Genomic DNA, 288,358 nt, shown 5'->3' on the forward strand with positions numbered 1-288,358 from the left:
AGAATATAATTATGAAATTACTCGTAGTTACAATTTAAATTAATTGTGTGTGTTTATTTTGAATATAAACTCTCTTAATGTCAGCACTAATGTTATGTTAAAGTCAGTCACAATTTGAATTCTGAATTTCCGTACAAAGTGGTCACAATAAATCTAATATATTTATGTAATTATTTCTAATTTTGTTTGTATATTATTCAAATGTTTTGCAAACTTTATTATGCTTTAGTTAACATAAAATGATGACTCGAACTGTGAAATCGCTACGTTTGTTTGTAATTTATATAAATTTGAAATAATAATTTGTAGTTGTTTTTTATCCAAATCTCTCCGGAAGTATAATAACTATAATTTCAATACACTTAAGCAATTTTTGTTGTTGTTTTCTAAATTTAAAAATAAGAGACTAATAATGAGGTCACAGAAATATATTTCAAAATAGTAATTACTTGTAATTTGTATGTATTCAATTGTATTTATAATATTTTTAATTATATTTTTGAATGTACATAAACTGCTCTCTGAACCAAAAATCAAATTATTAAGTCACTAAAATATAATTAAAAATAATTCTTTGTGATTATGTTTAGTAATTTTTTAATATATTTAAAAACAATTTATTCGTAATCCTTTTTGCTTTTTTCATCTTTCTCTTATCAATTGAAAACCTAATTTCCATGCTTATAAATAAAGTTATTGGAAACTATTTACAAAGAGTTGACAGCTTTGCATATGAGTGAAAATAATGTTTGCCTAAGCAAAATCTACCTTCGACGAACGAAATTCTGCTGCTTCCTTTTACGAGTATGCTGCCGTTGCCGCTGGTGAAGTGTCATTTTTAATCGCCATAAATCCATGTGACATCCATTGTAGGACAGCCACAACAACTTCAAAGTCGTTCGTTCCATTCACAAAGATAAAAGCATGCCCTTCCCTCTCTCCCTCCTCCTCCACCGTCCATTCTTCTCTCCTCTTCCCTCGGGGTAGGCAGAAGAAGACGCGAAGCCGACAGAAGCATTGAGGGCAGCGATAAGACGATAGGCGACACCAACAGCGGCAGCAACGCCTACGATGGGGCAACGAGGAGGCGCAACAAACTGTGGCAGTGGCAACATGCAAATGAATACCAACTCGAATGCGGCTTTAAGCGGCGCGGTTCGATGGGCAGCCGCCCCTCTCCCCCTTTGCCTATTTGCCGTCGCCACCCTTTGCCAGCCTGCTGTGCTTGTCTCTTGTCCCAGAAAAAAGTGCGCGCGAGTTTTAAATTTATGCAACAGGCTTTTGGCCCATTTGTAAATTATGCGCTGTCATAAAGCAGCCCCGTTGCGTTGCGTTTTCTACCAACTGCCGGCTGCCGGCAACCAGTCAGATCCAGCAGCAACAGCAGCAACAACAACAACAACCACAACGACAATGTCCAACCGGTTCGATAGCGAGGCTACGCGACGAAAAATTATCGAGCCTGACTGCGCGCCCGAGAGGCGTTCAACACAGAATACAAAAAAAAAAAACAAGTAAGAAAGCTACAGCCGAGTGTGCTCGACTGTGAGATACTCCCACATGTTCTCAATATAAACAAAAGAGCGCGGTATTAGCGTTTAAATACACCAAAATAAATATACCAAAAATACTGAAATATACCGAAATGTATATTTGGTATATTAATAAAAGATATGCTGCCAAATTATAGCCCCTTGTCTTCAATTTCTGAGGTAACCTTATTCGTTTTCAATATAAGTAAAAGAGTGCGATATTATAGTTGAAGAATACTGAACGAATATACCGAAAAAATACTGAGATATACCGAAATCCTGTGAGATACAAAGAGAGCGTTATTATCATTCAAATATACCACAATAATAATAAAATATACTTAAATGTATATTCGGTATGGTGTGCTGTGAAATTATTGGCCAATTTCTGAGATTTCTGTGATACGCCTACATGTTCTCAATATAAACAAAAATGTTGCGATATTGTAATATACGAAATAAATATAAAAATATACTGAAATATACTGAAATGCTGTGATATACTCCAACACGTACTCAAAATAAGCAAAAGAGTACGGGTTTATCATAGATATATGTATATTAAATAAATATACTGAGTAAAATACTAAAATATACCGAAATATATATTTGGTATATTGCTATATGGAAATATTTCTTATAATCTCTGATGCCTCCTTTTGCCTGTTACACACATTTCCTGCCTCCAAAAAGTTAGAATACCCTTCTACCCCATAAGTTGCGGGTATAAACACCAAATACGGTGGGGGGCAGGGAAGTGGGGAGCAGGGCTGCAGCACGTACGGGCATATAATTTTTGCCAAATCAGAATATTTATGCGTCTAGCCGCACCAGTCGAGACCGAAAGATGGGGCGAGGAAATGAGGGAAGAAGGAGGCGAGAATCAGCGCATAAAAAAATTACAGCACGCTTGAAAAAACGCGACAAAAACACGCAATGGATATGACTTTTATACAAAGACCAGGCCGAGGACATACAGGACACAGGACACAGGACACAGGACACGATACACACAGGATGCACGACGAGGCGAGGACAGGACGGAACGGGACACGAAGAGGACTGCACAGGACATACTACTGTATAGAGAGGACTCGTGGTCGATGTGCGACGGCTGTTGCTGCTCATTGAAACGAATTTGCACTTCAACCAGCAACGTGCAACACATTTCGAGCATTCCCAGAAATTATTTCACAATCACTAATCAATGGGCTGAACAAAAATAAATGGAGGAATTATTATTGTCTTAACAATAAGTTAATTCTTATTATTTATTCTTATAATTAATTAAACATTTTATTATGATTTACTGAACTCAATATAATATTAATAACTATAAGAGATATATTAAAATGCCTATTATCTAATTTTAAATCAACAAAAGCAATCTTTTCTTTTTATCAACAGCTTACAGTCAACTTTGAATTTTATAATAACAAATTAATATTTCAAAAGAAAACCTGTCTTCATATTACAAAATAAGAATTTTGGTAAATTAAATCTTTACTACTTAAACAGAAATTGAAGAAAAACAATCTATGAAGAAACATAGTATAAGAAAAGTAAAGTTTTGTTTTAACTAATCAAAATAAAATCAATTAAATAAATTCCTTTATAATGGAAAATAAAATATACATAATTAAAACACAATCTAGGAAGAAACAGAGTATAAGAAAAGTTGAGTTTAGTTTTAAATGTAAATAAATAAATTTGTATTTAAAAAAATAAAAGTTATTGATAAGCAAAAACACCAAAATTATTCAATTACTTACTTATTTATTTAAATTTAAAATTTGAAATAGCTTGCGCTTAAAATTGAAATTGAATACTACAATAAACGCAACTTGAAGACAAAATTTAGTTATAACAGCTTAATGATTTTGAACTGAAGTCATTGTAGACTATCATCAAAGCGTTAAATATAAAAGTGCCATAAAAATGTAAAATATTGAGATAAATAGAAATAGAAACAGAAACAACAAACTTTGAATTTGCGAATTTATAGCGAAATGGTTCAATGGAAGTTGTCAGTTAACTCGTTTAAAAAGCAAATGCAGAAAAAGCGGAGGAATCGTCACCGTTTTTTGTCACCCCGCCGCTGCGTTGCGAGTTCAATAAAAAGACAACTTCGCCTCGCTTCGCTTCGCTGCGGCGGTTGGAGCAGGCGTTCGAATGGTGTCGAGTGGTTTGTGCCACCGATGGGCACAAGTCGGAGGCGTGGAGTGTCGCTTGTTCAACGAGTGGCAACAATTTACTACAAAAAAAAAAAAAAACACAAAAAAAAAATACAATCGTTGTTGTTGTCGCAGTTGTTATTATTGTTATTGTTATTGTTGTTGTTGTTGTTGTTGTTTGCTGTGCTGTGCTGTTCCGAGCTGCAAGCGTTTTTGGCACTTTTGGTTTGTGGCCAATTTTGAGCATCGCAGCATGCGAGAATCGGGGGCGTGGTCAAGGGTCTCTGGCAACTGGGCGCCGTGCAAACATGTGGCAATTTTTGCGGTTGCAAAAGTTAAAAACTTTGAACACGCCGCGCACCGTTAAAGGCAGCCGCCCATGCAAGTATTTAGTATATCCTTCTTTTTCCCCCCTCTATCACTCTCTCTCTCTTCCCATGTTGTTGTTGCTGTTGTTGTTATTTATTTTGCATTTCTTTTGTTTGTGCTCGCGTGCGCGCACTTTGATTTATATTTAATTCAATTTTTATTGTGCTTAAAAAAATTGATAAATTATTGCATAACAAACGGCGATGGCGGGTTAAGAGTCGCTTTCATAAATTGGCAGACGCCTCGCTGCGTCTGACAGCCGATGCCAATGCAAATTGTGGTTATGGGACAGCAGCAGCAACAGCAACAGCAGCAAGAGCAGCATCGCGACTAGAGCCACTCACTCTCTCTCTCTTTCTTTCCAACAGTCTGGGCCACAGATCCCTGCCTACGTGTCCCTGATGGCCACAAGATGTTGACAATGACACTGAACGTGGCACGAAGCTTCGAAGCATCGCTGCTGATAGCCAAACAGTCAGACAGACAGACAGACACGCAGACAGACAGACATATGGTCAAGCCAAAGCAAAGACGTGAGATATATACGCAATATATACATATGTATGTATGTATGTATGTATATAACCATGTGCGTCTGTGCGTGTGGGTCAAATGACGCGCGCGTGATATGACAACATCCGATAAATAGGATTAGTTACAGTCCAGAGTCCGAATGCTTCAGCGACAACTTTTCCCACAGCAGCAGCAACAGCTGCGTGCGCCCAGCTGAAAAGTATGCAATGAAAAGTGTGAAACTTGTAGTCAAAGTGCACCGAAGTGCAAAACCAGAGATGAGCACGTGAACGTGAGCGTTAAGTGGTGAAATGAAGAAAATATTTTCAATATATATTGATATACAATATGTACATATATATATATTTGGTCAAATTGACTAGCTTTGCTATTAACTATATCAAATGGTAAGACCTAGGAGGCTGTCATTTATACACAGCACAGCTGACATAATTTCATCTTGCAAAAAGGCTGGGTTTTTAAATTCTCAAGAGGAGTGAAAAAAAATACACACAATATACACATGTAAATATTTGATTAAGCTTATTTCATAACTGAACTCAGGTATGTGTTAAGGTTATAGAGCAATAAGGCTGGGGCTTTAATTAAGTAAGTATGAAAATTGTTTGCTTTCTCATCGCCAATAAATTTTGCTTTTGAAATGAAATCTATAATCCCTTATTCAGATTATATGACCATCTAAACTATCAGTTCTCAGCCCAAATGGGAATAATTTATACAAAGAACAGTTGAATCGTTAACTTTCCCACAAAATAAAACCTCGAAAAAGTATATATATAAAAGTATATATAAGAAAAAAATTAAAAATAGTTAAAAAAAAACAGACTTTATAAAATATTTCTATCGACATGCTAAGAAAGCAAAGTTAACATTTAAATCATTTTGTGATTTACAAATTTTCACACCAATCTGAATCATCGTAATTGAAAATCTAGTGCTTTATCATTTACAATGTTTGTATTTTTACAATTTATATACATACATATGTCACTTGCTTCACGCGCCCAACACTATTGTTTTTTTGGAGAATGTGTTGTAAATGAATGATTATAATTAGATTATTATTGCAATGCTTGCTGTTTCAATATGATGTCTGTGCGTCCAACTTTTTCCACATTTGTATTTATTTTGTTTCCATTCCATTTCCTTTTAGTATTTAAATACATATTTCATTTTCTATTTTTTGGTGTGTGTGTGTGTATGTGTGTGTATTTTTTCATCACGTAGCCATCTCGAAGGAGCCCCCACAATGAGTATTTATACCCGTTACCCATTGATAGGGTAGAAGGGTATTATAACTTTGTGACGTAGAAATTGTATGTAACAGGCAAACGAAAGCATCTCCGACCGCATAAAGTATATATATTCTTGATCAGCTTCAACCGCCGAGACGATATAGTCATGTCCGTCTGTCTGTATGTCTGTATAATATATTTATTTCGACAGTATTTCTTAGCAGATTAAGTTTGTTTCAAATTTTTGGAACGCCCTCTTCCGCCCCACAACAAGCTAAATTTTAAAGCTATAGAATTGTATTTAAGATTCTTGATTCAGATCGGATAAAAATTTTTTGAAGTTATTTAAGAAACATTTTTGTATTACAAAAAACACCTAAATTAATTGGGTTTTAGTTGCTTTAGTTGACAATCTAGTATAATTTTAAAGTAGTACAATATTGATATACCCAATATAGACTTTGGTATATTTTCGTATTTTTTGCGGTATTTTTTAGTTTATTTTTTGTAGATTGTGAATTTTTCTACGGAATTTAAGATTTCTGAAAATTTTGTTGCGATCAAAACAAAATTACAGTTGATATTTAGTTGCAATGGCTGACAATCTGGTATATTGTGTACTCTGTGGTATATTTTGAATGCCATACTATATAATTATACCAAATATAGCATTTGGTATATTCCAGTAATTTGCTGTATATCTTTGGTATATATGTAGAATGTGCAGCAAGTATCTAACAGTCGAGCACACTCGACTGTGGATTTCTTTCTTGTTTTGTCTTGCTGTTTGCATAACGAAGTTGAGCTGCTTGAGAACGCCAAGTGTTGGACTTTTCCATTCATTACGTAATGTAGCGCAGGTTTTATGTCTTGGGCAGCAGACTGACGACTGAAGGCAGAGCTGAGACCACAAAATGGCATAACGTTTACTGTTGTCGGTGGTGATGCTGATGGTGATGCTGCCGCCATAGCATTTAAGTCACGTAGCCATGTTGAGTAATGCGACACGTTGCCATTGATGGCCCGTTGACGATGAAGTGCAAGTTGGAAATAGAAATAGAAATAGAAATGAAAACGCGTCATAGTCTGTTGCCTTTTGTCTGTGTGTGTGCTGCTGCGTGTGCCCTTTCAACCCTCACTCCCCTTCACACTGCGACTGGCTGCTGCCACAGGCTGTTGCCATTGTGACAAGTGCGCTAAAGTCAAGTGGCAGCCACGTGGTTGCCAGCGCACTTGCAACATTTACTGCCTTTCACACACTCTCTGTCTCTCTCTCTCTCTTTCTCTGTCTGTCTTTCACCTATGTACATTTATTTACTTTTGATTTTGCGCATTGATTAGCGCCGCCAGCTGCTGGCAGCATCAGCATCAGCAGCAGCCACAAAGTTAGCATATTTATTATGCACTCAAAGCTCAAACATTGCGGCCGCTGCGGTCTCTCATTACCAACTAAAAACTTGGCTAAAAGCTGGCGAAAAACAACTCTATCGATGGCGTCAGGTGTCGATGTCACAGCCGTTGATCGTTGTTGTTGTGGCTGCTGCTGTTGCTGGTGTCGATTGTGTTGCTGCTGTTGCTGTTGCTCGTATCGGCAACACACGGCTGCCAGCTGCCGTTGCAAGCAAGTTTTGCATCAATAACTTGGCATTTTTATTGCACCACCCACAGCCCAACAAAGGGTGGCATGCAGCATGCGGCATGGGGCATGCGGCGTGTGGCAGCAGCAGCAGGCGATGCGACACGAGTGCATGGGCGCATTCAAGTGCTGCGCTCTAATCAACAGGCTTGCAGGCGTTTACTTGCAATACACACTCTTCTCAATTGATCTCCTTTTCATGCAGCTTCTCCTCTCTCCCTCCCTCTCTCTCTCTCCTCATGCTGCTGTAACTTTGCGAGTTGCAAGCTCTCCTTGCAAGCCAAAGTCAGCTATTTTAGCTACCAACTGCTCTTTGACAACGTTCAACGTTTTTCCTTTCACACTCACAATGAATGCTCATTAGATCTTCGCTCTTAATATGCAAGTGTACAAAAAATTCAAAACAGAAGAAGCGCTCATGCAGCATTCATGATAATCATAACATAGTTTTACGAATACTGCAACCTTAAGTACCTTAACTTTTTCAAAGCTTTATGATGTAGTCACTTTTGCTTTAATGCATTAATTACTTGAAGTTAAAATTACTTCAATAAATAAATACATGTCATGTGTTCCTTCTATTCTAACACGCTTTATTTAACATACTTAACGACAAATTACCGCAAAAACTGTTTTATTTAAGTTTATATTATTATTTATTAAATGTTTAAATGTTTTAATTTCAAAATTAAAATTTGTTTGATATATGGTATATATGTATATAATATAATGTAGATATCTTCAGATTGGTAATTAAAATTCAAGAGTTGCGATTCTTACAGTTGAGAAATTCAAAATGGCACCAATTTTTATTTTCTTTTCTTGTGTTCTAATATTCAACGAATGAATCAAAAGTCAAATTGGGAAGTTATATAAAAATTATTATGGGAAAAAAAATTTTTAAGGTGCGTTGTTATAGAAAGATCACTTCAGAAGAAAAGACGACAAAATAAAACAAAATTTTGGAAGGTCTATTTTAAATAAAAACAACTAATTATATTACTATTCAAATATAAGAGTAGTTTGTGGTTTAGTGCTCTAAACAGTCGTATAGTAACTTAATGTTATTTTATTTTCAGCTGTTTATTTCGTAATTGGATTTGTGTTTAATTTTTCTTTTGAAATACATCTCTGTTATACCTATGTATATGATACTTTTCAAAAGTTTTATCAGTTATCCTGTCTCTAGCAAAAGTTCTAGTTGAGTACGAGAATAATCCGCCATTATATGAGCATATTTTCATAAAGAATTAGTTTTGTAAATAAATAAATAAAATTTAAAGATGTCGTGTTTTTTTATTTTCTCCGCCTTTAAACTATTTTTCAAGTTTTGTCCACTGTATCATGTTCCTGCATATGCTTTAATAATGATTTCGCAGGCTTCGTTCAATCCGCATTGAAGCTAAGCACGGTTAAGGGTATTTGGAAAGTCATCTGCAGGGCAACGTTGCAGAGCTGAAAGTGTTTGAAACTGTTGGCATCGACCCATGCAGTCGCTTGTTTTGGGCTTATCAGTCGCCTAGCAGCCTTGCCTGCCAGCTGAGATTTGAGTTTGGGCTCAAGATGCTGCTTCTGCCTTCTGTCTGTGTCTGACTGGCAAAGTCAATGCAAGCAAATAGAGATCATTGGTGTGCTTTGGCTTTGGCTTGCTCTTGCTCTTGCTCTCCTGGCGACAGCCGTGTCGAGGCAGTCGTGTGTGCCTTTAAATGGCTAAGTGGCTAAATGGCTGCCCAAGAACAATGCAAAGAGAACGCTCAGAGCTCTCGGCACTTGGAACTCCGAACTCGATGGGGCTGGCTAATGTGTTTAATTAAATTGTTCTGACACTTATGGCTGGAAGGCATTGCTTCTGCCACTAGCTGATGCCCATACAAATTGGTCGCATTACGCAGCTGCAGTTTGGGAATAGAGGCAAAGAAAAAAAGAAGAAGCGGAGCAGCGTTCAATTTGTAGACACGTAAAAATCTTATCATAAACAAAGCTATAGCTAAAGCGACAGCAGATAGTGTGTATGTGTGTGTTTGTGGGTGTGTGTGTGTGTGCCACGCCTAGCGATAAGCCCTGCACGTCGTCGACATTCTCGCATTTGTCGTCATCAGCTTTCTAGCTTCAGTTTCAGTTTCTGTTTCAGCTTCAGCTTCCAGCTTCGAGCTTCTTCAGCTGGCACTTCGTCTTCCGCACACGTACGGCATATAAATAACATTTCGATTTGCCGTATGACAAACCGAGCCAAATGCCACAAATTATGCAAGCGAGGCTAAACCAACCCCTCCCCCTGCCCACTCCGCCTTCTTCCACTCGCCTGTCAAACATAAAAGGAATGTAAATCGAGGCACTTGGCATTGCGCATACGACGCGTGCGCCTTAAAGCCGCCGCCGCCGCATAGTTTTAAATGCCGCCGATGCCGCTGCTTTCGCTTTGTGGTTCGTTTTCTCGAGCGCCTTTTGAATTCAACTTGAAGTGGCCCATTAGCATTACAATTTCCACTGCCATTGCCAGGCCAAAAGCTAATAACAGTTACCCTAAGTAGCAGCTACTAACTCTACATCTACTCAAAGTTCTTGCTTTGCTTTCCAATTGTACTAAGAATTATGCTCAACTCAATGCTACGCAACTCAACTCATCTCAGCTTTAACATCAGTCGCGTGTCTTGGCCACAAAAGCACTTCAGCTCCAGCCACAAGGCGAGTGACAGCAGCATCTGCAAAGTATGAATATGAATATATATGTACATATATTAGCCTTATTATTTGAAATAAGCAGCTGCTAATGGAAGCTAAAACTACGCGTGATAAGCACAGTATTTCTAGTTGTGATGCCAGTAATTTATTTAATGCTAAATTATCACAAATGTAAATTGTTTTATTTAAGCTACTTTTTATACCCGCTGCCCATGGAGTAAAAAAGTCTACTTACTGGAAGTCTTAGTTGCTTAGGCTGGCAATCTGGTATATTTGCCACTCTATGGTATATTTCGAATATAACACTATATTAATATGCCAAATATCAGTATTTTTTTAGTAATTTTGTGGTATACTAGTTTGGCATATTTTAAGAATAATATTGCACCGACAATCTGGTATATATAGTACTGAATGGTATATTTTACTACACTACTTCAATATACTAAATATAGTCTTCGGTATATTTAAGTATTTGTTATATTTATATTATACGGTATATAAATTTGTCGCAGTCAAAAATAGTCGACTAAAGCTTCCTTACTTATTATAAACTATGAAAAACACCATATGTAATATTATGTTATATACATATATTTTATGTCTTACGCTAACTTAGTAATTGTAACATCTTCATGTTCATGCTTGAACACTTATTATTCGTTGGTTATTTGTTAATCATTTCAAATTTAAAGCTATTTCAATTAAAAATCTAAAATCTACAACAGCTATGTACATAAATCCATCTTTAAGAAATTATAAATAATGTAAAAAAAAATATGAAATTTGTATAAAAAAAAAAGATGCCGACAAATCTAACATTATTTTTCCAATTCTATTAAGTCAAAATATCTAGAACAAAATAGTTATTTTTTCTATTGATAAAAACATGTGCCAAGTGAGTTCCATCTGATGATTGCTGCACTAACTGCAGCAACTTAAAACTTGCAGCAGTTGATTAAAAGCATACACAAACACACACACATGGAGACTTAGCAAGCTACGAAATAGTTGACAAAACTAGATTCTCCACTGAAAAATCTTGATCTACACAGACATATTTTTTGACAGACACTTGTGTACAGAATAATTACCAGCAACTTACTCTTTCAAATAAGTTTTCTAAATTAAAAATGCATTGGTTCACAAAGTGAACTACAATTTTTAAACACCTTTCGATCAAAATATTGTCAAGCTACTATATCATGCTGTGAATTCCCAAATTGCATTTACAATTAGATAATTTGAGCAGGAAGTACGCATAAAACAGCTTGCGAATTTACAATTAAACAAACACTAAATTCATTTGAATACCATAATTAAAATTTTTGTTTTCAAAAAGATGAATATTAAAGTAATATTTTTACAATTTTTGCAAGAATATGGTTTTATGGAAAATCGCAGAACCAACATATCCTTTAGTATATTTTCGGTATCATGTTGGTATATTAGTAGAATATGGTTATATGGAAAATGTTTAATTTTCTTACTTGTTTTAAATGCAATTAATAATTTCTCTACAAATTTTCGATTTTATTGTAATTGAAAATAAACTTTCAGATGATGGATTAAATAAAGTGTACTTAAACCATGAGCAAATAAGTGTAATTCAGATGCTCATTAAAATACAAGTAATTACAAAGTAAACAGTCACCAAATGCAGCTAATAAATGTATGCTGAGAAATGTAACAACGAGTATGCTGATGAGAATGCATGCATGAGGATAATAGAAACGTTGCTATAACAATGCTTAATGAAGCTTGATGAGCATAATGCCACAAAGTGCACAATACTTGACTCTATGCTGCTGCCGCTGCTGCTACTTGCAACTTTTTGAGTGAGTCAAAACAGAAATGGGACAGGGACTGAGTATGGGAATGGGAATGGGAATGGAACCTTATGGCATTCCATTACCTTGACGCAACTGGGACAAGCTCGTAAGCTACTTGCAAAAATGTGTTGCATAGTTTAAGACTGCATTGGGCGAGAGGTGGAGAGTGGGAAGAGTGAGAGCGCGTCGCAAAAGGATGTCGAGTGACGTGCAGTCTCAGGGCCAAGACCAGGACCAAGACCAAAGCCAGGGCCAGGGCCAGAAGCAGTGCTCTTGCAGTGGAGCGGTGGCTATCAACTATAGTCGAGGAAATTACTTTTAACATTTCGAATGCTGCCTGCCAGAATGTGAAGGGGGCAACTCGGAGACAGCCGGCTCAAAGTATATATTTATATATTAAAAAAAAAGAAAAGAAAAACGAAACGAAACGAAACGGAACGGAGTGGAGCGGAGAAAGGAGAAAGGAGCAGCCAGCAAAGTGAGGCAAATGAAAAACAGGAAAATTATTTGATTTTTATGCATTTCACTTAAGTAACTGCAAAAAAAAGGGCACACGAGAAAAGTTGAGTTGAGTCGAGTTGAGTCGCAACTGGCGGAGTCTGGATAAATTGTGGAGCCTGGGCGACGGGTTGTCTGGCAGCGAAGGCAAAAAAAAAGTTGCTTGCATTATAGATGAAGTTCCGAGTGTTCCGTGCGAGAAATAAACCAAATAAATGCAATCACGAATAATAATTCGAGCAGCAGTCAAATAACTTGATTTCTCGCCGTTCGAGTTCCCCGTTCCCCGTTATCCTTTCCCATTCCCTTTCCCTTTTTCATTTCCCCATTTGCCCATTTTGCCAACGCGACATCGCGATGCATAAACAACATTTAGTGAATTAAACCAATACTTGTCAAGGCAGCGACTCCACTGAGGAGAGGATTAAGGGACAACGACAGCGACAGCGATGCCATCGATGGCGCCGCCTGGCTCGTAAATAAAGCCAAAGCCTATCTTTTAACGCCTCCGGAATAAAACACAACACGGCGACTTAACACGCAAAACAGCTCGAACCTCAAGTAAATATACCCTGCTTACAGTCCGAGCAAGGTATTCACTTTCCACTGACCTTGATTGATCCCCACTCAGATTTAACAAACAAGTGAGATAGCTACAGTCGAGTCTGTTCCACTGTGAGATACCCGTTACTCTTTTACGAATATGAGCAAAACAGCGTGGTATTATTCTCAAAATATACCATAAATACTAAAATATACCAAAGCTTCTTATTTTTCCTAAAATATTTTGAATTAGTATACCAAAAATATTAAAATATACAAACGATTATTTTTGGTATATCTTTATATATAATTTAATTATTTCAAACTGATATAAATGTGAAAATGGAATGTTATGTTGATAGTCTTTTTTAGCAAAACTTTTTAAGCGGAGGAATATTTGAAAATAGTTTAATAAGTAGTAAAATTATAATAAATTATTTTTTTCCAAGAAACTTATTCAAAATTATAGCCAACAAATTTTCTCAGCTCTTAACTAACAAGACAACTTAAATATTTTATAAACACATTTGATTTAATTTTTATTAGTGCTGTTTAAAAGCTAAGAATCTTTACATAATAATTTCTAATAGACAACTAACTAATTAACTTTTAGCCAAGCTCTTAGCTTGCAAATGCTTTAAGAGTGATTTAACTAAGAAATAATATTTCATTATCTACAATAATTTTTGAAATACATAAATTTAATATTTTTTAAACTATTGATATAAATTATTATTTCAAGCCGAATTCTTATTAAAATTTCTCAATTTATTGATAACCAAAACTATTTCAATATATTTCTAAATATTATTAAATTATTTTCCATGATTTAAAATATATTTTTTAAATATTTTCTTTATCTCAAAACTTTGATAAGCAATTATAATTGATTTATTGACTAATAAATTAAATATTAATTGAACTAAATTTTATTTAACTTATTTACATAATATCTTTATGCATTGACTATCCAGTAATATTTTATTAAAATTATTTCCTAGTTGAGTTTTGGTACTTAGTAAAAATTAATTTGATTATTATTATTTTAAATAATTTAAAATGTGTTAATTGTCAACATTTGTCTTTATTGTTAAATAGCATAATTTGGGTTTAACTTAAGTCAAACTTCATTTCATAGCTTAATGATCTTTTAATCCCAATTACCATTCATAATAAAAGGCTCTAACATATCTCTTGTGGATTTAAGCATAAGTAAAATGCATTCAAATAGTATCTACACTTCATGTTTTATGTATTTAAATGAATTTCATAAGTAAACAGCCAAAGTAATGAATTGCCCATTCATTGCAAAACATTTCGATGGATGGCAAGAGAGAAAAGAAAGACAATTTCCTAATCGATTTGCGCTGTCAGTTTCAGCTGATGTCATTATTTGCATAAAACAAACAAAACATAATTAAACGATAATTCAGCAATTGCTTAACTGTGGCATTTACAAATACTACAGAAGAGAGCAGATCTGTAACATCGTAGCCATTGGGGGCTTAGGGTATTTAAATGCAAAAACTTTTTGGCTTATGCCGCAGGCCAATAGATTCCCCAGTCCAACTCTGGCATTTCCTCAAACTCCTGCTCCTTGGTGTCCTTCTTTTGGCTACCAGTCCAAGCACTCGACTCTGGGCTGGCAAAACTTAATTATGCATGGTTAACACGAAAACTCAATAAATTTTCAAATAAATTCACAAGAAAACGTCCACGTGAGTGTTCAAGTATGTGTGTGTGTGTGTGTGTGTCTGCGTGTACGAGTGTGTGTGTGGTCTATGTAAATTTTATTTGCTAAAGGATTTTTCATGAAGTTTCCTGGCGCTGCCTCAGTCGCTGTCGCTGCCGCCGCTGCTGGCACTGCTGTTGCATTTAGATTTATTTGCGACGTGTGTGTTATGTAAAACCTATTAGGGCGCCACCCAGATCCAGACTCTCCTCTCCCCTCTCCGAGCAGTCTCCTCTATGCACAGGGCAACAGGCTCGAGTTTCGACTCTAATTCCAACTCTGACTGTGACTTTGCTTCTGCCTCTGGTCCTTGGCCTGGGCTCGAATTCACGTGTGCCACAGCCGGCCATTCAATTTGCCCCCGGCGCTCAACTGTTGCACAAGCCTTGCCAACGCCACCGCAGGCAAAGCCCGGGGCAGAGTGTAGCAAAGAGCTAAAGGGGAGGAGCTCAGAGAGGACGTTGCAAAAGTCGTTGGCAATGTGGAAAGCCTGGCCAGGAGCTAGCTGCAGACCGGGGCACCTGGCAACTAATCGCCTGTTGAAATGGCTCGCACAGCCGCCAAAGTAAGGCAAATTTATTGAGTTCTCATATTGAGCAATGTTATAAAAATAATGCAGCAAACAAAGCCCAATCCTCTGCGCCTTCCCCCTCCTCTAGAGTAGAAGTCGAGTTGTTGTAGTCATTGTGTTGCTCAATCTTTTGTACCCTACACTAGAAACGATTTCAACTTAGAGGGCAGCAACAAATAAATGTAATTTAGTATATTGTATATACTAAATAATATTTGTATTTTATTTCAATATATAGACAATATTATAATATACTAAATAATATTTATATTTTATTCTAATTATAGCGTAAAGTTAGTATTATAACAATATTTATATTTAATTACACTTAATAATAAAATACTAGATTTCTATAATATACTAAATTGTATTTATACGTAATTCAAATTATAGCGTATAGTTAATATTATAATATACTATTTTTTATATTTGTATTTTATTGTATTTACAGCACATAGTCAGTATTATAATATACTAAATAATATTTATATTTTATTGTAATTATAGAGTAAAGTTAGTATTATAACAATATTTATATTTAATTACACTTACAGTGTGTAATCAGTATAATAAAATACTAGATTTCTATAATATACTAAATTGTATTTATATTTAATTCAAATTATAGCGTATAGTTAATATTATAATATACTATTTTTTATATTTGTATTTTATTCTCTTTACAGCATATAGTCAATATTATAACATAAATATATAATATTATTATAATATATAAATAATAATATTTTTATTTTATTAAACTTACAGAGTAGAGGCAGTATTATAATATACTAACTTGTATTTGTATTTAATTCAAATTATAGCGTATAGTTAATATTATAATATACTATTTTTTATATTTGTATTTTTTTCTCTTTAAAGCATATAGTCAGTATTATAATACACTAAATAATATTTGTATTTTATGCTAATTATTACGTAAAGTTGGTATTTTGACAATATTTTTATTTTAAGTCATTTACAGCCTATATTCAGTATAATAAAATACTAAATTTCGTTTGTATTTTATTTTACTTACAGAGTAGAGACAGTATTATAATATACTAAATTGTATTTGTATTTAATTCAAATTATATCGTAAAATTAGTATTATAACAATATTTGTATTTTAATTCATTTACAGTGTATAGGCAGTATAATAATATACTACATTTTGTATGTCTATTATTATATATCATACTATTATTATAATATATAAATAATAATATTTTTATTATATTATAATAATATATATTTACACCATATAGTCAGTATTATAATATGATAAATAAAATAAAAGAAGTCAATATTAAAATATACTTAATTATTGTTGTATTTTATTTTAATTAGAGAGCATCGTCAGTATTATAATATACAACATTATTTTTGTATTTCATTTAATTTAACCTAGAATTTAAAACGTGTATCCTAAATGTTTTTTCTATCTAGCAAATAATTATTACCAAATACATAAATTAAATCTCTGACTAAGAGAAAACACAAATATTCAACTGAAATTTTATTCATGAAATAGACACACAAGAGTCGAATTTCGGCGGCCGTATTAAATATATATTTTTTTGCTAATATTTTTCTTTTTATTTATTGTGAAATTATTAGAAAACAAAAGCTGAAGGATTAGGGAAGGAATTTGTGAGTTTAATAAAAGTATTTTATCGATTCAAAATCTGACATGAAAATAATTATTTTTTGTGAAGCTTTAAAGAAATGCGAACCACATATAGTAAGACTTTAAATTTGTATAGTTGGTTGTTGTATGCAGGTGATATGAAAGTCGTTATTGTCGTCGATGCTTCAGCGGCTTAGCGTTCTGAAAGCGAGGTGCAATGCAAATGTACTGAATAAGTTCATGTACAGCAGAGAGTGTGGGTGGAGGAGTGAAAGGGAGGGTGGAGACACACCCTAGTGGGTTGGTAGGGGACTTAAAATACTTTGCAAAAAGTGGCAGTAGCAAAAAGTGAAATGAAGCCGAAAGGCAAATAGAGCATAAATTACGCAAATCCAACACGACAACTTCGCTGTCGCTGTCGCAGTCGACGTCAGCAGAGGCAGCAACAGTAGCGTCGCGACGATGCCGGACACCTCAAGCGAGTATGTGTGTGGGCTTAACACACACACTCGCACACACACACTCGCACATTTACGTGCAACGCAGAGTCACAGAGACAACAAATAAGTTAAGTCAAAGTCAAAAAGCAGACAAACATTGCAGGCGAGAATGAGATGAATGAATGAATCTATCTACGTGTGTTTGCTGTTGTTGTTGTTGTTGTTGTTGCTATTGCTGTCTTTGTTGCACGTTGCGTTGCCCGGCTGTGCAGCAAAAGTGTAGCATGCAATCAGGCGCCAAATGCTCAAGTGTCTCATTGTCAGCATGTTGCATGCAACACAGACTGCGAAGCTTGGACGCTGTGCCGGCGCCATCGGGGCAATCGACGAAAATAACGTAAAGCAAAATGAACAGCAGCAACAAAAATTGTTAAAGCAAGTAAATAAACATTGTGTGCCATTATCAGGCACAGCCAGCAACAACTTCAGCTGCAACTGCAACTGCAACAACGCCAACGCCAACGACAACGACAACAGTCCGCACACCAGGCAACATAATTTGCAGTTGCAACTGAGAACTTTTCAATGGCTTGAAGCTGCAAAAGCTGGCAATCTAGAGTGTACAATAACAATGCGGCACAGTGTACTAAGATTGAGTAAAAAAGTTCAAGTTCAATTTAAGTTGGCTTTAATCTTAAATTCAAAACTACGAGATAGGGTCCACAACATTGCTAACAAATATATTTCAATTGGGAAACTATTAATAAAAAATAATTACATATTACAAAATAAAAATGAGTGAGTAAATAAATAGAAATCAAATAATATAATAAAGTAAAAATCCTTATAGTTAAAAACTAAAACACAATTAGAATACACAAATTACTATATACTATATATCTCAAACGAATATAACGACTCTTATTTCCGAAATAAACGTCAGCTTCATTAAGCAAATGTTATACGCCAAATTTAAAAAAAAAAAAATTGACAGCAATTGCTTCTATTCAGTTCAGTTCAGTTGTACTGATTTAGGAATTATCAAAAATAAAATTCGACAAAATGAAACTTACATTATGTTTGTAAATGAGCATCGATAAGAGTTCACTCTACACTCAAGGCACCAAGTGAATTTTTGTTATATGCATTAAACTATCGTTATATTAAAATTTAAAATAAATGATAAACAAAAAAGAATTCCACTGATAAAAACACTTGTTTTTTATTGAGTCTTATGCATTATTGTATTGCCTTCATTATTCAATTTCAGCTCCAAAGTATTTAATATGAATTTTATGAAACATTATGAAACATGCAAGATTTATACACTCAAAACGTTTTTTTTTTTAGTACCAGTCAAAATGACAGGTGTTGGTATAGAGAGGTGTAGAAATTTCATGATAAATCTAGTATTAATACCGAATACTGTAATAAAATATGTATATTACAAAACAAAGTTGTAATTTATGTTAAGTGTATGTTAAGAAATGATGTCTAGTTTTTGTGTTTAAAGAATTTTAGACAGTTAAGCGCAGTTAAAATGAATATATGATATTTAATATCAAAATACAATTTAACTAGAATTATACATGTAAAATATATATTGTTTTTATGTAATAAACTCAAGCTTGCACAATACTCTATTTTTATAAATATCCTTCAACAATTTATTAATAATAAAATAAATCACTTCTTTAATTTAATTAAACTGTACCACTGTGCAGCGCTGGTTGATGCCAGTTGCATCGTTGTTGTACGGATATGGCGACGAACCTGATACCGTGTGTGTGTTTTTGTGTGTAGGTGTCTACTTGCATGTATATGTGGGTGTGGGTGTCCATGTGTGTGTGTGTGAGTCCTGTGTTGCATGGTGGAACAGTCAATGGTGGTGCAGCCGAAAGGCCGGAAGTGCAGCCGAGCAACAGCATTGCAAGTGTGCCATGTGTGTTCGTGTTTGTATTTCTATTTGTGTTTGTTTGTGTCTGTATCAACGACTGAGTGTGTGTGTGCGCGTGTGTGTTTGTGTGGGTGTGTGTGAGGCGGCTAAACAAAAGTGGCACAGCAAGCACGAAGAAGAAGAAGGCACAAGAAACACAAGTTGACATAAAAATTGTACAAACTGAAAATGATTTGTGTGGCCCACACACACACACACACACACACACATACCCTTGCCAACAACAGCTAGGCAATTGAACTCTTTCTCTCTTGTTCTCCTTTTTCCTCATTCCTTTTCTCTCGAGCCAAATCAAATAAATCGCCTGCATTGAGGCTTGAACGATTAGGAGACGAAATGACAGAACCAACAGCCATTCTCATTTATGTCTCGCACTCTTTCTCTCTCTCTCTCTTCTCTCTCTATCTCACTCTTTCTCTTTATTACTTTTCGACACAGTTTTCAGTTCAATGACCTCAATGCTTCAGCTGCAATTCACGACATTTTGTTGAAATAATTTTTATGTTTTTCTTTCACATCTTGCGAAAACAATGAACTAATTGAAATCAATGCAAGGTGATGAACAAAAATCCAACATTTTTCCAATTTTCTATATTGAATAAAGATGTGATTCAGATCAAGCACAAATGCCTGCAGGTCTTATAAAAATGTGAAGATTGTCAGTTAAATCTACTCAAAAAGCAAAGCACATTTTAAAAACAAATTCAAGTTTAAATTGACAATTATAGTATGAACTGTAGAATTTTTCATGGATTCTTTAATGTTGCATACTCTTACTTAAAATTATTAATTTATTTCTATGGCACATTTTATACTTCTCAAATTCACTATTTAAAATATCCAGTAAAAGGGCGAAAGTTGAGTGAGCTCGACTGTGAAACCCTCTGTCCATTTTTAATAGAAGCCAAAGAGCGTCAAATTATTATACCAAAAAATACTAAAATATGCAGATGGCTATATTTATACCCGCTACCCATAGGGTAGAAGGGTATTATAACTTTGTGCCGACAGGAAATGTATGCAACAGGTAGAAGGAGGCATCTCCGACCCTATAAAGTAGATATATTCTTGATCAGCGTCAACAGCTGTGTGTGTCTGTGTGTCTGTCCGTCTGTCCGTATAAACACCTAGATCTCAGAGACTATAAGAGATAGAGCTATAATTTTTTTCGACAGCATTTGTTATGTTTGCACGCAGATCAAGTTTGTTTCAAATTTTTGCCACGCCCACTTCAGCCCCCCCAAATCAAAAAAATTGAATAACAAGCGTAATTTAAAAAAAAAAATTTTGGTATGTACAACAATAACTGTAGTAGTTATGATTCCTGAGAATTTGGTTGCGATCAGATAAAAATTTTGGAAGTTATTAAAGAAATACTTTTCTATGGGCAAAAACGCCTACTTACTAGGGGTCTTAGTTATTTTGTCTGACAATCTGGTATATTGCGCCGTCTATGGTATATTTTGAATGCGGTACTACACCGATATACCACATATACCAGTTGGTATATTTTTAGTATTTTTGCAGTATATTTGGTATATTTTGAGAATAATACCGCAAAATATATTGCTTTTATTTAAAATGAGTAGCGGGTATCTCACAGTCGAGTACACTCGACTGTAGCTTTCTTACTTGTTTTTATATGGATATACTATTACATCCACAATATCCACAATCCATATAGGACAAAACATACCAGGTTATGAACCAAATTATTTGTTAAATATATTTAAAAATGTTTCTCTAATGACAACCAAATTTTTACTTATAATGTTATAATACCATTCTACCCTAGTGGGTAAAAATACGTATTAAATATTAACTCCCACGATTGAATAATGCATTTCATTGGCTATTTAAAATATCCAAATTAAAAGGAAGTAAGAGATCTTCAATTGAGTGAGATCGCTACTCATTTTTTACAGAAAAAAAACAGAAATACCATAAAATAAATATACTGATATTTTGATTTGGTATATATTGTATTCCATTCATAATAAACCATAGAGTAAAAAAAACACCAATTAAAATTATTTGTTAAACAACTTTTACACATACAATTTTTTTCAAATTTTGTATTTTTATTAATATCTACAACAATAAAGTTATATTAATATTTTTATTATTATATTTAATTAAAGCTCTTAAAATTATGTTTGTTTATTATTGTTGTATACTTGAAAACTTTTACCATCAGCTATCAGACAATTTCATGGTTGGATTGCTTTAAGCGCAGCTTTAGTTTAACCACTTTATTGATCTGCAACAGAAACTTGTTCGATTTATGATGCCAATATTATGCTGGCAAAAGCATCAAAAGCAGATAATATTAAGCGTTAAGCGTTAAGCATTAAGTGCTTAAGTAGTACTTGCTCTGAGCTGACTGAGAGAAACTCATACATGCATTTCCACTGAATGTGTAGTTTAGCTTAATCGGTGAAAGTTTCGTTTCATGGCTAATAAATTTCAACACGGCAGCATTAAGGTTAATAGGACAACAGAAGTTGACCCAATAACTGAAGGTGTTTCGCTCGTTCTTTTTTCTTTGGCTTCAATGTGGGTTTGTCGTGAACTGAAACTTGCAAAACGGAGATGGAGATGGAGATGGAGATGGAGCTAGAGTTGATGTTGCGACTGGCCAATTAGAGCCAAGTCAAAGTCACGTGAAATGTTGGCATTGATTATGATGAGCCCGCGCACTGTTGGCGTTCTAATGCCACACACTTTGGGCCTAATGCTTCGGCTAGTTGCTTCAAACTCAGCTGGGGATATTGCCCAGTCGCTGTTGACGCTGTTGTTGTGCACATTGTTGTTGGCATTAGTGCCAGGCTCGAGCTCGGGCTCGGGCTCGAATGCGAGTCCACTCTCGCAATAGACAATTTCCGGTGCACAAATTGCCAACTGACTGACGGCGAGGAAATGATAGAGAGAGAGAGAGAAAGAGAGTGGGAGAGAAACAATGTTTTGGGCCTACAGTGTTGAGTGTGCCGTCCACCGGTTTGACCAATGTAATTAATACCAACATAATTATATTTGGATAACACAAACGTAATCAAGATTAATTGAGTAACAGCAGGTAGTTTGCATAATTAGAGCTCGCCTGCCAGCGCAGACAGTTGACAGTCGACTGCCAACAGCCAACAGCCTCTCTCTCTATCTCTCTCACTGTCTCACTTGCTCTTGATTTCAGTCAGCTGCCATCAGGCATCAACCATCAACCGTCAGCCAACAACCAGCAGCACCCAGAGAGACAGCGTCGACTATTTTAGCCATGGCCAAAAACATAATTTGCAATTTCAAATGTCCACCTTCTCCTCCTCGTTCTCCTCCTCTTCCTCTATTTCGGTCTTCTGTCTCTCTGCGGCCTTCAGGGCATGTCGCCATCATCATGATCATTATGACGACGAGGAGGCAGCTTCAACTTCATCATCCGCATAGCTAGAGTTCACCTTGTTTCACCTCATTTGATTACAAGAGTGTGCACAGCATTTGCCCATAGCGTGGCTCATTGTTCCTTCTGCTATTCCTGTTGCTTTTGCTGTTGCTGTTGCTGTTGATTGCTTGGCTCACGTTGACTGTTGCCTGTTGCCTGGACACCAATTAGAAGCCACCTGCACAAGCTAAGTGAGACTCTGACCACAGAAACTTTATCTATTTGTTGTTTAAGCGCCCATTTTTTAAGATTTGTTATTTTAGACACACAATTACATCATTTATTCATTCATATGCTTCTTTTATATATTTTCATCGCGTATTAAATATATTCTAGACTTATTCAATAAAATGGCAACCAATTCATTTTATTTAATACTTTGATACTTTTATAGAAATCTTTGAGTATATGCTTCTTTGTGTTCACTCACTCATTAATTGATTGACTAAAATATCAATCCAACGCTAAAATTGTAAAAGCTAGGAGGCTGAACTTTGTATACAAGATCGTTTCAAAGACCTCCAAACTTTATTTGTGTATCTAATAACATCATTTAAAAGAATTACGTTATTACTTAATTTATTAAATTGCCAGACTATTAACGCGAAGTCTAATCGGAGGCTTAAATTTGTATTTAAGATAATAAAAACATATATTAAACTTTATTTGAATTCTTTTTTCAGATACAAAGCTTTTTGTATTTCCCTACTCATTCACTGACAAACTAAACTATCAATGCACACATAAAACTGGGAGGCTAAAGTATTAGTAAAAGATATATTCAATATTGCCTTAAATTTATTTGTATTTTTTTTTTACTTAATAGATTTAAAGTTCCTTGATTTCATTTACTATACTTTATTCACTAAACTAATCTTAACTAATCAGTTAGATCTATAAGACTGATATTTATATAAAGTAATATTTAAACAACTACTAAACTTTTTTTTGTGTTGCTTTTTTATTTAATAGACTTGAAGTTTTTATCTTCTCTCTCTCAATCACTGACGAACCAAATATAAAATATTTCATTACTTCATCAATTTTATTTGAGTTTTTTTTATATATAAATAAAATACGTTTTTTGTCTTTAATTGCTCAATCTTTGACTAAAATAATAACGCACAGCCTATTCGGTAAGAGCTTGGAGGCTGGAATTCATAAGCAAAATAATTTTAATATCTCCTAAACTTTTTTCATACCTATTTAATAGTTAATAGTCTTTGTAGTAGTTTCTTTGTATTTACTGACTTATTTACTGACTGACTAATTCATTAAAGCAATGTCCAATCGATAAGAGCTTGGAGGCTGACCTTTTTGTACAAGATAGTTTCAATTGCTATAAAAACTTTATTTGTGTTTTTTTTTCTTTTATAGACTTAAGGCCCTTTGGTTCACTCACTTATTGTTGACAGACTAATCTATCATTGCAAAATCTAATAGGAAAGAGCAAGGAAGCTGAAATCTGCATTTTCAATAACTCCTAAACTCCTATAGTAAAAAGTTTTATATTAATTTAATTAGTTTTGTAATAAATAGATTAAAAAATTAAAGAAAGAAAAAAAAAACATAAAGATTTGTACAATGTTATCTATTGTCCGAGGGAGGAATGATGACTTGACCGAGTGGAATCCTCGCTGGAAGATGCTCAACAGTGGGCTGTCGCCCAAATAAATCAAACATATAGCTGAGATAATTGAAGGAATAAAGCTCCCGAGGCTCAACGTAATGAAAGGCCACCGGATAATCGGAGAGACAGTCCATACACTGTGTAGAGGGAATAAAACATATAAGTAGACTAAAATGAGAGAAAGAAGATAAAATTTGGACTCACTGCACGTGGATTGTAGTAGGCATATTTAAAAAACCAGAAATCCATTCCATTGTACTTTGACATTAAGCTTGAATATGGCATCATGGGATAGAATCGATTACGCAATTTGTCGTCGCGTGAATCGCCGGCGGTCACATTCGTTTTAAAGAGACAAGCTCCGGCCTCCACATCCTCGGCAGAATCATCCTCTGGCCGGCACTTGCTGCTGTCATTCAATCCATGCACAAACAAACGCAACGCCTCTCGACTGAGCACATAACCGCTGCCACCTGACATGTAGCTCTGAGAGAGAAACATTCACCAATGCAAAGAGATAGAGAGAGAGAGAGAGAGGGAGAAAGTGGTTGTTGTTGATCGCAATACGAGAAGAGCTCGCAATGGTTTTAAATTGTCAACTTACCGCATTCTTCGCTTCTACATTGAAAAGCTTGTAGTTGAAGCCAAAATAAATGGGCTCATCAGGCGAATAAGGATAAAGCATATGGCGCAAGTTCTCTACAAAAACATATCTGAAATCGTAAATATGAATAATAATAATAATAAAAAAATTTCTAAAAATTTGTCAGAGACCCCAAAAAATTGTATTTTGTTAATTCTGTTTCTGTACCATTTAATTGTTCTACTTTTACCCTTAAAGCGATCAGCAATAAAAAAATAATCTTAATTTTTCGTAAGAAAAGATGATATATTTCAAAAAGAGATAAATTATTTAAATTTATCTACTCTGGAAAAAAAGAGTTCTAAAATCAAGAATTTCATCTTAGTACTAAGAATTTTGGTCTAAAAATCTCAATGTTAAAAAACACATCTTTATTTGAAGCACAGTTGATAAAGAGGAAAAAATCGTATAGTTTTAAACGCAAAAATCGTATTATAATGAAATAAAAAAAGTATTGCATTACATTTTTTTTTTATTTGTTTTTACTAGTTATTTATTTTATCATTTTAATATTTTATTAGCGCTCAGTTGAATGTTTTTAATTCCTATGAAATACTTATCAGCACCAGGACTTTCCTCTTAAAAGACTGCAATGAATAATGATTCGCAACATCTCGACTAACTGAGCTACGAGTATAAAAGAAATTACTCAAAGCTAGATAAAAACATTAGCGGAATGAATTCCACAATTTTGAAACCAAAATCTAGTACTTGTGGACTTATTTTGAGTATTTGGCATTTTTCACTAATGTTCTTTGATTTAAGAATTTGTTCTTTTTCTTCTGTATAAACTATTCACTTATAGTCGATACTAATACAAAAGATATTATGGATGGCAATAAGTTTATCAGCTCTACTTGTAAACTAGTCTTAAACCAATCAATAAGTTCACTTTGACCTGAAATATATTTTTTGTTTCTCAGCAAAGGAATCCTTTTGCTATAATTATCGTTCTATAGTCGAATAGTATAGTTTATGTATAGTTCTAAGTTAACTACCACATTAATGAACAAATAAATGAATAAATAAAAAGTAAGTTAATAAATAAATTACAATTTAAATACATAAACATAAACCATAAGAGAATAAACAAATTAAAATAAATAAATATATTATAAAGTAAAACGTAAATGAGAAGGTAATTAAATCAACAATTACCACTAAAAGACTAAGTGAAAATGTAATTAAATAAACAATTACTAAAAAAAAAATTCAATAAAAAAGAAATGTTGATCGAATTTTTCACTTTTTCCACAAACAAAAATAAAAGGGAAATTAACTTACGTATCGTCGTCGGCCTTCATGAACCAATCGAACTCGTGGCGTTTGTGCTCATAGAGGTAGGTGAAGGACTCCTTCGTTTTGCCCCACAGCACCTCGTACTGGTCGGGCTTGGTGAGAATGATGGTCTCGAGCTCGTCATCTGGTTGCGAGGTCATAAAGTAGATCTTGTTGCAACGTTTGCCCCACGTGCGCTGTATGTGCACCGCCCGAGACTTGTGATACTTGGGCGTAGTCAGGACAAAGCAGGCGACACGCACTTCACGCTCCAGTTGCGTGGCAAGCGGTTCGTTAGTCACCTGATTGTCCTGTCCACCATTCTCCCGCATCCTCAATGCGGTCAGCATCACTACATCGCCGTAGGCATAGAGCAGAATCAACGCTGTGCCACAAAGCAACGCCGTCAGCAGCAAGTGGCGCCTCGACAGCCGATACACACTCGGTCTCGAGCCGAGGAGAAACAGCTGCAGATCATCGCGTTTCTTGGCCAAATGACCCAGCTGCTGCTGCTGCTGTTGCTGCTGCTCTTGAGGTTCCACCTCGAATGTGATGTGGTGCGCGGACATTGCGAAACTACGGAAGCTAGGGCACAGTTTATGAATTTATGCTGTCACCACATCTTTTTCCTAATTTCTAAGTATTCAACCTGTTCGGAATCGCAACAGGAACCAAGATAAAAAAAACATTCTTCGGCCAGGCAGAATACTTAAATTTTCCTTATCAATGAAAGCAATTCACTTTCAACTGCTGATAAATGTGTAAAGTGTTCGACCAAACACATTTTTAGTTACCATACACAATAAAGTTGGGAACAATCACATCTACACAAGTGAGAACAAAATCTAGATTAAAAGGTAGACTCAACATTTTTTCAATTTTAATAAAAAACAAGGGAGAAAGCTTCAGTTGCGTTTACTCGACTGTGAGATACCCGCTACCCATTTTTGAATAAATACAAAATAACTTAAAATACACCAAAATTAATATAACGTAAAAATACTAACAATATACCATAGAAGTACTACATTAAAACAAGCTATAAAGCTACAGTCGTGTGTGATCGACTGTGAGATACTCGCAACATGTTGAGTAAGAGCAACGCAGTGCAAAAATATCCCAAAGGCTAAATTTGGTATACTAATATATATAATACTACATTGAAAATATACTATGGAGCACAAAATATACTAGATTGTCAACCAAAGCAACTAAGACCCGTAGACAGTTAGCGTTTTTTCCATACTAAAGAATTTCATAAATAACTTCTACTTTTTCTATCCGATCGCAATCATAAATACAGTAGTTATTATTGTGTGTGTCGAAATTCGAGACATTAGTTTTAAATTACGCTAGTTTTTTGATTGTTGTCGATTTGCGGGGGCAAAAGTAGACAGTAGAAAAATAAATCTCTTTTAGCTCTTAGATCTAGATCTAGATCTAGATCTAGATACGGACGAACGGACAGACGGATAGACAGATGGCTGTATCATTTCGACTGTTGACGCTGATCAAGAATATATATATTTTATGAGATCGGAGATGACTCTTTATGCCATTTCCTGCCGGCACCAATTATAATACCCTTCTACTCTATGAGTATCGGGTATAAAAATAAAATTTTAAGCATTCTTAAAGTGTTTTTTTTCCAAATAGTTAAAATTAAGTTGTTCGAAGCACACATAACTAAATCAACTAGACTAAAAATGAAAACTATTTCGATTGCTCACAAATTTAAACTGCTCCATAATTCATTAGTGTAAAAAATATATTTTAATTTTGTATCTTATTAAAATAGGTAAATGAAAGCAAAAATGATTTTTTAAAATACTCTTCAAAAATCAAAAAATATAATTGTAATTTCTAAATGTTTTGAATTTAAGAGAATTGAAATTTTGTAAGCTTCCACAGAATAGTAAAAAAAAAATATAAAGCTTATCTTTGCGAAATTAATTTGCTGCAATCATTTATAGCTAGTTACAACGAGAGCAATTAATTTAAATAATACGCAAATATTTTACTGCCCAAGGAAACTTTGAATGCGACTAGTTTGTGACTGATTGATATTGTCAGAGGGCGTGAAAAGTTCATTGGCCCGCGCTTTCCATATGCTAATCCTGTCCAGCAGTTGTCGCTGTCCCTGTCGCTGTTGCTGTCACAGTGTGCCATAGTTGTGGCTGACGGTCCTTGATGTTGACATTCGCCATGCAAACCGCTCGACAATCGTAGAAATTTGTTGAAATTTGAAGGCTGTTTCAATTTATCAAAACGCCACACGAACTCCAGCAACACATACAAAACAAAAGGAAAAAAAAGAAAACACAAATGATATAGAGAGGGAGAAGAAAAAAAATGAAAGGACAAACAAAACCGAAACAGTTGAGAGAATCTTTCAATTAATCATGAGCGACATGTGGTCGTCGTCTCTGGGCGGACCGCCGAGCGCGAGAATAATTATACGAGCATATAGCGCATACGCCCCGTTATCCAACCTCTAGAGGCCCCTTTTGGTCCCCCCACACACACACACACACTGGGACGCCTGTCGCTCGGGCAACTCGTGTGCTAACAAATAGCTGCAATAATAGCGTCCTGGGCACATCCTCAGCTCGACTTCGCTTCCCTCTCTCTCTCCCCTCAATCTCGCAAACAAATTCGCATTAATAAAATAAAATGTGCTAGGCGAAAAATGGAAAGAAAAAAATGTGTCTGTGTGTATATACATTTATGCATAGGCAAATAGAGCGCTTAGTTGAGGCATTTAAAACTATTTGGCAAAGTGGGCGTGGTCAATGCAATTTGCATATATGCAAAATCAACTCATTGTTTGCACCTTTTTTTTTCTCGTATTTTGTAGATTAACTTTGCAATGCAATGCAAATATATGAACAGACACTAATTACACTGATGGCATGATAAATTTAACACTTTGAACTGGTGACTGATAAAAATATTGTTTCCGATAAATGTTTTGTTATCTCTTTCCTCTCAATTTTATCTTGCTGCAACTTCCACCAAGTTATCAGCAAGTTCTCAAAGTCTGTCTTCCGCTTAGCTTCTTATCTTTAACTTCATTTAGCGTATTGATAATTCTTTCAACAATTTCTCCGTGAGGCATTTCAAACAGGTCATAAAGTATTCCATTCGAACGCTGCGGCGTTCGCCATTCAACAATCAACTAAAAAATACACTCAGTCCAGTTGAATATCCTCTCTGCGTTCAATTCTCAATCCTTTGTTGTTATTCCAACCACCTGCCCTACAGTTAAATCCCCTCCACACAAAAAAAAAAAACAGAAACGAAATATGTGGACAAAAAGAAGGAAACCATTTTGGGTTACCTCTCGATTGAGGGAGAGAGCGAGAGAGAAAGAGATTGGGGAGCTTGTCTGTCGTCGTGTCTGGCGACTGCACAGAAAATTCATAAAAATAAACCAAAGTCAAATGTATAACAGCAGATTTTTTGCAATAATGTTAGCTTTCAGATTTTACAAGCGCGCAGCATCAAACGGCATTTGTCTTTCCCTTCACTCTTCCCCCCACTTCCTCTATGGTCCATCCTCTTTGCACTCCTCTTCATCACTGTCCCTTTGCCATTTCTTTTGCACTGTGTTTGAGTGGCGTTGGCACTGCAGTTAGTCCACTAGAGTTGGCATCGTGATTAGGCATTATCAGATTTATAGCAAGCGATTGGTTCTACAAGATTTGTAACTATTGTGGCATACTTAAAAGCTCTATTTAAATAGTGATACAAAAAGTATTATCCTAACCACGATATGAAATAGTCACTGTTCATTTACATTTTTAAGAAGTCTTTTTTCCACTTATTTGCAGCTCTAAAAATTCAATTACCATTATTAATTAATATTTGTAACTTAGAATTACATATGTTCTATATAGTTTCAGAACAGCATCGAAATATATGTATTAATGCGAAAAATAATCAAAAATTTAACATCTCTTTATAAGTGGTATCTTATTTAGCAGTCTCTTTCCAATATATGTATCTATTTTACAGTTTAAAGAATATAAAATGAATTATTAATACTTGAAGCTTCGGATTAAAAAAGAGAAGCTTCTAAATATATTTATTAATGCGAAATCTAATAAAAAATGTAAGTTAAATTTAATTGAATTTTTACATTTGACAGTTTGAAAAAGAAAACAAGAAAAATTTATTTTAATTTATATTTAAATATTGTGTAACAGCATTACATATATTTTGTGAGCTTTAAATTAAAAGCAATTTAGTAAAGTTAAAGCCACAATTTATTTTTATATTTGCATATAATTTATGTCAAATAATTTATTGTTCGTAATTCACCATTTTATGGCATTTCCTAAGAAATAAATTGAATGTTCGTATCTTATATTAATTTTAATCAAATAAATTTTAAATATTTTAAATGGACTATTATTGATAACGTAAAAAAGGAAAACATTGACATTTAGATGATATTCGTAAGCGATGCTTTTGCCGACAGTTTCAGCAATTATGTCACGTTGTTTGTCCATCTCTAGCTGGCAGAAAGTCAGACAAACACACTGACACAAACAAACACACACACACACATATGCAGTGAGACATCAAACGTGCAAACATTTGCCATATTTTTGTAATCAAAGTAAACAATCCATTTAACCAAACACAGACACAGGACATGCAACGGACACACACACATACATTCGCTCTCTCTCTCACTCTCTTTCCTTCTCTTTCTACCTCTTTCTCTCTCGTCGATGACAGCTGTTGTGTTACCCCCCAAAATCGCATCTTTGGCAATTCCAGCTTCATTTTCGATTTTGACTCGCGACCATGCAGCGCCCTCTGGCGGCCAACGACTTAGCAAACAATAGTGCAATGCCAAAGGCCGAAGACCGTTGCTTTCCGTTATCCCCCTCTTCCTTGCCTTCCCCTCTTCATCGCTTGTCCACTGCATTGTCATTGCTACTCCAGCGCTTTGTTGTTATTGTCACTTGACATGTTTTAGAAAGAGTATTTGTCCGTTTCTCTCTCTCTCTCTCTCTCTCGCTCTCTTTTTGTCTCTGTCTGTCTGTCTGTCCGTCTGTTCGGGCACCTCAGTCACTCATAATAATTTTTTGGACCACCGCACAGTGGTACAGCAGTTAGCAGTGTCTGCTGTCTGGCGTGTGGCGTGTGGCATGTGGCAAGTGGCAGTATGGGACATAGGAAGCAGGCAGCAGAACGTGACGTCTTTGCCTCGTTTTTTATGCAAACAGCATTTGAATTTGAAATGAAAACGCTAACGGGCAATGCGCCTTTGCTGCAGCCACAGTGCCAACTACAGTCGAGACTGTCGACTGCCACAGCACAGTTGCTGCCCCTGCCCCTGCCCCTGCCACAACTGCCTGTGTCGACGTTGCATACTTTTCAGCGCCATGCGGTAACTTTAGCAGTGATATGACAACACTCCATGGCATCTGTGTCCATTGGCATTTTGTTTGTAAACATTATGCTCTTGGTGTCTCTCTTCTGCTGCACTACCAATGTGTGTGTGTGTGTGTGTCTCTAGGTGTGTGTGCTTGTAGGTGTGCTGGATGTGTGTAAATAGTTTTTACTGCCACAAACCCAAACGCAACCAAGAGGCAATAAAAGCAACGCGCCAACTTTGTTATTATGTTTTTATACCGCCAAACACAGAAAACGAGAGAGAACGGATAGAGAAAGGCAGAAAGAGAGAGGGGGAAGCTGTTCTTTGCATAGTTTTTATGTGTGTGGCAAACAGCAACTGGCACACCTGTTCAGTCAGATACGTCTAAAATGTGTCCAATGCCTCCTTCATCTCGTCCTTCTCTTACTTCATTCATTTGCATTTGCATTTTTAGCTCTGTTTGTCCTTGTCCCTCATCCCTTCAATCACCACTCGACCATTTTATACTGACCGCCAGCTGGCTTTTATTATTTTTGGTTAGTTTGCTGCATTACAAAATGTGAATGTGTTGACATGTTATGATTTCGATTTTAATTCAACAGACCAAAGAATGAAAGCCACTTTTTTATGGTTGAAAAGAAATTGGCATTTGAGCCAAGAAGGCAAAAACGTCAGCCAACTTACCTAGCTGGCCATGTGTTCAGGTGAAGCGCACAGATTTCATTGTCCAAAGGCGACCACACGGACGACAATGAATGCAATTCAATTTCGCATTAAAAGCCACCCAACAATAAATTCAGCTATCAATCAAACACAGCTAAACAAATATTTTCAGCTAGCATAGAATTGGTGATAGTTTTTTTTTATTGAGCTTAAAATATTGCCACGAATTTTTTTAGAACGCAAATTGTATATTTAATTGTAATATTTCTAACCAACCACAAAATAACAACAGTGAAATTGTAAGTCTAGAAAATAAATCTTTAAAAGCAAAATTTATTATAGAACAGTTTAAGTAATTAACTAAAAAATACGAAAAATATACTAAATATATACTAAAATGCTTAAATATTTTTGATTATATAGTATAAAATGTACAAAAATGTACTATACGCTATACTACAAACTTTTGTTCATTTCTTATATTTGTTTATTTTCTATACCTAAATTTTGCAAAATATACTCTAAATATATACTGAAAAAATACTAAAACATTTTGCTTATATCTATGAAGATACAATTCATAATAAGAAAATATTAAACTTAAAAAAAAACTATTACAAAATATTTTAAAATAAATACAAATACTTTTTATTTCTTTACTGTATCAGAAAATGTCACTTTTAAAAAAGATTTTTTATTTAGAAAAAATACTGACCATCAATCTTGTGAAATTTATTTTATTTTTAATTTTTATATTTGTTTTGCAAATTATTTACTTTAGTTTGGAAATATGTTTTACAAACTAGTTAAAGTAAATAAAAAATAAACATCGAACAATTTTTTTAAATATGCATTTATTTTATTTACTGTATCTGAAATGATCACTTATGATAATACAATTTTAAGTTGAAAAATATCGATTACGAAATTGTTTCAATAAAAATGTAGTCTGAAAAAATAAATTAAAAATTCTAAATCTCATTTATTGCTTTTCTGCACGGCTTTTTCACAATAGTACAATTGAATGCAGCATTTAACATAAAAGGAAAAAGCTCGACACATCTTTAGGTTAAGTTCAAGTTATCATTCGATCTGTAAAGATGCAATTCATAATTAGACAAATCAAATGCCAAAATTAAAAAAAAATGAATGCCAACTTTATGTGAATGCTGAGCATTCAAAGAATTTTGCATTAATTGCAGCCACTTGAAGGCCAATCAATTAGGACTATTATCAAAGTTAGGCAATAAATTCTTCACATTTGCGGCTGTTCATTTAAAGCCTCTGTCAACAATTGAAAAGTTGATGCGGCAATAAGCTCAAGTCTTTAATTAAAAGACAATTAAGAGCTAAATAATTTACTACCGCATTTTGCTGAAGCAAGTTTCACAAATTGTTGCAGATTTATTTTGTTAGTTGCTGCAAGCGTAAATGAGAAACTATGTGAAACGTTTAATTATGTAATATATTTAATACACGCAGAACAAATTTCTTAAGTCAATCCCATTTAGAATATTTCTAGAAGAATTAATTTTTACATTTTCTTACTTTTAGGACGAAATGTTCTTCAAAGTATCAACGACATTTAAAAGTTTAAAAATGAGAGGCAAATTCTTAATTGATGAATTTGAGAACTTTTTTATGTTATAGAAGAGTATTATAACTTTGTCCTTTATATATGAAACGGACAAGGAGGCATATCCGACCCCAAAAAGAATATCTATTCTTAATCAGCCGAGACGATTTAGCCATGTCCGTCCGGCTGTCTGTCCGTCCGTCTCTTAAAATAATTAACATTAAAAATAAATTGGTTCTCCTTTTAACAGCTTTAACTTGACCACTGTAACTAGAAAATAGTTTTTGTCTAGGGACCTTTGTTGATGTTGAATCCAAGAAATGTACACTTTAAAAATGTAATCATAATATATTTGTTGCACCTCAAGATTGAAGTTCTTTAAGATTATTGGCAACATTTGTAAAATTAACATTACCATTAAAAATAAAAGCAGAAAATGTTCTAAGAGTTCATTCAATGAGAAAGTTAATAAATTCCCTCATTTAAGTTTACCATTTTATCAGCTTTAACTTGACCACTTTAACTAGAGAATTTTCGTAAATAAATCAATAGTATTGGATTTTGTTGACACAGGAAATGTATATTGTATAAATATGGAATCATGTGATGTGTCTGGGATGTGATGATGATGATCTGATGATGCGATGATGCGACGTTGTCCTGTTGCACAACAATTCGTGTTCATATCTCTCAGAGCGTCAAACGCAATGTGTCACTTAGGTGTCAAATGGCAAAATAAATAAATAAGCTGCGAGTCGGGTGTTAAGCAACCTCAACACGTATTTACAGTTATTGTTGTTGTCCTTGTCCCGCTGATATTATTATCTGTGTTGTTGTTGCTGTTATTATTATTATTATTATTCTATATAAATAATATGTCGTTGGCGTTGGCGTTGGCGCGATTTCAATAATAATCTCTTGTCTTGGGCATAAATGTCGCATTAAATTGTCACGCACTTGTGGCTTAATCACGCCAAAAGGATAACACGCAGGCCCACAACATGACTGGGCCAGCAGCGAGCAGAAGACCAGAGAACGAGAACAAGGACAAAAGCATAAGCGACAGCCAAGAGAACACTTCATAGTCATGGTCGTTCTCCTCCTCGTGGTTATCCGCTGCTGACTTGGACTCCACTTGGACGCTGATGCGGAGCTCTTCCGTATGATCCACTTGAATGGCTGCATTGCCAAGCGTGGGAAGGGAAGAGATGGGAAGGGGGCGGGGGGTTTGGGATGGCATTACTTGTTTGCGGTTTTTATTATATTATGCTTGTGTCAAATGGGCTCAGCGCTGTCACATTCTTGACTGCTGCTAGCTCAGCGTCCTGTCAGAGCGCACTCTCAGCTTGAGAGACGCAGTCTCTGCTCTCTTTCCCCACCCCCTCTAGGCTTCAGTTATTATTACACATTGCCAGCATCTTAATGTCGAGTGCTTCCCCCTCCCCGCTAGACAACAGGTGGCGCCCCTTTGGCCTGTGAACCGCACAAAATCCAAGAGCCCCCAAAATCGCAACCACTTGGGAGAGCCAACGACAAGTGGCACTGTGTGGCCTCTTAAGCACTCACTTCCAGCAGAAAGTTCTCATTACTCTGTCATTTGGATTGTAACGCAGCTTACAAAAGATGAACTTGTCTCTCTCTCACTCTCTTTCTTTCTCTCTCTCTCTCTTGCAGATATTATTACTAATTACTATTCGCAATCTAATTAAATGCTACTCTGATCAAATTGCATACATCAAAAGCTATTTAGCTCTGACTCCACCTCGACTTTAGTTCATTTTGCAGGCAATTTATCTCACACAATAAAATACAAAAATGGTGGATGAAAAGATTATTATTCCAATTAAATGTTTATTGCTTATAAAATTATCAACAATTATTGATGAACACTTAAGTTGAAATCTCACATATCAAAGTATGTTTTTAGTGATACAAATTTCGCTGCTAAAAAACATAACAATACACTTTATTTAGTAAAAACTAAAAATAAATTCAAAATTTATACCGTGAAATAAAAAATAAAATTGAAATTAAATACGGAGCCTAAAAGAATGCTTTGATAAAATACCAAGTCTACCTAACTAAGAACTTGCAGTTTGCAATAGCTACATTAAAATACAAATATCTTATCCATAAAATGTCATTTATACAATATACAAAATATTATTTTATGTAATAATAAAATTACATTTGCAGTTCTAGCTGGATATTAATTCAAAATATAACGCATTTTAATAACATAATTGCTTTAGATGTTTTTGATTTATATTTATAAGTTCTTTACTTAAACAACAATCATTTACATTACAAATGCATTGAAATGGAATCTGAATCAATTCAAATTTAACGAGATTTGAAATATCACTTAATTAATTAGATAAAACAAATATATTTTTAAACAAGTAAGAAAGCTAACATACAGTCGAGTGTCCTCGACTGTGACATAACATTTTAAATAAAAGCCAAACAATGGGGTGGGGTATTAAATTTTAAGTATACCAAATTAATATACCACAAAAATACTAAAAAAAAATATATACCTAGCCATTGGTTAGGTATATTGATATAGAACTACACATAAAATTTACCAGATTGCAAGCCAAAGCAACTAAAGCCCCTATTAAGAAGACGTTTTATACAAAAGTATTTTTTGAATACTTCTGCAATTTGTATCTGATCGCAACCAAATGCAACCAACCAACCAGGAATCATAAGGACTATAGTTATTATTGTATGCTCCAAACATCTCTAGCTATACAATTTTACTTGATATTCGATATTTTTCGATTTGCAGTGCGATTTGTGGGCGTGGTCAAACTTCAAAACAGAAAGCATAAAAAATGATGTTGAAAAAAATTATATCTCTCTCTGAGATCTAGGTGTTTATACGGACAGACAGACAGACAGACGGACGGACATGGCTATATCGTCTCTGCAGTTGACGCTCATCAAGTTTCATTTAGATTTTTGCCACACCGACTTTTACGCACAAAAATTGAGAACAAAATCGAATAGCAAGCGTAATTAACCATAAAAACCACAATATATGTACATCTATTATTCCTGAACATTTGCTTGGTATACCAAATATAGCCTTCGGTATACTTTGGTCTTTTTATACCCGCTACCCATAGGGTAAAAGGGTATTATAACTTTGTGCCGACAGGAAATGTATGTAACAGGTAGAAGGAGGCATCTCCGACCCTATAAAGTATATATATTCTTGTTCAGCGTTAACAGCCGAGACGATATAGCCATGTCCGTCTGTCCGTCTGTGTGTCTGTCCGTCTGTCCGTATGAACACCTAGATCTCAGAGACTATAAGATATAGAGCTATAATTTTTTTTCGACAGCATTTGTTATGTTTGCACGCAGATCAGACCGCAAATCAAAAAAATCGAATAACAAGCCCAAAAGTTAGAGTTGCGAATTTTAAAATATACAATAAATACTGTAGTAGTTATGATTCCTGAAAATTTGGTTACGATCAGATAAAAATTGTGGAAGTTATTAAAGAAATACTTTTGTATGGGCAAATACACCTACTTACTAGGGGTCTGAGTTGCTTTGGCCGACAATCTGTCTATGGTATATTTTGAATGGTGTACTATATCGATATACCAAATATACCATTTGGTATATTTTTAGTATTTTGCAGTATATTCGGTATATTTTGAAAATGATACCGCAATATTTTGTTTTATTAAAAATGGGTAGCGGGTATCTCACAGTCGAGCACACTCGACTGTAGCTTTCTTACTTGTTGGTATATGAAATTAGTATATTTTTAAAATAATACCGTTTTCTTTTTAGTGAAAATGGGGTTGCGGGTATCTTACAGTCGAGCACACTCACCTTCTCAATTGTTCTTACAGACGAAGAGAGAGCAAAGATTACGTGTGACCATACAACAAAGAAAGGGATATTCAAAACTAAATATGGTCTCTTTTTTTATGCTTATAATGATATATATAATATGGCCACATTTACAACATAAAACATATTAAAATATGCATTAATTGATCATCTCAAATGCTTCCACAGTCTTAAGAAAAAAGGGTATTCGAGAAGCATCTCGACGCTCGATGGTTAATCTTTCGGCGCCGTGCAATTGGCAACTGCACTTGCAATATTTTATAAGTTAAGGCACGTCTCAGTGGTTAGGTCGTTCCACCCAGTGCGTTGTTGTTGATGTTGCTGTTGGTGTTTCTATTCCAGAATTGCAATGGTTAAAAACGGTCTGGAGTCAACTGTTTTGCTTGACCGCAATGAAGTCGCAAAGTTTATATGCGATGTGCGATGGGCGAAAGGGACACGAAGACGGGATTACGGGATGGACGCCCTCTCTACGATACGTTACGATAGTATGTAATTTGTACCCTGAAACCGAGCACAATTCTCACTCAGAAGCCAGCCACAAACTCGAGACCGAAACATAAGCTCGAGTCCAAGTTGAAAGTCGAAAGGCAAAGGCAACAGCAAAGGGAAGGGAAAGCCAAACCGAATCCTTAGCTGGTGCATAAGTGCTGAAACTGTTTTGTGGTTTGTTGGCAGTAGCTAAAATTGAATTATAAGCCAAATGCCAGGACGAAGGCAGCAACAACAATAACAACAACAACAACAACAGCAACGACGCCCTATTCGATGTATACGGAGCGTATACTTATTATGAGCATTTTTCGTTTTTCGGGGCTAATTCGATTACAAGTTTTGCAAATGTTTATTAAATTTGCATTGTCAATTATGTGCATTGTGGGTTGTTTACTGGACTGTGTGTGTGTGTGTGGAAGGACTGTTTTGTGGGTCTCATAATTGCATTAGGGACACGATTACCCGCTGCACTTTGTCCGGTTGATGTTTTTACCCCCCCGCCGCATTCTCGTTAGCGTCCGTCCCAACAACTATTTGCCGCATTTCACAGCCAAAGGATCAATTTGCTGACCCTTCAATTTGCCAAGCAATTTTCGCAACGCCCACTTTTCTGCATTTTCCTGACTGTCTGTCTGTCTGGCGCTCGGTCTGTGTGGATATTTCGTTGAGCTCGGTTGCAGCGCCAGCTTCTCTGCATAATTTGTAATTTTGCTTAGATTTACTTAAAACTTGTCGAGCTGTCTTTCCATTTGCTTTGGCTTTGGCCGGCTTTGGCTCTGCTTGATTGGCCAACAAAACTTTTGTCGCCAAGGAGTCGACCAAGTCCTGCCACACACATACACACACATGTGTGTATATAGTATGTGTATGAGTATTTGTGTGCTGATGAAAGGCCAAGTCAACTGCTCGGCTGATTACATTGCCTCGCTCGCAGTCGAAAAGTTTACGTATGATTTGCTTGGAAAATTGAAATTTGCGGTTTTTTGCCATTGCCATTGCCAATGCCCATATCCCGTTGTCGTTGCTGTTGTCGCTCGCCCGTTCACCCCTGCCTTAGAAAAATCCTTCCATTTCTTCTATTTGTCCACCGTCAGGCATTGCCACACCTCTAATGCAATGAAGGAAATGAAGCATGGAAGTGCAACTTCAACTCCAACTTCAACTTCAACTCCAAGTCCTATGTATGCCATCTGTCTGCCACTTTATTTGCTCTGCGCAATGGGCTTTATTAGTTCAACATTCCACATCCGACATGTACTATCCACCCCCTTCCCCTGTCCCTGCCCCTTCGCTTCGTTTGCTATTTGTTTAGCAATTTTGCAATTTGCCAGTTGCTTTTTAATGGCATCAAAATTGACCGCAAATTTCAATTCTGGCTAGCGCAAGCTTTGCTTTCTTTTCAAACAAATCTCTGTGTATATTAAGCGTTATACAATTGCGCCTCTAACTATATTTAATCACTAATTGAAATTTGTATAGAAACTTAAAGTTACAAAGCGGAAAAGAAGTTTTGACGCAATAGATCGCTGTTAAGATTATAATATGCACCTTGATCTATCGATGCTACGACAAAATAAATTAGATTTACAAGCATATTGTTCTATTTTGCCACTGATAGACTTTCATATTCATTTAATTGTACTCATTTATTTTATTTATAATAATCTCATCTCATTAGTTGACATCACATATTTTCATTGCCTTCCCAAGAGTCAAAAGCTGTCGAAATTTGAAAATTTGAATCATTTTATGAATTTCAATATATATTTATTTATTTATCGTGACTCTAAATTCTCACCCATTCATTGACTGTCTAAAGAATAAAACTATAAGACAGCAGAGAGTGAAACTTCAGAACAAAGTTTGCAACACTCGATTACAAAAAAATAATATATTTTTTAACTAACAAAATTTAGATTGAGAGCTTATTTTTGATCTGGAAAGCCTTACACATATTCCATATAAGAAACGGTATGCAGGAACAGCTTATCGACGATAAACTTTGTTCAACATAATAAAAGGTCAAATTACAAATTTAATTGTGAAATAATTATATGTACATTAATTTCTATTCTATTCTATTTCTTTGATTATTACAGGCTCTGCTTTATGGAAATGTATTGAATACACACCTCAAAAAAATCCAAACCAGACTTTAAAATTCAATAAGATTTTGGTGCCTTGCGCTTCAATTTCTTGATTCAATCCAAGTAAAATAAAATAATGGATAAAAAACTAAAAACAAAATATAACAAACAATTGAATAAAACAAAACTTCTCGAAGAGAAACAACAAACTTTCAATTTTTATTATATTTTTAATTTATTAAAATCTAAGAAGTTTTCAGTATTTTACGCTGATTATAAAAAAAACTTCATCTAAATAAAAATATACTTATATAAATTTAACGCAGCAATGCTCCCGGTTAAGCTGAGCTGAGTAGTTAATTGCTCATAATTTTAACAATTGGTTAGCTGAAATACTCGTAATCACAATGTCTGACTCACAACGCGCTCAGTTGACCGCATATATTTGCTTAAGCCTTGTGATTGGGCTGGCTGTTCAAAATTGTCATACATCTCAGCTTGTTTCAATATATACTAGGAATACTCCCAAAACTTTCCTATTTGCCAATTCTACCTCATAGGGTAGAAAGGTATTATAACTTTGTGCATGCAGGAAATGTATGCAATAGGGAGAAGGACCCGATAAAATATATATCATTTTGATCAGCGTTAACAGCCAAGATGATATTACCTTGTCTACATTCGTAGATCTATGAGATTCTAAGAGATAGAGAAATAATTTTCTATAGCACTAGCTATGTTTGCGCGTAGATCACGTTTAATTCATATCTTTTTAATGCCGTCTTCCGCTCCCGCAAATTGAAGAAAGTCAAATAACAAGTGTAATTTTGAAGCTACACTTTTTAATAATAACTAAAATAAAAATTGTAAAAGTTATTTAAGAAATACTTTTGTGCGACAAAAAACTCCTACTGCAATCGGTTGTCAGTTGCTTTGGCTGACAATCTGGTATAAAATAATCTATGGTATATTTTGAATGAAGTATTATAGCCCTTGATAAATTTTTATTTTTTTTTTTGTACAGAAAATAATAACAATAATATTTTGATCGATCGGTTGAAAATTGTAAAGCTATTATTATTTAGGGAATAGTTTTGTAAGCAAATAACGGCTACTGCAATCGGTAATTGCATTAATGGTCAGTCTGGTATATTTTTAGATATATGGTATATTTCGAAGGTAGTATACCAAATATAGTCGTTGGTATATTTTAATATTTTTGCGGTATTAATTTAGTATACTTTTGCTTCTATTCAAAATGGGTAGCGGGTATCTAGCAGTCGAGCACACTGCATAGCAGCTTTTTTACTTGTTTTTTTTTTTTCTTTACCTTTTAGTAGAAATTTCATGCAACATTTTACAAGGAACTTGAACTTTTAAATATGACTATTTATACAAATTTGAGGCTAGCCTTGAGTTGTATTCATCTCAAAATTCATAAACTGAAATATTGTACTTATATACATAAAAATAAAAAATATGAATATACTTTGTATGTGCTTAGAGATTTTAATGCACGATTTGGGCAAATGTAACTACAACAACAATAGTGCCATAAAAAATGAATAAAATAATAGCAGCAATCAAATAAAAATATCACGCAAGCAAGATTAAAACGTTTTAAATTATCTCGATTATCAGATACCCTACAGCTTCATAATAAATCAAGTAAATTACTATTATAATAAATATCAATTTATCATACGCGTTAAAGCAATATGATAAATAAATAAGATGCTTAATTTTAATTATAAGGAAATGAATATGAATGAATGAAGAATGAATATAAGTAATAAAAAACATTAGTATGTATTTAAGTTCATTATAGTGTTATGTTTTCAAATTTAAATATTAAATATTGTTCACAAATTTATATGAAAATCATTCTTAGTAAATGTGTAAGTTTGTGTTTTCTATTAAATTAATGTTAAATTGTACAAAATTATTTTAAGTTTAAATATGTTTTATATCTAATATCATTAACTGAAATCATAATTAGTACATTTTGTAAATTAATTCAGATTTCATATTAAATACATATTTAACACAGTGCAATATTATTTCAATTTTAAATATGTTGTGTATCTAATAAAATATTGTTATTAGAAAAGAAATTATAAATTACAAATTTGTATGTAAATTTATTATTGTGTATTAATTTAATTTATATTAAACATATGTTAAATTTTGGAATATTATTTCAAATAAATTGTGAATCTAAAAAATATTGTAATTAGTAAATTTGTGTGTAATTTTATATTCATTTCATATTAGATATATGTATATAAATTTGATTTTTATAATACATTGTTAAATTATTTTTATATATTAAAATAGTGTTACAAAGTCACTGAAAAGTTGTGCATGCTTTAATCAGAGTGATGAAATAATTAAACACACTCGCTCGCATTTTGGTTTAGCCGCTTAATGAGCACAGAGCAAGAGAGAATCAAGTATAAACATCAGATAGTTCAGCGAATGATTTCATAATCAGTAGTTCATCCGTCGACTGCTCACGTGATCACTCCAAATACCAAAGCTACCTAAATAATCCAAAATGCAACTGCAACTGTTGATATTCTTAGCGGTAAGTCAACAGGATTTCATTCATCGCCTGCTCAATTCAATTGTGTTAATATATTCGCAGCTAGTTTCCGTTGCTGTCAGTCAGCCACCAGGCGACATGTGCCTCAAGGACAACAATGTGACGCATGCCGAATTGGAGGCACTGTCCCCCAATACGCCCGTCGAGAACGTCGCTCCCAATATCAAGTGCTATGCCAAGTGTCTGCTGAGGGATTACATTGGCGACGATAACAAGCTGAGCCTGGAGCGCGTTGGCGACAACGCCAATGCCCAGGAGAAGGTCGTCCTTCAGCAGTGCATGTCGCAATACGATGGCGTTAGCTCCACGGCTCCCTGCGACTATGGATACCTCCTTTTACAGTGCCTGACTCTGCGCACGGAGCCCAAGCGCAGCGTGGAGATTGGATACGTGTACAATAAATCTTAGCTAGTATCAGATGCAGATCAAGCTCAATAAATTAACAAAGAATATCGCATTTATTATGCTCAAAACTCGTCTACAAATTGTGCAATAACTTGTTTATTTTTTTTTCACTGACTGAAGCGCACAATTCGTGGGCTCTAACTTGTTATTACGTGTCACGTTATTAACTTCTGTTAACAATTGTGTTTTTATTTTCGAGTACACCGTGAACTTCTATTGTTCTTTTTATTAGCTAAGTTGTCATACTATTTTTAATGTTTGTGCTAACAGAAAAGAACCAGAAGAAAGTATCGCCGACTTCATTAACTGTACTATATATATTCTAGAATTTTGCTAACTTTTATTTAAAATTTTATTGGTATACAAAATATAACTTTTGGTATATTTTGGTATTTTACATTTTCGGTATATGAATATTGACTATTTTAAATAAAATACCGCTTAATAAACTTCAAACTATACTGTTATACGAAATAGAGCTTTTAGCAAGTTTTAGTATTTATTCGGTATATTAATCTTGCATATTTTTTTAATAAAATACCCTAAATATAAAAATACATATATTGCTATACCACATATGGTTTTTGGCATATTTTTTTTTGTATTTTTTGTATATTTTAACTAAAATGCTTCAATGTTGTATTATACCGTTACATCAAATATACAAAATCATCTTTTAGTATTTTTTGTTATAATAATTTGTAAGATCTTATCTACTAGATAATATCTACCCGCTATAACTTGCTTTAATGTGTGTGTGTGTGTGTGTGTGTGTTTTTAATGTTTCTATTTATTTAATTTTGAAATTAGTCATACTCATATTTAAGAAAATCTAATTATTACAGACACGAAGAATTATATTGTAAAAGAAAACAATAATTGACATATTTATTTAGCTGATATTTATTAATGCTTTTTAATGGCACACTTAAAAAAAAGTGTACAACATTTCTACAAAACAAGAAAGAAAAAGAAAACACATGAGTTGTTGATAGTTAATATATTATATTTTCAAATTAATTTTAATATTTCCATGATATAGATTATGATTGGAATAAAAATGTTTTTTCGTCTGTAGTCAGCTGAAAGAAAATACAACGTTTTTGTAAATTAAAGAATTGTCTTTGGAAAATACTTGAAAGATTTATTGAGATAGCAAACATATTAATCATTTTGCTCAGGTTGCTGTTGCTTTTGTTATTCTTTAGGTTATTTTGGCTTTTGCTGTTCTCAAAACTTTCCACAATGTTCAACAATCTGAACTGCAGTTGTTTATGATATAAAGTATAAGATATATATTTACATATCTAATTATGGTTACGTAAAAAAAATACAAAAAAAAAAAAAAAAAAAAAAAAACACTACGTCGGCAAAATCTTATCACATGACAGTTATGATATACATTTCGATATATAGCATTTGAACATTATAACATGGATAATGCCTAGAGTATGGGTATGATATTTGGTCAGATTGTTTAACCAACACAAAAAAAAAACATATACATATATGTGTATAGAACTATATATCTAATAAATATATCTAACAGATACATATATAGTATAGTAGAGTATAGTATATATATTATTGGGATGCGATGTCGACGACAAGGCGCGCTTTTTATTACATTAACTTGGTCTACTGTCTTTTTGGTAATCAGTTTTTTGCTTTGTTGCTCAATTCGACTACAATAAACATGGTTGAACAATAAATAAAACATTAAGCTTAGCACATACACAAAAGAGACGAACGAAAATTAAAGAGATGTTCGAAAATGTGAAATGGAAATTGTTAAATACAAAAAAATTATTAATAAATAGCCGCACTCTAAAGTGCGAAGCTCTTTCTCTTCTCTGCTCCTTTTTATCTCTTTCAGTTCATGACATAGTATTTGTGTGATGTTTTCGATTGGAATAATTAATTAATGTTTGTTGTTAATATTGTTGTTGTTGCTTAGCACACGAGACGTTCGTTGTCGGGTCGAAAGATGCGTTCATAGTTCTCAATAAGCATCTTGGCCAACATATTCATGCGGCCAATATCAAAATTGATAACATTCGCGGCCAACAGACATGGACCCCAGACAATGGCCAGATTTGAGGCAGGCATCCGATTCGAGCCACTAGCCGCTGCAACGCTGTCAAAAAAAAGGCAATATTAATAATGTTTCCAGAAATTTAACATTTATGGAATATTCGAAAAGCAATTTCCTCTGAACAATTTCTAGTTGCTCTATAAAATGGAATGTTCAATACAGTTCAAATATAGTTTTCGAGTTATGTCTTTAAAATCATTCCAATGATTTTGTATTAAGTCACAGTTCTAATTCTAATTTAGCAACTAAAATTTATTCTATTATGATTACATGAAATATATATTCGCAATAATGAAAAGTATCTATTATGAGTATATATTTCATGTACTTCTAATCGTCATAGTTCAAGTTTCATGACACAGATCAATTTATGATTCGATGTATTATAAAGAATTGCTGTCATGGAAAATGTATTAATCACTGTCAATAATTATTACAAAATACGTTTTATTTTCAAAGCTCCTATTTCGTTTAAAGATAGAAACATTGTGCATTTCATATTAGCAATACAAATGAGTCTGACGTCAACATGGATTAGCTAATAAAGCTGATTAAAATTTTTACACTAAGAAAAATATATTTAAGTTTCATTTTTTCGATTATAGAAACTAACAGGAAATGCTTTGATGGTTTTAACTACTTTTCAAGGCTGTTCAATTAAAATTACTCCTTTCATAATATCATTTACGAAAATAATATTTATATTTGTATCCTATTTGCAAATAAACTTATATATTTCTGTTACAAAATCGTTCTAATAACTGAACTTTGCGATGCTAAAGCCACTTTGGAATATTTCTGTATTATAAATATTTAATATAATAATTAAAATTATACACTTTCAATATTATTTTCAATTTATTGCAATTTGCTACTCTCCGCTACTTTTCATTATACTCTCCGCTATTCCTCACTTTACTCTCCACTACTCTCGATTTCACTTTTTGCTTCTATTCGCTATACTCTATGCTACTCTCCACTTTGCTCTCCGCTACTCTTCGCTTTACTCTCCACTACAACCCATTTTACTCTCCACATTACTATCCATTTTACTCTCCACTTTACTATCCACTTTACTCTCCACTTTACTATCCACTTTACTCTCCACTACTCTCCACTTTACTTTCCACTACTCTTCGCTTTAGTATCCGCTACCTTTTGCTTTAGTCTCCACTATTCTTAACCTTGTTCTCCACTACTGTCCACATTACCCTTCGCTTTAGTTTCCACTGCTCTCCGCTTTACCCTCCACATTACTATCCACTTTAATCTCCACTTTACTATCCACTTTACTCTTCACTACCCTCCACTTTATTTTCCACTACTCTTTGCTTTAGTCTCCGCTACCTTTCGCTTTAGTCTCCACTATTCTTAACCTTGTTCTCCACTACTGTCCACATTACCCTTCGCTTTAGTTTCCACTGCTCTCCATTTTACTCTCCACTTTACTATCCACTTTACTCTCCACTTTACTATCTCCTTTACTCTCCACTACTCTCCACTTTACTTTCCACTACTCTTCGCTTTAGTCTCCGCTACCCTTTGCTTTAGTCTCCACTACTCTTAAGCTTGTTCTCCTCTACTGTCCACTTTACTCTTCGCTACTCATCACTTTACTCTTCACTTTACTCTCCACTTTACTCTTCAGTTTACTCTCCACTTTACTCTTCACTTTACACTCCACTTTACTATTCGCTTTACTCTCCACTTTACTCTCCACTTTACTCTCCACTTTACTCTCCACTTTACTCTTTAGTTTACTCTCCACTTTACTCTTCAGTTTACTCTCCACTTTACTCTCCACTTTACTCTTCAGTTTACTCTCCACTTTACTCTTCACTTTACACTTCACTTTACTCTTCGCTTTACTCTCCACTTTACTCTCCACTTTACTCTCTAATATACTCTCCGTTACTCTTCGCTTTACTCTCCACTAATCTTCACTTTACTCTCCACTAATCTTCGCCTTAGTCTACTCACTTGGTCAAATGCTTGATGAGGAAGCGCAGCGTGGAACGATTCGGCTCGGGCATCTCATCGAAGGCGAGACGCATGCGTTCGATGGCGGCTTCGTCGGTGAGGCGGCCAAGACGCTCGTAGGCCTCCTGTGTGATCAGGGGGGCGGGTAGCTCGCGAAAGAACTGCTTGTGGAGGCTGGTTAGCGTATGAATGTCGTCGGTCTGGAGCCAGCGCGGATCATAGAGATGCGTTAGCTTGAGCTTCAGTTCATCGACCAGCAGCTTATTGCCTGAGGCACGATAGAGGCCATCCTGTTCGATGGCATCGGGACGCTCGATGTGGGCGCAGACATCGACAACGAAACGTGGCACATACGGATGATCGGACATATTCAGCTCGAGGGCATTGAGACGTGCCCCAAATAGCGGATACTTTGACTGCTCATCTAGACAGAGGCTGTTCACCTGGCTGCGGCGTGAGCGCGATTTCTTATCGCCCCTGCTGCAAAATGCAATCGATTAGTCAGCTACACAGTGGATGGGGGGGGAAGAGGAGGGGAGATGTTTACTCACATACGAAACACATTGCTGGGTGCAACTGCAACGTGCAACAAACGTCAGCGTCAGCATGCGTCAATGGGACATCAGTCATCATTAAGAGTTGGCGGCACATGAAAAAGCAAAACAATGTCAACTGATTAGCACAAGTCAAATACAATATACACATAAGGTGGAGGAGGGAGTGGAGGGGGGAGAGGAGGTAACCTACACTCTGACAATCTTCTGTCCATGTTGTTGTTTCGCCTCCCACAACTCGGCTGTCAGCAACCTGAACCTAAACTGTTTTCTTGCCCAACGCTCTAGGCAAAACTTAAATGCAGCAGCGACGGCGACGTCGACGTCGACAGCGACTGCGACTGCGACGTCGATTGCAGTTGGTAGTTGTTGTAGAAATATTTATCGTTTTTATATTCTATGCATTCAATATGGTCATGGGGACTTTTTGCATACGAATTTTGATCACAACTCTGACTCGCTTGCATTGCCAACAAACAAAACCACAGCAGCAACAGCAACCACAACAGCAACCACAGCAGCAGCAACCGCAGCAGCGACAGCGACAGCTACAACAATAGCGTGGGCCTTATAATCAAACAGCTAGTAAGATTCCCCACAACGTGAATCATTTGCCACACTCGACGACAAAATTCCGACTACCAAAAACAAATACAAAAAAATAAAAATGAAGTGAGCTTAAAAAACAATAAAAAAAAACCCCCCACTAAAAGTGAAACCCGCAAGACTTTCATTAACTAAAAACAGGCGCAGGCAAGTTGAAAGAGACGACAATAGGCCTGTTCTTCCCTCTCTGTCGCTCAGCTTTCTAAGCCTTCTTCTACAACCATTCCACAAATCCCAATCGAAATCGCATTCATATTCACAGTCGCATTCGCATTCGCTTTCGGCTACAAATTCAAATTCAGATTCGCATTCGCAATTCACATTTGCAAATTCCAATTCCATTCATAGCTGTCTCTAAGTATGCCTCCTTAACTATCTGTATGTGTGTCTCTGTGTGTGTGTGTGTGTGTGTGTGTGCGTAGGTGTGTGTGCAGCCTTTTAAGGTCACCCAGCATTGAGTAGCTGGCAAACAGGTCTCTCCCTCTATCTCTGTCCCTCTCTTCTTCTCGCTCTTAATCTCTTTCTGTCTCTGTCTCTATATTCCCATCAGTCGGATCTCCAGACATCGGGGCGCCCCTACTTTATGTGGTCAGAGCATGTGGGTTTCGCTCTATTATCTCAACCACTTTTCAACCGATATTTGCAATCGTTTCTTTAGAAAAATCACTCTCAATTCGCTTCACGAGCCAAAATTAATAGCCAAGTCAACCAACTTAGACAACTAATCAATATGCTTCATACATGCTTAAAAACTATATTTCAAGATGCGAGCATATCAATCAAAGCTCTATAGATTGTCATCTTCAATGATAAATTATATAAACAAATTAATCGTTAAGAACTCTTTTTTTAAGTTTAATCAACTCCGCATTAAATTTGCAAATTTTAGCAATGTGTTAACAATGACAAATTCATTTGTTTGCATTTAACACAAATGTGTTAAATAAACAGGCTACAAAAAGGAAGTGCACGCTTAATAAATGCTAAAAACACGAAAGCATCCTGATTAACTGGTCCCAAGATTTGATTAATTTCCAAATACCGTTCAATAAAAAATACTTTAACAATCTGCCTTGAGAAATTATTGTATTTTATTAATTAAAAAGGAACTTCCAAGCTTTTGAAAAGCATTTAAATTTATAGTCATTGAAAAACTTAACAACTTTAACAATATAGAATGCTAAAACCAAGGTATGACTCTAAAAATATATTGAATAAATATACCAATAAATACTAAAATATACCGAAGGTTATATTTGGTATATCTATATACCACAGAATCTAAAACAATATGCTAATACTCTAAAAATATACTAAATTAATATATCAACATATATTTAAATATACCAAAGGCTATATTTGGTATATCGATACATTTAAAATATACCATAGACTGCAACAGTTTTTTTAATATAAAGATTGAATTGGAAAATGGATAAAAGTTCGGATCAACTTGAAGTACTTAATTGAAATAATAGCTAACTACTTAAAATAAAATTGTTGTTTTAAATTTGTGATGCGAAGCATTTTTAAAAGTTGCATTTGAACCAATTGTAAATTGCAGGTGGCAAAGCAATAATTCATTTCAATGGAGGCGAGAGGTTTCACATTGATTGCCATTGGGGGAAAATCGACAACAAGAATAGCAACAAATACGAGACTAGACAGAGCAGAGAGTAAAGCACACCTGGCCAGATAGTTGCAATTAATTGTGTGTAAATTGTACTCACATTTCATGCGCATGCGATTCTTAATCGACTTCTTGTCATCCTCGCCGGGCAAATCGACAAGATTGCCGATGGAGGCGCTCTTGAAGCGTTGCGATTTCGATATCTGTTGCGTTTGCTGCACCTCGTTGTCTTCCTCGATTTGCTGGGCACGCCGAATATCACTCACTGGCACAATCTGCAAAAGCAAAAGCAAAAGCACAAAAGTACGACACGCAATGAGTAAAAGTTGAAAATAAATTCACCAACACAGATATGAATATGTTTTATGTTATATGTATTCGATTGAGATACAATTTGAGCAAAGACTCCAAATTAATTGCAGATTTTCGTGCAGTAGAAGTTCACAAGTTTTTCCTAGATATTTCGATTTTCGTTGCATTATTTTTTTGTGTCTTACCGTTGTTATTCTACGTTTCGATTTGCCTTTACCCGTCATTTGTTATCTCTTTTGCAGTTGCCCCGGAAAACGAAAAAGAAACACAAACACCAACACCAACACACACAATATAAAACAAAAGAAACGAAACGAAACGAAAAATTGATAAGAAATTGAATTGGATTTTTGTAGGAAAAGCAAAAGCGAAGCGTGCAATGCCAAACGCAAACGGTTAATGTGCCCAAGATAACGAAATGTTGAAAAGTGTTCGAGCATTGCACGAATTTGTTTCTATTTATTATCGTTCTATCGCCAGGCAGAACTAAGCTCTCTGTCATGCCACCCACCGACCAACCAAAACCCTGCAACTTCCCCTCCTTCTCCCTTGTGTCTCATGTATGTAACTACTATTAATTGTATACACACATATGAACATATGTATCTGATAGTTCGATTTCTTCAGTCGCAGCATAAACAATGCGGACACAATGCTGGTCAGCTGTCTAGAGTATAAAGTATATAAGTAGCCGGCAAATCAGCTGTAAATACGACTGCCGACTTGAGTTACTTGGCCATAAACAAGCTTCCCCCGTCTCCAAGCCATTTACAAATAGTAGAAACATATACTATAAATACCATACAGTACTCTATATATACCCCCTTGTATATAGCTTGCAACGCATCGCATCAAATCGCATCGCATCTATCGTGTTTATCGTGTAGCTTTCGCATTCCTGGAATTAATCCAAGCAGCTGCCTTTCATGTGCACTCGATGTTTGTTTGTATCTATATCTACAGCACTCTTGATTCGGCTGCAACTGTCACGAAACAGTTCGAAAAAGAAAAAAAAGAAAACAAAAAGTAAATAAACGATAACTGCGATTGCGTAATCGCCACAAATCCCTCAGCCATCGATACAATTTCAACAAGTATGTTCCACAAATGATGCCATCTACGTTGTGCTCAATTTGTTCAAGCCAAAGAAGATGTTGGCAGATCGAACAACATTCCAAATACAGCGCAACATTTCCACTGTTTAATAAAATATATTCTGCTTGCTTCAACAATTGCTCACAATTTGAAATATAAGGAAGTATGAGATTTTTTATTTTAATATTTTTGTATTTAATATTTCACTTTATAAGAAAACCACAAGAAAGCTGCAGTTAAGTTTGCTTGAATCTGAACAATGCGGTATTGTTCCTAAAATATACCAAATTAATATACCATAAATATACAGAAATATACCAATACAAATATACCAAAGAAACTAAGCATCCTAGTAAGTAGGCGTTTTCGCCCATACAAAAGTATTTCTTAAATAACTTCCACAACTTTTGCCTAATCCCAACCAAACTTTCAGGAATCATAAAAATTGTAGTTATAATTATCTATACCCAAAATCGGGTAACAAAAATTTGACTGCTATATCATTTCGACTACTAACGCTGATAAAGAATATATAGTACAAAATTTATAGATGTGTGTATAGAATTTCCCTATTATATACATCTTCTGAAGGCACAAACTTATAATCTACTACTCTACTCTACCCTAACCTACCCAACCATTTCCTGCAAACAATTCTTTGTCTATGAAGTCTGTCAAAATCGAAATGTGCGTAATTTGTAGAAGGAAACTTCTCATACATATACATATAATCTGTATAAGCATCAATTGCCCAGTGAACTCAGCTGAGTATCTAGAGTAATACTATCTTAGTAATTTATTTTATAACACCTTCAAATTTCAAAATAAACAAAAATTTAAAATGGAACAAAGTACTATACATATAATATGTGAGTTGAAAAAGAAAATTCTATATTGATTCGCCAAACCTTAAAGTAAGCACTTTTTTAAGTCATTACAATAAATAATATTTCAGTCATATTAAATTCCACAGATTGTTGTAAAATTAAATTTTCTATTTTTGTAATAAAGTGTTCATCAAAAAAACTGTACTCTTCATATTAAGCTTGAGAGTAAATACAATATTTTTAATTGATTTGCTTTACAGTACATGTAAAGAGAAGATGAAAAAGAGCACAGGCCAATTTGACTTTTGTAAAACTGTGTAATACAATATTTTGTTAAGATTAATTCACTATAATTTACATATTAGCTACCAACATATGTAGTACAAGGTTATTAGTATTAGTATAAGCCGACAATGTGGTATATTTTGTATTCTATGGTATATTTTAAATGCACTCTATATAGCCTTCGATATATTTAAGTACTCTTTCGGTATAATAATTTGGTATATTTTAAGAATATTACCGCACTTTTATTATGAATGGGGCGAACACACTCGACTGTCGCTTCTTTAATTCTTTTGCGATAATTGAACGTTTGGATGCTAACAATATTTCCTTTTTTTTATTTGTGTAATATTTTAATATTTATTGAAATAAAAATCTATGTTTTTGACATTCCGAATGAGGATTGCATATTACTATTTCAACTCAATTGTTGATCTAATTTGCTACCTCTGCAAATCGCTAGCAAAGCTAGTTCAATTCTCTCTCATTTTGTACTCTATGGTATATCTGGAATGTATATATGTACATATAGTATAGTATAGTATATATAGATAATATCGATATACCCTCGGTATATTTAAATACATATGAGGTTATATTTATGTGACCTGCGCTGTTTTATCAGTGCAAAATTGAAACTAAAATACGCGAGATTATAATCAATTTTGTTTTGCCTAATCTTTGTTGTTGGTTGGCATAGTGCTATTAATGTTTTCTTTTGTTTGCTTTTTAGTGTGTGCATAAACAAAAACGCGAATAATGCGTTGTGATTGCTGTCTTTGTTGTTGTCGAAGTTGTTTTCGTTGTTGTTTTTGCAATTGCGCGCTTTTTGGCCATGTTTTAGAATATGCGCAACGATAGTTGTGCTGCCAACAGATTAGCATACTTGTAGCATTGTATCTGTATCTGTATCTGTATCTGAATCTGACTCTGACTCTGAATCTGTTTCTGTATCTGAATGTGGAACTGCGTTGGCTGCTAGCAACAAAATTGAAATTTATATGCGTTGCACGAATTGTTGTCGTTGTTCATTTTTTTCTCTCTCTTTTTTTGTATTATTAAATAATGTATACACTGTAATAGAAGAGTGATGTATGTACACTTTGTGATTCACTTTATGATGTGAAAATAAAGTCACAAATAATTGTAATAGTAAACAATTGCAAAGCAATAAAATAAAATAGTAAAACAAGTTAATTCACCTACAGGGTATACGCTAGTCGAGCATTGACCATGCACAGCATTCTAACTTGATTTGTTTTTTATATGTATTTGATTTTATTTTTGAAATTTTAATTGATACGGCCCCGAAGCCGCAGCCACAAACACGAACGTATACATGTATCTGAATCTATGTATCTTTGTATCTATGTGCTGTGCTTGCTTGTAGTTTTGTAGTTGTAGTTGTAGTTGTTGTTGTAGTTGGCATAAGGCCGCTGTCGCTTAGCACACGCTCGCTCGCAATTCGCCCATATGATTCACCAAAACAATGTCGGCATTTGTAACCTGTTGGTCTTTTGTTTTGTTTTGATTGTGATTTGCGAGTATCTCACCGAAAAGAGCAAAAAAAAAAAAAAAAAAAGTATCTCAAAGTGCTTTTTGTTTGCACATTGAGTAATTCAGCGCTTCTTAAACTGGCCCCGCATCATTCATGGACACAATGTCAATGCAGGCAACCAGTCAAGAGATTGTCTTAGCCAAATACATTGTTGCCAAGCATCGAGCGTTGAACGTCGACCGTCGACCGTCGAGTGTGTACTATATAGTTTGAGTTTGCTATTGACTTGCCATTGCGTAGGCAAAGTTATTTAAACATCCGCTGCTCAATTGGGTTTTTTTTTTTTCTTTACGTTTCGTGTGGCACTTGCAACCTCGACTAACGCCACGATATGTAAAGTATCTTAAATTTTATTTTTATTTTGTTAAGCTCTAAGCTCGCATTATACATTCAAATACGCTCTCGAGCACACTCGACTGTGATTTAAATTATTTATTTATTATAAATACATTTTCACGCTCATCGCAGCGATAACAGCGATGTATATGAATACATAATTCATATAGCATTCATAATTTATACTTATTAGATTAATTTAAGGTATTACTAAACTATTTCCTTGAAAATTCATTGTCATCAGATTTTTATTCTGAATAATTCCAGCTTATGCTCCGCAACTCAGCTAAAAACAATTCTCAAAGCTGTGGTTTTATCCGATATAAATAAAATTCTGAACTCATTAAGCAATCTTTGAGTTGTTGAAATACTGATTTATAATACCATATAAGGAAATAGAACCCCAAACTATTTCCATGTCATCAACTCTTTATTCTGAATAATTTCAGCTTTGCCCCGCAACTCATCAGAAAAACATTTCTATTTCATTTAAATACAGTTTCAAGCAGAAAACATTTCAATTTAATTTAAATACAATTTTATCACAATATAAAATCACTTCGACAAATTCTTACTTAAAATTCTGAACAAAAATTTAATAATAATTTTTAACCACAAACTATTTTCATGAAAATTCATGTTCATCGTCTTTTTATTTTGTATAATTTCATCTTTTTACATAATTCAGTAGAAAACAAGTAAAAAAGCTACAGTCAAGTGTACTCGACTATAAGATATCCGCCGTCCAAAAACTTAGCAAATTCCCAAATTTATAATATAGAAAAGGTATAAAAACTATTTCTCTAAAATTGAATAAATTCATCCGAATTCAACGAAAATCATTTCATTTTAATTTGAATACAATCTGAGAAAATAAAAGTTCCATTTATTGGCTTTTTATCATTTTGAACTTCAATAAAAATGACTAATTTAATAAGCAATCTTAAACTCTCAAATTGCTTAAAATATAAAAAATGTATATAATACGAAACTCGTGGTTAAAAAATTACCATTTTTACAAATTTAAAGTTGCACTTGTTTCAACGATTTATATACACTTAATTTCTTACTAAGTAATCTATAAATTCGATAAGTAGAAACAACAGTTATATATTGAGTTCTGTGAAATGATTCTAATTTAGGTTATGCAAGTAATCGTCATCACTCTAGACAAGAAAAGATTTCCGACCACAGAGCAAAAAAAAAAAAAAAAAAACGTAAAAAACGAAATAATAATAACGACTTGACTTGCGATAAGTTTTGAGGCAATTTTGAAGCGCTGCTCGTAATATCCGGCCCTTTTATTTATACATACATTTGTGTATACATACAACATGTTCGTATGTCGAAGAGCCCAAGCCCCGATTTTACGATTTTATTTTTACGAATTTCTGTTGAACTGAACTGGAATGAACTGAACTGATAATTTGTTGTTTACGTTGTTGTTGTTGTTGTTGTTGTTGCTGGAAATGAAGAAAATACGCGGCCCAGCAATAATTATGTATGTAAAAAGTGTCTGCAGAACCTAAAATCAACAGACGATTTTACAAAAATATTTGACTAATGATTAACCAATTAAATGCTGATAAATGCGCTCTCAAGCCGCAAGAGGGAAACCGATAGAGGGGAACTATACTATTAACGACAGCATGAAAATAAAAATGAAAATAAAAAACCGGTTATCCAAAAAAGAAAAAAAAAAAGCTGATGGCAACAGCCCAACAACAAACAGTCAATTCCAAATCCAACGCCAAAGCCAAAGAACTTGGAACTTGGATATGTTATACGAGTCGATGTCGATGTCGACGTCGTGTATGCAAAAATAATTGTCGCTGTGCCCCCAACGCGAAATGTGAAATGTGAATCACAATTTTGGGGTCCGAGAGACGCAGCTCAAAATGAAATTCCATAGAATTTCTCATGCAGGCGGCAGAATGCACTAAATGCAAAGGGAAATCACAACAACAACAACACCAACAACAGCAACAGCAAGAGCCACAGCAAAAGCAAAAATAAAATTAAGCAACTGAGAAAAAAACAACGGGAGAGAAAAACGTGAGAGGCAAATAAATAAAAATACAGCAAGCGCAAAGAAAAAAAAGAGTAATAACATATGATATAAACAAAGCGCAATAAAATAACGACTATACGAAAATTCACAATACAAGCGCACACCGCCCTTTGAAATACTCTACACAACAAAAGTACTGCAAAAAAACAAACAAAGAACGTGATGAAAATTGTAGTTCAATAGTTTCGCAAAGTTTTAAATACATAAATATCGCAATCAATAAATATTTATTGCATTTGAAATCTATTTTATGTACGCTTATTCTTTAAATATACCGAGGGTATATTTGGTATATTGCTGATAAAGTACAAAATAGATAAATGAGCTGAATTAGTAATGACCAAGAAATAGAGTATTAAGAGTTTAATTGAACACCAAAATAATTTACGAAAAAAATACTAAAATATACCGAGTGCTATATTTGATAGATCGGTATACTGTTGCATTCAAAATATACTAAAAAGTTTATTTTCGAAATTAAATAAATACCAAGATAATTTACCACAGCACACTAAAATACACTCAAGACTATACTTGGTATATCGATTTACGATTACACTCAAAATATACCATAGTGTACAAGTTATATTAATAAGCTGAGAATAATGACCAAGAAATTGAGTCTATTTTGAAATTAAATAACTACCAAATCAACCCTCAAAAAAATGCTAAGATATACCGAAGGCTATATTTGGTATATCGATATAATATTAGATGTCAAAAGATGCCAAAGAACAAAATACAAAAAAAAAAATACTGAGAACAAGGCTTGGACTATATAGAAAAGAAATTTCTTTATTCTTTATTGCTGACAACAATTAGTCAATAATTCAAGCTCATTTAATATAAATGAAATCATTTAACAAGCTGCAAATCTATATATTAAAATGCTTAACTTTCTGTAAGAAACATGAAAAGACTTGCAGTTAGTCTGATTTTTTTTTTCTTGTAATTTCTAGCACAAAAATAATTGTTACTTATAAATTACAAAAAGTTGTGAGCAGCTGTCGCTCAGAGGCTCAATTTGGCATAAATAGTGCAGTTTAAATAATTTATTTGCATTTTCAGTTCTTGGAAATAAACAACTGCCCCTCCCCCCTCCAGCTCACCCTCTCGGCAATTGTGTGATGTGTGTAAAATTTTATGACAACGCCTAAACTGTATTGCAAAGTACCAGCCCAGAAGGGGAGCCCAAGTATTTCGCATCAGCGTCGAGCGTTGAGGCTAAAGCAAAGGCAACGCCAAAGCAAACAAAACAAACAAACAACCAAACAAAACAAGCGATCGAATCAACCGTTACACTCGCACACTCGAACACTCGAACACTCACTTATGCACTCGAAACACTCACATAGAGAGCAAGAGACAATTGCAATTTGCAGCGTTTAATTGATGGGGTCACACAGCAAAAAACAATGCAATTGCAGTTCCCATTGTAATGAGCTAGCGAGAAAGCAATGCTCGCCACCAAGGCACAACGAACTTTGAATACTCTTAACTTAGGCAAATTACTCTTTTCTATGACAAATTTTGACATCAAACTGGTCGTGTTTGAATATCGACTAAAACACGACTTTCCAGCAATTGTAGCTATAGCAATTAATGTTCTGATTTGACCAATATTCATGAATATATCTTGTATATCTATAACTACTTCAACAAACATTTTTCTAATGACCGCTTAAAGCCATTCGATTAGTTTAATTACTTGATGTTGTTCACCTTAAAAAAGTGATTTGACACCGCTGCTGATTTTCCAATATTAGTATATATTGTATTCAAAAAGCCTCCTCTTGATCTAAAATTGTTGACAGTAACAATTTAACTTGCCACCGATTGTTGCTATGACAAAGACAGTTAATATTGAACTGATTTATCCAATATTGAAATTTATAGTAGTTATATTACATAGCAACAGCTGTAGTCAGTTTCATGTGGATAACTTAAAAACTGCGCGAGCAACGTGCCTTTAAACTCGCAGACGGACAGACTGCCGAACGGATAGACAACTCTATCGCACAATGCACCTTAAAAACGCGATTTGACACTGTTGTTATAGTAAACATTCAACAGACTGGTCAAATATTAATATATATAATAAATTCAAAGTAATCCAACTTGCTATGACAAATACAGTTAATATTGTTAAGATTTGACTAATATTGAAATATATAGTAGTTATATTACATAGCAACAGCTGTAGTCAGTTTCATGTGGATAACTTAAAAACCGCGTGAGCAACGTGCCTTTAAACTCACGGACAGACAGACAGCCGGATGGATAGACAACTCTATCGCACAATGCACCTTAAAAACGCGATTTGACACTGTTGTTATAGTAAACATTCAACAGACTTGTCAAATATTAATATACATATATATATATCTATAAAACGAACTTATTCAAAGTAATTCCTGTAAGTATGTACATATATCTAAAGTTGTTCACAGTAAAAACGCAACTTGCCACCGATTGTTGCTATGTCAAAGACAGTTAATATTGAACTGATTTGACTAATATTGAAATATATAGTAGTTATATTACATAGCAACAGCTGTAGTCAGTTTCAAGCGGATAACTTGAAAACTGCGCGAAAATCGGGTCTTTAAACTCGCGGACAGACAGACAGCCGGATGGATAGACAACTCTATCTGCCAGCCCGGTGGGAATCGTGCTTGGGAAAAGTGCGCGCCACTTACCATGTCCTCCTCATCCTCACAGCAGTTGACATCCTGCAGCTGCTCGCGCCACGCCAGCACCGAGGTGGGTATCAGCAAGCGGCCGCTGGAGCGGACTCGAAGCTTGCGGCCGGCGCGTGGCGCGACGCCGCGTTTGCTACTCGCCGAGGCGGCGAGAACTGCCAGCGCCCAATCCTCCTTGAGGGGGCGTGGTATCGTTTCGGGCAGATCATCGGTATCGGCTTCGCAGCTGCAGCCGCTGTCATCATTGCTGGGCGGGATTCCAATTGTTGTTGTTGACTTGGACGTCGATGTTGGCAGCGGCGGCGCTGGACGTCGAATGCGCGTCATGAAACGCTGATGAATCTGCGAGCGTTGATACTCATAGAAGATGGCGCTATATTTCTGCGGCTCCGTCAGACTGTAAAAAATGCAAATGTTGCGCAGCATCGGATGCGTCAGCAGCGTGGCATTTGTGGCATTTTCGCTCTGCTCTCTGCTGCCGCTGCTGTTGCTGCTATCAATGCTGCTGCCGCCGGCGCTGCTTATCGAGCCAAGCGTCGCTGTACTGTTGGTCACCGTGCTGCCCACACTCAGCGTCTCGTCTCCCGCTTGTCCCGTCGCTGCTGTTGCCTCTTCACTTTGCTGCTGCTGCTGCTGCTGCTGCTGACGCTCGCTCGCCTTCTCGAACATGAATTCATCATCCGTCTCCCAGGCGCCGTGATCCATTGACGCCGTCGGTGACGGCAGCGGCGACGTTGCTGGCGACGCCGACGCCGTCGTTGTTGTCGCCATCGTTGTCGTTGTCGTTGTCGTTGTCGCCTGCTTAGTCAGCTTGTGACGTGCCCCGGCTGCAAATGCTGCTGCCGCCTGCAAAGCCAACGTCTCTGCCTCCGCCTCTGCCTCTGCGTCTGCCTCATCTCGATCTCCATCGACATCTGCGTCATCATCGCTGACCGTTTCGGTGGCTGTGATGATCTCAAAGTCTTCATCATCATCATCATCATCATCAACTGTGCTGTTATTGCCTGGCTCCAAGGTTTTATACTGCCAGATGGTCTGATAAATCGATTCCTCATCCTCTTCCTCTTGTTCCACCTTCGCCTTCGCCTCCATCTCTGCCTTCACTTTCTCCTCCACCTTCTTCTCCATAATTGTCTCGTTGTTATTGTTATTCTCAGTTCGTGGTTTGCTGAGCGCCGTGCTGGGATTACGTTGCGGCACCTGAGGCGCCGGTCGACGAACTTTAATCACTGCACATTTCTATAAGAACCCAACAAATAAATGAACTTTGATGCATTCGCCCGACAAGAAACACACTCAACTCCTTTTGGACGCACTGCAAATGTTACATTCGAATCAAAGCAAATTTCTTTATTTTCTTATTGAGCTGCAACGATTTCTCTAGATTTAATGAGCGAGTTAATTGCGCTTAAGCGAGTGCAAAATCACTTTAAATCGCCTGATAGCGAAATCGCAAAAAAATACTATTAACTATAATATAAAACTGTTTATGCATTCAATTTGCATTTTATCGAATTGTTTAAGAAGTTGTTATTAGTTTTTATTCGAAATACTTTTAAAGGGAAATCGTTCAAGATTCGTAAACATTTCATTACGCTTGATAACGACTCGTTACTCAGCAATTACTGAATCATTCAATTAAAATTGTTCTGCATTTCACATTTTCTTTTTTATTTCGATCACGTGCTAATACTTATCAAAAGAAAAGGATAGATTAAGAATTGTAACTTTCTGAAGCTTCGTAAGAATTTTAGAATGCTTAATATCAACTCGTTACTCAGCATATTACAGATTATTCATATTTTTCTTTTTAGATTAAATCGTTTAAGTGAAATTATTTACTTTTTTTAGAGATCTCGTTACTCATTTTAATGATTTAAAAATTACTATTTTTTTTTCAAACACTTTTAAAGTTAACACTTTGCAAAATCGTAGTTTGAATTTATATTTAAATATGTAATTGCGCTTTCATATTGACTCGTTACTCAATTCGTTGCTCGTCGAAAGAAGGGCGATATCAAGAATTCTAAACACTCAGACGTTACACAACGATTTGTTCATTGTTCATTAGCATGGATAAACAATTTATAAGCGTATACGTAATATGTCGTTACGTATGAGTATTACGTATACCAGAATGGATTGTAAATAGATCTAATCGTTATGTGCATGTCTGAGCACGTTCACTCGTCGCAAAGCGTTTTCACACAATTTGCAGTCAAATCTCACTGTTCACTTTTTGTAAGTCGAAGTATTCTTTTTATTTGACTCTTTGCTCTTTATTGTTTATCACTTTGCTTTTGCACTCACTGCACAAAAAAAAAAAACAATAACGAAACATTTTGTTTTGGCAAATTGGTTCAGTTTCGGTTTCGTTTCGCTTCGCTTTGTAACTAGCGCTCTTTCTCTTTCTATCTCGCTCTCACTCTTGCACTTAATGAACTCTCGTTGCTGTATTTTGTTTGTTGATTTGCAGTGCGTCCAAATTGTTGTTGATAATTAATTTGTTTTTCAATTATTGAAAATCTATTTGCTTCGCAATGGATATTGACCTGTGTCTGTTGTTGTAGTTGTTGTTGCTGCTGCTCAATATTGATGTTGTTGTTGCTGCTGCTGCTGTTGGCATTGTTATTGTTATTTTCACTGTCATCGCAGCTGGCGCGTCGCTCAGCGTCGCCGCTTTGTTTGGGCGCCGCCATCAAAGCGCTGTCGACTTCGACGCTGTCTCTGTCGCTGCTGCTGCTACCGCACTTTGATCGCGCCTTTGTCTCGCTCTCTCTTACGCTCTCGTTCACGTTTACGTTCTCGCTCTCGCTTTGCTCGTTATCGCTATCGACACGCGATGCGAGCGCAACGTCGTCACTCGCTGGCGTCGCTGGCACAACTGCTGCCGGCTCCATTGACGACGGCCCCAATAGACGTCTCTGTCGCTGTCGCTGTCGCTGTCTTCGTCGCTGCGCCGTCGCTGACTCACGCTCAGACTGTTCACTGCTGCTTCTGTTGTTGTTGTTATTGTTGTTTCTCCCATGTGCGATCGTGGTCGTGTTCGTGTCTGTGCTCGTGGTCGTGCTCGTGCTCTCGTTGAGCTGCCGATAGCAATGACGCAGCCAGCGCTCAATGTTGAACTGCTCGCTACTGCGCAGTCGCAGCCGCTGTCGACGCTGACGGCCATGCAAAAAGGCCGCCAAGCATTTGTCATAGCCAAAGAAGCAAATGACGCTGCGATTGAGGCTGGCAGCGAGTGCAGCGCTCAGCCACAGCTGCTCAAGCGAAACATGACAGGCGAGCAACAGCGTCGTTGACAGCGGCGTCGTTGAATGCGGCGACTGCGCAGCTGTCACTTTTAATTCCAATGACGTTGACTGCGCTGCCGTGTCCGCTGCGAGTCCGCTGAGAAATTCAGTAACAAAGGCCGCATCGTGTCGCTCATTGATGCCACAGCGACGTCGCGCATCCCATTGTGGCAAGTCTAATTGGATTTCCAATTGCTGCTGCTGTTGCTGTTCGCGCTTTGCCAGCAGCTTGCGCTTGAAATCGTTCACCAAACGCAACTGCGTCGACTGCGCTGTTGTTGTTGTTGTTGCTGCTGCCTGCTCGCTGCGTCGCAGTGTCACCAGCTCCGGTTCCAATTCTCTATCCCTCTCTCTGTCCCGCTCTCGCTCGTAGGCAGGCGGTACGCTCTTTGGCTGTTGACAGCCAACGCCTCCCAACACATCCTCATAGCAGTGCAGCTCGCGTCGCAGCGACTGCATCCACTGGCAAACGCTGTCATTCAAATAGAGTGCGGGCGGCGCAGTCGCTGCTGCAGTCGGCGACGCAGTTGGCTGCAGCAATCGCAGTGCCGAAATGCGCGGCTTCTTATGCGCCTTTTTCGTCTCCGTCTCCGTCTCCTTCGCTGGTTCCAACTCCGGCTCGAGTTCGTTTTGGGATTCTGGTTCCAGTTCCGTTTGCAGTTCTTTTCGCAGTTCCGTTTTGAGTTCCTTCTGCAGTTCTAGTTCCAGCTCCTTTTGCAGTTCCTTTTGCTGTTCCGGTTCACGCTCTGCTCGCAGTCTGCCGTAAATGTGCTGCTCGCTGCGACTGCGACTGCACTGTAGCTGCTGCTGCTGCTGCTTCAGCTCACAAATACGCTGCATATCGAACGTCTCCTGCGTGCGAAACACTTCATCCACATTGTGTATGATCTCCAACGAACCACCGCCACCCCCCGCAGCACCGCCTCCCTTTGTGTTGGTGCCGTTGGAGCCCTTCTGCTGGAAGAGACGTCGCTGCAGCGAACTGGAGCGATTCAGCTGCTTCAGCGAGCCAAAGAGACGCGTCAGAGTCGCTGCGCTTGACTTTGAGTAGCCGAGCAGCGTGCGTGATTTGCCCGTCTTGGCAGCAGGTGTCGCAGTCGCAGTCGCAGTTGGCGTCGCTGTCGCCGTCTCTTGCAATTGGGGCGTATCATTTAAGGTGGGCGTGGCAGTTGTTGTCGCTTTGCAATCGCATTGCTCGTTATCGCTGTAAATGCCGCGGCACAGCTCGCAAATGTTTTCATAAATGTTGAATTCACCATCACCGCTGTTGTTGCTGTTGCTGCTCTGCTGCAGCGCTGCCACAACGCTGCCGCTAACAATGCACTGGCAGAAATGACAATAGCGACCTTGGGCGGCAAAGACACCGTAGCCGCAGCCGCGACACACATTCTCATAGATCGCCTCGCGGCGAAAGTATTTGCGCAGCTGCTGCGACGTCGTCGACACTGGCAGATTCTCATAAATGTGTTGTTGTTGTTGCTGCTGCTGGCGACTGCGCTTGTGTCGCTGCTGCTGTTGTTGTTGTTGTTGCTGCTGGTGCTGCGTCGCCTCATTCTGATTGGAAATGTGCTGTTTGTTGTTGTTGTCGCTGATTTGGCTGCTTCTCATTTCCACTTGCTGCGGCATTTCTTTGCCTGTTTTCACTTATTTATTTTCAATTCACTTCTTTCTCTCTCTGTCTCTCTTTCTGTTTGCCTATCACACGCGTTTATCGCACTGTTTGTTATTATTATGTTGCTGCGTCATCATTTATTATACCATTTTCAACAGAATCAAAGACACACGAGAACAACAACAACAAGAAGAAGACTGTGCTTCTGCTACTGCTTCTTCTTCTTCTTCTTATTTTCGTTATCTATTATGCGCTTTTAATTGATGCGAGTCAACTGTCAAATGTTCGCCCTGCTCTCTCCCACTCTCACTCTCAGCCGCTCTTACTCTCGCGCTCACCCTTGCACACATGCGCGCACGCGCTCATTATCTGTTCTCTCTCACACACACACACACAAACGCACGCACACTGCTGCACTCTGCACTTGGCTGCGCTCTGACTCTTTTTCTGCCTTTTGCTCTCCACGCTTAACCCTTGTGTTGTCGCCTGCTCACAATTTTCGTTATCAATTGCTCAATTGTTTACATGCATTTTACAATAAAGATAATGCCGACGGCATAGAACAAAAACAAAAACATTATACGTCTATTGACAAACTATCAAAATAATCTAGTGAAATCGAATAGCAAAAAGCAATAACTGATAAACAGTTGCTTGGGTGAATTTACAGTTTTCAATGTGGTTGCATTTGACCCCTTGCAAGTGAGTAAAGGTTAATGCCAACTGTTGCCTTTGACGCTTCTGGAGACTTTTCAAGTTTGCTTTACTAAATACATTACATGCATTGTGTTTGTTTTATTGTTTTTGCTTTGAAGGCAAAGCCGATGAGTCAGAATAGCGACCAAGCTGCGGCCAGCGGCCAACAAAGCATGTCGAGATGATGACCCTGCCCTCGCACTCGCCCCCTCTCCACTCCACTCCACAAAATACCCCTTCAGCAACTTAGGTCGCTTAGTCCCGGCCAGGGGCGTGCCCGAGCGTCACTCAAATTAAATGCTCCGACATTGCGCAACGGTGCGGAGACCCTTGAGACAACAACAACTGAGTGCGATAAACAGAGAATGAGAGAGAGAGAGAGAGAGAGAGAGAGAGACAGAGAGCGAGAAACTGGTTAACACAGTTGCTGGAATTACTGCTTGATTCTCACTCTCACCTACGCAGCACATAGCACAGGTGTCTGGTCGCTAGTATACACAGAGAGAAAACAATCGTTTGTTTTCTAATAATCCAATTCAAATAATAACTATGATTGATTCTAGAGTATTTATTATAAATGAAAAACTAATGCAGAAGGTTTGTATTTTGATAGAACTAAACTCATTTTGATTATTTAATTTATTATTATTTATTCATTTCTAATTATTTACAAGAGAAAATTTAGTATTTAAAATTAATTTTAAATTTGAAGTCAACTTTTCACATAAAGTAAAATTAGTATTTATAATTCAATTCAAATTCAATCCGAAATCTCAAAAGTTCTCTGTTGATAGAACTTGAAATCAAAATATTCTGACAATTAAAAATTGATTTAATTTTCATAAGTTGAAGATCATACTATGGAATTATTTATATGAAACAATATGAGAAATAAGTTATCAATCCCAATTAAAACCAAAATCTCATAAACCATTTGTTTTATGCTTAGTAATTTTTTGTCCAGTGTATACTATGGAATGCAAAGTAGAACGTTGATCCTATCCTTCTACAAGGTGCAAAAGCAATTAACAAGAATTACAATTGATTTCACTTGTTACACAAAACAATTTGTTATATTTATGCAGTCTATCAATGAATTATAAATTATAGTGTATTCATTTTAAACAGAGTCGATCGTCATAAATAAATCAGTGGAAAGTCTTTGTAGAGTCCAGTTAGTTGCAAGATAAGACGCTTATGCACATTGCAAATGTGGAGACTGAGTACAGTTGATTGCAAAATTAAGAGCGAGACATGAAAAGAGAGCAGACGCAGAAAGTTCACGATCTCCAATTAACCCTTATGCTATGCAGTGGTATTTAGCTAACATCCAAACGGAGTCAAAAAGGTTTTCAATTTTTGTTTTACATTTTTATGTTCATTTAGTGAAATTTATATTACTCAAAATTTCTTGAATTAATTTATATTTTTAGTTTGTATTGAACAACAAAAATAACAAATAACTACGATTGTTCAAATGATAAAACTTGTAATCAAAAATAATTGCATACTTTTAGGCAGCGACAAAGCGACCTAACATTGAGTCTAGTCGTTACTCTGTTTTAAATGGAATCTATATGCGATCTGCTTATCGAATGGAGACAAAACCTCCTAACAAAAAACTAACGCTTGCTTATCTCGTTCCAATTGACCTCGTTCTGGGATCAGTGTTTGGGGAGAGTGACTTATGGGAATTGAAACAATTGAATTGCCTATGGAAGTGAATCATCGAATTCAAATGAATACGCGTTTCAATGCTCAACTATTCACATGTAAAAACGGGGCTTGGCTATCATCTATACATATATGTACGTACATATGTCATGGATGGAACTATGTACTATGCATGATTCGCTTGATTTCCACATTGTGCTCTGATCAACGAGTATTATGACATTAGAGAGCGAGACAGGGCGACAGCAACAGCAACTGCTTCTCTACACAATATCATTAAATTAATAATAATAAAATAAATGCTCGCAGGTTTATCATTGAAATATATATTCTATATGTACGTGAAATATTGCCAGATATATACTTTTGAAAAAGAAACGCGCGCGTTTTCTTCACATATTTTTACTGCACACAACAAAATATTTTAAGCAAATATGCACACAAACACAAACACAACAATTGGAACAATAAAAAAAAATGTATTGTTTTTGTTTCGGCGTTTTTAACTGATAAGTGCTGTTGAGTTCACGAGGCACTCGAAAACAATTGTCGTACAGGAATCTGGAACCTGGAATCCGGAATATGGAATCTGTAAATTGGAATTTTGAATTCCATGCGATAGTCCAAAGAGTTCCGATCGATCCCGTTATCCGGTCTAGAAGTCAGGCTGCGAGCGCGACGCGTTCGCGAATTTAACAGAATATCAACTGAAATTGAACTCAAGATGCCTCAGCGCATTTTCTTGGGTGGCGGTCGCAGTTGCTGTTGCTGTCTCTGTCGCTGCTCGCTGCTCGCTTCGCAGTTGCGCTGTCGACGTCGACGTCAGCGTCAACGGCAGACGCCGACCCGGTCACCCAGCGGTCGCATATGCGGACGCTGCAACACCGTCCAACAAAACAAAGCCAACCCCATAGAATTTATTCAGATTAAACTTGTTGATGGCAGAAATGTAAATAAGAACAAATCAAGTTCACATGTGGAGATCGTAAATTAATAAAAACGAATTTATTATTATTTGTTGCTCAGAATTAAAATGTGGAGCACAAAGTGCAGCGAAAGAAACTGTAGAAAATAATACTTGTTATACAATTCTATTACACTTTAAATATTTCAGTTTGATGATCGTATTGATAAGCTTTTAATAGATGACAAACAATTCTTTATAGCTAGTATCATATAACAATAATAATGATTGTTATAACACAATTTACTGTTTGTCATTTAATAAAGAAATAAAATAATCTTTAATGGTTTTCATTGATTTTTGCGATAAGAAGTGGCGAGTTTATTAAATTTGCACTCATATTATAATCAAGCTCTGTCACTTGATGTCATGATTATGATTTTTAAATAGCTCAGAGCTAAAAGAATTTTGTAATAATCTTTAAAATTGTACAATTAATTAGTTAGAAATACAATCAACAAAAAGTTGTTCCTTATTCATAAAAAAAAGTATGTATTCCAAAAATTTAAAATTTTTCAGAAATTGTAAACGTTTTGAACAACAAATTATTTTAATTTGTGAGCTTTTAAAATTATTTGTTTTTTAGAAAATATAAATTTGATATTTATGCATTTTTAAATTAAAATCTGATTCTATAGAAATGCTAATTTTTAAAAAATTATGAAATGAATAAAGCAAAATTACTTAATATTTAAAATATGTTTATTGCTGTACTTAATTTTGTTTGACAAAAATTAGTAACGCATATAGTTTGTGCATTTTAACTATGTTCAACAAAATATAAGTTTTAAGTCCCAAACAACAAAACTTTAGTTGTAGTTTCTGACTGATCTGAATTTAAGAGAAATCAACTTCTGCTGTGCTAATAGTAGAAACATGAGAACGAAATTAAACTAAAGATCACAACATTTTGAGAAATTAAAATAATCAGAATTGTATAGTCAGAGAATCCATAAACTTTTTCATTTAAGTTGTTAGCAATTCAATAAATAGTTTTTTTCTTATTTCACTTCAAAGTAAAGTATTCAAAAATTGTAAAATTTTTGAGAAATTGCATTGCTTGTCGAACAATTCGTGTGTTGGGCAGTGTTAGCAACAGATCCACATGGCGACGCAAAACTGAAAACCAAATGTGTGTAATGAACATGGACAACATGTGTCTGCCACAGAGCGAGTGTGCGAGTGTGTGTGATTGAGTTGGGGGTGGGGCGTGGCAGCGACAAAGACGCTTTTTATGCTCAACGCCCGTTGCCTAATTAAGCATATCGCAACTGCGGGTATTCGCTATAGAATTGGAATTGGAATCGGGGATTGGCAACATAAATGGGCAAGTCGAGAGAGCGCAACACTAGTGGCTGGTGAGTGCGAAGGGTGGAGAGGGGGAGAGAGAAGGGGGAACACACATCATCACCTGCTGCAAAGCGTTATCAAAATGTTTGTTGTGCAAAAAGGCAATGAGGAAATGTGACGGCAATTGAAAGTGAAACAAAAAGTGAAATCAAATTCCAGCATAACTGTCAATGAATGCAGCGCAGCAAGGTGAGGGGAGGGAGAGGGAGAGGTAGAGGGAAAGGCTTACAATGTGTGGCTGGGCGGCAACATATGGTTTGGGACATAAAAAGAAGTTTATAACTAGAACGCCTTGCCTGGCAGCTACACAAATAAACAACAGAACCTGCACATTAAATGCAGCTGCATGACGACAACAACAACAACAACTGCGAGAGCAACGTGCAACAACAACGTGCCACAGCAAGACGCTGCAACAGGCATCGATATTTGGAGGCAGGCAGCAAAATGAGGGAAGAATCGCGACGGCATCGCGGTCGCTTGATCTTTGAACTAAATTAATTAAGCACAATGAACGCAATTGTTGTTGTTCTTCTTGTTGCTGTTCTTCTTCTTCTTCTTCTTCTGCGTCTTCTTTCAATTCTTCATGTTCTTGCTGTTGTTGGCAGCAGCCTCCTTCTCCTACGTGCAACACCAACCCCCCAAATGCAAGCATCTATATAGTATGCTATATGCAGCCAACAAATACACAAGTTGCAGCCAACTCATGTTGTATACCCTGGCCACAGCTTGCCAAAGGGGTATACACTTGTTAAGGCAGCCATCTTTAATATTTAGTATAGATTGTATACCACAATGCAACAGAATAAGCAAATAAGTATAACAGGTAAGAAGGCTACAGTCGAGTGTGTTCGATTGTAAGATACTCAGTTACCATTCTAAAAATATACCACAAAAATACTAAAATATGCAGAAGGCTACATTTGGTATGTCGAAATTGTATTACATTCAAATATTCAATAGGAATAAAGGTACATTGTTAACGCTAACCCAGAATATATGTACATATATCTTCTTTATGGGGCCTGCGTGCTAAATACATTTCCTGCAGGTACAAAGTTTTAATACCTTTCTACCCTATTGGATTTAAGAATATATGTATCTACACATATACTATACCCTGCAATAACATTTGTATTGAATATACAGTTAATATTTCTGTAATATAAACTTTATGATACTGTATGTAATAAATACACAAGCTCTACTTTAAATCTGGAAATGAAGATGCATTCAAAATATACCCTAGATATGTCATGGAGTACAGTATACTCAACTTAATTAAGAATGTCAATGTCAATTTAAATAAATATTATTATATTTTAAATTATTATTAATTTTATAGAAACCATACTGTATTCTGTTTGACTCGCAAAGCTTAGGTCGATTATGTTGCAAGCTTTCAGAAGCTTTAAGCTGTTGCTAAACTGTTCTATAGATCGTAAAATTACTTATATAATTGCGATACGAGTAGACCAAAATATTTTCTATCATTTAATAAAACATTTTTTTTTATGATAGTTGACAAAGTTGCAGAATAATCCATTTATAACTTTTCAAATCACATTGATTTATGTGAAACTACTTTGCGTTAGCTTGAAACATTAAGAAACAATAGTTCTCAAGTAAATCTGTATTATATATCCATTAAAATATTTATTATATTTCACTTATATGCGTTTTATAGATACTTTATGAAAATTAAATTGAACTACAGAAAACTCTCAAAATAGAATTTGGCAATGTTAGTTTTGATAAACAGATTTTCATGTAGGTAATGTATATTATTTTATTATAGAGCTATAAATATGTTATAAATAACATGTCCAAAGCATAATGTTCCTTGCCAAATAAGTAGAAAGACGTGAGTTAAAGTCAACTTTGGTTTATAATCTATCTGTTCTGTTTTAATCCATTCTCTACTCTCTCTACACATTTGGAAATTGAATTGAATTGAAAATTTGAATTGAAAACTAAAGATTTCGCGATTTGTCTTGTGCTCTTTGAAGATGTTTTGAATATATTTACTTCTTCTGGAGTTTTCTTGCCTACACAAATTATATCGCTGATACGCCTAGCTTTATGTACCATATTTATAAAGACAATTCTTTCTTGTTGTTCGTCCGATTCTTATGTTTTCGAGTATCAAAACACACAGTTTCGCAGCTTCAGGTCTTCAATCCATTCAATTATCGAATTACGATAAATGGCATAAAGTATGGAACTCTTCTTAAGTGTTGATTTCGTGTTGTGTATTCATTTTTTTATACCCGCTACCCATAGGGTAGAAGGGTATTATAACTTTGTGCCGGCAGGAAATGTATGTAACAGGTAGAAGGAGGCATCTCCGACCCTATAAAGTATATATATTCTTGATCAGCGTCAACAGCCGAGACGATCTAGCCATGTCCGTCTGTCCGTCTGTGTGTCTGTCCGTCTGTCCGTCTGTCCGTCCGTCCGTATGAACACCTAGATCTCAGAGACTATAAGAGATAGAGCTATAATTTTTTTTCGACAGCATTTGTTATGTTTGCACGCAGATCAAGTTTGTTTCAAATTTTTGCCACGCCCACTACCGCCCCCGTAAATCAAATAAATCGAATAACAAGCGTAATTGTAAAGCTAGAATTGCGAATTTTGGTATATACAATAACAACTATAGTATTTATGATTTCTGAATAATTTGGTTGCGATCAGATAAAAATTGTCGAAGTTATTAAAGAAATACTTTTGTATGGCAAAAACGCCTACTTACTAGGGGTCTTAGTTGCTTTGGCTGACAATCTGGTATATTATGCCGTCTATGGTATATTTTGAATGCGGTACTATATCAATATACCAAATATACCATTTGGTATATTCTTAGTATTTTTTAGTATATTTGTAGTATATTCGGTATATTTTGAGAATAATACCGCAAAATATATTGCTTTTAATCAAATTGGGTAGCGGGTATCTCACAGTCGAGTACACTCGACTGTAACTTTCTTACTTGTTTTATAGTATTTTTTTGTTCTTGTCATTATTCAGTTGCTGTGATATATTTCTTGTACAGCTGCGATTGATTTCATTTCACTTATATGTATTATTTAAAAAGTCAAGACAAAGAGAAGCGAATTATTTTTGCTTGTAATTACTGCAGTCATAATAATGTTATGCTCTACATCTAACAATCAATTATTTAAATGTTTTAAATAAAAAAACTTGAACTGCGTTGCAATTTAATGATCATATCATGATTTCTTATATCAGTGAAATTTGAAGAAAATAAGCATATTTAAATTGCAAAAAAATGTATAAGATTATTAATTGAATTTAGAATTTAAAACAAATTATGAGCAATCCTGAATTTTGCTGATTATCCCTAATAATTGTGTCTTTATCATTATTAAATAATTCGAATATTTAACTAAATAACTGTAGAAAATTCTAAAATAATATGAATGTAATGTAACTAATTAATGTGAATCATAAAGAAACAAAATATGTTACATGCCTATTTCAAAATGAATTCAGCAAAGCATATATTAAAAAATGTTTCTCAATAATTTGAAATTGATTTTGGTAATAATGAGTTTTTTAAATAATTGCATTAGAATATAAAGAAAAATAAATTAAAATATTTAACTCGATAATGTTTGCAATTATTTAATAAATGAAATATGGAGTCAAAGGGCTTTAAAATGTCATTTGATTTTAATTTTTAAATGCAGTAACGTAAATAATTACAAGAGAATAACTTAAGTATTTGCTTAAACCCTGCTGTTGATAAGGTGTTAAATCTTTGTCAATGAGGTAATTGATAATATTTTCATTAATATTTCGGCTGGCAGCATTCCTCTAAATTGGGTTGCAACTTGCAACCATAGTTGTTGTTGTTGGTGTTAACTGCATCGCATCCTCAGGCAACGAGATGTTGGCCGTTGAAAGTGATTCCCATGCCAAACATTCATCGACACTCTGAAGTCCTGAAATCGCACGCTGGATGGATAAATGTTGCCACTGCTTATTGCAGTTGTTGTGGCATAGTCCGCAGCCTGTTGAATGTTTGCCACAGCACCTCGTTGTGGCAAGAAAAATGCGTTCATTGACACCCTCGAAATGTTGCAGCTACTTTTTAATGGCATACGCAATGTTCAGCCATCGATTGTAGGCGTGGCGCCTCCTCCTCCATCATAAAGGTGGCAGCTAATTTTGAAGCTACGCACAATGCCTCAAGCGGCAAAGGCAAACATTAAATCACACTCGCTGATGTCAGGACGAATACCGCCTACAAAAATGCGATTGTGTATTATTGCCTCATAGATGGATCTTGTGACTGGGCATCCATTATGACACCTGATTCGGATGCAGATACGAATATAGCCACAGCTATATCGACTGCTTTGGCAGAAGTTTGTGCAACAATATCTGCTCGATCTTGGATTACAATCGATGTCATCACAGATAGCAAGAGAGAGAGAGAGAGAGACAGAGAGAAAGAACGTGTAAAGAGAACAAGAGAGAAAAATAGCAAAATCTCTTTAAAAGAAACTATTTTTGCTAATATGATCTCATTGATGTTGCAATTTATAGGAAGACAGAAGGAGTCATCTCCAACTCCATAAAGTACATACATACATACATACATACATATATTCTATCTCAGCGTCAACAGCCGAAATGATATACATATCCTTGTCCATCTGTCCGTATGAAACACTCGATCTCAGAGACTATAAGAGATATAGCTTGCATTCTTTTTCGACAACACCTTTTATGTTTTCACGCACTTAAAGTTGTTTCAAATAATTTTGTATCGTTATAGAATATAGTTTTATTTAAGATGTGTAGCGGGTATCTTACAGTCGAGCACACTCCACTGTAACTGTCTTACTTGTTTTGTACATTTCTGTTAAATTCTCTTAATCTTAATCTTAAGTCAATGACTCGTGTTGGGGCTAAGATAAACAAGTTTATATAGACGGACAGACAGAACGCAGGGCAAAAATAAATATAGTCATGTCTATCCAATACAACTATTGTATTTTTAGGGCATCAAAGATTTTAATGAGATATTATTGATTAAATATAATAATATTTCACTTGTCAAATATGAAGAATCTTTTTCTTTATTTTAGTCCCTGGGATTGTCTCGATTATACGAACGGATAGAAGGAATGCATGGCAATATTATTAGTCACTTGAGAAATAAATTAAATGTGCTAAATGTAAATTTGAGAGACAGTAAACTGAAATAAAACTATTCTCTCCTGTAAATATATACATATCAAATTTAAAAATCTCTCGATCCTTAACGGACAGACAGAACGCAGGACAACATTTATGGATAAGTGCTTTACAGGGTATCTCGTTAGTCGATATTCTTGAGCATTACAATTATCGTCATTATTTTCGCTTTCAATTTCCGTTTTTTCTGCGGGTCGCCAAAAGGTCGCCACAAGTTGCAGCCAACTCATGTTGTATACCCTGGCCACAGCTTGCCAAAGGGGTATACACTTGTTAAGGCAGCCATCTTTAATATTTAGTATAGATTGTATACCACAATGCAACAGAATAAGCAAATAAGTATAACAGGTAAGAAGGCTACAGTCGAGTGTGTTCGATTGTAAGATACTCAGTTACCATTCTAAAAATATACCACAAAAATACTAAAATATGCAGAAGGCTACATTTGGTATGTCGAAATTGTATTACATTCAAAATATTCAATAGGAATAAAGGTACATTGTTAACGCTAACCCAGAATATATGTACATATATCTTCTTTATGGGGCCTGCGTGCTAAATACATTTCCTGCAGGTACAAAGTTTTAATACCTTTCTACCCTATTGGATTTAAGAATATATGTATCTACACATATACTATACCCTGCAATAACATTTGTATTGAATATACAGTTAATATTTCTGTAATATAAACTTTATGATACTGTATGTAATAAATACACAAGCTCTACTTTAAATCTGGAAATGAAGATGCATTCAAAATATACCCTAGATATGTCATGGAGTACAGTATACTCAACTTAATTAAGAATGTCAATGTCAATTTAAATAAATATTATTATATTTTAAATTATTATTAATTTTATAGAAACCATACTGTATTCTGTTTGACTCGCAAAGCTTAGGTCGATTATGTTGCAAGCTTTCAGAAGCTTTAAGCTGTTGCTAAACTGTTCTATAGATCGTAAAATTACTTATATAATTGCGATACGAGTAGACCAAAATATTTTCTATCATTTAATAAAACATTTTTTTTTTATGATAGTTGACAAAGTTGCAGAATAATCCATTTATAACTTTTCAAATCACATTGATTTATGTGAAACTACTTTGCGTTAGCTTGAAACATTAAGAAACAATAGTTCTCAAGTAAATCTGTATTATATATCCATTAAAATATTTATTATATTTCACTTATATGCGTTTTATAGATACTTTATGAAAATTAAATTGAACTACAGAAAACCCTCAAAATAGAATTTGGCAATGTTAGTTTTGATAAACAGATTTTCATGTAGGTAATGTATATTATTTTATTATAGAGCTATAAATATGTTATAAATAACATGTCCAAAAGCATAATGTTCCTTGCCAAATAAGTAGAAAGACGTGAGTTAAAGTCAACTTTGGTTTATAATCTATCTGTTCTGTTTTAATCCATTCTCTACTCTCTCTACACATTTGGAAATTGAATTGAATTGAAAATTTGAATTGAAAACTAAAGATTTCGCGATTTGTCTTGTGCTCTTTTGAAGATGTTTTGAATATATTTACTTCTTCTGGAGTTTTCTTGCCTACACAAATTATATCGCTGATACGCCTAGCTTTATGTACCATATTTATAAAGACAATTCTTTCTTGTTGTTCGTCCGATTCTTATGTTTTCGAGTATCAAAACACACAGTTTCGCAGCTTCAGGTCTTCAATCCATTCAATTATCGAATTACGATAAATGGCATAAAGTATGGAACTCTTCTTAAGTGTTGATTTCGTGTTGTGTATTCATTTTTTTATACCCGCTACCCATAGGGTAGAAGGGTATTATAACTTTGTGCCGGCAGGAAATGTATGTAACAGGTAGAAGGAGGCATCTCCGACCCTATAAAGTATATATATTCTTGATCAGCGTCAACAGCCGAGACGATCTAGCCATGTCCGTCTGTCCGTCTGTGTGTCTGTCCGTCTGTCCGTCTGTCCGTCCGTCCGTATGAACACCTAGATCTCAGAGACTATAAGAGATAGAGCTATAATTTTTTTTTCGACAGCATTTGTTATGTTTGCACGCAGATCAAGTTTGTTTCAAATTTTTGCCACGCCCACTACCGCCCCGTAAATCAAATAAATCGAATAACAAGCGTAATTGTAAAGCTAGAATTGCGAATTTTGGTATATATACAATAACAACTATAGTATTTATGATTTCTGAATAATTTGGTTGCGATCAGATAAAATTGTCGAAGTTATTAAAGAAATACTTTTGTATGGCAAAAACGCCTACTTACTAGGGGTCTTAGTTGCTTTGGCTGACAATCTGGTATATTATGCCGTCTATGGTATATTTTGAATGCGGTACTATATCAATATACCAAATATACCATTTGGTATAAAGGGGTGTCCGCGGGGTCTCGCAGCAATGTTTCTCCGCTTTGCTGTAATAGCTTGGCAGCGCAGTCGCAGTCGCAGCCGCTGTCGCCGCCGCAGTCGCTGTCGCCGCAGTCGCCGTCGCAGTCGCGAGAAGACTCCAATAAGAACATCGCCTGGCATTATGATTATTATTGTTGTGCCTCGCGTTTTTTTAATGAATTTTATTGAGCGCGACAGCAGCATCAGCGGCAGACGTCTAAAGAGATCCATTGCCAGTTAAGCCCCGAGGGTCTTTTGAAGGGTTGAGGGGCAAGGGAGGAGGGAGGAGGGAGGAGGTAGAAAGGGAGTAAAGCAACAGCCAAATTAAACACAAATTTAATTTAATTCCTTCTTGCTGTTCGCTGTGTTATGTTTTATTGTGTGATGAGTCACGTACTTCTCGCTCTTAAATATGTCCATATACATGTATGGTGGCATTTTATGAGTTTATAATGAGACTACTTGGGCCACAAACTATTGGCCCACTTAATGGCACCAGCAGAGTAGTATGAGTAATTGGCATTAAAGACAAGTGTAAGCTATCGATTTCAATACTTTCGCTTTATCAGCTTTAATACTTAAGATCTAAGACATTGTATTAGTTTGCAAATTGAGCCAGATAAGATATAATTCTTATTATTATTCCTTGAGTCTAGGAATCACCCATGAGTAATCAAAACAATAACAAACTTATGGATGTAAAAAGCTTTTCTGTAATCTATAGATTACGATACGTATCTCAGCAAAGAAATGAGAGTATCTGCCTTCACTTTCGTATAATATTCAAAGACATTACGCAGATCAGATTATACGGTGTGTATATGATTAAGAGTAGTAATAAAAAGTAATAAGAGAATAAAGTGATAAGATTCTGTTTGATATTCACATACATATACATTTTTAATATATACTATCTCAGTATAATACTCTAAGTATCAAACACTAAATAAACTTGGTATTTATATTAAAGATCGAGAGCACTATAAAGACTATAAAGAGTCTTCTAAGTTGTAACGCCTTAAGTTTATCAATTGTGGAATATTCACCAAATAAGTAAATGGCTTTAAGATGCCGAAAGCTATATTTGGTATATCGATTTACGTCTATGTTCAAAATATACCAAAGAGTACAAAATATACCAGACTCTTAGTAAGATATGACACAAATGTATTTTGATATAATTTACCGATTACTTTACATTAAATTTGAGTTAAATAGTTCACTTTAATAAGCAGAAAAGTGATGAGAAAGATTAAAATAAATAATCGAAATGTCAAATGCCAAATTGCAATCCCAAATTTTTAATAATTCACTATAATTCACAAAAATATCAATGTAGAAGGCCTAAAAATAGCAAAACAGTAAAAATTTCTATTGCAACTTTTATAAATTCGTGATTAAACAGTTTACCACAATAAAAATAAAGGAGAAAGAATGCCATAAATGGCATTTCAAATGCACATTTCTATTTCTAGCTTGCATTAATGTATACTATGATATACCATAATATACTGTAATATAATATACCAGACTAAATCAAATATAAAACGAGTGAAAACTTCTATTATATAGAACTTTATTATTCAGCAGCTGCTAGCAAAAGATGATGTGATTATGTGTCACAATTCATAATTACATTCGCTGATATCGTATTTGAATCATTTGTGTGAAAAAGGAAGAAAACAATTTCTTTATTTGCGACTGGCCGCAAAAGTTCTTAAACTTCAGAAGCTTATTAATAGACCGAAAGTATATGAGTGTGTGTGTTTGAGTGTGTGTGTGTGTTTGAGTGTGTGTGTGTGTTTGAGTGTGTGTAATGGCAACTCAAGTGTCAATCAAGCAGCTACTTGTGTTGCATTAACAAAGACAATAAAAGAATACAAAATACAAAAAGGAAATGGGGAAAGAGAAAGAGAAATTTGTGACGAGACGAAACGAGGCGAGATGAGAAGTGTCATCCAAATCAGAGCGAAGCAAATGAGCTGCATAAATAAAGTCAAATGGAAATGCTTATAAAGTGCAAGTGTGCGTGTGTGTGTGTGTGTGTGTGTGAATGTATTCATGTGAATGCTATCGCTATGCAAACTAATGACAAAATTGTTTTACGCTCACGACTTTTTCAAATTGCATTTACTTGCGACTGCAACTGCAACCGCGCTGATAAAAGCAGCAACATGATTCGCAATGCAAGTGTGTGTGTGTGTGTGCCTGTGTGTGTGTGCTATCTGCATGCCTCAAAGTGGCACATACAGCGAGCACAGCGACAAGCGACACTTGCTGCCTTTTGAGGGCGACAAAAAACGCGCGCGAAACGCGTGCGCACAGCACGTCGCGACTTTTGACGCGATTAGTCAGCAGCAGACGAAAGCGAAGCAGCAAAGCAAAGTAAAACACGCAATGCAAAAACATGCGCAATGCATTTTCATATGTTGCATCAGTGCCAGCAGCGAAGAGGGTGCGAGAGGGAGAGAGGGTTAACAAACAAACACACACACACACATACAATGGCAGCCACTGTGCGGTTGGGCGCCTCTTTGCAATGCGATTTTTGTTTTGTGCTTTTATTTATTATTCTTGCACATTTCCGAAAATGCTGTTGTTGATTTATTTGTGCTTTAATTGCACGCCTCTCGACGAGTGTTTTGCAACACTCAGTGGGCAGGCAGCCAGTGTTGACAAGCTTGCTCAACCGCCCCCCGTTTATTGTGCTAATTATTTCATAATTACATATTTATTATACCCGCTACCCATAGGGTAGAAGGGTATTATAACTTTGTGCCGGCAGGAAATGTATGTATGTAACAGGTAGAAGGAGGCATCTCCGACCCTATAAAGTATATATATTCTTGATCAGCGTCAACAGCCGAGACGATCTAGCCATGTCCGTCTGTCCGTCTGTGTGTCTGTGTGTCTGTCCGTCTGTCCGTATGAACACCTAGATCTCAGAGACTATAAGAGATAGAGCTATAATTTTTTTTCAACAGCATTTGTTATGTTTGCACGCAGATCAAGTTTGTTTCAAATTTTTGCCACGCCCCCTTCCGCCCCCGCAAATCAAAAAATCGAATAACAAGCGTAATTTTAAAGCTAGAGTTACGAATTTTGGTATATACAATAACAACTATAGTAGTTATGATTCCCAAAAATTTGGTTGCGATCAGATAAAAATTGTTATTAAAGAAATACTTTTGTATGGGCAAAAACGCCTACTTACTAGGGCTCTTTTTAGTATTTTTTTGTATTTTCGGTATATTTTGAAAATGATACCGCAATATTTTGCCTTTATTCAAAATGGGTAGCGGGTATCTCACAGTCGAGTACACTCGACTGTAGCTTTCTTACTTGTTTTTTTCTTTTATTCGTTGCGTTTACAATCATTTGTAACGTTATCACTTAAATGATTTTGGTTTTGCTTTGCTTGTTCTTTTTCTGCATTTCTTTTTATCATTTTTGTTTCGCAACTCTTTTCATCTACATTATGCAATCATGTTTGTAGAGATTCCAGTATTTAGAAACAGCTTCCATTATTTGCTTTTCTATATTTGTCTAGATTTAAAAAAAAATCAATCAATGTTAAATCATTACAATTAAATTTCTTATTATTACTTTGATATATTATGTAGTTAATTTTTCTGTTTATAATTCTTTTTCAAAATTGATTTAAACTTTGGAAGATTAAGATTTGTTTATATAAAATTCTAAGTCCATAAAAAGAACTGCGGTCAAAAACATCTGCTTGCATGTTCTTTTCGCACAAAACTTTTCTGTTTATAATATAATTATATGCTTTATTACAAAATTATTTCAAATTTCTCCAACAGCAAAAAAAAAAGCTTTCAAAATTGTGAAAATCGATTAAAAATTCAAGTGACATATATAGAAATTCCATCCATAGTTTGTTGATCGTAACTCAAAAAAAAGAAGAGAAATACATTTTTTTCAAGTTCTTCGCGACGAAAACGAAATGAAAACAGCTAAGAAAATGTGATGACCTTTGAACCGATGTACTAAACGCATTGATATCATTTGGAAAATACATTTTTGGGTTTTCGGAACAATGCGTCGGCTTCAAAACGGAAACGTGTTTTTGTTTTTGTTTCTGTTTCTGTTTTTTTTTTTTTTTTTTTTTTTTGGTTTCACTTTCTCTTTGCGGCAAATGCAAATTTGTCGAACACAACAGCAACAAAAACAAAAGACTTAATAAAGAGCAAACGTTCAGACAATAAAAAAAAAAAACAAAAAAAAAAAGAAGACTGGAAAGGCATGTAGTGAAATTTTCAAAAGGCCAGGCAACAACATCAAATGATCAACAATCTGACCCAAACTCTACAAGTATCAGACTTTTCATTTGCCAAGCATTAAAAGAATACTCGAATTCTTCTTCTTCGCAGTTCATTTCAATGTGAATTTTGTGAGCGAATTTACGCAAATTTCTTGCTACACACTATGACACTACAAAATACCCTGATATTGAATCTTTTTTGGTTCTATATAGTAATAGAAAAAAATTTGTTCCTTTCATATTTATTACTCATTTGCTTCAGGAACATTTGATTGCTTTGGCAAATAAACATGTTGCGATTTTTATAGAACAAGAAAAAACCGCAAGATTTGCCGACCAGGTGGCCACAACTTATATGAATAAGCTTTACTCATGCTGTATAATAATTACCCATACTTTAGACATATGAATATAAAAGTATAGTAATAGTTCAAGCTCTTGTTATAATGAAATTTAATCATTTCATTGCCCAAGATAAGCAGACTATGAAAGTCGATATTAATGGGTGACTTAAAAATACTTAAAAAGTCATTGAGTCGTTAAACTGTGACTCGTTTATATCGATTACATTAATCAAGTGCAATTTACAAATCATTTTTAATATATCGCATTGTTACTCATATTGCTATTAATTTGATATTCCCCTGACTTCCTTTTATGGACAATTTTTAAAAATTTCTTATCAAGTTATTAAAAATTCAACTCTTTCTTGGCTCCATATTTATCCATCACATTTCAACAATTGCAATTTTATTTGCATTTCATAATTTATTTAGATATGTATTTAGATTCTTTGCTAACTTATTCTAACGATATTCACAAATTGTGTCCGCCTAGCAAACAGATTTTAATAGATCACTTTGATAGCATGTGATCGATAACGATAGTTGCAGCAAATATGCTTATAGATTATTAGGATATTTTAAAAATATGCACGAATTATTCCACTCAACGACAAAGATATTTGTCGATCGATTATCGATAAGGATAAAAAAAGGTATTTACGGATTTATTTCAAAGAGTTCTATACGATTATACAGAGTCCACTTGTCTGGTTTCTTTATCACTATAGCAGCATCTGATCGCTAACGATAGCAATAAAAATTGACAACGACAAAAATATTTGTCGATCGATTATCGATAAAGATAAAACAAAGGTATTTACGGATTTATTTCAAAGAGTTCTATATGATTATACAGAGTCCACTTGTCGGGTTTCTTTATCACTATAGCAGCATCTGATCGCTAACGATAGCAATAAAAATTGACAACGACAAAGATATTTGTCGATCGATTATCGATAAAGATAAAAAAAGGTATTTACGGATTTATTTCAAAGAGTTCTATATGATTATACAGAGTCCACTTGTCGGGTTTCTTTATCACTATAGCAGCATCTGATCGCTAACGATAGCAATAAAAATTGATCGATTTATACAAAGCTCATTTAAATATCCAATTTCTATAAAAGACATATCTTCTGGCACACTTGGTTGACATATTTTCAAATAATTTCAATATATATTTCTCGATCGCTTCCTCAGCATTCGATCGATAACAATAGCAATAAATATAAGAAGGAAAAAGAAGCTGCACTCACCGTCTGTCGCCTCAATCGCTTGTCGACAGCGAAGACAGCATTTAATTCCTGCACAACGTCCGCATGATTGCTCTTCATATCCTGCCCTTTGCCGTGCTCCCCGCACTCACTGCAATCCTCTATTTTCCTGCGAAATTTCACATTTTGTATTGGAGATCCCTCCCTGTTATCGGTGTTGTTTTCATTGTTGTTGTTGTTTTCGTTGTTGCTATTATTATCATTGTTGTTGTTGTTGTTGTTGTTGAGCTGGCTGACATAACTGTTGTGGCTCTGCGTATCGCTGTGACTGCGACTGTGGGTGCGACTTTGATAGGGTAAGGACTCGGGTTTGGGATGCTGATTCTGATGATTGCTGCCTGAGCTGAAGACGTGTGAAATGCTGCGAAAGAGTCGCCGATATCCCCGCTTCGGCTCCACTAAGCCAGTTGGTTTGTCTTTTTCTCTCTCTCCAATCGTCTCTTGCTGATAAATGTTCACTGCCATCTTTGTTACGTTTACGTTTTTTGCACGTTTCTTTCTGTTTTCGTTTTCGTTTTTGTTTTTTCTTAATTCATAACACTTTTCTCACCGCCAGACGTAAAATTGTTAATGCGATTGTTATTGTTAATGTTCTCGTTAGCTAATGCTACAGTTGTTTGCACTGCTTGTTGTTGGTTTGCTTATTATTATTACGTATACGTAGCGTGCACACACACTCTCAGAAAGAGATATAGACAACGCGTCGTGGCGTCGTGCTTTTCTTGCTGCTCAGTTGCTCATGAGCAGCAGCTGCCAACTGAATATCTTGGCCTTTGTTTTCGGCTGTCAACTAGCAGCGAACACCAACACTAACACGAACACGAACACCAAACACCAGCAGCAACGGCAGCATCAACACCAACACTAGCTATCATCAGCAGCAACAATAATGCGAGCAACACCTTCAAGATATTGACGACGTCGACTGCGACTGCGACTGCGATGATGTTGCTAATGATGATGGCAACTGCGAGAGCGTCTTATCGTCTCACACACACACACACACGAACACTTGTGCTGATAAGCTGCAGTTTTAACGGTTCTTCAGTATTTTTTTGTTGGTCTCGACTCTCTGCAGCAAAATCAATAGAAATAGGCGCCGTCACGGAATTCACTTCAATGCAGTGCACAGAACAAAACAAAACCTGAACGTGTAGACGACTCGACAAAAGTGCACGGACTGCTCCGCTCGGACTTTGCTGACTCGGACTGCTCGGAGTTCTCGGACTTCTCTTCACTCGTTCACCGTGTTCACCGTGTTCACCGTGTTCCAGGCAAGCGACGCAACTAAAGTGCAGAGAGCAGCAACGCAACTAAATCGCCAGAGGCGCCAGTCGCTGTTTCAGAGGCAGAAACCTCAGACCCCAGACCCCAATTCCTCACTCCCTCGCTCGCCCCTCCTCCGCTCCACAACCACCTCCCTCCTTTACCAAATTCCCTACTGACTGCTGCGGTCAACGTTTGCGTCGACTTTGACGGTAGCGTCACCGTTGCTGTAATCGGTTTTTTATTTATTTTCGTAGTTTATTTTATTTTTCTTTTCTGTGCACGTTTTTTTTTCTCTTTTTTCTGTGTTTCAACTTTTATTTTGGTATTTATTTTGTGCTGAGTTCTTGTTTTGGTTTTTGTGCGCCAAAGTGCTTCTAGGTGCACAGTGGGACAAGTGCCATTAAAGTCTCTGCAAACAATTCGATTAGATTAGCTAGGTGCGTCAGAATTGCTTTAAACTGCACTTTGAACGCAATCTAAACAAAATTGCCTCAACATTTTTTAATCTATCAAATCATTTAGATGACTAAAGGAAATCACCAAATTTTAACTTTTGATTCCACGAGTTGCTTTCTTATTGTCATACTCCAAAAAAATAATTATTGATTTTCATACTTATATTATCACACAAAATGTATATGTGTAAGTTCGTTAATTCAGTTTCACCTTTTTGAAATATTTATTTCTTTTATCAATACAAAAATATTGATACATAGTTTTGTTTTTAAATTTTCATAAATAAACAAACTATTCGAATGGTATGTTTTTTGTTTCGGCTTCCAAAAAATTATAATTGAATTGTTACAAAAAAACGTATGCATAAATTTATTATCATTTGATTCACAGTTCACGATATATGGAAATAATTTCCATACACACACACACACACACACACACAAGGTGATTTAGGCCCACTGCCCCGCAGTTGGAAGCATATAATAAATTGTCTGTTTTTATAAACAAACGTGAATTTTAGCAAAACGAAACAACAAAACGTACACGATATGTATTTTTTTAAATACTAAACGCAACCATAAATTTCAGCTGCGGGCTCGCATTCCACCTCTGTCAATTTGTTGTTATTGTTGTTATGCTAAATACTTTACAGACAATACCATTGATAATTGAATGAAATAATAAACGAAAAACAAAAAAAAAAAAAACAAAACAACACTTTCGCCGTAATATGTGACAGCTTTAAGCTTAACGGATTGAACACTTGACAGTTGCTTTCACCACCACCACAAAAAAAAAAAAACAAAAAAAACAAAATATATAACAAAATTCTACAAAGAATTGATGGGTTGTGCACCACTGTGCCGCTAATGTTTTACACTTTGCGGGTGTTTATCAATGCCTACGGTTATTGCCGCCTATCGCAATGTACACCTTACGTCATGTGTGTGTGTGTGTGTGTGTGTAGGTGAGTGTGCGTGTGTGTGTGTGTGGGTTTGAATGGATGTTGGCCACTTGATTTGTTTTTGTTTGCAGTCGAGTAAAGGCTTTTGTGCTAACTGCAACTGAATTTTCAATTGCAACTGCACCGTTCACAAAATATCGCCATTTGCAAATTTGCAATTTGCTTTTGTCGAGCACGTCACGTACGCGTTTTAATTAAATCGGAAACGAAATCAAAAGCAGCGGCAGCGGCAACAACAGCAACAGCAACAAGAAGCGACGACAACGACAAACAACCAAACAACACTTGACAACAAACTGACAACGAAGAACAACGACAACGAACAACGACAACGACAACGATGGGCCACTTGGCGGCTTCCCGGTTGACACACGACTAACCGTCTAAAACTAGCGCAGCAGCGACAGCAGAAATACGAAATCAAAATAAAATAAAATACGAAAAGCCAAAGCTAAAACCAAAACCAAAAACCAAAACCGAAAACCAAAACACACTCACATAGCACAAAACAACAATACACAAAATAGATGTAACCGAATGCTGAACAGTGCAAGAAGAAGAAAACGAGCTCGAACATCGCAAAACTGGCTAACTCACAAACAAAAGAAAGAAAGACAGAGAGAGAGAGCGAGAGACAGAAGCGAAGGCGATGGCGAAGAAGGAGGTGGAAGAACGGCAGAATGCCGTCAGAGTTTTGCCAGTTTGCCAGCTTTGACGCACCCCTCTTTGTGAGCGGCCCCCGCAAAAAAAAAAAAAACGCGCGACGACAACGACTTTTGAATAATATTTACATTTTGTTGTCTCTCTGCGTATGTGTGTGTGTGTGTGTGCGTTTAAGTGTGTGTGTGTGCCACGGTTTCACGCAGGCGGCCAAAAAGCAAGTTGCGTTGTTAACGTGCGCAAAACAATGTCGAACAACAGCAACAGCAACTGCAGCGGCAACTGGAACGCATGGTTGTGGAGGGGGGGTTGGGGAAGACCAGCTCACACAAAATATAAATGACGAAATTATAGCCAGAGCAGCTACTTAGTTATAAACAATGCACATTAAAATGTGTGGCAGCAGCGCAAACGAAAACGAAACGCGACCAAAAACGCGCGGCAAACGCGCGCGACTTTTACACGTGCTTTACGCGCAAGCATTCTGAATACGAAAAACTGTCTGTTAGCTCACACTCTCTCTCTCGCTCGCACTCTCACACTTTCAGCCCGTCACTCTTCGCCTCTTTCTCGATGTATGGCTGAGTGAGTTGAAATGTGGGCCATCAATTATAAATGAAATGCAGCCTATGAACGAACGCACACACACACACACACACACACACAGGCAGAGAAGTGAACTGAATCCCATGAATACTCTACGAGTGTATTCGAAATGAGTTAATGAGTAGACAACAAGCTAGTGAATGTTAAGTGCATGCTTAAACATATGCGAATATATATTGTATTTACTATATATGTATATACATATATATCAATTGCATAACACGATGCCTCACACGCTGAATAAATCATTAGCATGGGCATTAACACATGCATTAGCATTAGATATTGCATTAGCATATGCATTGGAAATTATATTAGCTTTAGCATAAGCATCAACCATTGCTCTTCCGTTGGCATCATCAGACTTAAGCATTTGCATTATGATTAACACTAGAATACATACCAAATATTGTATTATTTTAGTATCTGCTTTTAACGTATAATATACTAAAATTAGATGAGATGGCAAATTAGTATTAGAATAACAAATATATGCGTTAGTATTAAAACAAACTTTGAAAACAAACATTATCATAATTCCAATTTTTGCTTTTATTGTCAAGATAATTATCATTTGTGAAAAAAAACTAGGATCATGATTTGGATAGGGTTAATATTATGTTTAACATTAACATATTCACTGGTTATTGTATTGACATTATATCCATGAAAATTATTATAATTATTACAGTTCATATAACAAAACTTTGAAATCTTTGCGACTTTTAAATAAAAACCCAAACATTTAGGAGGACAATACTATACTGATCCTCTTAGAACAATTCACGTATTTCTATAATGATTTTTAAATTTATGATTTTCATGCTTTCCACCATTAATAATAATTTATTGTAGTAGTTTTTAAAATCATGATTAATTACTTAAGATTTTTTATAAAATTACTCAAAATTAATCATTATTTATGAAGAAAAAAGCTAAAGGCCTTTGTTAGTGTAAATTTTATTTATATCTAATCGTTTTAAAAAATAAATAAATAGTCAAGAAATAATACAAATATATTTGTTATATATATGTATATATTAAATAATAATATACGATTTCTTTATAATAAAAATTGCTGATAGAATTGAAAATAATTCTCAATATCTTGAACTGGGACAGAAAAAAATTTTCGACGGCCAATCATCTGTTTGCTCTGATAAAACAATAAGAATATATTCATAATCTAGACAAAGCTCATTGGTTCTATAATCGATCTGGTCTGGTTTGCTGACTCTGCTGACTTCATTAGAAGTTAGGAAATCGTCAAGACCCCCATAAAGATCAAACTCTTAATACACAGTACTTCCACAATGAGATCTAATTAAATAGCACAATTCAGTTGATACAACCAACTAAAAGCCACAAAAATAAATGAAATATCAAAGTTTATTATTGCATAGACAAAAATAAAGTTATGATCTCATCACACACAATACTTGATGCGGACTTGATTTACTCGAGCAAAAAGAGCACAACTAACTACGCTAATTTCAATTAAATTCATATATTTGGACTTGGCAAAGAATTAAAAGATATATATATATATATAAATACACTTATACGTATTAGATGAACTAAGCACAGTGAGTTTGATGGCATATCCCCAAAGCAAAAAAATTGTGAATAATATTCTTATGTATAAATGCTAATGAGCTAAGCGGGACTCTCGAGTAAAGTTAGCGATGAAACTGAGCTGGGCGAGGAGCGCAATTCACAGAGCTCCTCCATGAGATCGCGAAAGAGCATCGGATTCACATTGACGCTGACCTTCATGAGGAGAAACCAATCGCCGATGGTCAGATTCCTGAAGACATGCTGCACATGCTGTTTGGTCATGAAACGCAACTGGCTGCGAATCATTAGCTCCCGGAGAGTACGACTCATCATCATGGCCAGACGACACACCAAATTCAAGCCGGACATAATGGCCATGAGGAGGAACCAACACCAGAGGCACACAAAGATCTTCTCGTTCAGAATGTTGAGTGGCAGAATGCAGAGATTATCCATAATGCTGGCCGTGCCACTGGCTCCGTATTTGAGCACTTCGCACTTGGCGATCTTGGGAAAGACCTGCGACGAGATGCGATTCCAGCGATCCCAATCGTACAGCGGGATTGTGGCCAAGGCATGCATGTACTTGCTCCAAAAGCCATTGAGGAACACCTCCAAAGCCAAAATATTAAGCATCTGAACAGAGAGAGAAGTGTTAACAAAAAATTAAGGAGGAGAAAATAAAACTCAGCTACTCACGCTGATAAGGAAATTGAGGAGTTCGCAGAACACATATTTGGCCATATAGCAATAGTGCATATCCTCATAGTCGGTGGTGAAATACTTCACGAGCAATCGCAGTCGTGTGTTGTAAGTCTGCTCGGAGAGCAGAGCTTCGCCCACCTCTGAGCACAGCTGCTTGAGACGCTGCCCCTCCCACACCTTCCACAGGCAAGACGGAAAGTAGAAGACAAACGATTGAAACAGCAGCAAGATGATGACCCACTGATAATACCGCAAATATTCGCGCTGCGTCTGACCCCGTAGCTCCGGACCCACGCCCTCGGCTATGGCCAGAGCTCGGGCATATTCCTCATTGTATTCTGCCAGGCGTCGCATACTCAAGCGACCTGTTGTCGGCGATGGCTTCGGTTGGCTTGGCAGCGGTTGGCGTTCGCTGAAATTGTCAAGCTTAAGGATGTAGGTGCCCATGGTCCAGCAATAGGATTGCACATAGTTGATGTTCTTCTCCTCACTGATGCATTGAATGGGATCCCCAAAATATTGGCGTGCCGATAGCAGCAGCGAGCAGGTCAGCAGGATGACAACGGTGCACTTGGAGTGAATGGTGAAAACGGCATCGTAGATGCGTATCGATTTGAATTGCAGATATTTTGATAGTGGCTTCACTGCCGAATACATTTCATTCGCCTCTGGAAAGAGCTCCCCAACAACTGTGTCCAATTCTCAATGCTCCGCCAGCTGCCAGAATTCTTCTCGACGTTCTCTTGTTAGCTTATTGATGATTGTTGTAATCCTTTTCTTAGTTTATTTTTTGTTTTTCCTAAATTTTACTTGACTTATGCTTTCTCTTTCTGTGACACGGTTGCAACTTTAGAACTTGCACATTAACTTGACAGCCTTGGGGAAGCGACAAAAACGAAATGTTGATTGTCGCTCGGCTTTACATATTTTGTTAGTGCTGCCCCTCATCATTGGATGTACAACTTTACATTTTTCGATAGCATAATTTTTAACTCGTTTTCGTTGTGTTTCCGTTTTTAATTCACTAAAATGACAGATGTCGATAGCCAACCCGAATTAATGTAATGTCTAGAAGCATTGAAAATGTGTTGCATACTTTCAGGCGCACGCAGCAAATTCAACGTGCACTTTCTCTAAAGCATACTTTTAGGTGTTGACTGTAGCTTTGCAGTAGCTTGAATTTGTTTTTTTCGGAACTGTTTCCAAAGAAGGTAACTCTAGAAGTTAATAATAGCTCCTCATTCGGATGACACCTTTTTTAATATTATTTAAAATGTAAAGATAATATGTAGCTTGATGCTTCTAACTGCAGGCATTCCAATCTATTTGTATTGCATACTTTTAGGTGTTTGCTCAAACAAAAAGTTGTGCAGAAAACAATACACATAATTAGATATTTTGTATTACCTAGAAAAAAGTTATAATACACATAATTAAACACACTTTTTCTGTTTTACATTTTATGTTTTTTATTACAAAAAAATACCACGCTGAGGCGAATGATAGTAGAAAAAAAGGAATGCTCTTAATGACTAATGTGTAAGCGTTCACATAACTCTTGTGGTTTATTCAGCCTTAATTAATTTATTTATTTTGTGCGCCCATCACGTCGTCCTCTGCCCGAAGTTCAATTGCCAATTAGTCCAAGTTCAAGAATCCAATTATGGAAGGTATCTGTAATTAGCATAAAATCATTAAGTACGCAACAAACACACAACAACAAAAAAAAAAAAAAACATAATAATAGCAAAGTACATGTACGCATAAGCTAATTAGCATAAATCAATTTAATTTATTTTGTTTTTTGGCCATGGGCCATGGGCGCGTAAAATGACACCCAAAAATGTCGCATTAAACATAATAAAACAATATGCAATAACAAACAACAACAGCGAGGGCATAAAGCAAGTCTCTAAAAAACATTTCGCATTTTTTTTTTTTTTTGTAATGAGTTTGTTTAGATTTATAAATTAATTAAAATGTTAAGTGACATATAGTTTTAAATACCATTTCCGAAGCATTTTGTAATTGATTTGATTACATTTTTTTTTATTCTGGTCAATAAAAGTAATTCGTGACGTCTTCTCAAATTGTATTAATTTTGATATTTATTTCTATTCAAGTGCATTCACTTTTAAATATATACAGAATAGAAATAATAACATGTTTGTTTCAGAGATTTCTCTGTAGAAAATTTACCATAAAATTGTGTTATTAAGCAAATTTTAATCACACTCAGGTTGAGTGAGCAAACCTTCACAGCTATCGAAGTGAATAACCTTTTAGCTGTCAGCTGTGAATCGACAGTACTCAAACGCAATTAGCATTATTCATTCTCTTTTTTTTTGTGTATGTTTATTCAACTTTTTATGGAGTAACGTAGAAGTAATAAAAATCATTTGGCCCATTACAAACACAAAAATTCGAAAAGGTAAAAAGCAAAAACAAAACACGGTGTTCCCTGAACTTGACCTCCATGGCATTCAAACACCAACAACAACACCAGCAACAACAACAACAACAAAGTGTTGAATTGGTGAACACGTCACGAATTGAAATTGAAGTCCAAACACACCGAGATGACGACGACGCAGCTGGCAAACAACGCTGATCATGCGCAGAACTCGAAACGAGGGTTTAATAAATTTTATTTTTTTTTTATTTTTTGTTTTGTTGTTTGCTCTTTTTTTTTAGTTGTTGTTGTGTGGCTGTTGATCGCAAGCCGCCTTTGTGCGTATTTCTGGGTATTTGTAAATAATTTTGTGGCTTTTGTCTTTTTATATTTTGTATTTTGGGGGCGCCTCATCAAACCGCATGCGGAAGTTCTTGAGATGGGAACGAGAAGAGCTTGATAATTATGTATTCCGTGTTGTGCTGGTATCTATTGACGATAATTTTTGGAGTCGTTGAGCTGCTTGCTGTTGTTCGTAATTGTGACTTGCCATTTTCATTTTTCTCAACATGTTCCGCAACGTTGGCCACCATAATAATTAAGATACTGGAGCGTACAGTCTAAGATACAACCCATACAAGCCATTTGTGATATTCTTGAGATACAACTCGTAGCCCAACTTGTTAGCCCTACAAACGAGCCAAAAGCTACAGCGAAAGATACATTTTCAGATACAAGCCAACGAGATACATATTCGTAGATACATTCGTAGATTTGTTGATTTGCCTGGCGACCAAGACACAAAGCGATTGTTATAATTTATGGCATTATGTCTGCCATTATTGTTTATGAGCAACGCTTTGTGTACGAACTCATTTTTGAGTAGCTCAACCCATTGTAACCGAGAGCAATTATAGAAATTTAATTTGGCCAAACGTTTAGTGGAGCACTTAGTCAGACAGTTGAGTTAGTTTGGCCACAATGCAAGAAACTCATACTTAACTTATTTATGCCCAGCCATTTGTATTTGTCTATTCAATTTGCTGCGGCGCCACTCAATGGACATTGTGCAAAGTTCAGTGGCTTTTTCAATTATGTCACAATCTAAACACGAGTCATAATATCTGTGACTAAGAAATGTTTTGTGACTTCATATTATTCCGTGTTTAATAGTTTCGATATATGAAATTATGTTTTAAATTGGTTCGTCTTAATAAATATACATTCAGTATATTCTATTTAGTATATCTTCCAGTTGTTAGTAATATATTTAATTTCAAGTTCTCTAGTAAAAGGACAGTTTCTTACAATTCTAATAAAAGGGATTTTTTATATAAGAAAACAAGTAAGAAAGCTACAGTCGAGTGTACTCGACTGTGAGATACCCGCTACCCATTTTGAATAAAAGATATATATTTTGCGGTATTTTTCTCAAAATATACCGAATATACTGCAAAAATACTAAAATATACCAAATGGTATATTTGGTATGACGATATAGTATCGCATTCAAAATATACCATAAACGGCACAATATACCAGATTGTCAGCCAAAGCAACTAAGACCCCTAGTAAGTTTTTGCCCATACAAACGTATTTCTTTAATAATTTTCACAATTTTTATCTGATCGCAACCAACCGCAGGAATCATAACTACTATAACAATTATTGTATATACCGAAATTTGCAACTCTAGCTTTAAAATTACGTTTGTTATTCGATTTTTTTGATTTGCGGGGGCGGAAGTGGGCGTGGCCAAAATTTTAAGCAAACTTGATCTGTGCGCAAACAAAACAAATGCTGTCAAAAAAAATTATAGTCCTATCTCTTATAGTCTCTGAGATCCAGTGTTTCATACGGACAGACGGACAGACATACAGACGGACATAGCTGATCGTCTCGGCTATTGATGCTGATCAAGAATATATATACTTTATAGGGTCGGAGATGCCTCCTTCTACCTGTTACATACATTTCCTGTCGGCACAAAGTTATAATACTCTTCTATCCTATAGGTGGCGGATATAATAAGGTATATTTTGTATAGGTATAAGGTAAGGTATATTTTGTATATAAGGTATATAGTAGCTTCAATATTACAACTTCAACTTTATATTCAACTTAATTTCTTTATTTAGTGTATTCTATTTGATATATTCTTCATTTAGTACGTAAAAACAGTTTATTAAAATTACAGTTTTCGTCATCATTTAGTATATTCTACTTAGTATATCGTCCAGATTTTAGTAATTTAATGAATTTGATTCCAATTGTTCGTAAAACACGAAGGAAAGCTACTTCAAATATAACAAATAATATACCGCAAAAATACAAAAATATACCGAAGGCTTTATATGGTATATAGATGAAGTACTGCATTCGAAATATACCATAGAGGTCAAAATATACCTGATTATTTTAAAAGCCTAATCTTGGTCGTATATCAAATGATCTTGAAATTAAAATAGGAGATTTTAATATTAAAGAATAAACAAAGAAATATTCTCTAAAACGTTCTTGTTGCTACCCAAAATAATATATATATATAATATATATAAAAATGTTTATTTTTCTTAAAATAAATCATATTTAATATACAATATTGTAGACTCTTGTGCTCTTTCTTTCAGCTGCTTATTAAGTGCAAAGCTAATGTAGCATCACAATCTAGACTTTAATCACAGCGATCAATTAATCGCTTGAGGGAATCCCCAACGAGTCATCATCTGTAGCAATTGCAAATGTAAAAGTACGCTCAACTTTATACATATTCATTGACCTTATAGTTAGTACTATATATGCGATATGAACTGAGAGCAAAAATTTTTAGTATGTTCCATTGGGCAGAATATCTGTAAGATAAATCTTAAATGCGACTTTAGAAATAATTGCTGCAATAAACAAGAGTATACAATTGTATATCTATTATTATTATTCATGCTTGTTTAATAGTGTTTTATTACTTGGTGAATAGATGCACCAAGTTGTTAGCAATGCCTCCTAACAAAAAAAAAAACGTGTTTCTAACATTTCGAATTGAAGTGAACTTGTTAATTAAATTCTTGGCTGTCACTTTGACCCCAGACTAAAAACGACCTTGACTGTGGCCTGATCTACAAGTATACACATACATACATACATATGTATATCTCTTATATAGTAGAGTTATAGATGTATTTAGCTGTTGATCGGGACGCTTAATTAACGTATGAGTGATAAAAGATGAGAAGGTGCACATCTAAAATGAAATTAAATAGAAACAATTGGAAGCGCAGTTTCTGCACACACACACACGCAATAATTCAAATTAATTTGATTTCTAAGAAACTAGTCTGAATTAGCAAAGCAAAACACTAGCAAACAAGCTAGATAAATATCAGACTATAACTAATTTCTTTCATATTTCTTTTTTGGGTAAGATTAATTAATAAATGATAAGTCAAGGCGGAAATCAAATAATAGCTTTGTTCAAATGTCGTAATGCTAAATATTTCCGATTTTTTTGTAAGCTTGATTTATGACCCAAAGCGCGATCATTAAATATGTTAATATTATAGTAAAACGTGATTTATGCTCTCTTTGTTTGCCATGCGACAACACCTTGACCGTGTGCCATGGTAAAGCTGCTAATTAACCGCGATCCAAGCAACAGCAGCACCACAGCAAAAAAAAAAGCAAAATATTGAATTTTTATTGATTAGCGGTGGGATGTGAAAAGTGTGGCCAACTCCTTAACAAACTCACCTTGGTAACAAAGTCATCCTCTGGTTGTTCGTTGGGTGGCGCCATTGCTGCAGTTACAGTTTTGCAAGGCAAAAGTTACAGTTTGAGATGCCGCTACAGTTGCAGATGCAGTGTAAGTACGTTTGCGAGTGCTAGAACCTAACTTAGTTGCAGATGAGTATAATTTGCACAAGCAGTCCATAAATTGTCATTATTTTATGTAATGCACTTCGAACGCGTTCACACAAACAAAAAAAAAGCAAAGCAAAACTAAATAAAATACAATATTTAGTTGAGTTCTAGAGGGGGATCTTTTAAGCTCGATTTGTGAACCGTATCGTCTTGCGTTTAACTTTTAACTGAGAGACAAACAAAAACGCCGATCGCCAGCAAGTTCAATGCGTTTGCCAACGACTCGTCGTCGGTCGCTTCGCGTCGCGCTTCGGGTTTGTTCGTTGACTTCGGCTCTGTGTGGCTTGAGGTGGGTGGCGAGGTGCACGAAAGTGGGCAGGGCGCAACGAAGCTGCTAGCTGGTGTGTTCTGTCGCCTTGTTGGCAAAACTGGTTCTAGTTCTGTTCCGTTTTAGCTCAGACACAAACACGCACACACACACACCTTGCGTTTGGTTCTATGTTTGGATTCTTGTTGTGTAAACTCCCAGATGCCCAGCAACAGGTTGACGTGCCCGCTTTTTATGCTTTATGCTTTTATGTTTTATGCTTTTGATTTTATGTTTGTTGTTGCCCCGTCTGTGCTGACATCACTTGAACTTGTCGCTTGAACTTTGCGCCAGAAGGTAACTCAGACTCTGTGCATGTGTGTGTGGGGCATTTGAATTGATTGAACAGCAGCCTGCCACAGTCGCTTGACATTGACCATAAGTGGTCAATAGACACACATAGCTGCTAGTCATGCAACACTTGGGTGCAGCGAGCAGATCGCATGTGTGCCACACTGTTGCAACGCCCTTGAAACGTGCAACGCTGCACTGCACACACACACACACACACACACACTAGCTGCACACATAAGCTAAGCGCGCGCTTCTCACTTTGATTCACGTTCTTGTCGTTGTTGTTGTTGTTGTTTTTGTAATGCTCTGCCCCAACTACGGAGCATGTTTGCTATGCTATCAGACCCTTGCATCCCTGTTATCAACTTCAGGTAATTTTAATGTAATTATGTCACGTTTAAATTGCAATTGCAAAACAATCAGCTGCCACTTAAAAAGAGACTACTTCATATTGGATTAATAGCAAACATGATTATAGTGAAGAACTAAACAACTACATAAGTAATAATCGTGTCTATTTCATTTATTTCTTAAGTATTACAACATTTATATAGTTAAACTAAAGACTGCACCTTTAATAATCAAAACTAATTACAAATTATAAAACAAATGATAGATAATTTCTCTATATGATATGTTTTATCTACATATCTATTTAAAATATGGGATTTTAGCAGAAAATACTCAATCATTTAATTTATTTTATGAAATTTAATCAAAAATAATAAATCAACTTAAGAATATTAAAATTATTTTTTAATTAAAGATTGATTCCAAAAGAGATCTAGCATACATTTTGTTAAGTCTTTTTATGTTAACAATATTCAAATTTTGTTGTTATAAAATTTCCAAATAATAATTAGCTTTAAAAAGCGTTTGTCTCAATATATTTATAATAAGTTCAATTTGTGTTTTCTATTTTAAAACTTTTTTTTTTAATCTTAATTATTTTCATAAGAAAAAGTCCAAGGAACACCATGAAATCAGCAATTACGTCAATGGAAACTTGTTTTTTAAAAAATTCGATATTAAAAAAAAAAAAAAAAATGAATTGAGAAAAAAACGGTAATAACGTCATACAACAAGTATATGGTAGAGCATCTGAACCGATGATTGCATACAATTAGAATTTTGCTTTATGATCGAATGTGCAACAAGTTGACAAACAGCTTGATGGCCAATGGTTTTGAATTTGATTTTGAATTTGATTAGAAGTCGCCACAGCAGCTTTGAGGCGTAACTAGTAGCACTCGCATACCCTGTAAATAAGAAACTAAGATAAAGCTACGATAGACTACACTAACAAGATTTGTCGAAAGATAAATGAAATAAAAAACTGAAATGAAAATTTCCAATGAAATGAAATGGAATAGAATGAAATGAAATGGAATGAAATGGAATGGAATAGAATGAAATGAAATGAAACTAAATGAAATGGAATGAAATGAAATGAAATGAAATGAAATGAAATGGAATGAAATGGAATGAAATGAAATGGAATGAAATAGAATGAAATGAAATGAAATGAAATGAAATGAAATGAAATGAAATGAAATGAAATGAAATGAAATGAAACGAAATGAAATGGAATAAAATAGAATGAAATGGAATGAAATGAAATGAAATGAAATGGAATGAAATGGAATGAAATGGAATGAAATGGAATGAAATGGAATGAAATGGAATGGAATGAAATGAAACAAAATGGAATGAAATTGAATAAAATTAAATGAAATGTAATGTAATGAGAAAATGGAATAGAATGAAATGGAATTCAACGGAATTAAATGGAATGAAAAATAAAATAATAATAAAAAATGGAGTGGAATGAAAATAAATGCAATAAATTGAGATTAAATGAAGTAATGAAGTACAGGGTATCTCAGTGCCGAGCTCAGACAGTTGAGACTTCTAACTAGTTGGTTTCGTTCAAGTTGATATTTTCATTTTTCTAGTTCGAGTTCGAGTTTCAGTTTCAGTCTGAGTTTTAGTTTAAGTTTCATTTTAAGTTCAATGCAAACATGAAAATCGGTTGTAGGCCCGATTGTAGACCTGGCCAAAATGAGCAGAGCTCGAAATGCTTGACTAGCCGGGCCAGTCACAGCCATTCATAGTCCAATAATTATCAAAACTTAAGTAACTACGTTTTGTGTGTAATTAAATGCGAAGCATTTCAAGGCCTCCACACAATCACACACTCACATTCACACACACGCGCCCGTTTGGCTGTCAGATTAATTATGTATTTGTATTTTGATTAAAAATTTGCACGACCCCCTAAAATGCGCTTACATCGGATTATAAATAATAAATCTGAGACTGCTCTAAATACGCTCTGATGGCTGAAGCTGTCATGAGCTCAACGTTCTGCAAAATGATGATGATTACTTTAGTAACCATTCATTCATTCATTTGCCCGCCCATCCATCCATCCATCTTAACCGTGGCTGCCAAAAGTCACCAAGGGATTAGAAGAAGGAGTCTTAAGAATGCACGACGTCAAAATTATATCTTAGCAACGCTTTGCTTAATTTCATATCTAATTATATGGAGGATTTTCGTGATTCTTTAATCAACTCATTGTTGCACAACATTATTTAATATATATCATACTAAAATGAATTGAATGCATACAAATTTGAAATTATTCCATATATTATTTATATAATATTCAATTATTTTAGCGTTGCGTTTTACGATTTTCTTTTTTTTTGTTTTGTTTGCTACTAATAATTGACTTTTCCTGCCTTTAGCCATTTAATTAAATTGTGCATTATTTCTGACAGTTTTATATGTTGTAATTGATGCCATAATTGATTTGTGAACAGCGAATAAAAAATATATCTTATACAAAGCAACTCATTTTAAATACGTGAGTTTATTTGAGAAGAGGAAAATTATCTTCTTTTAATGATTGAAGCAGAGTGTTTTCAAAAGTGTCTTCTCAGAATTATGAAGGTTTTATTTCATAAACAAAAAAACCAGTAACAAAGTTACATGAGTGTTCTCGACTGTAAGTAATTCGCTGCACATTTTAAATAAAAGTAAAAATGTGTGGTATTATTTTTAATATATACCAAAAAAATATATAGAGATAATATTAAAATATACTGAAGCCTTAATCAAATACTCGCTACACTATTACATTCAAATACTTTAAATTATGTAGATTTTATTTTAAGTAACTTCTCATAAAAAACAAGTAAAAATATACGGTATTATTCTTAAAATATACCAAAGTAATATATTCTATATTATTACATTCAAATACTTACAATTACGAAGATTTTATTTGAGGTAACTTCTCATAAAAAAGCAAGTAAGAAGATTTCAGTCGAGTGTTGTCGGTTGTGAGATACTCGCTATCCATTTTAAATAACGGCAAAATAGGACGTTATTATTCCTAACATATACCGTACATATGTATATAAATATATGAACAAATGGTAATTTTTGGTATATTGATTTAAAATATACCATATAAGAGAATACAAAATATGCCAGATTGTCACTTAACAAATTTCCTTTAAAGAACTTTAAAAATTTGTATCTGATTGCAACCACATTTTTAAACAATCATTATCACTGTAGCTTGTTTTTCGGGTTTTTCTGATTTGAGGGGTCGGAAGTGTACGTTGAAAAATATATAACAAACTTAATCTGCTACAATAACAAAAATAAGAAAATTATAGCTCTAGCTATTATAGTATCTAAGATCCAGTCTTTCATACGGTCACACAGTCAGACAGACATGGCTTTATCGTCTCGGCCTGTTACATACTCTTCCTGTTGTCACAAAGCAACAATACCCTTCTTCATTATGAGTAGCGGGTATAAAAACTTTTAGTGTAGAATTAAAATTAAAAAACTTATATTAAACTTTGTGTCGCACCTAAGCACAAAGTTAAAGCCCATTCATATTAAGTAAAAATGTTGCCTTCCTGCTTGCTACCAATTTCAACAAGTCTATATCTCATTGAGACGCGAATTAAGTCTTAACGCAAACTTAATTGACAGTTCGAACAATTGAATTGCTGTAATTGCTGTGTAGAATCGTCGTCTATGATTGTTGGCGAATGTGAGCCATAAACGCTAACGCTTTTGATTTACAATCGATTATCAGCAGATATCAGCGCCAAACACAAGTGGCACATACAATTTAGATAAGGATACGAATCGCGACCCAGAGTATAAATACCAAACGATCTTGGCCAAAGTTGTTTAAACAAAATGAAGTTCATCATTGCCACAACTGTACTCTGCCTGTGCCTGGCTCTTGGCCAAGCCCAGCCGCTGACCACGCCGGCGCCATGGAGCACTCAGCTATCGAGCCTGGTGGATGACATGACCCAGATTGGCATTGACGCTGGCAAGACGCTGGTGCATCAGTACGAGGAGATTGTCGTGGAGCCACAGCAGCAGCTGGAGCAGGCCGTCGATAAGGTGGAGACCCGTCGCGAGGAGAGTCCCGAATGTGTGGCCGCCCAGGATGCCGAAATTGTCAGCATTGTGGATGTGGCTCACGATGAGCTGCATGTCTGCGGTGTGACAGCTGCCCACGATTCGGCCGAGATTGTCAGCGATGTGAATGCTGCCACCCAGCAGCTGGTCTTCGGCGGCTACTCGTTGGCTAAGACCTACAACAAGTGCCAGAATTACAAGAACTCCGTTCTCAAGCAATCGTGCATGGCCAAGTTCTACATCCAGGCCACCGTTTACTTGGTCAGTGCTCGCTCCTCGGTCAAGACCATCAAGCAGTCGACCAACGAACGCATTCCCGGTGTCTTTGTTGACAGCAATGCTTGCACCCATCTGGCATCCTCCAAGGCTGTCGATGCTCTCGATGTGGTCAACACCAACATCGATTCTTGCATTGCCAGGGCTCGTCGTCATTAGGCGGTTAATTGAGTCGACACATGTATGTGCGTATACTTCAATAATAAAAAAAATGTGTATCCAAATACCATCTGGCAACGCCAAGTCTTTTATTTTTTTTATATTTTTTTATTTGTGCATAATTGTGTATCCAAAAGCGATCTGGCAATGCAAAGGAATTGATTTTTCCACTGATCGTACTTGATCAATACAAAATTGTGATCTGGCAACGCCAACGCTTTCCATTTTTGATCAGTATTACCCCATGAATTAAGAAGTGTGTATCAAAATACGAACCAAGACACTTTATTTGCGAAAATCGGGATTTCATCATTCTACGCATCCATGATCAATACAAAACAGTCTCTTCAAATACGATCCGGCAACACCAAGGCATTTTAATATGTATTTAATACAAATTTGTGTATCCAAACGCGATCTGGCAACGCCAAAAAACTGATTTTTCCCCTACTCATACTTGATCAATATAAAATTGTGTGCACAAATGTGATCTGGCAACGCTTTCCATTACAACATTTATTAAGAAATGTGTATCAAAATACGAATCGAGACATTTTTTTTTTGCAAAGATCGGAATTTCATCATTTTAAGTGTTCATGATCAAAACAAACTACGATCTGGCAACTCCATTGCATTTTAATAAGAACTTAATGCAAATTTGTGTATCCGAAAGGGATACTCTAACATTTATCACTTTCCAAATATTTGATCAATAAAAAATTGTGCGATCTGGCAACGCCAAGGTTTTCTATTGGCAAAGAATTTCGCATGTATATATACATATACGTGATGAATACGAAACTGTGTATCCAAATGCGATCTGGCAGCGCTATTGCTTTCTAATTATAATGAATATTATGTGTACATTCATAAGGAAGTGAGAAGTATCTAAATACCATCTGGCATCACCAAGACAGTTTTTCGAAAATCGGAATTTTATCATTTTACTTATACATAATCAATAAGCTACAAAACTGTGCGTCTAAATACGATCTGGCAACGCCATTCTAATTTACAGACTGTTATGGCAACATTTCAAAGTAAATGTTAAGTATACGTAATTAGCATGAGATTGAATATCATGAAAAATGACATAAAAAACAAAGTGGAGGCAAATTTGTTGTTACATTAAATGCAAAAAGTTGTTTAACTAAGCCGGTTGTACCAGACAGCTGCAGCCAATGTTAAGCTTCAGAAATATAAACGTCAGAATTATTGCATTAAAAAAAATATAAAGCTTATAAAAAGAATATGAACATTTTAAATGCCGTTGAAAACTCGAATAGTTTTTCATATAAAATTTATAAAACAAATTCTTTTCGAAATAAATTACTTAATGAATTAAGTTAAAAAATGCAAAGAACCAGTCGAACGTCTCTCGCTTTATAGTAACAACAAGTATTTCACATGTGCAAAATATTCAAAGCAAAAAAGTCACTCTTTGTACGGCTCATAAATCAATCCATCCACTGAACTAATCAGAATTATGCAGCTCCAAAGCTGAGTATGCTCGTATTTTGATTACAAACGGTATTTTTTAATAGCTGAAGACCAGGTCTTATCAAGGCCCTCAAGACTTTTATAGCGCATAATTGGTGCTGCTGGAATTAGATTCTGTTCTCACTCTATGAGAGTGTGCCGTTGGCCGATAAACAATTTTAATCAATGCTATAAACAGTGTCTGAATAATTGAACTCTAATAACTGGACTCTGATATTGATCAGACAGAAAGAGAAAAACCAGAAACAAAGAATAAATAAATCTAATTTATGAGTGCTGTAAATCCAAAAATATATGTATATATGTATATTAAAAAACAAATTCAATTTTTTGTTACTTTTCTTTTTATTTTCATTTAAATTTGGTTTTATAATTATTTATTTTGTTCAAATACAATAAATAAACATTTAAACTATGTAGTGGTATGTATGTATATATATGCATATATAAGTATATTATATATATAAATATTTTCATTTATATATATAAATATTTTGTTTTGTTTTATTAAATATTTAAATAAGTGTATATATATTGTATTTTTATGCTTTTACTTTTTCTTTTTTCTTTTTTTCTCATGTTTTCCTTGCTCCTTTTTCTTTGTTAGTTACTTGTTTGTTTTAGTTGGTTGTTGTTGTTGTTTTTTTTTGTTTTTTGTTTTTTTTTTCAATTGCAATTTTTGTATCTTGCGAATTACACGAAATAAACATTGTTTTGTTGTCATCATATACATAAGTAAATTGCTGTTGGTTTGTTTGTTTTTTTTTTTCATTTGCATTTCATCAAATATCCGATTATATATGTATATATATATATGTATATATATATATGTATGTATATGCGTTTATGTATGTATATAATAATAAAAGTTGATGCTTTATATATGTATAAACTTGTCACTACGACTACGACTCGTATGTACACATACATATGTATATATAGCCTCTATATAGCCTCAATATATGTACCTGTATATACACATACATGTATGTGACTAGGTGTGTTGGTGTGTGTGTGTGTGTGTGTGTGCTGGCCCTTTTGCCTTGTCAGCTCAGCTTACTTAGCCGTACATATGTAGAATGTATGTACCAACAAATTGTCTCTGTGTATGTATTTCTAAGGGCTACGTGTGTGTGTGTGTGTGTGTGAGAGAGTGTGTGTGTATATATGGTATAATATAATGTTAATGGTTGTATACATTTTTGGCCAAAGATATACACATTTATATCTCTTACCGTTTCCATTAAGTTTTAGTAACTTAATTTTTAAAGTTAGTTTTGTTTTTTCATTTCTTTTATTAAATAATTTTATTGGAGTTTTCCTTTTTTTGGTTTGGTTTAGTTTTGTTTTTTTTTTTGCTTTTATATTAGTCACAGTTTTTTTAGGCGCAATTTTGCAAAAACATTCAAATGAATTCAGCGTAGTTGTATTTTAAATATTATTAATTTTTAAAATTTTCATTTTTTTATATAGTAAGTAGTAAAAAATAAAATACAAGTAAAAGGCAATTTCGTAGTTGAAAAAATTTGTGCTTAACTTTGTAGAAATATTGTTGCCCGTTTTTTGTTATTTTTGTTTTTGTTTTGTTTTTTTTTTTGCTTACATTAAGAAACAACTTAAAATCGTAAAATGTTGTCTTAATGTTTTTTTTTCTTTCTAGTTTTTTTTTTGGGTTTTTTTGTTAAGTTTTATTTTAAGTTTTATATATTAAGTTCAATAAATTCGTTACGACACATGGACTAAGACACAGCAAAAAATATTTATGCTTAATTTAGGTTCAGTTTTTGGTTTCATTTTGCAATTGTTTTCTTTATTTTCTTTATCATTTCATAATTTATTTGATTTGGTGATCTGGTATCTTTTAATTAATATATTTTCATTCCATGTTTGCCATTTAAATGCGCGTGTAAATATTTGTTGTCAATTATAAATGATGAAACAGCTAAAGAACTTTCGTACTTTTTTCGACTATTTTGTAGCAGTGTATTTATGTATATTCTCTTCTTCTTGTTTTTTTTTTTTTTTTATACATAAATATTGTTGTTTTGTTTTATAATTCCTATAAATACATGCATGACCACTGCTATAGGATCATGTATAAAATTTCTATTGCTTGCTACGGTGTGATGCCATTTAAATGTTTAGCAAGAACTTCAAAGAGTGTTCGCTTACAATTTGTTAGTATTTTTCATTGTTTTTGGTATTTTGTTTGTTTATTTAGTATTTTAATCGATTACTACAGCTAAACAATCAACTGTCAATTGTCACAAGTTCTCTATGATACCGAAATTGAATTGGGGCTTTTCATTTTATATGTTATAATTTTTTTTTTTTTCTTTTTTTTTGATATGTTCGCTTCAAATGCGTGTCATGAAAATAAGAACATTTGCTTTATATGGATTTTCTTAGTATTTTCATTGTCTTTGATTTTTCTTGAATACAACTCCATAAATATGAGTACAGTAAATAGCACATGTAACTACATATATGTACATATATGTAAGTATGTATGTATGTATTCAATCGGGCAATCGTAGCATAATCTTTGCTTCATCGTAAACATTTGTTTCATTTTTTGTTTTTTCTTTTTTTTTGTTCTGTGTTTAACGCAAAAAACTTGCTTGTAAAACGTAAATATTTTGTTTTGTTCATTTTGTTATTATTATTATTATACTTTAGTGTGGCCAAAGCTTATTGTCGGAAGCGTTATGCATTTCATATAGATTATATTTTGTCCATCTTCATTTTGGTTTTGCCATAATCGATTCAATTTTATATGTATAATAGTTGGTATTATTGATAATATTATCGGTTTTTAAAAACTGCCTCAAAACTGCCTCTGAGTACTGTAAAAATACGGATTTTATCATGAGTTTATCAATAAGGTATTTTCGTTTTCTCAATGTCAACTCTTTTTGCTATTTTATTGGTATTTTGTGTGTATTTCGGTAATTGGTGATTTATTTAAAAAACAAGATGGAATTTATTGTTTTACTTTGTATGAATGTGTGTGTGTGTTTAAAGTGTCTGTAATGTTTGGTAAGGCTATTTTGTTCATAGTGTTTGCTCGATCGATTGATCCACAATCCACTTCTTCCTCTTCTACTTCCTCTTCTTCTTGTTGGGATCTACACAAGTATTTTATGTGAAATATTATCGTTATACATCTCTGTTCTTGCTTGGTCTTTGCTTATTTTAATCACTAATTGTTATTCGCTATACTTATTCGTACAAATATCAACTTTGACTTTGACAAATGTATATATGAATGTATAAATTGTTCTTGTTTTTTTTTTCTTTCGTTTTTTTTGGTTTTTTGTTTTTTGTTTTTGGCGTAACTTTTTGTTCATTCACTTTCATAAATGAATTTTTAAATTTAATTTTTTCATCTGTTAGTTCTGTGAGCTTCTTGTTAAAGAAAAAATGTTCAAAAATGTAACAAACAATTTATTGGCTTATGCAAAAATGATGTAGCATATGTCATAACCTATGATGTATACATATGTATATAAATAAATTGTAAAATATATGTTTGTAGTTGTATAATTAAATATTGCATTTGGTTTCGTTGAACGTCTGGACATTTTTTGTTTTGTTTTTGTTTTTTTTTTCTTTTGTTTTAATATATATAATTAATTATTTATTGTTTGTGTTCTTTTTTGTTTTTTTTTTTTTTTTGCAGCTACCTAGCATATAAGTTAATAAATATTAGTAGGTATGTATGCACGAATGTATGTATGTATATGATGTACGTATATATGTGTAAAATATATATAGTATATAGGTATATAATATATATTATTTATATATATGTATGTATATGTAAATGTAAGCATGTCGTATCACCACACAACGATAAAAACATGTCGGTGTGTAAATGAATCGTTATGTGTTCCTGAAATCTCATTAACCTCAATTTCGCCAAACATTTTGCTCGCTGTTTTAGTTAATTAGTACATACGAGTAGTAAGTATTCCAGCTTTTCCAGCCAGACAATATGCAATTATTTCATATTTTTCATTTTTATATATATACCATATACAGTATATAGTATAGTATATTAATCACTTTTGCGATTATTTTCCAACATTTAATTGTTAATATACTATTTTAAAAGTGTGGAGAAAAGTTGTAATATTTGTTATGTTTTATTTTTTATATAGTATAGTACAATATTTATGTAAGTAACTGCATTTTTTATTGTTTACTTGTTGTCAACAAAAATCGATAAAGAGCGATAAATAATACAATTTATATTTCGTTCATATACAATATAATTGTTTAATTCAAAATTTTGATTTCAGTACCTGATTGCAATGGTTATACTCTTGTTCTAAAAACAGACATTTCTCACTGTAGTTGTTGCTGTCTCAATATTAGTTTTTTTTTTTGTTTTTGTTTTTGTTTTTTTATGTTTTTTATTTTTTTGGTGTTTTATAAGTATTTGGTATTTTTTGGGCCACTTGACAATACGAAAACGCTTTAAAAATGCTACAGACAAACGTAAGCAATTTGCCATGGTAGCGGTTGTAAACTTTAATATGTAAATACACACAATTCGCTACAGTTACTGTTTTGGTTTTTTGTTTGGTTGTTGTTGTTGTTGTTGTTGTTGTTATAGATCGCTACACTTAAAAACAATGAGCAAATAAACTAGGACATGTTGAATTTAGACGTTGCTAAACGCTAAGAATATACTTAATATCTTGCTTGTAAATATACTTGTATGCTTATGTGTGTATCTATATGTGGATAGGTGTGTGTGGGTGTGTGTGTACCTTAAGTCATCTTGTATGTACCACATATATGTATGTATAAGTATGTAAGTGTCTATACGAAACATATCAATATAAAATATTGAAGGAGGGCACACGAATTGAGTACACATTTGTTTCATTATCATTATCATTATCATTTTAATTTTCGTCAATTTACCTTGATTAATATGTTAGAAATTTAATTGCTGTAACAAGTATCTTCTTCTTCCTCTTCCTCTTTTCATTTTCTGCGAAAGTATTTTTTAGTCTTCGATTGGCCGAAGTAAGAACTTCGTTCGCCATCGTTTTCAATTGCGAAAACGATTTTTGGAACGGAAGTATTATTTTTGGGAGAATTTGTTAAGTCAGTTAGATTTTTGTTTTGTTTTTTTTTTTTTTCGTTTTTGTTTGGTCTGCTTTGGTTTGCTAAACGTAAGCGAAAATTTCTTACGAAACTCACAACCATTTAAAGAAGGGATCTGTAAAAAGCAGCGCCTAATTTCGTGAAGAACAAAAAAGAGAAAACTCAAAGAGAGATTTAAGCAAAAAGTGTTTTACGAATTCAGAATTAAGAACAGGCTCAGTATACAATCAGTTGACTATTGTGAAACAAATTCATATAGTAGATGATGATAAGTTGGTATAATACTATTCATTAATAATCATATATATATGTATATATTAGTATATTGTATTTTATAACTTGTTCGCTGCACTGCTGTTAGTATTATTTATAATTCTCTGTATGTGTGTGTGAGTGTGCTTGGATGTATGTGTGTGTGTGTATGTGTTTAAGGTTTGTTTTTTGTTTCTTGTTTTGTTGTAAAGTAAAAGAAAACTCAAGCTTTGTTCTCAAGGTTCAGGTAATCAATTTCTAGTCTTATCTGTTGCACTGAGTAGTCTGCTTTTAAAGATATACATATATACGTATATATAACTATAATTTTGTGTATTCGCCCTTCTGCATATGCTGCATATTTTGTTAATGTTTCATGTTTATGTTTAATGGTAATGTTTTTTCGTTTTCGTTTTACTTTTACTTTTCGTTTTCCATTATAGGTCATAAGTTTTGAATTACCTGCAAACTATAGTATAAATAGGTAAATTTGTGGCATTTGCTTTAATTGTTAATATTCGTTAATTATTGCTATTGAAACAGGATTTGAATTAGGAAATTTGTTCAAATTTGTCTGCGTGTGGTTTTATTGTTGTTGTTCTTGTTGTTGTTGTACGACTATTTCTAGAAAAAAACGATTAGTTTGCTCAGATATAGTTACTATATAATACTCCAGCCTAGAAGGTTCAACTTGTAAAGTATGCTTAAGTATATTTCCATTTCGAACATTTCATATTTGGTCAGTTTTTGGGTGACAATAATTCGACTCTTTCAAGTGTGTTTCAGTATTTTTCTTTTTTTGTTTGTTCTATTTTTATATATATAATGTATAATTATACATATATGTTTAATTGATTCAAAGGGAAGACATAACATTCTAGAAAAGGTTTTTACTGATTTGTGGTACAATATTTTGGTTTAATTATTTCTTTTTTTTTTCCATAGTTTTTTTTTACATTTTTTTCTTCAAAGTGTATTTTATTAATCATAAATATATAATTGTATATTTGTTTTCGGTATATTTATATATATATATATATGTATATATATAGTTAAAGCAATGTTTTTTTTTTTGGATTTTCGTTTTTTTCTGTTTATTTCAATATAACTATTCATGACGTGTAAATATCATTATAATTTGTTCGTAACTGTTTCAACTACTACAATAAGGATTTTGGTGCCATTATATATACGTATATATAAATATTTGTTTATATTGTATAAGTGTTTGAGAGTGTGTGTGTGTGTGTCGAATATGTGTGTGTGTGGTGGTGTGAGTCTGTGCTAAGTAAAGAACTGATCCACTTCCACATAACACACTGAAGTGCAAAAGCACAAGACTGCTTTGTGTTTTGTTCTTGTTATTGTTATTGTTATTGTTGTTTCTTACTGTTGTTTTAGTTGTTGTTGTTGTTGTTGTTGTTGTTTTTGTTGTTTTTGTTGTTTTTGTAGGAATGACACTTTTAGTTAAGACAACATTCAAACACTTAAGATGCATTGCATTGCGCTATATTTTTATCTCAATTTATACGAATTAATAAATATGTTTTATATATATATTTATATATATATATACTTCATGTATATATGTATGTATATTATTTGGTTTAGTTTATACTTATTATTATGTTGTTAATATAATGTTGTTCATCATTTAAAATATCAAAAGTGGATGGAATTATGTGATTCTAGTTATTACACGCACTGTCTATATATGTATATATATATATATATCTTTTTTTTCATCATATTATTATTTTTTTATGTATATAAATTATTTAATATATTTAAATGTTACTTCATTTTCGCAGCTGAAAATTCGGACAAATTGAATTTTGTTATTTTATGTTATGTTAGTTTTTGTTTTTTTTTTTGTAACGATTTCTCAGCGAAATTGCTATTAAAAATATCTATAGAGATGGTTTTGCTGTGTAAAATGGTGTAGATACATAAAAATGAAACCATTTTCGAAAAATGTTTCTAGTTGAGAATAATTATAGTAAAGATATTAACTGATAGCGGGGAACGCGAGGGTAGGACGAGAACTTCAAGGTCATAATATATGTATGTATATAGAGAGAGGAATTCGATTTGATTTGATTTGATTTATTGCTTAATAATTTCCAATTAACTGATCGCAAAATGCAACGATTATTATTATTATTAATATTATTATGTTGCTCTATAATTCTCTGGCTATCTGCACAATATTCAATAAAATATTGTCCTCGTGTTTTCGTCTGAACTCAAGAAAATCAAAATGTCATATTATTTAGGCAAAATTGTTGTTCTTGTTGATGTTGTTGTAGTTGTTATTTTTCTTTATAAAGGTACTTTTACCATTTAGAATGCTTTGTTGTTGTTGTTGTTGTTCACTTGTTTTTTATTGTTGTATACATAATTGGTTCAAAGTTTTATTTGGTGTTCCGTTCATTTTTTTTACAGTAATGTGTGTGCGAAATATGAAATAATAAAAAATTAAAAGCAAAAAGATCAAATCATAAATATTTCGGTGCACGTTTCCCTAATACTCTCCTGAGCAAAAGATATATCGATTGCTACCCCAAGAAAACTCTCTGCTTAAGACTACATTCTAAATCTTAAGAATTGACCAAATTTGAGATTTAAGATTGGAACCGTGCGAAACTTTCAAAACGTTGCCTTTAATATTGATGTTCGAGGCCAGGATATGTTGTTAGAAGATTTGTTAAGTTTTCTTTTTTTTTTTTGTTGGTTTTTTTTCACAAATCAATATTGTCATATTATTAAGATATATTTTACTCTTTGCTATAAAGGGGAAAATTTGAATGTAAATGATTTGCAATATTTGAATAATTCCTAAATACAATTTCATAAACCAAAATGGATTTTATTTTTTAAATACACACACACTAAAAGAAAAAACTGTTTAGTATGATCATGTTGAAACATGTTCAGTGTGCTTTTGCTTTGGTTTCGTCACATTTTGTTGTCATTTCTTAATATTTGATTTGTATTTTGTTATAAGTATTTTCGATTTTTCTTTTGTTTGTTTGTATAAATTAATTACCTAAATAATTTTTCCAAAAGAAAAACATGACTCTAAAAACGCTGGAAAAATATTCATAAGAGTGCCGAAGCACTTGACCGTTTTTTTTGTTTTTGTTTTTTGTTTTTTTTTTTTTTTGGTTTTCGGTTTTTCATATAATATTTTAACACTATCACAGGCGGGGGGATTTAAATAATATCATCTAAGTAAGTATATATGTATATGTAGTGTATGTAGGGTGTTTATCGAATCGGTAGAGAAACAAATGCTTTTCAAATTTATCTGAGTGAATGCGAAACTCAGAGGCTGAGCCAACTGAGAGTATTCTTAGAGAGACAGAGATGCAGCATACTATATATGTATGAGTGTATGTGTGTACGTACTACGTACACACCTGCCCTGCTCCGTTTATAGCAGAATGGGAGAACGAAAAAGAGCGAAATAAAGTATGAAGAACAATAGCACAAAGGGCAATGCACAAAATGTGATATTTTTGACTCTGTTTGCATCTCCCGTTTTCAAGTAACGGTAAAAACGCACACACACTTTAATTTTAGCTAGGCTGCATTTCGAGCAGGAGAGAGAGAGTATGATAAATAAGTATGTACATAGGATGACCGATAGTTTAGGAATTTGCATTTAAATACATGGTTGTCTACGCACTTACATCATTCAGTGTGCAAGCATGTACATTGATTTTCATTGTTTTCATTTCTTTTTTTAGTTTTTAGTTTTTTCATTATTAAATTTTAAATTTCGCATGCAAAATTCAAGTAGATTCTTGGCATGGCGTATAAATGGTAAAAGGTGTAAAAAGCCTAAGGAGTACAGTCAGCAAAAATGGTATAAGTTGTTGTTGATTTTGTTGTGGTTGTTGTTCTTGTTGTTATTATTGTGTAAATAGTTGAATGCATGTGATTCATACTCGTAATACTCGCGACGTAAATAATAAATCGAATATCGAATATCAATGCGATTAGTTTCTAAGCAGGTGTGTGTGGAACGTTCGTATTCAATTGGCATTTGCATGCACAAGGGTTAAACAACTAGAGCGCTGCATGTGTGAGTTTGTGTGTGTGTGAGGAACATGATTATGCCTTAACCCTTGTGCAACATTTCTAAATGCTGCCCAAACAGTGAAAAATACATAATAAGTACAACTCAAAAACAGCATTACATCATCAATTTGCTTTTGTTCTTTTCTTTGTTTTGTTTTTGTTTGTTTGTTTGTTATAATTATTCACTAATTTAATGCATTATTTTGTTTGGTGTTTTTTTCTCAGTAAAATTCATTTATGATTTCAATTCATTAGATTTTTTTTAGCTTTGTCGTTTTAAGATTAATTCAGTTTGTTTTTTGTAAGTTCACTTTTAGTTTTTTTTTTTTTTTTATGAGTCGCCAAGTAGCTAGTAAGAATGCCCTTGTCAAGAATATATATATACTATATATTTGTATATATATCTATAGATATATATATATATATGTATATATGTAGTTTTGTATAAGACATACACATATACAATATTGTTCAAATTATTATTAAATTATAAATTTTTGAGGCAGCTTCTTGAGTTCTAAACATTTTTAGTTAGGCTTCCGCATTTCATTTCATTTCATTCCCTTCTCTTCTCATACCAAAAATGAATAAAGAAAACCAGATCTAGGAATGCATATTCGCTACATATGTATGTATGTACGAGATATATAGTATAGTGATATATTCGGCGTTTATACTATATGTAGTATATAATAATAATAATTATACGTTTTATGATTTCTGTGACATTTCTTCTGTTTTTGGTTTTTTCTTTTTCTTTTTGTTATTGTAATGCACATAATTTGCTTTCATTATTCATGTGTCCAACAATTCGTAGTTTGTTCGGTTCTGTTATGTTCCCATTTTATCTCAAGCTCCACACAAATGAGCTATAGCATACCTTTTGGCACAGTTTTTAGAGGGTTCGCTTAAAACGGGTTCGCTTAATTTAATGTTCAAATGCGTCCCAAAAAAGTATGCTATGCAAATTTTGCGCGGAATGCGAGCGATTCAGAAACTTGGAACTAACCTTGGTAAGTGTATTCGTATTCGTATTAACTGGTATTTTCTCTTATATTTTCTTTTGGTTTTTACCTTTTTGCTTTAACTATACAACATCATGAATAACTCACATAAAATTGATCAACATCTTATTTGTTTAGTTGCTATACAATTATGTATGTATGTATGTATATATAGTTTACGCTAAGTACATATATCAATTATGTATGTATGTATGTATATAAGGTGTATATAATTCATAAAACATTCTAATTATAATATGTTTTCTTATTCGCCTCCAGACAACTCGATTCTCATTCTCGTTAATGTTAAAAACCTTTCTTCGAGTTCTTTCTCGCAAAATCCACTTTAGACATCAAATATGTGAGTTTGTTTTTTTTTTAAGATTGTTATACATATTTTAATATATTTTAGGCGTATTCTTGCATTCCATTTATATTCATTTTGTTTCGATTAAGCACATACATAAAATTCGCCTTGATTTCGCTTGTCCCTTAAAAGTAAATAGTTGAAGTATCTATGTATAAATATGTATGTATGTATACTATATACACACACACAAATATGTATATATGTATATGTATATATATTTGGTGCCCAAAAATATTGTTGCTGTCTGTTTTTGTTTCCGGCGGCGTCGACCTCAAAAGTGTGTCTAAAATGTGAGGCACGCTTAGAAATATCTATGTCACTTGTATTAAGCAAAAAAATGTAAAAAATTAAAAAAAACACACACATTTTGCTAATTTACAAATTGTTTTTTTTTTTTTTTTTTTTGTTAAAGCCTTTGACAACACAGGGAATTGTTTTCCAAAAAAAAATTTATTGGTATTTTTCTTTACGATCTTTGATTTCGATTTCCGATTCCCGATCATCGCGCATTGTACGTTCATTTATCGTTATCGTTGTTTGACAATGTAAAGTGTAGCTTCAATTCTTGGTTTTCATTTTGTTTGTTTTCTTTTACTACACTTGATATTATTATTATAATGTCTAATACAAAAAATTGATGGCCAATATGGTGTTTCCTTTTCTTTTTTCTTTCCTTTTTGTTATCATTTATGTTTTTTTTGACATTTTATTGTTGTGGAAGTGTAAAATACATATTTGCTAAACTTGTCTACTTGGAGCTTCCATTTTTTTTTCCACAATTAAATACATTTTCTTCTGTATTTGCTACAATTTGTTTTGTTTTTTTTTTGTTAAGAATTCGCATTGCAAGGCGCGCTAAGTATTATTATTTATCATTTGGTTTGGTCAAATCTTAAATATTACTTTGGTATTTCTGTTTGTGTGAATGTGTGTGTCTGTGTGTTCAATTATTATCGATTGTAGCATTGTTGTATACGTATTGTTATAAGTGTTGTTTGTGTTTGTTTTAAGGTGTGTATGTTAGATACTTCTTTTTAGTCATGTTGTATGTAGATCTTATATGTTAATAATATTCTCTATTTGCTTTTCCATACACGTAAAAATTGTTTTTCTAATTTTGTTTTGTTTTTTGTTATTTTGAACAACCCAGAGACATTTAAATTGCATGCTGCGATTTTGCACAAGTTTTTTCTTTCCATTCCTTTTCTTTTCTTTGTTTAATTTTTATAAATCGAGAATTAATCGACATACATATGTATATATGTATGCACTATATATGTATGTATGTAGATTTTGTTTCGTCTACTAGTTGATACATATGGTATATATGTATGTATGTATGTATATATATAAATACTATATTATAATAAGTATATATGTATATGTATATATGCATGTAGATTTTGTGTAATACACTGAGAGAAATTAGGAAGTTTTTAGTTATTAGTTATTTTGTTTTATCATTGTTCTTCATCTTCTTATTCTCGATCTCGTTCTCATTCTTGTTGCTGTTGTTCTTGTTCTTGTTCTTGTTGTTCCTCAATCTGTTAAAATTCTAGAAAAATAAAAGCTTTCTAATTGCTTCGGTTGTCATATGTTTTTGGTAGTTTTTTTGTGTTTTGTTTTTTTTTTTTTTTGTTTCTTTTGCGGGGTACTTTTGTAATTTCAAACACTGGAGCCGTCTAATTTCTAAAGCCAGAAAAAACATTGTATTCATTGTATATTTAATTGTATCGCATCGGCTTTCAACTACATATTCAACTTGAGTATAAAAGTGTTTTAGCAAAAAATAAAAACATGAAAGCATTACAAAAATAAAAAAAAAGAGAATAGGAAAAGCTATAAAATTAGAGAACTTTAATAAACAATTGGAATTTGTTTACCGTTCATGGCACTAGGTGTTAGCAAGTGATTAATGATTAATTATCTGCATATGTATATTTAAGAAACAATGCAGAGACAAAGACAAAGAGAGAGAGAGAGAGAGAGCGATATAGATAGATTCGCACACACACACAAACACACTCACGCACAGACAAACAGACACTCACATAAGCAGCAAAATGTGTTGTTGACACACACAATAAATCAATCAATCAATCAATCAATCAATCTATCCATCAATCGCTTCAAAAGTGAAATCGTTTTTTTGGGCATCTCTTCCTATAAACGCATTTTAGCATCATAAACATTATGCTAAAAATGTTTAGCGTAGTGTAAATAATTCTCACTGATATGTACGCAAATTTAACACAACAACTCGCAGAGTTTTTCAACACGAGTATTATTCAATTACAATTAATTCCATTTATTGGCTAAGATTCTTCTCATATTTTTCATTCGTTTGTCATCTTTTGTTTTTCGATCGTATATCTTGGACGAGGCTCAAAGCGAAATAAACCAAAAACGTCAAAACACAAGTTCAAATTCTTCTTGAAACAAACAAACAATCTGGCTGATGTCAGAGTGCGCGCGAGAAGCGATGAGCAAAGCGAGATGTGAGAGTGAGAGCTTTGCGAGAAGCGAGTTACATTGTTATTTTGTAAGGTTTGAAAATAAACGGTAATTAAAGCACAGAATGCAAGAAAACAATCGTACGCTCTGAGAGAGTTGAAGCGATAAAGCAGGTTGCAAACTGCTCTCTCGCCTTGCTCTCGCTTTCTCGCTTGAACTCGCAACTCGCTTCGCTCTCACTCTGACATCTTTCGAGCGATTGCATATGAAAAGGGTTGCAGTGGTTTATCGCTCGTTCTCGCCCAATATTATCGCATCGCTTCTCGCTCGCACTCTGACATCAGCCTCTGTATCTCAGAAGAGCAGAACACGCATAAACATTGGCACAATTGAAGATCAATTAAAGCATATGGCACATACCAAAATCTATAGCATACTTTTCAGTTTCAAGTCAAAAAAAAATAATGAAAGGCCCGAAGAGACCGTAGATCGAAAAATACAAATCAAAACAATCGAAACTCAAATAAATTAAAATAATAAATATGCATATATTTTTGTTTATTTGTTAATTTCATTTCTATTTGTTTGTTATTTATTTTTTTGTATTTTTTTTTTTTTTCATTTTGTTCTTTTTTGTCTAGAAGCTGAACACAACTCAAGTTTATCAACATTGTTTTTTTTTATTTTGGTTTTGTGTGTATGTGTGTGTGTGTGTATAATATTTGCTATAGTTTTGTATATAGTGTTGTGAATAAAATCAAGAAGAAATATCTAAATTAAGATTAAAAATAAATTCATAATTAATCATCATCATTTGTTGTTGTCTTTGAAATCAAATTGTAAAACACATAAACGCTTTCAAATTGTAAATCTACTATGTTTTCTATATATGTATATGTATATATACACAAAGAACATCATAAATGTAAAGTATATAATATTCGTTTGTAAAAATTGTAAAATTAAATAAACATAATAATAACAATAATTGATATTGACACGAGGAACTTTTACGGCCAGAGGCTAAGCATGCTGAATCTTTAAGTTCTTTTAGTTGTTCTTGTTGTTATTGTAATTGGTGATTTCTTTGCTATATATATGATGTATATATCTTAAGTAATCCAATTCTCTCAACTGCCAATTTCGGCCACAATTTCACAATGCGGAAGAATATTCAATTTGTGTGTCAATTTACACTCTCAAATAATTTTGATGACTTTGCGAAATTGATGCGAAATTGGCAATCGGAACGGACTTTTCTATATACATATAGTAAACTGCAGGGATCGGGGAGGAGGCAAACAAGTTCATATTATTCTGTCACTTTGAATTCTCTCATTACTCAACTGTTAATTTATGCTTAATTTTACTTTTTGTCAATGGCAAATTGTTGTTAATTCTTGTTTTGTTTTGTTTAATTGATTCGCTTGCTTTCCGTGCGATAATTTTACTTATTTATGTCATTTGTTCTCTGGTGTTGTAAACATCATTTTGATTACACAATTTGTTAATATAATTTCATAGATTTTGTTTTTGTTGTTGTTGGTATTCTTGCCGCTGCTTTTGTTGTTGTTGTTGTTGCTGTTGTATAGGATTTGTGTTATTTAATTGATTGCTTCTCGGTATATTTTGAGTTGCGTCTCTGCTTCGATTTAGATTTAGATTTCGATCTCGATTTCATTTTGTTTTTGTTTTTTAATAACCATAATTTTATCATTATATTTAGTTTTGGGTTTTTGTTGTCTATAATAAGGCGAAAAATATCATCAAAAAATTGACGTACACTAGATTGTTTATCTTTTGCTCATTATTGTTATTACATCTATGTATGTATACTCTTCTTTTTTGTTAATGTATATGTATGTATATAGATGTATGTATGTATATAGATCATGTGTATATGTATAATCATTTGTTATCATCGTTACAGCGCTCCTCAAGAACGCATTTAATTCAGCCATTGGGCATGCCAAATCTCTATCCATCTATCTCATCATCATCATCTATCGACTTGATGTCTTCATATACTGTGTGTGTGTGTGTCGTCTGCTGTGTGTTGTCATCATTTTATCATCCTCTATCATTTATCATTGTTTTGTTTTTTTTTTTGTTTATTCATTAAGAGTAGACTTCAACTTTCCATTTGTTTTTTTTTTTTGCTAATACATTTAAAAATTTCAAATAAAATACATAATATTTTGTATATGTTGTATATGTATATATAGATATATGTTTTGTTTTGTTTTTTGTTTTCGATTTGGTTTTTATCAATATTTTTTTAATATATATATTTATATTAAAATAATTTGATGTATAAAGCGTTTGGTTTTGTTTTTTTCGTTTTTTTTTTTGTTTTTTTGTTTTACATCATTTTGTTTGACATTTTGTTTTTAGTCGATAAATAAATTTAACTAAATGCACAATATGATACAAGAATCTACAAAAATGAAACACGCAACTAGGCAAAGTTTGTTGGTATTTTTTTGTTTGTTGTTGTTTTTTTTTTTTTGGGCTTTTGGGGGTGGGTGTTTTGGTATAATCCAGTGTTGTAAATGGAGAGAATATTCAAAAATGTTAATTACTGTGGCTACACAGGCATTTGATGGTGTGTGTGTGTGTGTGTGAGAGTTGTTGTTAGTTAACTTAACTAAACCTGACTGATTGCTTGACCGATCTTGCCATACTTAATAGTTATATGTATACATATATATAATGTTAATGTATGTATACGTCATGTATATGTATATGTGTGTATATATATATATATATGTATATGTATGTATGTATGTGTATGTATATATACTATACTTCTGGTTCAATATGTATATCGTATATGTATAGTGTTTATATGCTCTTTTATTTTTTGTTTTCTTCTCCGTTTTTTTTTGTTTTCTCTTTGTTTTCCACTTTTACTAACTTAACGATTTACGTTTTAGGCCTTTTAACAATTACTGCAATTACTTTGTGTTTTTGCTTCTTTTGTTTTTTTTTGTTTTTTTCTTTCCTTTTGTGTGTTCTTTAGTTGTTTTTCGTTCGTAAGCGTCGCATCGAGGAACAAATTTGTTTTGTTTTTTTTTTGTTTTTTTATGTTTTATTTTGTTTTGTTGCTGTTTGTCGCTTAACGTTTATCAATTGAAATCGTTATTAGTGTGATTACTTTTAGATAGCTAGTTTAGTTTAGTTAGTTTGTTTGGTTTTAGTTTAGTTTTAGTTAGTTATGTGTGTATGTATGTATGTAGGTGTACGTAAATAGTCGCTGCTATCAATTGTTATTTTGCATACTGAGCAAATTCTTCATTTCAATTCAATTTATGATTAATGTGTTGTTTACTTTCTTTCTTTTTTTATTATTACAAATTACAAGTATTATTATGTATTATTATAATAAACAAAAATTAATACGCTTCTTCATGATCATCGTCATCGTACAATAATAAATTTATTTGTTTTCTTTTGTTTCGTTTTGTTTTCTCTAGTTATTTTAGTTTTATACCATAGTAATTGTTGTTGCTTTCATTTAATTTACTTCCATTTTTTGTTTGTATATATAAAAAAATCTTTGGCAGCATCATCAAATTTTTCATTTCTTTACAATTATGTGATTTTCGTTCGTTTTTTGTTTGCAGTATTTTTCTCAATTTGCACATTACACTTAATTTTTGGTGTTTTTGGTAGATTCCAATTCAAAATGTTATACAAAGTAATTACAAATAAGATGACTGAGAGACTTGAGAGTGTATATAAATATGCACATATAATGTATGTATGTATGTATGTATGTATATATATATTTGTATGTATGTATAAAGTTAGTAAGATTGGTTTTGTTTTCTTGAGTGGTAAAAATTAACACAAAATGTATAAAGTATAAATAAAGTACAAGAATAATTAACCAAAATAGGTGGAAAGCGTTCACTTTGTCACATTACACACAATAGAGCAAATGGTTTTTCTTATATTTTTGTGTTTTGTTTTTTGCTTGATAGTTTTATTATGTTACAAATAATATAATAATAATAATCATAATAATAATAATATGCCTTTTTTCATTCACGTATTTTATTTTTGTTTTTGTTTGTTTTTTTTTTTATATTTTTTGTTTTTGAATTGCTTTTTTGCAGCTTAGCCACAAAATGACGGCCTCAAAAAATGGTAATTATTGGCACGAGTTGGCTGAGTTGGCTATGATTGGAACGTGACGTGACGTTACAGTTACAGTTACAGTGTTATGAGTTACGTTTGCATTGCGTTCTGCTACGTCAAAGTGATGTATATTGTGTTACGTTACGTTACGTTACGTCACATCAGCCTGTTATACATATGTGTGATGTTGCACATTTAACGTCACGTCTCCTCCACACGCGTGACGTAAGCGCCGCTGACTAGTTGCTCTGGCCCTAAGTATGTATCCGAGTATGTGTGTGTATTTGTTGTGTGCTTGTTTTCTCATTTCTCATTTCTCTTTCGTTTTGTTGTTTTTTCGTTTTCGTTTTTGCTTCTGCTTTAAATATTAAGTCCAGTGTCAAGTGCCACGTCCAATGTCTGACCATTTCCCTGCCTCCTTTGCCATTGGCTAAACTTACATATGTATATTTTAGCTAAACCTCATACATATACATATACAAGTATATATGTATGTTTTTAGTTTTGTGTAAAAAGTTGTTTAGTTCATAATCTCAACTAAATTGTAAATTTGATTTAAACTTAAGCACATTTTTTCATAAATTTGTATGCAATATAGGAAATCATTTTTGTTGATTTTTTTTGTTTTTTTTTTTGGTTTTTTGTGTTTTTTTTTGTTTTAGTTTAGTTTTGTTGTTGGGCATTTTTCTATCGTTTTGTTATTGGAAAAGTTTTTAAACGCGTTGCATAAAAATCATTATTTCGTTTTACTTAATATCATTTGTTTGCTATTTTTTTTGTTTTGTTTTCATTTGTTTTTGAAACTAACCTAAAATAAATTTGATTTTGTTTTAAACAATTATGAATTCTTTTGCCGTTTGCTGGTTTTAGTTGCGTCTACAACAAACTGAAAAGAACCAAATTAATTTTGTAAATGTTATAAATAAAAGCGTGTGGAATTACAATTTCATTTTTTCATTTTCTTTGTGGTTTTTGTTTTTGTTTTCTTTTGAAGGCTTTCGCAATAACTAGAACAAAGTGTAAAAAGTAGTATATTTTTTTAACATGATGTGATTTAATGCATGATTTGTTTTTTTTTTATTGCATTGTTAAAAAGCAAATATAACAGTATTAAAAGAGTTGATTTTTGTTTGTTTTCACAAAATAAGGAGAAGGATAATAATAACAATGTTTGGCATATTTCGCATTTGTTTTGTATGTGTGTTCGTGTGTGTATTTCACTTTTGTTGTTGTTGTTATTTTGTTTATTTTTGTTTTTGTAGTGTTTTCTTAATACTTTCTTTTCTCTCTTTCGCGATATTAGTTATTATTGATATATATCATTATTATTATTATCGTTTGTAGTAATGCAGCGGCAAAGACAACAAACAAGAAAAACAACTTTTGAACATAAGAAATCTAAGTAAATTCATTCTAAGTATTTGTTTTGCATTGGGTGGGGGGTTGGATGGGGGTGTAGAAGGGGAGATACCATAGGGAATAGTCCTAAATATTATTGTACACGATATAACATGATGTGTTTGTTGCTTAATTAATCATTTCCACAAAAAAATGATTCACATTTAACGAAGTTTATGCATAAGAATTAAAATTATATTTCAACAGCCAAATTGTTCACAAAAAAATTGCATTTTCTTTCTCGTTCTTGTTTTCGTTCACTATCTCTTTCTTCGACAACAACTTTTGGAGGAGGTTTTCTTCTAGCTCTTTCTCATTTCTCTTAAGTGAATAAAACAAATAAAAAATTCTTAATTGTCGCTTGGAAAATACAAAAGTAAAATAATATAATAAAGACATTAAGACAATTAAAAGCGTTTTCAAAACTTAGACTATAGTTGCTTGATTTTCTTTTTTTTTAGTTTTTTTGTTTGTCATTATTAATAAAAACGTAGCCTCACACGTTGTATCAACAAAATAAACACAAAAATAAGGTCAACATTAAAGTTATTGTTCTGATTGTTGCTGTTGTTTGTTGTTGCTTTTCGCACTACAGCTAAAAAATACAATTAAAAATAGTTTCATTTGTTGCCGCACAAATTGCATTTCTTGGGCTTAAATTTGTTTAGAACTTTTTCGTTAATTGTTTTTGTCAGGATAATGCAGCGAATGTATGCAACATAAAAAGTAGTATACATATATGGTACATAAGTATAGTATTACATAATGTTTACAATACCAACACTAGATTAAAATTTACAAAAAAAAATGACAAGATTAAACATTTGAATTTTTCTTCACTAAACGACGATAAACGAATCACACTCAACAAAAAGCTTCTTTTGTTACACAAAACAAAAAAAAAAATATTTCTAAAAACTAATAAAAATAATATATATAGTCAACATGATTTTGCTTGATAATTGTTTACACAAATATAAAGTGTAGTGTTTGCGTATGTATGTATGCGTGTGGGTGTGGTGTATATAATAAAATGTGTTGACAGCCTATTAAAAAATAAGTTGCTTTGCTCTTATACATTAATTTATCAAATAATTGGTATTTTGTTTTTTGGCTTAGAACATAGTCAAAAAATAAATTGCAATTTATACATGATAAAAAATTCACAAAAATTATAATGAATATAAAGAGAACAACATAATAAACGTTTAATATAATAATAGTAGTACATAATAATATATAGCCATATGTATGCGTATGTATATACACATACATATGTATTGTATGTATGTTATTTAAAAAATAATAATGTCTTGGGAGTAAACCAGCCTTATATATTGTATTACAACGGGAAAGAAATGGCACATGCCCCAAAATATGTGCTATATTTGCTCTATATATATACATATATATGCATGTATATATAGATATATGTATATAGTGTATGTTTTTTGTTTTGTATGTATGCGGGCATATGCACATGTATGTATATGTTGTTGTTTGTTTTTCGTAATTGTTTTTGTATGTATATAAGCAAAAGGAATATCGATTTAACATTGTAAATATATATATAGAACTTAACAATAGTTATTTGTTTGGTTTCTTGATTCTCTCGCATCTCATCGCGCATTTGCAGTATTGTTTTATTTAGTATTGTTTTTTGTTTTGTTTTTGTTTTTTAGTTGGTTGTTGGCCTAATGCAAATCAGCATTTCTTATTTGTTTTGGTTGTTAGCTTAAACTTAGTTTGTATGTAGACTTTTTGTTGTTTGTTTATACTTTCAAATTACCAACACGCGCACAACGCGACAATAAAACATATATATATATATATATATGTATATATATATGTATATATATATAGCACTGGCTGGCAGGCACGCGCGCACACACACACTTACACAAAAACACACACACACACATACGCATATTCATCAATTACTCGACATCATATACATATACATATACATAGATTCATACACGTTTGTTTTTGTGTGTTTAGTTTGCATATGTTTTTTGTTTTGTTTTTGCTTTCGGTTGTATATATATGTATATATATATATGGCAAAGTCATATAGTCATAGGATTTCCATATATATGTATGTTTAAGATATTATTTTTAAATATAGAGAGAGATATCACTTTATATAAGCCGCGGTAAGGAAAAACCTAAACATTTCTTTTGTCGTGTATATATAAATACGTGTGTTTTACTTTTTGTTTAAAATCGAACAAAAATACATGAAAGTTTCATATATCTTATTGCAGTTGTTGTTGTTGTTGCCTTTGCGACTGGTTTTGTTCTTGCCTCTTCTACTCTTCTACTGCGGAAAATGCGCCCAAAAGGTGCACATTTCCCACACATACCCACGTGTATACACATATACATATATACAGCAATACATATATTCATATACACATTCGAGTATGCACAATAATATATATATATATATATATGCGTGTTTCGTTTTTATGTTTTTGTTTTTGTTTTTTTTTTTTTTGTTTCATTTCTTGATTTTGTATCGAAAAAGATTCTGGAAGGGTATGCACAAAAAAGCTAATCGGTCGATATAACAATATATATGTCTATACGTAGATAATAAGTAACATGTAGAAGTGTGTGTGTGTGTGTGTGTGATGTGTCTTGGTGTATTGTATATATGTGTGTGGTGTGGTGATTGTTTTGTGTGTGTGTGTGTGTGTGTTTTGTGTGTTGAGGTCAAGGACAATTTTTAACAAGAACATAAGTTTAAAAATAAACAGAATACAAATTAGAGCATTTTCCTTGTTTAAAACGTTATGAAAATATTACCGAAGTTATTAGTTTTCTTTCATATTTTCATCATTTCGATTTTCATTCAATGTTTTCTTTGCTTTTACACTAAGTAGTCAAGTATTGCCTCTTCTTTTCGTTTTTCATAGATTTGTTTTGTTTTTGTGTTGTTTTTTTTTTTTGTATTTTTCAGTAGCGCTAATCGATTTTTGTTTTTGTTTTGCGTTTAAATTAGAGATCAAAAATAGTATTGTTGCATTTTCTTGTTGCTTATTTGTTTTGTTTGTTTGTTGTTCTTTCTTGTACGGGGGCACAACATTTTGCTTAAAGGATATTCACATCATTTCATTGAACTTTTTTCATATATACTACTAGTGTGTGTGTGTTCGAGATTTGATTCGCTCTTTGCCATCATCATCATGTCGTGATCTAATTTCTTTTGTTAATGTTTGTTTTTGTTTATTTCTTGTGTTATTTTCTGTTTTGTATTATTGTTGATTTAACTTTGCTTTTCGATGCAAGACGGCGGCTAAGCTCTAATTTTATTGTTGCCTAAGCTGCTGCTCCATTTTGTTGCTTATGTGACTGTTGCTGCTGTTGCTGTTGTTGTTGTTGTTGTTGTTGATGCTGCTCCTGGTGCTTTTGTTGTTGCTGCTGTGGTTGCTGCTGCTGCTGCTGTTGCTGTTGCCTGCGACATCCGTAAATCTTGCCCGAAGAGTATTTATAGTTGTATTTGTTCATATCGACAGCTGGACGATTGTTGCGCGCTTTGATTTGCAATCAGTGAACATAGAGGGTGTTCAAAACGAGCACATGATGATTGTTCTTGGCCAACGTGACCACATAGCCCTCGGAGGTGATTTTTAGGCCGCAACAACGTGAAACCTGCACACGAGGGGAATACAATAATTTCAATACAATTTATCCACATTACACCGCCGAAAAAGCACACAAAGTGCTGCTTATAAAACAAAAATAAAGTGCAACAACAATCGTTAAACATAAGCAAGCCGTTGTTTATGCAAACCTTAACGTGGGGACACTCAAACTCGGACTGCAAAACACCTTCGCGGGAGTAGCAGGCGACGTGAAAACGATTTCCATGCGAATCGCCGATGAGCACATCGCCGGCGTTCGATATATCGATGCCATTGGGGAAGCAGGTGACCTTCTCGTTGCCAATGCGATACAGGAATGTGCCGTCCTCCTGGAAAACGGCCACGCAATGTCCCTTAAAGTCACACACATAGAAATCGTTGTCTAAAAAGAGAGGGAGACGGAGAATTTATTAATAAAATATTCTGATACTTAGTAGGCTTAGGTTTAGGTAGGACTGGCTGTCCCTGCTCGGGGCAAAGCATAGACCAGTAGAGGTCCGTAGAGGAGGTCAGCCGGAGTCGGGATAACGCTGGACATCTACAGAAAAGATACTCAAGTGTTTTAACTCCGGACTCGTTGCATATCGTGCACTGATCACTGTTCGTGAAACCCAGCTTAACACCATGGGCAGCCGACAGACAGTAACCAGTTAAAATGCCTAGCATTAGTCTGCAATCTTTCCTTGAAAGCTGCATGACGAATTTGGTCAAGTTATTGTTTATTGATCACACAATCATCCTTGCAGTTTTGCACGAGTTGGTATTACGCCAGCTCGTGTCCCACTGATGACTAGAACGAACTTCAATCTCTCTGCCTAGAGATCTCAGGGATATCGGCACATTGCACATGTTGCCGACATTAAGCCCTATCCCCTCTTTGGCAAGAGTATCTGCGATGTCGTTGCCATCGCTGCCCTGGTGGCTTCGGATCCTATAGATGCACACGACCGCAGAAGCGTTCAGCGACTCTGCTATCCAGGACAACTTTGGACTTGACCGCATTAGAGTGCATTGATTTTATTGCAGCCTGGCTGTCAACAAAGATATTGATCGAATTGTAATTGTGAAGTAAACCCCGAGACACTTCTGCAGCCTTACCAGCGGCAAAGATTTCCGCCTTAAAGGTGCTGCAATGGTCAGGGAGTTTATAGGAGTGTTTGGAAACCGGGTTGCGGCAGTATGCGGCCGCACCGACTCTTTCGTCCATCTTCAACACTTTGGTAAAGAGGTTGAGGGCTTCGGGGATACATAACCCTTCCCGCCAGCAGCCCGGTTCCAAGTATACGGTGTTTATGTGGTCAATGATACTTCGTAAGAATCATTCGCATTTCGCTTACCTCTTATGGCAATATCTGAAGGTTCACGCATATAATCACTGCAATCGAACCAACGCACAAGTTCGCCCTCCTCGGAGATGACAAACACTGTCGGTGAAACGCTATCGACAGCCACAATGTGACCCTTGGCGGTCACAGCCAGACCAGCTACAATATCAATATATCTACAAACAAAAACATAATTATTTATAAATGCAATTAAATCAGATGCAGTCTTCAACCACTAACTCACCTGATGGCAATTTTGCGCATAAAATGTCCACATTTGGAGAAGATTTGCATGCGCGAACGTTCGTTGCCACGATCACAGACCACGAATTTGCCGTTGTTGTGCATGACCGCCACTTTGCGCGGATACCACAATTGGCCTTCCTCTTTGCCAGCGACACCAAATTGAAACTTGAGTGCACCCATTTTATCAAAGACTTCGATTCGATGATTGTTTGTATCGGCGACAATGATCTCCTCATCGACACCCAGGCAAAAGCCATGCGGTGAATTAAATTGACCTTTGGCCGTGCCCAGCGATCCGAATTTGCAGCGTATTTGCATCGGTGTCGCCTTATTGCGGCCAGTGACAACGCTTGTGGTGCCTGGCGGAGCGACAGCATGGAAATTATTGAGACCCATGTCCTCAACACCGCCCACAATCGGATTCAGTGTCTGCAGGCTGGGCGATGTTGCTGCCGGCATGCAGAAATCTGTTAAAATATAATCAAGGCACGTTGAGCTTCCATTCGACGACAACAAATCATGATGCTCATCTGTGTATTAATTCGTGTTGGTGTTTTGTGGTTTAGTTTGGTTTCGGTTTCAGTTTCGGTTTCGGGTTGTTGGGAGTGTTTAGTTGGAATTTTAATTGTTGTTGTTGTTTTGGGAATGTAGTTGTTGGAGGTTGTTGATTGGGTTGGGTTGTGTTGTTGTTTGTTGCAAAAACGAAAAATCAAAAAAAAAAAACAAATAAACAAAAATCAAAACAAAAACAAAATAAAACAGAAAATTCTTCGATATACCGAAGTATTACATTTTCAATTCATCAGATTATAGATCCCCACATTTTCGGCAATTTCATAATTCTATAAAACAAGTAAGAAATCTGCAACAGTAGAGTGATCTCGACTGCGAGATACTTGCTACCCATTTCCAATAAAATTCCATTGTTCTAAAAATATACCTACTTAATATACGGTACAAATACTAAAATTTACTAATGGTAATATTTGGTATATTGCCATTGGAATACATTCAAAATATACCATAGAATACAAAATATACCAGATAGTCTGCCAATCAATTAAGAGCCTATTGCAGTAGGCAATTTTGGCCGCACAAAATATTTCTTAAATAACTTTATTGTATCTCTCTAATTTGTAGCACTTATTGCAGTTGTTATTGTATGTAGCAAAATTAGCTTAAATCTGCTTCAATTCAAAATATACCACATCAATATATCACAAAATACTAAAAATATACCATATGTTAAATTTGGTATATTGATATTAAAGATAGAATTTGCCATTGAGTGCAAAAAATAACAGATTGTCAGCCAAAGCATCCAAAACCCGATTGCAGTAGGTCTTTTTGTCATACAAAAATATTTCTTAAAGAACTTCTTCAATCATTTTTATGTAATCGTAACCAAATTTTCAAGAATCACAAATAATGTAGTAATGATTGTAAAAAATACCAAAAATACGCTCGATATTCGATTTTATTTGTACTTTGCAAGAGCGGTCAGACAGACAGGCGGACAAAACGAACGCTAGCCAAGAATTTTACGGGCTCCTTCTGCTTTGCTGTAGGCACAACATTATAATATCCTGAAAAAATACAGAAACCGAAGCTATATTTTGCAGCAAAAAAAAAAATGCGATTATACTAAAAGGAGATTTTTTTTTGTTAATTCATTGAAGTTATTAGTTTTCACAGGTTAATGAAACTATGTCCAAATAGGAAAGACGGACTGACTGCTACCTTAACAATAAAGTAAAACAGCTCAAAACGCATATTAGTAGTAAGAGAGAGACTGAGCAATTTGTTAATTGACGGCACTCACCATTATTGTTTAATCCCAGCTTGGCCAGGGCTTGCAGATTGTTGAGAGCTCGCTGATCTCCAGATAGAATATCGGCCAGAGTGATGGGCTGCGTGGGCGTCACAGCCGAGGCGGGGATGACAGCCTGCTGATGATGCGATCCCGAGCCGCTTGCATTGGCTGCAGCCGCGGCAGCAACCGCATTTGAATTGCCAACGCTGAGCGCATCGTTCAGCGTATCCGGTATATTCTCGGTGAGGCTGGCCAAACGCGACAAATTGTACTCGAGCATGCTGAATGGTGGCGTCGGACCGCCAGCATTCATGCCCAGGCCATTGAGGTTGCCAAGACCCATGCCAACGGCAGCATTATTCGGTCCGGCATTGAGATTAACATGTCCGCTCGTCTGCTGCACCTGAACAATGCCTTGAGGGGTCACCAACTGGGCAATCTGCTGGGCCACGGGCAGCGTTTGAGGCTGTTGATGCAGCACCTGTTGCTGTTGCTTCTGCTGCTGCTGTTGTTGCTGCTGCTGCTGTTGTTGCTGCTGCTGCTGTTGCTGCACCTGTTGCAAGGCTTGCTGTTGTTGCTGCTGCTGCTGCTGCTGCTGCTGCTGTTGCTGCTGTTGTTGCTGCTGCTGTTGTTGCTGCAGCGGTGGCTGCAACTGCGGCGGCGAGTCCGGTGGCAATGTGCTCATCATTGAAAAGTTGGTCATCACCGAAGTGTCGCCATCGAATGAGCTCTGCAACGACGACGGCAACGACAAGGGACTAAACACTGCCGCCGAACTGAGACGTCCTTGCACCGAACTGCTGCTCGCTCCATTCCCAGCACCGGACAGACTGCGTCCACTGGTGGGCAAGAGACCAGCACTATGGCAACCGGGCGCCAAATGGGCTGGCGGCGGTGTGTGCTGCTTGGGAGTGGCCGATGGCGACGGCGTCGATGTGGACAGCATTTGGCCACCACCACCAATCGCACCTGGCGATCCCGATGCCTGTGACTTGCTCGTCGATTCCGTGCGAAATTTGCCAAACATGTCGCGGGCGAAACGCTCAAACTTGTCCGGATTGCAGTCGAATTGCAGCTGATAGTTGGCATCGCTCTGAGGCGTCTGCTCCATGAGATTTGTGCACTGCGCCGTCACCACCGGTTTTAAGAGCAGAATTTCCACCGAATTTGCCTTGTCCGCTGCCCGTTGACCAAACTGTGCTGCCTGCTGCAACCGTCCCATGTTATTCTCCAGACTCTGCATCAAATCCATAATCTTGAGTTCACGCTCCGAATGCAAACGTCCCAAGTCGGCAATCATCTCCTCCTTTATGATCTCAAGCGTTCGCTTGTACTTCTTGTACGCCTCGTCGATCTGCTGATGAACACTATCATGCTGGGCCTGGAGCTCGGTTAAAGCACTGCTCAGATTGCCGCCAGCATCGTTGCAATACTCGGCCTTCTTCATGGTCTCCGCAATCACCTGTACCATGTCGGCCCGCACCGCTTGCTCGGCAATGCCGGCGGTTTCATAATGATGATCGGTGCCCTTGTGATCGCTGAGCAGGCAATCGTTGCAGGTGGGCACCTGGCACGTAAAGCAATAGTATTTGAGATTCTCGCTTATATGCTGTTGGCAACAGATGGGCTTGTGTATGATGAGCTTATCATCTTGCAGATTCTTCTGCAAATCCTCGATGCGCACGACCTGATGATTCTCAAAGCAACGCATATATTTATGGGCATTATCGCAGCCATTGCACAGGAAATTGGCGCAATCATTGCAACGGGATATGGCCTCCTCTTTGCTCTTGCACGATGTGCACGGTATGGTCTCCGTTTCGAGATTGGACAGATCCAGTATATTGGTCAAAATATAGTCACATGTCAGACCCTTCACACCCTTATTGCCCAGCTGTGTTAGCTGCTTGCACACGGGACATTCCAGCACAGTGTGCATTCGATGCTGATGCTCGCTGCCATCGAACGACGTCGAGGAGCAGCTGGCTGCCGATGAGAGCGAGGCAGCCGGCGAGCTCGCCGATGCGGACTCCTTGCTCGTCACCAAATTCTGCAGGCAATCCTCGCAAAAAACGTGCAGACACGAGAGAATACGTGGCATAACCAATCGCGAACTGGAATGGAGAAATCGACATATTCAATTTGCATAGCCGATAGTACTATCGATAGTAATCTTCAAAACTGCAATAACAACTTATTTGCACTTGTAGAAAGAAGGTTATATTCTCATAAAGAAAAAAACACTCTTAGTTGATCACTAATTAGAAACATCATTATTTTGTAACCCTGCAGAGCTTTGTAAAACATTTGGAAGGAATCTTTTAACAGACGATTACGTATCTTACGCGATCGAATTAAATATTTTGTTTTTACTAAGTGAGCTATTTTGACAAACAATTCGATTCCTCAAAAATGTAATTAACATTTTTCACTTCGTTTCGCAGCCTTTTTTTATATAAAATATAATTAAACTAAATACAAATATTTCTGTTGGATCACTCACCTGCATATCTTGCATAGCTTATCGCCATCCTTCAACATGGAGCCACATGAATCTTCGAGCGAATCGAGTTCCGTTACGCTTTTGGCATCATAGCCATGGCTAAGCTCCTGGCTGCTCCCAATGTGGCTATCGACATCGACAACCAAACCGAGGCCCGATGAATTGGCCGTCGATGGTGCGGTAGTCGATATCGATGATGATATCGATGCCGCCGAACCGATGCTAGACGAACTCACGCTGGCGACATCGATGCTGCCAATAGTGCTACTCCCTTTGCCAGTATCGGTATCGGTGCCCGAGCCGGAGCCATTGCTGCAACTGCTGCTGCTAATGCTGCTGGTGCTGCTATTGCTGCTCGTGCTGCTGCTACTGCTCGTGTTGCTCACATCGGTATCCTCCAGTACCGTTGTCGATGAATTCGAATCATCGCACAACGTCGTGCCCAGCGATGAACGTTGCTGCTCATCAACAATTGATGACGGCACCAGCGTCTGGCCCAGCTCATCCAACAGACTGCTCATATTTTCAACCACGCAGTTTTCTCCTTTTTGTTTTGTTTTTGTTTTTATTTTCTTTTTTATATGGCGTGGGGTGGTGGGAAGTGGTTTATTGTAAACTTGTAAACTTTATAATTTATAGTTGCAATTTATCGCTCTCTTTTTGTGTGATGCCTTTTTTTGCTTCTTTGTTTAGACGTATTAGATGATACTGTTATCAATATTATATATTTGGTTTCAAATCCTTTGCTTTTATTATTTTGACTTTAATCTTAAACGTATTACAGCTGCATATCCTTATTGTTTTTGCTGTTGCTATTGCTTTTCGCAGCCATTCCAATTGCACACGAGAGAGAGAGAGAGAATTGAGCCTCAACGAGTGAGAGTGAGTGGAGAGTCTGTCTGCAATTGATTCTCTTCTGTTTGGGCTCAATTGCTGTTGCTGCTTCTGCTGCACTCACATACGCACACCAACACAACAGTTTGGCAGGCAGTCAGTGTGAAAGAAAGTGAGAGAGCGAAGAGAGAGGCACGTACTCAAATATCCATAAACTCACGCACGTAATTTGCACACACTCACCCACACGCACACACACACACACACACTCGTATGCTCGCACTCACAACCAACGTTTTTTGCAGTCAGCAGTTTTTTGTATGTTTGCAGTTGACTTCTTTTTGCGCTCCTCTTTATTTTGTATGCATCTCTTCGTGATGCATTTTGCAAGCTCCTCGTTCGATTTGTTTTTGTAGCTTTGCCTCGCTCTCACGTTGTACTATTATTTTTCTGTGATGTACGTTGCGATCCGTTTTGTTATTCCTGCTGCTGCTGCTGTTGTTCTTGTTGTTGAAGAGTGTTTGTTGTTGTGTTAACCACGACGAGAACGAATGACAATAAACGATAACGATAACGACAACGACGACAATAGACGAAGAATGATAGCGTCGTTCTGCGTGGAAAGAAACCAAAAGGACAATATTTTAGCGAATTAAAACTATAGTCACACAACCATAAATTAAAAAAAAAAACAACAATTTTTAACGCTGGAACTAGAACATAATAGTAAAATTTAAATTCGACCCAACACGGTCAATGAAACCCAAACAAAACACAAAATATAAACTGGAATCAATAAATATAAACGCGATGTGACTATCACAAAACCAAAAAGTAAATAAACAACAAATTTGAAGTAAACAAGAGAAATATAAAAAAAATTGTTTGTTTGGCATTAAAGTAAATGCTCAAATGTTCACAACGATTTGCATACGAAGGATAGTGTGTAGAAGATTGGGAAGGCCAACTTGCAACTGCTGCAGCCCCTGGAACTTATGCAACATAAGCAAAACACGCATTTCACATCACTGCTGCATACTTTTGGGCAACTATCATTTAAATATAGTTTTCTAATCGCTGATGCTATTCGTAATTGTGCAAGAATATCACACAAAGACAGCACCACAATGCGATCAGCCTATCACGAAATTACCAATTCCGTAAAATTTAAGTTGTGTATTATGTAAATGGTGTATTGGTTGCCAAACAAACATTTTGCATTACGATCAATTTGCATGTTATCGATCTCATTGCATATCGTTGAGATGAACGTAAATCGATTCTTTACGCACGTGCCATCGATACACATGCAAACATCGTAGCCATTCACACACGCACACATGAACACGTAGAAACTGCGAGTCGTTTCACCGGCGCAGGCGCTTGCGTTGACTTCGTTGCACTATGTATATGCATATGTATGTGTGTGTGTGCAAATGGAGCCAATGCCGTTTGCAACAATTTCAGAATTTACTTTTTGCTCTTCATGCAGCAATTTCGATATCTTTTTGCACACAAGGACATTACGCTAAAAATCCTTGAGCAACAAACGAACTGCGGCATATAGACTTCAATACACACATATATATATATATACACGCCCATATAATTGGGTCCAGCAAGAAAAACTACATGTACTTTAAAAATACACACACGCGCAGACACGCGGGTTAAAACGAATTTTTGAGTAATACCCGCAGCGGATGTGCCGTTAAATGTTACACATGTATGTATTTTGATTAGTAGCCTACAAAAAAAATACAGGGGAAAAATACAGAAATCAGTTGCACAAAACAATTGCAGCTAATAATGTATTGTACGGACGTACATAAATACACACTACTGTTAAACATCAGACTCACACACACACGCATACACAAGCTACACACGTGGTACGCAAATTTCGAGCGTTTTGTTTACGAGAAATCTGTGCGGCGCAACTGTCGTGTCGACTATGCGCCCCGTGCAATTGGGAAATGGGCATTCGAAAGATGTGTGTTCCCCCTCCCCCTTGAATTTCTCTCCTGTTCATTTGACTTTGTCAAATCTGCGCAGCTGTTGTTTTTTTTACGAACATTTTCTTTTTCTGTTCTTGTCAAACGTTTTGTACGCTCTCACCGCTGCGGTGCTCTCCCAATTGAGACCCATGTGTTTTGCGGGTGTGTAAGAGAGAACCACGAGAGAGCAACTCGCACATGTGTGGGTATGCGCATGCTCGCTCAGCACGCAAAAAAGAAAAAAACATTGGCAACCCCACACACACACAAGCACACATAGATTTGCTGTCTTTGAAAATTAAATTTCTATTGAGATATGTGAAAAATTCTATTTTAAAATGCGCTCTTTTTTATTTTTTTACACTATATCTGCATCATCTGCCCTGCAAAATCAATGTTGCGCGTTGTTGTGCTTCATTTGCAATTTGTAACTATTATATACAGATCAATCGTGTTTGTTGTAGAACAAACCAGCAGCTGAATGGAAAAAAACGCGCCCGCTCTTTCAAGTCACTAGATCTGAGCTGCTGTTTTTGCGGTGGGGGCTGCATACACACACATAGGCATACCTCTGTACATATGCATGTGTATAGTTAGTTGGTGAGCCTGGGCATATGGGGCGAGAGGAGCGAGCACATATCGAGAGTTTTGCTTGCATAGTGTGGTCAAAGAAAAGTGGAGAAACGGTGCGACGAAGGGGAGGCAGGGAAGTGCAGAGGGGTATTACACTGTACACACTTGCAGCTGCGACCACTGTCGTTGTGTTGTCCTTGAACGCAAAAGTTTCCACTCTACCGCCCAGGTGCTGCCTGTCACACACACATACACACATAGACTGGGGGCGCACTCACACACACTCACGCATAAACAGAAAGTCCTTCAAATGTCTGCAGTGCATCTGTCTGCTGGTGTTGCAATCTTTAAAGCGCGCTATATGCTTTTGATTAATTGTAATTCTTTTGCAATACCTTTCTATAAATTTTCACACGTTTTTTCTCTTCTGCTCGTTACGCTTTACACTTTTTCGTCGCGCACACACGCACACACACACACAGCACTGCTGGCCGCCGCTGCTGCTTCTCGCGGTTAGTGATGGATCTTACAGCGTGACCGTTGGATTGCATCGGAAAATATACTATTTCACTCACAATGAACATATGCTAAAATATACCAATTAGAGTCCCGAAGACTATTTGCGAAAATCCAGGTGGCGCCTCATTATTGCAACAAATTTTACTGCTGCCGCATTTATTATAAATAAATGTATGTATAATAAATTGTTTATACATTTGGATGCTTTACTCACATGTTAATATAAAATTTAAAAGAAATTAAACAGGCTGTACCGTCTTTTAAAATTACTAATTGAAGCGAAGTGAAGCAAATGATTGAACATAATTTGCAATATTTTCGATATTAGCTCCAATTGGATTTCAAAGACACAAATTTTAATTAATCAAATTTTTATTTATAACCAGAATGTATATTTAGTCACTTGCTAAGTACTATATTTTTGGTATAATTTTATTTATATTCTTTATTTCTTTATTATTTATTGATTTTGATTAAAAATTAAAATTGGCAATATTAAAAACAAATATACACAAATTAGTTTAGTTTGAATGTTTACTTTCCATTAAATATTTAAATATTTGAATTCAACGACAAACTTCAGAAAAATGCAATAAATAATTTAAACTTAAACACTATTAATTTATTCATAATTCGACTGATAAAAAAATAATATCAAATTTGTGTAGAACATTAAAAGTAGTAACGGCTTTTTACCACATTAATCAATTTCCTTGATTACCAAACGCATGTAAAATATACCAGAATATAATTCCAATTATATTATTGTATTGTAATTCAATAAAGAAATTAAAATTAACCAATTAGCTAATAGCTTATTATACAAGAATAGCTAATTTGATGAAAAAAGTGAGAAAATATATTTTGTATTTATCAGATACATCATTGTGATTATTAACATATAAACTGTTCCCACTACAAATTTAGTACAATTTGCACTTGTTTAGTATATAAATATCTAGTTGTTTTCCAACACTGCTTTGACCGACTTAAGCAGAACAATCGAGAGCACTGGTTGCACGTTGTGTGCGGCGGCGGTCAAAGTGTTATTTTTTTTGTGAATCCTTTTTCGATAATTCCAACAACATCACCATCATGACAACTGTCGTGCCGGAGACGAGCGCCGAGGGAGCAACAGCAGCTCCCGAGCCGATCTTTCAAGACATCAGCGGTGAACAAACAGCGGAAATTGTGGAAATCGAATCGGCGTGCATGAGTTGCTTTCAAACAGGAATCACACGACTGCTGCCCACCAAAATCCCTTTCTTCCGCGAGGTCGTACTAATGTCCTTCAAATGTGAGCACTGCGGCTACACGAACAACGAGATGCAATCGGCATCCGAAATACAAAAGAATGGTGTACGCATCGAGCTCGATGTGAAGACCCCAAGCGATTTAAATCGTCGTGTTGTGCGGTCGGATAACTCAAGCATTAGTATACCGGAGGTAGAGCTGGAAATACCAGTGCAATCTCAAAAGGGCGAGGTGACCACCGTGGAGGGCATCATAGAGCGCACGATAGCTGGATTATCACAGGATCAGGATAAACGACGCATCGATCATCCAACGGAGGCCTCTTCCATTGATGACTACATCGAACGCTTGCGGCAGCTAAAAGAGCTGCAAACGCCATTCCGTGTGCTGCTTGAAGACATCTCGGGCAACAGTTTCATAGAAAATCCGCTGGCGCCGGCAACTGATGCACAGCTGAAAACGTCCCATTTCTCACGAACTAAAGCACAAAACGAACTTTTGGGTAAGTTTACAATGAGTTGATAATAAATAATCTATATTAATGTTAATCTTGCAGGTCTCTACGAGCAGAACCATGAGGAGGAGCAGCACCTGCTCAAACCCATTGCCGAGGACGAATGGCCCATCGAGAATCTGCATGGCGAGGTGCTGCAATTCGCCACCAATTGTCCCAACTGTCAGGCGCCCTGCGAGACAAACATGAAGTTAACTAATATACCGCACTTCAAGGAGGTGGTCATCATGGCCACTGTCTGCGGTAGCTGCGGCCACAAAACCAACGAGGTCAAGTCTGGCGGCGGCATTGAGACGCAAGGTGTGCGCTTTAAGGTGCGCATCTCCAGCAAGGAGGATCTGACGCGAGATGTGCTCAAATCGGAAACCTGCAGCTTGGCCATTCCAGAGTTGGACATGGATGTGGGACCGCATGCGTTGTGTGGTCGGTTCACTACAGTCGAGGGCTTATTGGTGGCAATGCGAGAGCAGTTGGATGGCCGCTTCTTTCATGATTCGGCGGATGAGGCATCGAAGCAGCAATTGCAACGTTTCCTTGAAACCTTCGATAATGTGCTAAAACTGGAGCATGTCATCACGCTGGTGCTACAGGATCCAGCTGGCAACACTTATGTCCAATCGCTGCGAGACGATGATGAGCCCGATGACAACTTAACGGTGGAGCGTTACGATCGCAGCTTTGAGGATAACGAGGAACTTGGATTGAATGACATGAAAACTGAGAACTATGAGGAGAACGCGTGATAGCAGATAATAATTAGCCCTTTTCATCCCTAACTAACACTAACAATATGCATTTACTAAAAGAAAACAAAAGAAATTAAAATTTAAAGAAAAGTACGTTGAGTTGTTGGTTTATTTCAAGTCTGTTAAGTTTGGCAAACCATCGATACATATCGACAGTGAAGCAATGTACCAAAATTTCAAAATAAAAGATTCGATTTAATTATTTACAGGAAATTACGATTGAATTTAAACATTTTTTTAACTTTATATTTTTAAAATATAAGAAAATTAAAATCGTATAATTTTGTGGGGAGAGGAGAGAGAGGAGACATTAACAAAATGTACTATTTGCCGCAAGTGGCTATGCAATGTACCGCCAAACTATAAATGTACCGATTTCAATATTATCGATATATCTAAATATGCAGCACTGCCGCAAAAACAGCTGATTGAAATCGTAGCAATCAACGTCGTTGGTTGGGGGGGAACCGACAATTGAAATAATATTCAACTTTTTTTTTCGTGTTATTTACGTCGCTTGAAAGCATACAAAATGCTAACAAATTGTGCCGCAAAAACACTGAGCGTTGTCGTAAGTAACTTGGACGTACATCTATGCAAATGTGGATGGGGAAAAAACAAACGCATTGTTTTGCCCAAAGTTGCAAGTTATGTAATTTTAATATAAAGAAATAACAATTGTTTTTTTTATGGCAGCGGGGTAGCCTGCGTGCGATTGCCACGAGCAGCGCCCAGCGCAGCGACAATCTGTTCGTGCATCGCGATACGCCCGAGGATAATCCGAACATACCCTTCGAATTCACCGCCGAGAACAAGAAGCGTGTGGACGCCATTCTCAGCATCTATCCCGAGGGACACAAGCGTGGCGCCATGATCCCGCTGCTCGATTTAGCGCAACGCCAATACGGCTGGCTCCCCATTTCGGCTATGCACAAGGTGGCCGAGATCCTGGGATTGCCCAATATGCGTGTCTACGAGGTGGCCACATTCTACACAATGTTCATGCGCAAGCCGACGGGTAAATATCACATTCAAGTGTGCACCACAACTCCGTGTTGGTTGCGCGGCTCCGATGCCATTCTGGATACATGCAAGAAGCAGCTGGGCATCGGCGTCGGCGAGACGACCAAGGACAACAAGTTCACCATCTCCGAGGTGGAGTGTCTAGGCGCCTGTGTCAATGCCCCCATGGTGTCCGTCAATGATGATTACTACGTGAGTTGTACTTGGACTTGTATAATATAACTTAATTCGCTGATTGATAACTTTGATAGAGATAGTTACAACTTTATAGGTGTGCGATCTGCATACATCATTTTGTTAGCTTGATCTAACACTTTCTTTGTTTAATATCGTTTCATCATCTAGTTAATATTATAGTATATCAATAACAGCTAATGAGCGAATAATTTTAGCACAATGTTGCATTAATATGTTCGTCAAAAATGAAAGCAACAATCATTTCAGATGACTGCGTTAAGCACTACTTGAAATACATGCTCTGGTTTGTGTCTCAACTAAACGCAGAATTCCACTTTTATCAAGCAATTGTTTGAATATACTTTAAACAATTTATTTGTAAGCGTCGTCCGCAATTCATGAATACTGTAATTTAATTTTGAATGAGCTGAATCATGTACTAGATGAATTAAATTAACAGAAAGCCTCAGTTCTGATACAAATTTTATTTAAAGGTTTAACAAAGAAATAAAATTTTCAGACCAAATATTTTGTCTATGTTAGCCTCTTTACTCATACAGTTGATACTGCAGTCGGTTAGCGATGCAAGTTGAAATATATTATTATATCGATTTAATTGTTTATCAACCTTCTTGCAGGAGGATTTGACCGCCAAGGATATGCAGGATATTCTGAGTGATCTGAAAGCGGATAAGATTTCGCCGCCCGGTCCACGCAACGGACGCTTCGCCAGCGAACCAAAGGGCAAGCCCACATCTTTGTCCGAGGAGCCAAAGGGACCCGGTTTCGGCCTGCAAGCGGGTCTCTAAGGCCATAAATACAGACACACCTCCATCTATCCCTAGCCTAAATGCAAACTGTCTCCGCCAAAAACAAAAACTGGCTGATCAAATGCAATAAATGAAAACAAACAAAAAAATTAAACCTTCAAATGTTATCAATGTTTTAATGTTTAGATTAGTGTTTATACTCGCTACCCATAGGGTAAAAGGGTATTATAATTTTGTGCCGACAGGAAATATATTTGCAACAGGCAGAAGGTGCCATCTCCGACCTTATAAAGCATATATATTCTTGATCAACGTCAACAGGCGAGATGATCTAGTCATGTCCGTTTGTCAGTCTATATGAACACCTAGACTATAAGAGATAGATATATAATTTTGTTTCGACAACACTTTTTATGTTTACAGGCGAGGGCAGGCAAAGCTTTAGCTGATGAAATCATATTCCTTTCCACAAACTTCAAAGTCAGAAAAACTTCATTTACTGAATTTGACATAATTTGCTTAATATTTAGGTTTGCAATGTAATCTTAAATTTCCAAAGATAGTATCGATAATTGTCAGCATCATTGACATTGACATTGTCAGCAGAATTGAGGAGTATAGCAAAACTTTGAGAAAATGAGATCATTTAATGACAAAATCAAAAAGAAACCCAAAATGATTTTTGCTGTACCAATATTCTATCCTGGCCATCGCGCTGCCCGAAATCTTTGGATACGGCACAAGAAGAAACCGACCTTATACATAAGATGGAAAACTGAAATGCTGAGAACTGTGCATAAATGGTGCAATACTTGTGTCGCATCGATGTAAGATAAACAAAATTATACAATACTGTTAAGAATAAATAAAACCAAATGAATTACAATTTGTAGAAAGACCCTAATGAAGACTGTATCCAACACTCTGAAGGAGGAAATTAAATGCTTCCGTTAAATATAATCAGATTATATGTTTAGCGAAAATGGGAAAACATTCGCAATTCGAAAAAAATATAAATGAATATAATTCTGAAACACTTTAATAATAATTTGGACTACAAAAGAATATGAAAGAATTGTTTCTTGATTATGTAGATTTCTAACATATGTTTCTCCAATATTTTAATTAAATTTGACAGAAGAAAAAAAAATGGAAATTGTCAAAATGACAACTATGAATTGGCATCGGTTAGTTGTTATTCTGGAAATTTCTATAGAAGATTGACATTAAGTATCGATGCCCAACTCCTTGTCAGATGTCACTTCGACTAGCGAGCAAAATCTGTCAAGTTTTTCTCATTCTTTTCGCAAATTTTGTCGGAAACACTTTAATTTGTGTATTAAATCAATCACTTGATTTTCGGGTTTAAAATGGACAACGAAATACTTATTCAACTGCTCGGATGTGTGGATGCGGCAATTGCAAAAGAAATTGAAAAACAATGCGGAAAGCTCGAGAAGAGCACACAAACTGAGGAGTTACCAAATCCCGAACAAGGTAAATTTCTTTTTTTTTTGTTATTTGTAGGTTATGGTTTATTATTTGCACAACTTAAATTGTTTTTTTTTTTTTAATCTGTGAGACCGGGATGATGCCGGTTTATGTGTATGAGGAGAAAAAAGGGATTCAGAGTGTGACTGACTGACTGATAATTGTTTGGAAAAAAAAAACATAATCTTGAATCGTCGATTCAAATTAAATGCTAATTTTAAAGAGATGATTTCATTTGCTTAATATCTAAGATTAATTCGGGGAAATACTTATTGATTGCTAAGTATACAATTTAAAGAACTACTCCATATGTGTGTTGTGTATGTGTGTTGCTTTTTCCGTCTCAATGCAGCACATAATTATGTCAATCCTAATCCTAACGTGATTAGGAAAAATCGTAAACGATATTCCAAATCATACGATTTTCTTGTCGACGTGTGAGTTTCTTCCATTTCACTCTTCGCCATAGAAAACGCTGTGCATGCGTAAGCGAGAAGGCATTAGTTACATCAAAAGAGAGAAAAATGCATATATTGAAAGAGAGAGAGAGAGAGATTTGGTTTAGAACAGTTATTATTATGTTGGATGCTTTGTCTCACCGATTCTTTGCCGCAGAGCGTTTCGATGAGCGCTCGATGCGATTGTGTAGATTGGAACGTGGAATTGTCTCGTTGACCAGACGCTTTGTCTTCTTGGGAGACTCACGCAAATGCTTCATATCGACATTGCCCTGCTGCTCCAGACTCTTTTTGAATTTCTCAATTAGACCCTCGCACGACAAATTCGATTCGGGCTCCCATGTGTCATCCTTAGCCCCAAAGCCCTTCCAGCGTATGCGATATAATGCGCCATGCTCGTCGTCATCCATAAAGTCGACGATGCGTTCAACGGCCCATTCCTTTTCCGGATCGGTCTCCTGCTTGGATAACTGTTTGCTGGCTGCCGATTTGCGGCCACGTCCAACGCCTTTAGTCGTCGTTTTTTTGTCGTTGGTGTTCTTTTTTGGGTTTCCCTAAAATCACAAAATGTAAGAATTCTTGGAATTGCATCAGCAGTTTTGCCCTTACCTTGCGGTATTCCTCTATCAAGTCATCGCAGTTCAATTCCGCCTCCGGCTCCCAGCTGTCCTCATCCTTACCGTAGCCCTTCCAGCGCACGAGGAAAAAGGACTCACCCCGCTTTGACTTGTGACCTACGATTGCTTCCACCTAAATGCCACATGAGATGATTAATTAATCGCCAATTGGAATGTTTTTTTTGTGTCTACCTCGAATTCTGTTTCCTCATTGTCATCTTCCTCCTCTACGATATCATCCTCTTCATCTTCCTGTGTATCCTTCGTTTTGGCCGCAGCCTTTTTGTTGTTATTTTCACTCTTTGCAGTCGCCGTCAACGTCGCTCCTGACTTTGCTTTGGGCGGTGTTTTCTTTAGCTTTTTACGCGGCGGTCCATTGGCGGAATTGGAGTTGGAACTTTTGCTGCCGCTGCCATTCAATGGCAAATCGTCGCTTTCATCCGTCTCGCTTCCATCCTTTTCATTCGCTTTTGATGATTGTGCAGCCGCTTTTCGCTTCTTCGACACTGTTTCATTTTTTGTATCATCCGCTGACGACGACGCTGATACTGTGTCCTTATTATTAACAACTTCGTTCTTCTTATCGCCATCTCCATTCTTCGCAGTACTCTCATCACTATCCGCAGATCCGGCGATTTTTTGCTTTTTGCTCAGCTCGCTGAGCTCCGCCAATTTCTTTTTGCCAAGCTTCACCATTTGTAATCAATTTGTGTGCGCAAATTGCCGGGATGCAAGGAATCAAAAACAAACAGAAATATACTTTGATTTTGTTTTTCTTTTTGCCGCGCAAAAAAAAAAAATACAACAATTATGTATATATCCACTTGTGCCGTCGACTTGGCTTGGGGGGCGCTACGGAATGAGTTCAATTAGCAGTTCCGATAGGAATTGGAGAAAAATCGATTACATACATATATATCGATGTTTTTATTTGTACATAACGGTTATTTTTAAAGGAATAGTAGAATAAGTAAATGTATTATTACATTAGTCTCGTGTTTTTTTTTTAATAGAAGAATTCGGATGTCAGATTTTATTGCAATTTCAACATCGTTGTCTGCATGTATTGCGATGGCTACCAACTATTAGTTCTCCTGGAACTGGTTCAATTATTTTGTTGTTGTTACCGTAGCGACTGTACCAAAGCAGCACAACAATGCATATATTATAACAAGTCTTTGCTATATTGGTGATTAGATGGTAAATATATTGTTCAAATTGAAACACTATATTACTGACGTTTTTATAACGTTCTAATAATATTAAGATCAGTACAAGTGCATCTTATCGATAGCTGTAATGATGCCATTGCGATATTTGTGCGCTTATTCGATATGTTGTTGAAGATGTCGATTGCTGTGCACTTATCGATAAGCACTTTGCACGTGTTGCCGTTGCACACAAACAAGAGATTTTGGCGAGTTTTATTTTTATTTTTTTTTTCGTAGAAATCTCAGTGGTCAACATGGTCGTGCGCGCAACCGATAAAAAGGAGAAATCCACGAAAGACGCTGACAAACTAGCGCAGAAGAGAAAAGCAACAGACAGCGCCAAACGGAACAACAAATTTGCAGATCGCAACAATCAAAAGGGAAAAAACACAGCAGCCAACGGCACATCGACTGAAAAAACGGATTGGAACAAGTTTAAGAAAGAGAAAAAGGAGCTGAAGCTGAAACGCAAACAGACACGCGACACCTATGAAGTGACCGTCGAGGTGAAGAAGATCTACGAACAGCTCAAGTGGTAAGCCAAACTATGAAGGACTAAAAAGTAGGTTTCAAAATTTCAATCTCAACTTTCTCGTAGTAATGCTACCAAAAATAAGGATGCCCTCGTACAGCAAATGTACACGCTGCTCAACGTGTCCGCCGACAACATTAACAAGGTGGCCAAGGCTCATGACACCGCTCGCATCTTGCAGTGCATGATTAAGTTTGGTTCGCCAGCGCTTCGCGTTGAGCTTAGCGATAAATTGATGCCAGATGCAGTGACTATGTGTCAATCAAAGTACTCGCATTTTTGCATTCAAGCCATGCTGAAGTACTGCACTTCAGCCACCAAATCCAAGTTGGCCGATGCCCTCATGGGCAACCTGGTGCGTTTGGCTGGTCACAATATTGCTGGCAAGCTGGTCGATGACATTTATCAGGCTGCAACGAAACAGCAGCGTTGTCACATGCGACAGGAGTTCTATGGTGAGCTGTACAAGAAGAACAAGGATTCCAATGTGACTACATTGAGCGACACTTACAAGGATGCTAGCAATATGAAGGCATCTATAATGGGCGCTGTCAAGACCAATATTGAGCATTTGGCTAATAAAAAACTCTTGGACAGCTCCCTGGTGCACGATGTCATCATTGAGTATCTGAAGGCTAGCGAGAATTTGGCTGAAATCGCCGTCACCTTGGCTGCCAGCTTGCCGCAGCTCTTGTCCACCAAAGCAGGCACCGAAGCGTCCACATTATGCTTCTACGCCTCCGAGCCGAAGACGCGTCGTGTAAGTAATTAATATGAGTTTCAAGATTTGAGATTATTTAACGAACTCGTTCACATTTTCAGGCTATACTCAAGAACATCAAGGAGCATCTGCTGAAGATTGCTCTGCACGAGCATGGACATGTTTTCCTCATTTCGCTATTCAATGTGCTCGACGACACCAAAGCGGCTAAGAAGTCCGTCTATGATCCGTTGCATGGCGACTTGAAAACCCTTGTGGCCAGTCCCCATGGCCGTCGTGTTATCCAATGGCTAATTGCACCCGGCGATACTGTTTGCTTCCATCCCACATTTATCAAGTTCATTGACGATGGTCTGGTGCACAGCAAAAAGGATAAGGAAGTACGTCGCAAGGAGTTGTTGGAGCAGATTGAGGAGCCCATTGCCTTGGCCATGTGCGAGGATCCGGGTTTCTGGTTGTCAAATAGCAGCGTTGGTTTGGTCACCATCACCATACTGAAGCACAGTAAGTGAGAATTGCGCTATCACAATTTGTACTATAATTAATCCTATATTTCCTTTATAGTTACTGGCGAACATTATAACAAAGCAGCTGCTGCATTAGCTCCCATTGTGGCTGCTGCAGATTGGCGGATAACACCATTGCCAGCTGATAGCGAACAACAGACACAGTCGAAGGATACAGAATCGATTATAGCGGCGGCTACAGAGCAGCGCAAGAACAAAAAGAAGAAGGTGTCTATTGTCCCAGCAGCGGAAAAGCCAGAAAGTGATGATGAGAACGACGACGATGATACTGGTGAGCCAAAGCAGACGAAGAAACCAAAGCTGGATACAAAGTCAGCTGAGCCTGCCACTGAATTGGGCATTGAGAACAGCGGTATGCATCATGTGCTAAAGACAATCATTAAGCAGGATCTGAAATGCGATGGCACGCCATTTTCAGCCAAGTTGCTGGAGAGCTTGACACCAGAAGTGGTAAGAGAAAATCTACAGCAGTTGTTGCAATGTTAATTACATCCATTTATATATTGCAGTTGACTGGCTGGTTCCCTATTAATCGCGCTTGCTATGTGCTTGTGACGCTGGTGGAGAAAACGCCAGATTTGCAGCAGCAGCTGCTGAAGTTCTTTGACTCGCAGACACTGCGTGATTTGTTGCTGCAACAAAAGTCATCAGGAGCCTCGATTTTGGCAAAGAAACTCGAACTGGCTGGCAAATAGAATTACTACTTTATATGATGAAATAATTAGTTTTAACTACACATACATATACAATAACAATGCAGAATTTGTTTGTACATTTTTATCTTTTTTGTTTATTTATTATTTTCTAATGTGAGTTTACGATTTGCGTAATATGATGTGTACGCCGGAATCGGTGTCCACAATGCCGGACATTTGACCCACATTCAAGGCGAACGCTGCCTTCTCGAAGGGTGCCTGCATTTGACCTGTAATATACATCGAATAATATATGTAAATAGGGCCATTGAATTTCGTTCAGATTGCAGAGTTTACCGCGACCAAATTTGCCCAAATCGCCTCCACGCTTGGCAGAACTGCAATCGGAGTAGGAGCGTGCTAGCTCCTCGAATGTGGCCTCATTGTTAACGATCTTGTTGCGATAGACCTCGAGCAGCATTTGCGCCTCCTCTTTGGTGCGTGTGATATTCTCCTCACGCCACGAGCTGGGACGACGGCTTCCCTTGTGTTTGACCAGCAAATGGAGGCATTGTACTTCATCGGGATTATCGCCGCTGGTGTTGGCAGAGCCGGATTTCTTGGCCGGTTCTGTGGGTTGATCCCACTGCGACTCTTTTGTGTGCACGTTAAGATAATAACTCATACCTGCAAAAGTGCAAAACGTGCCAAAATTAAATGTTGCCGGTTTTTTTTTGTTGCAAAACGATGGCTTTCAATACAGAACAAATGATTCTTTAATTTACCAGTTGAGCGGCTGGTGCGCTTCTCCCATCCATCGGGCAATTGTTCAGTTTCGGGCATTTTGTTGTTCTTGTTGTTATTTCTTTTACAAAATATATAATTATCGCGAACGAAATGTAAGTGATTTTTTTGTTAAGGGTAAATAGAGAATGCGATAACTTTGATCGAGCTCGATAACTACGAAGAGCGATACTGCACTGATGCAACATTGCTATACTGTTGTAACATGTGTGCTGGAAAATGTTAATAAAAAGCGAAAAAAAAAAACAATTTTATAGAAAAGTTTTACAAACTTAAATTATATATAAAATACTCGTTAATTAGTATTATGTTTGTCACTAAGTTGTATGTAAGAGTTTTTAGTGGATTTCTGTTAAGCGAAGGAGTCGCTGGTTAATTAGCAGATTTTCCTGCTAATGCTACAAGCGGTCCCACTGAAAATTGAAAAGTGCAGATTGCTGTTTGTACATAGCTCATGCATGTACGTTTTTTAAAGTTACATACACTTTAGATATTGGTGATTAAAATTAAAATTGAATGAATTCCAACTTACTACACTGAAAGAGAAGTCCTGGTTATAGCTACTCTAAATAAAAATAAAGAACAACAGAGACAAAGCACGAATTCAAATAGTGGCGGCTTCTTGTAACATTTTAGTATATTTTTAAGCAGCTCTGTAAACGTTGCATCATGCAGTATATTCTTGAAAGAAAAATGGTAAATTGATGTAATCGACGGTGCGGTCACGTTGCTCAGTTTATAAATTCAGCAAACATTGAAAACTTGAACGCCAAAGCGAAATACTTAATCAAAGATTGCGAATGATATTGTTTTTTGTTTTTGTTTTTTATCGGTAGCCATAAGTTCAGCTACTACATGTATCAAGTGTATTAAATCAAAAGCAATTGGCTGATGTGCAATTGTGAAAAATACGAGGAAAAAGTAACACAACAACTTACACTCCAATAAGAAAATAATAGCCACCAGTGTGTATATGTATGCATGTATATGAGCTTGTGTTCGTTAGTGTGTGTGCGGCCAATCTGAAGAAGTGACGTTTACAACAAAAAAATAATCAAAATCGGTTCAAATTTTAAGTGAAATTTAATAAAAAAAAATACACCTTGTCGTCTTACAACAATTTCATGGCAGTTGGATGTACATTTGATTAAAAAACCGACGACGTCGCGTTCGCTCGTCGTTCGTCTTGTCTGCCAATTTCGCCATCTTCGCTTAGAACACCAATAAGAAGAAGAAGCAGATATAACGGTGAGTGCTGAAGCAGGTGTGTTTACTATTTACATATATACATTCTATGTACACACTCACACACGCACACCCAAAACCAACCTACTGAAGCCCAAAGTAGTTTCAAATGTACATACATATGTATGTATGTATGGTGTGTTTGTTAATAAAACGTCATCAAATTGCAAACTCGAAACTTTCTAGTTATACACGTCCAATAGAGTTGTTGCTGTGCTTTGTTATTGTTGTTTTATTTTTTGTGTGTGAATTTTCTCTTTTCGTTCGCTTTTAAACATCAGTTGCATTTGCTGATGTTTTTTTGCGCGCATTCATCAAATAGTTAACGGCAACAAATGCAAACAGTGGCAGCTTCCCAAATTCCAATTGGAGAAAATTCTGCTGCTACATTTCTTGTATGCCGTTTTTTTTTTGCTTTTTTATTTCATGCCCATTTCCTACCACATCAGCTGCTTTGTTGTCTTGTTGTTGTAACCTTGTATCTTTGAATTCAACTTCATCGGCTGCGTCTGCTCTAGCTCTCACTCGCTCTAACTCTCCAATCTCTAGCAGTTTGCTCGCTCGTTCGCTCTCGCTCTAGCTGCTCTTGCTCTCCACTTTGTGTGCGCGCAGCGCAGCGATGCCACCTTGCATGGGTGGTATGGTCATAAATGTACATTTGTACGTATGTACATGTATTTACATTCAAATGTACATACTTATGTATGGGTGTATAGTGCATATGTATGTGAATACGCCTCGCGTGCTTTTTGATATTCTTCTGTGTTTATTTATTTATGTATGTTCATGCTTCGCAGACAGCTTACACACTCATATACATACATATGTATGTGCTTGCAAGTGTATGCATAATTTGTTTAGAAGTTATAGTCTTTCTACCAACTAAATATGTACACACTGCTCTCTTTCTATGTATTTAGTGTGTGTGTATAGTTGATCTCTGTTGTATTTGTTGTTGTCAAGTTATCTGCACAAGTGTTTCGAGCTGTTTTGCATATTATTATTGTACATAGATAATAATAACAACAAATTATGTAGGTGTGTTTTTTTTTGTCTACATTTTATTATAATTTTTATTGTTTTTAGTTGCTGTTGAAGCATTTTGACCTTCTCGAAAAGCCGCGAAAATATGTATGTTAAAAAAAAAATAGAAGCGATTTGCACTTGAGAAATGAGCCACGTCTCTGTGTACGTGTGTGCGTGAATGTGTGTGGGATAAACAACAGCAACATGGGCAACAATAAAGTAACACAACAATAAGCATTTGCTAATGTTGAGACGAAAAGTGGCAACGGCATCATGAAAACAAAAACAAAAACAAATTAGACATAATGACATACAAACATAAATGCATACATATGTATACAGGTGTCTGCAAATATACTCACACACACGCACACACGTGCATAATTGCCTTCTCCTCCTGTTCGTTGCAAAAAAAAAAAGACGTTGAAACGTTATGTAAAATGAGCAACAGCACAAAAACATCACAAAACAATAGCCGCCAGTTGCGCTAAAAGCTCCACTTGCCGCCTTCCCACTCTCTACCACCTTCCCTCTCCCCTTCACTCTATCTATCTTTGTCTCTCTATCTCTCTCTCTCTCTCTCTGTCTCGCTTGCGCTGTGCCGCGTTACCAATTGTAGTTGGTGTTGTTATTGTTGCCAATCACTTCCAAATTGTTGTTTATTGTTGTTGACTTCTTGCAACGTTTGCAATGCATGTCAGACACATACCGACAAACATAAATATATAGCGATGTACATACATAAATGCGGATGTATGTATGTATGTACATAAAGTACGTGCCGGCATTTTAAAGCTGGCATTTTGATGAATTGCATTTTTTCGAACAATTTTCAGCTTTTTTGTGCGTTTTGACGTTTTATTTGCTGGAGTTGGAGTTGTTTGTGTTGTTGTTGTCGTTGTTGTTGTTGTTGTTTTCGCCGTTGCCGTAACAGCGTTACAATTTTTCGGCCTCATTTTGATATGATCAATTTCATTAGCCTCTCTTGTTGCTGTTACATTTTGCTCTCTTTCAAACGATGCTGATGTCGCAATGTTGAACAGTGAAAGAGTGAGCGAGAGAGGGAAAGAGTGAGCAGAAAGGGGCCAACAAAGAGTGGGCGAGTGAAGGGAAGAGAGACAAAGACGTCTACAGACGTGTTGGAAATAATAAGAACACCATTTATCATCTATAAATACATATATGAGAACTTAATTGGTTCAAAACAATTGCTAGATTGAACAGTTTATAACAACTTTTTATCACATACAGCTGCGAAAGGCAAAAATCACAAAACTGTGCCACTTTTGCAATAAAATAAAATCGATCTTTTGTCGCAAATTGATCATAAATTTATTTGTCATATGTGCTTTAAAAATCGCTCAATGCGATACACGTAGTTTTGCTTTAGAATATTTTGTTGATGTTAATGGAAAGGCCTAAAAAAAGTGTCATTAGAAATAATTGCACAACTATTTTTTTTTTTAAATATGAAAAAAACTAAATAAAAAGTGCTGATGACCTTGCGGCTAGTTCATATCCTATTGTTATAAGTTATAATATTCATGGAATAAATTATTTTATAGTTTATACTTTAAAATATATATCAAAATATAAAACAGAATGGAATGGTTACAAGTTTTATCCTATTGGTCTACGTTTTCTCGGCGGACGTGTTTGTAATACTTAAGTTGTCTCGTAAAATATTTGCAATGGTCATTGTATGGATACGGTAATAACAATTAGTCTGCTTATTATGTAAGTAAGTATCGATGCAGTATTATTTGCATCCAGTAAAGTTTGAAATCTTGTTGTAAACATAATTTTGATGGTCAATTATTGAAGAGAGCAAATCGAAAATTCTAATGCACACACTTAAGCAAGTTCCAAGAAATAAAGTTTGGAAACGGTTCTCATTATTTTGAACTTCACTGTACTCGACTCTCTAACAGCTGTGTGGCGCATTTCCAAATGGTTATCGCTCTTGTTTGTTTGCTTGCAGTTTACAGTTTGCAGGTTGCTGTTGTTCTAGTTGTTTGTGTTCATGTAATAGCAGAAAAGTCCAGGGCGTCGCTTTATTTATTGTCCATTGATCGCAATACCCGCCCCCATTCATACATAAAGATACAGATACAGATACAGATGCAGATGCATTCTGTTTGTTCCATTAACTTGGATGCATCTGCACTTGAAGCGATAAAATGAAAAGCATGATGATGATTGTATTCAAATAGAACTAAAACAGCGCGTGCTTTTGTCTTTGATTGACAATTAAAACGCGCGCTGCAATCGCTTTGCTGCCAGCTCGTCGCTATCTACTTCCACTTGTGCACACTTTCATACACAACTATGTATTGTATATAAACCTATCTATATATGCATATGTATATGTATGTACACTTCCCCATTCTGTGGTGGCCGATACGTAAACTCATTAGCAGATACCATTAAGTTCCAGATACTTTTGTAGCTCGTCAATTACCTTTTTTTTCAATTGCTTTTCTGCATTTTCTCTTTGACGTCTGGCACGTGATCATTCCCTCTCTCTATAGTATATAGTTTATAGTATAGAGTATATAGTATATAGTATATAGTATATAGTATATAGTATATAGTATATAGTATATAGTATATAGTATATAGTATATAGTATATAGTATATAGCATACAGTATATAGTTTATAGTATATATTATCTAGTTTACTATTATTATTTGCTATACTACTACTATACAGTATATAGTATATTCTATATTGAATACAGTATATAGAATATATCTCAGTATATCCTTCATGTCTCAAATGACAGCTACAGTTACCATTGACAAACAAGTTGACCAAGTTTCGGTATATAGTATTTGATATATAGTTTGTAGTATATATTATTTCGTTTACTATTACTATTTCCTATACTATTTAGTATATTGTTCTTGCATCTACAGAACATATACTAAAAAAACAGTATATAGTATATTCTCTATTAAATACAGTATATAGTATATATCTCAGTATATCCTTCATGTCTCAAATGACAGCTAAAGTTACCATTGACAAACAAGTTGACCAAGTTTCGGTATATAGTATTTGATATATAGTTTATAGTATATATTATCTAGTTTACTATTACTATTTCCTATACTATTTAGTATATTGTTCTTGCATCTACAGAACATATACTAAAAAACAGTATATAGTATATTCTATATTGAATACAGTATATAGAATATATCTCAGTATATCCTTCATGTCTCAAATGACAGCTACAGTTACCAACGACAAACAAGTTGACCAAGTTTCGGGGCTTGGTCAAGAATAAAGAGAGCGTGCGAGTGAGCGAGGGAAGTAAATGAAATTAGGTATGTTAATATGAGCTGACCAACTCAAGTCAAGTGTGGGCATGGGCATGGGCATTTAGGGCGTGGCAAACGCACGTGACGAGCTCGAAAGCTGACGTCGTTACCACTTTAGCCACCGCTCCATAAGTTCGTTTTTAATTAGGTTAAAATAATATCCGTGCTCTTAACGCATATGACGCCCTTTAAACTTGAGGGGAATATTAAAAATAGATTTGCATTTCGCACGTTTCTGTTAACCACAGAGAGCTTTGACATTTCATTGCACCACAGTAACAATAAAAAGAGTAATTCAACAACGACAACAATTCAGTTGGAAATGAAAACGAGTATTGTAAGTATTCGATTATCAGAACAAATAAAGCGAATGAAATTGACAAAATAAATACAAAAAAAATAAAATGCTGAAAAGCAAATTAAACAACCTGATACTAAAAACCATCGCATGGCGAATGCATTATTCATCTCAACTTTCAAAAAAATGTCAAACGCAAGCGCGGCGTTTTAAGCTAGCAGATATCCTCTAATTAAGGCAAGTCATCATTTTCATAGATGTATAACTATAAAACTATAGTTTTATTGTGACCGACTGACTGTCTTATCACAATAAAATGATGTATATTTATTTTTATTTTAACATAAGAAATGCTGGCAATTCCGTAAAGATTGTCTGTAAAAATAGAAACAAATATACTCAGTCTGCAATTGCAGGGTATCGCTGAGAGCGCACACAGATAAAGAAAAAAAAAAGCGGCAGCTAAACAAAAGTTAAAGCTTCAGTCACCGTCAACGTCGCTGTTGCTGTCGCCCGCAGGTTTCTGACTAATTCCCACACAATCTGCCTGCAGATTCAACTGGGTGACGATGGTGAAAGAATGGAATGGAAATGTTGAAAGAGCTATGTATGTATGTATGTATGTATATGCGGAGGGGCAGGGGCAGGGGCAGGCCGACATTTTTAGATGGGAAACTGGCAGCCGCCGAATGAAATGCAATTTGTAGGCACACATATTTGAACGTTTATTAAACAATATATTAGCTGGCCAATACAAATGTGCAACTCTATAATCGCATTTCTATTTTTATGTCTTTACAAATTTAGTTGAATGTGTGCACGTGTGTGCGTGTGTCTGTGTGTGTGTGACTAACTCGAGTGGCTACTTGAAACCGCATCCGAAATGAATTCAAGTCGTGTTAGCTGGTTTTATATTTATTTTGTTTCCTTCGTTTTTTTTTTTTTTTTTGCTTCATTCTTGGCTGCTGCCGTTAAGTTTTGGGGCCAGCCAGACACACACATGTGTTCGGTGTATGTTGATGTATGTATAATTTATGAATGAATCAGACTGGAAATAAGTGTGCCTACACACTACTCACATACACACACACACACACATACATACGTATATGTGAATGTATAGACAGCTGACTCGCGCGCTCATCAAGTATAAAGCACACTTTAAAAACTCATTTCAAATGTGGCATCTTGAAAGAAAACTAACTATACACTGTGTTGCCCAGATCCCACTTGCCACTTGCCACTTGCTACTTGCAGCATGTTAATTATTGCCTACATCGTGATGGTCCCATTAATTAACAATTATTGTACATATGTACACAGAAGCTCATGCATCTGTGAGTTGTCGTCGTGTTCGCCCCCACTCGACGGCGTATACGTATTATTATATTTTGGCCTAGCCTAAAAGTATGCTACACTTTTTGCGCAACTTATCAAATGGTGTACAGTGGCGTCCATAATAAGTGTACTACATATTGCAGCTGCTCTAAAAAGACGTTAATATATAAATAATTGCGCTCGATAGGGATTACACTGGCGTCTACAATAAGTGTACAACATTTGGGATTTTCCCTCCAACACAAGTTTGGTTAATTATTTTAACAATTTTGAAAGTCAACCTTAAATACATGTTTGCAAAACTTAGCAATATTGTTGTTGTCTTGTGGTTTTTAGCTGGATTTCAACTGGATTTTAAATTTAAAGTAAGTCACCAAGTTGAGCAACTTTCATTTGCCAGTTCGTTTCTTAGTGTGATATTCGAAAAAAAAGATTCCAAATTGCTCAGCAGATTAGCATTGCAGTTGAGCCGTCGCCGTCGTCATTTGCCATAAATCCCGAAAATTGTTGTTTATCAGATGCGAACGCAAATTGTTGCTAACTAAATGTGAAAAGAGTGAAGCCATTAAGAGCACTCGACCATTGGCCCCAGTGTCGAGCTCTGGGCACTGATATCTCTTCAAAATTTTCGAATGGCATTCAATAATGTGTTTGCACAATATGTGGACACAGGTAGAACACACACAATGAGTATATACTTACCGTTCATACATTTGGACATTTGTAATGATAATAAAGATAGGGCTGCAGTGGATTTTGGCAGCAAATCCCATTGTGAGCTTTATGAGCTCCAATCTGCGCCATATAAACACCAATCTAATCGACAACAAAACAAAAAAATAGAATTGCAGCTGATGGATGACAGGAGAGCTGACTTAAGTGCGGGTATTATTAAATAACCAACAGTTATGTGGTATCAAAATAAATAATTCGGGTTTGCCTTGAAGGCCTGTTAATTGCCCCAGCCTATTTATTTGTAATACGCCAGATTTGATTCGATTAATAAATAATAATAAAAAAAAAAACGGAATAACTCAATTTATTTTTCAACCAACTCTTTAATTATGTGCATGAAAGCGATATTGTTTATCAGCTGAAATTATATATTTTTACATTTATTAAGAGTCTTGAACAAAATTAATACTTTTATCGACATTTCTTAGTTGTTTAACACGAAGTTTAGGCTATTAGGACAGTTGCTTAACATTAAATGTTGTTTGATCACTGTTATTGTTCAGGCTGTTAATTAATTAACATTTGCTTAACATAGTTGGCAACTGTTAACGTTGTGTAACGCGTTACTTTATTTTTCTGTTATATCTTTGTTTAGCAAATAATTAACAGTTGGCTGTCGATCTTTACCTTTATTATTAATAGTCTTGAGCAAAATTAATACTTTTATCGACATTTCTTAATTGTTCAACATGAAGTGTTAAATTGTTGAAGCTTAGGGTATTAGGACAGTTGCTTAACATTAAATGTTGTTTGATCACTGTTATTACTCAGGCTGTTAATTAATTACCATTTGCTTAACATAGTTGGCAACTGTTAACGTTGTGTAACGCTTTACTTTATTTTTGGGTTATATTTTTGCTTTAAAAATAATTAACAGTTGACGCTTCGATAAAAGTAGTAGATAAAAAAAAGAAAAAAAAAATTAAATACAGTCTTAATCGATTAGTCAAGTGCATTATCGAACTACACACATTCACACACACACATACTCACACTCACACATTGATAGGTGAAAAGAAACGTAGGAAAAAACAAGTAAGAAAGTTATAGTCGAGTGTGCTCGACTGTGAGATACCCGCTACCCATTTTTAATAAAGGCAAAATATTGCGGTATCATTTTCAAAATATACCGAAAATACTAAAAAAATACTAAAAATATACCAAATGGTATATTTGGTATATCGATATAGTACACCATTCAAAATATACCATAAACGGCACAATGTGCCAGATTGTCGGCCAAAGCAACTCAGACCCCTAGTAAGTAGGCGTTTTATCATACAAAAGTATTTCCTAAATAACTTCGACAATTTTTATCTGATCGCAACCAAATTTTCAGGAATCATAACTACTATAGTAATTATTGTATATACCAAAATTCGTAGCTCTAGCTTTAAAATTACACTTGTAATTCGATTTTTTTGATTTGCGGGGGCGGAAGTGGGCGTGGCAAAAATTTGAAACAAACTTGATCTGCGTGCAAACATAACAAATGCTGTCGAAAAAAAATTATAGCTCTATCTCTTATAGTCTCTGAGATCCAGTGTTTCATACGGACAGACGGACAGACGGACAGACACACAGACACACAGACACACAGACGGACAGACGGACATGGCTAGATCGTCTCGGCTATTGATGCTGATCAAGAATATATATACTTTATAGGGTCGGAGATGCCTCCTTCTACCTGTTACATACATTTCCTGCCGGCACAAAGTTATAATACCCTTCTACCCTATGGGTAGCGGGTATAAAAAGAAATGAACTCATTGCCCCGTTGTGGTCATTACATTGATCAGTCCCGGAAATACTTCAGCCTGTATGGGTCCGTAGTCCACACGCTCGCCATCGATGGTCAGAATACCGTTGTTGCCACTCGGTTCAATGCGAAATGCTGTCACGGGGACGACAAGTATGTGGGGATCCTCCGGCTCGGGCAGATGGGTGCCATTGTGCATGCTGAGCAGAAAATTGAGTAACTGCGATCGACCGACGCCAGCCCGAATGATCACCAGATAGATGAGGCCATCGTTCAACTTGGAGTCGGGGGCAAAGAAGCAATCGGATGCCAGGTGCGTTGTGTACGCGGCATGCACCATCACATAGTCGCCCTCCTCACAGATCCAGCCCTGTTCCGCCGGCAAAGGGAGCTGCAGAGCGGGCATCGTGCCTGTCGGCACCAGCTGCATGAACTCGGCATTTGCGGCCTCGATCTTCTGGGCGACACTCAGGCGGCTGCGATTGGAGCGTGTGCTGTTGCCACCCATCGAATAGTAGGCGGTGCGACGTGACACCGCCGAGTGCCAACTGTCGGCGTTTTGTCGATAAATCGACCGATCGGTTATCGACAGTGCATCCGCAAATTGATCTTGATCCTGATCATTGTCATCGTCGCGCAGCTGCACATCGTCGAACTCATCTGGCAGATCCTTGAACTCGCTGATGGGACGATGTGATGCTGGAACGGGAAGCGATCGACGGGCCAGCGATCGATTTGTGCTACGGCTCAATCGCAATTCGGCTTCCGCTTGCGCTTGCGAGGGGCGAGGTGAAGGCACTTTTTCGGGAGTGGTTGCTGCTGCTGTCTCCTTTTGCTCCTTTTGTTCCTTTTGCGGCAAGTAGAACAACTTGCCGCGATAGGTGCGCAACGTGATCAGACGCTTGATCGCCCAGAGCGTGAAGCGTTGGGCGCCAATCGAACGCAGACGCTCACTTTCGATATCAATGTCGGCGATCAGACCCCAGCCGATCGATAGGAACGAATACATCACAAAGTGCTTGTCACGGTGACTCAACTCGACGCGCACCACATCCATCGGCGTGGCACGTCCCGCCACACAGATGAGTGTGGCATGCAGTATGGGCTTGGGATCGTACGGTTCGTTGCAGTGATGCGCAATGCTCTTGGCCAGACCATTGCCCGATCCGCAGGGTATGATGCCCAGCGATAGTTCCCGGCACGCGCGTCGCCAATCCATGCGCTCCATCAGCCCATTCAGCACCTCATAGAAGAGGCCATCGCCCGAGGCAACCACAATGCCCGCATAACGCTCGAGGAGATCCTTGCGGGACCGCACAAACTCCAGAGCGTACTGCGGATGCGTTGTGATCTGCAGATCGTATTGGGCCTCCGCTTCGCGCAACAGTGGCGCCACCTGCTTTTGGAACAACTCCCGACCCTTGCCCGATCCGGACTTGGGATTGAGAAGTATCAGCAGCTTTTTGCCCTCGGTCGAGGTGCCGCTGCGCTGTTTATACTCCCTGATTGTGCGATGCCAGCGCTGCGCTGTGGCCAGATTCTCGGCGTAGACATCGCTGGAGCGAAAGCGTAGAATGCGCAGCGTTTGCACGCGTCGCAGCGGCTTCTCCTTCTTCAGATACGCATAGATATAGAGATAGGCGCTCTTGTCGCCACTCGCCGTCTGTTTTCGGTTCGATTTTTTACTCGGAGGCGATTGATCTTCCGGTAGCTCGACATCGTCCTCTTGTATCTGCTTGCTGGGATTCTTGCAGGAGTTGAGACCGCCGCGTGCGCGCTTCTTGAGACGCGGTCCGCAGCTGGATCCGATAATGTCCTCGATCCTTATCAGCTGCTCGTTGATGTGATCTTGTTGTGTGGTCTCGCGACGCAAGTAGACGCCATCGATGCAAAGTTTCACCTGGATTTTAATGTTTTGTTTCCGTCTGCGATTCTCCACAAAGAAGATTTCACTCAGTTCATCTTCTTCTCTCTCGCTGGGTGGCGTCGCAGTTCCCGTTCCCGTTTCCGTTGGCGTTGGCGGTGTGGCGGGTGCTTCGAATGTTTCCTGTTGTTGTAGCTGATGCTGATGCTGCTGTGTTGCAGTTGTTGCTGGAGTTGCCGCTGCCTTGGCTGTCATTGTGTTTTGCAAATAACTGCTGCGTGTTTTACAACCCGCAGCAATTAAGCTTGAACCTGTTGCGATGACACACAAAGCAAAAACCATCAAAAGTCGTTAATAAACACGCTTGCTTTGTTGCCCAAAACGGACTGCGAATGCTTCCGAATGTTGCTTGACTTAAAAAAAAATACTAAAAGTGGAGTTTTTGTGAGTAATATTTATAGCAGACGCACAAGATTTGAAGTATGAATGTGGATTGTCTTTAAAACAAAAATAAGTATATAAAAATACTAAAAGATAGGGTTTGTCAGTAATATTTATAGCAGACGGACACGTTTTGCTGGCCTTTAAACGAAATACTAAGAGAATACTAAAACTGAAAAAGTAGATTAAGAATACTAAAGAGGAATTTTGTTAGCAACATTTATAGCAGATGGACAAGATTTGAAGTATGAATGCAGATTCACAAGATTTGGAGTATCAACATTGATTGTCTTTAAATCTAAAATAAGTATATAAAAATACTAAAAGATAGGGTTTGTCAGCAATATTTATAGCAGACGGACACGTTTTGCTGGCCTTTAAACTAAAATAAGCATATACAAAATACTAAGAGAATACTAAAACTGAAAAAGTAGATGAAGAATACTAAAAAAATACTAAATAGGAATTTTGTTAGCAAGATTTATAGCAGATGGACAAGATTTGAAGTATGAATGTTGTTTGACTTTAAACCTAAAATACTAAAAGAGGAATTTTTGTCAGAAATTTTAAACTGAAATAAAAATAAAAAAGAACGGACGGACAAGATATGAAGTATGAATGAAGTCTGTCTTTAAATTTGAAATAAAGATTAATAAAAAGATGAAGTTTTGTCAGCAATATTTATAGCAGACGCACAAGATTTGAATGTTGATGGTCTTTAAACTAAAATAAAGATTAAAAAAAAATACCAGAAGAGGAGATTTGAAGTATGACAACAAATGCGGCACAGACACCCGGCAGACGAAACGAAGAACGCTTATCAGTTGTACTCACTGATCAAGTAGCTGCCTTATTATAGTAGAGTACTACTATATAGTATGTATGTATGTGTATGTGTGTCTGCCACTTGTTGCATTCGCCGCATTAGACAGACGAGCAACAATCGCATGAGCCACAAATGCAAAAGACGCAGACGCATTTAGCCTTGGCTTTTGCTTTGTTTTCGTTTACTTAATTACCTTTTGTTGTTGTTTTTGTTGTTGCTTTGCTTTTTCGCGTGTTTCGCGTATTTCGTTAGAGTTTCTTTTGCTTTTGTTGTTCGTTGCTGTTGTTGTTGTATTATTTATATTATTATTTGTTGTAGGTTTGCTTTTCTTTTCGTTTTATTAGCTATCCGCTGCGTGTTTCACGCTCCTGTCTGCTCGACTCCACGTATCTCCACGTACTGAGTAAACTAACCTTATTTCATATTGGCTTTTTTGCGATTTGATTTCACACACACACACACACACACACGCCCACACACACACATACACTCGCGGCGGGTGTGTTTGTGTTGTGTTTGTTGTTTCGAAATCTAATCAACACGTATCGTAACGTATCGTTGACTGTGTCGATGTTGCTTGTCGCTTCCACCATACACATACCCACTATTAAGCGCTCTCCCTCTCTCTCTCTCTCTCTCTCTCTTGGTCTCTCTGTCTTTGTTGCTCTCCTTTTGCATTCAAATTTTTTTCCTTTGTTGCGACGATGTCTAAGCCGACGACGACGACATTGAACCGCATTCGCAAACTGACTTCGACTTTGAATTTGTGCAAATGCATTTTATATGACAAGCGTTCATGCAACGTTTCCCCCTTTTATCTACCTCCTCTCCCCCCTCAGCTATTTGCCTTTATCATCATCATAATGTTGTTTATTGTTATTATTATTGTTTTCATTTTTTTTTTTTTTTTTGTGTGTCTGGTTCTCGGTTTCCACTTGGCTTCATTCACGGAAATGTTTGTCCGGCCGGCAGCAAGCGCTTGATTGATCTAAACACGACAATTTTTGTGTGTTCTGTTCTAGCAAAAAAAAAAAAAAAAAAAAAAAAAAAAAAAAACAAAAAAAAGCAAAACAAACATATCAAAATAAATGCGAAAAGGACTTGATCGACTGCAAGTCTTGTTTTATTACTTCTGCTAATGACTGCAAAAGTATTTAACATTTCTCACAAACTGGTATTTTTATGGGTTAAAAGAAGATAATTAAATGTTGGGACAGCTGCAAAAATTAAAGAATGAGCTTGGGAAATATTTTTTTGAAACTTTATTTAATTACATATCATCTGTAGAGTATTGTATACCCATTGGTTATTTATTTAATATAGGGTATGTATTTAGATTTATTTTAAATGTCTGTCTTGACACTCTTAAGGCATGCGTCCTTTGTATACCCCATTTGCTGGACACAGCAGGGTATCAATCTTATCACTTATCAGCTTTTTCTCCTCTCTCTCTCTCTCTCTTGATATCAATTTCATTGAGAGTTCAATCGCACAATGATTTTTCTTTTATTTATCACTTCTCTTATCGTTTGTTATGAACTTGCTTTATTTTTCTAAAAATTTGACATTACGTCAAGTATTCGCAGGCTGTTTAGTCATCCATACCCCACCTGAGCATCGAAATGTCTACAGGGTATGAGTATGCCGTTAGTCGTCTCTCCTGCTCTGCTCGCTCTTTGTTCCCTATTGCTGTTAGCCATGCACCCATTCAAGCCCCCTTAACAAGCTTCCTACGTGTGTGTGAGTGAGTGCGCGACTGTGTGTGTGTGTGCGTGTGTGTGTGGGAGGCAACAAGTGTGTAATTGCTTTAAACGATATTACCCATAGACGACATTGCGACATCGGCGAGCGTTGGCGACTTTAGGTCATACGCCAGGCATATCGATCAGTATGTACTTGTTTCACACACACACACACACACCACATACACACACACACACACACTTACACCATAAGATAAGCTGTCGAACTTAACTTTAGTTAACTGCGTGTAAATATCATTCGATATATCTTACTTTTATTTATTTTTGTTTGTCTGTTTGTTTTGTTTGCTGCCCATTTCTCATTTTGATAAGAACGCGCTTATTATTATTTCTTTTTTTTATTCACTTGGCTTCTTGTGCATTACAATCGCTTCATTGTTTGCTGTCAGCAGACATGCTTCTTTGACACATTGTCTCTCTCTCCCCCCCAAAAACAAAAAAAAAAACAAGTCCAACACCTTATTCCATGTAAATGAAAGTTCTCTGTGTCAGTCTGATTCAGCATAATCCTTTGCTTTCGCTTCCACCAAAATGTTGACGCACCTGTCACTGCATTTAGTCACAAGTCATTTATGGACATTTGATATACGCAACATATTTATTAATTTCATCGAGTGTCTTCTGCCTCGTAGGGGGAGACAAAATTTTTATACCCGCTACCCATAGGGTAGAAGGGTATTATAACTTTGTGCCGGCAGGAAATGTATGTAACAGGTAGAAGGAGGCATCTCCGACCCTATAAAGTATATATATTCTTGATCAGAGTCAACAGCCGAGACGATCTAGCCATGTCCGTCTGTCCGTCTGTGTGTCTGTGTGTCTGTCCGTCCGTCCGTATGAAACATTGGATCTCAGAGACTATACGAGATAGAGCTATAATTTTTTTTCGACAGCATTTGTTATGTTTGCACGCAGATCAAGTTTGTTTCAAATTTTTGCCACGCCCACTTCCGCCCCCGCAAATCAAAAAAATAGAATAACAAGCGTAATTTTAAAGCTAGAGTTACGAATTTTGGTATATTCAATAATTACTATAGTAGTTATGATTCCTGAAAATCAGATAAAAATTGTGGAAGTTATTAAAGAAATACTTTTGTATGGGCGAAAACGCCTACTTACTAGGGGTCTGAGTTGCTTTGGCCGATAATCTGGTCCATTGTGCCGTCTATGGTATATTTTAAATGGTGTACTATATCGATATACCAAACATATCATTTGATATATTTTTAGTATTTTTTTTAGTGTTTTCGGTATATTTTGAAAATGATACCGCAATATTTTACCTTTATTAAAAATGGGTAGCGGGTATCTCACAGTCGAGCACACTCGACTGTAACTTTCTTACTTGTTTTGTTTTTTATTTTGTGTTTCTGCGGTGTGGTGTACTTTGAACTATAGAATTGGAATACACCTACTTAGAGTGCGGGTACATTTGTGATATAGTAGTTCTATTATTATTATTTATTAAATACGTTTTTGTTTTTGGTTTTTATCAAATTATAGCATAATGATTGCGCAAGTCACAATGTGCGGGGGCGTTATTAGGAAGGAAATTTATTATACGTTAAGCTCACAGCTCTCGATTATAATTCATTGATGAAGAACAGAATTTAGTACGCAGTAATTGTCTAGATATCTAATGAAATTCAATCAGCCAGTGATATTTTCACTTGGTTAACAAATTTCAGCTCTGTAAACCGAACACGTTTCGCAAATAATACAAATTGATTCAAGATTGAGTTCAAGCTTAAGTCAAATGCCTCTGCCAAGTCAAGTCTTTACATATTATATTATCCAAGCATGACTAACACATTTGTAACATGTGTGTCAAACCTTATGGCTATTAAAAGCAGTTCTCTATATTTAATATATGGTATATAAAAACAAACTATAAAAATAATTGCAAATATTTTTGGGAATTTGAAATATTTAACAATTAGAATTATTGAGCGAGTTGCTGTAACTATTGAAATAGTAATAAGTTTTGTCGAAATGTGAATTTATATTTACAAATTTACAACAATTTATTATACATCGAGTTAAATTGTGTTAATATTTAAAAAAAAATTCCATAATATTGTTTGAGGAATTGGTGGAACTTGATTTTTGATCAGAAATGAGGTTTATAGAAATTCTAATTAGGAAGATGTAAATTAATATAATAAATATGAAATAATTGTAAATTTAGGTGTGAAATTTAAAAATTCCATAAATGCATTATTCGTTAAGGAAATAAGCAAACAAAGACAAATAAGACAACAAATGTAAAATCGAATATAAAATATGACAAAATTCTCAAGAGAAATACTAAATCCATCCTACCAAATGCCGTATTTGGTATAACAATATACTATTAAATTGAAAATGTTCCATCGATTATAAAATATGTCAATATTGTCAACCAAATTAACTAATCCGACTTCAGCAGCCGTTTTTTTTTTTTTGTCACATAAAACCATTTCTTACTTATACAATTTTTCCCTGATCGCAGCCATGAATAATAAAGTTATAATCGTGAAATCTTTAATAATACATTTCTGAAAAGTGTTTTTAGTTTATAGAATTATAAAATTAATAATTGGACCACAAAAAGTAAAAGCAATGAGGCTTGGCAAAAATCTAATTTGCAATAAAAATGTATAAAAAATTTCACATTATATTGAACTATTTTTGAATCTATATATAATATAATTTATACAAAAGAAACGAAACAATTGTCGTCAGTTTAGTTATTAATTGCAGCTCAATATTTGTATAGAAAAGAGGCATGTGAATATGAAGAATCATCAAATCACTGAATCATTAAAAAAGTGAGCAAACAAAGCGAATGCAATTAGTTTATCGAATTGTTTAATAAATTGCATTCAATTTTGATTGCGTTAGCTTACTTTAACTGACATCAATCGATTGTCGTTAGCTCTTGCAGTTGTCCTTAGAGGGGCTTCCATTGGCATTTATCGATTCTTATTGGTGTCAGCTGAACATGAAAATAATGTTGTTTACTTTGGCAGTTCCCTTGGCGATTCCCTGACCATCAAAATTGACAATGCGGTCAGGGACACTTTTGTGACAACGCCCCGTTGCCTGCCGTCCGCCCTCACTCGATGCATACCAATGTGGACCATTCCGATGTACTGGGTATCTATCGGATTGATGTATCTGATGGATACTTGGCGTATATGTAGACAGTTGTTAATAGTTAAATGCGAGCTGAGGCATGAGGCGAAGCGAGGCGACGTAAAAGCCCAGACGGGTTTTCTGTCTCTGCTTTTTTGTTATTGTATTCTTTTATTTTATTCATTTTGTATTTGCTTTGTTGTTGTTGTCATTTTTGTTTTGTTTTGATCCATTTCTTTTTGGGTCGCACGACTCAAACAACACACACACATACACAAAATACACAAGTTAAACTTTAACTCTTATTCTTTGTCTTATTCACTCGCACTCACGCACTCATATTCACATTGATACATTCACATTCACTCTGTTTGCATGGATTGTATAGACATACATATTCATGCTGCTCAGTTTGAGTTTATCAAGCCATAAGCAGATAGGGAAATGTATAATTCAGTTCAACTTGACGTCTGTCAGTCTGGTGTTTCGATAAGTGCGCTTAACTTGTCAATTTCCACTATTCTACTATACGTACATCTCACTCTACATACATTGTACATACTTATACATACATAATTACATACAAGTGTATGGTTGTATGAAAGACTCCATTAATTTTGATCGACTTGAATTGTTATCAATAAATGCCAAGTGCCAATGTGTTTTGCTTGAACTGCTTACAGAGCGCAAAGTGCTGCGACGAGGAGCTGAGCTGAGCTTAGCTATGCATCATCCACGGAGCTATCGTTGAGATCACCCCACAGGGATAACAGTCAGCAGCAGTCAGCGCAGCATCACAGCATTGAATCACAGCCACAGAGATCACAGCGACAACCGAGTGCAAGCAGCAACAACGAGTAGCGAGAAGCACAAAGAGAAAAAGAGCAAGTAACGAGTAGCGACTAACGATTAACGAGTAATCAACAGCGTGCAACCAGTAACGAGTAAGGAAGAACAGAGCAGCCCGCCAAAAGACATATTGGTTGGTTGAGGTGACGTGTCAGCATCAGAAAATGACACTGACCACAACCACAACACCCCCGGATAGCAGTAAGAAAATGGATGTGAAGGTCCTAAGCGGTGAAGAGAATCTACCCACATCAGAGATGGATCTGCTGGCCAAACTGGAGGCTGCCAACAAGCTGATCGAGAGCGATGCCAAGAGCCTCAACTCGCTGCACTCCACGCACAGTCGCAAGAATTCCGACACGAGCCAAATTAGTCTAACATCAAGTGAGTAGGCTTTCCTTTCATTTTGTTTGTATGTTTGTGTGCTTATTTAGTATGCCAATCATGCATTACTCACCTGTTGTATATTCCATTTTATCTAAATTAGGCGGCAACTCGGTGGCCGAGGAGGACATCTGGACGACCTGGGCATCCATATTGAATGACTGGGAAGGCGCCTTGAAGCGCAAAAATCCATGTGTACGCGAATTGGTGCGTCGCGGCATCCCGCATCACTTTCGGGCGATCGTGTGGCAGCAGCTGAGTGGCGCCGCCGATGCCGATAAGAAACAGTATGCGGAATACATTAAGGCGACGTCCGCTTGCGAGAAAGTGATCAGACGCGACATAGCACGCACCTATCCGGAGGTGGATTTCTTCAAGGAGAAGGACGGCCCCGGCCAGGAGGCGTTGTTCAATGTGATCAAAGCGTATTCGTTGCACGACCGTGAGGTTGGCTATTGCCAGGGATCGGGCTTCATTGTCGGTCTGCTGCTGATGCAGATGCCCGAGGAGGAGGCGTTCGCCGTGCTGGTGCAGATCATGCAACAGCATCGCATGCGTCACATGTTCAAGCCATCTATGTCGGAGCTGGGACTGTGCATGTATCAGCTGGAGAATCTGGTGCAGGAGCAGATACCCGATATGCATATACATTTCCAGCAGCAAGGCTTCCAGACCACCATGTATGCGTCCAGCTGGTTCCTCACCCTATACACGACCACGCTAAATGTGAACCTCAGCTGCCGCATCATGGACGTCTTCCTCAGCGAGGGCATGGAGTTCATATTCAAGGTGGCGCTCGCGTTGCTGCTGACGGGCAAGGAGTCGCTGTTGTGCCTGGACATGGAGGCGATGCTCAAGTTCTTTCAAAAAGAGTTGCCCGGCCGTGTCGAAGCGGATCCGGAGGGTTTCTTCAATCTCGCCTATTCGCTCAAGATCAACACGAAGCGCATGAAGAAAATGGAGAAAGAGTATCAAGACTTGAAGAAAAAGGAACAGGAGGAGATGGTCGAGCTGCGGCGATTGCGACGCGAGAATTGTCTCCTGAAGCAGCGCAACGAGCTGCTCGAGGCCGAGAGCGCCGAGCTGGCGGATCGTTTGGTCCGTGGCCAAGTCTCGCGTGCCGAGGAAGAGGAAACCAGGTGCGTTCGATAGTACACTTCATTTCAATTTTGTAAATTGTAACTTGAATTTTCCTCTCTTGGTTGACAGCTATGCGATTCAAACGGAGCTTATGCAGCTGCGACGTTCCTATCTGGAGGTGTCGCATCAGCTGGAGAATGCCAACGAGGAAGTGCGTGGTCTCAGTCTGCGGCTGCAGGAGAATGTAAGTAATCTCTCGCTTTCGCTCTCTCTCTCTCTCGAGATCCCTTCTGTTGTTTTGTGACTAAAGTGTGAGGAGAAATTATGACGACATCGAGAAAGTTACGTTGTTAATCATTATCTGTCTTTCTTTCTATTCTGTTTCTGTTTCTTATGGTTATGGTGCTTTAACACACACATATTTACACAAATCTATACAAATTCAAATGATAAATGCAAAAAAAAAAAAAAACGAAAAAACACTATGAAATACAATATATAATTTGCGCAACGCATCGCAGAACGTTTCAATCGATAGCGTAAGTATTGCAAGGCTCTACGACAAAAAAAAAAAAAAAAAAAAAAATACAAATTATTGTACATAGTTATACTACATATATACTTTTAGTTATGTGCATTGTTGTTGTTGTACATCGCGAGGTCTATAATCTAGACGACGACGACGTATACAGTTATTTTGCATGTTTTGTTATCGTTGCCCCATTGCTGTCCATACGACATACGACATACCATGCCGAAGTACATTAGAGATATTGTTGACTACTATTAACCCGTACATGTGCGTGCTTTTTAATAATTATAGTAATACCATTCTCTCTGTATAACTACTTGTACTACTATGCATTTAATTAGTCAATAAGCGAACTATCGCTACTATCGATAACTTTACTAACAAACACATTTCAACAATACTAACTAGTTTTTACTCGCTAATTTAAAAAAGTAAATTGAAATATTATTTGAAATCTGAATACGACGGACGAGCATGTTGTCCTCATCAAGTTCTGCAAGCGTATACATAGTTAAATATTAGTAGTTAATAACTATCGATAAATATCGACAGACATTTGCATGCAAAGCTCCATTCACAAAAGCAACTGCAACATTTTAATATGACCTGCTTTCGTCCTCGCATTTAGAACAACTCGCGACAGTCATCCATCGATGAGCTGTGCATGAAGGAGGAGGCGTTGAAGCAGCGCGACGAGATGGTCTCCTGTCTGCTGGAGGAGCTGGTCAAGGTGCGACAAGGCTCCGCCGAGAGCGAGGATCAGATACGCAATCTGAAGGCCAAGGTCGAGGAGCTGGAGGAGGATAAGAAGACGCTGCGCGAGACCACGCCCGACAATTCGGTGGCCCATCTGCAGGACGAGCTGATTGCCAGCAAATTGCGCGAAGCCGAAGCCTCGCTATCGCTCAAGGATCTCAAGCAGCGCGTGCAGGAGCTGAGCACACAGTGGCAGCGTCAATTGGCCGAGAATCAGCGCAATGAGCACACCGCTGCCTCGGTGGATTCCACGCCCAAGAAACTCTTGACGAATTTCTTCGACAACTCGAAGAGCACCGAGCACACGCAAAAGCTGGAGGAGGAGCTGATGACGACGCGCATACGTGAGATGGAAACGCTCACCGAGCTGAAGGAGCTGCGACTCAAGGTTATGGAGCTGGAGACACAGGTGCAAGTGTCCACGAATCAGCTGCGTCGTCAGGACGAGGAGCACAAGAAGCTCAAGGAGGAGCTCGAGCTGGCCGTCACCCGGGAAAAGGAGCTGGCCAACAAGGCGCGTGAACAGCAACACAGGTTTGTCGTCTGCAAATGCTAATTAATCGACAGCAACTAAATTTGAAATGGTTTCGGCAGATACTCGGATCTGGAATCTCGCATGAAGGATGAGCTGATGAATGTGAAAATCAAGTTCACCGAACAGAGTCAAACGGTTGCCGAACTCAAGCAGGAGATATCGCGACTGGAGACAAAGGTTTGCCATTACAAATTCAATACGATTTTTGATTGATTGATTACATTTGTGATTTGCAGAACTCGGAAATGCTGGCCGAGGGTGAGCTGCGCGCCAACCTGGATGATTCGGACAAGGTGCGCGACCTGCAGGACAGGTTGGCTGACATGAAGGCGGAGGTTCGTATTGTGCAGAGCTTCTGTCAGACTGACTGCGCTATGCGCAGTTGTTATCCTTACTTCGTTTCTGTTTCGGCTGTTTTTTTTTACGGTTACGGGCTTTTACCCAAAAACAAAACAACAAGAAATATATATATATGTATATCATATACGCTGCGCACCCAAAAGAACCAATTACGCTGACCGTGTACATACTTCTAACACCTCTCACATCCACACACATACACTCCTGACTGCAACACACTCCTGCACCCACAACAACAACAACACCAACTACAACAAAGCGCAATCAAAACGTGGCAATCCGATTGGAAACATGCTAACTGCTTTTCAGCCCGCCCTCTAAAATCAACAAAAACAACAACAACGCTTACGTGTGGCAGTTGAAAATAACTCGAGAAAGCTTTCCCCCTTTATTTTCCGCTTTATCTTTATTTTTTTTTTTGTACTTTTTTGTTGGGTACTTTGTAACTGCTCAAGATATTAATCTCGTTGTTTCTCATTGAATCTCTCTTTCTTCACACCATAAAAATCAAAAACAAACACGAACAATACAACACACAATATGATAAACGCTGTGTTGGCGCTCTCTCTAGTATCCCACGCCAATAACCAGCCCCGACACTGAACCGTGGAAATGGATAAGCTAAGCTAATCGATCACATAAGCAAAATAACTACAACTAAAAAAAAAAAGAAAACAAAAATAATAAGACGAAGTAAAGAAAACCAACATTTAAAGTAACAGCAAAGCCATCATACAATAACAAAACCAAAGCCAAAAGCAAAAGCATCTCTACCTTAATCCCAGTTAAAACAACAAAAGTCAAAAGTAAATTCAACACACACAAATTAACAACGGCAACCAACAAATACGAAAACAAATTACGACCGCAAGCTAATATCAGGTGTCTATAAATTCATCCCTTACTTCCTCCCTGCCATTTGTTTAGATAGTATTATTGTTTATGCCTTAGTATTTAGCATAGTTCATGGCTAGTGTTCCTCTCTCTCTCTCTCTCTCTCTCTGTCTCTTGCTCTCTCTTTCTAGTTGGCTTAACTACATAAAATTGATGTAATGTTAATATGCATGCCTTCTTCCTTTCTTCTATACATACATGAATATTAATTATGCATGTTAACCGAGTTAGTTATTTTACTTAATTTATATTGCATGCCAAACCATTGAGATAATTTCGTATTTGTAAATTATACATCTATAAAATTGATTTGCTGCCCAGTTCAAATTGACGGATCTTCACTGTACTTACTATCATTCATTGTCTTATCAATTTGAAATTTATCTAGTTTACCGCTTGCTTGCCAGCTTTAATTCATTCCATTATAAAGAGCAACTGCTCTGCTATGAGCTAAAGAGCTCTTTACGTTGTTTAACGTAAAATTGTCTTGCTTAGCAAAGACAACAACCATTTTATCGAAGTCTACACTCTTCACTTTCATTACCGAATCGTGAAATATTCAAATGAAAACTTTTGTAAGGAAAAATTTGATTACATACAAAGTTTTGACACACTTTGATTTAAATGAGCGATTAACAATTAATATATTTATTTTTTAATCTCTGAATCAATGAAGAGTGAAGCTGGGAAATTATAAAACTATTACAATTCAGTTTCACAAAATGTAATGCTAATGTATGCCTATGTAAATAAGCTTTTCGCTTTAAAATTTTGAAATTTCCATTTATTATTGCCTTATAATTCCCATAATTGTTGCCTTAATTAGAAAGTAGTTTTATTGTTATTAAACACAATTCATCTTCATTTCACATTAAGCTCTTGAAATTCTCACAGTAGTACTAAAGATAGATTCATTTGTATATGTCTAACTCTATATTCGTATTCTCGTAACACTCACATAGCTTTAGCATGCACAACACACGCACACACTCACACATACATACACACACACACACTCACACATACACACACACACACACACACTATCATATACACGTAGTGCACCTTCTACATACAAGTAATATATATACAAATACAAGATACAAGCAAAAATAAAGGTCACTAACCGGACAACATTTCCCCATGCTGCACAGTTGACGGCACTGAAAAGTCGCGGCAAGTTTCCGGCCACAAAGCTACGCAGCGCGTCCATACAATCCATCGAATCGCAGGAGATTGACTTCAGTGATCTCAATATGGTGCGTCGCGGCAGCACCGAGCTCTCTACATAATATACGGCGCAGCAGGCGATCGAGTCGAGGATGGATCAGAAGCGGAAACACAAACGGAAACAGCAGCAGCAAAAGGACACACACCACAAGCATCCTTTGGAAGAAATGATAACGAATTATATCTACACAATGATACGCATTAACCATAGGCATCGATATCTATATATCTATATAGTACTTTATATGCATATGCATCTATGTATTATTAGAGGCGTGGACATGTTTTGCTTGTGGGTGAGTTCGAAAAGTGCCCGGTCATAAATCGACAAAAAACAAAAAAAAAAAAGAAGAGAAACACGAAAAGCAAAAAATTAGTTGAAATTCAATTAAAATATTACCTATTTATATAAAAAATATTGATATACATAATTACCTATGTTTTAAACAACAATTACACATTATCATTACAATTATTATCATAATTATAATTACAATTATATTTTAATATTAATATTGTATTTTTTTTTTGCAAAAAGTCTTTGTATGTATATTTATATGTATATCGCTGTTATGTTTAAACAACAACAACAACACAAAATTAAGAGCAAATACCACTAATATTTATTTATTGATATGTATAGTTTTTTTTTTCTTTCTTGTTTCCTCTCTGTCACATTCATACATATACAATTATTAATTATACTATATAATACACAATAACGATACATATGTATTTTACTTGCAAGTATTGTATCTACATTTAAATGCAAATGATGGATTTTATGTACCCCCAAAAAACACACTTTTAATGTAAGTTTTAAAATCAAAACAACAAAAAAGAAAAATCAGCAAAGCAAAAAAAAAAAAAAACACAATAAGTAAAAATATGTGAGTTTTAAAAATATCTTTTTTTGATGTATTTATGTGAAACTCGCAGTCGAAAATGTTTTTTTTTAATATTGTGTTTAATCTTCAAGCTGTGTGGAAAATATATGTAGAACGATATTTGCTGATATTTCGATAACACAAAAAAAAAAAAGAAACGGAAGAAATATTGTCACACATGTCCGTAACGAATTTGTAACTCCTCATCATGTAGTAAACTAAGTTTTGAAATAATATGTGTGTGTATCCTACAGAAAACCTTCTCTAGACCCTAACAAATCGATAAAACAGGTTTAACGATAAAAGCAAAACAAAAACGAAGTGCGAAAATCAAGCGAATACGTTTTTATTATTTTAGTAATGTTCAAAAACATGTAACAAGCGTTGCCAAATTAAATAACAAAACATGAAAAACAAAAAACAAAAATCACGAAAAACTATTTGAAATAGTTTGCGAACCAGAACCTCGAGACAATGCAATTGATTGCAAAAAACTCCCCTTAACTTAACGATATTGAGATACGATATTCGATTAATCCCCCATATACATATAATAATTGATATGATATGATATGATATAGTATGATATTGATATTGATATCTGATTACAGCGCATCAATTACTTACTTACAGAGTTAGTTACAGTTGCCTGTTGCCTAATCCACGGCTCCAATCCAACAATTTGGCAGCTGCCTCAAAACTTAACACAAAAAATCGAAATTAAGAAACAATGACAACAAGAAAGATAATTATAATTATATAAAGTATAAAAAGAAGAAGCGTTGTATGTACATTTTAGGTTGAGATGTTTTCCAAGTGCAATAATTCAATTTAATTCTCTTAATTATTATCGCTATATACAAATATATATTTTTTTTGCATTAGTTTCTAAGCATTGTTTTTAGTTTTTTTTTACGTTTTCATATCTGTTTGTTACAATCTGTAAAAAAATGCAAGAATAAGAATGAAACTAAAGTCATACCGCATATATATTCTTATGCAGCAAACGCGCTTCCACAACTAAGTGAACGAACGGAAAAAACACTGAAATCCAATGGATAAATCGTAAATCGTAATCTTTTATTTTGCACTGCACATGACAAGACCATATATACATACATACATACATATACATATGTAGTAAATACTTCTGCACAATAGAATACAATGCATAGTTTTAAGTCAATCGAATGTGTCTCAAATCTCGATGTATCAGTTATGCAGAGATCCACATACAGACGCCTCCTAAACATTGCATAAAAATAGAGAGACAGAGAGAGTTATAGAGTGAAGAAAGTCAATTCCTTGTAACACAATTTTGCAATAGCTTCCAAATTTTTGTACTAAATTAGAGATCGCATTTTATATATTGTAGAGAATTCCCTTTCCAATGAAGATGTGCGTCAGTATTAACGCGTGAAATGTGTTCCAAATAAAATATCGCAAAATATTCCATTCAAAGATTTGCTTCCGATGACTTCGAAGCGCACATTCCCACAATGAAATCCAACGACATTCACAAAACAAAGTTCCTTCTCTTTCGCGCGCACTCTTCTCTCTCACTCTTTTACTCTTACTTTAAAGTGCAGAGTGCAATATTTTAGTGAATTTCGTATGTGGCATCAACAATTCGCAAAAGAGAGCAAACATTGTGTATTAATAATGGCGCACAAACATCATATTGAGTTTTTATTTGCATTGACACAAAGGAATTTACATCAACCGAAATAAATAGTTAATAATGGACAAACATATCTCTGTAAAGCACTTAACTACCATATGTACTTATATGTATATGTACGATACGATATTTGAATAAACAGCGTTCGCAATCGCAAACTTCATTAAAAGCCTCAGTTGGATTTGTGAAGTGTCTTTTGATTAATCACTTACGGAAATTTCCACAAAAACAAAAGAAAGAAAACAAAATCATCATCGGGTTCATTAACAATTTGTGTTGTTTATTGTTAATTGCAAAATTGCTGTAATGACAGTGCATATAATTTGTGCATATGGTATACTGAAAATACAAAAATATACATAATATAATATAATACGATATTTAAATGAATTCGACTTCCAACAACAACTTTATATTAATTTGTATTGATTTACAATTATTGCCTTGTTTTCTCATTTTATGTTTGTTGATGATTTTTTACCTTGTTTATTGTTACTTGACATACAACTACACACACACACACACACAACAAATACACTGAGAATATTATCTATGTAAGAATTGACAATTTTGAAAAGTTTGTTTCACACTCTACAAATGAACATGATAATTACATTTGTAGCAAATACTATTGAACTATTGTGTTGTAATTGTTCCAAAATTTATATAAACGATAAAGCCCAAATAAAGTTGAAGACACACGTAGTACTCGTATACATAAAATACAAACAATACAACAATACATACAAATGCCATTATGGTGTTAATAACTAAACTAATCAAACAATTTTCGTGGACCGTTGTTTAAAAGCAACAAGCAAACAACACTTCGATTCAACACAATTTACAACAAGGCTCCGGCCAGCAAATTAACAAAGAAAAGAAAAAAACAAAACACAACAAAAAAAAAGAATGAAAAATATTGAATGCAAAATGCAAATGATTCATATACATTTTAGTATAAATAAATCACAAGGATATATACATACATACGAGTAAATAAAAATTGTAGAAAAAAAAATCAAATCGAAAATGTCGTTTATTTATTTTAATTTTCCAGCGATCTTTTGCTATCGATTTATCGATTACTAAATGGATTCGTACGTTAAAAGTCATTGACCGCTAGATGGCGCTACTTGCTGATTGCAGAACTTTGCGTTTATTCAAAAATTAAATTAACACTAAGGTTCGTTACATCGTTAGATGCATTATTTATGCATTTCTACTGCCGAGGACTTTGTTCCCGTTGCTTAAATAAAAAACACAGTTCCGTATTAATTTTTTTTTGAGTGCATTTACTTATCTAAAGAGTATAGTATATAATATATAGATTTATGTATGTATTTTAGGCATAAATGTAGTTAAATAATATCATTAATAATTATGGTTGTTTCTTCTTTCTCTGTTACATTTTGGTGTTCACATTTATATCGTATATTGTTAGGATTTTGGTGGGTGTATGTGATATGATTTGATCGAGTAATTCATCTCTGCATCTTGATAAAGATAAACCTACGCTCAAGGTGTTTCGTTAATATAACTATAACCTAACAACAATGCTCAACAATAACAAAAAAAAAAAAAAAAAAAAAATACATGACATCATTTAAGAGCTGCTTAAGGATCGAGAGAAAAGAAGTTATACTACGTTGAATTATACTCGTTTGTTTGTTTCTTTTTTTTTTGTTTTGTTTTGGGGCCTACATCTAGTTTTCCGAGTCCGGGTCCGGTTCAAGTGACAGAATGATGGAATTCTAATAATTCGTGTAATTCGATGTTTCTTGTTCTCTTATTCATCGAGGCAAATGGTGCGCAAGATTGCCTCGACCACCGAATAGGGATCACAATTGGAGCTGGGTCGGCGATCCTCAAAGTAACCCTTGCCATCATCATTGACGCCGCGTGGAATACGTATGCTGCAGCCACGATTTGCCACACCGGCGCTGAAGTCATTGATCGAGCTCGTCTCGTGCTTGCCGGTGAGACGACGCGCATTGTCCTGACCCTCCTTGGGATCGTAGGCGCGAATGTGACGCTCGTGGCACTTGGAGAGCTTGGCCACCGCCTTCTCGATCTCCCGAATGCCGCCATCCTCACGCATCACCTTCGTCGACACATTGGTGTGAGCGCCAGCACCGTTCCAATCACCAGGCATGGGCTTGGGATCCAAAGTGGCGACAATCTGTAAGCGAGCGTTTAATATGAAACCCTTGTGGCAAGTATTTCAGATGAGGTGAAACTTACGCCAAACTCTTCAGCGATGCGGTGCAAGAGGAAGCGAGCCATCCACAAGTCATCGCCAATGGAGATGCCCAGGCAGGGACCCACCTGGAATTCCCATTGGGCTGGCATCACCTCGGCATTGGTGCCGGACACCTTGACGCCAGCATAGAGACAAGCGCGATAATGCGCATCGACAATGTCACGAGCATAAACCTACAAGAAATAACGATGATAATAAGTTCATTCTGGGACTTGAAAGGGATTATGGATTATGGTAAACATACCTTATTGGCACCAACGCCGCAGTAGTAGGGACCCTGGGGACCGGGGAAACCGTTCTTGGGCCAGCCTAATGGATGGCCATCAAAGTCGAGGAATGTGTACTCCTGCTCAATGCCGAACCAGGGCTGCTCATCGATACACTTGTTGACCACCTCGAGACAGGACTTGCGCTTGTTTGTGGCACTTGGAGTGCCATCGAACTTGTACGTGTCGCACATGACGAGAATGTTGTTGCCGCGACGGAAGGGATCCTTGTAGATGGCCACTGGATACAGATAGGTGTCCGAGTTCGAGCCCTCCGCCTGATAGCACGAGCTGCCATCGTAGTTCCAAATGGGCAACTCTGAAGTGAATAACAAATATATACAAAATGAATAATTGACAGTTGAAACTTAGGAACTATCTTAAACGAATTATCATATATACTACTTTTCACCAAAGTTCGTGGTAAGAAGAAACCTAATTTTTAATTCTGTATTAAAATTGAGACATAGCTTTCTAATTTTAATTGAACAAACTCTTTTGCCATCATAATATGTATATTCAAATTTTATCTTGTATTCAAATTATCATCAAAGGCTGATAAGTAAAAAAAAGTAACTGCTGTGAAAATGCAGATTCTGATTTTCTAAATACAAAACAAGTAAGAAAGGTACAATGAAGAGTATATATTGAAAAAACTATAGAATATACCGAATGCTATGTTTGCTATATCAATATAATATTACATTCAGAATATACCATAGATAACACAAACTATATGCCGAATTATCAACTAAGGCTAAGTCCTGAGGGACATGGCTATATCGCCTCGGCTGTTGATGCTAATCAAGAATATACATATATACTTGAATGATTCGGAGATGCCTCTTTTTGCATGTTACATAGATTTGCTATAGGCACATAATTAAAACATATATATGTATATAAAAAAAAACAAGTTTAATAGTCTTTAACTTTTATAGTCTCTGCGATTAAGTCATTAAAACAGGCGGACAGACAGGCAGACAGATTTTAATTGCAATTGTTTTTCATATAACATTTTCTAAAGAATTTCTTATCTGTAACGATGTATTTTACATAATTTATGATCCCTGATCTAGACCTTCATGACCATGACCTAGAAAATTGTGTGATTTACTTGAGATGACGATGATCTAACTGTCTGTCGGTCGGCATAATCTGTGGCCATCTGTTGGCCTCGTTTGTCAGTTAGTCGGTCAATTTGCACTCGAAATGCGATAGCTCTAATTAATTAGTGGTAATTGGTTTCCGTTTTCAGTTTTCAGTTTTCAGTTGCACTCGCGTCAGTTTCACGCCTCAGAGCATCAGCTGAGCAAGTGATATTTCCTGTCTTCCAGTCATTCATGCCATATATTGCATATATGTATATAACAAATATATCTAAATATATAAAGTATATATATATATAATTGCATAGCTCGTGTTGAATATGCAAATGACTGAAATTAGTTATTGCGCATTTATGCATTTAAATTTCGCGACCGCAACACAACAATTGCAACTGGTAAGCGAGTGAATCGAACCCAACCCAAGCCTCAACCCAACGACAGATCTCATAGATCATCATATCATCATCATGATATGGTGACAACTTGTCGAGCTGCTGTGCAACTTGTGATGCATTTTAATAGTGTGGCACAAACAAATTCCCGCCTTCGCATCAACTTTCTCCAAAGAAACGTATTTTAATACCCGCTACCTGTCGCATAGAAGGGTATTATAGCTTTGCATCTAGCAGCAGACATTGCCAACCTCATAAAGTGTATATACTCTCAAGTCCTTCTGTCTGTCTTTCTATTTGTTTGTCCGTCTGTCTGCATGAAACATTGGATTTCAGAGTCTATATGATAAGGAGATAATAGTATATTGATATACCATATATAGTCCGTGGTATATTTTAGAATTTTTCAAGAATATTTAATAGGTATTTTTAAAAAGGTGTATTTTGAATGTAATAGTAGTATATTGATATACCATATATAGCCGTGGTATATTTTAGAATTTTATAGAATATTTAATAGGTATTTTTAAGAATGTGTATTTTGAATGTAATAGTATATTGATATACCATATATAGCCGTGGTATATTTTAGAATTTTTCAAGAATATTTAATAGGTATTTTTAAAATGTATTATAAATGTAATAGTATATTTATATACCATATATAGCCCTCGGTATATAGGTATTTTAAGAAGAATACCGCACTTTAAAGCTTTAATTTAAAATGGGTAGCGGTATTTCACAGTCAAGCAGCTTTCTTCCTAGCTTTCTTACTTGTTTTTGCTACGTCGACGTTTACCTTGAGCTTGCGTTTTCATTTACAATATGTAAGTCGTAGCTACAGAGTTCTACTGCCAAGGATTTGTTGGCTAGCAAATTGACAATCGATGGTAGTAATTGCTTGAATTAAGCTGAATGCAATTGCAATTGCATTTGCGAGCCTTTAATGGTATTTGCATTATTCATCATACGTTTGCAATTTGTGCTGCAATGTCGAATTGAATTGAACAAAAAACAGGTTGTAAGTGGGAACTTGGAAATCAAGTTCAATAGCCAGTTGCTTCAGCAGTTTTTCCCCCAGGCACGCGTCTGCTGCGTGTGATAGCGATTCACATCGCAGATATTACGCATACGCCATGGTGTGCGGCATGCGCGAATTCGTTTGTGCCTTTTGTTTGTTGTTCTTGTTGTTGTTGTTGTTGTTGAGTGCATGAAACGTGTTGACACTTTTCACACCTATCTATATAGCTTTCTAGTATCTATCTAACTGTCTGTCCGTCTGTCTGTCTGTCTGTCTGTCTGCATCTGGAGCAGAGTGTGTGAACATTGAGTGTTCGGTATCTAGGTATCTAGTCTATATAGACTATGTATAAAAATGTATATATGTACATCTGCAGCTGGCAACCAGCTGCCTCGATTGCTCAGTTGCGTTATCAAGCGAGATGCTTAATTAGTAATTGTGCGCATTAAGTCATTTTTCATGGCAACACAAATGCTATGCAATCTTTATTTTTTTGCATTCAGCTAGGAAAACATTTTGATGCACTAGTCCGTTCTTCTTTCTCTGACACTTCCGAGTTGAGTTGATGTTGATGTTGATGTTGCTCAATGCAATTGGCATTCGCATTCGCATTCGCATTTGCCAATCAAGCTGTCAAAAGTGAGTGCTATAATCTAGACGCTCGTCGCTTTGTTGCCAATAACATTACGCATCCGCCGCGTTGTCCAAATGCGCGCATAATCTGCTTTTATCACTGCACACGTGCAACGAGTTCAATTGCGATCATATGTTATATACTAAGTGCGTTCGTTGTGTGTGTCGCAAATCGAACTGCGAGTGCTAGGCAAACTCATTAAAACCTAATCAATTAGCTGACCGCTTTCACAACTTATCGCATTATCAGACGCAGGCAGCGCATTGAACAAAAAGCACAACAACAACAACAAAGAAAAACTGAAAAAAATGAAAAAATGAAATAAAATTCCCAGACCCTAATAACCCGACGAGCTCTTGCTTTTATACTTTTTTGCTTTGTGACGTTTGCCGTCTGTCTGGCAGCTTCCTTGGCTTCCTCTGATTAGATTATTGGGGAATGGAACCGAGCCGAAGGTCGCCAATAATTGTGCGTATTTTTTTTTTTGAATATGTGAGTGTCGTATTGTACTTACCCTTTGGGCTTGAGGGTATAAAGTCAAGGGTGCGATCCTTGCAGCGCAGATCCTCGCCGGTGCCATCGATCCACACGTATGTCGCCTGGACGATGTTCTCCTCCAGGGGCAGCGCTAGATAGCGATCCAAGATCGTCTTATTGATGCGCGCATTGGGCGAGTCTTCCAAAATTCTAGCAGACATACTAATGTGATTAAATGCAACGACGACGAAGACGAAGACGACGACAACGAAGAGACGTTCGGCGAAAGTGAATGAATTTGAATGAATGAACACCAAAAATAAAATGTAGATGAAAATGAAAAATGAGAAAAATAAACTATTAGTTTTATTCCTGCTGCACTTTTTAGCTGAGCACAATTCACACCTGTTTTTTGCTTTGTTGCCTTTTTGGGGATATGTTTTCGTTTGATTTGGTTTTCTGTATTTGGAATGTAATTCGTTGGTTTTGGGTTTTATTTGTTGTGCGCGCGGAACCGTTACTGGAACACGACTAAGCTGGAATGCTTTATTCCAACTCAATTTATAACGACAAACTAAAATTTCGCCCCCTTCAAACAAAAACAAAAAAAAAAAAAATGAATAAATGAAAACAGCAGCAGCCACAGCCGCAGCCACAAGCAGCAGCAGCAACAACAATTGTTGTTATTGTTGTTGCTGTTACTGACTGCTACTATTACTCGTATTTACAACAAACTAAGCAAGAACATCGCATAACAATAACAAAAGCATTTGCGACGTCGACGGCGACTGCGACGCCAGCGTTTCGCAGCGTTTGTCAGCGTCGTTGCTTCCGCCTTTGACGTCGCTGCCGCTGCCTCTGCCGCAGTCGCAGTCGCTGTCGACAAAGCCTCTGCTCTGGCGCATGCGCCTCGCTGTATTTCATTCTATTACTGCTGTTGCTGTTGCTGCTTCTTCTTCTTCTGTTTCTGCTGTTGCTGCTGCTGCTGCTGCATGATCGGCAGCTAGCAGCAAAAGTCCCGGTTCCGGCTAGAGGTGAGCACGTCTCGCTGACATTGCGAATGCGATTACAAGAAACAAAAAACAAAAAGAAAACAAGAAAACAGTAACCAGTAAGCAGTAAGCAGCCCGGCATGCGATTATCGTAGACGATAAAGAGTAGTAGCTGCTCTAGAAATGCGTAGACGCATATTATTTCAGTCATGAATTACAAAGAAACAAGAGCATATCCCATAAGAGATAATTACCTTACCAATTTGCGCAAACGATATTCAGCATAGAGACCTCATTATTCGCTGCACTTCAGAAACGATATTCGCATATTCATTTGTGCAATATCGTATGCGATACAAGTGCAACTTTCGCTGCACATACGATATTAGAGTATTCTTTAGTGTAATACCGTAACGATACAAGTGTATCTTTTACTGCACTTCATATACGATATTCGCATATATATATACATGTATATGTATATATCGTACACCCTATTAAAGCAAATATTAAGTATAACCTCTCATTTCTCACTCACATACGATATTCGCATATTCATTTGTGCAATATCGTATTCGATACAAGTGCAACTTTCGCTGCACATACGATATTAGAGTATTCTTTAGTACACTACCGTAACGATCCAAGTGTATCTTTTACTGCACTTCATATACGATATTCGCATATATATGTATATACATGTATATGTATATATCGTAAACTATATTAAAGCAAACATTAAGTATAACCTCTCACTATGCGTTGCAGTTCACATACGATATTCGCAAATTCATTGGTGCAATATCGTATTCGATACAAGTGCAACTTTCGATGCACTTCACCTACGATATTCGCATAGCTCACTATCGTTTAAGATACTAGTAAAGTAATTATTTTCAAAATTTAACATTTACTTTTAAGCTGCGCAATTGTATCTTTAAATGCAAATAAAAAATCGAATGTTTCTACAGTTAATCGAATAAATTAAGAAAATACTGTTATATTAATACAGGCAGATACTTTCGGTGATAATTGAATGCTTGAATCACTTTCAGTAATAATTGAATGGTTGAACTCTACAAATATTTATTTATTTACTTAATTTTTTATCAAGTCTGGTTTTCCAGACTAATAATAATTTCAATTTATTTTACGAAGCTTGAACTATTGAAAAACCAACACACAACAGAAATTGTTTGTATATTAATTACGACCTTGTGTGCAAATTAAACGTGTTTCCATTGCCCTCCCATTAATTGCATGTAAATGAATTCAAAGACAAGCGCGAAACCTTATGAGAAATTGTTAGTAATATTTCAATCTCAATAGATCTACATGGATATTGATCCTTAGTAGAGTGTCACGCATATTGAAATATTGTTTTATTGACTGTGGTTCGACGCTCGAAAGTATGCTATGCACTTTGGTTGAGCATAATCAAAGTTGAATTAATTTCAGATTTTTATGCGATTACTTTTCATTCAGTTATCGCCATTAGCGAGCGTTATTTATGAAGTTCACTCGCATCGGAGGGCGTGCGTTATAGTCACATCACTAAATGCCCGATGCCGGGCATAGATTAAAGCACAACGTCAACGTTTCTGCCTCTGCTTTTGTTGTTTTTGTTTTCAGTTTGATATTCAACGTCATCGCAATCGGCTCTCCGATTGTCGTTAGAAATACATTGTACTGCAGTGTGCAGTGTGTGTGTGTGTGTGTGTGTGTGTGTGTCAGCTCTCAAGTTCGATTTGCATTACAGTGAGTCCCCCAGCCGAGAGAGTCGAGAAAATACTAGAAAATTAAATCCACCTACTCACTATTCCAGCCAGTTATCGTTATTTAATTAGAGCTGCTCGCGTGCCTTGCCTCATGTGCATGCACATCTGTCGTGTCTGACACATTTGAAAAATAAAAGTCACATGAGGAAATACTAATACCTAATACTACTCTCAGGCTTACAAAGCGAGTATAATTTTAAGCAGGCAAATGCAAGGACTAACGCAGTAGCTAATATTAAGTATACGTCGGGGTAATAAAAGCGGAAATACATTTTATTCTCACTTTTACAACTAATACTAACTTTGAGTTGCGTCTCCGAAGGTTTTCTATTTCTATTCACTTTTGCAGTGAAATATTACAAGCATGAGCAAATTTATTTTACATTGAATATAATATTATATACAATTAGTTATGCAAGATTATAAAAAAGTAAATGTTTTACTTCGAATTTTGTAAAAGACACAGCGCATACTTGAAACTGCCTAACAATAATATTGAACACATAAATAGTAAATAAATATATGTACTTAAATTTAAAAATATTGAGTATACAAAATGCTGGTAAAATGTTTTGTTCAGAATTGGAATTTAAAAGTAATTTTTAAGTATACTTTCAGGCTAGTAAAACATTTAACCTTTCTAAATAATTCGAATAATAATATAGAAAATATAAATATTAACTAAATATACTAAAATGCAAAAAAGAAAATTAATATTCGAAACATGTTTCAAATTTCAAAAAAAGAAGGAAGAAAAAGTAATTTTTGATAATATTTTCAGGCTAGTAAAATGTTTTAAATTACTGAAAAATTCGAAAGCCGCTCGAGAAACCAAAACGAAATAAATAAAATAAAAACAAACTCACAAATAAATGAAATACGCATAAGTAAACTGAAAAAAGTAACTCATAAAAATTGTTTAATAAACTAGTTAATTAAAATATCATTATTATTATTATTGGGGAAAATGAAATAGAAAACATTCGCGTGTGCTTGTGTGAATAAATATATTTCGAAGGCCTAAACATAAATCACTCGATTTACAATTTGTCAAGCGGAAATTTAATCGTTACATGTTCAGATCTAAATGCTTAATCTATGCAAATCGTTAAAATTAAGTTTAAAACAACAAGTTTGTGTCAGCTTAAGGCAGTTAGTATGCTATAAATGAAATGTATTTGGGTTGATGATTTATTTCAGTTTGAGTATGAGTGACTTTGATGAGCGATATCGAATTCATGGTTTGTTTTTTTTTTTTTTGCCATTTTAAGAATTGTTTCCAATAAAAAAAAGCACTTACGATGAATGCATGTTGCATAAACTTTTTGTGTGCGTAAATTGACGTGTGTAGGTTTAGTTTTCTTATCTCACGGCCGTAATTAACTTAACCGAGAACTGAAATTTAGGTTTTTTGTTGGTTTTTTGAAAGGTAGTGGACTAAAAACACGCGCGCAGAAAATAAAATGAACCGTGCCGCAAATTTGATTGCGATCTTGACGATCAATAGATTATACTCTGTATATAGGCCGGGTCTAGTAGAATGTTCGGTCTGCGCACGAGATTGAGATTTGATTTGGTTGATAGAGTTGACGGACTGCGCACTTGCAGCCGCGATTGATCAGCTTTTATACGAGTACGAGTTGCGAGAGTTGGGGTCTGGTTTGCTCGACTTCAGACATGGTCAACAAACAGATGTTGCTGTTCCTATTGTTGTTGTGCGTGTGTGTGCGTGTGTGTGCATGTGTGGAGGTGCGATGTGAGGTGCTTGATTAGTTTTTATGGCATCTATACAAAACCAAAACCAAAAAAAAAAAAAAAACACGTAAAATGTAGCAACAACAATGGCCATGCAGCAAAGACGTACGACGTACTCCAATGTGCTAATTACCCTTTCAAGATTCTCACACTTTCGAGTTGACGTCGCCGATTGCCAACTAATTGCATACCAGTCTACTTCACACATACACACACATACACACACACACTAAGCATACACTCACAGACATTGAGTTAACATTGGGTCAGTTCTCCCACATCGCACATTTCCGCCGCCGACGCAGCAGCTCAATTATCCTTTTCGATTAGCTTATCAGCTGTTGGGAATGATGTAAACACACAAACACAAAAAAAAGCTTAAACCAGAAACTTGATCAAAAATCCAGTCTCAAGTTCAAACACAACCCCATTTGTCTTTCCCCCGCTTGACACATCGCAATATTAATCATACGCAACGTAGACGGTTCATCGTACAAGTTCAAAACATAAACAATGTATTTGGACAGCGTTACAACTTCGAACTGGACTGGAACATTCAACCACGTACATAGTATAACATTAATAATATTATGCGCCAGCCGATCTAAAAATAAACGCAAATAAAAGCGAGCCAGACGAGCGAACAAACGTGCAAAATGGAAATACTTAATTTGATTTCAACACTTAATGAACAATTAACATATAAACATTTGCTCAAAACAAACCTATGCACTGCGCAAAAATATTTTATAGTTGTAACTTGAAAGCCAAAATGGTAAGAAATCAAGCGGAGACTTGATTTCCCGCTTCCGTATTTGATGTGGCTTGAAATCAATTGAAATTTCTATTTCTACTTAGTGGAATTTATTGACGGATTTTACATTTAAATTTTAATTTCAAATTAGGAATTAGGAAAAATTATAATATGGAAATATATAGCTTAAAAACTTGATTCAAGAAATCTATAATGAATATTACATTTTTGTTTGATTTGCTAATTTCAGATTCTATTTATCATTATTTCTAATTTCCGAATTGAAAAGTAATTGTTAAATGCTATATATGAGTTGTAATAAATGTCAAAAAAAATAATAATAAACACTCTACTTATTTAATATTTATTATAAAAAAAACACAATGTTTTTGTACTAGCTATGTATTTAAAATAAGAAAGAATTTTAGTAGTTTACGATCACATAAAAAATTTAAAAATTATTTAAGAACTACGACTCTTTGGCTTGCAATCTGGCATATTTTGAATTTAATACCAAATATAGCCTTTGGTATATTTTATTATTTTTGTGGTATATTCATTAAAGAATAATACCGCACTGTTTTGCCTTTATTCAAAATGGGTAGCGAGTAGCTCTTAATCGAGCACACTCGACTGTAACTTTCTTACTTGGTTTTTTTTTGTGTATTTCCTAAGATATTTTATATGGTTTATATTTATTGTTATTACTTAATTTTGAATTGCGAAACGATTGTTAAACTCTTAAGAAAAACACTCTTAGTATTTAATATTTATTTTAATAGATACATTGTTTTTTAAAATATGTAAAAAATCGTTGTACATTAATTATTTTGTTATACAACAAAATACTTAATTGGCTTAAGAATAAATACTTTATAAATTGAATTTTTAATTTAAAAATGAATTGTTAAATTGCGTTAAATGCATTTAAAGTAAAAAGAAAAATACTTCAAATATTGAATATTTATTTGAATAACGAAAATGTAAGTATGTATTTAAAATAACAAACTATTTTAGTATTTAAATTATTTTGTAATACAATAAAATGGTTAATTTTCTATAGATTATAATGAGAGTCTGTTTCTTTTGTATATTAAATGCAATTAGTATTGACAATCGCAACAATTTCTATTTGTCGTCTGAAGTAAAGTAAAGCAAATAGAAAGCTACTTAAGATACTAAATATTGTTTGATTTCGCTGAGTGCAGTCGGATATATGGTATATTGTATTTCTATTGATCGATCGCCGGCCGTCGTCCGTCAGCTGTGTGCCTCATTCAGCCTCTTACGTTCCACACTCTCGATCCCCTTTGTTCGTCATCGTCATCGTCGTCGTCTTCGTTTTGGTCGTGTCGTCGTTTTGGTTCACGTGAATCGCGCATGCGTTCGTCGGCATTCATTTGCCTGGCATTTTTACGAGGTATTTTGGGCCCAGAGACATTAAAAACCGAACTCGATCGCTAGCATGGGGTATTGTTAGAGAGGGAGGCAATAAACCTACCAACCAACGAACCTGCTCGCTTGCTTCGTCGCAAACTTTGATCTCAGATAGCGCTTAAGTCACTTAATGCGTAATTCAGCGCACAGAATTGTCGAAAAAAGTGTCGTAGATAAAAAAAACCGAAATACAATTACATAGAATGCAACAATAATAAAGACGCGTGTCGGCCCCTGGACTTGGTTAGCTAAGAGCTAACAGCTAACAACTAACAGCTAAGAGCTAGAGAGATTGGCCGGATTGGGTGAACGTTTGGACTGCCATTTGATAAGCACACAAGTGCGCAAAAAAAAAAAAAAATTGGAATCGAAATGTTATAACATCGTCGTACACATATATGATTACATACGCATGTTAAGTAGGTGAAGGCAGCCGGATTCGTGGTCCCACGCGGCGTATGAATAATTGAGGCAGGCCACATTTGAAGAGCCTGGCGCAGACCGCAGACGGCAGACGGTTTATTGGGGTCTACGTACGGAATTGTATACTATATTGTATGCTCTATACTACATACTATATGATTTACGATCATCGCCCCGCGCTTTCGATTGTTCAACAGCAATTAAAAGCCCCTCAACACACAATTTGCGAATTCACTGAAAAAAAAAAACAACACTAACAACAAAATGAATTGAAGAGAATAAAACAACAACATCAGCAACGAAATACAAGCAAATGTTCTAATTATTTATGAACGCTTAATTGATATTCATCAAATGTCAATTTATGACGGAGGCGACAACTAATAATGCGAACGTTATATAATTAATACATATAGTACAACCATATGACTGACTGACTGCCTTTGGCTTTTCTGAGAATAGTACATAGTTATAGAACTTTTCGGAAGATATCATGACCCTGAACTCTAGACACAATTTCCCCTTCTTATCGCGATTGATAATTCTTTTTGTTTTTTGTTTTTTTTTTTTGAGTTTATCTTTTGCTAGACAGAGTGAATCGAAAGCGACGTTTGTTCGATGCTTTGACACTTAGAGGTCTGATTTTTTTGCGGGCATTTGTGAAACGCTTATCGATTTGAATGTCATAATCGTTTTTGATGAAAGTCAATTGAAAGTGGCGCAAATCTTAAGTACGAGTTGTTCAAAAAGTGCGTAATAACTTATGAGATAATCTATGTTTGATGTGCGCAATGCGCATAGTCAAACCAAATGTTAATGACCTCTCTGATCATATTATGAACAGAGCAATACATTTAAATAATTATAATTTGCATTGAGCTAAGTTCCCAAATTTGTTCTCGAGAACTTTAACCTTTTATTTTGTTACACGCATTCTTAACATGAGTATTTATTATTTTTGAGGTCGGGTCTTAGATGGTTTAGTAGACAATCTGATATATTGTGTACTCTAAGGTGTATTTCAAATGTTGTATAATTGATATTCCAATTATACCTTTCGGCATATTTTAAATTAATTTGGTAGTAATATATTTTGAATGTGGCAGTATATTGATATACCAATTACAAACTTTGGTGTATTTTAGTATTTGTTGGTATACTAATTTGACATATTTTAACAATAATACTATATTTTTTTGGCACACACTTACATAATTAGAGTCTTTATGATTCCTGAAGTTATGTAAGAAACAATTTTATATAGCAAAACAAATGTTATAAAGTCGGGTTTTAGCTGGATTGGTAGGCAATCTGATATATTTTTTAATTTATTATGAATATACCAATTACTCCCTTCGGTATATTTTAGTATATGTTGGTATATTTTTAGAATAATATATTTTGACTGTCGCAGTATATCGATATACATATTATATCCTTCTTTTAGTATTTGTTAGTATATTAACTTGGTATATTTTTAGAATATTATCGCACTCGACTGTAACTTTCATAAGTGTAGTATTGAGTATTGCGAACCCGTTTTCTAGACAGAACATTGATAATGAGCTGGGCTAATAAAAAGTATATTTTGAAGGCAGCGACATGCAATTCGGGAAATACGCTTATTAAATGCAATAAAAAGTAAGTAAAAAAAAAAGTATTTTATGTGTGCAATTTATTATTTAATTTCACAGTAGCTTTTTTTTTACTTTTATTTTGTTCGCTCTTTGAGTGCAATTTTCTACCCTAGCGAACTGCAATTTTAAGTAAATCCGTCAAGCAGTCATTGAGTCAGTTAGTCAGCTCATCAAACGGCGGTTACTTTGTATAGTAGTGCGACAGCAAAAATGAAAAAAAGTGGAAATAGAAATGATATAAACGCGACACATTTTATATGCCCCCAATTGGCGCGAACGAGTGAGTATAACTCTATTAAGCAATTTATGCTTTAAACAGTTGAATTGCTTAACTTCTTTATGATGGGTGCTCGCAGTGCTCGCTGTGTGTTAGGGCCCTCCACGCGTACTATATTTATTCTATATAATAAACTTATCTAATACGACTGCGAGTCATGTGTGCATTGTGGTGACAGCACCGACATCATCATGAGTCCCAAATAAATGACTAGAAAAACAATAAAAAAAAACCCCAAATAATCCTCATATGCTCAAGGCCGATTTACTATTGTACAATGGAAAGGCTTGGCTTCGCTTCGGATTTATGTGGATCTCGTGATCTTGCACCCGCATCAATCCTCACAGCTAAAATTTCAATTTGAATTTTTGTTCTTTGCTTTTGGTTGTGTATTTTGTTTATGCATTAAAAACAATGACAGTCATCATCATACGACTTAGTCAATTGGCTACTCGGTTTGCCTCAATTTGTTGTAATTGGATTGCGTGCGACCAGCAGAGCGGGACAGCAGCACTAAGAGAGTGAGATGCCATATTGTGGAGGGCAGGTGCTAGGTAGTTTCAGTGCCAGTGCCAGTGCCAGAGGCTATTGTGTTGTCTCCCCTTTTTGAATCGACCTGCTGCGATTTACTAATAACTACAAAATAGAAAAAATGCTCGCCAATTAGCGTTGATTCAATTTGCAAAACACTAGAATTCTCTCTTTCTTTCTTTGTTTCTCCTTCTCGGTTGTAGGCAGAGACGAGCCCATCAAATCAACAGGGCAATTTAACACTTTACTTGCACAACCCTTTCACTCGTTTTGACCTAGCAAAAACCCTCATCTCATATCATATCTCACTCGATTGTTTGACCTTTGTGGCAAGCAATATTTGCACTTTTCTGTTCTGTTGTTCGTTGACCTGTCTCAAATGTCTAACACATCACTAAGCTCCCATAAACACAACACAACAAAAATGAAAACAAAAACATCTGATCAAATTCGAACGTCAGACTGTGGTTTTAATTAGGTTTTCAAATACGATGCTCGTAATTAAGCGTTCGTAATTGACTCAAATTTGTTAAACACGTCACCTTAGCTAAAACATATGATTTTTTTTACAAATCAACTTTTTTTCGTCAGGTGGTTTGTTCATAGCTAGTATATTTAACTAATCAAATAAGTTAAGCCTTATTATAAAATAATACCAATCAACATTTCATGCGTTGTTTTCAATGTTTTAAACCGATTTAAACAGATTCAGCATTGCTCGGCTTTCATATATTTCATTTTGCCTTATTTATTAATCCTTTAACTAGTAGGAAATCATTTTTCTTTTTGAATGGATTACATAATTAAATTCTGCAATAGTCAATTTTAGGCTCCACTTAATCGTTTGGCACAACAAATGTAATTCCAAATTTAAACGTAACGCCTCTTGAGTATATTGTCGGTTGTTTAAAAAAAAGGTTACCAGATCAACAGAAAAAGTACACAAGCTCTATTGTAATCGATAAATCAAAAAGTAACAATAGTGAGACCGAACTAATGTTGGCATTTGCCGTGTGGTCGAAATGCAGCGTGCGGTCACACTCACAATATAATATAATCGCCGGCAACAACACAAAATAAACACATCTTTGCCCAAATAAATTCGTAAACATTCATATATTGAATAGAAAATGGCGCAAACAGAACCAGAAGGTAATAAATAAAATACAAACTAAACTGAGTATGTGTGACCACAACTAACTAGTTGCTATATTATTTTGTCCTACAAACAGCAAAGCGCGTCAAATTGGAAACGAAACCGAAAACGCTCTTGGAAGACGATGGTGAGCTTAATAAGTAATGAATGCGACTTGTACAACACTTTAAATACATATTATTAATTATCCAAATAGAAACGCCATCGGTGTTCAATCCCAAGTACCGTGTGTGCCCGTATCTGGACACCATCAACCGGAATCTACTCGATTTTGACTTTGAGAAACTCTGCTCCATCTCGCTGACGCGCATAAACGTTTACGCCTGCCTCGTGTGTGGCAAGTACTTCCAGGGGCGTGGCACCAACACACACGCCTACACACACTCGGTGGGCGAGGCGCATCATGTGTTCCTCAATCTGCATACGCTGCGCTTCTACTGTCTGCCCGACAATTATGAAATCATTGATTCATCCCTGGATGACATTAAATACGTGCTGAATCCCACCTTTCTGCGCAATGAGATCAACAAACTGGATCAAATCCAGCCCAAGCATTCACGCACAGTTGATGGTGTACTCTATTTGCCCGGTGTCGTGGGCCTAAACAACATCAAAGCAAATGACTACTGCAATGTGGTGCTTCATGCCTTGTCCCATGTGAGTCCGTTGCGGGATTACTTTCTCCGAGAGCAGAGCTATGCTAGCATTAAGCGACCACCGGGCGATTCCATGTTCACGTTGGTGCAACGTTTTGGAGAACTAATGCGAAAGATGTGGAATCCTCGCAATTTCAAGGCGCACGTTTCGCCCCATGAAATGCTCCAAGCAGTCGTGCTGTGGTCAAGCAAACGTTTCCAGATCACCGAACAGGGAGATCCCATTGATTTCCTCTCGTGGTTTCTGAACACACTGCACCGTGCACTCAAGGGCAACAAGCAGCCGAACTCGTCAATTTTGTACAAGATCTTCTTGGGTGAAATGAAGATCTATACACGGAAAATTCCGCCCGTCGAATTGGATGATGCAGCCAAGCAGCAGTTGCTCGCCACAGATGAGTACAAGCATCAGGTGGAACACACAAATTTCATTTATCTAACCTGCGATTTGCCGCCGCCGCCGCTGTTTACGGACGAATTCCGGGAGAACATCATACCGCAGGTGAATCTCTATCAGCTGCTGGGCAAATTCAATGGCAGCGCCGAGAAAGAGTACAAAACATATAAGGATAATTTTATGAAGCGTTTCGAGATCACACGACTGCCACAATTTATCATATTGTACATCAAACGCTTCACCAAGAACACATTCTTTCTGGAGAAGAATCCGACCATTGTCAACTTTCCAATCAAGTGAGTAGAGCAATTTAAAAAAATTATGAATTTACATCACACAATTCGCACGAAATGAATTTCACCAAAATTATTATTTTTTTAAGTTAGTTATTTAAAATCACTTGAAGTAAAGCATTCAACATTTCAATGTAATAATATCTACATAGTTTTTATAACATATAAAACTTGTTAACGATTTCAAATTGTATATACAAATTTGTCTAAGATCGGTGTTTAGGGAGACTCAAACCATAGAATGTATTTCAACCAATGCGTATCACAGACTCAAATCATTTGTAGCTTTTAAAAACAATTACGTCAAAACTTAAAGCCATCATCTTTATTTCTTTGCTCTTGATCCTTGACAGAAATGTGGACTTTGGCGACATACTGGGCATGAAGCAGCGCGACAAATCGCTCAACGACACCAAATACAATCTGGTTGCGAACATTGTGCACGACGGCGACCCCAAGAAGGGCACCTATCGTGTCCACATTCTGCACAAGGCGAATGGGCAATGGTACGAGATGCAGGATCTGCATGTTACAGAAATTTTGCCACAGATGATTACGCTAACCGAGTCCTACATACAGATCTATGAGCGCAGTGCGGATCCCTAATCTTAATTACAATCTATGTAGTATATACTATATGTATATAGTTATAGTAATTTCATATTTGTATAAAAATTATATAAAGCAACATTTTCGGTTTGTCATTCAACCACAAATGATTGTCAGCTGTTTTCTTTCTAGTGGAGTTCTTTCGACGCATGCGTCGTGTCCCAGTTTTTGTGCATTAAGAGTTGGCTCATTCAACAAAAATCGATGGCTCTTGATTAGCGCAGACAACAAACGAGAACGCGACATGGCCGAGCACAGCACAAGCTACGAGCAGGAATGTCAGCGTGCTGAATTGCTGGGCATCCAGCCGCCAGATCAAGCTGAGTTTGAGCGACTTCGCAGCGAACGCATCGAACAGCAGCTGGCCGAGCAGGAGGCAGCCGAGGCGAATGTAAGTGATGTGCCAACGGATTCCTGATCTTTCTCAACTTCCACTCTCTCTCTATCCCTCTACAGGCCTTGGAACAGCAGGAGGAACAGCTACGTGGCGCTGGTGGCAAACTGGATGAGTTGAATAGCATTCTATCGAGCACACAGCAACGCTTGAATCGCTTCAAGCAGACAGCATGCGGCAGTCTTAGCAACATTTTTGCCCGTGGCGGCAGCTTTAGTGGTGCCAGTGGCACTGCCGGCTCCATGGACATACCTGGAAGTAGCCAGGAAGAAGAGCAGCAGCAGCAGCAGCAGCCGCCAGTGCAACGGCAGCCACAGCCAATGGCACCGCCAACGGCGGCCCAAGTGAGCGCCGCAAAGGCAGCGCAACAAAAACGCATGGATGGACAGTTAGACAAGTTGGATGCGTTAATCAATAAGGCAGATAATGCCCAACTGGCGATGAGTGAGCAGACTAAGCAGATGCGTCGCATGGCCAAGTGAATCCATAAAAAGAGGCGAACTGCTTTTCTGGGTGGGTAACTTAATGGAAGCGATTCGTCTTTATTTTGTTTTGTATTTTTTTTGTTTTTTGTTGAACACATGCGTTGCCCTTAATCACAAAAATTAAACATAAGTCGATAGATTTGAAATCACAAAATCTGCTAAGTGTTTCTATACCAAATCTATATATATAGATATATATATATACAAATCTATAAGTACTTTGTTTCGAATTAATACTTGTTACTAAATATTATTCAAATTCCAATCTAAAAACAAAATATTAAAGTTACATATTCCAAAACAAAAATTAAAATCAAACAGAAACAATAAACAACGAAACAAAAAATAGGCGAATTCATTTCTTGAAATTACAAAGCTGATTTTTACATGTAGCTAATGTTTGCCGCTGTCCTCCTCGCAAGGATCTGGCGGCATTGTGGGACTGGGACATGGACTCGACTTTGACTGCCGTTGAGTGGGCCAACGCTTCACAAGATTCTTCTCATACGCCATGATGGGTGCGAATTTATGGCGCAATGTTGACTTTGGTTCGCTATCCGTATCCGATTGCTCATCATCGCTGTCATTCTGCTCCTCATCCTCATCATCGTCATTGTCGTCTTCATCCTCATCCAAGCTGGCATCCAGGCCAGCATCAGTCTCATATTCCTCATCCGTCTCCAGTTTCTGTGCGTGCTTTTGCTGCAAATTTTCCAGGTTTAGAAATGCGCTGAGCGAATTAAATGCGTTTGAATATTACCTTTAGATTCAGTGGCTTCGACGGCTGCTCTCTCAACAGCTCCTCTTCCTGCTCCTGCTGCTCCCTCTCGTAAAAGAAGTACGTGAGCAGCAGCTGCTCCTGGGCACAATTGTGTCGCCAGGCCTTTGGTATCAATTGCGAATTGCGTGTCAAGCGCGCCTGCAGCTCTGCAAACAAATACGGCGATATGCTCAGCTTGGGCAGCTCCATCTGCTGCTGTTGCTTTAGCAGCAGCTCTGACTCCGCCTCGCTGCTGTTGTACACACGAAAATAGAGTTTGCAGGCGCGCAAATAGTGCAATTGCTTCTGTGCTACGACAGGAACTTTAGGCAAACGACGCAGCACCGCCAGTTGCCGTTCGAGCACCTGAATTAGCATATAATGCTGACGGCGATCGGGCATGCTAGCCACGAGCAGAGCACGACTGCCGCCGAACTGTGGCACCGATTGCATCCACAGATTGCTGAGCAATCGCAGCATCAGTTGTGACACTGTTGAATGCTGAAACAACTGGCGAGGTACTGCTGATGCTGATGATGACGGTGGTGGTTGCTTCTCCTCCTGGTTGGCGCTGGGCAGCCAACGTAGTGCATCCGCCCACAACTTGGCAGCGGCGCCCTCGAGAATAAGGTGGCCCAGCATACGCATGCAACGCTTGCAATACAGATGATCCGATGAATTGATAACGCTGCGCTGCAGGACGGTAATGTTAAGCACAATGTGATTGAGGCCATAGTACAGATCGGTTGGTCCCGGCACCAGTGTCGGCTGCTGTTGCTGTTGATTGGACGTGTTGCCATGATGATTATGGCAAAAGAATTCGCTGGGATCGATGAGGCCGCTGGGAAATTCACGCAATTTATTGTAGCAACAACTGGCCACCAATTCGTAGTGACAGTTGCTGCAGCGCAACGTCACCGCTATCTGGCGTTCCGCAAAGCTGAGCATCAATGGCATCGGCTTCGGTTCCACTTGCAGATTGCCCGCCTTGTGCACTGCATCGAGATCGATTTGCGTATAGTTAAAACGGAAACTGATATTTTGATTGCTGGCTGTGAACATGGAGATCTGTTGAATATCCATGCCATAGTTGGCATGTCGCATCACCAGCTCACTGGCTGCTTCCGCTTCATCCACATCCACATCTTCCACGATATGCATGTCGTTCTCCTTGATGACGACGCGCGTTTTGTTGCTGTTGCAGAGGTCGTGCTCGAATTGCAAGAACACATGGCCGCTGCATAGATTTGGGCGCAACTCGATGCACACGGCCTTCAGCGGCATCTTTGGCGGCGTCGTCTTTGTCACTTTGGAAACTTATTGATAAAACAGCGCAAAATGATCACAAAATGTTTTGCTATTTTTGATTTGATTGACGCTGCTCTACGGTGCAGCGTGACCGCAAGTTAAATGCATAATTATACCATTGTGGATTGGTAGATTCTGGTATTTTTGAAGTATTTGTCTACAGCCGTATGTAAACATTTGTTTTGTTTTTGTTTTTGTTTTTTTTTTTATAACAAAAATTCTTATTTGTTTGTAATTAAAAATATAATAGCTTTAAGCTTCTTCCATGCAATTGTATTGATATTTAACTTTAAATACACAATTGTTAGATCCTTGCAATATATAAGTTATAATAGAGTATTAAATTAAATAGAATAAATAAACATGTCTACACACAATTTATCATATAATTGTTTATTAATAATCAAACAGAAATCCATTCAAAACGAAAGAAAACAATAACAATTAGGTCAAGGTATCCAGCATTGCTGTTGTCATGGCACCAATTATAAGAGTTTCGTACCACTCAGCTTTGTATGGACTTGCAAAGATGTAAACACAGATGATTGTTTAAAAATGCTGGCAGCTGACATAGGTAATTTTGACGTAGAAGCTCGTTCTTTCAGTGAGTATAATAATAATAGCATCATTAAAAAGCTATCCAATATGTTTTACATTAACAAAAATACTTATACTATTGGAAGTTTGTTTCCAGCAATATATATTTAAAAATTGGCGCCGTTTTGTCTTAATATTTAAAAAAATAGTCTTAACATTTGAAATAGTGTAGCCAAGCTTGGTACATACATCCATTTGCGAAACTAGTATATGAAGTATATTTTTGATAATAAAACGGTGTATTTTAAACTTCAAGATGCGGTCACGCTGATCACTAGTACGAACGCGAACGCGATTTTTGTGATGGATAAAAACAAAGTCCCGTTCAAAAAATCATGAAAACTGTGTAAAAATGCAGCAAATGCAACCCAAAATCATAACTAAATTTTGCATTGATTATCAACTAACAAATTGGAGTGCATAAGTGGTGTGAAAAAGTAAAATTAATTCGAAACGGGCAAACAAAAAGGTTTTTTTCAACGTTTTCTTTAACGCATTTCGTGCACACGAACACACACAACCATACATACGACCAATACATTTGCGCACACATACAGGCATTGATATATGTATATCAATATATTGATGTTGTGCTGTTGCTGTTGTTGCCGTCTTTTGTGTATATGTGTGTGTGTTGTGTGTGCGGGAGCGGTGCATTAGTGTATATATTCATGTGTGCGTGTGTGTTTGCGTTTGCGTGTGTGTTTCTGTCTGTCTAAACAGGCCAGAGTGAGTGTACGAGTGCGATAAAGAAAGAGCGAGCTCGCGCGCAGGTTTCGCGACAAGGCAAAAGGCAGGATAAAAAAGGAGCGAACGAAGATGAGCATAAAAGTGAAAAATAATTAAAGGTTGCTGCTGAAAGGGACGCGGGCACACAGCATAGCGCAGTCAACGGCGACGTCGGCGGCAGCAGCAACAACAGAGCAGCTGGTCCTGCTGCAGTTAAAACAGCAACATCGCCACATATACATACGCGTACATATACATATATATGTATGTGTATGTCTGCACGTAGTCGTGTATGCTTGCACATACATACATACATAAAACTGTGTGACCAACAACAATTGGCCATTTTGGCGTTCTCTATTTTGGCAGTCACAGTCACACATACACTAAGCGACAGACATACACGCACACAGTCACAATTACTGCTCCCCCAGCGACGTTTGCGCCTCTGCTGTGACTTTCTCACTCTTCGCTGCTGCTGCGCTGCCGCTGCTGCTGTGGGGGGTACAAATTCACATAGCCGTGAAAAATAGCATGAAACACAACAACGACGACAATAAACAATAGACACAGTCGCAACAACAACGCGCAACGCGTTCAGTTCGTTTTGTCTGCTCTCATCTCTTGGTTTTTGCAATTAAAGAATTGGTTGTTGTCACTTTTTAAATATTTCCACTCTCTTGTGGTTCATCCCCCCGCCCCCTCCAATAACAAATTGCTCGCTCGGTCAGCGGTCATCGAAAAGCCTTCGTGTTGAGTGCAAGTGTCAACACGGCGTGACACAAACTGCAAAGTGCTCAAAAAAGTTTGTTTTTTCTATTTTGGGGGGTTTTTTATGAAATCAAGCTACAAATTTGTCCTGGGCGCAGAAGAAACACAAACAGAATAACTGCGCGGCAAACTGTCACATGCATATTGTATATATTATATTATTGTAAATAAATAGGTATTAAAATTAAATGAAAGCATTAAATAGCACTTGACAACTGGAATATTGAAAAGTAACAAACAAACAAATAGAACAACTAGAAACAACAAATAAAAAACCGCTCAACATTTCGCCTTTTACACGAAAAACTTGAGCGACGAAATTAAAAATTGCACTTCACGTAAAAACAAAAAGCAAGCAAAACAAAACAATAATAGCAACAACAACTAGCGGAAGAAGCAGAGAGTCACACAAAACAAAACAAATATCCATCCAGAGCAACAACAAGAACAAGAACGACAACCCTTTTCTAAAAACAAAAAATTAAGAAAACAAGACAAGCGCGTCGCACATCGAAGAAGTCCAATCATCAAAGATAAAAGGAGAAAGGCAAAAGCTCTCGAGAAGACTGCTTGAAAGCTCTTCACCGAGCTAGAGGAACAGTCGAAGCTCACGCGAAGACTGCTTAAAAAGCTCACCACCCGCGCGCTCCACCCCCAGCTTCAACCTGGCGAATCGCAACGGCAGCAACAACAACAACAATAACAGAGCTGATGCCTCTGCTGGCGGCGCAGCTGGCGCCGCTGCTGCTGTAGCCGCCGCAGGTCGCAACAATAACAATAATAATGCAGCTGCCACCGCTGGTGGCGGAGCTGCTGCTGCTAATGCTGCAGGCGCTGGCGCCGATGCAAATGCTGCTGGCGGCGGCGGTGGCAATGAGTGGAATCCTGAGGAAATGGACCGTTTCAGTTTTGATGATTCGATACGCTTTGAAGAGGATTCACTATGCAGCTGGAGTTCCGAGGCGGAATCATTGTGCAACAATTGGCGTGGCTGGAAGAAGCCAACCAATGGCACTGGCTTGGCGGCGTCTGGTGCAGTGAATGGTGGAGGAATCGCGTCCATCTCAGGTGCCACACAGAGCAACAGCAGTAATGGCGGTAGCGGCTCCACATTCGGCACAAATGCATGTGGTGGAGCATCTGGTGGCAATGGCAACAATGGAATGACCAGCGCAGGTGGGTCACTTGCGACTGGTGTCCAATGTGGGCGATATTACGGTGAGTAGACTAATCCTGCTACTAGTTTCCTTAATTGCATTCTATAATTGAAATTTGCTTAGAGCAAATCTAGCGAATTAGGTTAAAGTTGACAAGCATTCCTGCTGAGAGTTTATTACCTATGTTTAAGCTTAATTCTAAACACATAAATAGTCAACTTTAAAAACTAAAACAATTGAAATCATTATAGACTTGTTAAATTGTATTTTCCATATTTCCTGAAACATTGCATATAAGGTGAATAAGAATCAATTCATGAAAACTTTTTAAGGATAGTGACCAACAACTGATCAGTGCAGATTTGGTCCGTTTCAACGATATGGCAACACCGCGCACGCCTATTATATGCTGCAAAATTACTAGCATTGCATATATATACGTACGTATGTATGTATATATATGTACATACATATGTATTTATACATACATGAGGCAGACAGTTCGACAGCAGTTGCTGGCTGCTGCTGCCAGCGTCCTCTGCTTATCGCTAAAGTCAAAATCACGACTTTATGGGTTACATTTTTTGTCTTTGTCCGTTACCTTGCGTTTCTTTCCCCTTTTCCCTCTATTCTGGTATTATTTTCTTTTTATTTTGGCCCTGTTTTGTGTAGATATGTATGTATGTATGTATGTATATGAGTACGTATGTATGCATTTCTCATTGTTTTTGGTCTGTTCGCGTCCTGTGCGCCGCCGCAGTATTATCAGCATGTAATCTCAGTGGAGTTGCGACTGCGCTGCCATTGCTCTTTGTTTTGTATTTGTGTTTGTGTGCTGGTTGTTTTTATACCCGGGTAGAAGGGTATTATAAATGATTATCAATCGGAAATGTATAAAAATACATAAGCATCTGCAAAATGTCTCGATACAACGATATACATATGTATGTAGAGATTTATATACTATGTACTATATACTATTTATGTCAATTATGTGCAACAGTTGGAATATTTGGATATATTTACATACATATGTGCAGAAACGTTTCTAAGATAAACAAAACAAAAAAAAAGTGTTAATTTAAATTTAGACTAATTTAGTAACATTTTGGAATCAATAAAATCTACTTAATAGTGATAATAAATTTTTTTTTATCTTAAATGCCTTAAAATCATTTAAAAAGATAATTTATTTGTTTATTTTAAAAATTCTGGGCCACCAGGCATGGAAATTTGTATGTACAGATTTTATTTTTAGTACATTTAACTATGATATTATATGATCGCATGAATAAAATAAAGTTGAAAATTATTCAAGAAACCATTCTATAAAGATCAGGAGTAAATATTCTCCGTTCTTAGTGCTTTGGTCACACTAAATGTTCTGGTACTACCTAAAAAATTGGTGTTCCGCACTCAACTATAGCTTGCTTGCTTATTTTGTTTTGTAATTGGGGGGAACTGGCATTTTACTAGGTGAGCAAGCATTGCCAGCTGCATTTTAACGTTGTAAGCACTTGCACTCACATTTATGTAAGGCACATGTGTATATAGATTCATACATATAATGTGTACATACATATGTAAGTCTGAAGTTAACTGCCGTCTTGGCATGAAAAAAAGAAAACGAAAAAAGAACGAAAAGAAAAAACAAACATAATGCTTGTAACCACAAAACTTCTGCTGTCTTTACACGTTGCCTTTTGCAATTTACTGTCGCTGACGTTTGTGTCAAGGAACCTTTTCAAGGATAATGCTCAGATATATACATACATATGTATGTATGTACATATGTATGCATGTCTGTTTGAGTGTTTGCAGACAGAGTTGAGTAAGTGTGCATAAATGTAATACAGCCAGGTATTGGTCTCAGCACCTGCTTTGACAAGGTCGTGACTTGTACTCAATTGTTTTTGTTTTGAGGACCAATGATGAGAACTATCGCTAGGTATTGAGTGCACCTCTGTGCTCTATGTGTGTGTGTGTGTGTGTGGCGTTGCCACATGTTATCTAATTAGTATTGTGGCGCTGTTCAAAGTTTTCGTTGACGCATAACAAAATTATGTTTATTTGTATTTGTGCAGTTTGTGTGCATACATACATACATATCTCTTTTCATGCACTTCCGCGATAAACACACACACAGGCACACTTGCACACACATTGTGTGTACTTTTTGTAAAGTTTTGACCTCTTTTTGCAGTTTGTTCTTTGTTTCAATAACCTGAATTGTCCTCTGGCCACACATTGAAATGTAGCAATTCGAGTGAAAAGGGGCAACACTGGCAACTGGCAACAGCAGTTGTCGAAACAATGACATTGCGCCACTCGATTTGCAACAGAGTAAATGAGCGACCGAGAGAGACACAAATGCGTTTAATTGTTGTTGCTACCAACAACCAAGTTACATATGCACATACTTATGCACGCATATATGTACAGTGGTTCACAGCTTATTTCAACCACCACCAACCGACAACTTTGAGTCAGTGTACTAGCCAAACTAAAAGAGATATTAACTTTATATAAACGCAGGATTGTAGTTTAATGTTTTAACATACAAGATACTTTTTCATTTATCCTCTAATTTTTTGTTTAGTATATAAAATTATTCAAAAACAAAAAAATGCCAAAAAAAAGTACCACAGCTTATTTCAACCAGCTGAAAATAACTAAATATAAATATGTTAAACTGTGTTTTTCGAATTTCGTATGACCTCCTTCTTGGTTAATAGCTCCTTCCAGACAGTTTGGAATAGATTCCACCATTTTTTTTGTGATATAGGGGCTAATTTTGTCCCATTCTTCCACTAAAGCCGTTTTGAGGTTAGATTTGTTGGAAATTGGTCTTTTTCCGATGTTCTGGTCCAAAATGGCTCAAAAATTTTTTACAACATTTATGTCAGGTTACTGAGCTGATGGTTTCATGACATGACGACAGTTGCGCATTAGCCAATCCTGCCCAATTCCTGCCTTAAGCCTAGGGTCATTGTCTTGGTAGAAGCGGAAATCATCCTTAATGCCCAGTTTATCTGCACTTTGGATCAAATTGACATTCAGTACCTCTAGGTATTGAGTCTAGTCAATGGTCGCGTCAATAAAATTGAGTTTTCCGACTACGGCTGTGGACATACAGGCCCAAACCACGACGCTACCACCGTAATGCGTGACTGTAGGCTTTAAATTTATGTTTTGAAGCCCGGAATTTGGATTCTGACCGACATATGGAGCTCCAACCAAGCCAAAAATGTTAATTTTGGACTAGTCCACAAATATGATTAAGTTCCAAAAGTTTATATCCTTTCCCACATGCTCCTTGACAAATTTCAAAGGATCCTTTTGATTCGCGCGCCTTATAAACGGTTTCTTGCGCCTTATACTGTCATTAAAGTTACTTTCCCGCAGTACTCTCGAATTGATTCTGGGTGGCACGCCTTACTCAATTCCTCCTCTATAACACTGGCCAATTTTGGTGGCGAAAATTTTGGATTTTCCAGATTTTCCGGACAATATAACACGCGTCGGTCTCATTAAAAAATGCATTGGGTACATTTTTGCCCTTCTCATGCACTATACTTTCCCGAAAAAAAACAATGAAATGATTATTTGCACATTCGAAACACTCAGATGCAGCAATTCATAAATTTTTGGACGGGAAAATCCATTCTTTAAAGGAGCTATGACGTCATTTTCCTTCTCAATTGTGGTTCACGGACCCATTTTGTAAAATACGCGTGTATTTCGAGATCTAAAGCTTAAAATGTCGAAAATCTAACTTCTATGTATTGAAAATACTATATACAAAGCAATAGATCCATAAAGACCAGTTATTTTCCTAGGAAACTGATCTTCGCACAGCTACAAAGTTGCTGGTTGAAATAAGCTGTGGTACTTTTTTTTGGAATTTTTTTGTTTTTCAATAATTTTATATACTAAACAAAAAATTAGAGGATAAATGAAAAAATATCTTGTATTTTAAAACATTAAACTACAATCCTGCGTTTAAATAAAGTTAATATCTCTTTTAGTTTGGCTAGTACACTGACTCAAAGTTGTCGGTTGCTGGTGGTTGAAATAAGCTGTGAACCACTGTATGTACATGTACATATAGTACATACATAAAGCAGGAATAGGCATGCATGAATAATAATAACTCTTGACGCTTGCGGAAAATGACTTTGAATAAAATGGTGCCAGAGTGTCTGAAATTAAGCGACAGCCCAACAACGATGAACGAACGAATGAACGAAACGAACGAACGAACGAAAAAAGCGCATGAACGAAAACAAACAAACGATGCGCAGTGGTCATACTACAACTTGTCTATCTGTCTGAGTCTGTGCATGCGTGTTTGTGTGTGTGTATGTGCGTGTGCGTGTGTGTGCGCCAACCGACAAAGACTTACGAAATCGATATCGATAGTGTGAACGAAAAATGTAGTATGACATTAGCAAGCAAGCAAACCGACTTAACGATAGTGAAAGCGAAAACAGGTTTTCTATTTAATAGAAATGTAAAATACAATATGAAATATATGTGTGCATCCACATGTACATCTGCGTGGGCGAACTTGAACTTTGCTATTTTGTCGGGTGGGCACACAACGATGTTGTTAATGCTGTCTCAGTTTCTCTTGTTCAAAGCAGCTGAAGAAGGAGCGTACGAAACAGAAGAAGAAGAAGAAGTAGGGGGAGAACACAACAAAAACAAAACTCTCCAGTCTTTCATTGTTTCTGCTGCTTTGTTTTGTGCCCCGCTCTAAAGCAAACGGGCACGACCTTTATATGTTTGAATGTATGTGAGTATGCATGCATGTGTGTGCGTTTGTGCTTCCATGTACATACATATGTATTTATGCTGTTATTATTGTTTTTTTTTTCTTTCGATGTATTGGCTGTTTTGTCCATTTGTTTATTTGCATGACAATTTGTAGAATTTTGTTTATCTACAAGTCAATTGCGCTGCATTGTATACACAATACAACATGCAACAAACATCGAATTGAGCTTTTTTAAGTAGCAACAGCAACAACAACTAGAACGACGTTGACCTCCGCAAGCAGACGCTGCCCTTCGTTTTATTTGGTCATTGCCCGAGCATTTGATCTGTGCATGTGTTGGCCAAATTTACGTGGCTTTGTGCCTGTATATGTGTGCGTGTAAAAGTAAATTGCACAGTGGATAAACGATTACATTTAAGTGATAGGATGACATATCGATGCAATGATGTGGAATATAAGATTCAAAGGCACTTCTGTTTCCATTTTAATATGTATATGTACTTTCCTTTTTTTATTTACTAAATATCTTCTTTATACAGTATTATATAAAAATAATATATCAATTTAAGTACAAAATCTGATATTACTGTATAAATTTAACCATACTTGTGAAATACTTAAATACAGTGGATCACAGCTTATTTAAACCACCACCAACCGACAATTTTGAATCAGTATACTGGCCAAACTAAAAGAGATATTGAATTTATTTAAGCGCAGGATATTAGTTTGCTTTTTTAACATAAAAGATACTTCTTCTTTTATTCTTTAACTTGTTGTTAACTATATAAAATTATTAAAAAACAAAAAAATAACGAAAAGCAAGTATCACGGCTTATTTCAACCAGCTGAAAGTAACTAAGTATAAATACATATGTCAAACAATGTATTAAGAACTTTAGTTAATAACAATTCCCAGACAGTCTAAAATGACTCAACTATTTTCTATAACATTCATGTCCACTGTATATTAAAATCATATAAACTAAAAAGGACCTTTTCAGTTTACTGGCTATTGATGAAATTAATTGCTAAATTTTGGTGCTTTGCTAATTAACAATAAGCTGGAAATTATATTTAAAATCTGAAAGCTTTGAAGGTATTGAGAATTAATTCTTTTTGAGGATAGACCGACAAACGGAACGCCAAGCAGGATATTTGTTTAAACCGAGATTATAATCTTTAAAAATAGTTTTCATTTATAATAAAATTTTAAGGAGGAACGGTGACCATTGTAAGCTATATTAAAAAAAAATAATATGGTAATGATTATATTTTGATTTTTCAAGTTTCCATTAAGTCAAATGATTCATTTAAATGAAATTAAAGAAATTTGAGACTTATGCTAATTTATCTACAACTAATGTGCATTCTTTTCTTATGTTGTAGAAGTCTCGTCGCTTGCCGAGCTTGCGGCAAGATGCGTGGCCTCATACATCCCCTTCGAGCTGGTCGAGCATGTTTATCCACCGGTGCCAGAGCAACTGCAATTGCGGATTGCATTCTGGAGCTTTCCGGACAACGAGGAGGACATACGACTGTACTCCTGTTTGGCCAACAGTTCGGCTGATGAATTCAATCGAGGCGATCAATTGTTTCGATGGCGTGCCGTAAAGGATCCGCTGCAGATTGGTAAGTCGCCAAGTCCTTTTTGTGTCGAGAGAACAATGATGATGACGAAACTCTTTCCTTGCTGGGTGCAGGTTTTCATCTGTCTGCGAGTGTTGTGAGCCAAACGCCGCGCACCTTTTTCAATGTTGCCGTCACCTTCGATCGCCGTCGGATCTCGTCGTGCAACTGCACCTGTACCTCCTCCGCTTACTGGTGCTCCCATGTGGTTGCCGTCTGCCTGCATCGTATACATTGTGTAAGTATTACTCTCTCTCTCTCTCTCTCTCTCACACACACACACACTACCTAACTCATGCACCCTCTCTCTCTCTCTCTATTCTATGTGCAGCCTTTGGAGGTTTGCTTGCGTGCTCCAGTCTCGGAATCATTGACGCGTCTACAGCGCGATCAGCTGCAAAAGTTTGCCCAGTATCTGATCAGTGAATTGCCACAGCAGATATTACCAACGGCACAGAGGCTGCTCGATGAGCTGCTCAGCGCACAGCCGACGGCCATCAACACGGTCTGCGGTGCACCGGATCCAACAGCTGGGGCATCGATCAACGATCAGACCAGCTGGTATCTGGACGAAAAGACGCTGCACAACAACATCAAGCGCATACTCATCAAATTCATTCTGCCCGCGCCAATTGTGTTTAGTGATGTCAACTATCTGACCAATTCAGCGCCACCGGCGGCTGCCGAATGGACTTCGTTATTGCGTCCGTTGCGTGGCCGGGAGCCGGAGGGCATGTGGAATCTGTTGTCGATAGTGCGCGAAATGTACAGACGCTGTGATCGCAATGCCGTGCGCTTGCTTGAGATCATCACCGAGGAGTGCATGGCCTGCGATCAGATGCTCATCTGGTGGTTCCAAACGAAGCTGGCCCTCATGATGGGCTCACACGGTCACAGCGGTGGCAAACACTCCAATACCCATTCGAATTCGACAGCGTTGCAGCATGCGTGCAGTTCGCTGTGCGATGAGATTGTCGCCCTCTGGCGTCTGGCTGCTCTCAATCCGGGCCTCGCACCCGATGAGCGTGACATGTTGCATGCCCAGTTTACGGCCTGGCATTTGAAGATATTGGATCGTGTGGTCAAGAGTCGCATGATGCCGCCATCGTATTCGAACAAGCATCAACAGAACTCACGTTCCGAGACGGAGCTCTTTATTGGTTTTAAGCCAGCGATTGAGGCATGCTATCTGGACTGGGAGGATTATCCCATAGCGGGTGTGACGCATACGCATGATACCAATCCCATTTACTATTCGCCCTTCACCTGCTTCAAGCACACCGATGTCAAAGGAGAACCGGGCACCGGCGCCGGAGCGAGTCAACTGAATGCTACACAGGCACTGATGAGCAACAATAAGCACTACAATTATTTCAGTGCGTCCAACGATCATGGGCTGCATGCGAGCGCCTTTAAGCAGCGACCCGAGCGCAGTGGCTATCGGGAACGCTTCGATGCGAGTGGCGCCGAATTGTTTGGCTCCCCCTCTGAGCCGCCGTCCATAAACGCTGTGCTGATGCTAGCGCGTGTCAATGCCGCCTGTGGCATGGGCGTTGATCGCGATGCCATTACGCTGGCCGCCAATAGTCAGCCGACACAACAGCAGCAGCAGCAACAGTTGGCCAATGTTGCTGGCGTGGCCAATGCCAAGGCAAATGCAGCGACAGCTGGAGTTGGTGGCGGAGGTGTTGCCTCAGCGCCAGGAGCATCAACAGCAACCGGCGGCGGTGGCGGTGATGGCAATCGGTCGAGTGCCAGCAGCGAGGGATTCTGTGAGAATGATGATTTCGGTGGCGACAACAGCAGTAGTCACAACTATTGCACCGACCGCACACCGAAAGTGGTGGGACAGAAATCGTTAACGGAATCCGATTCACAGAGCAGCTTCGATGCCGTCTCACAGCAGAGCAAAGACGCAGTCACAAGCAGTCCAGATGAAGCTGGCGTTGGAGCCGCAGTTTCAGCTGTGCCGTTGCCTGTGCCTGGGACACCAGACTATCGACAGCAGACGAGCTCCACATCGGATACATCGTCTGCGTCATCGGCATCGTCGTCTGCATCGACCGCCTCCGGCAGCAGCAACAGCTCCACATCGTACATGCTCAAGTCTGTGGCGGCTGCAGCTGCAGCAGTAGCACAGCAGCAACAGCAACAACAACAACAGCAGCAGCAGCAACAACAGCAGCAGCAACAGGTGTCGCGTCGTCTGTCTAAGGATGAATCGTTCAGCAGCAGCAGCGATGAGTTTGTGGCACAGGTGGCGGCAGCTGACGTTAATGCGGCCGTAGCTGCAGCTGCTGGCGAGTTGACGCCAGTGGCAAGTACATCGGCAGCAGCGCGAGCGGCGCTGGCAGCGAAAGCAGCGCCAACATCAGCAGCAGCAGCAGCAGTTGGAGCAACAACATCAGCAACGACAGCAACCGGAGGAGCAGCAACAACAGCAGCAACCGGAGGAGCAACAGCGGGAGCAGCAGCAACAGCTGGAGCTGCTGCATCAACCTACGCTCTGCCTGCCGTTGAGCTGCCCTGCAGCAGCAGCAGTCTGGCCGCTCGCGGCGTCGCCCTCGCCAACGAGAAGCCGCACATCTTTTCGAATGTGCGTCCCTCAGAGGATGCCTGGGACATACTGCTCGCCCGGGCGGAGGGATTGCATGCGCATGGCCACGGTCGAGAAGCGTGCATTCTGGCCGTGCGTCTCGCCGAACAGATGCTCGCGAATCCGCCCAACCTGCTGATGGAGTTGCCGCCAGCGCCGAAGCGGAAGGGGAAAAAGCAGAATGTGAATCCCATCTCGCATCAGCTAACCGTGGTGGCATCCTCGACGCTCTCCAAGTGCGCCTTCCTCTGCACCGTGCTGTCGGAGAACTCGGAGCATTATCACATCGGCTTTCGCATCTGTTTGTTTGCCCTCGAAATGCCCCGACCGCCCGCCAGCACCAAGCCGCTGGAGGTGAAGCTTGCAAACCAGGAGGCGGACATCTTGGCGCTGCTCAAGCGCTTGCCGTTGGGTGTTGCTGAGTTGCAGGTGATACGCGAACGCGCCGAGCAATTGCGCAGTGGCACGTTCAAGACGCGCGGCGAGGCATTGCTGCCGATCAATCTGGCGACGTTCATCTTCGATGCACTCGTGACGACCGCGTCGGCAAAGTTCCCCTCAAATGCGGCCGCCGAGTTGGCGGGCATGACACGGCGCTCCAATCCCGCCGTCTTCAAGCAGCTCAGCGAGGAGAACATGGGCTTCGAGGCGGCTGTGGCGGCGCTGGGACTGAAGGCGAATGTCTCCGAGGCCGAGCATCCGCTGCTGTGCGAGGGAACGCGACGACAGCGAGGCGAATTGGCGCTCACACTGCTCTCCCACTACAAGGATGAGCCGCGTAAGATAGCCAAGATTATGGAGAAGCTGCTGGATCGTGAGATACACACGCTGCTCAAGGCGCCACTGTTGCCCGCCTACTATTCCAGTCATCCGCCAGTGCGTACGCCCAGCAGCCAGCAATCGTTGCGACGCGACGATCACGAATATGGAGGAGCTGGCTCGAGTGGTGCAGGTGGAGCTGGTGGCAGCGGAGTGGGCGGCAGTGCACCGTTCAATCTCTGCGAGCTGCTCCCCAATGACTATGGCAGCGTGGGCGGCAACAGTCGGCCGCACAGCTCGACCAGCGCCGAGCTGGAGCTGAGCATGTGTGCGCTGAGCATGGCCAGCAGCAGCAATCAGTCGTGCAGCAGCAATAATGCCCAGGCTCCAACGGGCCTTGTGCCTTGCCAGAACAATAGCGGCAGTAATAATCCTGGAGCAGCAGCAGCAGTCGGAGCAGTTGGTGGTGCCACTGGGGGTGCAGCAGTCGGATCATCGGGTGCCCCTGCTGTTGGCGGCACATCCAACAGCGGTGGCAACAGCAACAATGCCAGCGGCAACAACACTGGCAGCGGCGGCAATGGCAACGGCAACAATCCAACAAACAGCAGTCGCAGCAAGGAGAGTCGCTACAAGGGCAAGCGTGCGTATCCCTCGATACCCAATCAACCGTCCGAGGCGAGCGCCCATTTCATGTTTGAGCTGGCCAAGAATGTGCTCAATAAGGCCGGCGGCAACAGCTCCACATCGCTCTTCACACAGGCGAGCACCAGTCAGAATCATCATGGCCCGCACCGGGCGCTCCACATGTGCGCCTTTCAGCTGGGTCTCTATGCCCTGGGACTGCACAATTGCGTCAGTCCCAATTGGCTATCGCGCACCTACTCGTCGCACGTCTCTTGGATCCTGGGACAGGCAATGGAGATTGGTGCGCCGGCCATTAGCTTCCTGATTGACACATGGGAGGCGCACCTGACGCCGCCCGAAGCAGCGGGCATGGCTGATCGTGCCTCACGTGGCTGGGACAGCAACATGGTGTATCCGGCTGCCGAATTGGCGCTCTCCGTGCTGCCACATGCGGCCGCACTCAATCCCAACGAGATACAGCGCGCCATACTGCAGTGCAAGGAGCAAAGCGATCTGATGTTGGAGCGTGCTTGTCTCACAGTCGAAACGGCGGCCAAGGGTGGCGGCGTCTATCCCGAGGTGCTGTTCCAGGTGGCACGCTACTGGTATGAGTTGTATACGCGCAATGCGCCCAACAATAGTGTCGCTGACTATGAGCAGCATGACGAGCAGCTGGAGCATTCGGCGGTTAGCCTGAGTGCACTCATCGAGTCCCACGAGCTGCAGCAGCAGCAGCAACAACAGCAGCAGCAGCAACAACAGCAGCAACAACAACAACAACAACAACAACAGCAGCAGCAGCAACAGCTGATGAATGCAGCGGCCGCGGCAGCTGGAGGCGCAGGACCTCTGCCAGGACCTCCGGTGGTCAGTTCGGCGCCGCAGCCCTTCCAGCCGGGCGTGGCGACGTTGGCGCCCATTGGACTGGCGCCATACGGTCCTTACACGTTCTGCCAGAGCATCTATGCACACCATCACAATCTCAGCTATCCGCCCGGACAGATGCAGATGTACATCTCAGCTGGTCTGCCACCGCCACCGCAAACGCTGTACACGGGCTATGCACAACAACAGCAGCCGCCACCGCCGCCTAATGGGCAGCCTAGCCATGGCCAGCATGGGCAGCCGCAGCAAGCGTCTCAGCAGCAGCAGCAGCAACAGCAGCAACAACAGCAGCAGCAGCAACAGCAGCAGCAGCAACAACAGCAACTGGCTCCACCCAGTGTGGTGCATGCAGCGCCGCCGGGACATCAGCCACCGCCAGCGTTCCAGGCACCACCGCCAGGCGCATTCCAGTCTCTGCCGCCGCAAGCGTATCAATCACTGCAGCAGGGTCCGCCCGGACCGCCCATGGGACCCATGGCGCCGGCCTACTACGGTCCACCGCCGCCACCACCGCCCAATGGGCCACCCGGTGGAGTGGGTGTGCCATTGCGTCAGCATCCTGGCCAGCATCCGGCACAGCATCCGCCGCAGCATGCAGTGTACCCGTTCATGCAGCAACAGGCGCCACCGCCGCCGCCACAGCAACAGCAGCCGCCGCCATCGCAGCCGCCAGTGCGCCAGCGGCAACCGCAACATCAATTCTCGTGAGTACTAATTCGTTATCTATTATTTCAGTTAATCTTAACGCACTGTTTATGTTTGTATTTTAGACCGACACAAATGCGTTATCTGCTGGTGGCCTACAATGTGGGCATGCTGGCCATGGAGACGTTGGCGCGACGCGTCCACGATGATCGGCCGCAGGCAAAGTACGCACGCCATCCGCCCTATGGCGAGGATGTCAAATGGCTGCTGAGGATTAGCAAAAAGCTGGGCAATCAGTATCTGCATCAGTTCTGCATTTGTGCAGTCAACTCCATTGTCAGTCCGTTTGTGCTGCACGATGTGGCCATCGAATCGGCGCACTATCTGGGCCGCAACAATCATCAGCTGGTCATGCAACATCTGCGCTCGGCTTTAATGCCACTCGTCCAAAAGTGTCAACAAATGTAAGCAGACAGATGTTGTTCCTCGATTCCTGCATTAATGATGTCTATTTTGATTTGTAGGTACATCCAGTGCATACACCAGAAGTTGTACCATCTGACTCAGGGGGACTACGAGGAGTTTGTCAGCATTGTGTTTGCCGCGCGCGCCGCCTTCCACATCACCCCCGAGGGCAGTGCACAGTTCAAGGATTGGCTGCAGTCGATCAAGCGGTCAGTTAATGTCCACAATTATAGCATACTTTACATTGCAGCCTTTGATAAAAGCATTCAGTATTGAACAACAAGAAAGCAACTGCTTTTATATATTAGTTTTGAATATTGTTTATGCTATCAACCGATGTACGAAGCGACCTCGTATAAAATGCAATTCCAAATCAAAACTTTCAATAAATTTGATGTAATTAAACTGTAAATGAAACATGCAAATTCGAATAACTTAAATAATCTTTGTAGTCCGAAGTTTTTACCCTTATGTAGTCTGCAATGTAAAAGAGTACTTGATGTGTGACAGCATGATTAAAATTTGTTTTATTGCAGCTCAAAGTCGTGCAAGAAGGAACTCTGGACACAGATTAACGCGGCGCTGCAAACAAATTCTAAATGACAAAGACTTGACTCTTGCAATCTGATGACAGCATCGTCGGCAGCAGCTGCCGCCGCCGCTGCAGCAGCAGCCGCGGCAGCAACAACATCCATTGCTGCCGGAGTTGCGCCCGTTGCCAGTAGCAGCAGCAGCAGCGATGCGGCGGCAGCTGCAACACCAATGTCACAGTCCAAAACATCGCTTGCAGCAGCAGCTGGAGTTGCGGCAGCAACGTCAACGTCTACGACCAACGGCAGTGGCAGTGGCAGTGGCAACAACATCAGTAATAGCAACATTGGCAATAGTAGCAATGGCATCAGCATCGGCAACAATAGCAATAGCAACAGCAATACCAACAACGAGCAGTCAATCGCGGCATCGACAACAACAACAACAACAACGGTACAGACGCAAGCTCATCATCATCATCACCATCATCACCATCGTCATCATCATTTGCTGGAGACACCAACGAGCAGTGCAGCAGTTGCCGCTGCTGTTGCAGCAGCGTCTGCTGTGGCGGCAGCGGCAGCAGCAACAACTACAGCAGCTGCAGCAGCCGCAGCCACATCGGTGGTTGCGCCACGCGCTGCTCAAGTCTATGAGCGTTTGTGTCGTCCTAGTCATGCGGCAGATCATCAACAGCAGCAGCAACACCAGCATCAACAGCAGCAGCAGCAACATCAGCAGCAGCACTTACAACAGCAGCAACACCAACAGCAACAGCAGCATCAACAGCAGCAGCAGCAGCAGCACGTTCAACAGCAGCAGCAACACCAACAGTTGCAACATCAGCAGGCAAAGGTGCAGCAGCGCGCTGTGTTGCCACCTACACAGCTACCGGCAACAACAACGCCAGCAGCACAGCAGCAACAGCAACAACAATTGCAAGCGCCGCCAGCAGCTGTATCAACTGGTGCCTTTCAGACGCTGCCTGCCTACTATCATCATCAGCCAGTGGCGCGACCCCTGACTACACAACATACGCATGCGCATACGCATCCTCTTCCGCCGCCAGCTCATCCGCATACTCATGCGCATCGAACGCATCAGCATTCACATCAGCATCAGCATCCTCATCAGCATCAACATCAACATCAACATCAACATGCGCATGCGCATGCTCATGTGCATCCACATGCGGCGTACCATCAACTGCAGCCGCTGAGCCACTACCATCAGCAGCTTTAACAACGTATCGGTGGTGCTACCAGCGGCTGCATTGCGTCTAGCGCATCTCATGTTCCAACTGCATCGCAACCAACCGAAGCAGCAGCAACTGTTTGTGGATGCTGTCGAGCCGTCATCGTTTAGAGCAGAGGCATCCGCTTTGCTGCATTTGCAATTGCAACTGCAGCAATCGCATTGTAGTCGACGTCATAATTGTAGCATTCAACGACAGTGCTGGCAGCAGCAACATATACGACTGCTGCTATTGCTGCTGTTGTTGTTGTTGCTGCTGCTATCGCTGGGCATTTGTGTGCCACTACTGCTGTGGCAGCTTTAGATCTAGCTCTAGCTCTGCGCTGACGCCATCTCTGAGTACTGCGATTTCCCACATACGAATCAGAAACAAACAAATACACACATACACAGACACCACCGCATCAAGTTCATGTTATAGGTTATCTCATTCTCTATTAACATGCATACAAATATATAATTTTAATTCATAGTTTATAATTGCAATTATTTCTATGCATATTTTATTTCAACTTCACAACAACAACATCTTTATGTGTGTGCATTTTTAGACTGAGATTTCTGCCAACAACAACAATCACAACACCATTACACACATACCTTCATACACACCCACAACAAAACTCACTTCAAAATGTGTTCAGTTAAACTAACGTTATTTTAGACATCTACTTATCAAATAGTTATACACTTACTTATATGCATATATAGCTATATATACCTTCTATATATACTACATTTCTATATAATTATCATCTATTTTTTTTTTTTCGTATTGTAGTTTTCGATCTTGCTCTAAACATTTTGTCAAAATTATGTCAACACACTAATTTGGCCGTTTTTTTCTTTTTCAATTTATCATCATACCTTAATATAGTTTAAGCAAATATTTTTTTATATATTTACATACATACATATATTAATTTAAGTTGAAAATGTAGTTAAGAAATTTTTAGGATTTTCCAATTTTTATTTAAGCCCAAAACACTCACCGATCAACTTTAATCGAAACAACAACCACAACTGCAAACAAAACGAGCAAAAAAAAGTAACATTTTGTGTGGTTTATATTTATGTATATCTCTTTTAAATTGTGAAAAATGTGTAAATGAAATTTTTTGTGCGCTAAATATTTGTCTAAGATTTGGGAATTAAATTTATTTAATATGTACGTAAAACAATTAATTTACAATTTTGAATGCATCCTATTTTGAAATTTATTGAGGGTAGCATCCAAATTGTGACTGCTATGTAATTAATGGATTTTTAATTTTAATCTGTCCATGTATTTCGATATTTATTTTTGAGTATTTTAAAACTTACACAAATATTTAGCGTGAAAGAAAACACATTTCTAATTATGTTGCAAATCGAACAGAACTAAATGGAACAGATAAAAATTCAATATATTTATATATACACACATATTTTTAAATATAATTTTATTTGTAATTTATTGTAAACACTTTAATATACAATGCAGGAAGCTAATTTGTTTCGGTAAAATTACACAGACACCCTGTGCACACCGCTCACCCTGTGAATCCGCTGCACTCTGTATAATTTTACCGCTTAGCAACAAAAGTGAAAGTAATTAATTTTTTTTGTTTATACACGAACATTTTTGTAGCTACATTAAAGAAAATATATATATGAATATATTTTTTAATGTCTATTTACACACAGCTAGAATTGTTAAGTTGAGCAAGAAAAGATTGAAAAAAATTAGTAATTGTTTATTTTTGATTGAGTTTTAATTAGTATGCTTTACTTATTACACACACATTTTTTAAAAAAGCTAAATTCTTTTTATTTATATACAAACAAAATGAAAACGAAAAAAAAAAATTTTTATATACAATGAAAACAACACAAATGCAGTTTTGAATAAATATGGTTTTTTGGATTTATTTCAAAATGCAACTAAAAAAAAGCAAAAAAAAAGTAAGAAAGCAAGCAACAAAAACGCAAGACACAAAAACTTAAAAGTTTGTTTTATTTTGTTTATAATTTGCAGTTGAATCATTATCCTTTCATTTCCCTTTATGATTTGCACATCCGACTCACCTCACGGCGTTGCCACCTGGGTGAATTCCATAAGTAAGCTTACTGAGATCGCAGACCGCACAGGTGGCAGCAGAAAAGAGATAGAGAGAAAGAGAAGGAGGAGAAAGCGAAAGCGAATCTCACTGGCATTGAACAGCTATTTGAAATGAGAAACTGCCACTTTCTGTAAGTAACAAATAAACGAAATGTTATACACATACATACATATGTACATATGTATGTATAATGATTGTATATGTATGTAGTTAGGCGAACTTGATGCGCGCCGATCTATGCAGGAGTGCGAAGAGAGAGAGAGTGAGAGAGAGAGCGGTTACATGCTGATCTGTCTCCCGCCTCTCGTTGCTTCAATTAACGCATTTAACGTTGAGATGAACTAGACATACCCTGTAAATATTTTAACAAGAATACGAATTCGACAGAAGTCGCGAAGCGCATTTTGCGTTACTCTTATATAAATATTGTAACTCGTTTTTTTTGTGTTATTTTACATACGAATATTCATATGTATACATATATATATATATATGTATTATAGATATTGAAGAGAATATAATATACAGAATAACAATAATTGCATGCAGACGAATTATATACATACACACATACTTACACACTATACTATATACTATATACAAAATGGAACCTAGTGAATTCTGTAAGCAATCGCATAAATTGTACATTTTTAGTAGACATTTTTTTTTTACAAACAGCAAATAAAAGATATAATAGCTGAAAAAAACGTACATAAGCAAAGATGCAATCTGTATAAAATAAAATAAAAATGTGTAATAACTATATATATGAAAAGTGACATTGAAAACTTTAGCGAAACCAGTTTTTAAATAAATATGCAATAAAGTGGATAATATGTATCTATATACACACATATGTATCTGTATATACATATGTGCACATACATACATATTTATAGCGATCTAGCAAGAAATATATGCATATATATGTATATATATATAGTTGACTTTTTTCCATGAAAAAAACCAAAAACAAAAACATAAGAGTATTAAAACCAGAAGAGGAATATAAGGAGTAACAGCGCTTGTTCAATATTATACACAAGATATTTGTACAATTCATATACATGCATATTTATATACACATACATATATATATATATATATATATATGTACCTCCATACCATTGACATATATACATACAACAAGGCCATAGCTAAACCAAATACATACATTAATACCTAACATTACAGTACGACTCTAACGATCGCATATTTTTTACAAATTCTTTTAGCAACTTTCCAGAATTAGCAGCTGTACGATATAGTCTAGTCAGCGTTTCGAATCTTCAAATTGCAACTTCAATTTCTATAGCATACTTTTTGGGGGCCATCGTGAATTTCGTATACGTACGCTTAGTATAAATAAATACTATACTTAAATGCCTATTTCTACGTTGTTGACAACATTTCTAATGATTTTAGCAATCGATTAAATATTTTAAGTCAAGAACAGACCTGAACATCTAGAAACAAATTTAACATTCTATAGTTCTCTCTCCAAAAAAAGGAAATGCATTTAAAGTATTGCAAGATTGTAACAGAATTCAAAACGCTGCCAATTTACCCATCTGCCGAACGGCATTTAAACTACCTAACAACAAAGTTCGATATAAACTCACCTAATGAGTAATTTTTCTTAGATATTTAACATTAAATCACGTAAGTTTAACATATCTATAGCTTTCATTTTCGGACTAAGTTTTAATGTAGATTGGCATTGACAGGTCTGTTTTAAAATTTCAATTTCACATTACAACTTTTACTGTATAATATTTACATTAAAATTATGAGATTAGAGCTCCATCCATTTACACTCACATACATATGTACATAAATACATACAATAAGAGTATAATAACGTCATAGTCTTAATATCTCTAGGGGACTTTGTTGAGAAGGCAAGCGAGTGTTAATGTAATTTCTAATCTTTGGTTCGTTAAGAGCAGCATACTCACAAACAGTAGACATCGATTATACACTGAAAGAATGCCGATAAAACAGAAGAAATAGAAACAAGCTCTCTACAAGGCAACGTCACACTACACTTGAAAAAATGCTGCATAGATATTCGAGAAAAACACTTTAATATTTCCTAATCAGAATTTCATATTGCATATGAAATTAAGTAGCATACAGTTGGTCGATGACTTGTTCTCTGAAGTGAGTTTACACGGATACACAAACACACATACACATACACACACACACACAGCAGCAATTGCAGCAGTTGAAGTTGAAATATCGTTTATTTACATGGGCAGCCACGTCAACCTTAAATAATTTAGTGCATATTTGAATAGAAGCAAATTGAGTAAGCATAAAAAGAAACCCATAGAAATACGATTACTATATCTACACTCACACACACACATTCACATATATATACACACACACACACACACACGTTTGTGTGTATAGAGTACATATTAACATAGTATAGATATTCACATAAAGAAAAGAATGTATGTAGATCTTATTTACATGGATGGGGCTGATGCCAAACAGTCGCTTCCAAGGAGCAACTGCATCTTGAAACCAGCCCCCATATCGCATATATGTATGTAGTATAACATATGTGTATGTGTATGTACTTACTATGTATGCCTATTATACAATATATATATACATATATACATATATACATATATATTAATAAATATATATACATATATATTTTATTTGGAGCACCAACCAACAGATCGAGCATATTCATTTTCAGTTGAAGATCATTTCGATTGTGATCTGTTCGTTGGGGTTTTTCCATAGTTAAGTCGAAATAAAGCATTACCTCATACTTTAAATACTTATGATAATGGTTAAACGTAGAACTTTATGCATATGATACGCGTATAGGCATCGTATTCATACATACATACATACATAACATACACACTCACATTTATACATATATATATACATATATATAGTATATAACTTATACAGTTTTTTTGTAGCAATTGTCAACTGAATAGGATTTATGAATTTATTTAAATATTAACGAATTGTTTGTTGTAAAGCAAAAAAACGAATATGTGGAAATGCAATTAAAAAGTTGAGTCCCCACTTCCCCTCCTTCTTTCCTAAAAAAAACACTTCCCTGATAATTCCGGAACTCCCCATCTATTTAATACAAATATACATATACATAGATCTTATATGCATATATATATTTATATATATATACATATATATTGATAGAGATATTATTTCGATTGTTCTTTGCTATTTGTACATTTGGGCACTGTAAAAACTAATAATAAAGCTAAACATAAAAACCAATATAAGATAAATAACAGCTTGCTAAATGAAGTTATATAGAAACCGCGCAAAAGTTTATCAAAACAAAAAAAAAATAAATAAAAAATAAAAATAAATATATATATATATATACTTACATATATATATATACAATGAAACGACGTTATTTATACATACATATATACGCCTATGGAAACATGCGAAAAAATCACTATTATATACAAGAAAAAAACAAGATTAAAATAAAAATAAAAAATATACATACATAATAGAAATATATATATACATACATGGATATGTATATAAGTATATGCATCTGTATGTGTATATTATATACAATACTTATTTACATTGCATATTTTAGCGTTTTATTCGAAAGTAAACCAAAATGAAATTCAGTAAAACGAGATGAAAACCAAAAAAATTTAAAAAACAAAAATATTAAAAAAAAGTGTAGAAGTGAGGCAAACGCTAAACAAAGTGTTATTTTTAACTAAACAAAGGCAAAGAAAAAAATGAATTAAACAATATTTATACACAATGACAAGCAAATGCATGTTGAAAGTTAAAATGAAAAAAATGAGAAAATATAATTATATATATATTAACAATAAATATGCGCATTAAGCATCTTTTACACCGCTGTAAATGTCAAGCATAACGTAGAGAATTACTCACTTTTCATTTCCACTTTCCACTCCACCCATACATTCTGTATTTACATTCGTCGCAATTTGTTTAACGTTTTCCACGCTCCAAAAAGCTTTGCAATTTCCTCCCATACAGTCTGCACATTTCACTTTCTCCCTTGATCTATCTCTCTATCTCTCTCGCTATTACTCTTTTACACGGCAACAAAAAGGGCTTTCAAATTTCACAGCTTCTCGAACATAACTAAAATCTAAAAAAAAAAATAAAAGTAAAAATAAAAAACTCTGCCAAACAAAGCTAAACAAAGAAAAAATATTAAATTCAAAATCAAATTCAAACCCTCACTTCTTATTTCAAAATAGCAACCAACTATCATCAAACCCGAAAGATTATAATATAGTCATATAACTAAATATGCATAATAACAAATGTAACGAGAAAAAAAACTAATTAAATAATACAAAAAATACATGAATTGAAAATGCAAAAATAATAAATAAAAATCATAAAAGAAATGCTTATTTTATATATTCAAACATACAACAATAAACAAAACTGACCATTGAAAACATAATACTAAATTATATACATATACAAATAAAACAAATATCAGATTTATATACATTACATATATATGATTTTAAACGATGGTAAATTAACAAAATTAATTAAGCAGATGAGAACATTTTTCCAATTTTAATAGTTTTCAATGGATGCAGCCGAGAAACAGCTAGAAATGCGCATTATTATTAATTAATTTAATATACATTATATATATATACATATATATTATTATTATTATATATATATATATATATATATATATATATATATATATATATATATATATATATATATATATATATCTACTATTAAAAAGAAAAAGAAAATGAAACTTATAAATATACACAGTAAAGAAAAGAAACAAAAAAAAGAACAAGCGAAATACATTTTAAAACAATGAAAAGAAAACACTCAAATAAAAAACAAAAACGAAACAAAACAAAAAAAAAAAAAAACATAAATTTAATTGAAGTTTTAATTTGTTGGGAAAAATAACAACGAAAATGTTCATTCCCGATTGTTGTCGATTAACGTTCTGCAGATTTTGAGACTATGAATATGCCCCTAAATGTATGCTACATTTTTTGCCACCGTCACAAGTTCAGCGTATTTCGCATACGCCATGTAGTCCACGGCACTATACGAAATTTGACATTTTTTATTAATTAAATTATTTTTATAATTTCAATAGATAATGGTTGGTTGGTTGCAAACAACAAAAAAAGATTAAAATTTTACTTTTGGTCAGAAAAAGTGGTAAAATTTCCTATACTGCTTGGGTTAGAGAAACTTGTTTTTATTCCTTAGATGAAATCGAAACATTTTTATACCCTCTACCTAGGGACCATTTCCTACCCTTTAAATTATATATATTTTTGATCAGCGTTAACAGGCGAGACGAATTTAGGGTTTTTCTATGCTTTATTTTGAATGTAGTACTATATCGATATACCAAATATAGCCTTCGGTAAATTTTTAGTATTGTGGTATATTAATTTGGTATATTTTTAGAGTATGGTTGTAGTGAGATTATCTTATTGTTTTTATATCCGCTATCCATAGGGTAGAAAGGTATTACTGAAGCAGGATTTTGATACATACAATAATAAATAAATTTAATTGCGATCAGATAAAAAATGTATAAGTTATTTTAAAATTCTTTTGTAAGAGGGAAAACGCCTACTTACAACGGGTCTCAGTAGCTTTGGCTGATAATTCCATATATTATGTACTCCATGTTAATAATATACCAATAGTATTTTTGCGTTTATTCGGAATGGGTATCGGGTATCTCACAGGCAAGCACACTCGATTGCACTATGGGGCATTTTCCATTTTAGCTGGCATTTAATATTACGAGTAAACCATAAGAGATTTTTATACCCGCTACCCATAGGGTAGAAGGGTATTATAACTTTGTGCCGGCAGGAAATGTATGTAACAGGTAGAAGGAGGCATCTCCGACCCTATAAAGTATATATATTCTTGATCAGCGTCAACAGCCGAGACGATATAGCCATGTCCGTCTGAGTGTCTGTCCGTCCGTCCGTATGAAACACTGGATCTCAGAGACTATAAGAGATAGAGCTATAATTTTTTTCGACAGCATTTGTTAAGTTTGCACGCAGATCAAGTTTGTTTCAAATTTTTGCCACGCCCACTTCCGCCCCCGCAAATCAAAAAAATCGAATAACAAGCCTAATTTAAAAGCTAGAGTTGCGAATTGGTATATACAATAATTACTGTAGTAGTTATGATTCCTGAACATTTGGTTGCGATCAGATAAAAATTGTGAAAGTTATTAAAGAAATACTTTTGTATGGGAAAAAACGCCTGCTTACTAGGGGTCTGAGTTGCTTTGGCCGACAATCTGGTATATTGTGCCGTCTGTGGTATATTTTGAATGGTGTACTATATCGATATACCAAACATACCATTTGGTATATTTTCAGTATTTTTTTAGTATTTTCGGTATATTTTGAAAATGATACCGCAATATTTTGCCTTTATTAAAAATGGGTTGCGGGTATCTCACAGTCGAGCACACTCGACTGTAACTTTCTTACTTGTTTACTGCAGTTTTTGGTATTATGTTACTAGTATATTTCTAAGGAAAGTATCATAGAAAAGTAGGCGTGGCAACACCTCTACCGCCCACAAAAATTGTAATAGGCCGCTTGTCGTATTTGAAATTGACTAAGCCTAAAAGTATGCAACATTTTTTTTCTTTTTTTTTTCTGCACACCTACATATTTCTATCTATTATTTATTATATTATTTATTTATATGTTTATTGTCCTAGTTAATTTGTATTATTTAATTTGTTTAGTTGTATAACATAATTTGTAGTCTGAGAAAATGGTACTCAATGTCTTGTCGTGTTTTGTGCTTAGAAGCGGAGCTTTATTTACAAATGATACTGAAAGCTCCAGAAATAGCGCCATCTATTGGTGGACCACGATACATGCAAGCATTAATTGCTAGATCAGCTGATCGTGTGAAGTCCAGACCAAAATAGACAAGCGATTACCTTTTTGAGTAGGATTAATTGTCAAATTTCCGAAAAAAAAGGTTTTTGTTGTTGGTTTTGGTTGGAAGAAATGGTTAGCAGGTTATGTGCAGAACCTGAAAAAAAAATAGTGGAAAAGTGCATGTGCTTTAATAGAAAAAAAAAAGTACATCAGTGAAGTGGTTGGTGTAGTCAGATGCATAAAACGTACTTGTGAGTATACAAAGATACTTCATTGTATAATTGTTATACTGAGTCGTAATCTTGTCATCTTCTTTTCTTTTACAAAAGTGCACCTTGCCGTCCACTTGTAGCTGTTTGTCCACTATAGGAATTTGCCAACTGGCGTAAATAAACCAAGTGCCGTTTTCCAGATTAGGGTAAATATTTGTTATACGTATATTTAGTTTTTTGTTGTTCTAAGTTTAGTTTTGTCTATTTATTTTTAGATTCGGCACTTCGTCATAAATTATAAATAACTCAATCCTAATTTATATAATAACCCAGTGTGTAAATTATAATAACCAAGTGGTAGAATTTTAAATTAATTTAAAATGAAACTTCAACACACACAACTGCTTGATTAACGGCCAACCACCAAAAGCTCCAAGTCGCAGCTGTGCTGGACACATCAGCTGTCTGGGCCACGCAATCATATGAGCTGTTGCTAGCTGCAGACGCTCATTGAGCACAGGAGAATTGCTTCCCAGCAGGTGGTGTTTCTACTGCAAAACACCTGCGTCCGGCAGCCTTGCGATCTCCGTTGGCTATTTGCTCCGCACTTGTGGTGGCATCGAGGCCGAGTATCTGCGTCACCCAGGAGGAAGGCGAACGGCTGACTAGCAGCTTATTTTTTTTTTTTGTTTGTTTGTTTATTATTGTTAATTTACGTTATGTTGTTTAAGTATGCATTAATAAGTGATAGTCCATCAATGTTGTAAGTGTAATATGATGTGGCGAGAAAGTTGATCCAACAACTTTTCTGGGTCCTTCATAATACAAGTACCACTGTACTATTGTATAAAATAGAAATGGCAATCATTTAAGAAGGCATGTAAGGCAACACCTATAGGCAAAATATCTTTGTAAAATTGAATTTAGTTATAAAAATTAATGTTTTTGTATTGCCTGAAAAGCATGTAAAACCATACTTGCATACATTTGTATGTATGCATGTTTGTTTTGATCGACGCTACCGGTCATAGCAAGCAGCTTTCATGCAGGCGCAAAAGCTCGCAATTATTATTATTCCCCACAGATACACCACAGACAGGCACCAACACAAGGAAAGATCTTTCTGCGTGGGAGTCTCTAATGTATGTAAGTCTGTTTCACTCTAACTAATTAATAATACATGAGCTACAGCTAAAGCTTCCCTTTGCTGGTGGTCCATCTGACCATAGCGCTGCTACAGCTGTCTGCAGTCCCAGCGGTCAGTGACCTTGCGAGACTGGCAATAGCAAAACATTTCACTGAGTGACAGCCATCAGCTGATCCTCATTTTTACTTGCATCTAGTGTTTGCCTATAGTTGGTGTAATGGTCTAACATTGCATTTCTAAATGAACCCAAAACTAGTTCATTTTAGCTAATTTTTTTCCTTCTCTTAATTTATACAACATTAAAATGCAAAAATAATTATTTATATTATAATTATGCTAGATCATATTTTATATTTATAGGTTAATTATTTTTAGTTTTTCTTTATTTATTTTTTTTCTTTTTGCTTTATTTATAAATTCCCGCCTCATACACACTTACCATGCTAGTCCGTTAATCTATTTATTTATTTATTTTTCTTGTCATTTTTTTTTCTTGTCATTTCATAATGTTGTTAATATTCAAAGTATTTTTGTTATCTGTTAATAAATTAAGTATGTTCGCTTAAGTGCCTATTTTTATTTGGAACCATGCTTAACCAAGCAGGAGTAGGTTAGCCGAACCACTGTCTTTTAGGGATCCTGCCAACTTTTTAGTTTTTGGCAATGAATGCAGGATCACGGTAGGGTGGGCGTCTGCACACAATAACAGCTGTGTTGCGTTAGAGAGTGGCTCCGTCTTCTTTGTTAACCTACCTTCCTCTCCTTCCCTTTCTCTTCTCTTTCACTATTGTTTCATGTAACCTTCCCATTGCACTCCTCTGTTTTCCCATATGTACGCGAATTTTAAATGTATTATTATTATAAGTGGTGCGTCCTATTAGTTGGCCCTTTCCTTGAACCCCATGCTATCTGAGCAAAGCCCGGAGAAGCCAGCGCGTACGCCATACTAGTAATCCTTCCACCAGCACCAGACGAATATTACACTAGTGATTCGTTACAGATATAATTATAATTTAATAATATATTTTGGCGCCCAATCGTGTGGCCTGTTTTGTATAGAATCTAAACATGGCCTTTAAAAATATTATATATGCTCTAGAATCAATAACATCTAGTGGTTCAAGTCTTTTTGTTGTCCTTATACATATTTGTGTACGAGGTTAGTCTCTTTGTGTCTATTTATTAGCGAGAAAGTAATACCTCGTAAAATCAAGACAAAAGAACTTAACCAAGACGGTATTGGTTGACGTTTTAGAAAATAATAGCTTCAAAATGGCTTTATACTCAAACGGTCAAACTGTCTACTGTCATTTATATGCTGTCGTATTTCTTTAGGTGTAGAGCTTACTTTGAAAAAGTTCGTGGACCAGATCTGCCTCTTGCGGTAAGCAAAACACCTAATGAAAACGATGGAAATAAATTAGTACTACAAAATTAATTCAGCAATGGACAACTAAATTCATTGACTGGGGTTGCATAGTCCCGTGGTGGCGCAAGTCAGCTTAATGTGTTTAGTATTGTTTATTGTCCGTCTTCATCAATCATAAAAGTTTACAATGTAATATTACTAATTAGGCGATCTATTATCGACCGAGTATGGTTTGCATGCGCTATTACGCTATACTTGGTTTTGAAATAATTGCTCTTAAAGTTGGTATTATTAACATGAAGGAGCTTTATGAATGCTTATATGTTCCCCAACTTCTTTTCTTTTCTTTTTAGTGGCGGTTAAGGCATTCACATTTCAATTAGTGTTTGAAACGGATCGTGGCTCAGAGCTGCTTTCTCGTCATACTAATTGAATGTATGCTTATCTAGCAACTAGTCCTATCCATTCAGGTGGGTTAATAGGAAAATCTGGAGGCTAACTTACACTCTGTGAAGTTTTGCATGGTTTCCAAATATCTTATGAATCGTGTTTGATTATCAGTTTTGTTGAAATTTGCATTTGTATTATTATTTATTTATCTAATTAATTGTTCAGTTATTTTTGTGTGTTAATTATTATTTGGTATTTGTTTATTTATTTATTTATTTCATTTTTCTCTTATTTATTTAAATCTTTATTTATTTATATATTATTTTTTTTTCCCCCATTATTATTATTTATTTATACAGTTGTTTGTAGAAAAATTTTTCCTTCATTAGCAGAAATTCTGAAGATTAGGTCTTACATATCATGCCAGGTCCAATAATTCAAGGTGAAACCATTTGTTGTGTTTGCACTCAGGAGGTCGAACATCCTGCTCAATTGTTAGCTACAAGGTGCAATCATTATTTTCACCACGCCTGCTTTAATACTCGCACTGACAATAGGAATTTGTGTCCAGTGTGCCTAACGGTGTTAACAGGATCTTCTGCGAATCTTGCTGAAGAATTAGAAGCAGCCAGTTCAAGTGCCACTATGAGAACTAGAGGACAAGCGAAAGCCACGGCGACGGTCGCAGCGGCAAATGCCAATGTAGGAAATTCTACTGGTATTGGTAGTAGGTCCAGCTCGCAGCCAAGGCAGCCGACTCCAATTCCACAAGCCCCGCAACCAGTTGTAGTTCAGAGTCCAATAGCTCAGCCAGCAGCAAGTGCTGTTGGCCAAGAAATACAACAGACCATTGCGGCTGCGATATCAGCAGCATTAGTGCAGCAGACGCAGATACTATCGCAGGTGCTGGAAAATGGTTTTCAGAGATTAGTTCAGCAACAGCTAGCTGTCAACTCTGAACCAATCCAATCTATTCCTAGACCTTCTCCAACAAGTCCACAGCATCAAAGCTTTCAGGAGTTGTTTGGATTACCAAATCGACTAGATACGAATCCGTTGGTAAATCCGAGAGCGCCGCAAGTTGGTGCCAAACTCTTCGCCATTGGGTTCTCAGCTGAGTAATAGTCTGCGACCCGACAGAATTAGCCAGATTATTGCTAATTGGAAGCTGCGATACTCTGGTCATTCGTCTATGTCGATAGAAGATTTTCTTTATCGCGTAGAAGCATTGACTCGGCAAACCCTTGACGGAGACTTTGAGTTGCTAGCCAAATATGCGAGTAACTTGTTTGAGGGTAGAGGGAGTGAATTTTTCTGGAGGTACCACAAAAGTGTGACAGAAGTTCGTTGGGCAGACTTATGCAAAGCATTGAAAAATCAGTTTACAGATGGCAGAACTGATTTGGAGATTCGAGCAGCTATTTCGCAACGAAAGCAGAAAGCCAACGAATCGTTCGATCAGTTCTACGAAGCCATTGTGGCATTAGTAGATCGTTTGAACAGCCCAATGAGTGAGCAGTCCATGCTGGAAGTCTTGCGAGCCAATTTGCTCTCGGATATTCAGCACGAATTATTATATGTGCCAATATTCAGCGTTGAGCAGTTGCGTCACACTGTTCGTACGCGAGAGAGGTTTTTGAAAACTATTTCAATGCCATCAACCGTTCCCAGGGTTTACCGAGACGGCATGTAAGTGAAGTCACGGTTCAAGCCACAATGGACGAAGAGGATGATGTTGAAGAATCAGAGAATCTGGAGGTAGATGCTCTAACACTTTCTTGTTGGAATTGTGGGAAAAGTGGTCATAGATACCAAGATTGTGTAGCCGTACGTAAAGTATTTTGTTATGGTTGTGGTAAGCGTGACACTTATCGACCCAGTTGCACGAAGTGTGCAATTCCAACTAGACCTGTAGGTGCGTGCACCGTTAACAAGTGCACGCAAACAAGTCTCAAAGGATACCAACCCGAGTAAATGAAGATAATAGTTTATCCAACATAGTTTCTGAAATTCAAATAAACCCGGCCAGATCTATTAGTTCGAATGTAGAGAATGTTTGTAGTTCAGGTCTTCGCAATAAGCAGCGGAAGGGGAACTACATAAAAAGTAGTAAAGAGGAAAAAACAGCTGTATTAGCGTCAGTAGTAGACATCTCTGGTGATCTTCGTCCTTATGCCCAAGTCCAGATGCTAGGCAAAACGATAACTGGGTTAATGGACACTGGCGCTACTATTAACTGCATTGGTGGGAAGTTAGCTGAGGAAATACTAGCAAACAACACCGAATATACGCAACTATCGTCATCGGTGAAAACTGCTGATGGAAATAGGCAGCGAATTTGTGGCAAATTGAGTGTTCCTGTCCAATTTAAGGGCAAGATACAAGCACAACGATTTTATATCGTACCGACTTTGTCGCAAGACGTATATTTGGGTATTGAGTTTTGGAGAGATTTCAAGCTATTGCCAATATGTTTGATGCACCCGGCTGACACTGATAGCATTGCCTCAATTACCTTTGACAATTCGCAGCAATTCGAGTTGACATCGGAGCAACAAACAGAACTGGCAAATTTCATGCGAAGGACCTTAAGCAATAATAGCGTATCTTCGCACCATTGCTATTAAGCTACCTCCAAGCGGGTATCCCACTTTGTCGTTACAACGACTAAGTGTGATTTTGCCAGGGGGATGTGTAATAGGCCGCTTGTCGTATTTGAAATTGACTAAGCCTAAAAGTATGCAACATTTTTTTTCTTTTTTTTTTCTGCACACCTACATATTTCTATCTATTATTTATTATATTATTTATTTATATGTTTATTGTCCTAGTTAATTTGTATTATTTAATTTGTTTAGTTGTATAACATAATTTGTAGTCTGAGAAAATGGTACTCAATGTCTTGTCGTGTTTTGTGCTTAGAAGCGGAGCTTTATTTACAAATGATACTGAAAGCTCCAGAAATAGCGCCATCTATTGGTGGACCACGATACATGCAAGCATTAATTGCTAGATCAGCTGATCGTGTGAAGTCCAGACCAAAATAGACAAGCGATTACCTTTTTGAGTAGGATTAATTGTCAAATTTCCGAAAAAAAGGTTTTTGTTGTTGGTTTTGGTTGGAAGAAATGGTTAGCAGGTTATGTGCAGAACCTGAAAAAAAAAATAGTGGAAAAGTGCATGTGCTTTAATAGAAAAAAAAAAAGTACATCAGTGAAGTGGTTGGTGTAGTCAGATGCATAAAACGTACTTGTGAGTATACAAAGATACTTCATTGTATAATTGTTATACTGAGTCGTAATCTTGTCATCTTCTTTTCTTTTACAAAAGTGCACCTTGCCGTCCACTTGTAGCTGTTTGTCCACTATAGGAATTTGCCAACTGGCGTAAATAAACCAAGTGCCGTTTTCCAGATTAGGGTAAATATTTGTTATACGTATATTTAGTTTTTTGTTGTTCTAAGTTTAGTTTTGTCTATTTATTTTTAGATTCGGCACTTCGTCATAAATTATAATAACTCAATCCTAATTTATATAATAACCCAGTGTGTAAATTATAATAACCAAGTGGTAGAATTTTAAATTAATTTAAAATGAAACTTCAACACACACAACTGCTTGATTAACGGCCAACCACCAAAAGCTCCAAGTCGCAGCTGTGCTGGACACATCAGCTGTCTGGGCCACGCAATCATATGAGCTGTTGCTAGCTGCAGACGCTCATTGAGCACAGGAGAATTGCTTCCCAGCAGGTGGTGTTTCTACTGCAAAACACCTGCGTCCGGCAGCCTTGCGATCTCCGTTGGCTATTTGCTCCGCACTTGTGGTGGCATCGAGGCCGAGTATCTGCGTCACCCAGGAGGAAGGCGAACGGCTGACTAGCAGCTTATTTTTTTTTTTGTTTGTTTGTTTATTATTGTTAATTTACGTTATGTTGTTTAAGTATGCATTAATAAGTGATAGTCCATCAATGTTGTAAGTGTAATATGATGTGGCGAGAAAGTTGATCCAACAACTTTTCTGGGTCCTTCATAATACAAGTACCACTGTACTATTGTATAAAATAGAAATGGCAATCATTTAAGAAGGCATGTAAGGCAACACCTATAGGCAAAATATCTTTGTAAAATTGAATTTAGTTATAAAAATTAATGTTTTTGTATTGCCTGAAAAGCATGTAAAACCATACTTGCATACATTTGTATGTATGCATGTTTGTTTTGATCGACGCTACCGGTCATAGCAAGCAGCTTTCATGCAGGCGCAAAAGCTCGCAATTATTATTATTCCCCACAGATACACCACAGACAGGCACCAACACAAGGAAAGATCTTTCTGCGTGGGAGTCTCTAATGTATGTAAGTCTGTTTCACTCTAACTAATTAATAATACATGAGCTACAGCTAAAGCTTCCCTTTGCTGGTGGTCCATCTGACCATAGCGCTGCTACAGCTGTCTGCAGTCCCAGCGGTCAGTGACCTTGCGAGACTGGCAATAGCAAAACATTTCACTGAGTGACAGCCATCAGCTGATCCTCATTTTTACTTGCATCTAGTGTTTGCCTATAGTTGGTGTAATGGTCTAACATTGCATTTCTAAATGAACCCAAAACTAGTTCATTTTAGCTAATTTTTTTCCTTCTCTTAATTTATACAACATTAAAATGCAAAAATAATTATTTATATTATAATTATGCTAGATCATATTTTATATTTATAGGTTAATTATTTTTAGTTTTTCTTTATTTATTTTTTTTCTTTTTGCTTTATTTATAAATTCCCGCCTCATACACACTTACCATGCTAGTCCGTTAATCTATTTATTTATTTATTTTTCTTGTCATTTTTTTTTTTCTTGTCATTTCATAATGTTGTTAATATTCAAAGTATTTTTGTTATCTGTTAATAAATTAAGTATGTTCGCTTAAGTGCCTATTTTTATTTGGAACCATGCTTAACCAAGCAGGAGTAGGTTAGCCGAACCACTGTCTTTTAGGGATCCTGCCAACTTTTTAGTTTTTGGCAATGAATGCAGGATCACGGTAGGGTGGGCGTCTGCACACAATAACAGCTGTGTTGCGTTAGAGAGTGGCTCCGTCTTCTTTGTTAACCTACCTTCCTCTCCTTCCCTTTCTCTTCTCTTTCACTATTGTTTCATGTAACCTTCCCATTGCACTCCTCTGTTTTCCCATATGTACGCGAATTTTAAATGTATTATTATTATAAGTGGTGCGTCCTATTAGTTGGCCCTTTCCTTGAACCCCATGCTATCTGAGCAAAGCCCGGAGAAGCCAGCGCGTACGCCATACTAGTAATCCTTCCACCAGCACCAGACGAATATTACACTAGTGATTCGTTACAAAATCTAAAAAAAATTGAATATTACGAACACCTCTGGAGTTAGTATTATAAAATTTGTACACCAATGTGAACTTACGTTTCAGAATTCGACACGCCCATTAAAATTTTTCCCCGCCCCTTGTGCCCTCAAAATTTTTAAAAAATTGTATATTTTGAGCAATTTTAAAGAAAAAGACCCCATTCTTAGTATACATAATATAAATCCTAGCCCGGATGTGCACTGCAAATTTTGTGCCGATCGGATCAAAAACATGGAAGTTATTCACAAAACATTGCTTCAGACGGCCCTTCTCTCTATTTCCTACAGAGCATAAATCGGTGTTGGAAAACGTGAGGTTCTCTGAAAAAACATGGGAATTGCGCCAATTGTGCGGAAAATGCAGAACAAGATAACTATTGATGGATTAAGAATTGATGACACTACAACATACAGTTGAAGTTATTGCTAATTTATGCTAACTTCATTTTCAAAATCCTTTCCAAAGTTGAAAATTGTTCTTCAAAATAAAGCTTTAAAAGCTTTTAAAAAATTACAAAATATTAGTATAAACACACACAATTTGATTAAATATTTAAATTTAACATAGTACAAACATGCGAAATTATTATCCATGACTTCTTTTTTTTATTAATAGTTTTCAACATAAATAAATGAATAACAAAGTTCACTGAAAAAATATGCAAACTTAGCGCGCGAGCTTTCGGATGCAACAGCTGACTTTACAGCTGTTATGCTCAAAAGAGCAGTTAGATATACATACATGTTGTTGGTATGAGCCATAACAGTTTGATGTTCTGTTAATGCATTGACATTAACATTTATCTAATTGGAACACTTTTCAAAAACGCCTAAATGCCAGCTAAAATGGAAAATGCCCCATAGTGGATTGTTGCGTTATTAATTGTTTTACCTGATATCTTCATTGAATTCCCCCATACGCAAATAAATATCGACACTCATAATTAGCAGGGTTGGTGACAGTTTTCTATTTTTTATTAAAGCTCTGATTAATTTGTTGTCTACTTTTTAGAATATTTTCGTATTGACACCCTGCAACAATTTATATAATATTTGATTTTACTTGTGTTATGTATATGTATATGTTTTTTTGTCTTTAGTACTTTGTACTTGTATTGTGTTTATTGTGGCATTGTCTTTATAGTGCTTTGAGCATTGCTAGTATTGGAGCTTCATAATAAAATAAAAATCATTGTTGATGTATAGTAAAAAGTATTTGCATATATTTGTAATTGTTTGTTTTGCATTATAATTTAACAAAAACAACAAAAAAATGACAAAAAAATATGTATAATATAATGTATAACAATAGTAATAATTAGCATGCAAATATGTATACAAATGTTGGTCTACGTTTCTAGATACTAGAAGTAGAGCGCAAAAAAAACGTATGTATGTATATGTATGTAGATATTGCTAAAGGTTGACTACAAACTAGGACATGGCACTAAGTCTATTCAAAAAAAAAAAAAAAAAAACATAAATATCTTTTGTGAATTTGTCGCCGTCGCCAGCCAGCTCTAGGACAGGTGAAGCGTGAGGGGAGATGTGGATGTGGATGTTGATGCAGATGCAGATGCAGATGCCGCGGGAGTAAGTCACACTCAAACGGACTTGATGAGACGATCCTGTCGCTCAAACATTTTCGTCTTGTTCGCCAGCGTATCAGCCGCAGTGGCAATGACACCGTTTGTGGTGAGAGCAGCTGTGGCTGCGGCATCGGCAACACGAGCCTGCTGCAACTGCTCCTGGGTGAGCGTGGTGAGGCATTCGCGGAACGCAAGCAGGAACTCATCGGCGTTCTCCAGATTGAAGCACATGGGTGGCTTTAGCTTGATCACATTGTCGTTGGGCCCATCGCTGGAGACGAGCACCTTGTGCAGCTGCTTCATGCGATTGACGACCCAATGGGCGCCCTTAGTGTCCGGAATGCGCGCATCGCGATCGGTGACCAACTCAATGCCCACAAACAAGCCGAGACCACGCACATCGCCAACGCAATCGAACTCCTGCTTCAGCTGGCTGCACTCGCGCAGCAGATAATCGCCCAGCTGATGGGCATTCTGCTGCAGTCCCTCCTCATCGATGATCCGCATGACCGCATTGGCAATGGCGCACGACACCGGATTGCCGCCGTACGTATTGAAATAGGCCACGCCTGTGGCATGGAATGCCTGCGCAATCTCTGGCGTGGTCACCACAGCGCCCACCGGATGACCGTTGCCCATCGGCTTGGCCACGCAGACAATGTCGGGCACCACGTTCTGTGTCTCGAATGCCCAATAGTGGCTGCCCACACGGCCAAAGCCCACCTGCACCTCGTCGGCGATGCACACGCCTCCAGCCTGATGCACGGCGTCGTACACACGCTGGAAGTAGCCGGAGGGCGGCAATATCTGTCCGCCACAGCTCTGCAGGCTCTCGGCAATGAAGGCTGCCACGCCCTCACCCTTTGCCATCTGGCGCTCGCAAATGTCCGCAATGGGCTGTGCGTAGAGCAGTCCGAGATCGGCGTTGGGGAACTCCTTGTCCGTGTACTGGCCGCCATAGATGTCGGGACAGGGAGCCACATGCACATAGTCCGGTTTCTTCTCGCCGCCGGGCTGATTGAATTTATACGGCGAGATCTCCATCACGGACTGCAAATGACCGTGGTAGGCACTGTAAATAGAGAGAGAGAGAGAGATAAGAATTAAAGCAACTCTGCCTTTGCATTGTGTTTGTCGACTTACTGGTCGAGTGTGATCACATCCTGACGCTTGGTGTAGTTGCGTGCCAGACGCAGCGCCAAATCGTTGGCCTCCGAGCCGGAGTTGACAAAGAAGCAAACGGAGAGCGGCGATGGCATCTTGCTGGTCAAGGTCTTGGCGCACTGCACCAGCTCATCGTGCAGGAAGCGATTGTTTGTCGAGATGGTGGCCATCTGGAGGGCTCCAGCGCGCACCACTTCAGGATGGCAATGACCCACTGCAAAAAGAAGCAAAAGAAGAAAGAGCGCGGGTTAAAAAAGTGTCATTTTTTGTATGTGTACTTAGAGGAGAAGTGTGATTAAAAAGACAACATCAACCCTTCCATTCCCTTCCTTCCTTTTCCTTTCTCTACCCTTCCATTCCCTTCCTTTCGCTTCCTTTCCCTTACTGCCCTTGCTTTCCCTTTCTTTCCATACGTTTCCATAAATTTCCCTTTCTTTCTCTTAACGTTCCTTTGCTTTCCTTTGTACTCAAAACAACTCAGGAACTTTTCTTCCCTTTCTTTTCCTTTCTCTACCCTTCCATTCCCTTTCTTTCTTTTCCTTTCTCTACCCTTCCATTCTCTTCCTTTCCCTTCCTGCCCTTGCTTTCCCTTTCTTTCCATACCTTTCCATAAATTTCCCTTTCTTTCTCTTAACGTTCCTTTGCTTTCCTTTGTACTCAAAACAACTCAGGAACTTTTCTTCCATTTCTTTTCCTTTCTCTACCCTTCCATTCCCTTTCTTTCTTTTCCTTTCTCTACCCTTCCATTCCCTTCCTTTCTCTTCCTTTCCCTTCCTGCCCTTGCTTTCCCTTTCTTTCCATACCTTTCCATAAATTTCCCTTTCTTTCTCTTAACGTTCCTTTGCTTTCCTTTGCACTCAAAACAACTCAGGAACTTTTCTTCCCTTTCCTTTGCACTCAAAACAACTCAGGAATATAATTGATAACCAATCTTATGTCTATTTGATTAAACTATATTTATTGCCTTTACAATTTTGGGAAACTTTGAAAACAGATGCGGCCTTCAGTTCTACCAAATGATTGTTATAATATCATACAGCTAAATGTGGTATATGAGTTGAGGCTTTTTAATCAAAAATTCCACATGGCTCCAGCTATGCTTGTAAATATTTATTTTAGCAAAAAGGTGCAAAAATGAAAAAAAAAAGAAAACAGATTTCATATCTCTGATTCATTCGATAGCCGCTAAGTTGAGGCCATGGCAACAAAATATTCACGTGCTGTTACCCAACACGATTCTCCGTTTATCAGCAGTAGTTTCTTTTGTTTTTGGGGTGAGGACTGAAATAGATTTCGTCATGGTCAAGTGGCGGGCTGTCTGAGCACGTGTTATCAACAGCAAAGAGGCAAACAAACAAACAACAAATTTTTGTGGACATTGGCAATTGAACAAACGGCATCGCGTGTGTTTCACGTGATTCTCGACACTGAGAGTTGAGGGCAAAACCCCCAAAAAAAGAAAAACAAATATGTATAAACTAGAGGAGTGAGCGTAATCTTTAGCAGCACTGTAGAGAATAAATCCGGCCCCGCGGGTTCGTTTTTATCGCATGCATCGCTGCTGGTGTCGGGGCCTGAGAATAGCATTTTGGACCCGGGCCTGTCTTATGAACGCGCTCACTTGTCATGCCTCCTACTACCCCCTCACCCTCACCCTCCCCTTCCCCCTCCCCATCCTCCTGCTCATCCACGGGCATCGTTGGCGTTGATGCGCAAACGTTTGATAACAAAAATACTCTGATCGAATATACTATATATACTCAGTGTATTATAGATGGGATAGTACTACATAGTCCGGTCGAATCTGGACCGACATCTGGCTGGCTGACTGGCTCGACAGCTCGCCTTGCACTCGCCCACACACTGCCAAATCACGTGAATCTCGATCAGTGCGCCGTGTGCTTATTTTTAGGCGTACGACTGTTTAGCTAAAGCTTGTGATTGCGCCGTTCATCGCACGTCTCGCACACTCACACACTCACACTCTGCTACACAATTCGGGGTAAATATAGAGAGTGAAATTGGTTTGCTGATTGATTAAATTTAGTTAAATTCAATTAATGTTTATCTATAAAAGTTAAAGTTAATTGTAATATTTGATCACCTATTGTTATTCCCAGTTAAAAAGAAGATCCAATAAATAAAAAGTATAAAAAAAATTATAAAAGTCAGTAGATTATTTTTAAAGCAAAGCGAAGATATTTTCTATGTATACATATCTGGCTTTTCAAATTATTTAAATGTAATTCGAAAACATCTAAAATTGGTCAAAAATCAAATTTTTAAATAATTTAATAATTCTGAATCCTGCTTCTACGCATAAATTTAAAATTGATTTACAAAAAAAAAAAAAAAAAACAATCTAAAATATTGAGATTTTGATGTACATATTATTGTTTTTGATATAGTTGTTGTCCTTGTTATTATGATGCACCTAAAAATAGCGATTAAACAACATAGCTAAAGTGCTTGACTTGTTCGTTATCAGCTTGTTTTGAGTTTCAATATTTTGCTGACGTGTGTAAAAAGATTCGCCAAGCACTGTTGTTTGGCTTTTCGCAACATCTTCGCACATTATTATTATCTATGATTGTGTTTTTCTTTGGTTTATATATGTAGATGTGTATGTTTTTTTTTTTGTCAATGTGCGCGTCTGACCGCGTTTTCATTGAATGGGAGGCGGAGTGTTTTTCACATTATCTTGCACAGAATTTTCCACTCGCAACGGACGCCAGCTGATTGCTCAGTTTGTTAGACTTGAGCAAATATTGAAAGTAGACTATGAGCACAGACAGCCGGACAGCTGGACGGTCAGTTAGCTGGACAATTGGACAAAGTGCGTAGCGATTTGCTTGTTGTTGTTATCTCAAGTACATTTCCACTCGGCACGAGACGTTCACATGTTGCCAGCGAACAGCAGTGAGCAGTGAGCAGCCAGTTCCAGGCCAGCGATTGCTGATAAGCAGAACTACTAGTAGAATGCTCGCCTCGGATAGTCTGTCGTCGTTGCGGTTGTCGTTGAAAAGTAGCACGAGATCAAACAACGCACGACGTTTCATAATAAACAATAATAAATTGTTAATGCCCGCCTTCTGCTGTGGTTGTTGCAGCAACACGTGCACACGTTGCTCGCTCAGCTTATCACGTTTGAAATGGAAGTGCGAGAATTGTAGTTTGCTTGTCGTACTCGTATCACGTTTGCAACCTGTGTCTTTTGAATACGAGTATGAATAGCCTCGACTGTTAAGCCATATCTAATAGATTTGTCAAGTTATTTTTAACGGCAAACAAACAACTGATGACACAATTTGTAAGCTGCATTCGTTTGAATTCGTTCGATTAGATTGGACGGACTGAGTTGGCAATATGCGTTGTGGAAATTGCAATTGCAATTGCAATTGCATTCAATGCAATTGATTGTGTTGTCCCCTTTGCTAAGCGCCCTTATCAGCGGCTACTAATATAATTTTAGTACAGCCCGAAAATAGTCGCTATAAATAGTTGATGTACTGGGACAACGCGCTTATCGGACAACGTTGGGAACATCTGTTATCAGCAGTCCGAGCCGTTATTACGTGCCCTATTAATGCTTATTTCGCGCTTTATGCTAATTTTGTCTCAATATTTGCTGTTCTTCCCAATGAAATTGAAAATTTTCCATTCAAGGCTGTAACCTAGTAACAGCAACAGCAACAGTTAACAGCTAACATTAACATTAACAGCAACAGCTGGCTTGCTGGCTGTAATAACAGCGACTGTTGGGCTAACAGAATGTTATGCGTAACAGTGCGATTGACACGGCGCTGACACTTACATAATGTTGTTGTGGGAAATCTTAATGGAAATTTCCGTTTAAAAATAAATCAAAATCAAAATAAAGAACAAAAAAAGGGGGCACAGTCGTTTGAGAGAGATTGAGGTTACTCAATTTGCAAAATTGGCGAATTGCGCGCTCACGTCAATCTCAGTTATTATTTGTTATTGCTGATGTTATTGTTATTGCTAATGTTATTATTGTCACCCCCCGCGACGACGTCAGAGCGAGAAAGTGTATCTATGTTAATCACACCACACATCTGGGTGACTGGCTGGCGGCATTGCCGTGTGTCGGGGCCCGAAATGAGCGAGCAAGCGAGTGAGCTGGCGTAAGCGGCCAGCATCTAATAATACGTATACGATACGTAGGCCGGCCCCGGCCCAGCACAGCACAGAGACCCAAACGACGTGTGTGATAAGGCTGAGTCAGTTTTTGCGCCAGCCCAGCTAGCCCAGCCAGCCAGCCAGCCAGCCAGCCATCCACTCGAATTAAATCGAAATACAACAAAAAAATAAAACAAAAAAAAAAAAAACATTGCTCAATCGGGGCCTGAACATGCCGCCGATGTCTGGGCCTGCTGCGGCCATGGTCCGCGTGGGGGCAACCTTGAACTTGGCCACGCAGTTTTGGTCACACAAAAGCACAATTATGAAATTCAAACACACACATTGTAGTGCATATCATATTCATCATCGTCATCAACACGGTTCCTATTCCAAACATCCCCGCGGAAAATTTGTAACTAAGCGAGGGGCAACTTTTTTGTTTTTTGGTGTATATATCAGCGTTTATATTAAATTATTATATTGTTATGATTGGCGATTATTTTCGTGTTTCTGTGGACCCGGGCCTGTCTGAGTGACGAGCCCATCATTTCATCGGGCCCCGGTTGAGCCGCCCACAAAACACACAAAAAAAAAAAAAAAAAAAAAAGATGAATCTTTGTCAAGTCGCGATTATATATACTACTTAGGAGAATATATTACTTTGAACTAAAGTGTGCTGGAACTTACCATGTGCCACATTATTGATGCAGTCCAGATAACGCGTGCCCTCCTCATCAAACATGTACTGACCCTGTCCGCGAACTATTTTCAATGGATCAGATCGATAGAAGAGTTGGCAGGCTTGTCTATAAATTTGTCATTTTTGCGTGTTTTTTTTTTTTGGTTGGTTGGTTGGTTGGTGCAGGATTTTAGAATTTGAAGTGCAATTTGAAATAAAAAAAAGAAGAACAAATCTGTGGTTTTTGTGTGTTTCTCCCATAAAAGAAATGAACTTAAATTAAGCTAAATCATGGTGAAAATGCGAAAATGCGAAAAGCGAAATGTGATCATGTTACGAGTATGCATGATTATTATGAATGCACAAATAAATGCTGTTGAGTACGACGCAGTGCAATGCACTTATCGTCGGTGCAACAAAGTTGATCGTTATGACGTCGTTGTAACGGCATCATGCGATGGTAACATGTCGGGGCCTAGCGTAGTGTGATAATGATAACAATATCAAATAGTGGTTATGATGATGGGGGATAATAGTCTACGATATGTAACTGTCTGCTGTTGCAACTCTTTTGGCGTCTCTTGGCCCCTTGGCCATAAACATTTACGAGATGATTTATGGCGAAACTTTTCATTTCGTTCTATTTAGCACAGATTTGAAATAGTCAAGTAAATAAATGAAATAGAATATACTATGTTATTTATGTAGGTGTGTCTTTGTGTGCATTTAGCGTTTGTTGACGACGCTGTTGAACGCTGAGCGAGAAATATCAAATCGATAAAGGCCAAAAATAAATGCGGCTACTTTCGGCAAATTCGCGAGTGGCGCGACGGCCAAAAAAACAACAAACAACAAAACTTGTGCTGTTGGCAAGCAAAAAGGCTTTGCTTCGCTCTTGCGGCATGTGGCATGTGGCATGCGGCAGCTGATGACTGTTTTGGGGGATGCCGCTTTGTTGACCTTGACAGCGAAACCGCTTGACGGAAGGTCACACACAGCATAACAGAAACTGCAACTGCAGCATAACATACCGACAGTAAAGTGTATCGAATGCATGATTAACTTGGTGAATATGTGGATGCAAAAGTATTACTTAATTAATTAATTTAATATAATACTAACCCAATGTGCTTGTTGCGCAGCTTAATCGTGTCCGATTTGGACAATTGCTGGCTGGCCACCGATTGGATTTGTTCACTTGCGAAAGGCATATTGACTGTGATTGACTGAATGACTTTTGAGATTTGAAAATTGAGAATTTCACTTGAAAATGCGCGCACTTTACTACTGAGGTTCCGGCAAGGACTGCTTCCTCAGAACTGAATTCTTAAAAAGGCTCTGTGTACTGTTGTTTACTGTAACTGTTACTGTTACTGTTGTTGAGCGCCGGGACGTATTTAACGTCTTTGGGTGCTTAGAAATTGTCGCCGAATGACAAATTCTATGCGAGAGTAGAGCTATTTTATAACAGTGGCCGTCGCGTCGTCGGCCACGACCAGCCCAGCCCACTCTATAGCCATGTGTATACGTATGTATGTATGTATGTATACACGCGATTGCATACATACATACATTGCTGTTGCTGTTGCTGTCGCTGCGACGACAGCTGCTGGCTGCTGCTGTTGCTGCTGCTAATGCTTTTGCTTTTGCTTTTGCTCTCTGTTAATGCGGTAATACTGGCTGGCTAACGCTCTGTTACTGTTAAGCATCGCTTTCTGCGAGTCTCTTCGTGACTGTGTGTGTGCGTGTGTGAATGCGTGTAAGTGGCGGCAACACACACGTGACTATCACTCAGTGTTATTGTCTCTCTCTTTCTACGCTTTGCCTGTGTGCGCGCTCGCTTCTACGCCTGCCCTGCGTATGTGTGTCTGTGTGTGTGTGCGTCCATGTGATAACAGCAGCAGCAAGCGTGAATGCAGCCACAACGTGGGCAAGGCAACAACAAAAAGCACCGCTATTACAGCAACAACAGCTCAAGTTCGATCAACCAACCAGCAGCGCCCTGCCCTTGTTGTTCCTGTTATTAGAGATGCGCACGTGCGTGGGCCCGCTAAGCACGACTACTAACAGAACGTCTCTGTCCATGACTCCATCGACATAAGCATAACTGTAATATATACCTAATTATCTGCTGATAATCTAGAACAATTGATGACATCTGAATTATTATGTCACTCTGTTCATTTTCATTCAATAATTGCCGGTGGACGTGTATTAAGCGGTTGCCGTTTTGTATAACAACGATTTTTGTATACCAAAAAATAATAAATATTTACTATTCGAAATTATTTTTAATGAGAATGTAGTCCTTGAAAAATAAAGTAATAACAGAAACTTAAAAGAACCGTGACCGCAAGGAAAGTGCCTATAGTGCCTACTATTGCAAAATTGCCAAATAAAATATTTACGTAAGATAATTAATTAACATATCTATCACAATCATAATGTACATAATCACTATATACAGCTGTAGAGTCACTGAGAACAAACTGTCAGAGCGCAATGCAAAATGCAATATAATAGCGGGGACAGAAACCTCGAGTGTCGTCTGTTTTCGAATTTCGAACAACTCAACCGTCCGTTCAATTCGAATTGCTGCAGCCTCAAAGTATGCTATAAAAATATTTGCATACATTTTTTAAATATAAAAACAAAGATTTGCACTGTTTGAACTTAATAGATCGTATATATTGGTGTGAAGTGTAATTAAATTAATTCATTAAAATAGTTTCTTGTTTTATTGTTAGATATGATAATCCTTTTGGGTTTCACAAATATCATCACTAAGAAATCGAAGCCTTACGCTTTGTTATCATCCAAAAGTGATCGCAGTAATGTGAAATAGCTCATTGATGTGCTTAGAATCTGGAAAAGTGCAAGTAACATCACAATTTCATTAAATTATTTCAAACATACCGCAGTAAAACTTTGAAGCGATAATGTGGAAAACTTAAAAGTTGTTATCCGCACTGGTTTCTGACTACACATTATCATAAATTGCAAATTCGTTCGAAATTCTGAGTTCGTGTAGGCACATATAGTGTTATCTTTATTTTGCACGCCGTCCCAATCGCAATTGTACAGATGCCAGGCAGTGATAGTCGACTAGTTTTCAGAGTGTCATGAAAAAAATTTCATTATTATTAAATGATCAAAAAATTTAGAAAAACTAGGATACAAGTGTTATTAGTTAATTAATTAACTATTAAGAAGTACGACTTGTTCGCTTATATTTTACAGTATAAAATTGATTCAAGTAATTATATTTATATTATATTTAATACTTTTCATTGTACAAATTCAAATTTATCGACGAGATTCATTACAAAATACGAGTATCGAAATATTTTCTTATTACTTACGTGTTGTATTAGTAAATCTCCATTTTTACAAATGATATACAACTGAGATATTGCCGAGGATATATAAATAATGAACTTCATATAGTCTCCAATAAACATGTATTTACTCTATGAAAAGAAAATGCAACTCAAATATTATGAAACGCTTGAAATGCAAAAACTTACAGTCACCAGCTGAAATCCCACCATGCATATAAGAAGCGCCGATATGATAAGATTAATAAGTAGAATTGGGCTAAAGAAATCTTCCAATCGTTTAGCAAAACTACAAATTTTAAATACATTTATAATTAAAAAATTTTTAATGAGATTATTTATTTATTTATTATTATAAATTAATTTATAACCTAGCAGAGATTTACGCTGGCTGTTTTTGCTAATTTAATGAGATATATTTTATTGCTCGGATGCAAAATATATCGGAGTAGCGTCTTCATTTGCGATAGATTATAGTATTTAGTAACCAACTATATATGTATATATTATCTTCACACATATCCAATACGATTTTCCCGTTTTAATTGCCTAATCGTGTAATGTAATGTTTAAACAATTTCATGATTTGAACATACCAGATAAATAATTGCATATTTAAGACCATTAATATCACTTGTGATAATATAGCCAAAAATACTATAATGTACCGAAGGCTATATCGATACACTAATATACTAAATATAGACATCATTATATTGCAGTACTTTTTGGTATATTTTCAAAATATAGCGTAGAGTAGAAATCATACTACATTGGCAAGCAAAGCAATTATGATGCAAATGCAGCAACCGCTTTTAAGAATTTTATCTAATCACAACCAAATTTTCAGAAATCATTAGAACAAAAATTTTTAAAAATAAAAAGTGCTCTCAAAAATATTATATCTATCTATCTCTATCTCTTATAGTCTCTGAGATCTCGGTGTTCATACGGACAGAATATATATGGGGTTGGAGATGCCTCCTTTTACATTTTATATTCTCACCTACCTATTTTAAGATTTAAAGAAATACCCCCTTTTACTATTAACAAACATAAACAACCAAGATTCCTTTGGAAAGATTGTAAATAAAACTTACCGAATTATTTTGTTATGCTGCCTCGCACAGGAATGCAATTCTAAAGTTTGTTTTCGCTGTAATTTGGTAATATCAGAGTTGTTCAATGAGTTTGCCTTTGTCATGACTATTAAAACTTCGACGCGTTCATGAAGTAAGCGAAATTGTCCGCAAGTGTATGTTATAAAGAATCCAAATAGAGAGTCCTCAGCAAAAAGTGTCGTAACCACACAAATGCCCGCATATGATGTAAACAAATAGGTTGCCGCATAACTCATCCAATTTCTATATGGATTGTATGGAAATCCCATTTTGTAAGGGAATGGTTTGTCTTCAGCGTTCATGCCGAAATCCGAAAAGAGTTGAATCAATGGGAGAATGCAATACATAAGTATGAGGCAGGATAGCAGCATTGTCATTACCCGAAAAGTAATCATTCGTTTTCGACACTCCTTAGTAATGTGAACACTTTTTTTGCTAATGTGAGATAATAATCGAATTACAAAAAAAAAAAAAAACAGCAAAATATATTTTTTAGCTATTTATGTGCATATATTCAGCTAGGATGATTTTAATAGAATTTGTTAACATGTGTATTAATGATGTGAAAGCAGCAATATAATATACTGAAATTAAAGTGAATTTCGTATAAATAAAATACAAAAAATAAGTCATAAACCTAGTTGTAGATACGTAAAAAATGTTGAACCGTGCATTAATAATGTAAAACCAGCTTGTATACTATTATGTACTAAAAGAAAATGATTTTGGTATTATAATATACCACAAAATACATTTTAAGCCAAGTTGTAATGACTTAGACATTTGTAAACCTGTCAATTAATCATGTAAAACCAGATAGAATACTATAATATACTGAAAACAAAATGAATTTGATATTATAAAATACCATAAAATATGTAATTAGCTTAGTTGAGATTACTGAAAATTGATAAGGCTGTGTATAAATACCAGCTTTAAGACTACCATAAAATGAAAATAAAGTGAATTTGGTATAATAAAATACCATTCAATATGTAATAAGCCATGAACTTTATAAGGCCAACTAACGAATTTAAGCTGCACCTCATTTTATCATTATTTCTATTAAATTTGAATTATTTATGTAGACGAATATATGGACAAGAATAAATGAAACACTTTTTAGAATAAAACACAGCTTAAAGTAAATCAATTTAATTTCTCCATTTACTTACTCTGGTATCCATATATGACTGACAAATTCTTGAACTAATTCTCGAAGCTGGTTCTGATTGAGACGCAAGTGTAGTAAGCGAACAAAATTTAGAACACCCATTAAAGTAGTACAACAATTCTCGGTAAGCATTATAATGTCTCCAAAGTGGTCTATTAAAAACGATGTCTGGAAGCTGATAGTTATTCCCACTGAAACAATCACATACCACGACCAACACGAATAGGCCTTGCGAAAGAAGTTTTTTCGACGTATTGCGCCATTTTTCGAGTCATTTTCCAATGGCCAAGAGCCATTTAATTTTAGCCAAATACATTGAAATGGCATGTAAAAATTTGAGTGCTCATCCGATTTAGGATTGAACATTATCGACAGAGTAGTTGTTCACTTCTACTTTAGTCGTATATTGTGAAATTCTTTTTATAATGCCTCCCATCGGCTCATGAGTTAGTATATCAAATATCAAACACAAGTAGAATAAATAATGCGTCAATTATAAACGCACTTAATGTTTTTTTTTTGTCAACTGCTTATCTGCTTATAATCACCACCAATAACATCAACTACAAATAGAATAATTAATTTGTAAATTACCTACAAAGAATAGCTACATTCAAGTTTTGTCTATACTCTTGAATTTTATGTGTAATATTTACAGTAAACGTTATCCGTTCATAGCCTTATTTTAAGCAGATTTTCTGTTGGTATTTAATTTAAAATCCAATAAAGCAAATAAAACCATTTCACTTTTTTGACTGTCCTGACTTACTGCTTACTAAGTAAATTACGTATTAACTCGTATTAATGCATAGTCCCAAGTTTTTGGACAACATTTGAGCATTTCTACAGCTTTAAATTCCAAATATTCGTATGACATATTCAAAGACTACGAAGGTATCAATTTTTCGTGCTGCATTCAAGTTCTTACCAGTTGCATGGATTCCCGCATTATCCTCTTGCAAAGTCCATAATAATAGTTCGGGAGTTGTTTAGACCAGGAAACGGATATCCGAGCCTGATTGTTCCCTTTATTTTTAAGGTTGGTAGAATTTATCGCCGCCATCTACTCGTTAGCAAATATTAATGCGACCAAAGTTAATGTTTGTTAAAATTCAGTTTTTTCATTCATATTTATTATATTCATATTTCATATTTATTGTATTCGATTATATTTAGTTTATTTTACAAATTGTATTACTTAGTTTACTAGTTTAAATTAAGTTTAGTTTATTTTACAATATTTATTATGAACAATTTAGAAACTTTTAATTTCGTGTAATTTTAGTTTATTATAATACATTAATTATTTACTAATTGGCCCTATGCCTTTATGCTTTAACTCATAATGGGCCAAATTTGACGTGATAAACACGCTTCTCCTAAATGAAAATGAACTACAAGAAATATCAAACTACACCGATGCACACACGATTTTAATTAATAATAATTAATCCATATCATTGACCTAACACATATGGAAAACGATTTCTGAGCAATTTGAGATCAAAAGATACAAGACTTAAGCTATTTGTTTGACACACTGACCCATGAAATACTCCAAGCCTTATCAGTACTAAGTAAGTTAACATGCGTCACTCGCAAGTAAACATAGAAATACCGTCGCACATTCGCAGGACGAAGTTAGAAGTTACAGAGAGTGCAGGAAACAACGAAGTTTCATTGAAAACAATTTTAAGAATATGTACATTAAAAATTTATATATGTAAAAAACATTGTAAAATCGTGCGAAACCTTTTTACTCGATAGCAGTGCAGTTCGTATAGCTTTCATTCATTCATTCTGTAACTTAGTTCTTAGTTTGAAATTAATAAAGACATTATTATACTTTTGACCGTCAAGAAGTGTGGTTCTCTTTTCTTCAAATCTCGCACAACATAATTGAATTCCATAAATACTTATGCTCACCTCTCAACTGGATACTTGGATTCCATAATACTTCTACTCATCTCTCAACTGGATACCATAATTCGACCTCCCGCGCTAACCGTCGCACTCATACGTATATGACAAAGAACACGGATAACACATTCTTCCCGCTAATATCCCATACATAAGATATTCATATATAAGTTAACAACAATGGTAACACGTCAAAATGTGTCTAAGTGCATTGACACCCGAAATGCACTCAACCAATTCAGCAAGCTCTGCAAAGTATGCAACACATCCGCTACATGCCATCTGTGATACTTCCGCCACATGCCCTGTGTCAGCAGAATATCGATAGTGGGACACTTGCGCAACCATCACCAAAGTGGGATCGTCAGCAGCGACGTCTTAGAACTAGCCAGAACAATAAATCCGTAAAGGTTGTTCTAAATTCGGCGAGACTTGCAGACTACTGTAGCATGCGTACATATGTAAATACATACATACATATAAATAAGGCTGCAACACTTTGTTGTTATGCCAACAATGTTTACATTAACAGCGACTTTGTCGCTAACGCTAAGTGCCTTCTGCACATAATCAAGTGCATTCGATATGATCCGCACTTGATAACAGCGACCGCCCAAATGGCTAAGTCAGCGTTCTCACGCTTGACCGTCGCTATGTATTCATATGCGCGCATAACTCTCTCTCCACATATTTACTTATTGTTACGATATATATATATAATATATAAAACGGCTGCTCTGCCGCTGCGCCGACAGCTAGCATGCCTTAGCTTTAGAATACAATAATTCATTCTAATAAAGACTCACAAACAAAGCAGTCAGTGTGTGTTATTATTCCAAAAGAAACTCCAATCGTTATAATTCAGCAAGCTCTGCAAAGTATGCAACACATCCGCTACATGCCATCTGTGATACTTCCGCCACATGCCCTGTGTCAGCAGAATATCGATCGTGGGACACTTGCGCAACCATCACCAAAGTGGGATCGTCAGCAGCGACGGCAGCAGCAGTAGCGGCAGCGACGCCTTAGAACTAGCCAGAACAATAAATCCGTAAAGGTTGTTCTAAATTCGGCGAGATAGCTAAGCGCGTTACCGCATACATTGTTGCGGACACATTGCCGCCCCCGAAACCTCAGCGTCATAGATAAACGGTCATTAAACTATACACTGTATGGTTTTTCGCTGAGCACGAAAGCGAGCGGAAGCGGCCATGACCAGCTGTCTCAGCATTATGGAAGAACCCACAAGTTGCTGAGCCATAACATACTCACCCGATTCATTCCCACATGTTCCACTTCACGCAGAAGCTTCATATTAGATGATTCTCAAAATAAACGCCATTCAGATTTTGGACAACCAAGAAACAAGTTGTCTTTTTATTTCTTAATCGTAACTCCTTCATCAGAAACAATATACTTATATATTGTAATTGGCGCAGCCGGTAGGATCAGGAATATGCTCCTCGCAACCTTTATCGTACTTTATCTGTAAGACAGGTGAGCGAACTGATGGCGATAAGACTAAGAGAGAAAAAAACATGAAAACTAACAAGTGAAAACTAACAAGTGACAATGCAAGTATACAGTGCAAGTGCAAGTGCAAGTGTTGACTCAGGATTGCGACCGAATATGTGCAAATCAAACGCTGATAAAGCACCGGGATCACACAATCATACATCCACTCAAACCTTGTGCAAAAGAATTCCCATAAAAAATATTGATTAGTGACCGAATATGTGTAGATCAATCGCCGATAAACACCGGGATCACAGGAAATCAAATTCAATAATCCGGCTCGGATTATAGCTAAATATATATATCGAACGCCGACTTCTTAAACAAGAAATCCCATGGGAAATTTTTGCCATGTAACAACAAAACAAACCAAAATATAAATAAGTAAGTGAAAGTAAACCATGATGTTTAACCGAAACACACACTAAGCATAAACCAAGAAGTTGCAACCCAAGAGACAAACGCGATAATACAAGTTTCCGAATCAAATATGGTTCAATTTGAAAGGCAGATACATGCCATCGAGAGCTTCCAAGGTGACCTGACCACACTATACACCTTCATCAGTCGCATCGATTTCATCTTGGCTCTATACCAGACGACTAAGGAACGACAAAAGCTCATCATCTTTGGACACATCGAGAGAAACATCAGTGGCGATGTCATCCGGACGCTTGGAGTGACCAACCTCACCAGCTGGACGGAACTCAGGAGGCAACTCATCCTGAACTACAAGCTTCAAACGCCGAACTATCAATTACTGGAGGAGTTCCGCAACACCCAAACCGAGGGAATATCAAACAATTTCTGGAGGAAGCAGAGAATAAACGACAAATATTAAGCAGTAAGTTAGAATTGGAAAATGATGCCGTTGAAACTGCCCTTTATCAGAGATTAATACAATCTAGTATTGAAAATTTAATTCAAAAATTACCCACAAACATTTATCTAAGAATAATCAACCATAATATTCCCAATTTAAGATCACTTATATCACAATATACTACAAGAGAAAGGTCTTTACGAAGCACCAACCTCTTTCAAAGATAATACAAAACCATTGCCTAAGTCTCAGAACAATAATGATCAAGCCAAACCTGCCACACCTTTCCAACCAACACATGCCATAAGTCATCCACCTCATTTTAGACCAACTCACCATATGCCACCTAGACCTCATTACATACCATTTCCACAACCCCCACCTAACTTTAATTATCCATAACCAAACTATTACACACCACGACCACCTCTAAGACAACATGTACCATTTGGTAGACAGAACATTTTCGATCAAAACAGATTCGGATCCAACTACCCGACTATACATAATAACTTCGTATCGACAATGAATGCAGGCCATCCTGCTAAAAGACAAAGACCGGCAGAGAGCGGACAGTCAAAAATGGTAATAGATGAAACCCGTTACCAAGAAGAATCACAAACTCATGAAGAATTCTCTTATAATCCATACCAACCAACTTATCCCTATAATCAATATTACCCAGAATATCCACCATATGACCCATATTCTTATCAATATCAAGATACCCCGAATACTAGCTACCCAACAATAGAATCACCCGTTGAAAATCCCACCTATAAAAATACTGAGAATCAAATTGAAGAAACATGCGAACTAGAACAAGCCGAAAATTTACAAGCCACGAATCAAATCAATACATAACAATTAAACATAATAACCAGGGCTTGAAATGTCTTATCGACACTGGCTCCACTATTAACATGATAACCCGGAATATATTTGATTACCCTATCCAATCATCTAATCACCTAATCCATACAAGCAATGGCTCCTTGATAATAAACGAGACTATTAACATACCACCTAACAACTATTTTCCAATTGAACAAGAATTCTTAATACACAAATTTTCAGACCAATATGATATGCTCATTGGACGCAAACTGCTGTCTAATGCCGAAGCCGTCATAAATTATAAAGACAAAACAGTTAACCTTTTTGGAAAAACCTATAGATTGATCAATACAACAATGGATGAAATATTAGGAAAACTAGGCAAATGTAACTACTTTACTACCATAGATCTTGCTAAGGGATTCCACCAAATAGAAATGGAAGCAGAATCAATTCCGAAAACTGCATTTTCCACTAAGCATGGACATTACGAATATACTCGTATGCCATTCGGGCTAAAAAACACCCCAGCCACATTCCAACGATGTATGAACAATCTCCTTCGTCCGCTTCTAAACCAAAAATTGCCTCGATTACCTGAAATTTGAAATTCCATTTCCCGGTTTCCATAAACACATTGTATCAAGACCTGAATACACCGAAGCTGATTTGATAGAAATCATTAAGGCCAGGTTAGACCCGAAATTATTAAACGGAATATTCACTTCCGAAAATATAATGGGGAAAATTCAAAATATCTGCCCATTACACTTCAGCTCATACAAAATTAGATTCACCCAAAACCAAGTACTAGACGAAACCTCTGAATCCAAACAAAATGATTTGATCAGAACACAAAAGAGTACATCGCAATGCTAAAGAAAATAAAGAACAAATTTTAAAGTAATATTTTTTCCCACAAATGCAGAAAAAAGTTAACGCAATAGTTAAAGGAGAAATTCAAGCATCTCCTATCCCACAATATCCTGGACAGCTATTTACATTACAGAAAAACAGAGTATTTTGACAGGTCTCGACAAATTTTCCAAATAAGCCCAATCTAGAGCATCTGAAGACATAATGATTGCATTAAGAGAAATGCTAATAGCTTTCGGAATTCCTAAAGGAGTAGTAATGGATAATGAAAGAGCTCTAAATTCAGCAGCCATAAAGTTTATGTTAGAGAATCAACTCAATATTTCAGTCTACACGACACCCCCATACTCTTCAACCAGCAATGGACAAGTAGAACGATTTCACTCCACGTTAACAGAAATTATGAGATGTCTCAAAAAAGACTTCGAGGAACTTACATTTTCAGACTTATTATTCAAAGCAGTTCAGGAATACAATCAAACCATTCACTCAGTTGTGAAAGAAAAACCCATTGAAATATTTTTTAGAAGTAACATCCCGGATAGCCCAGAATCATTAGAAAAAAAGAGAGAAGAAATTAGACCCAAAATTCAGAAAAAACAAACAGCAGATTTAAATTATCACAACAAAAATAAAGAAACGCCCAAGTCATACGACCCAGGTGAAGAGGTCTACGTAAAAATCAACAAGAGACTAGGATCTAAAACTACACCCAGATATAAAAAAGTAATAGTAGCCGAAAATAGAAACTCTACAATAAAAACGAAATCAGGAAAGATAGTTCACAAAAATAATTTAAAAAATTAATTCATATTTACAGATTGTTATTTTTACCGTCATGCCTCGGAGCGGCGACAATTTTAGATTACACCAATTCACAACTAGTGACCATCAAAATTGGGCCCGCAGCTATTCAGAGCAGCTCATTCAAAATAATACACGTCTTCAACATTCAAAAATATGAAGAAGCATTACAAATACTTGAAAACTCCATCAACTCATCTCTTCCGAATCACCTCACCCCATTCATTACTCTCGAATTAAATCAAATAAGAGACGATTTAAATAGGTTAAGACCAAATAACATAAGAACACGAAGGTCAATAAATATGCTCGGCTCCGCCTGGAAATGGTTAGCCGGAAGCCCAGACCACTATGATCATGAGATCATCCTAAATAAAATGAATGAACAATTAGAAAATAATAATAAGCAAGTAGTAATAAACAGACTTTTTAGCGACAAAATTAAAGAAATCCGAGAAAGCACAAATGCAATACTAAAATTAACAAAAGAAAGTCAATCAAACAATAATATCGAAATAGAAACTCTAAAATACAAATTGAAAATTTTTAAAGAAGAACTTACAAATATGATTTATGCAATTAATTGGGCTAAGACAAATACAATAACTTCCGTTCTACTATCAACTATCGAAATTCAATTCATTGCAAAGTTAGTGAAAAATTCTAACAATTTGTTCATAAATATAGAGGAATTACTTGAATTAGCAAAAATTAAAGTATTATCAGTCTGCCCACAATAGAAGAAAACCTTTGTCAAAGAATTTTAATAAAACCAATAAGAAAAGAAAATGTAATTAATAAAATAAAGTTCGACCTAATAATTCAATGTAATGAAACAATATTTGGAATCAAAGAAACTTGCGAAACAATTAATGATAAGTCAATATGTAAACGAGAAAATTTAATAGACCTAAGTAACAATACCTGCGAAGCTGCACTACTGCAAATGAAACAACCCAATTGTCTGCGAATAAATAGTCAACACATCCCGGAACATGAAGAAATCCTACCCGGAATCATCTTATTGAACGACTTTGATGGAACAATCAACATTGACCAAGAACAACTACATCTGCATGGATCTTACCTTGTCCAAACCAAAAATGCATCGATCACAATAAAAGGAACCTCTTATACAAATAGAAAGTACGTCCACGTTGATCCCTTACCACCCATGCTACAAATCGTTGGCAACAAGACCGAGATAGAACAAGTCTTTTCGCTGGAAATGGTGAAGGAACTCAACTTCAACAACACTGCAAAAATCCAGCTTATGAAGGAAGACCAAAAGATAAATACAATCACCAACATTGGTATTTACATCTTCTTGCTGATGTCCATAATCATACTGGCAATTCGAGCTCTAAAATCAAGAGCAGCGAAAGTAATCATCAACCCAGTAAACAGTCCACCAACAAATCAAAGTCAAGTTCAAATGGCGGCCGAGGACGTCCGCATTTAAAGGGGGAGGAGTTAAGGCCAGACATTCTACAAAGTTATGTCTACTGTCAAGTGCAATGCCCAGACTTTTCCGGCCATCCGTGGGATCGCTGGATCAGCACCTCAACCAAGGTGCATTGCGCGCACCACGTGCAACTCCAAGGGACACCCGACACCAGCGGCTACAGCGACAACGGCAGCGACAACGGAAGCGACAACGGTAACACCGGCGGCAGCAGCAGCAGCGGTTTCTTAACATAATGTAGATTGTTTAAGATTTAGTTCTAATCAAACCTTCAATAAAAAAACACTTGCTTTTTTTTTAAAAACCAAACTACCCAGTTTGTTAATTTATATATAATATAATATTTTGAAAAATTGAGCGGAACCTCTTCTGCCCAATTAGAAAGTATGGCCCGTATAGCCGTACAAACAATAGGTAGGGAAAATATGTAAAAAAAAATTTTATTTTTTAAATTTTCTTTTCTAATGAGAACTAATAGCATAAGTAAAACAGATCAAATAAATGATTCTGACTATTACTTCCTAGAAACATTATATGACACAAAGGAAAATAAAATAGATACAATATCTAAAATGGGTTTGGTAGATACAAAAGTTGTAGATTCCACGGCAAATGTCGTTAATAAAATTTAATCCGAAAAAATCGATCTTCAAACAATAACAATATTGTTAATGATAATCGTTATTATAATGTTGGCAAGCGTAGTACTAAAATTGTATAAATTACACAACAAATGTTTGAAGAAAAAATTCCAGAGTCAAGCAAATGACCTGGACAAAATCTAAAAAAAAAAACCAGCAAAAAAAATAAAATTATTGCACACAAATGTCAACACCTAAAATCTAAGAAAATGAAATAAAAGAAAATAAATATAAAAACATATTACGTAATTCTTCTTACAAAGTATGGCTAAACTAAAGGCATGGAATGGAATGGAACTAAAGAGTTATCAAACATTAAAACTAATTTTGACAGATCGTACAAGTCGCTAACTCAGAATAGACCTATTCAAAAGAACACGGTTAGGAAGCACGTTGAAATATTAGTAGAGTGCTTTAATGAAGCGCGAATGCTAATACATCATCATAGGGAAAGTTTAAATCAAGATCATTGGTCACAGGTATCGAAACTTTTGATACGACTACGATCTAATTTAATATTTGTTAAACAAAAGTTCAGTTTAGAAATATCGTCACCAAACACCGAAAAGTATACAACATGGCACAAGGGCAAGCTGCTCAACCGAACCTGATGCAAGCACCACCACCAATAATAGTACTATCGGATGCTAATATGAACCTAGTAGAACGACAAATTCATGCCGCATTGCCCTTTCATAAGCCGCATTGATGTTATATTAATATTATACCAAAATACTGATGAACGGCAGAAATTGATCATCCTTGGGCACATCGAAAGGAACATCAGCGGAGAAGTAATCCGTATACTAGGAATGACGAACCTCACAAGCTGGGCCGAGCTTCGAAATCAGCTCATATTAATCTAGAAGCCTCAAACGCCGAACCATCAATTACTGGAGGAGTTCCGCAACACTCAATTTCGAGATAATGTACGCCAATTCTTAGAAGAAGCCGAAAGGAAAAGACAGATCTTAGGCAATAAGTTAGACTTAGAGGATGACGCATCAGAAACATACTAATACGGATCTATTTAGAGTTTCTGACGTTAAAATATTCCAAAATAACGATATCCTACACTTTCTAATTAAGTACCCTAAGCCTACCACCATTTGTAAAAAGATTAGCGTCTACCCAGTTCAAAAGAACAACAGGATTTTAGACCTCAAAGGTGGTGACGTGGTTGCGGACTGCAACAGACAAATCATCGCTGTCAACACTTGCAACGAAACGGTGAGGACAACGTTCTGCAGGAGATACCAAGGCAACACCTGCGCTCAACAACTGGTTGCCGGCACTACAGCACACTGCACGGCACGAATAAGCTACCTAGAGCTATTGGCTAACGTAGGCGAAGGTCTAATCATCGTCAACAACGCTACCGCTGTCGTGAGTTGGAAGTCCACCCCAGAACAGACAGTATCGGGAACCATACTGGTGGCTTTTGATGACGAGGTAGTCATCAACGGTACCCGCTACAGCAATAAACGCGGTGTACTAGAACAAAGTCCAGTTGTCCCGGTGGTGTCAAGCGTCAATATCACCGAGCTCAAAAGGGAACTAAGCCTCCCACTTGTGCACCAACTAGGTATTACCAACCTTAGGTACATCAGTGGCTTACAGAAGGAGGTTACTGCTAAGCCGGTTGTGAGCGCTGTCGTCACCCTGATCATGGTCATAATTGTGCTGACCGTGTACGCTATCTGGCAAAGGAGGTCCAAGCAGAAAAGGCGAGCAGCAAGCGTCACTTCCCTGCAGCAATACTTGAAGCAAGCCGAGGACGTCTCGCACTTAAGCAAGGGAGGAGTTAACATAAGTACGTTGACTCCGGAAAAGCTTGCGTCAGCATTGGCCCATATTCTGGCCAGTGACTGCCGCGAGCAGCCCAAAGTGCTGACGAGCTGCTGATCAGGTTCCGGCTGCCCGCTAACATAAACATGCGACCGGCCGAGAAGTGCTGATGCAGCACCTCGCTGCATGGGCTTTGGGGTATTTTAAGTAACACTCAAACTCTGTAAATTTAGTTTAATTCCACGCCCAAACGAGAGCAGACGCCCCGAATAAAACAAACGTATAACATTCTATATCCGAATAATCTTCTATTTTTAATTTATACATAAACAGCAACACAAAGTTGCATTAAATAAATAACCAAACTTCAGCGGACTTGAGTCCCCAGCAACACAAAGTTGCATTACGTAAACAATTAAATTCCAGTGGACGTGAAATAAGATCACCCACTTATTGCTGCACGCGAAGACAGCGTTCAAGCTAAGTCAGCTAAGTTCATATAATGATTTCAAATAAAGAACAATCATAAATCTACCACAGATCAGCACTGACGTGCTGTGTTACTTTAATAACTTAAAACATATTATTATACTAGTACTGAAGATATATCTTCTTCATAAGAGATCGTTGAGAAAGACTTACATGAGTCGAGCCAACGATTTAGAAAAAATATAAAAAAAAATACTATCGTACGTGATGTTCATAGTACAGACCATACCACAGGGGTACAGGTGCGATTACATCGCTAAAATGTACATACATGGAATGGCTAAATCTAGCAACATCCATAAACAATATTAGAGATGCTTTTGATAAATCATATAAATGCATCAACAAAAACGCTCTGATCAAACTCAGACGCTTATTATTCACATAAAGGTATTGATAACGTAATACAACGCGTTACAAAACCTTATATTACAAAACAGAGAAAAACTCACCGAAGAACATAAAACTCAATGCTTAAAAGTTCTCAGATCATACGGTAAAAGACTACATAATACTAGTGTTAAACACAGTGTTATAATAGAAGTACCAACCGAAATATCTAAAAAAAAAAAGCGGATTTCGACGAAAGCCAGCTAAAAGATCTGGACGAGTCACAACCGCAAGAGGATTTGGATATCGAAAGCGATATCGAATCCATAGAAGAGATAAAAGCAAATATATTACAACCAGCTACAATAAACGTGGCCAATACAGTGGAAGCTCAGAGAGCATACCTTAAACAGGTATCCGCCACAATACTTGAATTCGATGGTAAAAAACTCCATCTAAACAGGTTTGTGACAGCATTAAAGTTGACGGATCTAACTTAAGGAGATCAGGAAGCTTTAGCCGTAGAAGTCATCAAGACCAAAATTATTGGACCATTGACGTATAAAGTCGAACATGCGACATCAATACAAACAATAATTAACATATCGACATATAGGTGAATCACCTGACGTTATAAAAGCCAAGTTAATGAATGCCCAACAAAAAGGCAAAACCACGTCCCAGTACGCGACCGACGTAGACAACATGCGTAAGCAGCTTAACATACATAGACGGCGGATTAGACGCCGATAATTCGCGACAAAAGAGTCAATATCGGCAATGATCAAAAACTGTGCCAATGAGTCACTCAAAATGATCTTAACAGCGGGTACATTTAGTACACTCAATGGTGCAATGGAAAAATATATACATTGCAGTACAGAAATGACCGGCAATTCTAACACAGTCTTATTCTACAATGGGAATAATAGACGAGGTAATTATAATGCCAACTATCGCGGTAGAGGCAGAAATAATTACAACCAGAATGATATCCAAGGTTATAACAATAATAACAGAGGTCGCGGAAGCTATCGTGGCTGTGGTAATAACAGAGGCGGAGGTAACCGAAGGGGTAACCAATGCCAAAATAACAATCAAAATCAAAATGTCAATAACAACCGAAATGTGCGTAACGTACAATCGGAAAACAGCCAAAACCCCTTCAGCAATCAGCAGTAAAGGTGTTTAAATTTAACCTAAATCTGAGTATTTTCATTAAAGCAAAAAACTACAAAACAAACACAGTTCTTACATTATTAATAGACACAGGTGCAGACATTCCATTGCTTAAAAACAAAGCAAATGAATATAACAACTTAAATTTCAGTAATATATCAAATATTACAGGTATTGGGCAAGGAACCATATAGTCTATAGGAACAATCGATCTTGACCTACGCATTCAGGATGTTCTAGTACCGCATGAATTTCATGTAGTACCTGAGAATTTTCCGATACCATGCGATGGCATAATCGGTTTAGATTTCATTAAAAAATACAATTGCATATTAGAATTTCAAAGCAATCAAGACTGGTTCATAATAAGATCCAATAAGTTCAATAGACATATAAACATTCCAATTTTACACAATTTAGATTCCGACACACTATTATTGCCAGCTAGATGCGAAGTAATTAGACAAGTCAAGTTACTCACTAGCGAAAAAACGGTTGTAAAACCAAATCAGGAGCTACAACCGGGCATAATAATAGCAAGCACAATTGTCGATAGCGAAAAAGCATTGATTCGTATTATAAATACAAATACTAAAGACGCCATAATAGAAGGCGCAGAGATCAAATGCGAATCATTGGAAGACTATGACATTTGTACAACACCATTAGAAAATGATAATAGAACCAAAGAAATCTTTAAACAGTTAAGATTTCCTAAACAGTTTCATACAGTACTAACTAATTTATGCACCGAATTTAGCGATATATTTGGTTTAGAAACAGAACCAATATCAGCTAACAATTTTTACAAACAAAAACTCAGATTAGGAGATAAAACACCGGTCTATATAAAATACTATCGTATGGCAGATAGCCAAAAACCAGAAATCGCTAGACAAGTTAAAAAATTAATAGATGATGGAATTGTTGAACCATCAATGTCCGAATATAATAGTCCATTACTATTGGTTCCAAAGAAACCACTTCCGAATTCAACGGAAAAGAGATGGCGATTAGCAGTAGACTATCGTCAAATAAATAAGAAACTATTGTCAGACAAATTTCAACTTCCAAGAATAGAAGATATTCTTGATCAATTAGGAAGAGCAAAATATTTTTCATGTCTCGACCTAATGTCTGGATTCCACCAGATAGAACTAGAAAAAATGTATAGAGATATAACATCATTTTCAACAGTCAACGGCTCACATCGCTTCACGCGACTACCATACGGACTGAAGGTAGCATCAAACTCTTTCCAACGTATGATGACACTTGCATTCTCTGGTCTTGAACCATCGCAAGCATTTCTATATATGGATGATTTAGTAGTAATGGGTTGTGCAGAAAAACATATGCTCAAAAATTTAACAAATGTATTCGAGCTATGTAGGCAACATAATCTGAAACTACATCCTGGGAAATGTTCTTTCTTTATGAAAGAAGTCACATATTTGGGTCACAAATGTACCAATAAATTTATACTCCCAGATGACACCAAATATGAAGTTATAGAAAAATATCCTATACCAAAAGATGCTGACAGTGCTAGACGTTTCGTAGCCTTCTGTAACTATTACAGACGTTTCATTAAAAAATTTTCTGATCACTCACGCCACTTAACGAGGCTTTGTAAAAAGAATGTCCAATTCGAATGGACAGCAGAATGCAATAGTGCATTCGAATATTTAAAAAAGGAATTAATGAAACCAACAATATTACAGTACCCAGATTTCAGCAAAGAATTTTGCATAACAACCGATGCTAGTAAACACGCATGCGGAGCGGTACTTACACAAGACCACAATGCTCAACAACTTCCAGTGGCATACGCTTCAAGAATGTTCACTCAAGGTGAAAGTAATAAGTCCACTACAGAACAAAAATTAGGGCCATAAATTATTTTCGACCATACATATATGGCAAGCATTTCATGGTTAAAAGCGATCATAGACCATTGTCATACCTATTATCTATGAAAAATCCGAGTTCCAAACTCACTCGCATGATGCTGGACTTAGAAGAGTATGACTTTACAGTAGAATATCTTAAGGGGAAATATAACCATATTGCGGACGCCTTGTCACGCATAACAATAAAATAATTAAAAACAATTAATAGAGAAATATTAAAAGAAACTACTAGATCAAAATAATAGGCAACGCAGACATAGCATTGGAATCGTACACTGTTCCTCTAAATTGGGAAGCCATTTCGAAATGTCTCACATTACATTACGCAGACAAACGCGACATTAGTACTTTAGAATACCAGATGACAACAATAACACAAGCACCTAACCAGACAGTGGAAGAATTCCACCAGGCAGTTTATAAACATCTGTCCCTAATCCTTAACAAAATAAATTGCATGAAGTTAGGCAATGAAGCAAAACAACTCATGACCAAGATGTACAGAGATGAAGCTCTGGACACCTTTGATAGAGGCCTTCGTGGTGATCTATCACGTCTTCTTGGCATAAAATAACCAACCGATTTGCCGTCTGCCGTCTTCCAACCTATGTAGACCACAACAGCAGATCCCTTCTATGATCCCCAGAACAAATAATTTTGGACAGTTTCAAAATAGACCATTCTTTCCTAATCCAACCAATCCATTCGGACAGACTTTCAACCCACAATATCAACCACCACGACCAATTGCAATTAAACCTCAACCAAAACCTGAACCAATGGACATTGATAAAAGCATTCAGACCAGACAAATTAATTACATGAATAGACCCCAATTTGAGTTAGGAAAGAGACCACCAATGCCACTTACAGAAGTAAATAAGCGACAACGAAATTTCAATCTTCAGGCAGAAACCGTCCAACAAACCACAGACACCGAATCAATACCGTCAATGAACGATTACGAACAGATCATAAACGAACACGAAGAACAAGCAAACTACGACGACACACTTGCAGACTATGTTGAGTTAAATAACATCGATGAACAGGAGCAGTATGATTATACTCAACTTCATTTTTTAGAGTAAGAGACCCTCACTACCCTATTTTGAATGCAAAGTGAGGAGCGGAGAAATACTAAAATACTAATTGACACCGGTTCTAACAAAAATTATATTCAAACCAAATTTGTTCCAAATCCAATACCAAATACAGATCAATTTCACGCTGTCTCTATAGGTGGAAACATACCAATTACTCACCATAAAATGGCAAATCTGTTCAATGACCCAGAAGCAATAGTAAAGTTTTATCTGTTACCGACCCTCAAAACATTTGATGCAATATTGGGAAATGCCAGTTTAAAAGAACTTGGTGCCATTCTCAACTTAGGAAAAGGAAAACTATTCTTAAGAAATGGAACAATCATCCCCATCAAGCAAATAAACTTCGAATCAATAACGTAATCATTCCTAGAACAGACCACTTGACTTACCAGCAGAGACTTCAGCTAAACCAGCTCTTAAAGTGGAATGTTCCAAAGAAATTAGATGCATCAAATATTAAGAAATATAGAATGGTCATTTATTACAGAAAACTAAATAGTGTCACAATAGCAGATAGATACCCTATACCGGATATTAACGGAGTTCTACCACAACTAGGTAACAATAAACTATTCTCCGTATTAGATCTAAAGCGTGAATTTCATCAGATCCTCTTAAAGGAGAAAGATATAGAAAAAACCGCATTTTCTGTGAATAATGGCAAGTACGAATTCACAAGACTTCCTTTTGGACTAAAAAACGCACCTTTTATATTTCAACGCGCTCTTGACGATATCCTTAGAGACCACATAGGCAAAATTTGTTACATTTACATTGATGATATTATAGTTTTCAGCAAAGAAGAAGAATCCCACATTAAAAATCTCCACATTATTTTTGAAACATTAAGCACAGCAAACATAAAATGCCAACTAGACAAATGTGAGTTTTTCAAAACAAAGGTCGAATTTCTGGGATTCGTAATATCAGACAAGGGAATAGAAACAAATCCAGCAAAAATAGAAGCCATAGCTAACTATCCTCTCCCAAAAACACTTAAAGAACTCAGATCATTTCTCGGATTGTCAGAATACCATAAAAGATTTATAATGGGATATGCCTCAATAGCCAAACCACTTACATCATTACTCAGAGGTGAAGATGGTCGAATATCAAGTGGAGCATCATCTAGGAAGCCGATACAGTTAGATGAGGAAGCCAAGAAAGCCTTCGAACAACTTAAAAATGCCCTAATCTCTGATGAAGTAATATTACAATATCCGGACATCATTAAAGAATTCACTTTAACTACAGACGCTTCAGATTACGCAATAGGAGCAGTACTTTTCCAAGCAGATAGACCAATAGCATTCATATCCAGAACCCTTTCCAAAACCGAAGAAGGTTATGAAACCGCAAAAAAAGAAATGTTTAGAGGATATCTTTATGGTGGTTCTAAAGTAAACATTTACACAGACCATGAACCCCTTACACATGATTGCAACTGGAAAGGTGGAATAGCAATAAGACGATGGAAATCGTACCTAGATGAATACAACAAAGAGCTACTTTACAAACCAGGAAAAGAAAATGTAGTGGCCGACGCTCTTTCCAGACCACCTAAGCAGAACGAAGTTAACTCGATAACAGGAACCCAACATAGTGCCCAAAGTTCGTCACACAATTTGATATATATTATGGAAGTACCGATTAATGCATTTAAAAATCAAATTTTTATCTTTAAAGACGAACCACGAGATTACAAATTCACTATGAGATGTTTAAAAACAAAGCAAGTACACAGAACTTTCGAAGAACTCTTAGATAGAGCAGTTTATGAGTATAATTACACTGTTCATTCTGTTACAAAGAAGCGACCGCTCGAAGTATTTTTTGGAAGAAATGTGATAACGGACCCAGAACAATATGATAAAAGTAGACAAAATAACATTGACAAGTTACGACAAAAACAACTAAGCGACTTAAAAACCCTCAACAAAAACCGCAAAGAAATTATAACCTACACCCCAGGTCAGACCATATTTGTTAAGCTAAACACCAGACAGGAATCGAAACTTACACCCAGATTTAAACTGGAAATATTAAAGGAAAACAGAAATACAACCATCGTTACATAAGCAGGAAGAATAGGGCATAAAAGCAACATCAGGAGCGGCTTGGAGCACGAAAAAATTTTTTTTAATAATAATGTCTTGTCTTGTCCTGTTATTGAAATTGATACCACTAACTTAATCAAATTGTCCGATCATGGGTATATATCCGATTGTGACGAATCGGCCCATACCCCCAACCAATCACTGTTTAATTCTTGTCCAATTCACATTTCAGGATTCTTGTTCTGCTCTTATTCTTGCCCATGCATGGGTTCTGTAAGATTAATTCACGTAATCGATTTAGAGCATATGAAATCAGAGCTCCTAACTGTAGCATGCGTACATATGTAAATACATACAAGTTAACATAAGTACGTTGACTCCGGAAAAGCTTGCGTCAGCATTGGCCCATATTCTGGCCAGTGACTGCCGCGAGCAGCCCAAAGTGCTGACGAGCTGCTGATCAGGTTCCGGCTGCCCGCTAACATAAACATGCGACCGGCCGAGAAGTGCTGATGCAGCACCTCGCTGCATGGGCTTCGGGGTATTTTAAGTAACACTCAAACTCTGTAAGTTTAGTTTAAATCCACGCCCAAACGAGAGCAGACGCTCCGAATAAACAAACATTCTATATCCGAATAATTTATTATTCTTAATTGGCGCCCAACGTGGGCGGAAAACTCCAAGTGTCACGCCACTTGTAAAAAAATACGAACAATAAAATAACACACTAAGTGCCGTCGCATAAAGTGCCATTGAATAAATTTGCCGTGAATAACTTCGCCGCAAAAATACCAAAAAAAAAACACACGTGCCATCGCATAAAGTGACATTTCTTATAACTTCTACAACAAACAACGCAAGTGCCATCGCACAAAGGCGACATTTCTTATAACTTTTACAACAAATAACACAAGTGCCGTCTCACAAAGTGACATTTTTGATAACTATAACAACAAACAACAAGTGCCGTCGCGCTAAAAGTGATCAAAACAAAAAATCAGCAACAAACACCAGATCGTCCAACGAACAGCCACACACACACACATAGAATATCTGGAACGTAGCCACGCATACACCTGCGAGTTAGGAGACGGACTATGAAAGACTTGTAAGTGAGGTGTTCATAGTTTTCCAATTTAAAACTTAAAAAGAAATAAATAAAGAAAAATAAGACAACAAAATAGATAGAAACAGCCATTATTACATTCATGCTAAGCGGAATAACTGTTTATTAATATTTTAATATTTTGTTTATAAATATTTAATTGTTTAATAATACTCTGTTTTGCCATATATATGTATATACATTTTTTTTCTTTTACTCGCACTTTCAGAATATTTTATTAATCACTTTAATGATTTTATCAATGACACATGCTAGACTGCATGTGGTCCCAATTCAAGAGGAGGCAGGATATGTCCCTATACATATGTATTCTACAGAAATTGTAAATGAAACTATTATAATTTTGCACATTATTGACATTAATCAAATCACTATAATAATCAATAAAATATACGACAATATAAAGAATATCGAAATAGCAAATAAGGAAACATTAATTGATGAAATAGAATTACTAAGGGCAAAAGTAAGTTCTATCACTCCATCAACACGAACAGAAAGAGGTATTTTTAATGGAATAGGCACCGTACATAAATGGCTATTTGGCCTTATGAACAATGAGGACAGGGAAGAAATTATAGAACACTTAAATATAATAGATCAAAATAATCACAATGCAATCACTAACTTAAACCAACAAATTCACGTTAACAACCATTTTAATAATACTATTAACACACTAGCAGGCATAATCCATCAAGACAGAAATATGATAGAACTTCTTTCAGCCAAAATGAATAACAAAACAAAAGAAACAATAAAAAACATATTATTCAATGATCAAATGAGAACATTAAAAAATATTGAAGAAAAATTAAATTATATTCAAGAAACCAATATATTTTTACCAGAAATATTATCAAAAGACGAAATAAATAAATTTAAAATAGATTTTTATAAAATTAAATTAATCAGAATGGGCATATTAAAATACAAAAACAACGCAATAGTCATGGCAATCAAGCTACCCAAAAACTTTGTAAAAACAGACATCAAACTCATAACTGCAATACCTAACAGCAACAATATTCAAATTGATCAAGAAAATTTACTAATTCCTCAAATTTGTAATAAAATATACGATTATAAAGAAAATGTAATTTTAAGGGAACTAACATTAAGTAAAAGCTGCACAATAAACAACAATTGTAAATTCAAATTCAACAATAAATCCAGTATAGAACAAATAGATGATGAAACAATAATTGTAAGAAACAGTAAAAACGAAAACTTAAAACAAAATTGCGATCAAAGAAATATTACATTAAATGGAAACTACTTAATACAATTTGTTAACTGTAAAATTCAAATATTATCTGAAAACTTTGCAAATGAACAAATAGAATTTTATGATAGATTTTTTTACCCAACAAATTTATTGAACCAATCTTATAAAAACACAATAAACTTTGAACACTTCTCAATACAGAACTTTGAAAACTTAAAAGAAATCACAGAGTTAAAATTTCATAAAAAAATAAGTTATGGCATTTCAATTACATTTGCAATTATTATATTAATATTAATATTTTACTTGTGTATAAAATTAAGACCTAATAATATTCATGTTAATTTTAAAAGAATTCAGGAGAATTCAAATTCTGGCGATGGAGGAGTTATACATTTGTCACCACTTACCACTTCCCCATCTCATTTGTCACCACTTACCACTTACCCAACACTAACACATACAAAGCATTCCATTAGATCGGGATTGCGATCGTCAATTATGTAAACATAAACATTCAAGCTTCCACTATAAACTAATAACCCAAACTGGGACTGCTAACTTCTTTAACGTAAACATAAACAACCAAGCTTGCAATCTCTTGCAACTGAAACTAATAACGAATCTCAACCCAAGTCCCAATATAAACACTAACCACAACTCCAAAGTCAGAATATGCTAACGTAATTATAAACAACTTAGACGGTTTGGCTGCCGCCAACATCCAAGTATATAATAGCACTTCTTGCACAGCTTAACTTCAGTTTGTATCAATTCTCTGAATAAACCAGTTCAAATCTACAACACTGTGTACATTCTTATTTATTAAATACAACTCATGTATATATATGTCAAATATATATAACTCCTGCGAGCAGCGCAGCTACGAGACTTAGCCTTACTTAGACTTAAGAAATATTGTAAAAGATATATACATTATACATCGTTAGAGCGGCACCTCAGCTGCTCCTAAAATTCCAATAAAGACTCTAAAACCAAGCAGTCTGTGTTATTAATTGATCCATGGATTTAAAACTAAACAACAATTATTACAATCGATTTAAAAACTAAACAATAATCATTACATGGCGACCGCGACATCGAGGGACTAAAAGTATAAATATACCCAGGAAATATATAAATAAATATACCCAGGAAAACGTATAAACCGAGGAAAAATATACCCAAAAAAAAATATACAAAAACCTCAAACTGGAAAAGGCAAAGTGCGAAATGGATAAATCGCCAAAATCTGAGTGAGTAGAGTGAGCAATGGGCAATCGCGGAGGAGTTACAAAGAAAATGAAGAAAAGGGTAGCACACTTAAAGTGACTACTGTACGTCAATACTCCACCTCCCGCGTGGGCTACGGCCCAAAAATTACAATCAGAACTTGATTTTCTGAAAGAACAGCTTATAAATAATAAACGCCCAAAAATTGCCGTCACTCACTCAGTGCCGATAATAAAAATTAATGAAAAATTAACAAAAACAAAACCTCCATCACCCAAGCCATTACCAAAACTTAAAAAAGACATGCCCGAAGGATTGCCCTGGACCACTGGACAGCCCCCACTGTAACCACACCTGTGCCGGCACCGGTAACGCCTGAGCCCAAAAGGCCCCGGACAGCAGTAGCAGCAAATAGAGTGCGGGAATACGCCACATCCTGCGCCACCGAGGGAACGTCAGCGTAGCCAAACCGGCGACGACCAGCTGACGTAGAAGTAAGAAGGGAAACCAACCCGGCGGAGAATTTTTTGTTTTTACCCATGCACTGCGTTGCATAATTTTTTTTCGATTGCACTACGATGCATATTTTTTTTTATATATAATAAAACCTCTTCTGCCCAATTAGAAAGTATGGCCCGTACAGCCGTACAAACAATAGGTAGGAAAAGAGAAACAACTCTCAAATTTGTAAACCGATATAACATGCAGAAACAGAATTTTTATTAAGAAAAATTAATGTCTATAGAGACAAATAAAATAAGCAAATACCCAGAAGAATACCCATATAAAAACATAGTTGAATTAAAAGAAATAAATAAGCCAAATAATATGGGGTTAGTAGACGTTAAGACAGTGGACTCCACTGCTAACGTAATAAAAAAAGTCGAACCAAATAATATCGATTTGGAATTCGTCAATATCATGTTATTAATAATTGTCATAATAATGTGTGCCAATTGCTTTTATAAATTGTATAAGCTGCATAATAAATGTTTAAAGAAAAGATATGCGAGCCAAGCAAACGACTTGGAAAGAATTTAAAAAAAAAGCAAAGCACAAACAATAGCTGTAAATAAAGCTAAATACAATAAAATGTAATTAAAGAAAAGATATAAAGAAAATCGTAAATAAAGAAAAAACTATATATATATCATATATCATATATATATATATCATGTATCATATAGTCCCACGTATATATGTAATTTCGAAAGTATATATATGAGGACATATGATCTAGATTTCTCCCCATTCATTGGCCTATCTAATAAAGAAAAGGCTCAATTATTAAAGTTAATACCTGGCGTAGAAATTATGACGGTATTTAACGAGAAATTTGAGGAAATTAACTACGAGGTATTTAAATACTAAACCTCGAGATATATGTAAATCAACTTGCTCGTTCGTATTATGGAATGGCCAGAACTTTCTGAGCGGATCCAAAATATTAAAACGAAATTCGATAAAGCGTATAAATGTCTAACTCAAAATAGACAAACGCACACGGATACAGTTAATAGGCATGCCTTAACATTAATCGACAGTTTCAACGAAGCTCGATTACTGATACATCAACATAAAGACGTATTAACCAAAGAACATTAGTCAAAACGTCAAGGCTCCTAATAAAACTAAGAAACAATATCCAAATAGTTAAAGACAGACATAATTTTAATCTAATTTTACCTTCTATTTTGAACACACCTGTTAAGTTGGAACTCGGTGAAAACCTTGATATTCAATTAGAAGAAGATTTAACAAATTTAACAATCCCTGCACACTGGATTCCAAAGATATTTTATCTGAAAGTGAAGAAAGTACTGTGTGGTATGCTTCTTCACTTCTTCAACGAAGCAGCGACTTAGCAGCGTCTCAAATAGTTTACTTAAGTTTAAGAACAAATGTAATGAATTATTCGGAAAATAAACGTCCACTAGAGCGAACCTTCGCTCGTGGTTCAAAAACACGACTTCACTGGCATTTATTAAATACATGGCGACCGTGACATAGTCCTGGAGGACTGGACGACGACCAAGCAGAAGATTAAAATTATCAGCGAAGACTCAAATCATCGTCTCTGGATTGGCATTCAAATCTGAGACATAATTGGAAGAAAATCGAAACTGAAGAGCATAGGGAACACTGAAGAAAAATTTCTGAGTGAGTACAGGGTATAGACGGAATTCAGAAGCGAAAAACCCGAAGGAGCGGTTTAAAAGAGAGAACAAAAAAACGAATTTCTGAACTCGTTCAGATTTTGTATAAGTCCAAAAACCCTCCCACGTGGGCAAAGGCAATGTTCTCACCGCTGAGCTACGGGCGCTTGAGGAATTCTTAAAGTCAAAAAACCAACCCTGTACCACAACAATGCAGAAAAACATCACTAACACACACCGTCCTTCACCGAAGGATTTACCAAAGCATATTCCAAAATGCCCTGCGGACTGTGAGGGACCTCTGGGAAGCCCGCATTGCCTAGGCACCTGCCTCGGCCATCAATAGAGAAAAAAAAAACATCGGTGAACCATCACCGGCACCGCCCTCCCCCGGGCCAAGGAGAGCCTGCGCAACCAGCGCCGGCACCGTCAACGCGTCAAGTTGACCATCGAGACCGACAGCGCTACTTAGAGCGTAGATGCTGGCAGCACACCAAGGTGCAGGACTACAGCAGACTATAGTATAATTAAATTAAATTTAAACTTACATTTAAATTACATTTTTGTAATGCCCGACGACAATTGAGTCGACCGGAAGAAGTATGGCCGAAATATTAGGCAGGAAAATATTGTAAAAAAAAAAATTTTTTTTTTTATGAGCATTAAAACAAATGCAATAAGTAAATATAGAGGAAGACAAATTCGATTACACAAGTAGTATACACTTAAACACAATGGGTCTAATCGACACAAAGACAGTGGATTCCACTGCAAACGTTATAAATAAAGTAGAGTCAAGTTCGATTGACTTAGCGTTTACAAATATTCTTTTGATAATAATCGTTGTAATCTTATCAGCCAATTTGTTTTTCAAATTGTATAAACTACATAATAGATGCCTGAAGAAAAAGTACATGAGCCAGGCAAATGATTTAGATAAAATTAAAAAAAAAAAAAAAAAAGAAATAACCATGATTACAATCAAATGAATATTTGTGGAGCATAGAATAAATGAATGATTAATAAATAAAAATGACTAATAAATCAATACAATACAAAAAAACAACAATATATATAATGATTTTTGAATAGCTTTTAGTGTTTCTGACAGTTGAGAGTTGTTAAAAGCATGAGATGGATTGTCATCTAAATACTTAATATGGAATGGCAACAAATAAGTGCCACTTTACAGAGTATCAGGATAAAATTTGATAAGTCATACAAATGCTTATCTCAGAATAGAAATATTCTAACCGATACAATTAATAAACATGCTAAGATATTAGTAGAATGCTTTAATGAAGCACGGATACTAATACACAACAACAGGGGAAAATTAAATCAAGCTCACTGGTCATTGGTATCTAAACTATTGAACAAGTTACGATCAAATTTAGTATCAATACAAGGGAGGTATAGTTTAGATATATCAATACCGACTATGTATATTAAATACCCCTTTGTTTGTTAGAACTAGTGAAGAGCTAGAACTAATAGACCAAGACGAGTTTAACCCAGCAGAAGACGATAACTTAGAAAATATCGAACAGGAAATTAAAGAGAAAGATCTTCACGATCTTACCATACCTGCGGTAATAAATTTACCAGAAGTAGCAGAAGAATTCTGGTCAGAATCAGAATCAAATTCAGGAATAGAACAGAAACCAAGAATCATGGCGCAAACAAATATTGAATTCATAAATACTGCATCTAGGCTTATACCGGAGTTCAACGGTAAAGCTGAAAACTTACGAAGTTTTATAGATGCACTAGAAATAGTAAAAGAAATTCAAGGCGCACATGAACTTTTAGCTGTGTCATTAATAAAGACAAAGTTGAAAGGACCAGCAAGAAACTTAATAGGGAACGAAAAAACAATAGACCAAATCATCAATCGACTTAAAAATAATGTCAAAGGTGAGTCTATTAACAATCTATCTGCAAGGTTATTGAATCTTACGCAGAATAACAAAACAGCTAATGTCTATACCCAAGAGGTAGAAAAGCTAGCTAAAGCTCTAGAAGGAGCATATATTGAATAGGTATTCAGCATGGAACAAGCTAGAATGCTTAGTACCAAACATGCGGTGACAGCAATGAAGAAAAATTGCATTCACAACGAAGTAAAAGCGGTTTTGCGTGCTCATACATTCGACAACATGGATGAAGCAATATTTATATTAACATTATACCAAACTACTGATGAACGGCAGAAATTGATCATCTTTGGGCACATCGAAAGGAACATCAGCGGAGAAGTAATCCGTACACTAGGAATGACGAACCTCACAAGCTGGGCCGAGCTTCGAAATCAGCTCATATTAAACTACAAGCCTCAAACGCCGAACCATCAATTACTGGAGGAGTTCCGCAACACTCAATTTCGAGGTAATGTACGCCAATTCTTAGATGAAGCCGAAAGGAAAAGACAGATCTTAAGCAATAAGTTAGACTTAGAGGATGACGCATCAGAAACATTTTTGTACAATATGTTAAACTAATTCAAACAAGTATCGAAAGCTTAGTTCAGAAATTATCCACCCACATTTACCTCAGAATAATTAATTGCAACATTCCTAATTTAAAAGCTCATATAAACGTTTTACAAGAAAAGGATCTTTATGATCCAGTAGTGCCGAATTGTAATATGCAAGTTAAGTAAACGGTCTGAGTCCGCGACCGAATACGACACTGGCCAAATAGCTGAATAAGCATTTGACCGGATGTCGTTGCATAGCCGGCAACCACAACATATTTGCGTGGCCGCTATGAAACGATCTCGTAACCATAAGTTGCGGGATTGTCTTGTTTGATTTTATGTTTTAGTTCTTATTCGATTTTGAACAGAGGCACTTCGGCCCTGATAATAAATAATCATTAAAATAAAACTCCGCCTTTTAATTATACGAAAAGTTTCTAAATTTCAGGCGTAAAAGTCATCGACTAATTTATTGATATAAATCAAATTAAATAATTGGCGCCCAACTAGTGGTAATTTACATTGCCCACGCGCGAGTTATACATTTGTCACCACTTACCACTTACCCAACACTAACACATACAAAGCATTCCATTAGATCGGGATTGCGATCGTCAATTATGTAAACATAAACATTCAAGCTTCCACTATAAACTAATAACCCAAACTGGGACTGCTAGCTTCTTTAACGTAAACATAAACAACCAAGCTTGCAATCTCTTGCAACTGAAACTAATAACGAATCTCAACCCAAGTCCCAATATAAACACTAACCACAACTCCAAAGTCAGAATATGCTAACGTAATTATAAACAACTTAGACGGTTTGGCTGCCGCCAACATCCAAGTATATAATAGCACTTCTTGCACAGCTTAACTTTAGTTTGTATCAATTCTCTGAATAAACCAGTTCAAATCTACAACACTGTGTACATTCTTATTTATTAAATACAACTCATGTATATATATGTCAAATAAATATAACTCGCGTGAATATCGCGTTTATAAGTTCAAACTCTAAAGTCGCAATCAACAGTGCAACTCAGTGAACACTAAGTGAACACTAATTGAACAAATTTAAACCAAAACGCAGTCAATACAATAAACTGCATAGTGAAACGCTTTCACTAAGAAATAAAATGAAGTGCTCAGTGTCAATTTATCAGGTGCCTTTGCTGACCTTGCTCAACGTAGCAGCGGCAGTGTCACTAACTCAAATAACTTAAAGACAATTATACACCGAAGCCGCTGAAACTGTTTAGCCCGCGGTGTGTCACAGGCTAACATACAAGTTAGTTGAATAACGAAGACTGCGGCGTTGGAACTTCAAACATCAGACTGCTGCGAGGGAATAAACTGGCCACTTTTTCACCATTCTAAAAGAAAAAACGAAACACAGCACCTGGTTAAAATATGTAAGTGGGAACTTTTAACTAAGGTTTTTTTTAAGTCTGCTAAGCAAATCAAACTAATCAAAAAGTTAAACTGCTTCATTAAATGTTGCAACTTGAAATTAAAAAACATTTTAAGTAAGAACTGTGTTTATTTTTTTTTTTGCCACATTGTGTTTACAAAAAAAGTTTTAGCTTTGCATCATTCGTCATTCGACCCGTTGAATTTTTTTGTTGTTTTTGCGCTCAGTCGCCTACTCATGAGTTTGATTGTTTTCTTTTCCGTACCCATTCAACGTTCGGGCCGATGAGCTCGCCGTTTTCAAGCTACAGAACCCCTCAGCAACATTGCACCGATTCAGAGTCAGACTCTGATAGCCATACTAGAGTTCTTAGGAACAGAATTGTAAAGAGCAAGCGTATTCTTGTTGCTTCTTCGCCAAACATGGACCCAGAACAACTTAGAACAGTGGTCGAGGCAGCGATTCGCAACGCTTTAGCTGAGCAAGCTGTCGCCCACGACCGTGAGCAGCAAGCATTAATTCAGAGAATTAATGAGTTGTCCAACCAAGTAGCTACAGTTCAAATTACGCCGCCCGTAGTTGAAGAATACAAGGCCGTTGAGATCAGAAACGACATACGTTGTGACGAGCCACTGGATGCCGTCAAATGTCTGCAAGAGTTTGCAGGGGCCCAAGAGTCGTATGTCTCTTGGAGACAAGCGGCGCTAGCCGCCTACGAAATTTTCAAGCCATATAATGGTAGTTCGCGCCATTATCAGGCAGTAATCATAATTAGGAGTAAAATTCGAGGCCCTGCCGATGCAGTTCTTGCCTCTTTCGCTACAGTTTTGAACGTTGAGGCAATCATAAATCGCCTTGACTTCACATACAGCGACAAGCACCCAATGCATGTCATTGAACAGGAGCTTGGTACATTGAGGCAGGGCAACATGCCACTGCTTCAATATTATGATGAGGTAGAGAAAAAGCTCACACTGTTGATAAACAAAGTCAACATGAGTTACGAGTCAGCCCTAGCTGAGGGCTTACGTAACAAATTCCGCGACGATGCGTTGCGAGTTTTTGAATCGATTGAATCAAATCACGAAAGGTACGCTTTTGCGGTTAACTTCGCTAAAAGTATAGAAGAAAAAGCCCACAAAGCGGAACAGAAGACTCAAGGGAAAAACCCAAAATCAAACTCGAAGCAGTCCAAGTCCCCACATTTTAAGCAGCAGCAGAGTAGCAAGCAAGGTGACCAGGCACAAAGCAAGCCAAATAGCTCAGACACGCCGGAGCCAATGGACATAGACCCATCCTCGTCCAAATTTCGACAACAAACGGCGTTTTCAAGGCCAAGCCCCTCGGGTAATAACTACACCCAAAACCAGAAACGTTCCGCTTCTCAGCGCACGTCTGGACAAGGTCAGCGACAAAGAGTTGATCATATTACGCCAGACACATCACAGGCACAAACATTTCCCTCTTACAATGAGGCAGCCACGTCAGCCGTCAGCAATATAGACAGCGACGCAGATTCAGACCAAGATGCGGTCAATTTTTTAGGGGCGAGTCCCTGCTACCGTTCATTCAACGCAGAGTAGCAGGGGTCAGCAAAAAATTTTTAATCGACACGGGCGCTGTAAAGAGCTACATAAAGCCATTTCAGCAACTAAAATACATTACCCCTGTCGATAAGCCGTTCTCGATTTATTCAATCCATGGCTCAAACGAAATAACTAAAAAATGCTTAATACAAATCTTCGGCGTAACCGCCCCATTTTTTTTACTAAACAACCTGTCGACATTCGATGGCATTATAGGCCATGACCTCCTAGCTCAAGCGGGAGTCGATTTATGCTTAAAAGACAAGCAATTAAGGGTGGGCTCCAAGTCCGAGACCATCCAATATCATAAATGCGTAAGCGTTAACCTCACGACAGCAGCAAAGCTAAATTCACACAGATGCTAAAGTTCAGGGTCAATGCCTTTGCTGACCCAGACGAAGCATTGCCGTTCAACACTTCGGTTGTAGCAACCATACGAACGGAGGACGAGGAACCTATATATTCTAAGCTATATATTCAGAGGTAAAAAACCTCCTTAAAGACAAAATCATACAAAAATCCAAATCATCGTATAATAACCCAATTTGGGTTGTTGACAAAAAAGGTGCAGACGAAACGGGTAACAAGAAGAAACGTATGGTAATAGATTTCAGAAAACTGAACTCAAAAACCATTGCAGATAAATACCCAATGCCAAACATATCAATGATATTGGCGAACCTCGGACAAGCAAAATACTTCACGACACTGGACCTGAAGTCAGGCTACCACCTGATTTTCAGTAAATGGAGGCAAGTACGAATTTTGTAGGCTTCCGTTCGGTCTGAAGAACGCGGGAATTATCTTCCAGAGAGCCATCGACGATGTGCTCCGTGAAGAAATTGGCAAGACAAGCTACGTCTACGTAGATGACGTCATAATCTTCTCAAAAAACGAAAGCGATCATGTCAAACACGTTGACGTGATTTTGAAAAGGTTAAGTGAAGCAAACATGAGGGTTGCTAAAGAGAAATCTAAGCTTTTCAAAACAAGCGTAGAATACCTTGGTTTTATAGTCACCGATCAGGGAGCTAGGACTGACCCCGAGAAAGTAAGGGCCATCCAGCATTACCAAAGAATATTACTGTGTCTTTTAACGAAAAACAGCGCAACGCTTTCGAAAAACTGAGAAATATTCTGGCATCCGAAGAGGTCATGCTAATGTATCCTGATTACAAGCAGCCCTTCGATCTGACCACCGGAACACGAGGAAATCTTCCCCGGAACTATACTTCTGAATGACTTCAATGGAGCAGTCACGATCGAAGAGGAAAGCCTACAATTACACGGCACATACCTTATCCAAGCGAGCAACGCAACGATAAGAGTCAAAGATACGTTGTACACGACAAAGGAGTTTGTAAACGTCGATCCACTTCCACCTCTATTTCAAGTTATCGGCAACAGAAGTGAAGTCCAAGAAGTCCTTTCGTTAGAAATGGTGAAAGAACTGAATTACAATAACACAGCAAAATTGAAACTGATGACGGAGAATCAGAAGTCAGCAACAATTACCAACACTAGCATCTACATCATCATAAAGCTAGCCGTAATCATATTGGCGACCAGATCACTGAGACCAAGAACTACAAAAGTCGACATAAGCCCGGTAAACAACGCATCAGTCAACCAAAATCAACCTCAATCAGCGACCGAGGACGTTCGTGCTTAAATTGGGAAGAGTTAAGGCCAGACATTCTACGAATTCATGTCCACCACAAAGTCGGTTGCCATGAACCTTTCCCATGCCCAACGACACGTGCGCTCTCCAACAACACTTGCGCAACTCCACAAGTGCAATGCCCAGACTTTTACGCCCATCCGTGGAATCGCCGGATCAGCACTTCAACCAAGGTGCATTGCGCGCACCACGCGCAACTCCAAGGGACACCCGACACCAGCGGCTACAACAACAGCCACAGCAACTGCGACAGCGACAACGGAAGCGACAACGGCGGCAGCAGCGGCGGCAGCAGCGACAGCAGCAGCGGTAGCAGCAGCAGCGGCTTCTTAGCGTAACGTAGATTGTTTAAGTTTTAGTTCTAATCCAACTCTTAAATAAAGAGCACTTGGCTTTTTTTTTTAAAGCAAAATTAATCAATTTTGTTAATTTGCTTATGCTGAAGTTATTCAGTGCGAATATGCTAATTCTGTATGATGTTGCATGTTCAGTGCGAACATTAGGGAACACAAGGTTCAACACAAAAGATAGGAAAACACGATCGATGTGTAACACGTATGTATGTAGATTTGTTCTAACCCGATACTCGACATGTTTTAAGCCAGATGGTCTGTAGGCAAATCAAACATGCCCGCTGGTCTGTCGCTGGTACGTGACAGCGTTGTTTGTATGCTGTGAATCATGTTTGATTAGCAATGTACGCACATATGCACTTACGCGTTGGCGATAGATGAGCGGCTATAAAAAAATTTTTTCTAAAACCAAATCAAAGACAATCCAACCACAAAATGTAAAAGACGAATCAATGTGCATCAAATGCGGTCATTTAAATGCCGAAGAAGACTCTGCTCTAAGGAAGCTTTGCAAAAAATTTGCTAACCTCTTCCATACTGAAAACCAAAAACTTTATTTTACAAACCACATTAAACACCAAATCAAAACCACAGACGACATTCCTATCTACAACAGACCGTTTAGATACAGTAGAGTCGAAAGTCAGGAAATCCAAACGCAACTAAACAAACTACTCGACCAAGACATAATTAAGCATAGCCATAGCCCCTGGAGCGCTCCTATATTTCTGGTGCCCAAAAAATCAAATGGCCCTACAAAGAAGAAATGGAGATTGGTCATAGACTATAGAAAACATAACGAGAAGATCATAAAGGATAAATATCCAATGCCCAATATTAACGAAACGCTAGACAAGATTGGTCGAGCAAAATATTTCACGGCTCTTGATTTAGCAAGTGGTTATCACCAAATTGAAATGGAGCCAAAAGACTCACCTAAAACAGCCTTCATGACAGAAGGTGGCCACTATGAATTTGTCAGAATGTCATTTGGGCTCACGAACGCCCCCGCTACATTCCAACGAATCATGGATAATATCCTTACAGACTTCAACGGCAAGTGTTGTCTAGTGTACCTGGATGATATTATCACTTTCTCGTCCTTACTTCAAGATCATGTAAATGACTTAAACAGCGTTCTAACTAAATTAGCTGAAGCAAATCTCAAACATCAGCCTAATAAGTCTGAATTCTTCCGTAAGGAAATTGAATATCTAGGCCACGTAGCCACCAATGAAGGTGTAAAACCCAATCCAAGGAAAATTCACGCAATTAATACGTTTCCTATGCCGAGAACTAGGAAAGAAATTAAATCTTTTTTAGGACTCTTAGGTTACTACAGAAAGTTTATAAGAGATTTTGCAACCATAACTAAACCCTTGAAGTGGTCAAGGTCGATAATGAATACATACAGGCATTCGAAAAATGTAAGACTTTACTTAGGAGCGACCCAGTCTTACGTTACCCAAATTTCAACAAACCATTCATTCTGACTACTGATGCTAGCAATTTGGCCATTGGCGCAGTGCTCTCTCAGGGTCAAGCTGGCTCAGAACGACCGATGTCTTTCGCAAGCAGGACTTTATCGGACACTGAGCGAAATTATTCTACGGTCGAAAAAGAAATGTTAGCCATCATCTGGGCTACAAAGTACTTTAGACCATATTTATTGGGCAATACTTGTAGATTCAAAATTAAAACAGATCACCGACCCCTGACTTGGCTGATGAACTTCAAAGAGCCAAATTCAAAACTAGTACGCTGGAAACTCCAACTACTAGAATACGACTACGAGGTCGACTCGATATGTTAACATTGCAACATTGTTGACATCCGTTGTTTATGCTGATCCACGTCTGGGATATCATGCCGACTAAGCGGAATAGCCCAACGACAGCGACCAAGCCAGCTCTTGAAATCTGTCTACGATGCAGATTCCCGATTCTATGTACCCTAGAAGCTAAGTTATAACTGAAGAATCATTATTAAAAGGCAACTCCACCAGAAAGGTCTTGTTCTCTAATTTCTAAAACTCAAGCTTTATTTCTTCTTGAAAATACATAATATTGGGATCCAATATTATAGCTCACGCATAACTCTCTCTCTCTACACACTTACATATTGTTACGTTATATATATAATATATATAAAACGGCTGCTCTGCCGCTGCGCCGACAGCTAGCAAGCCTTAGTGTAAGAAACCAAGAGAACATTCGAATAAAGACATTGAACATTAAAAGACATATCTTTTCAATTCTACACTATATACATATACCATTTGGTATATTTTTAGTATTCTTGTAGTATATTTGGTATATTTTGAGAATAATACAGCAAAATATATTGCTTTTATTCAAAATGGGTAGCGGGTATCTCAAATTTATTATATTTATATTTCATATTTATTGTATTCGATTATATTTAGTTTATTTTACAATTTGTATTACTTAGTTTACTAGTTTAAATTAAGTTTAGTTTATCCTACAATATTTATTATGAACAATTTAGCAACTTTTAATTTCATGTAATTTTAGTTTATTATAATACATTAATTATTTACTAATTGGCTTTATGGTTTATGCTTCTCCTAAATGAAAATGAACTACAAGAAATATCAAACTACACCGATGCACACACGATTTTAATTAATAATAATTAATCCATATCATTGACCTAACACATATGGAAAACGATCTCTGAGCAATTTCAGATCAAAAGATGCAAGACTTAAGCTATTTGTTTCACACACTGACCCATGAAATACTCCAAGCCTTATCAGTACTAAGTAAGTTAACATGCGTCACTCGCTAGTAAACATAAAAATATCCTCGCACATTCGCAGGACGAAGTTAGAAGTTAGGGCACAGAAGCCGGTGGAACTACAGAAAGTGCAGGAAAAACGAAGTTTAATTGAAAACAATTTTAAGAATATGTACATTAAAAATTTATATATGTAAAAAACATTGTAAAATCGTGCGAAACCTTTTTGCTCGATAGCAGTGCAGTTCGTATAGCTTTCATTCATTCATTCTGTAACTTAGTTCTTAGTTTGAAATTAATAAAGACATTATTATACTTTTGACCGTAAACAAATGTGGTTCGCTTTCCTTCAAATCTCGCACAACACAATTGATTTCCATAAATACTTTTACTGTAGTATGCACATATATTGAATACCCACTGTACCGAGAGTACTTAAAGGGTGCGCACTGTAACACTTTGTTGCAGTGTTTACATAATCCAAAGTCCCGGTCATAAAGCCTAAGTGGCCGAAATATGAACCGATCGTTATGGCTTAGCCCGCACACAGAAAGTGCTAGTGTCAGCATAATCGCAACAAACGGTCAGCATATGCATACCCCTCGCGCCTCCACTTGAGAGTGCATAACAACGTATATTATTATATTCCTTTATACATATGTAAGTACATAGCCGTCTCTCTCAGACTTAAAAAATATTGTAAAAGAACAGACATTTTGATCGTTGGAGCGGCACCTTAGCTGCTCTTTCTAAATAAAAACCTAACAATAATCAAACCACGGAGTTATCCTATGACATGGCGACCGTGACAGGACTGGAAGGACATTGAAGGTCATCGAGGGACTAGAAGGATACACCGAGAAGGATAAAAAAAGTTGCGAGTTACAAAGAAAATAAAGAAAAGGGTAGCACACTTAAAGTGGCTACTCTATGTCAATACTCCACCTCCCGCGTGGGCTACGGCTCAAAAATTACAATCAGAACTTGATTTTCTGAAATATAAACAAAACAACAAATGCCCAGCGCAGTTCAAGTGCACTGCAATATGATGTCACCTGAACTGCAGCCGGCACATCAAAAGCCGCGTCAGCATAAACGCCGGCCACTGACCGCTGTCTGTGCATAACACATGCTCCTCTATATAGTACATATATATGTATATATTTATATTAAATAATACTTATGTATAATAAGCTGCCGCCACTTCTTCAACGAAGCAGCGACTTAGCAGCGTCTCAAATAGTTTACTTAAGTTTAAGAACAAATGTAATAATTCAATCGATAAATAAACGTCCACTAGAGCGAACCTTCGCTCGTGGTTTAAAACTAACCAAACACTGATTTAGGTATTTTACAATACATGGCGACCGTGACATTTAGTCCTGGAGGACTGGATGAAGACCAACTAGAAGTCTAAAATTCTGAGAGAGGACTCAGTGTAATCAAAAATAAAACAGTAAAACACGGGAATATCCAAACTAAGGAGCATTGGAAGACGGGAAAATAATTCTGAGTGAGTACAGGGTATGGATTCTTACAGAATTCAAATGCGAAAAACCCGAAGGAGCGGTTTGAAAGAGAGAACGAGGAATCGAATTTCTGAACTCGTTCAGATTTTGTATAAGGCCAAAAACCCCCCTTCGTGGGCAAAGGTAAATGTTTTCACCGCTGAGCTAAGGGCGCTTGACGAATTTCTACAATCAAAAAACCAACCCTGTACCACAAGTATACAGAAGAATATAACTAAAACACACCGTCCGCCTCCAAAGCAGTTACCAAAGCCTACACCAAGATGCCCTGCCTATTGTTATTAGATATATAAAACGGCTGCTCTGCATTTGCGCCGACAGCTAGCAAGCCTTACTTTAAGAAAACTAAATAACATTTAAATAAAGACACTCAAAGAAGAAACATCAAATGTTCAACATTATTTCAAAATGCTTCTGGACAATTCTACATGGCGACCGTGACATCGGTTCAAATAAATGAACCGGAAAAAAAAAACTTTGCAGTGCAAACATATTAAGCAACAATACAATTTAAAAACAAATCCTTAGAAGAGACAATGATCTATTTTACATGGCGACCGTGACAAGTGTCACAAGGAGCAACTAATCGGAAAAGGCAACTGGACTGGCAATAATACAAGGCGAAAGGAGGATAAAAAAAAAGGCTGAGTGAGTAGAGTGTGAGTTATGGTACGTGGAGGTCAGAAGAAAAAAGTTAATAAAAGAATAGCGCACATAAAATGGCTGTTATGTGCACAATCTCGCCACCGCCCGCATAATGAGCTTGAATTTTCAAAAGAAACCCTCCAAAATAGAGTACCACAAGTCACAACTTACTCAGCAAATAAAATACAAGTTATAAAACAAACACTAATTGTAGTATGTGCATATATCGAGGGTACACTGTACCAATAAATAAACAGCAACACAAAGTTGCATTAAATAAATAAGCAAACTTAAGCGGACTTGATTCCCCAGCAACACAAAGTTGCATTACATAAACAATCAAACTCCAGTGGACGTGAAATAAGATCACACACTTATTGCTGCAGGTGAAGACAGCATTCAAGCTAAGTCAGCATTCCCCAGCAGATCAATAGCGAGAGGGGCAAACCGCCACTTTCGCCTGTGAAGGAGCGTCAGTGAAGCCAACCGGCGACCAGCTGACGCAGAGGATGCGGATCATCAATCATCAATCATCAATATGTATATTATATGTATATATTTCCGCTCGTTTAGAAGTATAGCCCGTAAAGCTATGCGAAGCAATAGGTAAGATATATGTAAAAGTAACCAACAAAGAGATATATAAGAGAGAATAGATGAGGAGTAATTCGATAAGTAAATTCAGTGAGGAAATAGATGATAATTATAATTAGAATTATAATTTGAACAAAACAATAATGGCTATAGTATACGTTAAGCCAGTGGATTCCACTGCTAAAGTAATAAATAAAGTTGAACCAAATAACAATGATTTCGAATTTGTAAATATAATGCTAGTAATAATTGTTGTCATAATGTGCGCCAATTGCTTTTATAAATTGTACAAACTTCATAATAAATGTTTGAAAACATTGTAATTGTTTTTTCCTTTCTGCAGTTGATGGTTCTTAGCTTATCATATTCATAACTATGAAGTCTTATTGTTTTTAAGTGCAAGTATTGATAATTCCAAACCTCGTAAGCTAGCATTCTAATAAGGGTTAAAATTTAAAAAAAACGAAAATTAGTTATAGCTTAAACGTTGATGGAATTATGAGTGTTCAGTCATCAGAAATTTCATCAACTATTTGGTGTGATTTTGATGCAGATGAAATTAAAAAAGCTCAAAAACTAGTAGACAATCATTTACCAGAAAAAGCAAATCGTTGACCATTACAAGTAAATGATATAAGCTCAACAATTTATCCTTATCGGAGGGACAGTCCGTTAAGTGATAGATATAGAACATTGAGTTCAATGGAAAATAATGTTGGATCAGAGGATGATGATGTACCTTCAACATTTGATGGTGATGCAGACGATCTCTTAGCATTAATGAATGAGGTAGAGGATCTCTTAGCATTAATAGATGATGAGGTTATCGTACCACCACCAGATGATGAAGCAGAGGCTGATTGGTTATCGTACCTCTCATCAGAGGTTAACCTCATCAGCCTCTACTTCATCATCTGGTGGTGGTACGATAACCTTATCATGTATTAATGCTAAGAGATCCTCTACCTCATTCATTAATGCTTAGAGATTGCATCACCATAAAATGTTGATGGTACATCACCATCCTCTGATCCAAGATTATTGTCCATGGAACTCAATGGGCTATATCTATCACTTAACGGACTGTCCCTTCGATAAGGATAAATTGTTGAGCTTATACCATTTACTTGTAATGGTAAACGATTTACTTCTGCTAAACGATTGTCTACTAGTTTTTGAGCTTTTTTTAATTTCATCTGCATCAAAATCATTTTTGTTTTGTTAAAATTTAAACCCAACATTAAAAACCTAATTTAAAAATCTAACATTACTAGTAGATACTGGAGCAAATATATCAATTCTAAAAGACAACAACTTCAACTCAGAAATAAATAAAAACTTAAAAACAAATATATCAGGAATTGGTCAGGGAATAGTACAGTCAATAGGATTAGCTAATATAGATCTTCTTTTCGATTATTTCATAATCAGTAAAAACTTTCAAATATTCCAAAACAAATTTTCCGTACCTTGTGACGGAATTCTGGGACTCGATTTCATAAGAAAATTCAATGGCACATTAGATTATCAAAACGATGAACTAATATTAAAACCAACATCATTAGAGTACCAAATACATGTATCACTATTACAAAATGATATTGATAAAAATATAAATTTTCAGTTCAGTTTTTTTTTTGCATGTAATTAATAAATGATATAAAAAAAATAAATATTTCTTTTTCTAAAAAAATTTGATACTCTGACTAGCAAAACGAATGTTAAATAAAATAGAAGCAGTCAGAGAATCAAATATAATAATAATAACTATAGCAACGTAGGAGTAGCAGACGAGCTACAAAAGAAATCCAAGAAGCTACAAAAGCGAATAAACACCAGGCCAACGTTTCAACCCTGCTCCTGTCGAGCAAAGGGACCTGCCAAGCCTTAAAGAGGCAATTGAGGCAAATCCAGCCGCGGGACCAAAGCCTTTGACTATCGAAGAATACAAGGCAAGGACAGCAGCGAGGGAGCAGCCACCTAAGAAGAAGCGAGGTGGCTGTCGGTTAAAACTACATAAGAAGACTAAACATCGAGTTGCTGAAGACGGCAACCAACGAGGAAGACCGACAGCGCTACAAGGAGCGCCTTGCAGCCCTCAACCTTCAACTTCGCGGTGCGAAGTAAAGCGGCGAGCTGCTTTAAACGGCATAGCTTAAACCGTCCCAATATTATTAATGTTGCCAATGCGGTTTCCACTGCAACAACAAAAAAACAACAATTACTAACTTACTAGGGCCCATATTCACAACTAACACATTATACTCAGTCTTAAACTTAACATAAGTAAAACACATTGTAAACTTGCTAATTTGCAACTTATGTAAACTGAGTATAATGAATTCATTCATTAATTAGGGAAATGGTATAGAGTACTTGGAAATCAACTGGGAACTTTCAACCTATAACAATAAACAAACAACAAATCCCCAGCGCAGTTCAAGTGCACTGCAATATGATGTCACTTGAACTGCAGCCGGGACTTCAAAAGCCTCGTCAGCATAAACGCCGGCCACTGACCGTTGCATAACATATGTTCCTCCTCTATATGTACATATATATACAATTATATATTAAATAACTTTTAAATACCATAAGCAGCGCTGCCGCCAGTTCTTCAACGAAGCAGCGACTTAGCAGCGTCTCAACTAGTTTACTTAACATTAAGAAACAATGTAAGAAATCATTCAGAAAATAAACGTCCACTGAAGCGAACCTTCGCTCGTGGCCTTAAACAAACAACTTCTCAGCGTTTACTCATTTCACATGGCGACCGTGACATAGTCCTTGAGAACTGGATGACGATCAATTGGAAGACCAAAATTTCTGCAACCAAAAATAAATGAAACAGTAAAGAATAATAAGGGACGCTGTCTATTCTGAATAGCTTAAAGTGCTGACCGCGGAAGCACGAGAAAATCGAAACTGAAGAGAATTGGGAAGACGGACAAAGTTCTGAGTGAGTACAGGGTATGGATTCTTACAGAATTCAAAAGCGAAAAACCCGAAGAAGCGGATTAAAAGAGAGAACTAGGAGACGAATTTCTGAACTCGTTCAGATTTTGTATAAAGCCAAAAACCCCCCTACGGGGGCAAAGGCAAACGTTCTCACCGCTGAACTAAGGGCGCTTGAAGAATTCTTACAGTCAAAGAACCAACCCTGTACCACAACTATACAAAATCAGAATATAACTAAAAACCATCGTCCTCCACCGAAGCAATTACCGAAGCCCACACCAAGATGCCCAGCGGATTGTGAAGGACCACTGGGGAGTTCGTATTGCCTAGGCACCTGTCTAGGCCCTAATTAAAAAAAAAAAAAAAAAACATCGGTGAACCATCACCGGCACCGCCCTCTCCCGCGCCAAGGAGAAGCCTACGCAACCAGCGCCGGTACCGTCAACGCTTCAAGTTAACCATAGATGCCGACAGCACCACATAGAGCGTAGAGCGTGCAGGACTGCAGCAATTATATTTAAATAAAATTTAAATTAAACATATTTTGTAATGCCCGATGACAATTGAGTCGACCGGCAAGAAGTGTGGCCCAATAAAGAAATTCACAAATTAGTGAATTAACGAAAATTATATTAAAGAAATTAACAAATTAATGAATTAATTAATTAACACAATTACCCAAGTAGACTAGACCCAAACAAAATGGGTTTAATCGATACGAATACAGTGGATTCCCACTGCAAATGTATTAAACAAAGTAGAGTCAAGTACTATTGACTTAGCATTTACAAATATACTTTTGATTATAATTGTTGTAATTATATCTGCCAATTTGTTTTTCAAATTGTATAAATTACATAACAGATGCCTGAAGGAAAAATTTATGAGTCAAAACGATTAGATGAAATATAAAATAATGAGAGAAATATCAACTACTTTTATTCAGATATATATTTGTACAACACTGAATAAATGAATCTAAAAATTAATAATAAATAAATTCATTACCCTGAAACAATAATTTTTGAATAATAGTTGTAATTCTGATAGTCGATCCCCAATAGCATGAGATATATATGTAAATAATAAATATGGAATGGCAACATATAAGTGCCACCCAACAAAGTATCAGAACAAAATTTGATAAGTTTTACAAAAGCCTCTCTCAGAATAGAAATATTCAATCAATAAACATGCTAAGATATTAGTAGAATGCTTTAATGAAGCACGAACACTAAAACATAACAAGGAAAAATTAAATCAAACACACTGGTTATTGGTATCTAAATTATTGATCAAATTTCGATCAAATTTAGTATCAATACAAAGGAGGTATAATTAAGATATATCGATACCGACAATACTAAATACTCCTTTGTTTGTTAGAACTAATAAAGAACTAGAACTATTAGACTAAGACGATTTAAACCCAATAGAGGATGATGAAATAGAAAATATCAAACAAGAAATCAAAGAAAAAGATCTTCACGATCTAACCATACCTGCGGTAATAAATTTACCAGAAATAGCAGATACTGGTACAGTACAGAATCAGAATCAAACTCAGTAGTCGAGCAGAACTCAACAATCATGGCGCAGACTAATATTGAATTTATAAATACTGCATCTAAGCTTATATCGGAGTTCAACGGTAAAGTCGAAAACGTACGTAGGACCAGCTTGAAATTGAATAGGAAATGAAAATACAGTAGACCAAATCATCACTCGACTTAAAAATAATGTCAAAGGTGAGTCTATTAATAATCTATCTGCACAGTTACTGAATCTTACGCAGGACAACAAAACTGCTAATGTCTATACCCAAGAGGTAGAAAGAATTAGCTAAAGACCTGGAAGGAGCATACATTGAGCAAGAATTCAGCATGGAACAAGGTAGAATGCTTAGTACCAAACATGCGGTGACAGCAATAAAGATAAATTGCATAAACAATGAAGTAAAAGCAGTTTTGCGTGCTCATTCATTCAACAACATGGATGATGCAATATCTGCATTCATAGCAACCTCAAACGAGATATCTGAAGGAACGCACTCCATCATGTACTACCAAAATCACTCTCAGCGCAGTGGAACTCGTGGGCGAGGTAGTTTTAGAAGCCGTAACTACAACAGAGGCGGCCAACGGTATTACAACAATGGTGGCAATAATAATAATAATTCTAATAACTCTAGAGGCGGCACAAACAGAGGCGGCTTAAATAGAGGTAACAGAAAAAACAATAACAATCAAGTATGAGTTACACAAAGTAGCTCGGAAAACACTCAAGCCCCCTTGAGCAACCAATATGATCGCACAAATATGCTTGGGAATATTATAAGTGCTGCGTCGGTATATTGTACCGTGTTGCTGATAGTCTCAAGGACGCACACTAAAAATAAGTTTTCGTTAGCTTTTTATTGCTTTTATAAAGAATCCCGTCTAGAGGCGGTCTTGGGACAATTCGGTAAATAAAATTTATAAGGTAAGTTTGAAAGGGAAACAACCTATGACATATTTAAGCACAAATAATTGCTTCAGTAGACATGGAACGGAACGACGAGTGAATAAGCTATCAGCTCTTTCCGACGTGGAGATTGAAAAATTATTAAATTCTATTGATTTTAACATTGATACGGATGGAGAAGAAGAATTGGAGAACGATTTGACTAATGATGTTTGCGGGGCAGCATTTCCTATCAATGAGGAAGATGAAGAAGCGATTGAAAAAGTGCTACATATGTCGGATTCTATGTTGGCTAGAAAGGTTTGTGTAACTTCAAGCGGAAGTTCTACTCCTTTTGCAAAATTGTTGTCACCCTCAAGTTCGATTGCGTCCAATTCACCTCAAGCACAGAAACGCAAACGTAAAGCTGCTGCTGAGCATAACACTGATCATGTTAAAGAAAGCACAATAGCTGAATGTGGATCTGTTTGGACTATCGACCCAAAAGTACCGCTTTTCAAAAAGATGTTGTGGCGCCAAACGAACCTAGTCATGGATAAATCAGCAATATCCTTTAATGAGCCTGACCTCGGAGAACTTAAAAATCTGACTGATACTATTATTGAACATATCACCCAAAAGGATGTCAATACTTCGTTTTCCACAACAAATTTAGAAATTCGACAATTTATTGGCATTCTATTTTTGATGTCAGTTTTTCGCTACCCAAATGCTTGTACATACTGGAGGGAGAGTACGCATTTGAAACAATATAAAACACAATGTCAAGAAATCGCTTTGAACAAATACGAGAAGATTTTCATTTTAATGATAACAGTAAGTTGCCCTCCAAGGATTCTGTCGACCACGATTCTTTATACAAAATACGGCCACTCCTGAATCATTTCAATGACAAGTTTCAATTAGTTCCGATGCGCCAACGCTTATCTGTGGATGAGCAAATTTGTGCAACGAAGATGAAGACCTTTCTTAGACAATACTTACCAGACAAACCACACAAATGGGAAGTGAAATTCTTCAATTTGTGTGACTCTTCTGGCTTTTGCTATAACAACGTTGTTCAAACTGGCTCACCAGATCTTGGTGCCGCAGCAAATGTAGTTGTTCAGGGAAGTACAGAATTCATGCGAAAGGCATAGCAGCATAGCAGCGGTGGCAGTCTCTGCTGGTGAGTGAGGTCCATTGACGAGTTACCGAATGTCGTGAGATAGAAAGAGATGACGATATAGGCTCAGCTTGAGAGAGAGAATGCTGGGAGAGCAGTGTTGAGCATGATGATCGATGAGAGTAGAGTTAGTCTAGTTTTGGTAACGAGTGTAAGCGGAACTCCCTGTGCTGCCGTATCAATTATAAAAGTTGATTGACAAAAGATGAAATAGCTCGGCTTCCGACATATGCATTAAAAGCGTTACCAAAGCCAGGCAAATGACCTAAATAAAATTTAAAACAAATGTATAGTAAACAGGAACAAAGATCGTAAACAAAATAAAAATAAATAGCTCAAAAATAAGTCCATTTGATTGGAAATTTATATATGTTATGCTTGCACATTTGAATAATTTATTTTACAATAAAATGGAATGGCACAATATGAATGCCGCATTAATAAGAATAAAAGAAAATTTTGATAAATCATACAAGTGTCTAGCACAAAATAGGAATATTTCAAACGAGACTATAAGTAGACACGCAACAATACAAGTTGTATGTTTTTACCAAGCTCGTTCCCTGATACACGACAATAAAGAAAAGTTTAACACTAACCATTGGTCGTATGTATCAATATTCCTTCATAGATTAAAAACAAACTTAAATAGCATAAAATCAAAATATTCGCTAGACATAACTATACCTTCGATTTTGAGCAATCCAGTGTTAGTCGAAGAAGAAACAAACAAAGACTTAGAGGCAGTAAGTGAATCTGAAATCGCAAACGGTTCAAATAAACGTATAGAAGAAGAAGATCTAGGCGATCTTACGATATCAGGAGTAATCACACTAACCGAACTATCTGATTCTGAATCAGAGTATATTACTGAAGTTAAAATCCAAATATGGCCATGTCACAAATAGAATTTCTTAAATTAGCCTCTTCACTCATACCAGAGTTTAGCGGAATGTCTGAGAATCTACAAAGTATCCTTGATACTCTCAATTTAGTGTATTCACTTAAAGGAACACGCGAAATTATAGCAGTCAGCCTAATAAAACTAGACTCAGAAATCGCTTCACGCGATTACCTTTTAGTTTAAAAATTGTACCAAAGAGAAGATCGCTCGATGTACGTAATTAATATTGAGGATTACTTATACTATATATTATATTATACTAACTAGATAAAGATAAATAATAACAATGTGACACAGGTATGTGAAAACATAGCTTATAGCAATATTACAACTAAATTATATTCATTGTGACAAATCTTCATTATTGCTTTGGTATAGTGAAACGTTATTATTATTCAACAATCAGTTTTATCCAGAGACAAAACATGCAGACCGGAACCATAAATATACATATTTGTGTTGTTGTCAGAGAGCAGCATGCCTTTTATATCAGAAATACAAGTGAAACCAATCCGAGTGCATTTCCTAGTACTTAAGTTCACTTTAAATATTTGCTTGTCATCGCTACACGTGTAGGCAGAGAGTTCGTTTTGACATACAAATAGAGGAGTTAAAGCGTTAATTTGGGCATTATGCAAGTGGGGGAATTCGGCAATTAGTTTTGTACTCATATCAGTTAATTTAATTTTTGTATACTTTAAATTTTCATCGTCGCCGCCGGATAAGACGTGCACAAAGTTATCGTCGACTACGGCACGTAATGAATTGATTCCAGCTGTGTGCAGCTGATGCTGAAACTGTTTCAATCGAAGACTTAGATCGAATCCATAAAGCATGCCATTTGTGGTTGTAATTAGCAACAGGTTATTGGCATTATCCAATTGCAACTGAAGAGGACAACGTTCAACGTCGATTAGATGTTCCACGTGTATTTCTGAAGGGTTTTCCAGATGCCAGCGAAGTAAACGAACTTTTCCATCCGCACTCGCCAAGTATAAAGAAAATGATCCATTTGTTGCAGTCTTTCGCAAAACTTGAATTGCCATCAGTCGGGCATCAACGGAATTAGTATTTGTTCGAATAATATGAGAACATAATTCACTAATTATTGGACCGTTTAAGTTGAGTCGATTGATGCACAACTGCGATCGCCCTCCAACAGAAAATATAAGCCAATCAATGTCCTCTGTGATAGGATATAATGCTAGATGTCGTACGCTTGAAATGTGCGTATGCAGTTCAGCTATTTGCATAGGGGAATCCCCGCAAAATTGATTGATTTTAATGGTATTATCATCGCCAGCCGATAGCATATATAATGGTCGGTCATCCTTGGGATGTATAAGTGCCATGATGTTGCAACTGCGTTTGTGCCATCGACTTTGTGACGTCGAGGACAGTAAGTGCTCAGGTGAGTCATTGTAAAGTGGCTGGGTGTGGCAATAGACCTGCTTTTGCTTGATATATATAATATTTAGTTGATTGCCTGTCAGTTGATAATCCCAGCATCGATGGC

The 288,358-nt window shown here is 36.6% G+C and overlaps 21 protein-coding genes and 1 long non-coding RNA gene across 39 annotated transcripts in view; 10 read left to right on the top strand and 12 right to left on the bottom strand.

Moving 5' to 3' along the window:
* Window positions 1-24,383: 24,383 nt before the first annotated feature.
* LOC117573251 (glycoprotein-N-acetylgalactosamine 3-beta-galactosyltransferase 1) lies at window positions 24,384-26,876 on the bottom strand. The gene is made up of 4 exons (XM_034256323.2): window positions 26,356-26,876; window positions 25,033-25,141; window positions 24,633-24,914; window positions 24,384-24,565 (listed from the first exon to the last, which is right to left on the bottom strand). Exons 1-4 carry the CDS (start codon window positions 26,697-26,699, stop codon window positions 24,386-24,388), a joined length of 915 nt encoding a protein of 304 aa, XP_034112214.1. The 5' UTR covers window positions 26,700-26,876; the 3' UTR covers window positions 24,384-24,385.
* A 16,034-nt stretch (window positions 26,877-42,910) lies between these two features.
* On the top strand, window positions 42,911-43,534 carry LOC117573369 (uncharacterized). The gene is made up of 2 exons (XM_034256500.2): window positions 42,911-43,025; window positions 43,086-43,534. The coding sequence occupies exons 1-2, from the start codon at window positions 42,996-42,998 to the stop codon at window positions 43,449-43,451; spliced, it is 396 nt and encodes a 131-aa protein (XP_034112391.1). The 5' UTR covers window positions 42,911-42,995; the 3' UTR covers window positions 43,452-43,534.
* A 1,032-nt stretch (window positions 43,535-44,566) lies between these two features.
* On the bottom strand, window positions 44,567-65,159 carry LOC117563784 (uncharacterized). 4 transcript variants are annotated; one of them, XM_034242315.2, is made up of 6 exons: window positions 62,052-64,649; window positions 59,497-60,738; window positions 50,414-50,588; window positions 48,075-48,099; window positions 47,524-48,000; window positions 44,567-45,585 (listed from the first exon to the last, which is right to left on the bottom strand). In XM_034242315.2, the coding sequence occupies exons 1-6, from the start codon at window positions 64,416-64,418 to the stop codon at window positions 45,402-45,404; spliced, it is 4,470 nt and encodes a 1,489-aa protein (XP_034098206.1). In that variant the 5' UTR covers window positions 64,419-64,649; the 3' UTR covers window positions 44,567-45,401. The 4 variants fall into 4 exon arrangements, with proteins under 4 accessions (XP_034098206.1, XP_034098197.1, XP_051864591.1 ...); XM_034242306.2 differs by having other exon boundaries at window positions 47,524-48,003; window positions 62,052-64,643; XM_052008631.1 differs by lacking the exons at window positions 44,567-45,585; window positions 50,414-50,588 and having other exon boundaries at window positions 47,812-48,000; window positions 62,052-65,159.
* A 22,913-nt stretch (window positions 65,160-88,072) lies between these two features.
* LOC117577962 (innexin inx5) lies at window positions 88,073-89,859 on the bottom strand. Its single transcript, XM_034263011.2, has 2 exons — window positions 88,832-89,859; window positions 88,073-88,768 (listed from the first exon to the last, which is right to left on the bottom strand). Exons 1-2 carry the CDS (start codon window positions 89,492-89,494, stop codon window positions 88,232-88,234), a joined length of 1,200 nt encoding a protein of 399 aa, XP_034118902.1. The 5' UTR covers window positions 89,495-89,859; the 3' UTR covers window positions 88,073-88,231.
* A 10,096-nt stretch (window positions 89,860-99,955) lies between these two features.
* On the top strand, window positions 99,956-100,706 carry LOC117577930 (uncharacterized). Its single transcript, XM_034262933.2, has one exon. It carries the CDS (start codon window positions 99,976-99,978, stop codon window positions 100,639-100,641), a length of 666 nt encoding a protein of 221 aa, XP_034118824.1. The 5' UTR covers window positions 99,956-99,975; the 3' UTR covers window positions 100,642-100,706.
* A 16,864-nt stretch (window positions 100,707-117,570) lies between these two features.
* LOC117577938 (B-box type zinc finger protein ncl-1) lies at window positions 117,571-134,457 on the bottom strand. Of its 5 annotated transcripts, XM_052008634.1 has the most exons (8): window positions 134,306-134,457; window positions 131,584-131,953; window positions 130,507-131,454; window positions 128,013-130,117; window positions 126,189-126,720; window positions 125,957-126,120; window positions 124,769-125,001; window positions 117,571-124,626 (listed from the first exon to the last, which is right to left on the bottom strand). In XM_052008634.1, the coding sequence occupies exons 3-8, from the start codon at window positions 131,025-131,027 to the stop codon at window positions 124,522-124,524; spliced, it is 3,660 nt and encodes a 1,219-aa protein (XP_051864594.1). In that variant the 5' UTR covers window positions 131,028-131,454; window positions 131,584-131,953; window positions 134,306-134,457; the 3' UTR covers window positions 117,571-124,521. The 5 variants fall into 5 exon arrangements, with proteins under 5 accessions (XP_051864594.1, XP_034118838.1, XP_034118834.1 ...); XM_034262947.2 differs by having other exon boundaries at window positions 126,189-126,657; window positions 130,507-131,953; XM_034262943.2 differs by having other exon boundaries at window positions 130,507-131,953.
* A 921-nt stretch (window positions 134,458-135,378) lies between these two features.
* On the top strand, window positions 135,379-137,036 carry LOC117577543 (zinc finger protein ZPR1). Its single transcript, XM_034262371.2, has 2 exons — window positions 135,379-136,185; window positions 136,240-137,036. Exons 1-2 carry the CDS (start codon window positions 135,525-135,527, stop codon window positions 136,938-136,940), a joined length of 1,362 nt encoding a protein of 453 aa, XP_034118262.1. The 5' UTR covers window positions 135,379-135,524; the 3' UTR covers window positions 136,941-137,036.
* A 311-nt stretch (window positions 137,037-137,347) lies between these two features.
* Window positions 137,348-139,092, top strand: LOC117577783 (NADH dehydrogenase [ubiquinone] flavoprotein 2, mitochondrial). The gene is made up of 3 exons (XM_034262708.2): window positions 137,348-137,514; window positions 137,640-138,158; window positions 138,782-139,092. The coding sequence occupies exons 1-3, from the start codon at window positions 137,476-137,478 to the stop codon at window positions 138,950-138,952; spliced, it is 729 nt and encodes a 242-aa protein (XP_034118599.1). The 5' UTR covers window positions 137,348-137,475; the 3' UTR covers window positions 138,953-139,092.
* A 1,179-nt stretch (window positions 139,093-140,271) lies between these two features.
* LOC117577781 (protein penguin) lies at window positions 140,272-145,244 on the top strand. The gene is made up of 6 exons (XM_034262705.2): window positions 140,272-140,410; window positions 142,928-143,225; window positions 143,289-143,982; window positions 144,045-144,447; window positions 144,508-144,920; window positions 144,980-145,244. Exons 1-6 carry the CDS (start codon window positions 140,284-140,286, stop codon window positions 145,163-145,165), a joined length of 2,121 nt encoding a protein of 706 aa, XP_034118596.2. The 5' UTR covers window positions 140,272-140,283; the 3' UTR covers window positions 145,166-145,244.
* Window positions 140,433-142,334, bottom strand: LOC117577782 (nucleolin). The gene is made up of 4 exons (XM_034262706.2): window positions 141,672-142,334; window positions 141,472-141,612; window positions 141,004-141,416; window positions 140,433-140,879 (listed from the first exon to the last, which is right to left on the bottom strand). The coding sequence occupies exons 1-4, from the start codon at window positions 142,173-142,175 to the stop codon at window positions 140,858-140,860; spliced, it is 1,080 nt and encodes a 359-aa protein (XP_034118597.1). The 5' UTR covers window positions 142,176-142,334; the 3' UTR covers window positions 140,433-140,857.
* LOC117577784 (putative peptidyl-prolyl cis-trans isomerase dodo) lies at window positions 145,225-146,066 on the bottom strand. The gene is made up of 3 exons (XM_034262709.2): window positions 145,891-146,066; window positions 145,463-145,792; window positions 145,225-145,395 (listed from the first exon to the last, which is right to left on the bottom strand). The coding sequence occupies exons 1-3, from the start codon at window positions 145,946-145,948 to the stop codon at window positions 145,286-145,288; spliced, it is 498 nt and encodes a 165-aa protein (XP_034118600.1). The 5' UTR covers window positions 145,949-146,066; the 3' UTR covers window positions 145,225-145,285.
* A 581-nt stretch (window positions 146,067-146,647) lies between these two features.
* On the top strand, window positions 146,648-170,785 carry LOC117577779 (ecotropic viral integration site 5 ortholog). 5 transcript variants are annotated; one of them, XM_034262701.2, is made up of 9 exons: window positions 146,648-147,157; window positions 164,336-164,885; window positions 164,989-166,024; window positions 166,095-166,209; window positions 166,487-166,504; window positions 167,126-167,787; window positions 167,848-167,965; window positions 168,025-168,123; window positions 168,720-168,873. In XM_034262701.2, the coding sequence occupies exons 2-9, from the start codon at window positions 164,666-164,668 to the stop codon at window positions 168,771-168,773; spliced, it is 2,322 nt and encodes a 773-aa protein (XP_034118592.1). In that variant the 5' UTR covers window positions 146,648-147,157; window positions 164,336-164,665; the 3' UTR covers window positions 168,774-168,873. The 5 variants fall into 5 exon arrangements, with proteins under 5 accessions (XP_034118592.1, XP_034118590.1, XP_034118589.1 ...); XM_034262699.2 differs by lacking the exon at window positions 168,720-168,873 and adding an exon at window positions 170,197-170,785 and having other exon boundaries at window positions 146,649-147,173; XM_034262698.2 differs by lacking the exon at window positions 168,720-168,873 and adding an exon at window positions 170,197-170,785 and having other exon boundaries at window positions 146,649-147,157.
* LOC117577780 (sphingosine kinase 2) lies at window positions 155,618-159,373 on the bottom strand. Its single transcript, XM_052008636.1, has 2 exons — window positions 158,966-159,373; window positions 155,618-157,816 (listed from the first exon to the last, which is right to left on the bottom strand). The coding sequence occupies exon 2, from the start codon at window positions 157,758-157,760 to the stop codon at window positions 155,649-155,651; it is 2,112 nt and encodes a 703-aa protein (XP_051864596.1). The 5' UTR covers window positions 157,761-157,816; window positions 158,966-159,373; the 3' UTR covers window positions 155,618-155,648.
* A 3,329-nt stretch (window positions 170,786-174,114) lies between the features above and the next one.
* Window positions 174,115-183,337, bottom strand: LOC117570655 (glutamine synthetase 2 cytoplasmic). 2 transcript variants are annotated; one of them, XM_034252439.2, is made up of 5 exons: window positions 183,073-183,337; window positions 179,040-179,212; window positions 175,348-175,688; window positions 175,085-175,276; window positions 174,115-175,022 (listed from the first exon to the last, which is right to left on the bottom strand). In XM_034252439.2, exons 1-5 carry the CDS (start codon window positions 183,081-183,083, stop codon window positions 174,630-174,632), a joined length of 1,110 nt encoding a protein of 369 aa, XP_034108330.1. In that variant the 5' UTR covers window positions 183,084-183,337; the 3' UTR covers window positions 174,115-174,629. The 2 variants fall into 2 exon arrangements, with proteins under 2 accessions (XP_034108330.1, XP_034108338.1); XM_034252447.2 differs by lacking the exon at window positions 183,073-183,337 and adding an exon at window positions 179,408-179,546 and having other exon boundaries at window positions 179,040-179,224.
* Window positions 183,338-189,527: 6,190 nt separating this feature from the next.
* LOC117573042 (U4/U6.U5 tri-snRNP-associated protein 2) lies at window positions 189,528-191,798 on the top strand. Its single transcript, XM_034255935.2, has 4 exons — window positions 189,528-189,738; window positions 189,819-189,869; window positions 189,939-191,091; window positions 191,442-191,798. The coding sequence occupies exons 1-4, from the start codon at window positions 189,717-189,719 to the stop codon at window positions 191,692-191,694; spliced, it is 1,479 nt and encodes a 492-aa protein (XP_034111826.1). The 5' UTR covers window positions 189,528-189,716; the 3' UTR covers window positions 191,695-191,798.
* A 75-nt stretch (window positions 191,799-191,873) lies between these two features.
* On the top strand, window positions 191,874-192,573 carry LOC117573058 (GRB10-interacting GYF protein 2). The gene is made up of 2 exons (XM_034255936.2): window positions 191,874-192,088; window positions 192,154-192,573. The coding sequence occupies exons 1-2, from the start codon at window positions 191,942-191,944 to the stop codon at window positions 192,571-192,573; spliced, it is 567 nt and encodes a 188-aa protein (XP_034111827.1). The 5' UTR covers window positions 191,874-191,941.
* Window positions 192,574-192,596: 23 nt separating this feature from the next.
* Window positions 192,597-194,752, bottom strand: LOC117573026 (uncharacterized). Its single transcript, XM_034255934.2, has 2 exons — window positions 193,337-194,752; window positions 192,597-193,278 (listed from the first exon to the last, which is right to left on the bottom strand). Exons 1-2 carry the CDS (start codon window positions 194,618-194,620, stop codon window positions 192,970-192,972), a joined length of 1,593 nt encoding a protein of 530 aa, XP_034111825.1. The 5' UTR covers window positions 194,621-194,752; the 3' UTR covers window positions 192,597-192,969.
* Window positions 194,753-195,504: 752 nt separating this feature from the next.
* Window positions 195,505-210,962, top strand: LOC117576670 (zinc finger SWIM domain-containing protein 8 homolog). 3 transcript variants are annotated; one of them, XM_052008632.1, is made up of 8 exons: window positions 195,505-195,710; window positions 196,917-197,959; window positions 204,068-204,310; window positions 204,382-204,545; window positions 204,639-209,878; window positions 209,945-210,283; window positions 210,344-210,493; window positions 210,821-210,962. In XM_052008632.1, exons 2-8 carry the CDS (start codon window positions 197,635-197,637, stop codon window positions 210,885-210,887), a joined length of 6,528 nt encoding a protein of 2,175 aa, XP_051864592.1. In that variant the 5' UTR covers window positions 195,505-195,710; window positions 196,917-197,634; the 3' UTR covers window positions 210,888-210,962. The 3 variants fall into 3 exon arrangements, with proteins under 3 accessions (XP_051864592.1, XP_051864593.1, XP_034117584.1); XM_052008633.1 differs by having other exon boundaries at window positions 196,937-197,959; XM_034261693.2 differs by having other exon boundaries at window positions 196,947-197,959.
* Window positions 210,963-220,994: 10,032 nt separating this feature from the next.
* Window positions 220,995-228,245, top strand: LOC117575496 (uncharacterized). 3 transcript variants are annotated; one of them, XR_007955687.1, is made up of 3 exons: window positions 220,995-221,369; window positions 221,448-221,536; window positions 227,725-228,245. It is a non-coding gene; the product is annotated as an uncharacterized LOC117575496 (long non-coding RNA). The 3 variants fall into 3 exon arrangements; XR_007955686.1 differs by lacking the exon at window positions 221,448-221,536 and adding an exon at window positions 227,567-227,655; XR_004572878.2 differs by lacking the exons at window positions 220,995-221,369; window positions 221,448-221,536 and adding exons at window positions 227,385-227,488; window positions 227,567-227,655.
* A 2,565-nt stretch (window positions 228,246-230,810) lies between these two features.
* On the bottom strand, window positions 230,811-238,633 carry LOC117573344 (alanine--glyoxylate aminotransferase 2-like). The gene is made up of 4 exons (XM_034256470.2): window positions 238,312-238,633; window positions 237,198-237,316; window positions 232,347-232,581; window positions 230,811-232,275 (listed from the first exon to the last, which is right to left on the bottom strand). The coding sequence occupies exons 1-4, from the start codon at window positions 238,398-238,400 to the stop codon at window positions 231,219-231,221; spliced, it is 1,500 nt and encodes a 499-aa protein (XP_034112361.1). The 5' UTR covers window positions 238,401-238,633; the 3' UTR covers window positions 230,811-231,218.
* Window positions 238,634-239,988: 1,355 nt separating this feature from the next.
* On the bottom strand, window positions 239,989-243,188 carry LOC117573308 (odorant receptor 13a). Its single transcript, XM_034256416.2, has 6 exons — window positions 242,824-243,188; window positions 241,628-242,083; window positions 240,717-240,816; window positions 240,552-240,659; window positions 240,106-240,294; window positions 239,989-240,054 (listed from the first exon to the last, which is right to left on the bottom strand). Exons 1-6 carry the CDS (start codon window positions 243,186-243,188, stop codon window positions 239,989-239,991), a joined length of 1,284 nt encoding a protein of 427 aa, XP_034112307.1.
* A 41,638-nt stretch (window positions 243,189-284,826) lies between these two features.
* LOC117570648 (WD repeat-containing protein 6) overlaps window positions 284,827-288,358 on the bottom strand; it is a 6,297-nt gene continuing 2,765 nt past the window's right edge. The window contains exon 3 of one of the 2 annotated variants that reach the window (XM_034252536.2): window positions 284,827-288,358. This exon is cut by the window's right edge and continues 1,080 nt beyond it. In XM_034252536.2, coding sequence (XP_034108427.1) covers window positions 287,238-288,358 — 1,121 coding nt within the window. In that variant the 3' untranslated portion in view covers window positions 284,827-287,237. The other variant, XM_034252458.2, reaches the window with a different exon arrangement.

Source organism: Drosophila albomicans, chromosome X (assembly GCF_009650485.2).
Source record: "Drosophila albomicans strain 15112-1751.03 chromosome X, ASM965048v2, whole genome shotgun sequence".
NCBI classification, from domain to species: Eukaryota; Metazoa; Arthropoda; class Insecta; order Diptera; family Drosophilidae; genus Drosophila; species Drosophila albomicans.

Excerpts from the sequence above, each read along its gene's own strand:
- LOC117573251 (XM_034256323.2), bottom strand. The coding sequence starts at position 26,699 with ATGCTGACCGCATTGAGGATGCGGGAGAATGGTGGACAGGACAATCAG. Across the intron at positions 25,142-26,355 it reads ATGAAGGCCGACGACGATAC|ATATGTTTTTGTAGAGAACT; the intron begins GTAAGTTAATTT and ends TTACGATTTCAG. Across the intron at positions 24,915-25,032 it reads ATGTAGAAGCGAAGAATGCG|AGCTACATGTCAGGTGGCAG; the intron begins GTAAGTTGACAA and ends TTTCTCTCTCAG.
- LOC117573369 (XM_034256500.2), top strand. The coding sequence starts at position 42,996 with ATGCAACTGCAACTGTTGATATTCTTAGCG. Across the intron at positions 43,026-43,085 it reads AACTGTTGATATTCTTAGCG|CTAGTTTCCGTTGCTGTCAG; the intron begins GTAAGTCAACAG and ends ATATATTCGCAG.
- LOC117563784 (XM_034242306.2), bottom strand. The coding sequence starts at position 64,418 with ATGCCGCAGCAAGTGGAAATGAGAAGCAGCCAAATCAGCGACAACAAC. Across the intron at positions 50,589-59,496 it reads GTGAGGATGAGGAGGACATG|ATTGTGCCAGTGAGTGATAT; the intron begins GTAAGTGGCGCG and ends TTGCTTTTGCAG. Across the intron at positions 48,100-50,413 it reads GAATCGCATGCGCATGAAAT|TTGCACCCAGCAATGTGTTT; the intron begins GTGAGTACAATT and ends TGCACGTTGCAG.
- LOC117577962 (XM_034263011.2), bottom strand. The coding sequence starts at position 89,494 with ATGTATTCGGCAGTGAAGCCACTATCAAAATATCTGCAATTCAAATCG. Across the intron at positions 88,769-88,831 it reads TCCTCAATTTCCTTATCAGC|ATGCTTAATATTTTGGCTTT; the intron begins GTGAGTAGCTGA and ends CTCTCTGTTCAG.
- LOC117577930 (XM_034262933.2), top strand. The coding sequence starts at position 99,976 with ATGAAGTTCATCATTGCCACAACTGTACTCTGCCTGTGCCTGGCTCTT.
- LOC117577938 (XM_052008634.1), bottom strand. The coding sequence starts at position 131,027 with ATGAGCAGTCTGTTGGATGAGCTGGGCCAGACGCTGGTGCCGTCATCA. Across the intron at positions 126,721-128,012 it reads GCTGGGATTAAACAATAATG|ATGAGCATCATGATTTGTTG; the intron begins GTGAGTGCCGTC and ends ATTAATACACAG. Across the intron at positions 126,121-126,188 it reads ATGCGCAAAATTGCCATCAG|ATATATTGATATTGTAGCTG; the intron begins GTGAGTTAGTGG and ends TTTTGTTTGTAG.
- LOC117577543 (XM_034262371.2), top strand. The coding sequence starts at position 135,525 with ATGACAACTGTCGTGCCGGAGACGAGCGCCGAGGGAGCAACAGCAGCT. Across the intron at positions 136,186-136,239 it reads AGCACAAAACGAACTTTTGG|GTCTCTACGAGCAGAACCAT; the intron begins GTAAGTTTACAA and ends TTAATCTTGCAG.
- LOC117577783 (XM_034262708.2), top strand. The coding sequence starts at position 137,476 with ATGCTAACAAATTGTGCCGCAAAAACACTGAGCGTTGTC. Across the intron at positions 137,515-137,639 it reads CAAAAACACTGAGCGTTGTC|CGGGGTAGCCTGCGTGCGAT; the intron begins GTAAGTAACTTG and ends TTTTTATGGCAG. Across the intron at positions 138,159-138,781 it reads CCGTCAATGATGATTACTAC|GAGGATTTGACCGCCAAGGA; the intron begins GTGAGTTGTACT and ends ACCTTCTTGCAG.
- LOC117577781 (XM_034262705.2), top strand. The coding sequence starts at position 140,284 with ATGGACAACGAAATACTTATTCAACTGCTCGGATGTGTGGATGCGGCA. Across the intron at positions 143,983-144,044 it reads CCGAGCCGAAGACGCGTCGT|GCTATACTCAAGAACATCAA; the intron begins GTAAGTAATTAA and ends TCACATTTTCAG. Across the intron at positions 144,448-144,507 it reads CATCACCATACTGAAGCACA|TTACTGGCGAACATTATAAC; the intron begins GTAAGTGAGAAT and ends TTTCCTTTATAG.
- LOC117577782 (XM_034262706.2), bottom strand. The coding sequence starts at position 142,175 with ATGGTGAAGCTTGGCAAAAAGAAATTGGCGGAGCTCAGCGAGCTGAGC. Across the intron at positions 141,613-141,671 it reads ATGAGGAAACAGAATTCGAG|GTGGAAGCAATCGTAGGTCA; the intron begins GTAGACACAAAA and ends TGTGGCATTTAG. Across the intron at positions 140,880-141,003 it reads CGCTCTGCGGCAAAGAATCG|CGTTTTCTATGGCGAAGAGT; the intron begins GTGAGACAAAGC and ends ACGCATGCACAG.
- LOC117577784 (XM_034262709.2), bottom strand. The coding sequence starts at position 145,948 with ATGCCCGAAACTGAACAATTGCCCGATGGATGGGAGAAGCGCACCAGC. Across the intron at positions 145,793-145,890 it reads GCGCACCAGCCGCTCAACTG|GTATGAGTTATTATCTTAAC; the intron begins GTAAATTAAAGA and ends GCACTTTTGCAG. Across the intron at positions 145,396-145,462 it reads TTTGGGCAAATTTGGTCGCG|GTCAAATGCAGGCACCCTTC; the intron begins GTAAACTCTGCA and ends TGTATATTACAG.
- LOC117577780 (XM_052008636.1), bottom strand. The coding sequence starts at position 157,760 with ATGACAGCCAAGGCAGCGGCAACTCCAGCAACAACTGCAACACAGCAG.
- LOC117577779 (XM_034262699.2), top strand. The coding sequence starts at position 164,666 with ATGACACTGACCACAACCACAACACCCCCGGATAGCAGTAAGAAAATG. Across the intron at positions 164,886-164,988 it reads CCAAATTAGTCTAACATCAA|GCGGCAACTCGGTGGCCGAG; the intron begins GTGAGTAGGCTT and ends TATCTAAATTAG. Across the intron at positions 166,025-166,094 it reads GCCGAGGAAGAGGAAACCAG|CTATGCGATTCAAACGGAGC; the intron begins GTGCGTTCGATA and ends CTTGGTTGACAG.
- LOC117570655 (XM_034252439.2), bottom strand. Across the intron at positions 175,689-179,039 it reads TATACCCTCAAGCCCAAAGG|AGTTGCCCATTTGGAACTAC; the intron begins GTAAGTACAATA and ends TATTCACTTCAG. Across the intron at positions 175,023-175,084 it reads GCATCGCTGAAGAGTTTGGC|ATTGTCGCCACTTTGGATCC; the intron begins GTAAGTTTCACC and ends GCTCGCTTACAG.
- LOC117573042 (XM_034255935.2), top strand. The coding sequence starts at position 189,717 with ATGGCGCAAACAGAACCAGAAG. Across the intron at positions 189,739-189,818 it reads GGCGCAAACAGAACCAGAAG|CAAAGCGCGTCAAATTGGAA; the intron begins GTAATAAATAAA and ends TCCTACAAACAG. Across the intron at positions 191,092-191,441 it reads ATTGTCAACTTTCCAATCAA|AAATGTGGACTTTGGCGACA; the intron begins GTGAGTAGAGCA and ends GATCCTTGACAG.
- LOC117573058 (XM_034255936.2), top strand. The coding sequence starts at position 191,942 with ATGGCCGAGCACAGCACAAGCTACGAGCAGGAATGTCAGCGTGCTGAA. Across the intron at positions 192,089-192,153 it reads AGGAGGCAGCCGAGGCGAAT|GCCTTGGAACAGCAGGAGGA; the intron begins GTAAGTGATGTG and ends ATCCCTCTACAG.
- LOC117573026 (XM_034255934.2), bottom strand. The coding sequence starts at position 194,620 with ATGCCGCTGAAGGCCGTGTGCATCGAGTTGCGCCCAAATCTATGCAGC. Across the intron at positions 193,279-193,336 it reads CGAAGCCACTGAATCTAAAG|CAAAAGCACGCACAGAAACT; the intron begins GTAATATTCAAA and ends GAAAATTTGCAG.
- LOC117576670 (XM_052008632.1), top strand. The coding sequence starts at position 197,635 with ATGGACCGTTTCAGTTTTGATGATTCGATACGCTTTGAAGAGGATTCA. Across the intron at positions 204,311-204,381 it reads AAAGGATCCGCTGCAGATTG|GTTTTCATCTGTCTGCGAGT; the intron begins GTAAGTCGCCAA and ends TGCTGGGTGCAG. Across the intron at positions 210,284-210,343 it reads GTCCAAAAGTGTCAACAAAT|GTACATCCAGTGCATACACC; the intron begins GTAAGCAGACAG and ends TTTGATTTGTAG.
- LOC117573344 (XM_034256470.2), bottom strand. The coding sequence starts at position 238,400 with ATGCCTTTCGCAAGTGAACAAATCCAATCGGTGGCCAGCCAGCAATTG. Across the intron at positions 232,582-237,197 it reads CATCAATAATGTGGCACATG|TGGGTCATTGCCATCCTGAA; the intron begins GTAAGTTCCAGC and ends TTCTTTTTGCAG. Across the intron at positions 232,276-232,346 it reads GATGTGATCACACTCGACCA|TGCCTACCACGGTCATTTGC; the intron begins GTAAGTCGACAA and ends CTCTATTTACAG.
- LOC117573308 (XM_034256416.2), bottom strand. The coding sequence starts at position 243,188 with ATGTTCAATCCTAAATCGGATGAGCACTCAAATTTTTACATGCCATTT. Across the intron at positions 240,817-241,627 it reads CAGCATAACAAAATAATTCG|TTTTGCTAAACGATTGGAAG; the intron begins GTAAGTTTTATT and ends TAAAATTTGTAG. Across the intron at positions 240,295-240,551 it reads GAGATTTACTAATACAACAC|TCGACTATCACTGCCTGGCA; the intron begins GTAAGTAATAAG and ends TCTGAAAACTAG.